The sequence below is a fragment of the Cavia porcellus genome, unplaced genomic scaffold (assembly GCF_034190915.1).
Source record: "Cavia porcellus strain 051 isolate PalLab524CR breed Dunkin Hartley unplaced genomic scaffold, mCavPor4.1 scaffold_20, whole genome shotgun sequence".
Lineage (NCBI taxonomy): Eukaryota > Metazoa > Chordata > Mammalia > Rodentia > Caviidae > Cavia > Cavia porcellus.
In genome coordinates, this window is record NW_026947503.1 from 25,596,965 (window position 1) to 25,885,322 (window position 288,358).

Sequence of the window (288,358 nt, forward strand, 5' to 3'; positions counted from 1 at the left end):
ACCAAGAGTGAGGCCTGAAGTTCAATCCTTAAGATAAAATAATAATAATAATAATAATAATAATAATAATAAAATGTTTAAAAGGCACAAATCAACACTTTCTCATTTAACCTGGAAATGAAAAGACCCATAATGATCTCGGGAATAGAGGCCCACATTCTGTGCAGCCAAAGGCTGCTGAAGGTGTCAATGAAACAGCTCCCTTCCTTCCCCTGAGGTGCTGAGGTTTGAACTCAGGACCTTCACACTGAGCTGTATCCACTACACTTTGGTATTTTGAGAAAGGTCTTGGTAAGTCACTAAGCTCCCCAGGCTGAGCTTGAATTTGGAATCCTCCTGCCTCATCCTCCCAAAGTGCTAGGATTACAGGCATATGCCACGTACCTGGCTGAAGCAGCTTTTGAATAGTGCAGTCATGCTTAAAAGGCCCCCAGAACACACCCACTTTCAGTGATGCTTGCATTGAGTCACGTTGCCAAACAGTGCCTTGATTTATTTCTTTAGTACTTTTGGATTTTTGGGTTTAGCACTAGGGTTCTCTAAAGGAGCATACAACTATAGTTAGGCATAAGCTGTTTTCAATCATCTTGATGTCTCCTTCTCCCCTGTGTTTTCAAGTATTCATTTCTTCAATCATACCATGGTGGCTCAGTAACCTCATCAAGCTGTAATACATTGGAATTATGCCGGGCAGCAGGAAGAGCCAATGCCCTTGCCTACAATTTCATCAAACAGGTACTCTGATGAAGACAGGAGAACGGGAACTTACCGTTTTAAAGAGAACTTAGTGTTTTATTTTTTTGTATGCATTCCTGGGAACTGAACCCAGGAAGTGCTGAGCCATTTCCCTAGCCCTTTTTTATTTTGAGGCATATTATTTTGAGTCTTACTAAGTTGCCCAGGCTGGTCTTGAATTTGCAGTCTTTTGTTTTAGCCTCCCAAATAGCTGAGATTACAAGATGCACCACTACACTCAAATGGGAAGTTGACTATTTTTGACTGAGTTGTTTTTGAGAATAAAAATGATAATGGCAGGCTTCCAACGATTATCCTCTAATGGGTTCATGGTGAGAAAAAATACTATACACACACACACACACACACACACACACACACACGCACACCTGCCATGCACATACACAGCTGTGCTCTGTGATGGTGACATCGTTTAACAACAGCAACAAGCTTGAGGACAGGAGTAAGCTCAGCTGCATCAGGCTGCTGGGGCTGGTGGCCTCCCCTGGGTCAAGGATCACTTTGCACTTACTTTGGGGAAGAAAGTGGCAGGGATGGGTGGAAGCTGAGACTGTCTGTGCTCAGCCCAGGAGCCACCAAACAAAGTCAAGCTCTAGCACAAGCAGGAATTACATTCTGAGACAACTTGGTGCTACCTTCTCGAGAACAACAGGCTGAAATCAGTGGAACTGTAACAATGACATTCTTCATTCCTTCTATGGTCACTGTTGATTCATTTATTCATCCAGCAGGGGTGTCCTGGGCACTTGCTGTTACCATTGCTGTCCTAGATCCAGAGTTAAAACAATGTGGTTACAAAACAGACCAAACTCCAGGCCATGAAGAAATCATAACCTAGAGCAAAGCTCTAGAAGATAACAGAAAGATAGGGAAAGATAGGACAATGTACATAGAGATGGCTGATTCTGGGGTCCCAAAGGGCTTCAGAGCCACCCTTGAACCTGCAGATCTTGAACCTGTCAGCTGGTGCTTCTAAGAGTTGTTTTCTTACATGAGTTCTTACATGACAGACAGCACAGGAAACCAACAGCTGCCATTTCTTCCACGCCCTGCAGGGAGATGAAAAGATGTCCCTGAGCCTCGCTAAAACCCCATGCATGAGGGCTCAGCCTCCACCATTCATTTGCCCCATGCCGTGAGGAACACAAACTCCAGCATGATAATGTCCCTGCAGGTCATGCACAGCAGCCCAGCCCTGATGCCAAAGATGAGGGCTCAGGCATGGAAACACCCACACCCAGCCAAGGCTCATCTGCTCTGTGAAGTGATTAAACAGACACTGTCACATGAGAGTTCAGTATCCAGCCCTGAAGCCTGTGAAATGCCCTGCTTCTGAATCCCTTAGGCGGGGACCAAGGGAGGGATAAGATGAGCAAGTCTATCTGACAGCTGAGGTCACAACATGAAGTACATGTCAGGCATGCATCTGAAACTTGTCCATCCACTCACAGGGCAAGAAATAAAAGTAAAAGCATTGTCACTTGAGGAATGTATTTTGCTGTAGGCATTGTAGTTATTTACCAACTCCTTCTGAATATTCAAAGTTGCATTTGAGCCAATCTATGACTTGAATAGACTTTAACCTTTGTCCCTTTACCCCTCCATCTCTCCCTTCATATCTTTTCTCTTTTGATGGTTAAATTAGTTAGGATCTGATGCCAGCCACCATAATAAAGAGGGTTCAAAATAACACTGGCTTAAGTAAGGCGGAGGTTTATCTCTCCAACACAGATATCCAAGCTAGCGTGGCAACATCAGCCATGTCTGAGATAGTTTTAGGACCTCTATTTCTTATCTGGCTACTCTGAAATCTATGACACACGATCTCTAATCTTTTCATAATCTAACATAGCTGCTCCTGATCCTGCCTTCTCATCTATATTCCATCCTACAGAAAGAACTAAGGGGTAGAGTTGCACCTGTCACTTCTGCTCAAGCCCCACCAGCCAGAATTTAGATAAATGCCCACCCTGAGCAACAGCACTGTTCTATGTTGGTTTAAAGCTCAGAGCAGTTTCAGTTCGGCATGAAGACTTTGTGTAATTTAGGAAGAGGTTACATCTGTGATGAGTTGGTAATTGATATGAGGCCACACCATAGAAGAGAGGCAGAAGACCAGAGAGCACCAAGAAGATGCTGATAGACTCAGTGGTGACCAGATCTGATCCTCTGACTTGAAGAGAAGCTGTAAGTAAAGGAGAGAGAGCAGGGGACCTCTGGGAATGGAGACTTGTGGAATTCCCTTCGTCCTGTCTTCTCCAGAACTTACTGACCTATGGTAGATCTCTCTGAGTTTCAGGAATCCATGGAAACCATAGGAAGTTTAAACTGGAGTAAAGCTCTTATTTTGTTGTGTCAGAACAGGTTACAACCCAGCTCAAATGCTTCAAGCAAACCAGAAATTCTCGCAGGCTACAAAGCCCAGTGTCATGGGGCCTTGCCTGTATCTCTCAGCACCATCTCCTTTGTCCTGCATGATAAGCTCACTGCTGACCTTCCTTTACTAAAGCCCACAAACATGCTTTTGCCTGAAGGGGTTTGAACCTGCTGCTCTTTCTGTCCAGAAAGTCCTCGCTAAGTAAGTATAAGCAGGTTCCTTCCTTTCCTTTAAGCCTTAGTTCCAATGTCATTCTTGCAAGATGTGACCCCTGACCAGTCTATTTAAACAGTTGCTACTCAAAGTGGGGTGTATGTGGATATTGCAGAGGTGCCCCAGTGGTGCTGCTGAGTTTGGGTCTTGTTAAATTCTAGTTGGTGAGTCACGTGGCTATCACCTGCACTCTAGCCATGCACAGCAGAACCACAACCCTGTGCTGACTTTGCTGATGGGAATTTTTAAAGCATCTGTATGTGTGATTTGAAGATGATTCTATTAAAGAAACAATGATTTCTTTCAGCTTTGTTTCTTTTAGCTTGATCATCTATGGACACTAGCTCACATATACATAAAGTTCTGAAGGATTACACCAGCAAATAAGTAACCCTTGAAATTTAACCTTATTTAGGAGCCAGTTCTGAAAGTGTAGTTGCACTGACAGGCAAGTTTTTTGTTTTTGTTTTGTTTTTTTTTTAGCAGCTAGTAATATTCAGGTTTCACATTATCCTTAGAACAAAACAGTGTGCTTCGCGTTATAGCAAAATCTAATATGTTAAAATGTAGATTGTTGTCTATGTACTACTGTGAACACTAATCACATGTAACTTACTGTCTTTTGACATACATGATTCTTGTCAAGGGAAGAATGTTTGAACTAGGAAACAATCTATACACCTGAAAAATAAAAACTAGGTTTGACTTTTTATAAGACTAATTTTTGCTTATTTGTCTACTATCTTGTTACTTTTCAGATTTAGAAATTAAATGCTAGGTTTTCACATTGAGCTACATGTATTATTTTCTATTTTGAGACAAGGTCTCCCCTAACTTGCCCAGGATGGTTCAAATGTGAGATCCTCCTGCCTCAACCTCCCAAGCAGCTGGATTACAGTTGTGCACCATCACATCTGGCTCCTGTAACATTTTCCATTGGTCTTCTCTTTGATCACACTTCTCTCTGACTAGCTTTGAGAGGACAGAGCTTCTTAATTCAATCTTGCCTCCAGATCTTCCACAGTTGCTAATATTTAGTACATAGTCTATTTATTTTGTGGGGGAAAGAGTCAATTCTCACTATAGTAAATGAGATCAATCATTTGGTCAACTAAAGTTGCCTGGTGTTTCCTTAATATGCAGATAAAATCTCTGTGTCATCTTAGACATCTCTGTTATTTTATATTAATATTTGACTCAGCTCTGTGATCACAGTGTTTGTTCTAATTTTTTAGTCCTCAAAATTCTGATATGAGACTATACCATCTCAGAATATTACATGAGACCTGAGCATACTCACAAACAATGTAATGAGCCCCCACTTAAGAAAAGCAGATGTAGCTCAGTGGTACAGCACCTGCCTAATATGTGTGAGACCTTGTATTCCATTCCCAGCAGCATACACATATGCACATACACCCATATCTGGGAACATGCGTTCTTTTTAGAAATTTTTTTATTCAGATTGTGACAATTTTGAACATGTTTCATCTCAGAACTAGTTTCCATGATCTAGAAAACTAAGCAGTCTAAAAATCTGCATGCTTTGATGATGAGTTCCATCAAGCAGAGTTCACAAGGAATCTCTCTTTAGGGTGAATTATATTATGAAAAGAAAAGGAAGACTAAGATCATGAGACTTTTTGAACAGAACTTCATAGTACTCCATTCAGAAAAAAAATGTCCTGTAAAATGAGTATGCAGTGGAATAAGAAAATCATGAAAACACTAAAGTAGCAAAAAAAAAATTTTTTTTTTGAGTACCAGGGTTCGAACTCATGACCTCACACTTGCCAGGCATGTGCTTGTGCTGCTGAGCTATATTCCTGGCCCAAGTACTAAATATTTGAAAGGAAGATAATCTAGACCTGTGAATCCCAACACTGGCTGCATGGTAGAATTATTTGGTGAACAGTTGTACATCCTGAGGCTTAGCCATTCTGATATAGGGGAAAGAAACTCCCAACTTACTAGATTTGAGTTCATGTTCTCTAAAAATCAAAGAATGAATTTTAAGAACAAGAAAGGTTAAGAACGGAATATATTGATTGAGAGAAAGAAAGCTTCTGTCTGAGAGAGACAGAAAATGTCCCAAGTGGGTTGTTAAAGACTTTTTTGGGGGGACTTTTATAGAGCAAAACCACAAAGTGAGGCAGGTGTAAGTTGGGAAAACATGGGAACGCGCAAGGTGGACTTGTGGTGGGACAGAACTGTGGTTAACCAATAGGATTATTTGCTCAGGTGAGATTGATTAAGTCTGGGACAAATGGGGAAGCGAGTCCCTAGCAAGCAGCCCTGAGTATAGGGCAAGGGCTGTGTCTGTAGGGGGCTGGATTAGTGACTCCTCTGGCTTCCCATGAGTGATAGAGACCTATTTAGAATATCAATCCCTGATGTTTATCCTTAGGATGTCAGTGTGTTTGTTTGATCTTTTGTCATGAGGGCTGGCTCACAGCAGGAGGTGTCTGTCTCTCCCACTGTTCGTCTTCTGCACTGGTTTTTTCAAGGGCCTAGTCCTATCTGACTGCCAGTTATTCCTGTCTAACTCAGCTGCCTGTGACAATACCTAATCAATCAAATCAGTAATTAACTACCACTCCTACCTAGTTCCCATTTGCACCACTGGTTTGGAACAGCCTTCTCCCAACTTTAATCTGCATAGACATCACCTAAGGACCTTGTTAAATGTGATTCCAGTGTGTGTGGAGGATGAGGGGCTGAGGTTTTGCATTTCTAACAAGCTGTCAAACATGGTCCAGACACCACAACTGGGGAACAGGGCTCAAGACTGCAGGGAGCCCGCTACACAGAAGTGCAGCTAGGGAACGGGTGTGAGGACAGCAGGCAAAACGTTTAAAATATCTTCAGATATATTTTTTTGTCTTTTTCTTTTTTTATCGGTACCAGGGATTAACAGATATATTATTTTATGACAATATAAAAATGATAAAATATGCATGACATAAAATTTGCTATTTTAGCCATTCTTGAGTTATAGTTCACATGCTCATCTAACAACCAGCACCCCCATCCCTTTCCAGGTCTTTGTCATCTTCCCGAACTGATACTTTGTACCCTTTAAACAACGATTCCCCATCCCCCACACCACACAGCCTGGCAGCCACCAGTCCTGTGAATTTGCCTATTTTAGGTGTCTCATGTAAGTGGAATCATACAGTGTTTTCCCCTTTACCTAGCATAATGTCCTCAAGATTCATCCTTGTGTCACAATTTCTTACTGCATATAGTGTCACATTGTTTCGTAGTAAATTTACAGTGACCAGATGTTTTGATTACAAAAGAACATACCCATAATGCTTCAGAGGAAAAGGAATTTATTAAGTTGGGTAATGTTTGTTCCTTTAAAGGGCTATCCTCTGTAATAAGAATGTGACTTGTGGCTAGGGCCCCTGATAGGCCATTCTTTTCTCACTTAGCCATCATTGGCAAAGTCCTGACTTGAAAAAGAATTAGTAATGGCATGCCTGTGTTAGCAAGTGGTCAGCCGCCACCTCTGCAGGGAGGAAGCTCAGAGCTGCTGGACCAGGTCCAGAAGGATGAGGTCACTGATGAGCCTGGCTCACGAGCTCTCAGGTGACCTCAAAGTGACAGAGACAGAAAAGCTTTAGATGGAAACGCCTTACTGACAACGATGCACAGTAGCTGACCCTCTCGGGACATCCTTTCCAGTGTTAGTAACCAGCTTTTCCTGAGAGGGGTATTGCTGCTTTAAAAAGAAAACTGAAAAAATTCCCCCAAAGGAAATAGTGACTCCTTTGCTGAGACAAAGATTTTTTTAAAAATGTTGACAGCCCAAAGTGAAACAATGTAAGAAAATTCCAAAGGAAATACTCTGTCTGAGTTGAGAAATATGAGAACTTACTTCCAGAAAACAAGCAACAGCCCAGTGAGTCTCAAGTACCAGGCAGCTTTCCCCAAGGCTCAGGACTGAGCACAAAGCTGATATGATCTCAAGTCCTCCCTGTGTGCTGGAGATGAGCATTCCTTGGAGCATAAACCTCTGCCCTATCGCTTTCTTCTGTGTTGATTTGGCATTTGTGAACAGAGACTTATCTAGTGACTTAAATGGAAGAGTTCTGCATACCAGAAACAGCCTTGTGTTAGGGGAAATATATTGGCGGTGCGAATTTGGCAGGACTGCGACAGAATGTTCTGTCTACCTCCTGGCAGCTTTGGGCAAGTTATCCACTGTGACTACCTTGGCTTATCTGTTGAAATAAAGCTAATAACCCTCCCCCATAGGGTTACAGTGAGGACGGCATGAGATAGTGTACAGTGGTTATAGAAGACACTGTAAACAGGGGTCTTTTTGTTTTAATGTCCTTTCTGTTTTAATGTCCAGGCACTGTGAGGCAGAGGGGATCCAGTGATAAGCAGAATGAGACAACTGGCCCTCTACGAGTTTACAGTCTATAAAGAAGACAGGTATTGTAACTATTATCATTATTCTATGGTAATGGGGCTTAAACCCAGAGCCTTGAATATGCTAGGCAAGCATTCCACCACTGAGCTACATCACTGGCCTGCAAAGCAGGACTTGAATAATAATAAATGTCCCAGTAAACCTGGCTCAATCTCTGTTACAAAGGAAAGGAGCCAACTGAGAATTACGAGCAGTGTAATATGTCGAGGAAGCTGTCCTTGGAAGGCATGGTTGACCCAGAGGAGAGCAGTCATTCTAGACATATTTGTAGGAAAAAAATCAACAAATCTGTGGTATTGAAGAACAAATCTGTGGTATTCTTCAATGGTTGGCCCAAGTGCTACCCATCCTGAAATACATGCCAAATGATACTTGTGTTTCATCCAGCCATAAACAGGAGCAAAGAACGCACTACATGGAAGACATCACAAGTGATTTCATTTACATGAAATAATAAGTAAGCATAGGCAAGTTATGAGGCAAAGTCTATTACGCTTTGCCAGGGGCTCGGGAATATTGGAATGATGGCTAAGGGTATGTCTCTTTTTGAAGGATCAGAAAGTCCCAGATTTGCTTGTGGGAGATCAGTGAACAACTCTGTGGATACATTGAAAGCTCTTGAAACATACATTTGTAACAGGTGCATTGTATAATATGTAAATTATTAGTCAGTACAGCTTCCATGCAGGTATGTATTTAGCTCTATCTACCTAGTATCTATCTATCTGTCTATCTGTCTGTTTATCTGTCCATCTATCTATCTATCTATCCAGTATCTATGATAACTATGACATCTATCTCTCATCCATCTGGAAAAGTGTGGAGAAGAGAGCCCACCCTCAAACGCATCGCTGACCATAGTCCAGTGGGCAGGAGGAGGCATTTCCTGGCCCAACATCCTCAGGGCAGGAAAGCATCTTGACCTTTTACTCTGCTCCTTGACCTGACCTCTGACTTCTTCTGGGGCAAATGAGATGGTTCTGCCTGCCAACTTCCAGGAAGGGAATCGAGGGAGTATTTATTTTTCTAGTGCTTCACAGCCGCCTACTTCACTGCGTGTACTGTGATGAAGAGTCACATGACAGCAGCCACCTGAACCATGACTGAGGGTGGAACAGAAACTCCCACTCATCTTCTAGGTCTCCCTGTAGATGTCACCTTCTCCAAGAAGCCTTCTGGGACTTCCAGGAATGAGTCAGAGCCCCTCCTCTGTCTTTTCAGGGGGCCCCTGCCAGATGGTGGTGACAGGATTGTGAAAATTGGCTTCCTCACTCCCCTCCGGGCAGGTACAAGCTTGTTCCCCAGTTGTATCTCCAGCTCCACCTCAGGAGTTTGGGGAGATTGATGGGCACGGCAACTGAAACAATGATCAGCCTGAGGAAGGTGCTCCAGAAGTCCCAGGAGCCAGAGAGCAGGAAGGTGGCGTGCTGTGTTGATGACCTCATGCTTCCCAGGAGCAGATCGCATTGTTCAAGCTTGGGCCAACTCACCTCCCTGCCAAACAACCCTAGGTTGGGAGGCAACACCTCCTGCCTGGCCAACTTCTCTGTCTACTCTGTGTGGGAGGGAGAGACAATAATCCTGCAGTGCTGAAACTAAGATGTTTTCTCTTTTGCTGTTTTCAATGCAGTGGGGGATGTTTCTAGACCTGCAGCAGGTGCTAACATCACAGATAGCACCAAACCATATTTATACTGTTTCTTCCTATCCGTGGATACGCATGACAAAGTTTAACTTATAAACTAGGCACAATAAAAGATTAACAATAATAACTAACAGCACCATTATAACATACTGTAATAAGGTTTATATGACTATGATCTCTCCTTCTCAAACATCTTAGTTTGTCATCACACTACAGTAATATTTTTGGACCATGGTTTACCATGGAAATGTCTCCTTGAGTAGATCTGAATTTTGTGTACAAATGTATATATAATGCATATACAGTTTATTGTAGGAAGAAGGATACATAATAATTGATTCTGGTTTCCTAAACCTCTGAATGTTTCCAGTGCCCATGTCTGCTACAATGTCATTTGGCATTATCAACAGCTAAAAAGCATTTGCATTTAATTGGAACAAGTTACACATACCTCTACTTCGAAGGGTAAAGCTGGGAGATTGGGACTGTTGTGTTGCTTCTCTGCTGTACTCATTCCCCTTCTGAGCCTCAGTGTTGTTCTGCATAAAATGTGTGGATAGTTAAGAGTATTAAGGTTGGGCTGGGGGTTTAGCTCAGCGGCATAAGCACCTGCCTTGCAAGCACGCGGTTGTGAGTTCGAGCCCCAATATTAATAAAAATGAAAAAGACAAAAAAAAAAGAGTATTAAGGTTATTCCCACCTTTCATAGACTTTGAACAATTTTTATTTTGTTTTCTTTGAATTTTCTTTTCTAAATTTTGTTTCATTGTTTTTCTTCTTTGAACAGGGTCTCACCTACGTAGTCCAAGCTGGCCTTGACCTTACTATGTGGCCCAGGTTGACCTTGGTCTCACGGTGATCTTCCTGCATGAGCCTCCTGGGTGCTGGGAAGACAAGTGTACATCACTACACCTGGCTTAAATTCTTTAAAATGTGGAAAGTTTAGTCTCACCATTGTAGGAAGGAATTGTATTCAGCTATGAGTGACAGTGAACTGAAAGACAGTGACTTAAACGTGAAGATTTATTATTGCCTCACAGAGACAGTAAGAGAGAGGCAGTCTGGGATGATGGGGCAGTACTGTATCTGTCCTCCTTGGCAGGTGGTCTCTATGTAAAGTTACGCCAGGTCTGATGTGGCAGCAGCCATCAGCCATGGTCCCATTATAAAAGTGTGAGTTTCCTGACACTCAGAGCTTTCTTGAAGTATCATTTCCTTGGTCAGAACCTAGTCACATGATAAAGAACAACTGAGACCTGTGGCCCTTGAACTGAGCACTCTGCTGACCCAATAATATCCAAGTTTGTGACCAGAAAAGTAAGGACTGGGTTTCTGGTAGAGACAAAGCAGTTCCACCACACCACAGCTGTACGAGGGCAAATGACATTCTCAAAGAGTTGATGTCCCTTTGTGCCTGTGTTGGCAAGACTTCTGTCCTTCCAACCTGGAGTGGGGTGAAGGACACACTTCTGGAACAACAGGCAGTGGCCCCTTGTGCCGTGAGGGGCTCTGAAACAAAGCAGAGAGAGGACCTCTGCTCAGACTGCAACTGCTGCTGGAAAATCCCACCACTGGAGAGTTTTCCACTGAGATAAAACACTAATTTCTATTTAGAATGAAGATGCTTTTGACAGGTTCACAGATACAGCTATAACCTGCTATTTCATCTTGCAGGAGAGGAGCTGGTAGATCACAGGGACAGGAGAGAGCAGTGTTGTGACAGTGCTTTTTAGAGGGTGGCTGGGAGAGGCTGCAAAATGAGGGTCTGGCTGCCTGAGGTTTTCCAGTACCTGTGTCAAAGAGGACAAGTTGTGAATGGAAACTCTGGCAAGAGAGTAGGATGTGCCCCAGTGCATATACTTTCAGTGACTACCTTTGAAAGGGACGTGGTTCCCATCTGGCCCAGCACACCCATTTTACAGAAGATGAAATGATCTGAGACAGGCCATGTGGGCTGGCAGAGCATTCAAACACCAAGTGGCAGGCACAGGCCTCACTCTTGTCTCCTGAGTCCTCCCCTAGTTCTGTGCTTTTCATTTTTGCTCTACGGATGACTAGGGTTCATTACAGAACACTGCACAGGACAGGCAGGAGAGGGTGAGATTCTGATCCCCACGGGTGTGAAACCAGCTTTCATGAGCCTGAAACTTATACAAATAGGGAAGAAGGGTGTTCTTTTTTTTTCTTTTTCATTTTTATCGGTACCAGGGATTGAACTCACAACTGCCTGCTTGCAAGGCAGGCGCTTATGCCGCTGACCTAAATCTCCAGCCCCAAGAAGGGTGTTCTTTAAGGAAAAAAAATTAAGAAGACAAGACCAGGCATGGAGATAGTTATACTCCAACTATTCAGGAAGCTGAGGCAAGAGGATTGTAAATTTGAGCCTTCCTGGGCAATTTAATGAGACTGTGTCTCCAAATAAAATTATGAAAAAAGGCTGAGGATGTAGCTCGGTGATGGAGCACTTGCCTAGCATGTGTGAAGCTCAGGGTTCATCCTCAGTATCTATATCATTAGATTCATGGTAAATCTGCCACTGAGACACCCCACTCCCTTCCATCCCTCGTTTTAAACATGTCAAAATTTTCTTTACACATGAATCTCCTGTTTCAAAGTATTCCAGTTTTTTAAAAAAATTGAAAAAAGGTTGAATATAAAAAGCTCAAAAATCAGTACTTTTCATGTCATTGTCTCCCTGCACTGTCTACAATGAGGCCATGTGGGAGACACAATCACCTGCCAACATCTGATGGTCCACATTGTTTAGAAATTAATTGATTTGAAATGAGTCATGAGAAATGTACTTGTCCAGGACTTAAGTGCTAGGATGCAGGGAAGTACAGTAAGCTTTGACTCAGACATGGACTTTGAGCAATACTTGATTAGGCGCCCACAACCACATGTCAGTGATTGCTTAGATGGGAAAACAAGTGGATTTAACAGTTGCTTTCCAAAGCTGAGCATGGTGGCAATCCTAGCACTCAGGAGGCTGAGGCAAGAGGATCGTTTGCAGGTTCGAGACCAGCATGGGGTATAAAATGAGCCCATGGTTAGCCTGAACTGCATGGTGAGACCCTGTTTCAAAAAGGCAAAAAAAAAAAAAAAAAAAAGTTGCTTGCCAGCCTGGGCAACTTAGTGAGACCTTGTCTCAAAACAAAAAGTAAAGAAAGACTTGGAATGTAGTTCAGTATGAAAGCCTCGTGTTCAGTTTCCAGTATTGAAAAAGAAGTTGCCTTCCAAAGAAGTACAGCTTTAAGAACCAAGACTTTTTGTATGTGTGTTTAAACACTGGAATTGACTCTCACTGTTATGTGAAGGAGATTAGCAAGGATTCTCAATAGGTGAGATGAGGGATGTCTTGGGAATACCCTCTTCCTAAGGAAAGACATTAATGAGCTCGATGATAGCATAAATCCTTAATAATTCAGACAGTAAGGCCACTATGAGTGGAGCACGGGTTGTATCAGCACTCTTTACTTCTGTGATGCGTTTGGTTCTAAACATACTGGGCTATGATTTGATGTGGTGTGTCCCTGTTAAAATACATATTGAAATTTAATTGCCCTTGCATAGTATGGAGAACCCCAAGGTGGGTTACAGGTACTCTGACTGGCAGCTGCTCAGCCAAAACCTAGGTGTAACAGTCTGAGGTAGTATCTAGCAGGGACGGCCTCGAGAATTGACCCCTCATCTCTGCGGGATCTGAGGCTACCTCCAGTGTTAAAATGCGATTGTATTAGGGAACAGCGTCTGTAGCAGAATTGCTTGTTTGGTGTTGTGGATGTGCAGTATGACAAACTGAGTCTGAGTTGGCTTTTTTCCTTCTGTATCTTCAGAGAATAAAACACCAAACTTTTTTTTTTTTTTTTGGGTCTTTTTCATTTTTATTGGTACCAGGCATCGAACTCACGACTGCCTGCTTGAAAGGCAGGAGCTTATGCCGCTGAGCTAAATCCCCAGCCCCCTAAAACACCAAACTTTAAAAAAAAAAAAGTTTGTCTATGTGTCAAGTGAAAAATTATTTCTTAACTGGCAAGAATAATCACTCATACAGGCTGCAAGTTTGGGAAAGTCACACCATAAGCTCCTGTATTTGAATGCCATCTTTTAATTGTACCAGTGACAGCAACAAACTTTACTCATGTTCAATTTTAATAAAGATAAAACTTCCCTTATAATAGAGGCACACTTTCTGCAATAAGGAGGAGCAAATCACAACTTGCAAAAAAAAAAAAAACAGGAATGAGAGAGAAATAGAATCTTTAGACCCCCTTAAATACTGGTGGGTTGTGATTAATGCCTATTTCCAGAAGCCAAACTGATGACTATATAAACAGTCAATAGTAGCAGATGACTAAAGAAATCAACAGAAGAAAACTCTACAACTATTGAGAATTATCACTATGTAGACAAGTGATTTAATCTATAAGAATTAATAAACATGAAGGATGCCAGAGTGATGCTATAAAGCCAAGAGAGGCCAAGAAGAATAAAACCTAGTCTTCCACTCAGAGGGCTCAGATCGGAATGACTCAATAAATCAGCATGGATCATGGGGATCTCTCTGGAGAAGTTAGGAGCAAAATGTAGTGTGAACTACTGCTTGGGGTACACAAGGGTAAAGCTTTGTCAGAGGAAGCGGCCTTGGAGTTGACAAGGGAAGGCTGAAAATATCAGGCTTCAAAATGATACTTCAAACAGAGTAACTAACAAGTGTTATTCCGAATGCAGCAGCTTAGAAGGGGCCCTTCAGGTGCAGGTCAGGAAAGAAGAGGCATGAAGCTGAAAACAGCAATGTGTTTTCATGATGCAATGGAAAGAGGAAAACAGGGCTTCAGATAATGCATGCAAACTTCTTACAAACACGTGAAAACATAGCAATACATACTAAAGGTCATCATGGGTTAGTGTGAGGCTGGGTATTGTGGCATATATCTACAGTCCTGGCTCTTGGGAGGCTGAGACAGAAGGATCTCCATGAGTTCAAAGCCACTCTGGACTACATATCAAGATCATCTCAAAAAAATTAAGGATTCAGAAAATTATTAATGTCTCAATAGCAATTAAGTTTAACTGGTGTTCTATTATAAACACCTGGCCAATGTAATGTTCATTACATTTCCAGATAGGCAAGAGTGATTTTTAAAAATCTATTCCTTGCAGAAAAGATAAACCCTTGTAGATAAATCCTATAAATTAACATACTTATGAATATACAAAAAGGAAAAGTGAACTTTGATAGCATGCCCAGGCTTTAATACATCTTCTAAAATCTCATGTATGCTAAATCTGATTGCCAAAACAATTTGAACACACTTGGTTACCTGATGTCTAATGTTTCTTTAGCAATCCTATCTTCTATTTTTAAATGTTAGTTTAAAAAGGGGGAAAGAGGTCACTAGCTTGAAGGAGGCAGGTAGCTTAGTAACTCAGGAAGTATTCAGAAAATTATTTGTGCCAGAGACAACAGAGTATATTGCCTGTGTCTGTATTGTATTATAAGCACCATTTGAAAGGAAGCAGGCAGGTATTTGAAGCTCGTAACATCAGTCATTGCAAAGACAGGTTCACATAAAACCTTATACTTAAAGGTTTGGGGTAAGAAGTGTAGCTCAGTGAAAAAACAAGCTCTGGGTTCAATCGCTAGCACTACAAAAAAATTAAAAACCTTCTGAAGCTGGTCTAGACAGCATCTGTGCAAACCTCTCCTTCCAACTGAGTTAATCTTCACTGCCAATGCAGGGTTACAATAGCACTAAGTGTGGCCCAAATACCTTTCCATTGGCATGAAATACTTTAGCTTAAATGACCACCAGGCTTAGCAGAGAACTGAATACAGGCAGTATCACCTCCCTTTAAGCTTATCTTTTATCCCTTAGCTCTTGCCTTGTAGACAAAAATGAATTTCCAGTTAAATTGAGCCAGTTCTCTGGGCAATCTCCCAGCAGGCTTTTTGCCCACATCATGTAAATGTGACACAGTAGCCTTGCCAAGAAGAGGGGAAAAGAAACCATTGGAAGAGAATTTGAACTATAAAAGCTAAAAGCCATTGCTATCCTGTTTTAGAAATGGCTGTTTCTGTTAAATTTCATTGTCTCCCCCAGCTGCTTGCAAGGTAAGGGTGTTGGCTATGAAATGAGAAAGGCTCCCATAGAAGGCCCTGGTATTTCAGTTCTACCTGAAAATCCTGGGAAAGACCCCAGGAAGATGAGATCAGTCCTCTTCGAGGAAAGAGAAAGCAATGTATCTCTCAGTGACTCACAGATGGCATATTCAAAATCAACCCTGTTGCATGCATGAGACACTTTCAGTGATGAGCCAGATAAGATACTCTGGGACTTGGCATGGTTCTTTCAGAAATGACATAGGTCAAGCATCCAGTCCAGCCACTTCTTCACTGTCAACATCAGCAGACATGTCTGAGTCTACTTCCCAAGGTGCAGGCAGGGGCTCAAACCCACAGGGAGATGGTTTGAACATATCCTGGTCTGGTGGAGTCCAGGCAAGTCAGGCTTCATCTAGGTGTTTCATCTAAAACAAAATCGATCTTCTTCTAGGTCTTCTTCAGTTGCAATTTCCAAGGCCACCCTCACCATATCATTTAAAATTATGACTCACCTTCTTCTAATCTCTGAACCCTGATTATTATTTTTATTATTAGCATTGAAGATCAACTCCAAGGCCTTGTACATGTTAAACAAACACTATCACTATCACTGAGCCTGGCCTGATTTATTTATTTATTTGGTAATAAGGATTGAATCCAGGGCCTTGTGCATGGTAGGCAAGCACTCTGTCACTGAACTACGCCCTGTCCCCTTCTGTCTCTGTCTCTCTGTTTCTCTGTCTGTCTGTCTGTCTGTCTGTCTCTTTCTCTGTCTCTGTATCTCTTTATTTTTAGGCAGGATTTTGCTAAATGACCCAGAGTAGCCTCAAACTTGCAATCCTCCTGTCTCAAACTCTCAAATAGCTTGGATTACAGGAGCAGTCCATAATGCCTGCTTGTATTTTGATTGTTAATGTAAAAATCTCAAGTATACAAGTCAGTGAACTCACATGTATGTGTACCTCAATAGCCATTTTCCAAGCTGAGACACGGAATTTTCACGGTACTCCAGAAATAGGATTCTTTAGGGCAAATTCCCAGTCAGGCCTGTTCTGTCTTTTCAAAGCATGTGTTACTTTTTAAGACAACATTTGCCTGATTGGTTTACTATTGTAACCAAGCAGTTAAAAGTGCTGGCACACAATAGATACCCAATAAATATCTGTTGAATGAATGAATGTTTGAAGCATACTCATTGGACACATCTGCCCATGCCTCCCCTCCAGTGCAGCCTGTAAGAGGAAGAAAACCCTCACTTGAATCACTGATGTCTGTATAGTAGCGTGAAAAGCAGCCCTGGGGATGGAATGTATCAGCACTAAGAACAGTTGTGGATTGGGCATACCCTACTGTAGTCTTTTCAATTCAACATTTCTTGGACAGCTTTAGCATTTTGTTATGGAGCTGTAAGGAGACCCCTCTTTTAATGTAGAGTCCTCTTTTGGGGGATGGGGCAGGGTGTTGAAGATTGGACTTGGAGCCACATGCATACAAGACACTCTACCACCGAGCCCCACCCCCAATCAGCTAGAGTCCTCTCTTGATTCCTAGATTTCTAGCATTTCTTTATTTCCTAGTCTTTACTTTATTAGTGCATGTTGTATTATATGACAGGAGTAGTCTAGGATTTCTAAGTAATGATTCTCCTGACTCTGCCATTCTTAGCTTCAGTCTTGAGAACTGACCTATGTCACTCGCTCCCATCTTCCTGTCACTTGGAAGTTCTGGTCGCTCTGTGACCTGCTCATTCCACCCTGGGTATCCACCCAATTGCTCCTTTTCCCCTCCTCCGCTGGCAGCCCTTCAGACCTGCTTTCTGTTGCTGAACTGGCCTCCCCGTGCTAGCCCATCTTCAGCCTTCGCCTTGTATGAACTGTCTCCATTGTTTTCTCTAAAATACAACCTTGACCACATCATTGTGTACATGTACATCAAATAAGTTTAAACTCCTTAGCCTTGCATTGGAGCACTCTGCACCGAGGTTTTCCCCACTAGTCTCACATATCACCAGCACACTGCAGCAGACCCCCACCCCACTGTCACTACACAAGTCCTCTGTTAGATTCTAAAAGTGCTAAAAGGAATTTATTGAGATCACCTAGTCTGTCTTCATTTTACAGAAGTGGAAACTGAGGCCTATAGGGATAAAATAACTGATCAGCACTACTTAATCAAAGACCAAGTGTGATTGATGAAAAAAGAACCCCAGGATAACACTGAATTTAGCAGTATCTGAGTATGTTATGTACAAGATTAGTCAGTGGGTCATCCTTCAAGTCACCCTCTACATAACTCCCATCCCTAAAATTGTGTCTTTGAGAACCAATCCCACTGCCTGTATGAAGCCTTCCTGGTGACGCTACTCACCAGTCTGAACTTTCAAGGCAATGAATCAGCCTCTTTAAGGTACAGGTAACTGATATTTACCCAGGAGTCCTCTCCCCCTCACAACATTGTGCACACACACACACACACACACACACACACTGAGGGTGGAACCCAGAACTTTGAAAGTGCTAGGCAAGGGCTCTACCGTTGGAACACTACACTCTCTCTGCCCTTTTGCAAACTCTTGAAGACTTTTTTCTCCATTCTGACACCAGCAGCTTGCACTAAGAGCCTTCGGAATGGACAGTTAGCCGGGTAAGCAGTGTGCTTACACAGTACAAGCTGCCGACACCAGCACGCGGCCCAAAATGCCCAAACTACACCGTGGAGTTCACATACAGCATCTTTACTCCTTTTGGCCCCAAACCTCTAAACACAAGCAACTTGGCCTCAGTGCAGCCTTGATGCAATTACAGGGTAAATTTCTCCAGACCTTTTGGCCATCGGTCTCCACCCTCACGCTCCGCACAGCGAACCTCTGGTGACCGGTCCCAAAACGTGACTTGGCATGGACAGCGCATAGCTCCCCTTACAGAGGGAGCACAGGTCTCTGATGGCCGCTGCCAAGCCAGCTTTCCGAACTGGCCCGGTCACTGACCCCGGGCTGTGGCCAAACCGGCAGAGGGCGGGAAAGTGACACGGGGCTAGTGGGGCAGGGTGCTGGAGTGCCGGGGAGCCCCGGATCCAGGCTGGACCAATCGGGAAGGCTCCTCGGGGCACCAACGGGGTGTCCACCCGCCGCCAGGGCGCCGGGAGGGTGCTGGAGTAGCCCTGGGCCGCACTGCCCAACACGGGGGCTCGCCATCCAGCCTCTCTCCGACCCCGGGAGGGACAAGGGGAGGGCAGAGAGCCGGGCCCGCCCCGAACCCCAGCTCCAGCTTCACCCCAGCAGCGCCGGGCTGCGGCTGCGGGAGGCAGCCCAGAGACTCCTTCCCGGAGCGGCCAAACCAGTTCGGCCGGTCGGGCGGAGCGCAGGGAAAGGGGCGGCCGCCGAGGAGGGGCGCTCGCTCGCGGGGCGGGGAAGCGGGGAACCATTGGCGAGCCGAGCGCCGGTGGAGTCGCAGCCCACTGGACACGCTCTCGGGGCCCCGGGCCAGCCGAGCGCGCCATGAAGCGCTAGCGCGGCGGAGGGCCGGCCCGGCGGCGGCGGCAGGTGCGCGGCGAGGCTCGGAGGGGCGCGCCGGGCGGATGCCCCAGCCGGGGCCCTGCGAGCGCTAGGTAAGAGGGGCGCGGCGCCCGCACCCAGGGATCCGGGAGGGGGCGGCAGCCGCGGGCGCGCCCTCCGCCCCCCAAGCCTTCCGGGGGGTCGGGGTGGGAGCCGGGAGCGCCGCGCCCTTGGAGACCGGGGGCACCGCCGGCCGGGGGCAGCGCTGCGAGCGGGTCCGCGGGGCGTTCCCCACTCGGGGGCCGGAGCTCGCCGGAGGTGTCGAGGTTTTCGCCGGTTTGCGACGGACTTTTCCGGGGTTAAGCTCGGAAGGTTCAGCCCGCGCTTGGGGCGCCCTCGGAGGGTGCCGCTCACCGTCGCGTCGCGGCCACCACACCCTCTGGAGTGTCCCGCGGCCGGACCTGCTGGGGTCAGCTCTGGGGATCGGTGCCATTTCCGAAAATGACCTTAAGGCCAAGTGTATGGAAGGGGGCGCACCTGGGGGATGGGTGGAGCGGGGAGATCACGTCTCCATATTCCAGGTGCAAGGCCAGGCGGCCCCCTCCCACCTACCCTCTGTGCCCTCTAAGACGGTGTGGGGCAGCAGTCGGGAGAAGGGACAGCAGGGTCCCTTCTCGCCCCAGTTCGACGGCGGCGCTGTCTCCTCCCAGCGAGTGCGTGGAGGGCAACTTAACGCGGGAGGGAGGTATTGCGTGGGATGGCAGTGCTTTAACTGTCCACTTCTTCCACGTTGTCCCTCCACCCAAAGTGAAAGGAAAGTCGCGAAGTGTAGGACCAACTTCTCCGAGGGCAGTGGGTGCCTGTGGCCCCCGCCCGGGAGGCTCTGCGCCCAGGCTGCTCTACAGTGGAGAGGGCAGCAGTGCAGATGCGAGCGCGGATCAGGGAGGTTGACGCGGGAAAGGGATGGGGACCCGGGCCACCTTTCCACCCAGCGAGTCCCCTCGGCCGGTCCGACGTCCGGGGCCTGCAACGCACCGCCCCTGGCTGTCTCTGCCCATCTAGGGTAGCTCTGGACTCTCCAGAAACTGCCAGGCCTGCTGGTGTGGGAAAAGTTTGGCTCCATCTTCCTGGTTGTTTTGCCGTCAAAATGCTGCCCCCCACTCGTGGAGAAGTAAACCAGACGACGCTAATGACATGCTGGTAGTGTCACCCGGCACACAGGAGGTTGCTGACGGAGGCGAACTGCTTTTAGGAACGGAGGCTACAAGGGAGTGTAGCAAAGTCTCCACGGATAGCAAATGGGACCACACAGAAAAAGACAAAACCACACAAAAAGTGAAGTAGATGGGCTAATTTTCATGATCTGAGGAGTACTCTTGTGTTAGGCCTAAAATGTCATTCATTCGTTCTGGGACTGTTGTTGAAGATCTTATTAGCCCTATTATAATGCACATTCTGTGCTGCACAAAAGATGATGAATGGTTATTAGCTGATTAACTTCTGGGGAGAAGTCACTCGCCTGCAATTACTTCTCTGTAGCCTTCTAATGATTTTCATTGTGTAGTGAAGATTTCCTTGTTCTAATTTTGGTAAGGAACCTCAACTGCTGTGTTCGTGTATCATTTCCTAGTGGCGGTGCTTTGATAATTACTAGTGGCTCTTCGTTACTAAGGGGCAAACGACTCCTGTGGCTTTCTTAATGGAGCGAACACGGATGCCACCTGTGTAAGCTCAGTCCTGGTCAATTTGAGCTTTTCTAAGTTTTAAGGACAATATGCAGTTGTGCTAACTTGTTACTACTTGCTAGTGCTAGAATTAGTTTTTTTGGTTTTTAGGTTTTTTTTTAAACTAAGGCCTTAAAATAATAATTTGGTAAAGCAAATAGTTTAATAACAAGTGTTCCCAGAAATTCAGCACTGGTTTTGTGTTTAGGATTTGAGATCTTAATGCTAACAAAGTGCAATACCAAAGCTCTTGTGAAATGTTTCTACCTCTTTTTTCTGTTTGCCTTTCCTTTCATCCATTCTTCCTCCTTTTTTCCTCTTGCTTAGCAAAGAGTAATGGAAAACAGATGGTTGTAGATTCTTACAGATTTCAGTTGTTTGAATAACCTAGAGGGATTTAAATTTTCTAAACCTGTTTGCTCATCTGTTGGGGGGGGTGTTATCAACTTCTTTGGGTTTGTTGAGGCAATATGTGAATGTCCTTAATACATAGTAAGTGTTTGAATGTTACTTGTTACTTTTGTATTTCTTTATTAGACAGATTGGGGGGGGGAAGTATCATGCCTAGGATTTATGTGTGTGTCTACCTATCTATCTATCTATCTGTAGGTAGACAGGTAGATAGAAATGTGTGGGCAGTTGAAGCCGAGCCTCGTTTGCTAAGGGGGAACATTGGCATAGTTCAGTGTCTTACTATTTAAATTCTGCTTTATTTTGTCAGTAGTGTTTGTGGAATGCAGGTGATCCTTATAGAAGTTTAATTTTACTGGTTGCCAAAATTCTTTGTTTTTTTTTTTTTTTTTTTTAGACATTTAGACAGCTGTAAAAGACAGCTGTGGGCTTAAGAAGGAGCTCACTCTTTCAGAGCCAGGACATGTTTTATTGGGTCCATTCATGTCCCAATAAGAAACTTTAAAGATCCTTAAGTACTTGATTTTAGTATTTGCTTCTAGATTAGTCTCTTGGAAAGTTTTTCTTTATGGTGTCTTTAGGTATAGTGAGTTTTTAAACCTGTTTTTTTTTTCATTATTCTATTAGATTAATTGCATTTATGCCAGGAGGTCTTTTTTTACTTATTAAATAAAATTAATTTGTTGCCAGGAGAGTCTAACACCAAAAGAAGGTAGCTTATGTTGTTTATTTTGTTAACCAAGTTATTCCTGGATCTTCATCCCTGTGCCTAGCTAAAAATAATACCTAATCTAAGATTTTTTGAGGTCTTAGGTCACTTTAAGATCTAGTTTTATGGAGGAATATCTAGAAAAAAAGTACACTGTAAAAAGTACAAATATGTATACGTAAACACAGTGTATGTATATATATATATATATATATGTGTGTGTGTGTGTGTGTGTGTGTATGTATGTATAAATGCACATATGTTTCTCATGTCTCTGTCTCTTTTTTATGGTCCTGGGGATTGAACCCAGGGTCTTGTATATGTGTATATACTAGGCAAGCCCCTTACTATAAACTGCATTCCCAGAACTCTCATTTTTAATTCCTGGGGGGGAAAAAAAACCCTTTATTATCAGATTATTTCAGAACAGATTTAATACTGTTCCTGATACTTCTAAATGCATTACACTTTTAAATAAACTGTCACCAAAACCATCCACAGTGGAATTGTTTTATTACTGGTTTCCCTTGAGCAGTCCAGAAGCTGAACAGATCCAGCTAGCCTAGTATTTTTTAATCCACATTGTATTCCATGCCCTGCTTCTTCTCAACTGTATAACGTAGGACAAGTTACCTAATCTCTCTGGTGCCTCAATTTCCCCATCTGTAAGTGGCTAATAAGAGGCCTACCTCAAGGTGGATGTGATGAGTTCCACATGCTGTCCATACTTTGGATAAAGGAGGGAGTACAGGAATCAATGAAAAGTGGTCATTACTGTCATAGTGTGTCGTTTAGTGCTCAGCAAGTACCTCTCACCAGACATTGCCTTTCTCCTAGGCTATGGAGGAAATAGCAGTCACTGAACATGTTAGTATTTGCTTAGCAAACATTGGTGCCCATTTTCACCTTGCACGGAATGGAAAAAAAAGATTCCCAGAGTAGGGGCAAAGTTCTAAGCCTTCAAATTTATGCTGTTGATCTGGAGTGTTGGCCAGTGGCTGGGACAACCAGGGAGCTCAGTGACCTCTTACCTTGCAGAAGGATGGGCTCAGTCCCAGCCATGAGAGACCCAGGCTGCACCCTCAGCTGGGTGCTACCTGCTCTCACACATGCTGAAGACTCCTCTAGCCTCCTCCTCTAGCCCTCTAGCCCTCACTGCCTGTCTCCTTTCCCTCATTCTCCATACTCCTGTGTTATTATTTTTAAAACACTATTCTCCATTTAAAACATAGTGGTTTTGTGTCTGAATTTGGTGCCTTTTGCACAGCATCAATACTCTACATGTTTTCTTCATTGTAGAGCCTTGATGTCATTCATTCAGTCAGTCAGTCAGTCAGTCAGTCATCTTTCATCTTCCCACCAAGTGGTGGATTAACCTCCCTGCTTCACCGAGCCCTGGAAGGTTTACTGAAGGCTTCTGTTATTCTTTCTTCTTTGATATGCAAGTAGAGCAGTATTTTGACTCCTGCTGCCATTGATATTGACTCTTTTCAGGTTGGTTGGTAGCCATGGGCACTTAATTACTACTGGGATCCTTCTTAGCCTGGAGGACCTATTTTCCTTATCAGTGTAGTACATTTGCATTTAATGGGTCACAAATGGGCCTGCAAGTGTAGAAGGTGTCAGTCAGGGGACAGGACCAGGCTGGGGTGGATTTGGGGGTGTCACAGAGTGCTCTTCCTTCGGTGCAGAAGGCCAACTTCTTCCCACTTTCGTGATTGAGAAGCCAGGCACTTTTGCATTCATTGTGTGCCGGAACCTGACCTTTGGCTAGTAGTTTTGGTCTTTACTTACAGGACTGTTGGTTTATGGCTTTACTTCTTGCTGAGTGACTTTTGCTCACTAAAGTTGAGGTTTGTTTGATTTAGGGTAGTTTGTGTTTAAAATCAGTTTCTAACCTTTACCCAAATTAAGTTGAGCTAGAAAATCTGCACCGGAACTGCAGAGCACCACACACTCCTCCCTGTGTTCCATAGTCCATTCTGGCCCGGTGGGAGGCTCCCCTTCATGGGACACACTATTTTATAGTGTGCCTTTACACAAATCTTTATCTTCTCGGGACACACTGAACTACTGAGGTGATTTTTTTGAGAGCTCTGTACATCACCTGTGGGTCCAAAAGAAATTCTCCCATTCTCCATGGGAAAATAGATAAACGTGTGACTTGGCTGGTTTAAGTATTTGGGTAGATGGGTCAGGTTTTGTACAGTTAGCCCTGGAAAATAGTGGCTCTGTTTTTACACTGGAAAATACAATGGGTGTGAGTCCTTTTAGGTAGGCACCATCTGCTGCTAAATAAATCTCAAGAATTTTTATTTAACAAGGAAACTGTTGGGGGGGTGCTGCATCAGACCATAGATAAGAGAATTAAGTGAAAAGTCTTTGTTCTGTGCTTGATATTGAATAACTTTGGGAGGAGAAGTGGTCCCTCATGATCTCATCTTCTTGCCGCAGAAATTTGTCCTGGGAGTTTAAAACAATTGTGATTAACATGGATGTGGTGGTGTACACCAGAAATGCTAGCTACTTGGGTGGCCGAAGCAGGAAGATTACAAGTTCAAGGCCCACCTTGGCAACTTAGTGAGACCCTGAGATGAAACAATGTAACAAATAAACCAAGAACAAAGGGCTAGGAATTAGCTCTCTGGTGGAGTACCCCGCTAGTGTTAAAAAAAATACATGATTAAAAAATTGTGGTTAGTATACATAACATGAGATTTAACATTTTTACCATTTCGAAGCAGTAGTTAGCTTTTTCATACTGTTGTACAACCAACACTGGTGTCCATCCATAAAATGTATCATCATTCCACACTGAAACTCTGTACCTGTAAGAAACTACGTTCATTTTTGCCTATTTCACAGTCCCTGATGACCTCAATTCTGCTTTTTGTGCCTGGGAATTCCAATGCAGTCGTACCTCATGTTGAGTACAATTGTGTAATATTTGTTTTTTCATACTGCCTCAAGGTTCTTCCATTGTAGCATGTGTCAGAATTTTCCTTCCACTGTAAAGGTGAATAGTACTGTATTGTTACTCGTGTCCCACATTTTACTCAGGGCATGATATTCATTTAGGCTGTATCCATCCTTAGATGTTCATAAGGCTATGATGGACCTAGGTGTTTAAGGATCTCTTTATTCATATGAGTTTTTCAGCGTGGTAAAATCTATTTTTGGTAAATTCTGTGGGTAGAAACATGTAGTAGTTAACCCATGCTTTCCTTCTGTAGCCACTTGGAAAGAAGCACTGTGGGATTGTGGAGAGGACAGTTGTGTGGAAGACACGTTAGAGGCACCCACGTATTTCTTCTTTTTACTTGGAGCCGCTGTTAGGAAGCTGTGGTCATTTGTCATTCCAAATGGCCTGGCACATGTGGTCCCATCACCTAGCAGTCTCTACATCCCGTAACAGCCTGCTGGAGGTGATTCCAGAACAGAGAAGAAAAATCTTTAATTTCTAAAATTGATTTGAATTAAAAAAAAAACTTTTTTAAAAATTGAGTAGCTAAGTGTCAGATTGTTTTCCATCATAAGATAGGATCTATGGCTTTCAAAATATGCTTCAAGGTAAAAGGCCAGTTGCAGACTGCATCATGGCATAGCTACCAGCTGCAACTTCTCCTTGAGAATGTGCTGATATGTGTGGCAGCATAAATACCAGGAGACTTATGTAATAAGTAGATACTGGTCTGTTGCATTTAAGAATCTTTTTTTTTTTTTTTTTTTTTTTGTCTTTTTCCTTTTTATCGGTACCGGGGATTGAACTCAGGACTGCCTGCTTACAAGGCAGGTGCTTACACTGCTGAGCTAAATCCCCAGCCCCCGCATTTAAGAATCTTAATCTGTATTTTCTTCTCCTGTTTTGGGTTTCTTTTTTTCCCTCTAAAATGGATTTTTTCCTTATCGCCCATGCTGACCTTGAACTTGTGATTCTCCTATCTCAGCCTCCCAAGTAGCTGAAATTATAGGCTTATACTACGGTGCCCAGTTTACTGTCTCATATGAGCTTGTACTGTGCCCTGAAAATTAGCCAAATAAGAGTTTTTATATTTAAAATATAAGGTTTTCTTTTAAAAACAAAACAAAACTCTACAAAAAGCTTCAATCCAAAATACCACATCCCTGGGTATTTTTCCACTTACCCATTTTATGCTAATCACAGCCATAAAAGGGATATTGAAGCCGACATGGCTAATCTCTAGGAGTCTTGATTTTTGTTTAGCTCAATTTAAGATTGTTAATAATTTTATATATCTATTATGCTTCCCCTCACCTCAGAGAAATGAAAAGATCCTGAAAGGGCAATATGAGAACCTCAGGCTATGTTAATAGTGACATAAGTAGGATTTAACTTGTCCTGGATGTTTGAAGTCACTTGGACCAAGACTATTTAATCCACAAGAACATTTGTTCTGACTCTCTAGTCGTAGTGATGGGTTAGGCGCATTTCCTGAGTTCTGGCTTGAATGGCCAAAGAAGTTCTATGGAACGTCTGTCTCCTGTGTTGTCCCATGGAGTGGGAACTCCTCTTAACCTTTACAAAGTCCAAAGGACAAACCAAAGCCTTACTGATATAGGCAGCTTATCAGGTGGCTCAGGGATAGGCAAGGAGCACAACCTGTGTGCTGGATTCTTGGCAATAGGTCCCTGACCAGAGTAGAAACGAGACTTCCTTTCAGGAGCTCACATTCAAGACAAGGGGACACATAGAAGATGCTAATTATATGTAATAAATTTTAAAAAGTCACAAGGGAATAAACTGTCATTATAAACAGAGTGGTTGGTCATTGGTGCCTTGCTAAGCAGCTGACACTTGAGCAAAGACTAGAGGAGAAAATATGGCTCAGAAAGTTTTGGGAAAGGGCACTCCAGGCAGAGGGGACTGGATAGATTGGCACAGAGGGCCTAAGGTAGGAGCGCCTGTCTTGTCTGATGAATGGTTAGGGCTGGGCCTCAGATGAGTGACTAGGAAAGGAAAGAATGAAGAGAAAATAGAGCAAAGTGTAGGGTGTGATTTGCAGGGCCTCCCTAGGAGCATAAATACTTGGCTTTGTGTGAGATGAGAGGCAGTGTGGGATGTTGCTTACTGGAGAGGTATGGTCTGACTTGGGCCCTTTGCTGTCCAGGACAGGTTAGGATGAGGATTCCACACAGGGAGGCCAGGTAGCTGCTAGGCCAGGCAAACCACCGTGGAAGCTTCCACCTGACATGAAGATTGATGTCATCAGAGAGATGGAGAGATAGATAGACAGAGACAGAAATAGGGATCTGATAGATAGATAATGATAGATAGCTATAAACGTGAATGTAACTTTTAATTATAAAGGATTTCTGGACCGACTGGATGTATGGAAATGGGAAAGAGGAACCAAAGATAACTTTCCTGGCAGGTCTTGTGTTGCAGAAAGAAATGTGAGTTTCTGAATGCCATAAATTCAATGTGTTTAAAAGCCTGGTGGCAGATTATCAAGAGGCTCTTCTGAAACATGCATATAAGGTTTTTCTCAGAGAAGGGTATTTGTGTATCATCAGTGTGTCTTCTAGTTTGGTCAGGGGAGAAGGGTGCTCTTAGAGAAAGGCGGTGGTCTGCATGAAGTGCAGACAGAAAGAGCTGCAGGTCATTCACGGGTTCTAGAGCAGGCTGCAGCTCCAGCAACTTTGAGGTCTGGCCACTCACAAACTCCTGTTCCCTTACTCCCGCAATCTGCTCCTCTTCTTGGCATGATAGAAATAACAAACTCTGCAACCCCATAGTTAAAAGAAGGACCCCTTCTATCACCCCCATGTCCGTGTGCTTTTAAAAAACAACTGTGCTGGGCTGGGGATGTAGTTCAGTGGTAAAGCACTTGCCTGGCCTGCACAAAGTCCTGGGAAGCCTAAATACTATAAAACATTACAAAGGGAAACAATCCAAAAATACTCACAAACTTCATTGAGGTATAATGTATGAACCATTTAGTTCATCTTTTTAAATGTGGGATCCAATAGTATTTAGCATACTTATAAGTTGGTGCAACTATCACCACAATCTATTTAAAACATATTCATACCTCAAAAAGAAATTCTATACCATTTAGTGGCCCCTTGGGTGTTCCTTTCTCCCCATTTCTCCTGGCAATCCCTAATCTATTCTCTATCTCCATAGGTTTCCATGACATGTTTTATGTATGGAATTATCCAGTATGTGAGTTTTGTATATCTTGTCTCTCTCATTCAGCATGTTATTTGCCAGAAAATATGTATGAATATTTAATTTCTTTTTATTGCCAAACTTGCTTGTTATTTTGGCACAGAAAACATTTTGGGAGAATTAAAAAAAACAGGTGCACACACAAACAATAGAAATGTGTATATTACAGACATACTAACCCACATGTTACAAAGGGAATTTCTGTCCCCAGAGAACTAACGTTGTGTGTTAGTGTATGTGTTAATTTGTTCACCTTCACAACTGAATACAGACTCCACAGAGTTTTTGAGTAAATCTCAAGACTTAGTACCTTTCTGGCGGCTTGCTGATTTTCTTTCATTCAGTGATTTAATGATTATTTATTAACCATTATGTTCCAGGTCCTATACCAGGCACAGGAGATAAACACAGTGAGGTAGACTGGGGAGAGAAATTGACATTAAAAAAAACTGAGCAAAAGAGAAATGAAATAAACTGATATTAAAATTATAATCCATGATAAGTGCCTTGAAGGATTTATATATTACTCAGAGTGGAAGGAGGGCTTACTTCAAAATCGGTAGAGATGAACACAAAATTCTATTGCAAGATGAATGGATAAACTAACTGTGGTACATCCTCGCAATGGGGTACTACTATTCAGACTTAAAGTTAATTTTGGTATATGCTATATAGGTGACCCTTTGAAGACATTATGCTAAATGAAATAAGCCATGCACAGAAGATAAATATTGCATGATCCCACTTAAAGTAAGTACCTAAAATAGTCAAAATTATAGAGGCAGAAAGCTCACCAGTGGCTACTAGCAGCTAGAGAGGGGCAAATGGACAGGTACTAAATGAATACAGAAGTTCAATTTAGGAAGATGATGGCTATCCCACTTGTGAATATGGCTAATATGTGAGTATGCCAGATATCACTGAATTGTACACTTCAAATGGTTAAAGTGATAAATTTTGCTATGTATATTTTACCAAACTTTAAAAAAGTACCTTTGGATGGTCTATGGAGGATCCTGAGCTTAAATCAGGGCCCAAAGGGTGAGAAGGCACCAGTCGTGGATGAGTGGTCCATTCAACGGGAAAAGTATGCATGAGGCTCAGAGGAAGGTGGGAGCTTAGTGCTGTACTGTAGGAGCTGTGAGGCCACAGTGGCTGGGGTGAAGGGACGTGGGGTGCTGGCATGAGGCAGACTGGGCCAAGCTGTAGAGGCTCTGGGGGAAGCCTCTCAAAGACACCTTAAGCAGCAGAGTGACGAGCTTTGATTTCTGGTTTGAGTGATAAGCCAGACTGTAAGGTAGAGAATGGGTTGGGAAGAAGACCTAAGCAACCAGAGGTTAGGAGGCTGCTGCAGCTTCCATAAGGCTGAACTCTGGGCTTTGGGCTGGGAGGATGGGCTGAGGTAAGGAGGGTGGGGGTCAGGGCTGCCCCAGAGAAGTGGAATCTTGGTTTTAATGGGGGATTCAACTTGAAGACCTAAGAGAAACATCTCAGACTTCTAATGTTGATTGATGATGATGTTGCTGAGACTAAGTAGATTTGGAAAGTGGATTTAGCTTGGATCATATTTGGCTTGAGTGACTGAGATACACAGGAAGGGCAAACGTTAAGCTTTGATAGAGCCAAAAATCAGGCTAAGGATTGCTTTGCAAATGAAACTTGGAAACTCTTGGATCATTCTTGTAACTCTGAACTATGAAATATTTGCATACAAAGATAAAACTAGCTAGTGCCTATATTTTCTCAGTGTTGTATCTTTAGTTTGATTTGTCAACAGACAAGAGATAGGGGCTTCCGGGAAGATGACAAAGCAGTAAGCAGCAGAACAAAGAGCCTCTCTGAGAGATACCGTCTAGCACCGGGAATATACCATCGTGAGGAAGACAAGAAAGAAGTAAGTGGGTCCGTTGGACCCAGGAAGAGTCTGAAGTCTGGATCAAGCCCATAGAAGGAGTAAAAAGAAAAACCTCAATGAAGAAGGCTGTAGCTGGTGGTGCCTTCACCAGGAGCCGGATTCACTGCATGAGGGGAGGTGTTGGAACATGGGGACGTGTGGCCATAGTGACAGTGGCGGCTGGCAACCCCAGAGGCCTCTGCAGAGAGACTCAGCAGTGGAAGGGAGCAGTGGACGTGGAGGACTCTACTGGCTGGTGGTGAGTACAGAGGACTCTGTCCTCTTACTGGAGAGTGCTATTAGCTGGGAGCCGTCTTGAAGTTGGGTCAAAGTAAGGCCAGAACCAGAACTTTTGCCGGCTTCCGGCTTCCTCCAGCAGATCCTAGCTAGGCACAGACCTGTGGAAATTGCTTGGACCCTGGTGAGCCCAGTGAGTCTGGTCTCAGGGCAGGCCTGCCAAGGTTGTCTACTACTCCACCCATGAACAACTCCTGGCTTGCAGGGATACAGTGGCATGATTTGGGATGCTGTCTCCACAGGCTACTAGTGAATCCAGAGATAATCCTGGAAGTGGACTTTTTTTTTTCATTTCTTTTCTTGTTTGTTTGTTTTATTCATTTTTTAATTTCTCTTTCTCTCTTATTGCTTTCTTTCTTTTTCTTTTCTTTTTTTTTTTTTTTTTCTTGAGTATGAGTGTGGTTCCTAACCTCCTTGTGTATGGTTTTTTTTTTTTGTCTTTCTCCTTTTTATCAGTACCAGCGATTGAACTCATGACTCCCTGCTTGCAAGGCAGGCGCTTATGCCGCTGAGCTAAATCCGCAGCCCTGTTTTGTTCCGTTATACTTTTATCTCTCCCAGCTTTCTTTTCTCTCAGTTTTCTGCGTCAGTTTCTCCAAGTTGGTGGGATCCATCTTTGTTCTCCAATCTACTTGTAATCTCTTTCTCCTTTCCAACTTCTTTGTTTTCTCCTTAATCCATTTTGAATCTTAACCCATGAGGACAGAATTGACTTATTATGGACTTATATATAGTATACAATTGTTTTGCATTCTGTTATATGGTTACAAATTCAGTTCATTTGGTTAAAAGTTGCAAATTAGGAGTTGGCTCAGTTTACTGTTTTATAGGCTGTGTTTGATGCTCTTGGTACCACTACAGCCAAAATTGACGTAATTGTTCTAAATAACTGTTGGCCTTGATAATCCATGACTGAGACTGACTAAGGGTCACAGAAAGTACTGTGGCATGGTGCCAAAGACCCAGGGACTAGGCCAGGTGAGCAATAGCTTCTCCTCTTCAACAAACTGAGGAGGTAAGATCTTCCAACAGATTCAGAGCCCAAAAACCAGCTACACCTGCAAGATACCTGAGAGAACTGATCATCACTTGGGTGTCCTAAATACCACCAATAAAGCAACCCACCATAGGCAACTAACAAGTGTCACTCCAGGAATTAAACTAAAAAGACAAGAAATAAGAAGATGCTTAAACAAGACACAACCTCAGACACCCAGTTCATCAAAGGCAAACACAGGGGCAATGAGACTGGAAAATCTGATAGCTCCCTACCAGGTATCTCTGCAGTGGTAACCAAGCAATTGAATGAGGCTCTGGAAAAAATGAAATCAGAAATAATCTCTCAAATAACTACAAAGATGACAAAAATACACATCATGCTTAGTGATGCTAGAGCAGACACAGACAAAAAAATAGATGAGCTTAAGAAAATTATGGAAATGGAATCCATAAAACAGATTCAAGCAGATATCCAGGAGAATAAAAACTCCACTGAAAATAAATTTGAAACAGATTAGGCCAAAGTGAGGAAAGGATCTCAGATATTGAAGACAGGCTTGCAGTTAGTGACTAGGAAAAGAAAGATTTCTCAAAATTAGCAAGGGAACATGAGAAATCAATCCAGCAGCTTCTAGGTGAAAAAAAGAATGACTTAGATTAATTGGAGGCGATGAACAATCAGAAGATACCACAAATGACATTAAAAACATGTTCACAGACATCACAACAGAAAACTTTCCTGGTAGAAAAAAAGAACTTTACATACAAATAAGTGAGGCATATAGAACTTCAATTAGCTGTGATCAGAAAAATCTACATCCAGGCATATCATAATCAAGATTCCAGAAATTCAACAAAGAATAGAATTTTAAAAGCTGTTAGAGAAAAGAAACAAATCACTTATGAAAGAAAGCCTATCAGCATTACAGCTGACTTCTCAGCACAAACTCTCAAATCAAGGAGAGCTTAGAGTGAAGTACTCCCAGTTCTAAAGGAAAACAACTTTCAACCCAGATTGATGTATCCCGCAAAACTATCTTTCAAAATCGATGGAGAAGTAAGGGATAATAAGGACTACAACTTCATAAACTTCAACAGAAGAAATCCACCAGGAAAGGCAAACAATTAGAGGAAAGGAAAAAGAAAAAAAAGAAGGGGGAGCCAATAATAGGAAAATAACATGACAAAGATAAATCAATTCACCAGTCAAAAGACACAGACTAGCAGAATGGATCAAGAAGCAAGATCCAACAATATGCAGTATTCAGGAAACACATTTAATAAAGAAATTTATAGACTGAAAGTTAAAGGATGGAAAATACTATTCCATGCAACAGGAATTCAGAAAAAAAGCAGGGGTTGCTATTCTATTTGCAGATAAAGTAAATTTTAAGCCAAGACTGATTAAGAGAGATAAAGGTCACTACATCCTGGTCAAGAGAACAATCCAAGAGGAAGAAATAATCATAAATATATATGGAACAAATATTAGTGCACCCACACCAACCAGGACTTTTAATCTCATCTAAGCCTGGGAAGTCCCAAATCATTCTTCAGGAGCACCTTCCAATATAGCCCTTTCTTGAGGAACTTCTTGAATACCCTAAAGTGAGTTAGCAATTCCCTTCTCTGGCCCCCTATTTCTTACTCCCCACTCCAGCTATCCTCAGTCACTTATCCACTCAGGCAGCAACTCCTCCCACTCACATCCCGCTCACATCATTTACACAGCAAGCTTCGGCCCTTTCCTACTACTGAGCTACCATGAGCAAGTCCAACACGGCCCCTCCTTGGGCAGTGTCCAGCATCGCAGGTGCAGCATGCTCATAATCCCACAAACAAAGGCTCCACTCACATGAGTACAAGGAGAGAGTTTTGGGAGAATCTTTACTTGATGTTATCAGATTACCCTCAGGAAATGACACTGCAGCCCAGAAGCCAAAGATAAGAAGGAATGATCCCAAGGAAGCATGTTTCAGGTGAGAAAGCAATTATGGTGAAGCTGTGAGGACAGAAAGGTCTTCTGCTTGAGGGAAGCTGAGGAGGACAAGTGAGCGGAAGCAGCTGTCAGAGCAGACCCGGGCCTCGGAGCTGTGGAGATGAAGTGGTTGTTTTTACAGCTACTCAACAGCTTTGCAGCTGGGTGTAAGTGCGACCCAGGATCTAACTGGCTACTCTGAGTTGAAAGTATTTAGGTTCAAAATGGAGACATCACTTAGGAAGCTATTGCAAGGGTCAAGGGAGGGAAGATGATAATTTGAACTAAGTGGATGGCAGTGGAGACAGAGGTTACCCATTAGAGCCAAGGTATTCTGCAGGTAAAAACAGTGGATCTTAGCAATGATTGGAGATGGAAGTGGGGTGCAGCATGGAAGAAAAAGAGGTAAAGGTTCTAGTTCATGTTTCTGGTGTAGCCGTCAGCAAGAGAGGAGCCATCTTTGAACCTGGTTGGGGAGTTCAGTTCTTGGTGAATTGGGTTTGGGGTACACAAGAGATACACATCATGGAGTGGGTTTGTTCTGTGGGTAAGTTCTCCATTTTTAACAGGCAGATTCTATTGATACCACTGTTCTGTAGAAAACAGGGGGAAACCAGAGACTATGTTGAAATGACAGTAGTTCTGTCATCATGGGCTCTTTGTGCATGACAGAGCCACTTCTTCTGCCTCTTAAATACTTAATGTTTCTTGTATACTGTCTTATTGGGGCTTCGTTGATAGCAGCCTCTATATGGCATATTCAGTTTTTTAAAAGTTCTTATTCTCTATGGGCCTTCCCTATATTATAAGAATAGAAACAAAAAAGGACTAGTTAAAAAAGACTAGTTAAACCACATCTATCACCCCTCTCCATGTGCAGGGCATCGGTGTCAAACAACCATAGTAAGCATGTTGGTGCTTTTGTTAAACATCAGGCCACTCAGTATTATCTCATCCATGCCTGTGTTCTCTGTAATCTTGTGTCATCTCTGTTGCAGTTTTTGGTAGAGCAATTTTGTCTGGATGGTGACTTCTCTGTCACTTAAACTTCTAGAGACCTCCCTGCCTCCTACCAGCCCCTCTGCCTTCAGAAAAGACAAAATAGAATTAGTCCAAACCAGTCTTCATTGGGAACAGTGAATCCATTCTCTTAAGAAAATTACAGTCACACTATCTGAAGCTTCTTTAAGATCCAGATACCACAGGTGACTGAGGAATTTTCTGTGTGACTGTGTTGTCCATTCTTTACTTGCCAAGCAAGAGATCTTTAGATTTGGCTATACTTTTAGGGTCACATGAAGAGCATCAGCAATGATGATATCTGTGTTCTCCTCTCTGTGTCTCTCCCTTGTGAGACCCTGACTAATTATCTAGGTAGGCACACTTACGTCTTTTGAGGGTATAATGAAGACAGGAAACTGGAAGACATGAGAGTCTTGTATCGGATGACATTTTGGGTACCAGAAATGTCCATTGTGAGCCTGTGGGAAAAGTGATGCTCTGTTAGGAGCTATCGTACCATGACATGTAGTGAGTGAGAGCATCACCATGTCTTCTTCATCCCTAGGGTCCATAACCAAGGAGATGCTGAGTAACTGAGGAATTACCTCCTTCCTTTCCACTTTATAAACAGGGACACTGAGGTACAGAGAGACCAAATACAGGTTCAGCACTCTTGGCTCCCCTAACCTTTCCGAGCTCTGGATTCATCTTGTAAAAATAACGAATTTGGAGATTTTTCTCTAACAACCCTGAGAGTTCTAAAATAAGTGGGTCTATTCTCTTATTTTTAACTGCTTTGTAGTTTGACAAAACTCTTCAAGTGAGTGAAATGGTCTCAAGAATGAAAATATGATCAAAAATAAAAATATGATCAAAGCAGCCCCTGTATTTGTAAGAATAAAGATTTAAATCATATCTGCCCTTGATGAGGAACCAGGCCCTGACTACTCAGCCTTGAGATCATCCCGATGAGCCTTTGGAAAAGTAGAAATTCTTTTGTCCTTCTTCTTGTGTTTTAGAAGTTCTCAAGTTATTTTTGAAGCAGATGAATGTTGAGGTCTGCTTTTTGGTCTTCTTAGAGATTATTTAAATCTGATCAACAGTGGTTGTATGAAGGATCTTCAACTCTGATGTTGTGAATTGCAAGCAGCTGGCTGACCTCAAAGCAGCCCAAACTGAGCAGCCAGCACTGGCCAGGCAGCGTACATCAAGGAAGTTGTGTTCTATTCAAATTCTGTAAAATCTTGACCACTTAGAAGTCGTTTGCTAATGAGTTAGGGCAAGGAGGAGGGATGTGCTGGAAAATAAGAGAAAAAAAAGTTGGCACAGTGCTTGCCTGGAAAGCACAAGGCTCTGAGTTCAATTTCTGGTACCAAAAAAAAAAAAAAAAAGAAATGTGGAATGATGTGTTCCCTCTGCTAGGATAAAGCTGTCCATGTATCGTGTATAATATTATTCCCATCAGTGAACCCCGTTAGTTAAAGCCAATTAAGTTATTTGGAGAGTTGCAAAATGTAAGGATCACGCATGTATATTTCTTAGAGTCAAAGAAAAATCTCTCTGGTCTCAGTAGAAAGGCAGTCTCTAGGGAATTCTAATTGCCAAGTCCTTGTGATGCATCTTCCCAGAAACCTCTTTTTTTTCCTCCTGCCTTCCCCTGTCTGCCCGCCCACCCCAAATTGGAAGCCAGCCCATCTAGTTTTAATCATCAACTTCCCAGAGCCTGAATATATGTAAACATACAACAGGATATTCCTCACAGCTGTGCAGAGGGATCGGGAGCTCTGAGACTGTTTCTTTTTTCAAAACTGAGTGAAGCCTATAAAACCTTCAGCTATGTTTAGAGTAATTGTCAAGCTATTCATTTCCATTTTAAAAGGACATTTACGAATTTATAAATTGAGTACATTTTGATCTTTCAAAGGATTTACTTGGATTTTTTAAAAAAGATGTTTGTTTTACTTTTTCCCCTTAAGATTTTTAAAAATATCTATAATGACATTTTCTAAAGCAATTTTACACTTACAGACTTGTAAAATTTGAAAGTCATAATAATCAGTGTTATAAGAGTTACAAACACAGGCTTTAGTCAGTCGCTTCTGACGTCTAGCATTCATAATATGTAGGTCTAGCAGAAGGTGACTGTTTAACATTACACTGGAATATTTCTTTTATTACATAAGTTAGGAACTGAAAATTAACCATCCCCCTAGTAAGACAGCAACATTATGTTCAGGGTTGCTAAAAGAAAAATGCAAACATAAGGCCATGACTGATAACAACCTCATATTTTAGAAGTTAATTTTGCATTTTGTTTCTCTGGAAGCCTTCAAGCTTGTCCACAAAAGCTCCTTATTCTTTGTGTCTCCTGATACCACTTGATTGAAGCAATTTCTCTCTGGTTTTCGTTTTACTGTAAGACTTTTTATGCTTGTTCCATAAAAGCTTCTCTTACTACTTTTGACCAAATATGGACTGTGGTAAAGTATCTTATGATTCTTGTGTAGTTACTCTCTGCTTTTCATTTTCCTGCTAGATCTTTTTGGATTGTTCCATAAAAGCCTTCTCAGACTACTTATGACTAAATATGGACCTTGCTAAAGTATCTGCTTAAGTGTACTTTAGTATACTTGTGTTTCTGGGTAAAATCCTCCTGCAAGGAGGTTGTGTTTCTAGGTAAAATCCTACTGCGAGGAGTTTAGACCCAGTGAGTCCCTTCAGAATACGGCCACAGTAATGGGGTGATTCTTCTGTGGCTAGGGTACCAGAAGAGGCCGTTCCCCACTGGCTCGAGTTCTGTGGCTGTCTCCATTACTCTGAGAGAAGCCAGCTGCCATGTTGGATCTGCTGTATGGAGAGATGTATGTGGCACAGAACCAAGGGTGTCCTCCAGCCAGCATCCCCAAGAAGCTGAATCCTGCCAAAAAGCCCCGAGAGGGAGCTTGGAATTGAATCCTCCCTGAGTGAACTTTTGGATGATATGCCTAGCTGACACCTTGATTGAGCCATGCTTAGGTCCCTGAGCCACCAAAACTGAGGTAATAAATACTTGTACTGTAAACTGCTAAACATTGTGATGGTTTTTTAGGCAGTAATAGATAACTAATATGAAGACAAAGATTCAAAGTATACCTAAAATGTCACTTGCCTTTAGGGAGCTCTTCTGTTGTCAATCATCACTGGTAGGTAACACGTGGAGCCATCACCCTTGTTATTTGCTGATGAAGCAAGAGCTCCAACAGAAATAGTTTCCTGGCTTTAGTTGTCCTACATATTTTTTTTTTTGGTTTATTTTTTAAATAAGCAATACATGCAAATAGTAGCGCCATCATGGGACACCAAAGAGTGTAACATGTAAGGTACATTTCTTGCCTTCTTTTACCCTACTTATTCAAGTTTCACTCCTAAAGGTCCTAACCATTGCCAGTTCATTGGTTAACTTTCTAGACACCGTTTTTACATTTATAATTCTTTACATACCTGTTTCTTTCCCCCCTTTAAAACAAATGACAGTAGAATTTGCCTACCAATTGTCTGCATCAGGAGTCTGGCAAATCTGACCGCCGCAGCTCCAATGAAACAGGAGACAGGAGACGCTTTTGTGGACGACAGTTAACTGCTAGTTTATTTACGCGGGCTCTGGTTTATATATTTGGCCATGACCAATCACAGGCTGCCACAAGGAAGCAGGACGGGAATGGGATGCAGGCTCTGGCTACTATATCCAGCTGTGGCCAATCAGGAGTTGCCACAGAGTATGGAGTGAGCGCGGGGTGCGCACGGGTTGGCTAATTTAAAGAGGGACGTAGCGCATTGCGGAAGCTGGCGTGGTCCTTAGTCCCGGCTGGGGTATGGTATGTTGAGCGCCTGTGCCCAACACAAATCCAAGACACTGAAATGTTAAGTGATTTCTGCCATTAGAGTCTGTTTCCAATTTAATAGACAAGAGTATAATTTGAGGAATAGCTAGAAAATCTTTGAGAGAAAGGTAACATGTACTCTCTTAACCCCCAAATAAGACCTAGACAAAAATATTCAGCATTGACAAGTAGAGATCAAAACTGCCAGCCCCAGTCAGCCCACCACTGCCTCACCTCCCATCACTGTTCACTTGCCCAGGGCACTTCTGTAAGGCAGGTAAGGTAAGCGTAGGCTGACTGGGGCTGGTGTTTTTGATCTCTACTTGTCAAGCCTAAATATTTTTTGTCTAGGTCTTATTTTCAGGGAAACATGGTAGCACAATCATAGGACTGGAATAGGACTTAGAGAAGCTGCCTGGTCCCCCTACCACGTTTTTGGGCAGACACATCCAGGTCCCTTGCTTCTGAGCAACTTCCGCAATGATGCAATTGTTGACCTTTGGTGGGGGAGTGAAAATAACTCTTAGTATTGGACAATGTCCCAGACAGTTGTTTTAGCCTTTTCCTTTGATATTTTCTGGCCAGCTTTTCCTTAAGAACCCTTTGTATTGTGAAAATTGCATTGGTGGTGGTGGTGGAGGTGGATGGTGGTGATGGTGGTGGTGTGATGGTGTCCTTTTCCAGTGCTGGGGATTGAATCCAGGGACTAAGCTTGCTGGGCAAGGGCTCTAACACTCAGTTACATCCCTAGCTCCAAATGGCATTGCCTTTTGCGATTTGCTTGAGTTATCTCTAAGGATCTAAAATGACTCCATGCTAGGTAGGGAACAGGAAAGCGAAGGGCTTGCTGTTGTGCTGTATTTCTGTTACCTTCATGGCCAGATCTGAGTGAGTGTTGTTTGTTGTGCTGGGGTATCCCACGATTCCAGATCAAGAATTAACCTTTTCCATAGCTGGCCTAGAGACCTTTGCTACACATTTTAACCTATTTGTGACTCTGTTTCACTTTCTACAAAGTGAAGGTGATTAAATCAGATAATTAAAACAACTCTCAAGCATGGCGGATCCTAATTCACGCAGGAAATTAAAACTCACAAATATCTCAGAAGGAAGGCCATTTAGAGATGGTAAGTAGTGCAATCATTAACTTTAAAATTTTATGTGGCATGCCAAACAAGTCACAGTGAAAGCGAAAGAGTCACCGACCAGGCCTTGGCTGAACACAGATGCCAGTTTTGTTTTTTTAATGTGAATATCAGATTTCAGTTAAATTGAGAGTATGAAAGTATACTCACTTGCTTTGCTATGCCAACTGCAAAGATTAGCAATCCCTTTTTATTTGTTGCTCAAAAACACTGTAAAGGAAAGAAGCTTACAAATAATGAGAATGTCTGTTTTTCATCCTTCCTTTGATTGGAATTCAATTTTCTGTCTACCGTGTATCCTGGCACAATTACCAAATAGACAAATTATAAATAATCACTTCATTCGTCCTTTTTGGGGGGGTATCAGGAATTGAACTCAGGTTCTTGGCCTTACCAGGTAGGTGCTTATGCTGCTGAGCTGTATCCCTGGCCCTGTAATTGCTTAATTATTGTACTACTTTCTGACAGGGTCTCTAAATAGAAGCAGTTAATGTTTCTTTGCATTAAGCCACTTACCTGTGACCTTGATAACATGGGCGTATAAATTCCTCCCTTCATCTGTCCCTCCCTCCTTCCTCAGTGTCCTTTGTCTCCCCCACCCCTTAACTCCCTTCTCCAAAAATTTGGGTACCTACTATGTGCCAAGCATTGTGGATGCAGCAGAGAGGAAAAGAGACAAAGTCCCGAAGTCCCTGCCCTTGTGGCAGTTAGATTCTCATGTAGATAGATGGAACAAACATGCTAACATGTTGTGTTAACATTTGCCACATGTTGATGGTAAATACGATTGCAAAAATAACGCGAGAGCTGTTTCGTAGAGACAGTACCAGGGATCAAACTCATGACTGCCTGCTTGCAAGGCAGGTGCTTATGCCGCTGAGCTAAATCCCCAGCCCCTAGAGGAGGACTTCTTATTAAGGTGAGTTTTGTCCCTCAACAAATGACCATAAGATTCTTCTATGTTTCAGCTCTGCTCTTGGCTCAGGGGAAACATCCAAATGACAGCACCGGAGCCCCTTCCTCACAGAGTGCACATTCGAGGGGAAAGAGACAGATAATTGATGCATTTAAAGTCTGTTAGAAGCTAGGCAGTGCTGCGGGAAGTGACCTGCCAGGTAGGGATGATGGCAATTGGACAGGTCTCCTAAGAAGGTGACATTTAGAGGTAGGGTGGGACAGCAATAGGGCAGAGGGACAGTGCCTGCAGGCCCCTAAGGGGGCACTGTGCCAGAGGCTGCCAAGACCAAGGAGGGGCTGGCTGTGTGACCAGAACAGACGGAGTAAAAGTAGCAGAGACCGCTGGAAAGGCAGTTCGTAGATTTGGGGTTCACTATGAGAGAAACAAGGAAATGAGAACCATGGCATACAAGGGCTTTTATTTCCCCCTTGTACTGGGAACTGAACGTGGAGTACTTAACTACTGAGCTTCACCTTAGCCCTTTTTTATTTTTTGAGACATAACCTCACAAATTTGCTAAATTGCCCAGGCCAGGTTCAAACTTGCCATCCTTCCACCTTAGCCTGGGAATGCTGGGATGTAGGCATGTGCCCCTGTGCCCAGTGGGCAGGACTTTGCGCTGAGAAGTATATAAAGTGGATTAGCACTGCCTTCTAAGAAAAGCCACCAGATTTCTGTGTTGACGTGCCCTTGTGGGAACAAGGGCAGTCTGTGGCCGCTCAGATTCAGGTGACAGACCGTGGAGGTTCCGCTGGACTTTGAGCAGACAGGTGGAGAGAGGTTGTAGATTGTGCAGACCTTTGAAAGGCAGGGCAGATGCGGTTTGTGGATGGACTGGGTACAGGGAGCATGGGGAGAGTCAAGCACAGTGAACCTTTTGGAACTTTCAATGATAACAAACAGCCAATTGCAGCACACATGTCAGAGTATGGCAACCACTAGTCCCTCTCCACTCCAGAGGCATCTGGCTGGGGCCAGGGAGACGAGTGAGCCTAGCAGGGGCAGTCAGAGGCTGAATTTTTGGAGTTAGCTATAGTACTGTAGATACATGGTAGAATCACCCTCCTCTTCATGAACCATCAGCACACAAAGAATGCTGGTGGCAAAGTACTGTCTCTGAGAAAGAAATGGGAGCGCTTGCCTTGAGCTGATGGGGGTGGCGCAGAGCGGGGTTACTCACACTGGAAACTGCAATGCTCCTTGATGTTTTCCTCCCAGACCCTTTGCCCTGCTTAAAAGAATTGTGAAATGTTGCTTCTCTGCCCTGAAGCTTTGTCTGTAGCCTCCTCTGCCTGCATCCGCCTGGTCAGCCGCTATCTGCAGAGGGTGCTGGGAATTGCTGGGAATTGCTGGAATCTTGTCTTGGCCAGAGATTCACTCTGACCCCTTCTTGGAGTCTCTGTTGAGAAATTTCATTTCCAAACACAGATCTGATTAGGACAATTCCTATTTGGGAAACCCCAAGCCCTTTACACAGACAGTCCTGGGATTAGGCTATCTCTTTCACTTCTGCCGACACTTCTGGATGCTTCTGGACATTGACCTTGATTGTTTTGGGCCATCTTCTCAGTCTGTTTGCCTGCTTTGTGTCCTCACTGTCCCTGTTACTCTTTCCCCTACCCCTTTGATATGGGTAATTGAACCTGGGGCTTTCACACTGAGCTTTTCCCTCAGCCCCTTTTACTTTGTATTTTGAGACAGGGTCTCACTAAGTTGCCCAGGCAGGCCTTGAACTTGATATCATCCTGTCTCGGCCTCCTCAGTGCTAGGATTATAGGTCTGTATACCATGCCTGGCTTGCCCTTTGCAATATAAATAAACACTTCTGTGGGCTACATTCCTCTCTGCCTCCTCTCGAGCTTGCATGTCAGAGGGACAGGAGCCATGTTGCCCACTGGCAGCTGAGTCAGGTGGGTCGTGTAGTCCAGAGACATTTGTCCTGTATGGGGAAGCCTCTAATGAGCTCGCCTGCGTGGTGCACAGTTCCAAACGCTTCTGACCAGTAAGGCCTTCCCAGCCTTGCCCTGGTCCACGTCAGTCTTCTTGCCCAGCCATTGTCTTCTTTATATCCCTGCTCCTTACACTGCGGAGGCTGAGCTAATTCTGTGTGCTCTCCGCAGCCACTTTGCTCCCAGGGCCCTCAAAGCCCTTGCCGTGCCTCCCCCTTTGTTCCTTGCCTCTGAAGCCCCCGACTGTGCCTCCTGTCCTCTCTCCACCCAGCACCAAGCACGATAAATTAGTCAAGTGGGTGCTTTCTTGGGTTCCTGTAGAGAATGAAAGGCTCTTGTGTGCTTCCCTGCATGTGCATGTGCATGCATGTATGCATGTTATATTTTATTTGTGTGTATGTGCTGATCTCTGAATACTTCATACTTACGTAGTTATATACTATATATACTTCATATCTTTTGTATATTTATTGTTAGATACTCTGTACAGTACTTGTATGTACTTTCTATCTTATATATTTATTTTTGCATACTTAATAGACTATATATACTTTATCTCTTATCTGCTTATTTCTAGATACTTTATGTTTACCTGTGCTTTGTATTTTTATGTATAATTAATATTTGTTTAGTAGAATGGCAAAACTTTACATTTCAAGGGGCTCGGTTCTTAGGTTTAATCTTAATTCTTGTAAAGCCCTGATGTATGTAACATAATTAATTATAGGTTTGACCTCAGAAAGTTTAGAAAGGGTTATCTTTTTTAAAAAAAAAGTTTTGTTGTTTTTGTTGTTGTTTTGAGTTTTGTTTTAGGTTTAGTGTGAGTTTAGGAAAGTTTTGCTTTGCTTTGCTTTCTCTGGTATTGGGGATCGTACCCGTGGCCTCCCCTTGTACTAGGCAAGTGCTCCACCAGGAAGCTAAGGAGGGAGGTTTTTAAATACTAGGTAGGTTCAGTTGAACTAATGTGGCATATGTCTTTGAAATATAAACACCCTTGCTGAGTATGTGTTACTAACCATTTTTGCCACCATTTTTGTGATGGGAACCAGGACTCTATGCCCAGGGTACTTTGCTTGCAGGCTAAAAGTAGAACCAGCTGGTTTCCTCCCAGGTGTTTCTCTTGAGTTTCTTTGTCTTGGGTGGTGCTTCTGGAAATGTGATTTTTCTCTGGTTGTTTCAACAATGCTGTTAAGCATGCCTTTGAGTCACTGGAGAACTAATGTATCCTGTTTGATACTACCCCATTACCCCACACTTAGTGTATTCTGATCAGGTCGTGGGTTTCCAAGATCAGGATTTACAGTAAGATTTAGACCTCTGTGTACCCTCCATACCAATATGGAATGAATCATTAGGCTGGGCATTGTGCATTGCTTATCAGAAAGGAAACTGCAATTGATTTTTGAAGTGAACTTGCCTAAAAATAACCCCCTTGGCCTCATTTCAGAGGCTGGAGTAAGAGAAATTTAGTAATCCTAGATCATTTGGGAATTTAGAGAAGGTGTATTAAAGGATCAGAGATTCAGGAAGTCAAGGAATTGTGTAGCAATGAGATGTCCCACACCCAGTGCATAAAGATGTAGACAATATTTTCTACATCATCTCCATGTCCGAGCGATCCTAACATCCCTAATATGTAAGTAGCTTGATTCCCACAGAAATAGCTCTGTTGATTTTATGAGGTAATGTTGAGAGAAAAAAATTTACCGTCTTAATTTTCCCATGTATAGCAACCCCCACAAAATCGAGATTCCTTGAGAATCATGAAAGTCCAGCCCCCTCAGGAAGAGGCAATGCTGAGTTAACCCTGACTCACTGTCTCTTTCTTTTCATAGTGAGCCTGACAGCTTGTTTCTTCATCTGATAGTTGTTACCATGATCTTAGGATCTGCCACAGTAAGCAGCATGAAGTAGGGGGCAGATTAGCTCTTGACTTCCTGGGAGAGCAAATGCAGGAGTATCTGGGGCCCTGAGGAGTGAGCAGTCCTGGGAGCCAGGATGCCTGGCTCTGGAGGTGGTGGCCAAGGCTCCGCCCATTGGCCAGTGGTCTGGAGCAATGCAGACATCGGGCTCATCTTTCTGAGATAGTCTTTCCCTTAACCTGCCTGTATCAGAAGCCTTGAACAAGGAGACTGTGCTTCCCAGAGCCCCCCGTCCATCAGCATCAGGCCCAGAGTCCCCAGCCCACCTGGGAGCACTCATGCCACTCACTGGGAACCTGCCTGACAGATTGTTCAGGGAAACTGAGAGTGGGCTCTTTCTTCTCTGGGCTCTTCAATTTCTTACCCAGCAGCAGTAAGACTGTCTTTGAAAGTAAAGCCATCTCTGAGTTCATTGCAGAAACCACCACTCGCTTTTGCCAGTGGGCTTCGTTACTGGATTGAATGTTTGCCTGTGCAGTCAGCCCAAGGGTTAAACCTTTCTCCTGGGCGTGTTTCACCTCACAGCACAGCTCATTTCCTCCTTGCATCAATTTCCATTTCTGTCCTTGGCACAGGGCTTATTATGAATTTGGCGTTCCACCATCTCTTGCCTTTTATATTTAAAACTTAGAGTAAGGATTAGCAAATGTAATATTTTTAATCCTGCATACTGACTTAGGTACGTAAAATATACAATAGAGAAAGCTCTAAGAGCTTAGCTTTGTTGGCACGGAAGTAGTAAAAGCAGCCTTTTAGAATTTTAATCTGGGGTATATTTTTCCTTCCTCAATTCCTGTGGCCAGATATTTTTAAGATTTAGGAATGACTTCGGAGAATATATGCGGATTCTAGGATTCATTTTACTGGCTTGAAAAAATATTCCCGTGTCTCTCATAAAAGTAGCATCTAAGATATTGGTAGCTTTATATATGTTAAGCAATGATCAGTTGTCTAGCTTTATACTCTAGATCTTTTTTCTTTTTTATTAGTACAAGTGTGCTGTACATGTGTATGTTCCTTGTGTGGAGTTGATATATATACGTAACACCTTAATCTCTTTTTCATCCCCTTTCCCTTCCCCCCTTTCATCTCTTGATCCCTTTCCTCTTTGAGAAAGATCTGTCTCTTTGCTTCCTATTATTTCTCTCTCTCTCTCTCTCTTTTTTTTTTGGTACCAGGGATCGAACTCATGACCACATGCTTGCAAAGCAGGCACTTATGCCACTGAGCTAAATCCCCAGCACCCTATTATATATTTTGTTTTGCTCTTTCTTTGTACTTTTTGTTTCCTATGTAAGAAAAACCATATGCTATTTGGGCTTGTATGTCTGATTTATTTCACTGAACATGATAGTCTTAAGATACAGCCATTTTCCTACAGGTGACTCAATCTTTATAGCCACAGAAGTACTCTGTTGTATATAGATTTTTTTTTCTTATCAATGTAGAAGGTTTTTCATGAACGCAGGCTCAAAACCAGATCCTTGCTGGTTTAATAGAGTAAAACAAAGATGCCTGGTGAGTCTTAGACACAGCCCTACTTAGTACTTATTTATATTTCCTGTGCCAGTGTGGCCTACCGCCTGGGCTTTCTGTGATGATGGGAAGGTTCTGTAGAGAGCCACTGGTGCATGCGTCTGTTGAGCACTTGAAGTGTGGCAGGTGTAACCAAGGAGCTGCCTTTTACCTGAATCTTGGCTAATCTGGCTAATCACATCTGAATAGCTTCACATGGCTAGTGCCTACCATATTGGACAGTACAATTGCCTGGGACAGTTGTCACCTGAAATGGTGTAACTGGGCATCAAGAGGTTTTCTGATGATCTCAAGCTTGCATCTGGAGACAGATGAGTCTAGAATTAGACAGAGGTGTGGCACTGGCATCTTTCCAATCTATTTGGCTGTGGGTGTGCCAGATCTGAGCTTTGCCAGTAAGGTGGTGGGCAGCCTCAGCTCTGAGAGTGCCAATCCCTTAATGCTAAAATCCTGGCTGAGACTGGCTCCTGTGGCCCTGAGGGTAAACTCTTTAACACCCTTTATGATCTACCTCTCCCTCATTGCTCATCACTTTCCCCATCACCTTCAACTTCTTATGACTTAGAAAGACTTTCAGTTCCAAGAACAGGTGGTGTCCACCTTACCTCTAACCTTTGCAAACACTGTGTCCTCTGGCTGGAATGCCTGGCCCTTGCCCTCATCTGGCTCACTGCCACACACCCTGAGTTCCTGTCATGAGCCCAATTCCTGTGGCACCTCTGCAGGGTGACCTCTCCCAGGACAGAGGAGTGTACCTACTGTTGTGCACCTCCAAGCACATCCCTGTTTTAGCCCCTATCTCTCTGCGCTGAAATTGCTTATTTAGCCACAGGTCCCTGCCCCTACACAGAGCTTCTCAAAGAGTGGTCCCGGGCCCAGCAGCAGTGGCATTTACCTAGAGGCTTGCCAGAAATGAACATTCTCAGGCTCTCGCCCAGAACTCCTGGACCAGAAGTTCTTGAACTGGGAATGTCTAAAACCTTGCATTTAGCAAGACTCCTAGGGAGGAGGTTCTGAAGCCCAGAAAAGTCTGAGAACCACTTGGCTCAGCCCTGAGACCTGGTTCCCATGACGACAGGATTGTGACTTCCTGCATGCTGCCTTGAGCACACAGCCTGATTCAGAGTGGCTCAAGAGCACATCCAGACAGCAAACCTCAGTGGGCAGCAGTTCCCCCTGGAGATTGTTTAGTGTTGTTATATCACCCTGGGTTTAACATCCTATTCTGAACTGTACTTTTCCTGATACAGACATTTTATTAATTGTTTTCTTGTGAGTATTTCCTGTCTGCTGTCACAAATATTTTGGGAAGAAAAGAAGGAAAAGACATAGGAAAGCAAGGAAGAAAGGCAAAAAAAGGATGGAAAGAATTTTTTTAGCAGAAATTAATTTTAATCTTATAATCTCATTCCAGAGGTGATAAAGAACAGTTAAGAACTCATAAAAATTATTACAGTAACATATGCATAACATAAAATTGACAATTTTAAGCATTTTCAACTATACAGTTCAATTGGCAAAATGTGTTTATATTGTTGTACACCAGTGTTAGGTATTTCTAGTGGTTAGTCATCACCATCAATCTCCAGAATGACTTTATTTTCACAGATTGAAACTTTTTTCATTAAGCAGCTCCTCTGGTGGCACATGCCTATAATGCTGACCCTTGGGAGGCAGGAGCAGAAGGATTCCTGAGAGTTTAAGGCGGGTCTGGACTATATAGTGAAAACCTATCTCAATTTTAAAAAAAATTAAAAGCCTCTGAAAATAAATTAATAAATAAAACAGCTCCCCTATCCAAAAATGGTTGCCCTAACTGTGGGAGTAGTAAAACCCAAAATGTGTAATTGTCATAGTAAAAAAGAGAGGAAAAGAAAGTGCTCTAAAGGATATAACTGCATGTATATTTAAGCATATAAGATAGATAACCATATTACTGAGTTTTTGTTGGATCAGAACTGTTTGCAGTCTCAGTGTTTGAATGTCCACTTCATATGCTTTAATTTTGTAACTTGAACAACTATTTCTAAGATGACAATATGTAATCTATTAACTAGTGACTTCCTACTGTTTATTTTTTTTTGAAATTCTGTATTATTTGTATCCTTTTTCTGTTTTCTTTCTTTTTCTCCTTAAATAAAATTTTAAAAAAAGACAAAAATGGTTGCCCTAGCACTCTGAGAGACTGAGGGGAGACATCTCAAGTTTAAGCCCAGGCTGGGCAACTTAGCAATTTAACAAGCACCATCACAAAAAAATAAAAAGGTTGGGATGTAGCCTAGTTCGAAAGTCCTGCGCTCAATCTCCTGTTCTGAAAAGAGCAAACAAAACCACAAAACAGCTCTCCTGTCCCATTTAGTCTTCTGTCTCTGTGGGGCTTGGAATACTCGAGAAACCTCCTGGAGGTGGAATCATGCAGTATTTGTTCTTTTGTGACTGGCCTGACTTGATGTAAGGTTCACCTATATTATGGCATGTATAAAAATTTCCCTTTTAAGATGAAACGAGATTTCATTGTATGTGTATCCCATATTTTGCTTGTCTGTTCGTCACAGACATTTGGGTTGCTTATGCTTTTTAGTCAGTATTAATATTGCTTCTATGAACATAGGTGTATAAATATCTGCTGGAACCCCTGCTTTGAATTGTTTTGAGTATATAACCAGAAGTAGAATTGCAGGATAAGATAAGTCTATGTTTACTTTTAGGAACTGTCATGGTATTTTCCATAGTAGCTGCACCATTTTATATTCTTACCAGAAATAGCAAGACTTTCAACTTTTCCACACCAACAATTGTTTTTTTTTTTTTTTTTTTGACAATTGAGTAGTTGAGAGAGAAAAGTTAATTTAAAGATAGTGCTGGGCAAAAAGTTTCCAAACTTGCTATTTCTCTGATCAGTGAAAATCTATATACTGGGGCTGGGGATTTAGCTCAGCGGCATAAGTGCCTGCCTTGCAAGCAGGCAGTCGTGAGTTCAATCCCTGGTACCGATAAAAAGGAAAAAGACAAAAAAAAAAAAAAAAAAGAAAAGAAAAGAAAATCTATATACTGAGTACCTGTTGTATGGTAAAATTGCTATATTGAAAGAAATAAAATCAATAGTATTTATTCCAGTTAGTCTCATTTGGTTGTAACAAATTGAAATTTTTAAATAATTTTTAAAAAGTGCTTATGAAAACTTAAATTCTGAAATGTTACAACTAGCCAGATAGCCAGATATAGTTTGTAAAAATAGAATTCTCTTCAGAAAGCAGTTTTTTGATGATTATAGTCTTACAATTCCTGCTAAATAACTAGATAATTATGTAAGCATGTCCTTTTTCTCACTCGGATTCTCATTATTTTTAATCTCTTGACTTTTGTAGAACCTTCAGATCTTTGAATCAAGACAAGTACTATCCTATCTATCAGTGTCTGGCAGCCATCTCTTTAAAAAATCAGTTTAAGACTAGTAAGCAACAGAACCTGTGGCTTACCACTTGGAATCACATCACATCATCAGGGAATACTTACTGGTTTGGCAGTTTAACAGAGAAAAGATACCAAGAAAAAAAAAGTGGCTGTCTGCATTTCTGGTGTTTGGCTGCATGTACCACTCTGCAGTATAAGCACATTTCATCCTAGCTTTAGGATCACAGGCATTCCCAAGAGTAAGACTTAACCTCAAAGTATATTCTTTATTGAGAGTCACATGTGTTGTTACACATTTGCCAAACTCTATAGAAAGTACAGTACCTAGACTGAATGCAAATGTGAAGGATGGACTTTGGTTAATGACATTTCAGTTGTAACAAATGTCCTGCACTAATGCAAAGTGTTGATGGCAGGGGACACTGAGGCAGGGGACACTGAGGCGGGGGGCTGAGGAGCATAGAAAATTCTCTGTACTTCCTGGCCATTATTTTTTTTCTGGTACTGGGGATTGAGCCCAGGGGCACTGTACCGCTGAGCTATATTCTTAATCCTTTTATTTATTTTTTTTTTATTTTGAGACAGAGTCTCACTAGGTTGCCCATGTGGCTTGTAACTTGCTGTCCTCCTGCCCCAGGGTCTCAGTAAGCTAGGTTCACAGATGTGACCCACTCTGCTTGGCTCTTACTCAAATTTTTTATAAATCCAAAACTATCCAAAAAATGTGTTAATCTAGCAACAAAAAGCAAAAAAGGAAACAAAGAAAGAAAGGTAAAGTAAAATGAAACAAAACCTTAGACTCATGCAATTAGGAAATTGAGGGCCAGAAGGACTTCAGATGTGTTCTAGAGAAGTATGAGGAACAGACTTGAGTCTACTGTGGTTAAGTCACATTTGAAAACCTCTGATCCAATCAAGAACCCAGATGACCAATGATAACCGGAGCCCAGCTCTCAGTGTGCTCTGCCGCAGGTCGTAGGCCAGGGGGGTGATGCCACACTAGAGTATGGTCCCTCCCCACACTCTGCCCTGGAGCTTCAAAGTCCACTGCATTTAGGTCTACAAGTTCCCTGGTGCTCACACTGCACCAGTCCCTACCCCAGACCCACATGATTCCACATGCCTCTTTGGCCAGACTGGTCTCTGACTTTCTCTTAGTCTAAGAAATCCTTTCTCAGCAGGCTGCAACAGGAAAGCACTGCTGTGACAGTGAAGATAGTTTTATGATTTCTTCCATTTTTAGCAACAAAGGTGTCCAGTGACTGCTCTGTCCAGAACTTGCTATTCTAGTTAGACGCACTGGTCATTTTAAATTGCTTCCTCTAGAACACATTAGAATCCACTAAATATAGATTTCGAGTATATAAATTACATCTATTTTTTCAAATTATATTTCACTTTTTTAGAAACAATTTTTGAACTTTCTGAGTTCTGATTTTATAGCACAGAAGACTAGTGAACCAATGAGAGGCCATGGGAGAGTCATATTTCCTTGCTTTAGAACACACTGGGATGCTTGATCTAGATGATCTTAAAAAAGAAAAATAGGTTAATATTCTTCCCCATTTTCATATTTCCAGAACTATTTAAAATATTGAGTTTTATAAATTCGAATGAGTTTCAAAAAACACACAAGGACATTTTCAATTTACTGTTCCAGAAAGATGATTATGCCTGGTATGGTGGCACACACCTATAATCCCAGCACATAGACTAAGACAGGACCATCACTGAGAGTTCAAGGCCAGCCTGAACTACATAGCAAAATGTTGTCTGGGGAGGGGAAAAATATATATATATAATTTTGTGATAAGCAATATTTTCCATTTTAGATTTTTAATATGGTAAAAATATTATATTATTAGCAAGTAACAATTTTACACCCAACATTTACACTTCCTATTAAGTTTAAGAAATATTTATGAGGACTCCAGTGCACTTCTATTGAGGAAGGTATAGAAACCAAGCAGAGGGTATAGACAACCGTATTTTCTTGTAGGAAGCAGGCGGGCAAAGTGAAGCTCCACAGTGTCTGTTACTCTTGGGCAAGCCACTGGCTTGTGTTTCCCTCAAGGAAGACCAGCGTTCAGTTTGAGTAAGGCGAAGGACGAAAGGCAAAGTGGAAAACAGACTGGTCATGTGAAGGAACCTTCAAGTGACTCTGGAGCTGACAGCCCTGTTCTCAGGATCTTAGGATCAGAACTTTTGCCTCTACCAATCTGAGGACAGGTACTGAGACAGAAGTCACTCAGATATCTCATCAGTCCAAGCATTATCCTAGAGCACCTGTATGTATGAAAATGTATGAAATGCCAATCCCTTAAGATGCGGCTAATGATGTTATGATTACACTTAATTAATCTGTGGCTTTCCTCCACTTAGAGGACTCTAAGTAGAGTCTCTACTGTAGAGATACAGAATGGTCCAGGCCTTATCAAACCAGCTACTCTGGAGGCTGAGGCAGGGAGTGCAAGACCAGCCTGGGAAACTTACTGAGAACTTGTCTGAATCTAAAAAGGGCTGGACTGTAGTTCAGTGATAGAACACTCACCCAACCCTAGGTTTGCTTCTCAAATTCCCAGAACCACTAACGCAAAACAGGTCGTGGGGAATACACTGTAGGCCACTTTGAAACCATTTCTTTTTCCCTGACTTTTATCTGTAGGAGGGACTTGACCAGCTTGGAAAATACAAGTACCACTGCATCAGTTCCCTTCTTGTTGGTGTGCGTGGGTTTGGAGGGATAGCTTCTTCCTGGTGCCTTTGGTAGGGAAGGTGAGAGGGTGCTGAGCAGCAGCTGGCTTGCAGAGGGGCAGGCCCAGGAGTGAGCTCACCAGCAGTGGCAGTGTCTGAGTTCTGAGTCATCTAACTGCCTCCCCCACCTGGCTCCTTTTATGACCACCTGAATTGCCAGGTACCTGTCAAAGATCAAAGGTTCACAGAACGGTCTTACTGTTTTATTCCCCGAGAGTAAACATTTACTCAGTGGCTATCATACTGTATCGTATCATGTATCATGCCACATCCCCATCTTAGATTGAAACGTTCCTAGGATATTCAGAACTTAATGGTGGTAACACACTAGCTTGGCCGAGTCCTTAAAGAAGGCTAGACTTTAATGAAGACATGGAGTGGTACAGGTAAGGACTTCTGTCTTGAGAATAGAGAAAGGAGAGAAGCAAAACATGTTAGGATCTATGGATTTTTTTTAAAAGTTTTCCAAGGAAATGGTGTAGACAAGCATGTTTTTTCCTTTACTTGAAATTGACCTTTAGTGATTTCCAGGAGATATTAAAGAGGAAAAAAGAGCCCAATCAAGCATAAATTTCCCACTTAGTAAAAGACAGAAGGAAACATAAGGGGGAAACATACTGTGTGTGGGGGGAAGTTAATAGGGATTGGATACAAGGGCATGGTATCACAGAGTCAGACCTTTTTGTGTTTTGGTGTTTTGATGCAGGGTCTTACCAGATTGCTCAGGCTGACCCAGGAATTTGTGATTTTCCTGCCTCAAACTCTGGAGTAGCTAGGATTATAGGCATGTGCTACTATGCCCAACTTCTGCTTATCATTTTAAAAAGAAAAAGGAAAGGTAGGGGAAAAGAAGCATAGCTGCTGTGGTGGTGTACACCTGTACTTCCAGAACTTCCAGAAGGGGCCGGGAGGACTGGGGAGTTCCAGGCCAGCCTGGACTACAAAGTGAGATCAAGGCCAGCCCGAACTGCATAGCGAGACCCTGTCCCAAAACCTCAGCAACAAAGGAAGGAAAAAAGAAAGAGGAAAGGAAAGGGGTATGAATTAGTTACCAGCCATTACCAGGTGGCAAAAGGAGCAGGGCTTATGTGGGTAGGACCGCCGTCTGTATCTTTTTACAGAGTTTTGGCTCTTGGTATCTTATTGTTCCACATTTTCTTTTTTTGTTAATGGCAATCAATAAATAAATGGCAATCAATAAAATAAATAGAGGATCTTAAATCTCAAAGCTAAATGAAATTTGATTATACTTTAAGGAAAAGTGGGCTGGGGATTTAGCTCAGTGGCATAAGTGCCTGCCTGGCAAGCGCAAGGTCGTGAGTTCAGTCCTCAGTACCCACCCCCAAGGAAAAGAATCTAAGAATTTACTGTATATATTCAGTCTTGGAAGAGATTGGAAATATTGAAAGACAAAGGAGAATTAGAATGAAATTCTAAAGTATTTGTGTAGTGATGTGAGCAGAGCAACTCTGAAATAATATTAGACCCACTCTGTAATCAAATGATGATTGTTTTAGGGAGCCAGGGGCCTCACTGAGGAAGAAGGAACACAGAATATGAAACAGGAGGGAAAAGGATGTGGTGGGATCAATTGGAATTAGAAGTATAGCTTTAGCGCTGGGGATTTAGCTCAGTGGCATAAGCGCCTGCCTTGCAAGCAGGCAGTCCTGAGTTCGATCCCTGGTACCGATAAAAAGGAAAAAGACAAAAAAAAAAAAAAAAAAAGAAGTATAGCTTTAGGCTCACTTCTGAAATATATACACGTATAAACGTGTGTGTGTGTGTGTGCGTGCACGTGCAATGCGCAATCTTTTCTATCCAGCTTGGTTCCGTCCCTCAGGAGGTCAAAGTAGCAAGAAGCACATCTGCCACTCAGCTTGTGGTCTCTAATATCACATCCCATGGAAAGGAACAGGGAGTGTTTGGAGAAATGGCAGATTATAGGGCTGGGGCAGATCAGGAAAAATTGGGGACTGGAATATCTTACTACTGTCCCTAAGTATGAAATTGCTCAAGGATTAATGGATGTCATCTTGAAGGGACTCCCACTGGCCAAGACTGAGACAGGGTGAACAGTAATGACAGTAAGAAATGACAAATCACTAGGGAAAAGAGGAATGCATGCATTCACACTGATAACACTAATCACTAGATGATTGAAGTGGGGGAGGGAAGGAGCTGGTGCTTACAGTGGACTTCGCAGGCTGCCTGGTGAATGTGGAGTGCTCGCTGGAGCTAGGAAATCATCCTTTCCTGGCCGTTGTGGTAAAGATCCGAACTGGCTAAAGCAGGAATGAATGCCACTTCCAGTGGACATTGTGATATGGAGCAGGACATTTGCATTGTCTTAAAGTGTGACCCTGCAAAATTGCAAGTTCTAAAAACAAAATGGGGAAACCAGGCAACACCCTGACTGTGTGATCAAAATGAACTCACCAGCAAGGGGCAGGGGCCAGCACTGCCTGCAGGTGTGACATACTGAGAAGGGCACAGCACAAGCTGTGTGGTGTTCCAGATCATGTAACCTGAGTTCAGCCAGGCAGAGACAGAAGACAGATCCATTCTTTAAAAAAATTAAAAAGGAAGAGCATGATGTTGTAGTCTTCAAAAAATGTCAGAGTTGTAAAATGATCTTTATAAAAAAGATTGTGGTAAAAAAAAAAAAACATTGTGATTAAATTATATGGCCAATTAAGAAACAAGTGATTATAGAATGGATCCTGTACTTGAAGAAAAATAATGACATTACTAAGGTCAGTGGCAAAATAGGAATATTAGGTAACTTTTAATGTTAGTGTTGGTATTGAATTGTTTAAAGTTGATAGTTCCTTTATACTGTAATTACCATACACTGTGATTATGTAAAAGATGGTAAGTGACTACCAGTTAAGTATTCAAGGATAAAGGAGCATGATGTAATTATGTAAACTATGTTCAAATAGTTCAGAAAGCGAAGAGTTTTGGGGAGATTGCATGAGGCAATGCAGATAGGGTAGAGCTCCACGTCTGTGTGTAATTTATGTGTGTGTATGTGTGTGTGAATGTGCACATGCACGAGTGTATATACACAGGACAGTGTACAAAGAATAAAGGAAAAGGGATAAAATGAAACAGATGATCTAGGTAGTGGCACAGTTTTTAAAAAGTCTCTCTAAAAATTTTTTTGAAAAAATTAGCAGGATATATTACAGTAACTTTTTTGATTTCCTATTAACTTGATTTGAAGCCCTGTATTGATCTCACCATCTTGTTTTGACTGATTTTACTCTCTCCTGTTTTGTTTGATAGCATCAAGTTTGAGGATATAGGCTTTGAAGGCAGTAAGATTCAGTATGATGCCCATTCTGGTTTGACTTATCTTCTTTTGAAGTCCTGTAATGTCTCCAATATTTCAGTTTTATTGGTTTTGTTCTGTGCTGTTTTGTTCAATTTTATTATACCTGATGATATAGGCAATTATTTTTAAGGTAGCAAGAGGCATTATGGTAACCATTGTTGATTGCTTTGTATTCTGTTTTTACATCATGTACTATGTCCATCCTTTGTTTTGACTGACTCTGTTTTGTCACATTTGGATTTTTTTCTCTTCCAAAACAAAAGTAGTAAGAACTGTGGAAATAATAAAACCCAAAATGTGTAATTGTTATTGTAAAAAAGAAAGGAAAGGAAAGTGCTCTAAAGGATACACCTGCAGATGTGTTTAGGTGTGTAAGATAGATGACCATATTACTAAGTTTTTGTTGGATCATTGAGCACAACTGTTTGCAGTCTCACTGTTTGAATGTCCACTTTATATGCTTTAATTTTGTAACTTGAACAACTATTTCTAAGATGACAATATGTAATCTATTAACTAGTAATTTCTTACTGTTTATTTTTTTGAAATTCTATATTACTTGTACCCTTTTACTGTTTTGTTTTATTTTTTTCTTTCTTTAAATAAAAATTTTTTAAAAAAGAAAAAGTCTCCCTAGTGTGGTAATGGTTGCAGATATTTCTACACTTTTATTTTTGCAAGAAGTGACAGAAGTTTGTGGATTATTGGATGTTCTAAGTTGGAACACCCTAAAGTGGTGATAGAAAAATCTTACAGCTTTCAGTGACACAAATATGCCACGGCAGCACGTGTGCTATAGGTTTGCCACCATTGCCCTGTGCTGCTTAATTTACAGGCACCTTGTCGTTTATAGACAGAGATCTTGGAAGTTATAGCATGTGTCTCTACTGTCTTCCTGTGTGCATGCTCCTTCACCAAAAAGGGGGCACGCAAACGACAAAGAATGGTGTTTAAAAATACCAAGTTGAAGGCAAAACAGAGTTTGATTGCAATCCTAGCTTGTACTCAATGTATGGCACTAAGAAATTACTTAACACCCCCTAAGCCTCAGGGTTCTTCTTATCTTTAAGTTGTGCGTGGTAATATTTGGCTGAGGGATCCAAGGTCAGATTCCTACCAGGCGGCTAGGGAGCACATGCACACGCAGGAGGCTGTCCCCACCAGGCTCTTGTGATGATTGTCCTGCCCAGGGACCTCGCGTTTCCCGTTTAAGAACATTTGAAAGTCTGATGTGTTTTGGTTTTGCAAAATCATCAGATCTTTTAAATACAATGAATTAAAAGTTAAATAAGAAATCCTGTTGGTAAGCTTAGTAATGCACAGCTGCAAGTGATTTCTCTAACTCCAGGAGCCACTTTGAGGAGCTCACACAAGGCCACCAAGCATGGAGCTGGTGACCCAGTGGCTGAGGAGTACTCTGTGGCTGGCTGTCTCTGGCAGTATTTGCTGTTTGTTTTGTTATAGTTGGGCTTGGGTAGAATTTGAACAACACTACTGTGACTCTGTACAGAATATGAGAGAATTTAAGATTCTGTGTTTCTAAGGCCTGAAAATGGTTAAGTTACTGGCTATTATCATCTACTTTGTAGGCAGTTAGGAGTTAAAACCTCCCTTTGGGAGACTGCCTATGTAAACAGGTACAGCCAAGCAGCTGAACAAGAGAGAGATACCTGGGATCTACAGATAATTAATAAACTAATCATTAAACATGCAAAAAAGAAAGAACTTGACTAAGCAGTGGATGTCAATTTACCCAACCATAGGACATTTTATCTAGAATTTTTTTTTTATCTTGGTTGGAAAAAACCTAGAAGACTTAGTCTCCTTATAATCTTTCCCTCCCCAAATGTCATTGTGGTTACATAATGCATGGGAGTTACTATTTAAATAGGATGTTGGCATAAGAACAGTTTAATAAAGCTGTTCCAGTGAAACTGTATTATGTGAGTGTATAAACACATTCGGCTCTGGATTCTCTAATTTACAATTACACATTGTTGATAAACAACCCAAGACTATTTTTATCTGACCGGTGTAGTGTGTCTCTTGTTGGCAAGATATATACCATATATTGTGGCAGAGGTGTCAAATGTAGAGTTTCTATTTCCGAAAAATAACACTTTCTCTTTCTGAAAAGTCCCACATGTATTCATTATGTAAAGCTACCAACTATAAGATAATTGGTTTATATTTTAAATTCCACAGTTTGGTGTTTGTGACACATTTCAAGAGCTCTGAAAAAGGTGGTAATGGATACACCACAGGCTGCTTTGTCCTGAACAGCTGCTAGAGTAAAATATTTAATGTCTCTTTCACTACTAGGGTGACCGTTTTCCTGTGATCTGAGCATGCAGGTTACGGGCTAGGTATTCCCCTGGCTATCAATGATTCAACAAATGAAGGTAAATTTGAGCTCCTGCAAAGGTTGTAGTAACTTAGCTGTTCTGAAGTGTCAGCTGGGTGACGTGTTTTTTTTTCCTCCTCATGTTGGAGCCTCCCACAAAACACTATAAACAGCTAATATTTATTGTACCTTCCCTTGGGTCAAATTTTGTACCAGAGGCTTCCTGTATGTTAGATCTTTTCTTCCTCACGGTAGCCACAAAGGACAGGGACTGCTTATTATTTTACCCAGGGTAAACTGAGGACTAATGATATTACTTATTTTTTTCTATGTTCACATAGCTTTCTGGATGCAGCATTCTTTATCAGGTAGCTGGAATGGTTGCTAGGGATGCTGTACCATGGGAAATGACCTTGGGAAATGACCCTGAACTTGGTTCCTGAACCACCTCAATGGCAACCCTGTATGTGACATTGAGCAACTCATATGTACTCCTGTTAGCTTCAGTTTGGATATCTTTGAAATGGGGCCATTGGGGATAATTTACTTGTATGTTGGGGAGATTTAAATGTGATAAAAAATAAGAACAGTAGTGCAAACATGCATGAATAAACAATGAAATGGGAAAGTATAAGAACTTATGATACACAAAAAACCAAATAATGCTAAAAGTTCTTGCTGATCAAAAGAGCTAACACGTCTTTTTTGGGTATCATATAGACAAGAGTAGCCTTAACTTATAATACGATTTTCTTCAATTTTTACTCCTTTTTAAATATTTAGGTATACTTCTTTTTCCTATTGTCTATGGAAAAGCTTGTTTAACAGCTGAGCTATTTACTCTCTGTTCTCAAGAGGGGCCCAAGGCTGCACAGAGCACACAGAGCCTTTAAAGCTTGTGTTATGGATGAACACACAGCCCTGCATACTGTGGTGGCACATGTTAATATATTGGTTCCTATGAAAAGTTATTTTTGGTCTGTTGTTTTAATTGGGGAAGATTTCAAATATATACATAAGTAGAAGCAATAATACAACACACCCCCTTCTTCATGGCCGTGGCTGGCACTAATTCATCTGTGACTCCATCCACCACCTCTGTTCTCTGCAGAATTGCAAAGCAAACACGACCAATGCATCCTACCATTTCATCGGGCTCTGAAATGTATTTTTACTTGTTCATTTCATGACATAACCATGGAAGGTTGCTTGCTAAGCAGACTTTGAGGAGAGCAAAACTCTGCATTTAAGTAGTTAGGGCTGGGTGTAATAGCTCTATGGAAGGCTGAATGAGGTAGGAGAATTCCAAGTTTGAGGCCAGCCTGGACAATTTAGTCACTTAGTGAGAATCCTTGAAAATATACATGAATGAATGAATGAATGAATGAATGAATGAATGAATGAATAAGTAGGTGGCTGGGTACGTAGCTCAGGGTGAAGGCTCTAGGCCAGTGGTGGCAAACCTTTGGCAGGTGTGCCACAAGGGACTGTTTGTCATCAGTGACAGCTCTAAAAGATTCACCATTAGCAGATCTGAGAGATCGATGGAGTAGATTAGAAGATACAACCACAACTACAAACACACTCAGCCACCTTATCTTTGATAAAGGGGCCAAACATGTTTATTGGAAGAAGGACAGTCTCTTTAATAAGTGGTGCTGGAAAAACTGGCTTTCCATATGCTGAAAACTAAAATGAGACCCGTGCCTATCACCATGCACTAAACTAAAGTAAAAATGGATCAAAGATCATATTAAAACAGAAACACTAAATCTGTTGGAAGACAAAGTAGGTGGAAATCTTGAAGACATATGGGTAGGCAGAGAATTCATAAACAAAACTCAAACTGCACAGGAAATACTTCCATAATCAATAACTGGGATCTTGTCTTATTAAAAAGTTTTTGCATGTCAAAAGAAATCTCCAACAGAGTGAAAAGAAAACCCATGAACTGAGAAAAAGTCCTAGTCAAATGTCCCTCAGACAAAGGACTTCTTTCTAGAACATATAAAGAATTTTTAAAAATCAGATCCCCAAAATTCAAAGACCAATCCCAAACTGGGCATCTGTGAGGAATACACAGTTCTCAGATGAAGAAATACAAGTGACAAATAAATACATGAAAAAATGTTCAACATCAGTGGTCATTAGAGAAATACAAATTAAAACCACACTGAGATTCCATCTCACCCCAGAAAGAATGGCCAGGATCAACAAAAACCACCAGTAACAAATGCTGGAAAGGGTGTGGAGAAAAAGCAGCTCTTCTGCACTGTGGGTGGGAGTGTAGACTGGTGCAATCACTGTGGAAATCAGTCTGGAGATTCCTCCAAAAGCTGGGATTGGAAGTCCCATTTGAACCAGCTATTCCACTTCTGGGCATACCACGTAATATATGTTCACAATGTTTATAGCAGCACAGTTTGACCAAATCTTGGAAACAATCTAAATGCCTATCCACTGAGGAATGGATAAAAAAAGATGTGGTATTTTTATACAGTGGAGACCTAGTCAGCTATAAAGAAGGATCACATTAAGGCTTTTCTAGGTAAATGGATGTGACTTGAGACCATACCTATAAGTGAAATAAACTCACATGTGTAAATACCATAGTGTCTCCCTAGTGTAAGAAACTGAAAGAGAAAAGAAGATACAAAATATTCAATAAATTCTGTGAAAGGGTAAGAAACTGCTCAAACGGGAAAAAATAACTCAGATAAGGAAAAGGAGAAAACAAGGAAGGGTAAAGATATAAATTTGTATATATACACTTAAGATAGCTAAACTGATTGAACAACAAATTCGATTAGTTCTTGGAACAAAGCAGTTAACATTCACAGGATTAGATCAATTTTTCATGTTTATAGCTGGTAATCTGTATAACTCTTGAAGATAACTATGCAAAATAACAACATTAGTTATGCTCCTACCACCTCGTTTTGAAAGCCTATATTGTTATTGTTTTGGGCTCTTTGTTATTGTTATTTATTTGTCTGTTGTTTTTTGTTTTTCTTGTATTTTGCTTTGTTTTGTTTTGTTTTTCCCCTCAAATACAGAAAGGATAGATGTACATGTATAGGCTTATATGTGCCTAGAACGTCTTCTAAAGATTTACAAAAACTGATTTTATTACATATAATGATATGAACTGCTACTTTGAAGAAAATGAGACATTGTCATAGCCATTGCTGATTTTCTGTCATCTTTTTTGGAAGTCCAATAATGCTTTTGTTTAATTTTTATTGGTGTTAGTCTGTTTTCTATTATTTGATTTTAATATATGTGAGGGTATGGACAGCTATTTTGAAGAGAATAAGAGACATTATGATAACCATTGTTGATTTCCTGTTGTCTGGTTTTGAAGGCTGGTAATGCTTTCATTCTTTTGTTTTGATCAGTTTTGTACTGTTTTGTTTTGTTTGAATTCATTGTGTATAAAGATATGGACAACTCTTTCAGGGAGAACAGGAGACATTGTGGTAGTTATGGCTGATTTTCTGTTGTCTTTTCTTGAAATACTCTGTTCCTTGCAGTTTGTTCTGACTTGCTTTGTTCTGTTTTGTTTTATGCTCTTTAAAATAAATAATAAAAAAAAATCCACCATCACTGGTCCAGGTTCTAGTTTCAATCCCTAGTATCATTTTTTTAAAAGGTTGCTGCTTATAACTCTTCACTTGATGATTTTAAAAAAAGGTGAGAGATTTTTGTTTATTTTAATTGGGGTCTTTTTTAGTGTTTAAATCTCCTATGATCTTGTGTTTTCATCTAGACAACACGAAGTGTCTTAGATGGCCATCATTCTCTGAAACCTTATCATGGGGTAGGAGACAGAGCAATGGGAGAGAGAATACAAGGTGTGGATTCAGATTAGAAGACCTGGTACTCTGGGTTCCTCTGCTTCTTGAGAGCTCTAAGAACTAAGATATAATATTGAATTCTGAGCACAATTCTTTATTTGGTAGGTTTTCTTTTTTCTTTTGAGATAGGTGTATGCCACCACACCCCATTTATTTGATAGTTCTTTATTAAAGATCTTCTATGCGTCAGATATTTCTCCGAGTAGTAGAGTTATTACAGAAAATAAAAATCATCTACGTTCTTTAAAGGATCGCGTCCTTTAAAGCTATGTGAAAACTTTCTGCAAGCTGTGAAATAGAGTTACTTTTATATTCTTACTGTTTTCCACTTGAAAACTTAACTTACCAACTGCTCCAGGCTTATAATAGTTCATAATAAACTGAGCTTTATTTGGTAGGAATATTACAATTTTCTGATATCTATGTGTCTCACTTCATTTCTGATAAAATGCAGCCCTAGAATTCCTTACTCCATAGATAACCGAGTCCCAAATACTGTGCACTGGGCTGAGAGTTTTACATAAGATTAAGATTCCCAAGGATGAGGCATTGGAAATAGAGTTCAGAGGTTGAGCATTTGCCTACTACTATCATGTGTGAGGCCCCAGGTTCTATCCCCTGACCAAATAAAGATTCCCAAGAGTGCTATAAAACAGGGACCATGTACATTTTATACATGAGGGAATAAGGTTTAGTATGCATGTTTTGCCCAGGTCCTGTAGGGAGTTAGATGGTAGAACTGGGATTTTAACTCCTGTGTGTTTTTGTCTATCTTCAGACAGGAGTCCTTAACCATTTCCACAGTCCCACTTGGGAAATACGAAGGATAGCTCATGGTCCTGAACCTTTAGAATTTACTCCTCTATGTTGATGAAAAAACAGCTGTCATATAAGCCAGAATATGAGGAGTGGTTCGGGTTGTGGGTTGAGTACATATGACAAAGCCATTACATTGGAATCTGAGGACCTGCAAAAGAATGTATGACCTACAAGCCACACAGATTGCGCTGCCTTGGACAGTGCAGCAGTGTCCAGGGTTTACACCTGAGAGTACTGAGCTACAGATGCCCGTGGACGGATCTCCAGGATGAGAGAGGAAAGAGTTGGTGGGGATCCAGAGTATGGGTTGGGGTGAAAGCCAGGCATGAACACAGAGACTCCATGCTGAGCAAGTCTAGGAGAGAAGACTTGGTGGTGGCCCACTTAGTAGCCAAAACACCAATGTTGGGTCTTTAGTGTAGCTTAGTCTTTCAATGATAGATATGCCAAGACAGCAGGTATCACAACTCTGAAATATCTAAAGACATGACATTATATAAATTTAATGCACAATCTGTGTAAAGTACTTTTGAAAACATAATTAAAGAGTTTAATTAGCTCCAGATATCTAAAGTAAAGTTCAAATCAGTGTGACATTTGAAGGTTTTTCTTCAGTTTTGCAGTATGCAGACACTTTGGATTTATTCCTAACTTGGCTAATTTGTGAATTATTTAAGCTCCTTGGCATTCTTGATGCATTTCACTTTATTTTTATGCTTAGTTCCACTTTCTTCCTTTATAAAAAGAGCTCTGGGAAACCAAGGGGATTAATATTTTGTGATATTGGGACCAGTTAGACTTGCTGCTTTTTGAGAATGTATTCCTGGCAGGATCTGTTTGCAGACAGCGGAGGATTTACTCGGAAGCAGGTAGGATGGCAGGAGGGGGAGCCCCTCTATACAATTGTCCCTCCCCAGATTTGCAAGGCACAGAAACAGCTAGCTCTGTTTCCAAAATAAGGGACTTGAGTTTCCTGACTCGACTCAGAAGTCTATAGTGTGCATGCACTAAACCCAAACTAATTGAGGAGCATTTTTTCAGGTTACTCATATGTTGAATATCACAAGTATTTACAGTGGTATTAGTAAGATAAAGTTATAAGTCATATTATGATAACAGTAGGGTTACAGGAGTATTCTGAGCTCGGTTGCATTCAAGAAAGTCATTTTCATTCTGCAGATAGGAAGTTGAAGTCTGGGTCTGTGGAAAGGGGAATATGGAAGAGGAAAGAAAAGCTCAAACATTTTTGTTGATGTTTTACTTCACTCCAGCATATAAAAATATATTATAAATCCTTTCTATATTATACATGCCCGGGGATGATTAGTGAGAGATAGGTCGTGTATCACTAAGCAAACCCAAGCCTTGCTCATTGTCAGCTGCCCCCCAAAAGGTACTGTGAGTGTGGATGGGGCGGTGGTCCACATTTGCTTTACTTTTGAATTCCATCATTTTTCAAACTGAAATAGTGTTGTTCCACAGTGGGATTTGAGAGAGAGCGTAGATGACTTGCTGAGCCTCACTGCTCTGCTCTGCAGAGGAGGCTGGTGAGGGGGACATCTTGGGAAAGAAACCACCAGGCTAGTCCAGCTTGGGGAGGAGGGCTGACAAAGGCCATGAGAAACTGGGATATGAACACTGGTAGCTTCCTCCTATTGTACAGAGGGCAAAATTTTTGGTAAAGTCAGAGACCTGGATTCTAAGAGGTCATACCAGCCTCATATATGCATGGCGAGGGCATACAGGTGTTTGCAGCCAGGAACTCCATTCTATGCCCTGCCGTTTCCTTAGTTCCTATAGAGAGCCCTTCCCAATCCTTGTTGTAGTCTGGGAAGTTTATATTTGTAATCCATGGAAAAGTTATTGGAATTCTAGTGAGTTCATTTTAGCCTACCACTGCCAGTGTGACCCAAGGTGAAAGTAAAGACACTAAGGTATATTTGTAGTTGTGGGGAACCAAGTCCAGTTAGGATGATGCTACACAACAAAAGCCACTAGCCAGGGCTGAACCCAGATTTTATTTATTCATCAAGAGAGGAGAGATGAGTGAGTTAGTTGTGGCAGAAAGCACAAGAGTACTGTGAGCTGGGCAAGGTAGGAGATCTGAAATCACCTCTGTAATCTATATAGAGATAGATGCAGAAAGAGTGATCTGCATAACATAAGTCGAGGGAGTATCTTGTTGTATAATGTTTTGGGATGAGTGATTCAGTTCTGATGTGCAACTTTTTATGTACTGAGATGTCACAGCCTCTTTCTGAAGACTCAATCCCAGTCCACAGCATGGAGCATGGCTCTCCCTCCTGCCAGCTCACATATGCTTCTTGGGAGCTACAGGGTGGGACAACACTGACCTGCCACCTTACTTTAAAGATTATACATCAGTACCTCACTTGGACCGATTTGTGTTGCTTAAAGCCAGTTGAAGGGTAAGGAAAAATCCTAGCCATCTGCACATATCAGTACATGGAAATGGGGCCAGGTTTAGCCAAAATGGAGATAAATGCTCTTCTTTCAAGGAAAATCATCCAAGTGGTCCTCCACAAGTTTCCACACTATAACCCTTGAATAGCGAGTCGGGATTATTGGGCAACAATTTGAGATCCAATGTACATTCAACTGTGTGTCTCTTAGTTATTTGTTTTCTCAGATATAAATTGAATTAATTATATTTTCACCGGTGTGCCACACACAGATGTTATTAGGTATAATTAAGGCAGTGAGTGTAGTGATTAAGAGCACAGACTATGACAAGGAATTGTGTTAACTAGCTAGATGTCCTTAGGCCAAGAACTTCTTGTGATGTCAGTTTCCTCATCTATAAAATGGGGGTAACAATTTGACTGGACAAGTGAAGTAAGATAATGCAAGTTAAGTGCCCAGCGGAGAGCCTGATGCACATAGATTCAGGCTTCTAATTGCTCACTGCTGCCATTTCAGGTGAAACATTGAAAACTTCAGAAATCTTGAATCAGAAGTGTTATGCAAAGCAATTATTACATCTGTAGGAGATCTTGGATACACTCCTGTGAATCGCTCAGACCCTGAAAACCCAAACAGAATTTCTGACTCTTAGTAGGAAACTCTACAGATTGTGCAAGGCAATACAAGTACATCCAAACATATAAAATATTAACCATGTGTTTGAAGTATCACCTTGGCTTGAAACTTAGGGTATGAACTCTGCTGTCTGGGAAGAGTTTGTAATCTAAGCTGAGTTTAAATACAGCCAAGGAGATAGTGGTTAAATATCAGATGTGGCCCTCATTCCTTAGACCTCAGAGATCTGGAATTTGTGAAGGTGTGAACTTCTGGGTGGAAAGGGAAGTTAGGTTCTCTTGAACAGTCTCAGGCATACAGGATAGTCTAAGAATGGAACCAAGTTGGTGCTCTGATCATACATGATATGCCGTAATTGATCATATACAGTGTCCACTTAAAAATAAACTTGAGCTGTATTTATGTTTTTCTTTCAGTTGAAGCCACAGCTTTGGATTTGGATCACTAAAGCAGAGTTTGGTGGGTCACTAAGGGAAAATTACTAATTTAAATCATTCTTGTCATTGACCTCTGTCCAGGTACTTAGGAGTGGACATGATCCTAATACTCAGAGGCAACTTTTCTCCCACTTGTAACAGCACTGTGACAACTCAGAAGAGATTTGGGGACAAAGACAGCTGCTGGATTTCACCCTGTATAACCCTGAAAGAGTCACATTTATTGAGGATAATCACTTCCTTTTGGGTGTGTTTTAAGGATTTCCTGAAAGGTACTCTAACATGTAAGCGCTTGCTTAATAGTCTAGATATAAGGAGTGCTTAGGTGTTATCAGTTGCTATTTTGGAATGAAGATCAGAGAATTGTGATTCTTCTTTCAGTATAGTTGTTGTTTCCCAAAATAGAGATTTTTAGCTCATGTGTATAATCCCAGCCATTAGGAGTATTAAGAAGGAAGGTCGAAAATTCGAGACCAGCCTGGGCAATTTACTGATAGTAAGACTTTGTCTCAAAACAAAACAAGCCAGGCATGGTGGTGCCTGCCTGTAACCCAGCACTCAGAAGGCTGAAGCAGGAGGCTCACTGTGAGTTGCAGGCCAAACTGAACCGCATTGTGAAACTTCTCAAAAAGACAAAAGCAACAACAAAAACAAACAAAGAGGGCCTGGATATGTAGTTCAGTGGTAGAGTGTTCCTGGGTTCAATCTACATAGTACACATTCTATTTATTTTGTGGTGCTGAGGATCGGATGTAGGGCCTTGCTCATACTGAGCCCTCTGCCATTGAGTTCCACATGTATTATTTAGAAAGCTATAGAATAGGACACAATTTTGATGTCTGCCCCTCCACCCCATGTTTAATTTTGGAAAGCATTTCCTATGTTTCTACCACTATCATTTTTAATGGCCACACTGAAGTCATTAAAATTTATAAAAACATTATCTTTTTGAACTTTCAAATAGTCTCTCTTCTTGCTTTCTGTAACTAACTGCAATAATAAATTTTTTTATCTTTTTTTAAGAACAGAGTTTCTTAGGCCAGAGATTTTGCTCAGCAGCATAAGCGCCTGCTGGGCAAGCATGAAATCGTGAGTTTGACTTCCAGTACAAAAAAAAAAAAAAAAAAAGAAAGATAATAGAGTTTGTTTCCCCTATTCTAGGGATGCAACTTGGGGCTTTGCTCATGTTAGATAAGTACTATATTCTACTAACCAGCTATCTATTTGTTGAAAGATAGTAGTACCTCCACAGTAAAAGAAGACCCATGATGATCGAAACTTTACCTTCCTTGTTCATCAAATTCACCTATTCATTGAAGATAATGACTGATATATTATACACCCTATAAAATATTTGTTGAATATATAAAAGACTAAGCCAGGGATATAATTCAGTGGCACACTGCCTGCCTGGCAAGTGCAAGGTCCTGAGTTCGATATCCAACACCCCCCCAAAAATATATATATGAGTGATGCTAAGATGTAAATACAAAAGTGAAAGAGTAACTAAAATAAAAGAAAACCTTGGGATAAAAAAAGAATAGTTTTTGGTTGAATTAGAAAAGTGTCTTGTCAATGAGATGCTTAGTTCAAATACGTCTTTAGTGTTCTTGATACAGACACATTGTTTTTCAAAGAAGTGCTCAGATTTCAGTATCAATAGCAGAGAGTGTGGGTGCATGTATGAGAGAGAGAGGGAAGGTAAATTCATGTCTTTTTACCCCAGCAAGCATTAACCTAGTTGTTGGACATTGCAACAGGCATAAAGTGGTGTCTTCTGTTTTTGCTGCTGTGTCTGCTTTGGTTAGAGTGAGAGGAATCTTTTCTGTGCATGGTTATTCTTGTTTACTTACCACGTCTTCCCCTTCCACCCTTTGATTAAAACAAGCTGTTATTGAATTTAGATGGAAAAAATAAACCATCTCACTGCAGATGGAAATTTTTAAGGTTTTGTGTTTAGTTCTAGAAATCTGTGCCAATCCTTCCATCCTTCCTTAGTGCAGTCTATCAATAGCTTGAAGACTTTTCTAAAGCTAAAATGAAGTAAACACCACAGATTTATTTTACCCTGAAAATTTTGCTTCCACAGAGCTGTCAGTTACAAAGCCCCTTCTATTTTATATTATTTAAACATAAATATAATTTTAAAGTGCAATGACAGAGGAAACACTCCGAAGTAAAAACAGAGCCATTGTCCCTCAACAGTAAGGATGGATCTTGAATATAAGAATAACGATGCTTTTTCTTCTTTTTTGTTATTATAAAAGTACATTGTAGGTGGAGGCTGAGTCTGCAAAATAAATATTTGGGAAATTCTGGCTTTATTTTCCTCTGAGACTAGTTCTAGTGTTTTGTATACTTCTTTCTCTTAGTTTCAGACAAAAAAGTGGTGGCTCCACCCTGTTTTAATTTTGAACACATTTTTTAGCGGTCACCACCCTAACTCAGGCCCACTTGTAATTTTTTTTTTTTTTTTGTACTTTTGGGGGTTGAATCAAGGGAGTGCTGAGCTCTAGCCTTTTCTAATTTTTATTTTGAGACAAGTTCTCATTGAGTCTTCCAGGCTGGCTTTCTGCTTGTGATCTTCTCCCCTGAGCCTCCTGAATAGCAGTGACTACTGGTATATGCCACACCATACCTGGCTGGCCTTCTGTTCCTTCTTGGGCTGACTGTTGCTGCTGGATGGGACTGCAGGGGGTAATGAATAAGATGGAACCAAATGGCTTCCCAGATGAAAAGTCTGTGACCCCGAGCTGCTTAGTGTCCAGTGTGGTTTCTGAATGCCCCCCATTCCTGGCTCTCACCCTCCCATACTCTGCCCTTCTCCATTAAGGTTAATGCTGTGGGGATCACATTGTTGGCAGATACCTTCGGTGTTACTCCCCACCCCTGAAATGCAGCCTCGTCAAAGCCATGTGGACTAGGGGAGATGCTGCCAGCCATCCTTTCTCTAGCTCTTCTTTGACATCTGGATGGGGACCTGCCTGGTTTCTCCATTATACTTTCCTGCCTCTGAGTCCATATTCTAGTTGTTTCTCAGTTCCATCAAGCCTGAGTTCCTGATCGCTTCTGTGCATCTTACATTGTCCAGCTCCAAAACACCTAGGAAATAATAACCAAATGATGTAAGTTAGGAAGCATTTTAATTCTTATAACTCATTGGTGCTGGAAAGTCAGGTGTGGCGTCGCATACCTGTAGACTGCATAACTCGGTTTATTTTGCTCACTTTCTTCACTTTTTATGCTCATATTTTTCTTGTGACAAGTGATAGGTGCTACAGTTTGGTGCTACAGTTTGGATCTTGAAAGACCCCATAGGCCCATGTATGACAGGCTTGGCGTCTGGTTTGTGGTCCTACTGGGAAGTGCAGAACCTGGAGAAATTGCTTCTTTCTACTGAGCTCCACTTAGTAGAAGGGGAAGTATAGGGGGGCATACCCTAAAAGGTATGAGGACCCTATTTTTCTCTTCTACTTCCTGACTACCATAAGATAATAAGGCCTCCTCTGCCACACACTCCTATCAAGATGGATGGCCTCACCACAGGGCCAAGAATAATGGATCAAACATACAAAACTGTTGGCTGGAATTCACCTGTCATCTTTTTACACTGATTATCTTGGGTACTGTATTTTGTCACAATAATGAGATTTTAGACACATGTAGAAGACGTGTTGAAGCTTCAGTGATTCCTAAACAGAACCTAAGTTGTGACTGGATCCATGATGCATTTGCTATACTGCATGGGACATGGAGCCTGGGTATGCAGAAAGGTATAGAATTCAATCTGATGTTATACCTAGGAGCTCAATAGCCTTGGTCAGTTTCCTTCACCACCTCAGTTATCTCATTCACAAAATGAGAATGATAATGCAAAACAGCATAACTCAGGGTATTTCATGACAATTGCATGAGATAGTGTATGTGAACAAAACTTTATGAACTGTAGAGACAGCCTCATATTACCTAGAAGGAAATGTTATTCATAGGATATCTGGAGGAACTTATGACACAGGTGGACCAATAAATCCTTTATCTAGGAGTGCTATGGTTCAAATCTGAAGTATTCCCCCAATTTAATCATGTATTGACGACTTGATCCCTAATGTAGCAATGAGCAGAGGTGGGGCCTAGAGAGAAGATTGAATCAGGAGGGTGCTGACCACACCAATGAATTAATCTATTAATGGGTTATTTGGCTGAAAGGGCTGTTGGGAGGTATAGCCCAATTGGAGGGAGTAGGTCCCTGGGTTTTTTGTCTGTGAAGACTGTATCTCTTCGAGGGCTCCCACTCTCACTCTCTCTGTCTAGTTCAGGCTGCTATGAGGTGAGCAGCTTTTCTCCACCATCATATTTCCGTCTTGGAGTCAACAAAACATGGACTGACACCTCTGAAACCATTAAGTCAAAATAAGCCTTTCCTCCTTTACGTTGTTTATGTCAGATATTTTTTCACAAAAGAATAGCTGTTTGACACAAAAGAAAATAAAAAGAGAACTGCTCTTCTCTGAAACATCAAGTGTTGAGATTTCTTCTGCACCTGAGGTTCCTGTGGTCACTTTGGAGGTTGTACAGGAGGAAATGGTAGCCAGTCTTCTTCCTTGGTGGCAGAGGGCTCCGGGGCAGGCTGTCTGAGAAACAGGAAATGAATTGATGGATCTGGAGAAGTCTTTTCTATCATGAGCAAAGGTTCTAGCTGAATTGTTCCTACAGTGGTGATAATAGTAATCTCTTAGTTTTTCATTAATGATCCCAGTCTTCTAGGTTTTTAAGCTTTGATTTGGGAGGACAGTGAAGAAATAAAATTCTTTTGTTGCTAGGAACTATAATTATGTTGCTTCAATAACAGTATAACGTTTAAAGATGTTAGATATGTTTTATTGCTATTGCTTCATAGAATTCTTTGTCTAATTATAACTGTCATCAAGCTTGTCAGATTTTACTTTCATGATCATTGGGAAAGTTCCAAGTAGGGCTCCCATGTATCTGGAGGAACGTGGGTTACAGAAGATTTTCTTTTCCCTGGTAGATGAGGGCTTTTTTGGGAATAACTTGGAAATAATAGTAACCACATTAGGTACCTTATTATACAATTGTTACTGCTGTGATTAATGGTGTGCATCCTAATCATTACAGCAAAGTGAATTACTGCTAACTTTAGCAGCTTGAAATAACTCACATGTACCATCTCACAGTTGACAGGTCAAGTGTCTGAGCATAGCTTAACTGGCTTGTCAGGGTTTCTCAGGATTGAAATTAAGCATCATCCCAGCCTTAGGTCTCATCCAAAGGCGGAACTGAGAAAGATCTGCTTGCACGTTCACATCTTTGCTGGCAACGTGTATTTCTTGAAGGTTGTCAGCCTAAGGGCCCCCATCAAAGCTTTCTGCCTGTTGCTGGATGTCCACTGTTTCTTGCCATTGAGTCTGTCATGGGCAGCCATGTCCCCAATGCCAGGAAGAGGAGGAGTCAGCTGGCAAGAAGGAGGTCATAGTTTTTGTAACCTAATTGTGGAAGGGACAGCCTATCATCTGTGCCATAGCATATTGGTTAGAAACTAGGGGCCGCTTCCAGCCCAGGCTTGCAGGAAGGTGATTTTAAGAGAGCACTATATTAATCAGCTTTTAGCACTGGGTGAGAATATCTAATATAAACAACTTTAAAGGACAAAAGGTGTGTTTTGGCTCTTGTTTTCAGACTTCTCTGTCTGTGTTCAGCTGGCAGAAGCTCCATGGTGGAAGAGCTTGTCTGTAAGAGAACAAGAGAGCGAGGAAGGGACCAGCACAAGCTGGTCTACATGTCTCCAGTAAACTCTCCTGCACTCAGCCCCTGTGTCCTAAGAGTGCTCTCGTGATCCAGTTCCTTTCTGGAAGCCCCATCTCTGACCTCAGGAGACTGTTGGGGAATGTTTTAGACCAGAACCTTTACAGTCATGAAATCTAAGAGGTGGGATCATTGGAGACCAGCTTGGATTCTGCCTGCCAGAGTTTTTTTCTATTGTGTATGAAATATATAATAAAAAATAGCATAGAATATATAGAAAAACAATGTATACACTTACATATCATGTTAAGTATTTACAGCCTTATGTTTAATAATAATAAAGTAAAATGAGAAAAAGGATATTTCAGAAATACTCTTTCTTATTGAGGACTTTAAAAGCTATAAAGAAATGATGAAGAATGAGCAAGAATGAATATTATAGATCTTCTCATCTTAGCTTTGGTCTCCCTGGACACAAATCAAGTTACACAACAAAGATGTCATTGACTAGGACTTGGGTCTTTTCAGTCTGTGTGCTCCCATTGCTATTATGAATGCATACAGATTACTTTGTTCTGTTAGTGGCAAAATGCAACTTTTTTTTTTTGTTCCTTCACTTAAGTTTACAAACCTTGTGAAAGCAACAAGAGCTTTGTTTTCCTTATTCTGACGTCAGTGATATCAAAGGGTTTATTTTATTGGTTTTTTTATATATTCTTTTTTTTGTCATTGGAATTGAACCCAGGCCTTCACACTGAGCTACATCCTCAACCTACCCTACCCCATTTTGTGTTTTATTTTGAGACAGGGGCCAATGAAGTTGCCAAATTGCCCAGGCTGGGCTCAGACTTGAGATTCTCTTGCCTCGGCTTCCCAGAGTGTGGGCATACAGGATCTTATTGTTGCAAAGGAAGAAAACTAATTCTCTCTGGCCTATGCTGCCCCTTTTTTCCCTTTATTTCAATGCCTCCTCTTCTGTAAAAGGAACAAGAGTCCACTCATCTAGTCACTTTATGGGTAATTATTAGGTAACTGAGTACTCATATGCAATGGGTATTAAAGGTTCAAGTTTAAAAATCCTGCCATTTACCAAACCCTTTATTCTGGAATTTATGACCAAGAGGACTGGATATTTCAGAGACCCAAATGGAGAATGAGGCACCACATTCTTTATAAATTGGAAAAATCCAAATAAAATTCAGTATCTAAATGACACTTCTTGCTTCCTACTATTCCTGTCCCTGCTATTTTTAGGCAGACCTGTAGGAAAGTGTGCAGTCTACTAACAGAGGGATGTTGAGAGGCAATAGTGGGGAAAAGAGGAAGGCTGGCTTTGCCAGCCTCTGACTACACAAAAATGGCAAAGTGGGGAAAGCTACGCACACCAAGTCCTGGCAATGTACTTCAGTTGTATAGAAACCTTTCTGTTACTGTAACAAAATACCTGAGACAGACTAACTTAGTAAGAGATTTATTTAGCTCACAGTTTTGGAGACTGAGAGTCTCTTAATGGTATGGTGCAGGTTTGAGAAACTTTTCTCTCAGCTTTATCACCTCATGGGAAATGGCATTACCAAGGACATATTGGGGACCCACATCTCAAACAGGAAGCCAGAGAGGAACTGGAGGGTGAGGGGCAGCAGGCTTGGATTTCATAACAACCATCTCTAGAGAACTAATCTGTCTCCTGAGAAATCCCTCAGTCCCTTGCCAGGACAGATCCTCACTGACCCAAAAACCTCCTGTCTGGCCTCACCTCTTACAAGTCCTAACCTACAGTCTATGGAGCCCTGGAGAACAAGCCACATGCAAACCACAACATCTGGCTACTAGTGACTCGGCAGGCCCTGACCACACCATGTATGAAGCCCTGTTTGTCAGGGAGGAGCTGGGGCCTGGGAAGAGCCTTCCTCCTTAGTAGATTAGAGTCTTTGTCTTGGAAGTGTTTTTCTCAAGAACAAGAAGTAGGGAATGGAAGTTAATACCTGCATGGTATGTACCATTTGTTAGACACTGCTAGGGGTTTTCATAGTCATTAGCTATCTAAATTAACCCTTATAGTATATGAAATATAAACATTCCTCCTCCTGCTGCTTTTTTTTTTTTTTTTTTTTTTGCCTTTGGGAAATGTATGCTTCCAAAATGTTAAAATGTACCTGAGTTTTAACTAGTGAAAAGGGGAGCCAAGATTTGAATGCAGCTAGGTTTGAGTGGCTCATGCCTTGAATCCTAGCACTCAGATAACTGAGGCAGGTGAATTGCTGCAAGTTTGAGGCCAGCCTAGGCTCCATAGGGAGTTTAAGGACAGCTTGGACTCTATAGCAAGTCCAAATCCCCTGGCCCAAAAATTAAAAAAACAAACAACAAATACCCAAAAAAGATTTGAATGCGGGTCAGTGTTCTTTCCCTACAATCATGCTGCCTCTCAATCCAAGCAGCAAATTCTGCTCTTTATCACTGGGTGTTACTTCTTGAGCTAGAGAACCAGCAGTACTTGGCTCAGAAACATTCTGACTGCTTGTCATTAAAGCCATGACCATACAGTCCTTCCCAGACACCCAGATCTCTTTCCTGATGGCCTGTTTTATGCCTAGTAATTGCAGACTGATCCCTATTTTCTATGCTTCCTATAGCTCATTTCTTGAAGTTGAATTTCACACATACCTACTCACATTCCAACCTTGGTATTGTTCTTTCTGTGGTAACCATGTGCACTGGGCTATAAATTCCAGCTATGTGAATAGAGCTGGAATGTACTTCAATGGTAGAGCACTTGTCTAGCATGCATGAGGCCCTGGGTTCAATCTCCAGCACCACAAAAAATAAAGAATGAAATGCTCTGTAACTGTTTTAATATTCAGTGTGATACTATCCAGACTGAGATTACCCTGAAGACTGGTACGCTTGGGAGAGAATGTAGGTGGATTTGATTTGAATTGAGTCCATTTGTATTACTAATTAGTATGTTTATTTACTTTTTTCAATGTAAAATTGCATATTTATTTGATTAAATCATATTTATTATAAAATTGAAATCAAACATGGCATCATTTTTTCAGAAGCACACAGTACATATGTTAAACATATATGTTTATACAGCAACTTGAAACCTTATACACGCACATGCATGCAACTGAAAACTTTAGCAGTTCCTTGTAGCTAAGCTGATTAAGGATAACTTCTAAAAACACTTGACCAAAAAATCCTTGAATTAAGAAATCAGTGATGAATTATTTTTAATGGTGGTAAATTTTTTGCCTATTTGTTGTGCTGAATAATTTTTACTTCCAATTCATACATGCATGATCAATGATAAAATGCCCTATGGAACTAGTGTGGTTACAAGGTGTACCACTACAGCATCCTTACAGGAAGGCTCAATGATTATATACCATAAGCATTTGGAATGGTGTCTTTTTCCAGTTACACAGCTTTGATCTACTCAAAGAAACACCTCCAATTCAATATGGCATCTCTTTTACTAAGGGGCATTTCCCCTCTACTATAGTGGCAGTTTATTTCACATCCCTAACGCACATATGATTTATCCAATTTGAGAGCATTTGAAGTTGACCTTTGTTTTGCTGCTGTCTCTTGCAGTCTTTCATTTTAGTCTGGGGACCAGCACACTTTTTCTGTAAAGGGCCAAAGAATAAAGATTTGAGCCTTTGAGGCCATATAGTTTATTATAAATACTGTATTTTGCTCTGTTACTATCATGCTAAAGCAGACAATACCTAGATGAGTAAGAGTATGTCCCATTAAAGATTTAAGAAAACATGCAGTAGACCACATACAGACGAGATTGCCCGCTCCATGACAGCACTATACCAAGTGCTGGAGTTATTTTTATAAACAAGAAAGGTGGGTCTTTACCTTCAGTACCTTCAATCCCTTATCAGAAAACTTGTTCTGTTTCATGTGCGTGTTAAAAATCTTGGGCAATAAGTAGTGATGGTTTTGAAGGAGTCAAAAATCCTAAAAAGCTCCAAATGGTAGGACTTCTGAACCTCTTTTTCCCCTCCTCATTGTCCTCAAGTGTTTATCCTTGATCCGATAAATGCTGGAATCTGTTACTCTGCAGTTGGTGTGAACTGTTGAGGATGTGGCAGAGCACTCTGGTAGCATCCAACTCTCCGAGTCCCAAGGAAAATACTGGAGGTTTATTTGCTTTTTCTCTGGTCTTTGAATGCCAACTGTGTGGTACTGGGGTTCACAGACTGTGTTCCTGTAGAGTTTGTGGCCTAGTGTGACAGGCACATAATAAGTAAGTAAAAGCAAGTGGGTATTTATGAGTTGTGTAAGCGCTAGGAAGCAGACAGAAATGTCAGTGGTCAGGAGGCCAGTGGCAGCAGAGGCAGGCAGATACCTGCTCAATGCCATCAGTGGAAGGGGACATTAAAGTTGAAACTGTAGAGCTGGAGGTGTAGCTCAGTACTAGATCACTTCCCTAGCATGTGTGCAGTTCTGGGTTCAATCCTGAGATGGAAAGAGGGGGTGGGGTGGGGGAAGAGACACCGACAGTCAGATATGTGGACAGACAGACAGACACAAAGAGACAGAAATAAAAATACAAAGATGCCTTGAGGTAGGAAAGACCAGTTTGCTTGAGAAACTGAGAGCAACGTATGGAGCTGAGGAGAAATGACATAGGAGGAAGTTGGAGGAGTATACAGGAAGGTTTTGAGGGAAAGTATATGAGTTTAGTCTAAAGTACCATCTGAAACAAAAGTATATTAGTCTCCTCACACTGCCATACAAAATACCATGGACCAGGTGGTTAAATAATAGAAGTTTGTTTTCCCATGGTTCTGGAGACTGGAAATTCTAGAACAAGATGCCAGCAGGGCTGGTTTCTGGTGAGGCCAGTTTCTTGGCCTACCTTAGGTAGCACATAGCTCCCTTAGTGCTGTGTTCTCATGTGGCCTTTTTTTCTACATGCGGGTGGGGGGAGAAAGAGATTTTTGGAGTCTCTTCTTCTTAGAAGGGCATTAGCCTCATTGGATTAGGGCCCTGCTTCGCTGGCCTTATTTAACCTTAAATGCCTCCTAAAAACAGTCATACTGCAGGGTTAGGATTTGAACATGTGGACCATGGGAAGCAGGCCACAGGTCAATCTATATCACATAAGAGAGTCGATGTGTTTAATCTGTCACACATATGAAGCAGGAGAACAGCACGGCTCTGGTGACTGTGGAAGCTGATTATGGCGGAGACTTCTTGCAGCATTTTTGGGAGAGAAATGATTGTCACTTGAGGTTAAATTGTTGGCCAGGATGATAAGGAGGAAAGGATGGATTGGAGGCATTCCTGGGGCAGACATGACTGGCCTTGCTGCATCTTCTACCTGTAGCCCTCAGTAACTTGGATGCCCCTTTGTGGCTCAGTTTTGAGGTGTGGTACTTTGTGCCTTGAAGGTGCTTAGTGGATGCTGAGTAAATGCATACCAGGCTGCAGCGTGCTGGAGCAGTCTCCTTACTGTCTAGAACCTGCTTTATGGATCTAGACAGACTCCTTATGTAATTTAGAGCTTCGAAGAAATTATTCTTCTTAGTTTTCCTTTGGTAGTCTAAAACAACACAGCTAAGTTATTGGCATGTATGTCTGTATTATACACACACATGTGCACACAACAGAACACACACACACACACACACACACACACACACACACACTCACACACACACACTGCTTACTACTTTGGCCTGCACAGACTTGCCTGGGTGTAGGGTGGTTGGCTATTCTAGGTCTTGCTTACTTTGGATCACATTCATGTGGGTTGTCGAGTCCTTTCTTTCATATTTCTCCATCCTTTCCTCAAGCCTTAAAGAACTGTGTATTGTCCTAATTTGGGAACTCTGCATCTGAACACTTGGCAGCGTGGTAGCAATGATGAAACTGGTTCTTTACCACATGTTAATATAGATACACTGTATGCCACTGAACTTCACCTTTAAAGATGGTTGTCATATAGGCTTTTACCTGCCTAGAACCTCTCCTAAAGAGTTTACAAGAATTGATTTTACTTCGTGTGATGGTATGAACAGCTACTTTGAAGAAAATGACACATTATGGTAGCCATTGCTGATTTCCTATCATCTTTTTGTGAAGTCCAGTAATGCTTTGATTCTTTTGTTTTGATTGATTTTATATCATTTTGTCCTGTTTGAATTCATTGTGTGTGAAGATGTGGATAACTATTTAGGGGAAAACAGGAGACACTGTGTGGTAGCCACTCTTGATTTCCTGTTGTCTTGTTTTGAAATCCTGTGTTGTTTGCATTGCTTTGTTCTGATCTATTTGTTCTGTTTTGCTTTGATATATTCTCTTTAAAATTTAAAAAAAGGTGGTTGTCATGGCTTGGGTATGTGTCTCAGAATTTATGTGTTCTAAATTTAACCTGAAGTCACATGCTAATGGTATTTGGAAGGTGGATAGTTTGAAAGTAATTAGAATTAAATGAGGTCCCAAGGGCCCTAGAAATCCATTAGTGGCTTTCTAAAAAGAGAGACCCAAGCTGCCATGGTTGCTCAGTCTCGCCATGCCCTCTGCATACTGTGATGTAGGAGAAAGGACCCTTACCAGCTGTCGGAGCAGCTGATACAGTGTTCTTAAACCTCCCAATCTCTAGCACTATGAGCTAAATAAACCTCTATGCTTCATTAATCTACTAATCTCAGGTACTCTGACATACACAGCAACGGAAAATAGTCTAAGCAATGGTTAAAAGGTAATATATTATTCCCTTTTTTTTCTACATTGAGCTTTCAGACTTTCAATGTTTTATACTCTGCCATAATAGAGATCTTAGACTGCCACTCACCAATTTTCACCTTAAGCTTGGTATCTGTGAAATGGGATAATAATGCAAATGTTTTGCCTTTAAGAGTTTGGAAACTTTTAAGTGAATATATTACATATAGATATTAGCTAAAGCATAACTGCCTCTACAGTATATTACCAAACAAAATAAGGCTAATTTGCATTAAATCTCAGGAAATAGTAATTTATAAATCTACAGAAAATCTGAAAAGAGGGAAAGTGTTTTACTGTATAGCTAAAATAAAATTAAAGTCAACTAAAAGTAGATGCATCTATTGGCCATTTGCATTTGCACCAAAAAAAAAAGGGGGAAGATGAATAGAATTATGCTCAGAGAACAAAAGCTTTTATGTCTCTGTTTAACCTACATACATTCATTAGGTATACCCATATTAAGGGAATAATCTAATATTTTTCTTGATGAGGGACAGATACATTTTAGAAGTAATTTTAGAGATGGAAAAACTTGACACAGACCACTACTTATATTTCCTAAGGCAAATAATACTTTTTGAATTATGAGAATAATAACTAACAACAATAATCACTAATGTTTATCAAAGACTCACTGTAGCTGTCAAGTGACCTGAGCATTTTGTGTGGATCATTTTAAAAGTATGCTCATCTGATGAAATTTTGTGTGAATAACTGGGACTATTCTCTACATGTTTATCTATAATTCACTTTCAGGTTAATACATTTGGACTTTTGCATCATCACTAAATACTTTATCATGCGTAATCTAAATTAGTGTATACTATCCTCTATAGGAGGACACACAGTTTCCTTATACAATTCACAAGTATTAGACACAGATTGCTTCTGGCTTTTACTGTTTTAACTAATCTCCTTATAAATACTTTAAAAATAATCTCCTTATAAATACTTTAAAATTTCCTAAATGTTCACTTGTGGATGCACAAATTATTTTGATGTCCAAGATGCTAAATTTAGTGTAAAAGCTACAATTGGCTAAAACAGTTTTACTCAGGGCAGTTACACTCAATTAAAATGTGTAATAAGCTATAACATTAAAATAGAGCGTAGTAATATAATTATTATAATTTAGATATATTAAGTTAAAACATTTCAAATTTTAAAACATATTATAGAAGATCTCTCCTTGGAATGCAGTTTTTGCTGCAATTTTTTTAAACAAGATAAAAATGACAGAATTTTTTTTTAAAACAAAACAACACTAGTGAACATATTTCATAGTGTTATTGTGAAAGTAGTTTTTCAGATTACAAGATTTAGGCATAAAAATGATCAAACAATCAGACAATGAAAACACAAACTGATCTTTCTGATGAGCTAACAGAGATTAGTGGTATAATTATCTGTTTGCATATTTACATGCACACACATATATATGTACACATTTGTGTGGATATAGTCTTTTCTCTTCTTTTTTCCTTTCCCATTCCAGGTATCCTTTCCTTTTGATTTCTGCAAATTTTTAATAATTATAGTGAAGTCATTGACATGCTGCAGTTTGGGTTTTCTTCTCTGTAGAGAACAACTGATAACTTCAGCAGGATGATGTGGGACGTATCAAGGGGCCACCATCCATGGTGATTTCACTGTGCAGTGAGGTGTGCCATTATCACTGTAGATGTGAGCTGCTGTTGGTAACAATACTGAATACATGGTAGTGTGGTGCTTATGTAAATAATGCCAGGCTATATGTCTCCACTCAAGTAATCTGCGGTATTTGTGTAAATATTTTCTTAATATAAATAGAACAAAGGACGTCCTTGTTACCTGTGTAAGGTCACTTTGTGCAGCAGTAGACACACAAATTCTGGGTAAGGAGACTAGGCAGTGGTAGTTAAGGAGTTGGGAAAAGGAGCATGTTCTCTAAAAGTCATCAGAAACGCTTGAGGCTTTATGGTTGTGTTTAAAATGTGTCATAGAATTGAGGGTATTAGTGTTAGCAGAATCCAGAACTTCTGAGGGAGTTCTCATCCATAGTAAGAAACTCAACACCCTGAATACTACATTGCTAGTAAATGTGGGTGCCCATTTTGTAAAACTTACCAAACAGTACCTACTCTTACTATCTGGACCATATTTCGTTATTTTTTTTCTATTTAATTTTAATATCGGTTATGACCCACTACATTTATTTCACTGGGTAGAAACCCACAATTTGCCTTAACTTTGTGTAATGTCTTTAAAAGGTAGGGAGTGTGGCTTGGGGTGTGGCTCAGTGGTACAGCAAGTGCTTAGCATGTGTGAGGCCCAGCTAGACATGCACATAGACACACACACACACACACACACACACACACACACATATATATATATTTATATATATATAATTACATAAGAATTTAATCAATAGTGAATATTTGAGTTTTTTTGCATATTAAGTTGAATTTTTGGGTCATCATTTAGAAATATTTACATGTTAGTGCGGTAGTGCTCTGTTAAAGGGTGTTGCAATAAGATGCGGGTGAGATTCAACCAAAAGCTGGGCAAGCATCAGCATTCTCTCTGATTTCCCTTTCTTTTCAACCAGGTAGTTCCATTTGCCAGCAGAATGAATACAGAAAGGGACTCAGAAACAACATTTGAGGAAGATTCTCAGCCAAACGATGAAGTGGTTCCCTACAGTGATGATGAAACCGAGGATGAACTTGAAGACCAAGAGCCTGCTGTTGAGCCAGAACAGAATCGCGTCAACAGAGAAGTGGAAGAAAACCGGGATACAATCAAAAAAGGTAACCGTCGGTGGGCCTGCTCCCTGGGAACTGTGCTCTTAGATAGCGTGTGCATTGTGCTGACATGTGCCCAGGGTGACTGCTCCATTTCATGTGGTCTAAGAGGGTATCTTCTTCCTCTGACTGACTCCCATACTCAAGGTCCTCAGCATCACAGGACTGGGAGACCATAGCTGACAAGTTCTGTAGAGAAAATAGAACATCTTAGGTACTACGTATATTTTTAAAATTGAGTTGTATAGGAAAAGATTATCTTGTTATTATACATAGCAATTTATAAAAGTATACACATCAATCTTTGGATGTAAATCATTTGTATTACTAAATTGTTGGCACAAATTACATAAATAATTACATGTGTGTATAAAACTAATTGGTGCCGTTATTAGGAAATTATACCTGTGTGTTTATATATGCATGTGCACATGCCCACATATGGAATTATAATTATATATATATATAATTATAATTATAAATGGCCAATGGTAATTCCTTGGTGGTGCTCAAATAAGGTGAACAACTGGTTAATAAATCAACCAGTAGATGCCACTTTTTGGAATTTGTCTTTTGTTTGTCCACCAGTCCTTGGAGTGCCACTCAGTGAAGCAGATTCTTAAAAGCATCTCAGTAGTGTGGGCCTTTTGGGGAGTGATGTTGGGCTGTTCCCCAGAGTTTTAGAGGACTGGGACCAGGACATAGCTTTGTACTTCTTGGCACCTTTGGCTTCTTCCCTTTCTAGCTCTTTGGCAGTTTAGTGGACTTGGAGTTTCCATACCTTCTGTTCAGTCATTTGTGAATCTGAAATGGCCTTGGCTCACAGGCAGGAATTTTTTAATGGGTCTCCACTTGCCACTAGCAGCCTGTCCTGTAGAGCCTGTGCTTCTTAACCACATCCTACAAGCTTCAGAGTCAGGGTCTAGATCAGGGGGCTTTTCATCTGTAGGGTAAGACAGAAAACATCTTAGACTCCATGGGCCATATGGTCCCAGGTGTAATGATTCAGCTCTGCCCATATCATGTGAAAGTGGCCACAGTCAATAGGTCACCTACAGCAGTGGAGCGTGTCTTACTTTGATTCACCACTGTTTTTCCCTTGTGGCTTTTCTGCTTCCTGCTGGCTCTCTGCCCTGGCAAATGTGTCTTTCTCTGTGACTCTACTGAAGAAGCTGAGCTTTTTCTGCGGTTTACACCCCAGATTTCAGGCTGAAATTCTTTCCTGCATAGTTCCTTGATTCAGTGGAGAGCTTCTGTTTGCCTTTCACAGAAATCTCCATGCAGCACTGCCTGCAGCTTCATCACGGTCACCTCTGGTTTCATATGCCTTCCTCAAAGTCTCTGTGTCCACTGTTTGACCTAGGCAAATTTTCTACAAGCCCCTGTTTTTCTCCAGCCCCTCTCAACTCCCTGGATTCCCCTCTGGACTTGCTGCCTGGTTAAAACTGGGCTTCTTTTGGAGCAGTTTTAATCTGAACAAAAACAGGCAGGCCATGAAACCTCACTTCTATAAGGACTTTTCTTCTTGTTCTTGTGATGAGGGTGCTCTGCTGCTCCTGTGTGGGGACAGTCTCAGGGTAAGGGAGCCTAGACATCCCAGAGGGACTCCTAATGCAGGCTACAAAACCTGGGTGGCCCTTGACTCATGTGGATTGTGTGTCCCCTGCATTCCATATCAAATAGATAGACAAATTAGTCCTGAGTGTAGATTTCAGGGTATAATTTTAATCTGTTAAGTATTGACAGTATGAGCTTCCAGCAGCAAAGCAGAAGATACTAAAATGATGACCAGTGAGTGAAATTAAAATACAGTCACCATCAGGAACAGGAGGTGGCCTCTGCCCAGTGTGGGCCTCTGGTGACATTGGCAGACTGCATTTAAAAATGAGTAGCCTGGCAAGTTAGCAAGAGAATTCTAGCTGATTGCCCAGAGGGTGGAAAAAGCATGCTTCTTCCTCATTCCTTCTCCCATGGCACTTGTGATTCTGCTATCACAATCTCAGAATCTTGCAGTACATAGATAGCTGGTGAGTTGGCAGAGAATTGGCTCCATGGAGGGGAGGGGTGAACTTTGCAGTTGGTGCCTCACAATCACAGGTCAAGACCTGTGGTTCAGGAAGCTCGAAGAGCCTGGGGTTGGGTGCCTGCAGCACCGTCAGAGAAGCACGCTGTGGGTAGAAACCTTCACCTCTGTTTTTTTCCAACTCACCTTGTGCATTCTGGTAGTCACTCAGTTCACAGATCGTCTTTGTGGTAGATTCCTATTTTATAATACAGGCACTGAGAGTAGTGGGCTTAATATCAGTTCTTCATAGCCTTTACCCAGGGAGGTTTGTAGTCCTCGGGGATATTAATGGTTCTCATTTTTTAAAACTCCTGTCAAGTAACTTGGCCTGTGACTCATAATAAAAATTGTCCTAACCCTTCTGTCTGCCCTTCCTAGCACACAGGGAACATTCAGTAAATGCCAGATCTCTTTGCTCCCATTTCACACATGTGCATGAGCAAGGAGGGAAAGAGAGGTACTCTCTCTCTCTCAGGCATTATCCCAGTTAAGGTTGGTGTCACTCGGGCCTTTCCTTTTTTAACTATGTGTCTTTCTTGACACTGAGCATCACCAATAATTTCTTTCGAAGTATTTGGGACACCATTAGTCACCCTGTGCAGTATCATCCCCTGAGTAAAACCAGGACCTGGGCCCATTCCAGTGTGAGCAAACTCCTTTTTTTTAGTGACATCATTGTTGGATTCTTGCATAGAAAGCTGGTTTTCTTTTTTTAAAGAAAGAACATGTGGTAGCCAGCTGAGCTTTCATGTTAAACAAGCATTTTGAGAGACCCATTGAAATGGCTCTTCTATTGAAGGATCTTTATTGTGTATTGTGAGAATCCAGCAAAGGTACAAATTTGCAGTTAGAATGTGTGTGAAGATAAGCCCACAGCCTTCACTAAAATAACTTTACTCTTGGTTACCTTGAGCAAGGATTTATTCAAACCAGCAGAAATGTTTTCCATGCTTGTGGATAATAAGCATGTTGTCTAATAAGCATATAAGAATGCTAATTCTTTCCTATTGTCATGCTGTGAAATCCAGTAATGCTTTTATTCTTTATTTAGAGTGGTTTTAGTCTGTTTTGTATTATTTAATTTCAATATACATGAAGGTATGGACAGCTATTTTGGAAGAGAACAACAGAAATTACGGTAGACATTATAAATTTTCCTATTGTCTAGTTTTGAAGGCCTATAATGCTTTCATTATTGTGTTTTGATCAGTTTTATACTATTTTGTTTTGAATGAATTCATTGTGTAAAGATATAGACAACCATTTAGAAGAAAACAAGAGATATTATGGTAGCCACTGTTGATCTCTTCTTGTCTTGCTTTGAAATCCTGTGTCAGTTACATTATTTTCTTCTGATCTGCCTTGTTCTGTTTTGTTTTACCCTCTTTAAGATAAAAAACTTTTTAAAATTTAAGAGAAATAAAAAAAGAATGCTAATTCTGCCAAATCATCCAGGACACAGATTAGGCCCTCAAATCAGAAGCCTGGAATTCTCTGGAAAGCTTTTATTAGAATAAAAGGATCTAAGAAGTTTTAGCTTTAAGAAAATGGACCTTAATCAGCCAGAGAGTCTCAAAATTCTTTAACTGTGAGATAAATCGTTTTTGGCTTACTATTCCATGAACCCTGTCCCCAGACCAGCTCCTGGGTAATTCTGCACCAACAGGAACTACTCAGAGATAAAGTCCTAGGGAAGAAGTAAGCTTCCTGGGTTGGTGCAGACTAACTCACCCTTCTGAGCATAGGGGGATGGATGAGGACAGTCTCCAGGAGTCTCACTGCAAAGGTGTGTTATCTGCTAACTCTGTCATCTTCCCATTCCTGCGGGTTTACGCATACATGTCCCATGGAACCTTGTCACTGGAATATCCTGTCTCCTGTTCTTACAGCCAGGCTTCTGGGACCCTGTTCTCCACCATCCTCCAACTCCAATGGCTTCTTACCCACTGTGGGCTGCCGGGTCAGCTCACAGATAATGCTTTTCTGAAGGTCACTATGAAGCCTGGGAGTATAGTTCAGTGCTAGAGCGCTTGTCTAGCATGCATGAGGCCCTGACTTTGATCCTCAGTATGAGGGGGAAAATATTAATATAGATATCTCTATCTATCTAGGTATCTATCTATATAGATATCCCCAAGACCTCAGGTGCCAAATCTGTTGAGCTTCTTTCTTCCACTGGTTTTTTTTTTTTTTTTTTTTTTTGTGGTACCGGGGATCGAACTCACGGCCTCACACTTGACAGGCAGGCGCTTATGCCGCTGAGCTAAATCCCTGACCCACTGTGTCTTCTGAAGTGTCCAAGCTTTCTAACAGAGCCTCCCTCTGGAACCATCATCTTCTTCATTCTATCTCTCCTTGCTGGCTGCTCCCCACCACCACCCTTGTGCATTCCTGTTTCAAATCATACTCTCTTCCTGCCTACAGACTCTACCGTGACCAGCTCACCTTTCCCAACATGCTCTGCCAAGGACAGGGCCTGTGTGCCTATGCAAGGCTCAGAGCCTGATGCCTAAGTGGCAGGACTAGGCGTGAGACCTGCCATCACCACTTTCTAGCTGTGTAACCCTAAGGAAGGAATTCCTTTCTGTTTCTCAATATTCCCACTGTAAATAGGCTTAATATTAGGAATTTCCTTGTAAGGAAGTTGTAAGGATTCAGTTAGAAAAGTGAAGTACTTACCTGCTCTGGGTTTATACCAAGCCCTGTTTCACTCCCCTTGAGCCTCTTATCACAGTGTAACTTAAAGGTTGAGGGACTATTGTAGATTGTCCATCATCATCATCTCTTGAGACTGTGAGACTAAGGTTGAACCTGTCTTATTCTGGGATAGTTTTTGAACTTCAGGCTGTGTGTGGTGTGTTTCAGACTCAAGATATCCATGAACACATTGAGTGTCTCACCCCGGGTCTGAGTAGGGAACAAACAGGTCTAAGGGAAGCAGAATTCTTAGATGTGAGGCCCCAGAGTGAGTCCTGAGCAAATGTGAGATGAAATTAGCTCCCAGAAGCCTCCACATTGAGGCAGCAACCAGTACTGAAACATAAAGACAGGCTCAAAAGAGCTGAGGTTTGGGAAACCATGAGGCCACGCCTCATAGGGCTGGACACCATCCTCAAGGCCTTAGGGCACAACAGGGCCAGCATCTAGAGAGGCTGAAGCAGAGGCCTTATGGTCTTCTCTGACCTGGTTGTGGTGTCCTGCAGCATCCTCTCTGCTCTGTTCTCTTGGTTCCAAGTAAGTCAGTAGGGTCAGCCTCGAGTGAGGGCAGGGAAACCAGAAAGACACCACTTCTTGGTTAGGGAGTAATTAATAAAGTTACTTAGCAGGGGAGCAGAGGAGATGGGAGGCCCTGAGGCAGCTGCCTATGGAACATCCATTCTGCCTGAGCAGATGGTGGGCCCCCGTTGCAATGGGTAACGGTGGTGAGGAGCTTTGCTGACAAGGAGAGGGCTGTTGTTGTGAACCTGATGAGTTTCAAAATTCCTTAGGATGTCTACTGTCGCGTGACCCGCAGTCAGAAATCTAAGGTGAAGTGGCTAGAAAAGAATAGTGTCCCCTTGTGTTTGGGGACTAAAAGCATCTTAAATTCCTAACCATAAGGTCACAGCACTGAGCTTCAGACTGCAGTCCTTAGAGCAATCAGTTGGGTTTTGTTTTTACTCGCCTGTATAAATGACCTGTTTTCAGGGAGAATGAGTAATACACAACAATGAGGCTCATCTCACTATACTGGTACCTGCACTAGCATATTTTGATTATTTTTTCCCCATTACCCTCCTGTCTCTTTCCTGCCTCTGCCCCCAACTCCCTTTCCTATCTCCAAAAACCTGTGTTCTAGTTCCCATTCTTTTCATGAGAATACTCACTTGCTTCACTACCCTTCCATAAGCATCCATGGATATCATTTTCACACACACACACACACACACACACACACACACACACACACATGCACGTGACACACACACACACACACACACACACACACCCAGAGCTCAGTTTGTCTCCCTTCTATGCTTGTGATATCCTGCAACTTTGGAATTGGGATTCTTTTGACATAGGTTTCAGTGTCACTCATCTTTCTTTTTAAAAATATACCACGAATAAGATTGAATGAGGAACATTTAGTGGGCACTACTGAAGTGTGCACCCCTGGACAGCTGTCAGGCTGGGGGTTGCCTCTATCTGGCCAAGAGAAAGGTCCCAAAGGTTTGTTCTCAATTGACTGAATTTGTTCTCAAAAATACAAAGCTATATTTCTTTAAAAGTCTTGGGCTGGGGATATAGATCAGTGGCACAGTACCTGCCTGGAAAGTGTGAGGCCCTGAGTTCCATTACTGGTACCAAAAAAAGTCTTTTCAAATTCTGAATTTGGTTCAGAATTCTGTTCAGCGGCAACTTGGCCATTGGTCAGCACTATTTAAAATGCAATGTTTAATAGATAAGGTTTCAAGATGATACCATGGGATGGATCCAGCAGATAGGTTCCAGGCTCTTACAGTGAGCAAGCATGTATCCAATGGTAAAGGAACAGTGACTGCATTTATTGAAGATCACATGAGGATGTGCTTAGGGCAGGTTTGAACAGAAAAGTGATGCTGGCATGACACGAAGGTACAAAGCATAGCACACAGATAAATCAGGCTTTTGGATTTTGAAGGACTTGCATCACGGCCTGGGTACTTTTCATTGTGTCTCTAGGTAAGATTGACAGGAATGATTGCCAGGTACTGGGTCAGTCATCCCAGGGGCTTTCAAGGTGCATATGTGTGCCAAAATCCACTCTGATGAAATTACACGTATGAGATGCAACCCACACTTATGAACCTTCAATAAGATTAAAGTGGGGGAAATGTCACTGAACAAACACACATGTGAACTGGAACTCCTGGGGTCTTTGTTATTTATTTTTTTCCCCTCTCAGGGCAAAAGAAGGATTGGCCCTGTGATGTTGCCCACACTCAAGTGGGTGGAGGGGAGTGGCTTTCCAGCCCTCCTTGTGCTGCCTATACAAAAGCTAGCACACAAGTGCATCAGGAGGTAGAGAGGACATTTTCCTCTCTCATGGCAGAACTGCTGCAGGCCGCCTGTGGCGTCAGTGAAACCACTGCAATTGTGTACTTGGTGAATGTGACTTCTCCATAAAGAATCTGAAATTAAAGATGTTAGTTTCTATAGCACATAGGAATTAATTTTTATTTGGAACCAAAAACACAGATAAAGCTGGCCCGATGAACATGGAGATCTTAGGAAATCCATAAAATGTGCCAAGGAGCTATTCCACTAAATTAGATGCATTTGCAGTTTTGGATGCATTTCACATGTGAAAATTTCATTGTAGCTACTTATTTTCCTTCTGTGATCAGCCATAAACTGCATTCTGTCAATTCAGCTTTAGGGACACCGCAGTAACCTGTGACTTGTAAAATGGGAGGGGTAATTGATTAGAAATAAGAAGATGAGGGTAGTGATGAGACTTAGTATCTCATTTTGTAGAACTTACTTTTGATTAATGTAATTTATGCCAACTTTGAGTGAGATGCTCTTGCTCACAGAGACTTAATGCTGCTGCTGCTCTTCTTCCTGCCAGTTTGGAGCCTCTGAAGTAGATTTATATGATAGTTGTCACCACAGAGGACTCTGACTTGGGCATTAACTAGGGTTTGTCAGTGCCTCTGGTGCATCAGAATCACTTGGGGAATTTTGAAAAGCCTCCAGGTGCATGGCCTGGCCCCTATAATTGAGAGAAGGCTACCAGAGAAGCTGCACTTTAAAAAGAATCTACACTAGGTCAGCAGTAGAACTCTTGCCTAGCATGCATGGAGACCAGGGCTCAGTCCACAGCACTGCAAAGAATCTGGCCAAGTTCAGTAGCCCGCTCATCCTCCTCCAACAGGCCTGTCACTCCAGGTGGGTGCCCCAGCCAGCCTCTACTGGACATTGATGAGAAGTGCAGAGCCTCTGCCCTTCCTGTAGTTCACAGGATCCCATCGGGCTTTGTGTAATCACATTCTCACTGAGAAAGTAGAGCCACACCTCAAAGGTCTTCAAAACCTGCCAAGACTCCCCTTGCTCAAACCCTAAAGGGTGTCAGTGTGTTGCTTCAATGAGAAAACAGCTAGGTGAGAGGTTTCCTCACTCCCAAAGTTTGGAGGCAAGAAGTGGGAAGAGAGGGTGCAGCTCAGCCTTGCCAGCCAGTCACAGCTCCCAGCAGCTTTGCTGGGTGATTCCCAGGCTTGGGTGGTGGTAAAAGCAGCCTTGGGGGTTCCAGTGGGCCTGGAGGGGTGCTTCTCAGAGCCTGGAGGGATGGGAGCTGATCTGGGGATCTTGTTAAAGCAGAATTCAGTGCTGCAGGGGAGAACGGATGTGCGGCCTGAGACTACATTTCTTTCCTGACTCCGTGTGATGCAGCGGGTCCACACTTTAAGTCGCAGCGGCTCAGGGAGAGCACAGCAGTTGTGCTTTTTCTTTTCCTCCCAGAGACAAATAGCAGCACTGGGTCTTCTGTTTTGCTTTCCATTTAACTTTCTGTTTTGTTTTTGCAACAAAGTCAAATGCTTCGAATATTACACGGTAGATGCTTTCAGTACACAGTGTTTACATTCCTTGTGTGGGGTTGGTCCATGTACATAGAAACATTCATTCCTTTTTTATTGCCTGTCCTTGCCTCCCTCGTCCCTTCTCCATCTCTTGAAATGCTTCCCGTTTGGAAAAGACCTGTCTCCTTTCTATTGTTCTCTTTCACTTTGCCCTTTATGCATAATTTGGATTCCTCTTATAAGAATAATCACTCCAAACCCACTGCAACCTACCCTGGGTTATTTCCCTTCCACTTTCTCAAAAGCTGCTCAAACCCTCACTACCCTCCCCAAGTTCCCCAATTTGAGTCACTTTCTGAATTCTAAGAAATGTGAGACCGTCTGCTCAGCTTTCCTCTTCTCAGCCCAGGGAGGAGGATTTTCACCCTGCTCTGCCTTCCCTACAGGCTCCTGTCATTAGCCTTACCCGTCATCAGCCTTCCTCTCTCTCTCAACTCCTCCTCCTCAACCCCCAAACCTGCCTCAGTTTTCCCAGCCTAAAACACTTTCTGTGGACCCTGATCCCCTCTACACTCCCATTAGAAGAAACTTACCTCAGTGAGACGTTGTTCTTTTCTAGTCATTCAACTCCTTAGCTATCTTATGTTCTGGGGAGGGAGGGACAGCTGTGCTGTCTCCTGGGGCTCATGTGCTCACTTCCAGTATAGCGTTCTCGGTCTCTGAATCTCTCCTGGTCCTTATAGACCAGTGATAGCAAACGTTTTAGAAAATGAGTATCCGAACTGCAATCTAAACCCACATATTCATCACGAAATGCCAACACTGCAATTAAACCAGAATCCTGAAGTTTTTTAGAAAAAATTATTCATACAGTTGGCTCAAATACCAAAAGAGAGAGCTCTGTGTGACTCCTCTGACGCGCATGTCATAGGTTTGCTCCCGTCATAGATTGTTTCACAGGTCTTTCCTCCGCCTTTCTACTTAAATACAGTGGCACACCTTTGATGCACTGTTTTACTACGGCACACCTACTATGTGATCATCTATACTTACGGTTTCAACTCACAGTCCGATGGGAGATTTCAAATCTGTCTCTGGGTTGCTCAGCACTGGGGCTCAGCATGGATCTGCGCCCTGGCCCTCTGGGTTCAGTAGCCTCTTATTCTTGATAGCTTTGTCTCATTTATATTGATAGTTTCTTTTGTTCTTTGGCTGATGGGTGGGGTGGGGCTGGAGGCGAAGGCTGCTTCCCTGGTTTTCTCCCCAGGCTTTCGGGCCTGTGCCGGCTCACAGGGAGGCTGCATGGCTTCCTTGCCGTTTCTCCCCGGCTGACAGAATCCTTTTTTTTTTTTTTTTTTTTTTAATGTCTTGTGCCCTGAGTAATATTTTGAGCATTCTTTTAAGATCATGATATTAATCATTGTTTTGTTAAGTAATTTTATTTTTTCATAGCAGTAAGAAGATGTCTTAGTTACTTTTCTCGTTGCTGAAACAAACTACTCTTTACCCAAAGTTAAAGAAGGAAAGTTTTATTTTAGCTCACAGTTTGTAGAAGTTTCAGTCCACAGCAGGCTGTCTCCAAGGCAGGGTGGCATGACAGAGGGACAGCACAGAGGAGAAACATTTCATAACACGGAGGCAGAAAGCAGCAGACAGCAAACCTTCCTTCTGTCCCTTATGTTCCATCTAGGTCACACCTAGGATAGGGCACCCTTAATCCTAGCCTGACATCCCTAATCCCAGAATCACACATCCTAGATCCAGCCGCCTCTGAAAAGCCCTGCATGAGAAGGACCTCTAAGCACAAGCCATAATAGAAGAGTATTTTTAATATTTTGTTTATTAATATCTACTTGTATTGCATTAAAAAATTTTTTTTGTCTTTTTCATTTTCATTTTTATCGGTACCAGGGATCGAACTCACGACTGCCTGCTTCCAAGGCAGGCACTTATGCTGCTGAGCTAAATCCCCAGCCCCCATTAAAATTTTTTAAAAGGAGAAATGAATTAACTTACAATTTGGTCAAATTTAGAGAGCAGATAGACTACACTTTCCTGCTGCTGGAGCACACAGGTGAATTTCAGTCTACAGGAGGAATGGAACCAAGACCAAGAAATATACATAGGTGATTTAGGCCACTTTTGGCCTAGAAGACTGGAAGCCTTGACACTTCCTTGCCTTCAGCCCTGAAGTTGAAGGGGGTGTGGCCAGTGTATGCTCTCACTGGCTTGGTGAAAATCCGGTAATGCTGGCTGGAAACTATTCTGTGGTTCTGCAATATCCACCTCTTCACATGTGAACTTGGACCAGACCTTTCCTGCCTTTGTGCTCTTGCTGATAATGTCCTGTTTACCTGGAATGTCCTTGGAACTTTTTCTTCTTCCTTTCCTGACATAAACCTGAGGTGGCTTTGAAACATTAACACAAGGATCACATGTTCCAAAAAGCCCTCCCTAACAGAACCACACTAATTTAGAATTCCCTTACTACCAACTGTTTAAAATTGCATTTAGGACATTGCATGAGACTTGTATCCCTGTGTCCCATGTGATGGATGGAGAGTTGTGGTCTTGGAGCTTGAGATTATGCTTCATTGATAGATGCTTTCTTTTTGAATTGGGTACCAGTACCTTTCAAAGTTGACTGTGCCTGAGAATCACACAGCAGTGGGTTGTGAAAACATGTTAGCCTCTGTCCCTAGAGTTTCTAATATCACAGTTCTGGGGTGAGGCCTAAGAACTGGAATTTCTAACAATTTTCCAGGTGCTGCTGGTATGTAAGCATTGGTGTCTAGAGCCCTCACTTTGAGACCACTGCTACACGTGATCACTTCTGCCTCTCACCTGCATTTTCTCCATCTGTAGATTTCAGAGACTATGAGCATAGGTAGAAGCTGAGCCTAATTTAGACAAACTAGAACCCATGACAAGGGGAAGGTAAGCTCCGCACATTTTGGTGGGCAGGGTACTTAATGATTTCTAGACAGAGACCTGTTGGCTGAGGAATCCTATGCTGGGCCAAGATGGGGTGGAAGGATCCAGCATGCCTGGAGCCTGGTGGCTGGTCTGTATTAGTGACCTGAGCGAGGCAGGGTCCCACTGGCTCCAGGTGTGAGAGGACCAGGTACACTTTCTTAACACCCTCCATGTGCTTGCCACACGAAGCCAGAGCCCCTCAGGAGAATTTGCTTCCATTGACCTGTAAGTTGTTGATTCTTTCTACATTTAGCTAAGAGCAAATTCTGCCACCTCTTCTTATCATTAGCACTGTGGACTATTTTCCTCTTGTATCTGCCTTTCATTATGGTTTATTCTTGCCTTTTTTTAAAAACCAATATGTACCCTTGTGTACCCATAGACACACATGTACATAAACACATATGCATACGTGCATATGCATTCATACTATATATGGAACGTGCGTGTCACAGAGAAAGCACAGGATGGCAGACATTCTTCTGCTTTAGTCACTGAACTGGGAGAACTTGTCCATCACTCTTATAAATCTGCCTTGTTATATAGATATTTAACTAGCGGTAGGCATTTAGTTTGTTTACATCTTTCTGTTAAACAAGACTGGGTTGAAAATCTCTGCACGATGTCATTTCTCCCCTGGAAAGTAGTTTATACATGGAGAATAATCCTACAAATGGGATTGCTCAGTGTGTGTATGTAAAATTGTGAGTTACAGCCAGATTCTTCTGCACAGAGGCTACCCTTCCAGGGCCTCATTCTCCACTCTTTTCAACCTGATGTCATCTAATAAGTATTTTTTGGCAATATTTTGCCATTGCAATATAAAAATTGGTACCTCCCGAAAGAACTACATTTCTCTTTGATGACCTTTTCACCTATGGAAAAGCCATTTGGGTTTCTTTTTGTATGAAATGTATAGAACTATCTATCCATGACCAGTACCCATTTCTCCCTGTGGCTTTTGCCATTAGTTACTAAGCTTTTGCTATTACATTGTTAAGCTTTTGCTCATTCTATTCTCTGGTTTCCTGCTGTGTTTCATTGGTGGTGAATTTATAAGCAAGAATTCAGAGCCCCAGCAAAGAGATAGGTAAGACCAAATTACTTCTTGCCAGGTGGAAATAATCAAAGAACTTGGTAACCAGCGGGAACACTCTGGGGATCACATAGCAGTTTTCAGATGGATAATGACACATTTACCAGATTGGTTGGTGATTTTTGAGCCACATGTGGCATATGTTAAGTGCATCCCTGGACATGTGGCTTGATGGCTTTATTGGCACAACCTTGGTTAGTTTTGTTGTAGCTTTTAACTAAAGGCCAAATAATGAAAGCACCCCCCCCCGCTGGAATATTTGTTGTCTTTTCTTTGTCAGTATTTACAATTTTAAAACAATGGCACTGGCAGTTTTCGGTCTTTAATAAATTAGCCTTGTCATCCAAGAGTCCAGTAAAGTTCTCTGTTCCAAGTGGATATTTAATAACAATTTAATCCAGAAGGCAAGTGCCTCCCAGTGCTATTTTGCTATCTTTTCTTAAAGCGTGCCCATTAGTGCAACATTTCTCAAATCATGCAAATAGGTGTTGTGTGATTATTTTTAAAAATATCTGTGGCCCTGTTAGTTGTGAAAACTGGGATTAAATACATTTCTTTACTACAGGACTTTTCAGAAACCTAAATGCACTAGCAAGTCCATCAAATATTCAAGATAGAGATAGGGATTTTGCAAATATAACTGACCACAGAACAGCATTTTCAGTTTTTTGTAGTCTTGAATTGAAATACTATTGTAAACAATTAGCTCAAATCTCAGAGAAGAATTAGGAGAAAACTTCAATTTACTTGCCCCATTGATTTGTCTAAATTAGGCCAAATAAGAATCTGTAACTGGAAATAGGATTATTGATTATGTGGCTGCAATCAGATTTCTGAAATTAAGTTCTTCTCCACAGAGGCTACCTGCGGGGCCTGATTCTTGTGGTTAAATCTCAGATAAAATACATTGATGACTTTCTGAGTGTTCCCTAAGGTATTACTGAGGTATAATCAAGGATATAAAATTAAGAGATCAAGGTTATTGCTGGTTACCCCATAGCTGCTCCTACTTGAAATCAGAAATTACCGTCTGTTTGAGGCATCCAAATCTACATGGATAGGAATGAAGTATAATGCAGGAAACAGATAAAGTGACAACTAGCTGGGGACTTAGTGACCAACGGAACCGTGGGAGCCAGGCAAGCAAACCAAAGGAAGGGTGGGAAAGCTCATTATGTCCAGGTTATTAAGCGGTGGCTTATTCTTTCCTCCTGCGTATTTCTAAGATTGATTTTTTTTTTAACTTATTACTGGCCTTTTCTCTCTTCTTCAGAAAAGAAAATCTTGTCTGGGTTGTTTTTGTTTTTGTTTTTCCCTCAACTTTCCTGAAATTTAGAATGCTGTTCTCAGCATGTTCTACAACACTGGCGGCCAGGATGTATCATAAGTCATTTGTGAACTCAACTAAACCACCAAAAATACATGCATTTGAAAATTACCCTAAAATAGAGAATAGAATCAAGATTGCTCTATGAAAGTCGTTTTTTAAGCCTACTTTGCTTTAGAGCTCTTCTTTGAATGGGAAAGAAATTTTCTGATTGCAGACATTATTACAGTGCTCATGAGCTGTTTTATAGCTCCATTTCCATTTTCCCTACTGATAAAATTGCACTTGAGCTACAAAGATGCCAGGAGGATTGCCATTTGTCATAACACAACAGTTATTATTCTATAAATGGCAGCCAAAATGATGCATCAAAAGTGTTCAGTAATGGTATTAAAAAAGAACCAGACTATTTGCATTTTTCTATAGTCCATGCTTGATCCTCTTGCATTATTATCTGTATTTCCCAGGGAGTAGGAGTTTTAAAATGAATCATTTTAAAAGTTGAAATGAAATATTTTCAAAAGTATGATGGTTTTAATAATAATCATGAGACAGATCATTTTATAATTCCTTACTTGTAAATGTCCTTTAATATATTCCCTTCTCTAAAAATGATTTTGCCACATGAGTTGTTAATGTTCTGCATTCATATTCTTGGAGAACCCAGTGCCCAGAGGGGTTTCCTGAGGATTTCTTCCAAACTGAAGGCATCCTTGTGTTGAGCCTTGGTGGCAGTAATATGCTGTGCCTTCCTGTTAGGAGACAGGACAGCCATGTGTTGGGACAGCAGTAGTGAGGGTGATCCTGTCCTCATAAGCCACCTTCCCAGATCAACACTTGCTGGCCGAGCGAGTCTCACCATGGTTTAGAGCTTGAGTCACAATGGGAACCTTAACCAGCACAGTAAGGTGGACAGGTAGGCTGCACTAGGGGCTCAGACTGCTAGAGTTTGAAGTCATTTCATCTGCCACTGTTCTGTCACCTTGCTGATCCGCCTCTGCCTCAGTTACCTCAGCTGTAAATTGAGATGCTGACTATGTGGCATGATTCCTGGCATAAGATAAGCACAGGATACATCAGGTATAGAGCTAGCATGTGTCATGGGGTGGTACAAGTCAAGGATATATGGGCAAAGACACAAGAGAGGGACAGAACTCTCCTTCCCCAGGGGACACAGCCTGGCTGTGTATTGTGTATTGTGTATCTTTGTATTGGAAGAGTCCTTTGGCCTCAATTCCCACTAAGTACTGGTCCCCACTGGAAGGTCAGTCACCCATTGAGACAGAAATAGAGAAACTGATAATCATTTATGCATTTTTCCTTTTCCTTCAGAAGGTATTTTGTGTGCCACTCTGTGGAAACCAAGTGAAAGACTTGTGGGGGATATAAAACCAAGATTTAGTCTCCCCATAAAATCCATCTAGGTAGGGAAGGAAGTGCTGGCATCTGAGGCCATGGTGTGAGGCATAGGTGGTCCTTGCTGTGCCTCTGACTGGATTGGCTGGGACATAGCATAGGGATGAGGGAAGGAACTGACTTCTGTCCATCCTCGTAAGAATGGACTCACTTATAAAAGTGTGCACCTCATCCCATGGTCAGGGCCAGTCTCATTCGAGGGGCTGGGGAACCCTATTCAGAAATAGGATAAAGCATTGGGGTAGCAACAGAAAACAGGCAACAGAGACTGTGGAGGATAAGAGCTGCCATGTGATAGGATTCAGGTCAATGCAACTGCCACAGAATGGACTGGCTAGTTGCAGCCACTCCCTCCAGCTGGGACTGATTTTCTAGAACCAAAGATAGAGGCAGAGCTGTGATAGACAGCTGAGAGAATAGTGCAGTGACTTCTTCAACTTGCTCAGAGGAAACAACTGTGTAAGAGGACTGTATTGCAGTCATGTTATCACTAATGTCTGAGCGGCTTTATCCAGACTGGCAAAAGAACAGATATGATCAGGGTGTACAACCAAGTCCCCAAGGAGACTTTGAAAGTTGCATCCACCACTGGACTTCATGCCTTTGCCACAAGTTACCACAGGCTATGAAGAGAATTCTGGGCTTGTCATGCCAGCAAGGAAGGCAGCAAAGCCTACAGTAGCCTTGTGGCTTGTTGCTGAGGAATGTGGTTGTCTGTACAGTTGGAGGGAGGGAGACATCATCATTGCACAGGGAGCCACATGCAAGATGCTTTGCAGATCTGGGGATTAGTCTATTAAACAGGAGAGGCCAACTTCCAGTGCCTGGAGAAAACCATGGAGGGAGAAGCAGGTTAATAAAAATAGTGCAGTAGACAGGGAGAAATATTTAATGAGACACTGGTTGGGTGGGAAATGTCCACACAGCAGAGAAACCAGGGACTTTCTAAAGTTCCCTAGAGGGCCAGGGATTTAGCTCAGTGAGAGAGCACCTGCCTGGCAAGTACAGTGTCCTGAGCTTGATTCCTGGTGTGCCTGCGTGTGTGTGTGTGTGTGTGTGTGTGTGTGTGTGTGTGTGTGTGTGTGAGAGAGAGAGAGAGAGAGAGAGAGAGAGAGAGAGAAAGAGAGAAAGTGAGAGAAAGTTTCCTAGAATTTAGAATTTAGACATGGCAATGGAATGGATGGAGTTTACTCAGTGATGTGATGTGCTGTGAAATGTATGAAATGAACTCGGAAAGGTGACAGGCATTGACCATCAGGATAAGGCAGTACACAGCACTGACCTATCATCTGGACTTAGAAATATTCAATTAGTTGATGATATATGTCTTTGATTTATTCATTCACTAAATAGTCAATGTAGTATAAATTTTACAAACCAAGTCAACGAGATTGAAATGATAATTAAACCTAGTTTAGCTGATCTCCTGTGATTCTGGTAATTTTGGTTGGGGCATGTTTAGATAAGAATTGTTCTTGTAGGGTTCTGTGAAGAATTGCTCAAGTCATAATATGGTTATGAGTTTGATAGGCACCGCCATAGCAAAGTACCACCAACAGGGTGGTTTAAACATTCAGAATGTATTTTCTCACAATTCTGGAGGCTGGAAGTCTGAGATCACAGTGTCAACAGGTGTGGCTCCTCCTGAGGGGGAGTGAAGGCAAGATCCTTGCTGGGCTCTCTTCTTGGCTAATAGTCGACCATCTCCTCCGAGTGACTTCATGTCATCATCCTGTCCCTGAGTTCCAATTTCTCTTTGTCATAAGCACATTAGCTGTGTTGGATTAGAGCCTACTCTGATGACTTCACTTCTATATGATTCAATCTGCAAAAACTCAGCTTTCCACTTAAATAATTTTTTTCTCTTTCTTTTAAAGATTGTACATGGCACATCAAAGCAAATGATCGAAAGTTTCATGAACAATCTCATTTTATGAATACTAAGTTCTTTTGTATTAAGAAGAGCAAGTATGCGGTAAGTTGATTCCTAAACTGTTTTTACTGAAGTCCCATTTGATCGAGTCACTGTCATGTTTGCCTGCTTCGTGCTACACCTGTTTTCTAGGTAGCCACCAGCCTAAGGCTATTTACAAGTTTTGTTCTATAGGATGTATTTTGAATTTAATGACCTGAAGGTGAGTAGAGGTGACTTGAAATAAAACTAAACAGAATTATATAGACTGAAACTTTCCCTTTGTAGGTATAAAACTCTCTTAAAAGTACTTTATGAAAAAGTATGCATTATCACAGAAGCCTCATGTTTTGAAGTAACAAGTTTAAGATGAATCTTAATAATTTTTCTCTTCTTCTTCTTCCTAGAATAGATGCAGAAACATTAAGGATATTTGCACCTTTAACCAGTGCAGTGGCATACAACTGTAATCCGTTACTCAGAAGGCTGAGACAGGAGGATCAATAGTCAAAGCCAATCTGGGCCACATAGTGAGGCTCTTTATTAAAAGAAAAATACTTTTCCCTAAAGTATGCTTATCTTTGAAATATGATGAAGAGCATCTGTCAAATATGGGCTCAAATTTTATAAAGTGGGGGCTGGAGATTTAGCTCAGCGGCATAAGCACCTGCCTTGCAAGTAGGCAGTCGTGAGTTCGATCCCCAGTACCGATAAAAATGAAAAAGACACAAAAAAATTTTTTTTATAAAGTGGCCAGGTATGGTAGTGCCTGCCTGTAATCCTAGCACTCTGGGAGGTTGAGATGAAAAGATCACAAATTCAAGCCCAGCCTGAGCAACTTAATACTTAACAAGACCCTGTCCCAAAAAAATCAAAAGGAAAGAACAGCTGGGATAGGGGAGAGGAGAAATGGAAGAAAGTAAAACATTATATGAATGTAGCTATACACATATAACTGCATGTATGTACATGTGTGCAAGATAGATAACTATACGACTAATTCTGTTAGTTCATCAAAAAGAACAATTTGTGTTGTCATTGTTTGATTGCTTGATTACTTTTTATGCCTCGACCTTGTCACCTGAATAGTTATTTCTAAGATAACAATATGTAATATATTAATTAATGTCAATTCCTTACCATTTTTTAAAAATTCTGTATTATGTCTATCCTTTTTTTTCTGTTTTGCTTTTTTAAATAAAAAAAATCAAAAGCGCTGAGCTCAGTGTGAAGGCCCTAGGTTCAAACCCTAGTACTGCCATAAAAGGAAAAATAAAGTTGTAAAATGTCTATTTTAATTTCTTAGGACTTCTATAACAAAGTACCAAAACTGGGTGCCTTAGAAAAATAGAAATTAACCTTCTTATAGTTTGGGAGACCAGAAGTTCAAATTCAGTGAGTCAGTAGAGTTAATTCTTTCTAGAGAATCTGGGAGAATCAGTTCTATGCAGCTCCCAGATCCTGGTGGTTGCCCACGGTTTTTGGAATTCCTTGGTCTACAGACACATCACTCCGTCTCTCTTCATCTCTAAGTAGCGTTCTGTGTCCAACTGTCCCGTTTATAAAGGTACCAGTCAACATCTGGCCTAGTATGACTTCATCTTGATTATGTCTGCAAAAACCCTATTTCCAAATAAGATCCCAGTCACAGATATTGAAGCTAGGTCTTGGTATATCTTTAGGGGGCACGACACCACTCACAGGAGTGCCTTTTATTTTACTATACAGCAGCCCCCACCCCTCCTTGAATTAACCTATTCCTTTCCTACTCTGCTCATGTTGCTTTTTTTTTTTTTTTGTCTTTTTCATTTTTACCGGTACCAGGGATCGAACTCATGACCGACTGCTTACAAGGCAGGTGCTTATGCCGCTGAGCTAAATCCCCAGCCCACTCTGCTCATGTTGACAACTGCCTTTGCCCATTTTCTAACAGGCTGGAACAGAGCAAGGCATCTGACAGTGGGATCCATGAGGCCACAGCCTGATGTCTATATTTTGTTACTCTCTCTGATATAAGATTCTATGTAGTCATTTTGAGGTCTAGCTAGAATTAAGAGCTTAAAAGAAATCTCAGTATCTTTCTGACTGATGGATTATGGCCCTGGGTCACTGTAGGCCATGGTGACACAGAAATCTTTGCAGGTGTGTATACTCAATATATTTTATTCTTTATTTTTTCCTGCAGAATAATGCAATTAAGACATATAAATACAACGTATTTACCTTTCTACCCCTGAATTTGTTTGAGCAGTTTAAGAGAGCAGCCAATATATATTTTGTGGGCCTTCTTATCCTACAGGTAACGCTTTATGATACTTTATATCTGTTGTGAATTCTGACAGCTCAATAATATCTAACGTGTGGTCATACAGTATGGATGATCTTAGAAGTGTTTCATATTAATGTCAGGCTTTTCTACCTAAGCAGTCACTGCCTCCTGCCCAGAACAGGCTCGATTTGTATTTGAACAGGAAAAGAGAACAAAAGAAAATATCATTTTATGTCTTAAAAAAGTTCAATTTTGAACTGATGAGAGTGTTAAAACTGGTTAATGGTGGAGTGAATAAAATATAACTCTTACTTTAGAGTTGTTTATACTTTTAAATTATTTTATTTTTTAAAAAAAGATAATATAAAAGAGGACATAACACAGGTCAGAATAGAACAATTTAAGCAATATAGTGTTTCACCACTAGACAACCCAAGATAACAGTAGCTACCATAGTGTTTATTTCCTTGAAATATTTGAGCAGACCTTCATATACTATAATATACTTTAAAATTAAACCTACCTCTATGCTTGTCATTTTTTTATTTAGTTGCCTAGTTTTCATGAGTATTATTATTATTAATATTTTAGTCATAAAGCTCATGTTATTTTGCAGACTTTTACATTAGAAAAGACTTTTCTGATTTTAAAAAATCATGACAAAAACATTCACTTATTTGGGTAGCAAGACATTTTTATGTGTAGGACAGTTGCTATATTCAACTCATTTAACTTAGTGTTCAGTCAGCCTTTAGCACCTGACAAGCTGCTCATAACGGCAGTGTATCTACTTTGCTGTTACAAGGGGTGGATTTGGAAAACAGTCCCATTGCTGGGATTCACCTATTAAGACTATAAAATGGCAATGTGGGTGCTTTGGTGGGGGTGAAGGATGCACTGAGTGAAGAGGCGAGGAAAGGGCGACCCTGGGGAGAAGAGGATACTCAGTAGATTTGGTAGGACATAATACCTGTTGACTTAGGGCCGGGAGTGTGGCTCAGTGGTTGGGTGCTTGTCTAGCATGTGCAAAGATTGGGGCTCAGAACCCAGAACCACAAGAAAAGACATTTGATTGTAAAGGATGCTCCTACTATTACAGGCGAATGTTTAGACAGAAGTGAACATCCAAGCAGTAAAGAGCTGTTATGAGGTCAATGTGTCGCTTTTCCTTTACTTCCTTCTAGAGGGAGAAAAAGGAAGACCCACATATTCACAGTGTTGTGGGAAAGGATCTTTCTTCCAACCACACCACTTCTGTTAAGGTGCAATAATCCAGGGCTGGGGATTTAGCTCAGCGGCATAAGCACCTGCCTTAAGCAGGCGGTAGTGAGTTCGATCCCCGGTACCGATAAGAAGAGAGAAAAAAAAAAGGTGCAGTAATCCAAATTACAGTGACAGTAGTAGCCTTAGACAGCCCTTCCCTCCATGATTACTGCATTTAATCTGAAACTCTATGAGATAAGCATCAGCATAACCACTATTTTGCCGAGATCTGAGGCAGACTGAGGTAAACAAAGACACTGATCAGAATCCCAAAATCTGTGTTTATAGAGCTGGACAGGGCTGGACCCAGTTTAACTTTAAAGAATCACCACTTGGTATGACCCAGTGATGCACAAGATGGTCACAAAACATCATAATGAAACTTCTTCCCAATCTTCCATTCAAATTGGGAAAATGTCTTGACAGAGGAGGAACTTTTTGTAAGGCCAGCCCCATTCTGGCTGGACCAGTAGCAATAGCCATGAAATGATTACTTTCTTCAAATGCCCCAAAGGTATTCTACCTGGTCACTAAGTATCAGAAGTGGCCATCTGCTGCCATCTTGGCCTGTGTATGAGACTCCCAGAAATCACAGCCTCTGAGCAGCCTGCTGCATGCAGCCCATATGCCTTTCCTAAAACTTAAGGACTACTTTCCCCCTACCCATTCCACCCCTTCAGTTAATTATGATTTTCACAAAAAGGGCAGTGCAGTTCCCTTTTAGGTTACAAAAGTTCTTTTTTAAATCATATTACAAAACTTCCTTGGAATCCAGTTAAAGTCACAATGAAATAATTTCACAAACCACTGACCATATATAGGGTCTATTCTGTGTGACCAGAAGCTTAGACAGAAAGAGTTGGATGGATGCTTAAGTGCCCTTTCCTATATGGATTGTGGGACGCAGACTTACGTGGTAAGGGAAATTAGAATTAGCAAGCTTAGAGTCAGCAACCCATTACCTATAAGTTAGCTCTGCTATCATAGGTACTTCACATACGCCTTTTTTATTTCTGTTAGGCAATTCCTCAAATATCTACCCTGGCATGGTACACCACACTTGTGCCCCTACTTCTGGTGCTGGGCATCACTGCTATCAAAGATCTGGTGGACGATGTGGTAAGGATTTTATTGTATAATCCCAAATATTGAGTTTAGTCATTCAAATATTCTAATCTTCTTTATAGTTTTCACATAAGCCAAAAAGTTATATTTGTAATCCCATTGAAATGTTATTGGAATCCCAGCAAGTTAATTTTAATCTATCACTACTAATGCAACCCACATCGAGAGTAAAGACACCAAGACATATTCCAAGGGCAGCCAAGGGGGCCTAAGTCTAATCCTCATGAGGACATGTGGACAAAAGCCTCCATCCTAGGCCTCTCCCAGAATTTATTATCTTGTGAAGAAGGGGGATGGCTCTGGGATGAGTGACAGTGAGGATGGTGGGGGATTATGTGAGTAATTTGAGCTGGCTGGCCAGGTGCAAGAATGGCATCTCTGTAAATTGCAGAGATAAAGATATGCCCAAGGATCAATTTACATAATCTAGTTAAGGCAGCTATGGAAATCTTTTGGGAGCTGTCACTTTGGTTTTTGATATGCAACCTCTTGTGCCCTGGGGAGTCCAGTAGCCTCTTTATCTTAAGGCTCTACCCAGTTGACATTCCCAGAGCTACTGGCTCTAACATCTCTGCTGTGCTCATATCCTGTACATATCGTATATGGAGAACACTGCAAAAAAACAGGATTGTCTCTTGGCTTTAGAGATTACATACCAACACCTTGGCTAGCCTTATTTACAATACTTAGAGCCAATTAAAGAGGAAAAAATACCTTAGCCAGCTTTTTACATATCAGTATAAAAAAATGAGTCTCCAAATAAAGTCACAATAATGGTTTTATATTTAAGAGGAGTCACCAGAGTTGTCTCACACAGATTTCTCACACAACAAACTGTTCAACTTTCTCCTCTGACCATCTTTAATTTAGCAGTGGTACACATGTATTGAAGTGATTAAAACATTCCTTCATTTTTCTTCTAAAGGCTCGGCATAAAATGGACAAGGAAGTCAACAATAGGACATGTGAAGTCATTAAGAATGGCAGGTATGTTGCCTCCTTCAATTTGTAATTTAGGTACAAAGAAATAATACACACATTTGTCTGGAAACATAGTTTGAGTTGTTGGTAAAGTTTTTCATTGTGAAGACGTCTCTTAACTGCAAAGACACTCCATGGCCTTCATGGCTCCGAGGCTACACAGCCCAAATTGGACTATGCGCAGATGGTGACTGGCATTCATACAGCAACTTCAGCATCCAGTGAGCTTCATCTACCTCTGCTGTTCTTAGACTTGTCCCCTTTGGGCTTTGCTTGTGCAGGATGCTTGACGCCTTCCCTATCTGTCAGCAAAATGATTTCTCCCTTCCCTGTGCTTGAAGAGTAATTTTTTTTAATTATCATGTATGAATCATATTAGATTTTTGTAGGTATCTCTCCTTCTGAACTGAGCTGTAAGCTTCTTGAGGATGCTGTCCTAGCTGTGACACGTAAGAAGTGCCCAAAAAATGTTTGTTCAATAAGTGTAGTCAGCTGTGACCAAAGTCCCAGCTCATGGATTGGTAGTGAGTTGTTCTTTGACCAACAGCCTCAAGGCAAAACTGTAAATTCAGGTCCTAAAAACAGTGACTAAAACCCACGTCAAAGACTTTTTAATGTGTTGTTATTGAGGCAAAGACTTTTTAATGTGTCAATATTTGAGGCAAATAACCTGGATATTTCCACTGTATTTAATTTAAAAATAGACATCACCAAGTTGTAAATATGTTAACATGGTTTTTCTCCTTTACAATAGATGGATTTCTGTGAGAAATGTAAATGAGTATTTTCTATGATGTTTAATACCAAAGATAGTCATCTTTGGTATTATCATTTTACTAATGATACATCATTTTACTAATATTCTTATTTCTTTGATTATAAAAGTGAGGTCTACTCAGTAAGAAGAGAACTTAAACACTAGAAAGGACACCAGCTCTGAAGAGGTCTAAGAATGAGGATTCTTGGTGCCCACAGGAAGCTACATTATGTTTTGTCCTGGGCACTGAACAGGTGGTGGCTGCCTGAGAGGGAGGGAAGCGTAAAGGGAAGCAAGACAGAGTGAAAACAAAAGGGTGGCACCACCCCTGCCACATATTGAAACAGCCTCGGTGACCGGTTAGGCAGGGTGGACAGAACACATCAAAGCACTGCTGTTGCTTCCTGTGTGTGTGGTCACATCATTAAAAGGGTGAACAGTTAACAAACATTTCCCCTGTGATTTACACATCTTTCTGAATGTTTGACATCCAGAAAAAATAATAATTCCCCTGTTTGAAACTTAAAAACCAATAAACTCCCATTATTTTTAATACTTAGGTTCAAAAGTACCAAGTGGAAAAACATTCAAGTTGGAGATGTCATTCGTCTGAAGAAAAATGATTTTGTTCCAGTAAGTGAAAGCCTTCTGCCTCTCCCATTCCTGTCCTCCCCAGCCTGTACTCTCACCCTGAAGACTCCGTGTCACAGGTGCCTTTTGTTTTGAACAGGCTGACATTCTGTTGCTATCCAGCTCTGAACCTAATAGCCTCTGCTATGTGGAAACAGCCGAACTTGATGGGTGAGTGTGTCTCTGATGGGCCCAATTCAACATCAGTGTTGGAGGATGTGCCCTGCCAGGTGCCTGGGTGCTCCAGGCAGGAAACCTTAAGACCTAGTCCTGCCTCTGCCACTTGCTGGCAGTCCAACAGTGTTCAGCATAAACTGGCCTTTCTTTTCCCCATTATAGATAGATTTTGGTCTTATTTTGGCTCCACTGGTTTCAGTCCTTCCATTTGTACCTTTTGAAATGGGAATGTTTCACTTGTGCCATTGTGGGTCCACAGTGTTTAACTTTCCTTCTGATTTTCATAAGGGCTCTCCACTAAGGGTTTGCCTTAAATCTCAGAAGAGACTGTGGGCTTTGATGTTTCAGCAGTGCTGACATTGTTAGGACTCTGACAAGTCTTACAGCTATGCTAAATGCCTTTTGCATAAAAGGACACACATGAGTCTGTTAGGGACCAGGGGCAGAATTATGGTTTAGATCTAGATGTTCCCCCAAAGCTTTGTGTGCTAGTAGGTGGGGCATTTGGGAGATAATTGGGTCATGAGGGCTTGATAGTCATCAGTGGATGAGTTTATAGCTGATTTGCTGTTAGGAGGTAGGATCTGATCAGAAGAGATGGACCAGTAAGGACATGACCAGGAAGAGCTAATATCTTCCTGCTCTTAACTATATGTGCTCTCTGTGGATAAGTAACTAAGAGAAATCTGTCTTAGATCACTGTGACACAATACCTTATTTCCAGAACTTAAAGGAAGAATGGTTTACTTTGGTTCATTTTGGCTTCTAGTTGATAGAGGTTTCAGCCCATAGTCAGCTGGCTCCAAGTCAGGACAACGTGGCAGAGTGGATGGCAAGAGGAAAGCTACTCATGGCATGATAGCAGAAACCTGGGAAAATGTATACGGAAGATCAGAGAAACATAAATACTTCTAGACCATGTCCTCACACCCTATGACCCACCTCTTTAACCAAACGCCATATCCTAACAGCAAGTCAGCTATAAATTTATCAGTGCACTAATCCACTGATGATTATCAAAACTCAATGACCTACCCAAAAAGATCCCCAATGATCCACTCACCCACCCCTCAATGCCCTGCCTATGAGTCCATGAGCTTTGGAGGGGTCATCTAGATCTAAACCATAACATCCTACCCATATCACCCAAAACACTCATGCACTTCCTTTATATAAAAGGCACTCAGTCCATCTCCAAGTTTCCCAAGTCCTAACATTTCAGCATTGCTGAACAGTCCAAGTCCAAAGTCTCCCCCGAGTTTTATGGGATCTCCCAGAGTTCTCAGACCCTGCCTTTGCCCACTCTTCAGGGAAGATGAAAGTGCAAATGGGAAGTAAGTGCGTGGGCCCTTTAGAAACTGATGACAAGTATCCAGAGGAACAGGAATGACTATGGATATTATTTGATTCAAAGAAGAGAATATAGTTTTTAAGTCTTTACCAATAAGCAATTTTGAATTTCCCCTTTTTGATTTTAGCTATTCTGCCAAAACATAATAAAGAAAATAAAGTTTTGACCAGTTTTCAGTACATTTATTTGATGTGTACAAGGTTGCAGGCACATTATATTTAGCTTGTTTAAGCTTTTTAACAACTCCATGAGATGAGCATTATTAATTATTCCCTTGATCACCCATGAGGAAACCAAGGCCCAGAGAGATGAAGTAGCCTGCTCTAGGTCACACAGTAAGTGGCAGTAGGGACCCTGTTCTCTGTGTTCCTTGTTTCTTACACCCCAAAGCCATATTCACAGAGCTAAAATCATGAGTTAAAAACCTAGACCTTTCCTTGCTCTGTTGCTGAGTCAGCTGACAATTCAATCTCAGCTACAGAATAACTATTAATCTCACTGATGAGAGATTCTAAAGGCTTATGAAAGTATGAATTCTTAACAGGCCCTGTCAGAACAGAGTGGTGGAGCTGGGAACCATTGGTCAGTTTCCTGATAAGTAGGGATGTTTGACTGGGTATCTGTGAGGCCCATAAAGGGCTATCCATGGTAACAAAGCAGCCTTGCTCTGAGAGTGCACATCCTGGCCTGCCCCCATGTGTCCATGCGCGGTGACCTTCCCTTGCACTAGGGGTGGGACAGGCCAAATATTGGGGGTGGGGCTGCCACTTCCTTTCCCAAATCTGCTTGTTCCTTCTAGAAAATAGTTTGACCAGAAGTTTAAAAAAATGCCTACAGGATTTTTTTCCTTCCTTTTTTTTTTATTAGTATGTTTGCAATAAGTAGTAAATGCATTCATTCATCATGGGGAATTTATATATAGCATAAATATTATATATATATATATATATATATATATATATATATATATGTATGTACAAGGGATTGAACTCATGACCTCATGTTTGCCAGACAGGCGCAGTGCCACAGAACTAAATCCCTGGCCTATACAGTATATTTATAGTATATATTTATGTAAAATAAATATATACTATAAATATATATTTCATATAAATATATAAAACTATATATATAAAAACTTGTTTGAATCATCTTATTGTGGTGAAATACTAGAAGCTACATTTTCAAACAGCAGTTTGGCTAACAGGAAAGAAGGAAATGAGAAATCAATGAGAAAGATGTTATGGGTGTTTTGTCCTAAGTGTTACAATAGCGAACAGTAAAGGTAACCAGCATTTCTCAGATCAAGAATTTTTCTCTATAGTTTTGAGGGTAACCTCACCCAAACTGAGTTTCAAGATGAACAATGAGTATAAAGATAGAGCAAGTTAGGGCTGGAAATGTAGCTCAGCAGTAAAGCACTTGCCTAATATGTGTAAGACTGGGTTTAATCCCAAAACTAGAAAAAAAAGAGAGAGAGAGAATAAACTAATGATTTAGCCTTCATGTCTCAGTGTGTTTAATGTTACCTTGTATGTGCTATTTTATATCCCTTTTGAAGTCTAAATTGTGTTCTTGTAATTATTTTTCCCCACTTTAGAGAAACCAATTTAAAATTCAAAATGGCACTTGAAATCACAGACCAATACCTTCAAAGAGAGGATACCTTGGCAATATTTGACGGTTTGTACAAAACATGTCTTACTTTGTTTTAAATTTTAGTTACTTGATTCAGTCCATTAATTAAAACCAGAAAACCCTTCCTATGTGATTAATAATGTGAATCATACCTTTCCTAAAGGTTTTATTGAATGTGAAGAACCCAACAACCGATTAGATAAGTTTACAGGAACACTATTTTGGAGAAAAAGAAGTTTTCCTTTGGATGCTGATAAAATTCTGTTACGTGGTTGTGTAATTAGGAACACCGATATCTGCCATGGATTGGTCATTTTTGCAGGTACTTTGAGTTTTTCTTGGGAAATTGATCCACTATGAGCTCTTAAGATTTAAAGGAAGAGGGCCGGGGCGTTAGCTCAGCAATGTAAGCACTTGCCTGGTAAGTGTAAGATCATGAGTTTGATCCAAAAGATTTAAAGGAAGAAATTGCTTTTCAGTCCTTTTTTCATCAGAACCAAAGGAAGAATGATTATATTGACATGCTAGTTAATTGATTTACCCAATTGTTAATCAGATTGAATTTTCCATTTTTAGGTGCTGACACTAAGATAATGAAGAATAGTGGGAAAACCAGATTTAAAAGAACTAAAATTGATTATTTGATGAACTACATGGTTTACACGGTATTTATTTTCCATTTCAGTAGATGAGAAGCTAGATTGTCTTTTGCTCTAATTTGTTGTTTAGCTCTCTAATGCAAAAAAAAAAAAAATGCCTCTGTAGATGGGGTAGAAAAATCTTGGGCTTTATTTATTGCTATCAGTTTTCCATAAGGATAGTCTTCTTAAAAACATTTTTTGTCCCATATGTACTGCACAAGTCCAAATATAAGGAAAGACAAAACATAAAGGGTGCAGAGTGTCTTCAGGCCATACCCAGGTTCCATGATGGTCCAGGAGGCCCCATAGCAGTTACAGTATGATTATACTCATGGCTGGGACTTACTACAGCAAACTGATAAAAACCAAATTGAGCAAAAGACTCACAGGGCAAAGTCCAGGGGTAACCACGCATAGGCTCTTATCACACACAAGAGTCATTTAATTCCCTCCAGCAATGATTCATGACATCACATGTGAAATGTTGTCTTCCAGGGAAGCTCACTAAACTCTTGCCCAGGATTTTTAACTGTGTAGGCACCATCGGCCTGGCATGCAAGGTAGTCAGCATAAACTGTGCTGCCAGCCTTGTTGGGCACAGTGAACTACTCTTATCAGAGATTAAGAAATAAGGAACTAGAAAACCCTTTCAAAATTGAAGATCCCAGATGCCAAAGAAAGGCCAAGCTTGGGAGAAGGCCTCTTGAGGAGAGCAGTCTTAGTTCTGCAGTATTGGTGCTTTATTTATTTATTTATTTAATGGTGAGCCCATATATTAAACAGACCTCCAACTTCTTATTCTCAAATTTTTAATTCAATTTGAATATACAAACTCTTTGGGACTTATAATTATAATGCTTTACTGTACACACATATTGAAAGTCACATAAAGGTAATATAGTAATTTAACGAAAAGCTCTTTTTTCTCTGTGCTTCAGTTTCATGAAAATTTTCCTTGAACTTGACATGCTTATCTTTACTGCACCGTGGTGATCATGTCTAGAGCCCTCCCAAAGGGTCCATCATCTGTCTTCTGTGCCAAGTTGTTTTGACACATAGCACTTTTGAAAATGCACGTTTAGAAATGTAATTTTCTCTCTGGAAATTGTATTTCCAGTTTCAAATACTATACACAAATACAACTAGGATGGTTTTAATTTGTCCCATAAGTATATACTCATCATTTCCACAACATAGGGATTATTGTATTCCTTCTCAAGTGGTCTTATTTACAATACAATGCAGTCTTTAAGACATTGTACTTTCAGAAATAATTACTCAAATATATGTGATGGTTCCATTTAAACAAGAAATTATTATCATTCAATATTTTTATAAGGAGCCTAGTTTATCATACTTTGACATTGTCTCATGCTAAGAAAAGCTATCCTCCCAAACAGTCCAAGGTAAAATAATTGAGAGCATAGCCTATAATATGAAAGTCTTTAAGATTTGAATATAGGCTACTACCATCTCTTTTAAAAGATAATTCTGGGAATAAACCTCACCATATATGTATAATACCGAATGAACCAATCAGTCATAACCATCAAATAGACTTCAAACCATTCTTATACTGTTTTATTTGCAGTACATTCATATTGCAGACTATTAAATTATCATAAACAATCATAAAATAGGTTAATTAGCTCTAAAATGCACAGGGTTGGAAATCCACCCTTAGAATACTTGACCTGGCTTCCTATCTTGTAGATCTTCGTTGTTCTCATCCTGCTTTCTGCTGGCCTTGCCATTGGTCATGCTTACTGGGAAGCGCAAGTTGGCAATTACTCTTGGTACCTCTATGATGGAGAAAATGCCACGCCCTCCTACCGTGGATTCCTGAATTTCTGGGGCTACATCATCATTCTGAACACCATGGTGCCCATCTCTCTCTATGTCAGGTAAGCCTGTTTCTTGGCCTCTTGCTTTCATGGAAGACTACAGTATCTAGTTCCAATTTAGCACCTTCCTGTCTAGCAATAATTGTTTCAAAGGTCAAAAGGAACAAATAAGAAAATAACGGCTATTTCAAAACTGATAGTAATCCAGGGGAAGAAAAGAAACCTTGGAGTATCTGTCGGTGCCAGGCACCTGCTATTTATTTTCATTACAGATAAAGCTCTGGTGTTCAGAGGTCAAAGGTCACGGTCAGTTCCTTCTTAGTGTGTTCCAAGGCCCAGCATCCCACCCTCTTAGCTGAGCCTGGCCCATTACCATCTGCCACACCTACCTTTGCTTGTCACACTTAAGACCTCTCTGTCACTACCCCCTGGTGGGAAGGAGGGTTTTGCCTTCCTCTAGCCTCTCACGAGGTTCTACAGCTCATCTCCTTGTCAGTCAACTACAACAAAGGATCAAGGTTGTATCTCTGACATGTGTCAGTCACTTTGGAGATATTTCTTCCTTTTTCTTTCATATTAGAGTTCACTGTCACTGGCCAATTGGATTTTACACCTCTGAAGGAGGAACTGTGCCTTAGAATATACTTTACAGTCAAAGGGAGTTTTTAGTTCCAGTAAATAATAGTCCAGAGGCACATGGGATCCCCTACCACGCACACACCTATAATTAGAAGCTTTTAATTTTATTATATGTACATTTGTTTTGTTTTTAATCTTATTATATGTAATTACTGTTGTTCTACTGATGGGAAATAAGCCCTGGGGCAGCCATCTGTCCCCCAGCTCCTTTAAAGACTAAAAATAGTGACTGTTACACTTCTTAAAAGCACTATCTATCACACAGATTATTTTGTATGAAATTATCAATGTATGCTATAAAATAAACCCTATACTATATAAATTTGGGGTTAAAAAGTTATACTGCATGGGCTGAGGATTTAGCTCAGTGGCATAAGTGTCTGCCTTACAAGTGTGTGGTCGTGAGTTCAATCCCTGGTACTGATAAAAAAGAAAAAAAGACCAAAAAAACTTATACTGCAAGATAATTATACTGCAATTCTTTTATGTCTCTTGGATATTAATGAAGGTTCTTTCAGGTGTAAGTCATACTAAGTCATTCCAAAGAGCATCTCTGGTTTGTCTACTACCCCATGGGTACTTTCCAGCCCGTTTAGAATGGAATCACCGAGGCCACAGTACCAACCCTGAGACCCAGCAGGATCTGCCTGCCTTTCTAGGGCCCTGCCACTCCCAGTCCCTTGATGTTCCTTCTGCCCTAGGGTCTTTGTCCCTACTCTTATCTCTGCCTAGAACATTCTTTCTTAGATAGCTATATGCTGCTATTTCATTTTCTGCAGGCCTTTGCTCAGATGTCCCTTTATCAGCCCTGCTGTCCAGATCCACCTGATCTTAACCACTGCATCTCTTCCCTCTTGGTCTCCATCTCCCCTTTGTCTGCTTTGATTTTCTGCAGAGAACTTACAGCACCTATAGAGTACCTATTTACTGACTCTGTTGATGTAGTTGCCTTTACTACAAAGTAACCTGCTTAATGGCAGGAATTTCATCTGTCTTGTTTACTCATGTATGCTTGGTACTTGGTACAGTGTGGGTGTTTAGCAGGGCATATTTACAAAAGGGAAAAAGGGAAGGTGAGTTATTTTTCTATCTTTTTAACCTGTTATAATAGCATCCATTGCCTACTTGACAATTCCTGCACATGTAAATAGCTAATATTGAAATATATTTAATTCTTAGTTTGTTTTTGTGTTGTTGTTGTTGTTGTTTGTTTGTTTGTTTGTTTTGGTACTGCAGAAGGAACCTAGGAAAAAACATATGCTCCACAAATGCTCTACCCCTCGGCTACATCCCTAGCCCCTTATAGTTTTAAAATTGAGAAGGTATTTTTAGAATATCTTCTTTCAGACATTGTATAATCTTTTAAAGTAAAAAATATATATTTTTTTTTCCACAATCAGAGGTAACAATTTAGGAGTTATTTGCAAAAGACTATTGCCCTATTTGAGAGCATATGGCAGTCTGTCTCCTCATGTGCCCTCATCTCCTTTGCCCTATACCTGGGGGACATAGATCAATGCAGACATCCCAGTTGTCCCAAGTGCAACAGGAAATGACAAGGAAGAGACAGCCATGCCTGTGGCATTTTCTATGGGGTCATCTTGTCGCCCATTTTTTTGGCCTGGTTCTGAACATGCAACTCCAGGGCCTGATGTGCATGAGTGAGAAGGAATTCACATGGAGAAAATGGCTTTGAAGAACACTATCATTCTTAAGCCATCTTGACTCTGAAGCTGGAGTATGACATGTTTAGTGAGGCACCTGAAGGGTGAGCACATGGGCCACAGTATGGTTTATATCCCGGAAGATGTTATAAAAACATAGGGCCTTTTTATTTGTTTTCATTGCTATAATGTAATAATGTTAAACCAATTAACTTGGGGGTGGCGGAGACAGTTATTGTTTTGTATAATCCAGGCTGGCCTCAAACTTGTGATCCTTCTGCCTTAGCCTCCCAAGTGCTAGGATTATAAGCATGCACAGCTACCCCTGGCTTTAAACCAAGTAATGTATAGACACCAGAAATATACAGCTCACAGTTCTTTTGGCTGGGAAATCTAAGGTTAAAGGCAGCTTAGGTGGTGTCTGGTGCAGACTCCCTGCTTCATAAATGGCAACTTCTGGGATTTTCACATGGCAAAAAGGGAAAATAAGCTCCCTTACAGCCTTGCATAAGGATGCTAATCCCATTCATGAGGGTTCTGCTCTCAGACCTAACTACTTCTGAAAGGCCCAACCTCAGGACTGTTGTGACATATGGGTTGAGGGTAGGGCTGAGGGGTACTAACGTTCAGTCTGTAGCAGTAAATAAACAACTCATTCCTGTAAACACAAGTGAGAAAAATTCACCGCCTGCAACTCACATCTAAGTGCTCCATATAGCATAACCTTTTGTCTTCATAGTGTGGAAATAATTCGTCTGGGACAGAGTCACTTCATTAACTGGGACCTGCAGATGTACTACTCTGAGAAGGACACACCCGCAAAGGCTAGGACCACTACGCTAAATGAGCAGCTGGGGCAGATCCATTACATCTTCTCTGATAAGACGGGGACACTCACACAAAATATCATGACCTTTAAAAAGTGCTGCATCAATGGGCAAATCTATGGTGAGTGTGAGTACACCTTTCACAAGTGGACTATGAGCTTAGGAAATCTTTTCCATGAAATAATTTGAGACATGCTTTCGCTGACTAGACTCAGATAGGTATAAAATAAAAGGCATAGTTGGCTCTTGAATTAGGGTAGATGAATCATTCCCTTGTTGCTGCCGTGTGCTCAGCCTACCTCCCAAGAGTGCCTAGTACCTCCTGGGTAGACCCTGGTGCTGTGAGTATTCCCAGAAGAGTCATAAAGGAGTACTGTTGGGAAGACCTGCATAACAAAATTAATAGTCAGAAAGAAACACACCTTTCTCCATCTAAAAATTGAATCACCATACGTTCTGGGAATTTCAATTCTAGGAGTACACTGAACTCCAAGGAATTAAAAATGAGGACCCAAAGGATACATGTACAGCCATGTTCACAGCAGTATTGTTCACAATAGTCAAAAGGTGGAAACAACCAAATGTCCATGAAGAGATGAGTGGATAAGCAAGATATGGTACACTCAAACAAAAGAGTATTATTCAACCTTAAAAAGCAGAAAATTCTGACCCATGCTATAATGTGGATGAACCCTCAGGGCATTATGCTAAGTGAAATAATCCAATCATAAAAGACAAATATACATGTATGATTCAACTTAGAGTAATCAAACTCATAGAAACAAAATAGAATATTGATTAGCAGGAGGTAGGGAATAGGAAGTTGCTATTTAATGGGCATAGAGTGTCAATTATAGAAGATAAACACAGTTCTGAGTTTAGATGGTGGTTTCACAGCGTTAGGGATGTATTTCATGCTGCTGGACTGTACACTTGAAAAATGACTGCAATAGTAAATTTTATATTTTGTGTGATTCAACACAATTTTTTAAACATTAACTTCCATTCTAATTTTCTGAAACACAGCTTATGCTTACAAATAATACTAAAACTAATGCTGTATTGAAACAGAGTGCTCTAATTTTTAAATAATGACAATACAGTTTTTTAAAAAGGTTACAGGCACATGCATATTCTTTCCACTTAGAGAAAACTTTACTCTCTGAATGCATTTTCACATCAGTAAGGAAGCTGGACACAGGGGTGGATGATGTGATCCCATTAGTGGTGGCAGTCCCTCCAAGGAGAGTTAGGTAAAGGTCCCAGTGGAGTATAGAGGGACAGGTACCAGTATTTGAACACCTGGACCCAGGGATAGCAAACATTTTCTGTAAAAAGCCAGGTGGCAAACGTTTAGCCTCTGCAGGCAATACATGGTCTCTATCAAATAGTCTTTATTTTGCCCAACTCTTGAAAAATGTGAAAACCATGGTTAACTCTAGAATCATCCAAATACATGCTACAAGACCCACACTATCACCAAGTATGCAAAGCTAGGTTGGAGGGCAGAGGGGACTCTAGTCACAGGTGAAGACTCAATATGTTTTGTCTTATTTGTTTCCTAGGAGATCATCGAGATGCATCTCAACATAGTCACAGCAAAATAGAGGTGGGTTCTTCAATTTAAGGAACTGTTCGGAATATGTATTCATTTCCTAGAGCTGCCTTAACAAATTACTGTGTATTAAAACAGCAGAAATTTGTTCTCTTGAAGTTGTAGAGGCCAAGAGCTTGCAATCCAGGTGTCAGCAGAGTGAAAGTTCCAGGAAAGCATCCTTTCTTGCCTCTTCCCAGCTATTGTGGCTGTCAGGAATCCTTGGTGTTCTCTGGCTTGTTATAAGGCTCCAGTCTCTGCTTTTGTTGTCACACGGTGTTCTCCCAATGTCTTCATCTCTGTGTCCAAATTTCTCTCTTATAAGGACATTCGGCCTCCCATTCTAATCCAATATTACCTCATCATGATCACCGCTGAGAAAACCCTATTTCCAAACAAGGTCATGATCATAAGATTTTGGGTTTAGGACTTGGACAGACCTTTTGGGGGACATAGTTCAACCCACTGCAGGGTGCTTTTTACTGTAAGACAGATGTAAGCCTCTAACACTTTAGTCAAGAATGTGCTCAAATTTTAAGGTGGCTTTTGCATAATTAAAAACTTCAAAAGGGTTGTTAACACAGAAATATTTTTCTTAAATCACATTTCTTTCTCCACTCCTTTCAGCAAGTTGATTTTAGCTGGAATACATTTGCTGATGGGAAGCTTCAATTTTATGACCATTATCTCATTGAGCAAATATTATCAGGGAAGGAGCCAGAAATCCGGCAGTTCTTCTTCTTGCTCGCAGTCTGCCACACGGTCATGGTGGACCGAACTGACGGTAAGTGTTTCTCTGGCATCGCAGGCCTCAGAGGCCAGCTTTTTAGTTTGCAGGTGACTCATGCTCATGACTCAGATGCATATCGAATAGTACGTGTGACAAGTGTGTCTCACAGTCATTCAAGCCATGAGTATCTGCAAGCACCTATTGCTGGATGCTACATGGAACAACAAGCCCCAAATCAAGATTTTCTCTGGCAGTTTAAAACCAATTCACAGTTGTAACCCTGATTTATTCTTTTGTAAATAAACTTTTATCATTAAAAGAAAAGGTTGGCTCTTTATAACAGAAAACTAAAAATCTTTCCATTATATGATACTTTATTGAGAATGTAAAATCAGATATCTATATCGCAAGTGGAACTTAAACTTAATCTTTTGTACAATGATGTCAGAAGTTTCTTTTATTACTTAAATTCAGATATGCTTTGCTGGAAATTGTAACAGCTAAACCCTGGGAACCTTTAAGCTGTCATTCTCATTTGAAAATGCATAATTAATATGGATTTGCATGGGAATCAGCAGTGATGCTGACATTTAGGTTCACGGACACAATTTTTAAATCTGGTTTGTACCAGCTTTGTTACCAAAAATTCATCTGTATCAATGAAAACAAGTCATTTTGTCACATATAGGCATAATGAATTATATAGATACACATGTGTACTGTAAAAAGGTCAGAGGGAATTCTTTTGATATAACTATAATTAAGCACAGACTGATTTCATTTACCCACTTTCTTCATTCATTTCATTCCATTCTTTGTTATTGTTGTTTTATTTTATAGTCCTGAGAGCCTTTACACTGAGCTACAATCCCAGCCTTTTTTTTTTGAGACAAGTTCTCACCAAGTTACTAAGTCACCCAGGCTAGCCTTGAACTTGTTATCCTCCTGTCTCAGCCACCCAAAGTGCTGCAATTATAGCCATGTACCACCATATCTGGTTCATTCTTTCCTTTTTACTTCAGACACTGAACCATAGAAAAGTCCCTCTTGATGGGATGCCAACCTTCGTGTTATATAAGTAATACATAAGTCACAGAGAAGAAATATGCATTAAAAAATGAAATGTGTAGAAGCCATACGTAATATTTTAGCAAGTGTCAAAGAAGCTCATTCTCCATAGATAGTCTAATAATATTATACAGTGAGACTACAGAGTTTAAACTAGGGTGGATCCATCAAAAGGGCTGTTGGCAGTGAAGAGGAAAAGAATGGAAAGGGATGATACCAGGTCACAAGTTGCCAAGGAAGAAGTCAAAGTCTTTTTGACTGGCCCAGCAAATTTTACTTGTAGAATAAAAACTATGGCATTTTATAGCATCTTGGTTCATTTTGATTCATTAGTAAAATTATTCTTTTTCTGTTTGTGTGGTGGTATTTTGAGAGCTACACGGCCAACTTAAGAAAATATACATATATCAATGTTTAGATAGGCATGGTAGGGGCTGGGGATTTAGCTAAGCAGCATAAGCACCTGCCTTGCAAGCGCATGGTTGTGAGTTCAATCCCCAGTACCGATTTTAAAAAAAGTTTGGTAGGGGCTGGGGGTTTAGCTCAGTGGCATAAGCACCTGCCTTGCAAGCAGGCGGTCGTGAGTTCGATCCCCGGTACCAATAAAAATGAAAAAGACAAAAAAAAAGTTTGGTAGATAAGCATGGTGGTGCACACCTGTAATCCCAGCACTGTGTGAAGCTGAGATAGGAGAATTGCTAGTTAGAGCCCAGCTTATGCAACTCAAGTCAGTCCTGATTCAAAAGTATAAAGAAAAGAGCTGGTGATGGTGGGCTCAACCCTATGCAAGAATGAGAGAGTAAATTATATACAGAATACCATGTTCTTATCACCTTTTTCCCATTAGAATATTAGTAACAAAGCCTTGGACTGTGTGCTGAAGGTCCCTGTTAGAGTACTAGCTTCCTCCGTGCTGCTGTAAAAAGGCAGGATGTTCAAAGTCCCTTGTCCTGTCAAATGAGGTAAAGGATTGGACAACCCCTTTCTTCACCCAATAAATGACAAGCAGTTGTTCCAACTATTAGGAGTGGAGACAAGGTGAATTCCTTGGCATAGGAAGTTAAATAAGAAATTGGCTTCACTTTTGATCCATAAAGAATCATAGACTTCCTTAGGAGGAACCTCAAAGAAGAAACCTCAAAGACCACAACCTCCAATTTTAGAGATAGGGAAATTCAGACTCAGAAAGCTCCAGGGACCTGCCTGAGGTCATCTAGCAGCTGCAAACTCACCCTAGTGCAGCCGTTCATCATGTGGCTGCCCCTTCACAGTAAGCTCTTCTTTCTGGCTTTTATAAGAATAATGAAGGTGGGAGCGTGTTCTGTATTATGCATAACATCATCAAGAGAAGAGTATCATTTCATATATGTGGCCATGAAAATCTGACCTCAACACATGATTTGCACGGTCTGAATGTTGAGTACATGAAAAGACCATAATGAAGAGGCCACATTAGTTTCCTGTTACTTTGTAATCAGTTAATATAATTCAGGTACTTGAGACACATGCATATTTGCTCACAGTTCTCTAGGTCAGAAATCTGGGCGTGACATGACTGGGTTCTCTGCTCAGAATCTCACTGATATCAAGGTCAGATCATGTGCTTATCTGGAGCCCAGTATTTTCCAAGCTCATATAGCTAGGGTAGGGTTCAGTTCCCTGTGGTGGAAGGATTGTCCCCTCCATTTCCCTTTGGGATGTCAGCTAGGATTGGTTGCCCCTATAGGTTGGCTTCAATGCTTACAGTCAGTACCCTCTATCTTCAGTGCCAGAGGTTGAAACTCTTGTTCTAGTAAAAGCTATGGAAGTTCAGAACCGGGAAGGTTGGGAACCTGTCTTTCCTTTGGAAGTGATTAGCCACAGTCAGAGAGCTCACTTTACAGTGCCTCAGCCTCACAGTAGGCATGCTATCCTGGAGGAGAGAGATATGGAGCTGGTATGAAAGCCCAGGGTAGGATTAGGGTGAGATCTTTGGGGGGAATGAGAAATGGACTAACGTAGGAAACATATGGTAAAGATTTGAAGGGGGTAAGATGATTGAGGAGAGAGAAATCTGAAAGGTAGCTGGTTTCACAATTAATGAAAGAAAGATCTGACGTGCTGTAATCACCAGAAGCAGCTAGGAAATCTGAATAAAGAGAAACAAAAAGTGGCATGGTGTGGTTTGAGAATCTTTTTTTGTTTGCATGATTAGTCTATAAAATATGATTTTTCTGGTTGCCTTTAAGGGTGTGGTATATGAAGAATTTTCTATTAGTCTAAGTGTCTCCCTTTCTTCTTTATCATATGTCTAAAATTGAAGTTTGAACCAAGTCTCTGAGGTTTTTTTGTGTTTCCTTTGTTTTTTTGTTTCATTTTTTTCCCTCAAGTCTCTGATTCTATTACCAGGAGGCAGTGGAAGAATTTTCTTTTACCTTTAATGATCCAAATATCAAGGTGTTGGCTTCAGATAGGATTGTCCTACTCATGGTCATGTTACCGCCTTTCATTATCTTGTTTCTTTTCTCTGTTGGAAATAAGCTTGCTGTTAATATTATGTAAGGTATCACTCTGCCAACTAAAATTGTGAAGGGAGGTGCTCTGTTCTCACTGCAGCTTGCTTAGCTCTGGGTAAACAGTTTGCTCTCTGGCATTTGTGTATGTTTATGGAATGGCTGGATTTAGCAAGGACATTTATACTTTCTGGATGAGCAAATAGAAAGCAAGCCTACAGTGCCATCTTTAATCACTAGTTAATCCTGACTTAGAATGAATTATCTGAACCAGCACAAGAAGGAAGGAAAGTGGGAAGGGTTATTTAGTTCTGCCTATAACCACTTCCCCGGGTGCTTCCTGTCCAACCAAATAGGGATAGGAAAAGCTGCCCATGGACCGACCCATAGTTGGCAAACTGATTGTACTATGCTGGAAAACTAAATGCCCTTTTCTACCAAAATTCATCTGGTTTTCAAAATACTTTTCTTTTTGTTCAGAGACAGAATAACTTAGGCAGGAAATAGAAAATCCTGGGTAGACAGAGTAGATTTGGTGTCAGGGGTATAGCTCAGTGGTAGAAAGCTTACCTAATGTGCACAAGGCCCTCAGTTCGATCCCTGGAACCACAAAAAGAAAATCAAGATATTGATCAGATTGACAAAGTTTCATTGTTTTCTAATGAGAATATAGCAGTGGTAAAGGAAACACACTCTTCTGATCCTTTTAGAAAACAAAGTATAATTTTATAGCCTGGGCTTTAAAATGATTGGCGTACAGCTAGAGGCATGGTGTAACTCAGTGGGACAGCGTGCATTTTGCATGCACATAGCTCTGGGTTCTGTCCCCACCACCACAAACAAACAAACAAAAGTCAGTGTGCTCTAGCTCAGCATTTTTACTACCAGGAATCTGTCCCTTAAAAAACCGAAATAGAAAAAAATTTTTTCCTGTTTCGGTTTTTGAAACAGGGTCTCATTATGTATCCCAGGCTGGCCTCAAACTTGTAGCAGCCTTCCTGGCTCAGTCTCCCAAGTGCTGGACTTACAGGCCTGTGCCACCACACACCATAGAAAAAAATCTTTATACTAAAGGAAAGTTTATGTCATTTTTGAGATCGAAAATTTTGGAAATAAATTAAGTGCTTATGAAGGAAATGGTAACATGTTTACATTGATTTAAATAATGTATATGAAGAGTTTTTAAAGATATGGTAACACGTTCAAAATACAACATTAAAATAATCCAAATTATTTTAATCTACTCGGCATGACATCTACTCAGCATGTCAGAAACCATTCCAAAAACAGGCAGGATAAAACTCCAAAAGATTGAACGAAATGATAAAATGGTACAGCCAGTGGAAAATGTCCCTATGGGAATGTCCCTATTCTGACCAGTTGTTTTATTTCTAGTTTCTATTACCATTTATAATTCAAAATGAAGTTTAAAGTATAAGGAGCTTTATTTTGGCACAGCTTTATTTTGGATCAGTGGCTAGTTTTCTTGGGGATGCACTGAACTTTGCAGAGGATGCTGAGACTTGGGGATGAGCTCTGTGTTAGTTTCACAGTTTCTCTGGGATTTCTTTCCTGCTTTCCCTGTTAGGTCAGATCAACTACCAGGCAGCCTCTCCTGATGAAGGTGCCCTGGTAAACGCTGCAAGGAATTTTGGCTTTGCCTTTCTTGCCCGGACACAGAACACAATCACCATCAGTGAGCTGGGCACTGAGAGGACCTACGATGTTCTTGCCATTTTAGACTTCAACAGTGACCGGAAGCGAATGTCTATAATAGGTAGGTCTCTTTAAGATTCTATGGCTCAGGGGCTGGGGATTTAGCTCAGTGGCCTAAGCGCCTGCCTTGCAAGCAGGCGGTTGTGAGTTCGATCCCTGGTACTGGGGGGTAAAAAAAGAAAGATTCTATGGCTCACTCACTTCAGTGTTGCTTTAACCTATTTTATTTACCAATGCTGGGATAAAGCAGGTAATAAATGAACTGTTCGGCTCCTGGAGGCTGCCCAAAGACTTGAAGAGAAATTGGTGATTTTTTTAAACTCTTTTCTTCACCATGTCCGCTACACAAAGGGACATTTTGGCCTATCAGAATTCTGCAGATGCTGCTGACATTCTTGTGCATGAAGGCCTCCAGCTGCTAAATCTGGAAAGGCAACTGCAACTTGCCCCAGCAGCTGCAGACAGCTTGCACCACTGCCCATGGAGTTTGCTTTTCCAGCTTCTCAGCACTTACTTTCTATACTTGATGCCAAAAGGGCGGACTCAGCAGGCGACGCAGTTGTGAGAAGAGGGAGGGTAAGAAGAGGGAGGGTAGGGCTTATGAGTCACGATCCTACCTTTAGTCCAAGCTCTTAACAATAAGCCACCGAGTGGAAATGAGAATCACTCCCTAATTCTGAAGTTATTTTTTTTTTTCAGCTAGTAATTTGAAATAATTTTAAATTTATGGAAGAGTTGCAAGGCTGGTTTCAAGGGCTTTTGTGCATCCCTTAATATCCACCACTTGTTAACATGTGCAGTACCTTTCAATTTCATGATCTATACGAGTTACTATCTTCTGAACCATCTGAGAATAAACACAGACTTCATGATCTAAATATATTCGTAAGGATTTCTGAAGAACAAGAAATTTCACTCCTACGAAGTAAAATGACCAGAATCAGAAAATTTAACTCTGATACATTATATAATCTACAAACACTTCCAAATTTTGCCAGGAAATTGCTTTCTAGTTTTCTGGTCCTCTCTTCCCTTTATCCCATGGTCTCTCCTTGTTTACCTTCCTCTCTCTTGCCCTCTCTTTAGGTTTTCATAGTCCAGAATTTAATACAAAATTACACATTGCATTAAATGATCATACCTTCAACTGTTTTTTGATCTTCCATATATATACAGACATTTTTGAAAAGCTCAGGCTAGGTATTTTGTAGAGTATTCCTCAGTTGGATTTGTTTGGTGTCCCCTCATGATTAGATAATCCAGGTTATATATCCATGATAGGACAGTATATACCTGATTCTGTGACCTTGGGTCACAGCAGAAGGCATATAATGTCACTTTGTCTCATTACATTAGTGGCACTAACTTTGATGATTTAGTTAAGGTTGTGTCCATAAGCATTCTCCTTTATGAAATGGAATTTTTAACCAATAAAAATATTTAAGTCTGTCTACTGAACTTTTAACTGATTTCTGTGTATCTAACATTGGTCTGGACCTACTGTCATGCCTGGCATCTGTGTTGGAGATCTTGAAATCTAGTTAGTAATGAGGCACATACTGCAATTAAATTATGGGCAGATCAAAATACAAGAAAATGATCCCAGGTGGCATGTTACGAACTGACATGTGAAGGGTTCATAGGTAAGAAACATTCATTGGCATGGACAAAGAAAATTCTATGGGAAAAAATAACTAGCCCAGGATGTAGTCCATCATAAGGAATCTAAATGTTAAAAGAAGAGGTAAACATGGAAAACTGAATTGACTAGGATGGAGACTTTTCATATTTATTTCACTGTTATATTCACTGTAGACAGCGGCTCACCAACTTTGTTGAGGGAACACTTTTCTAGATGCATTGAAGGTATTAAATAAACTCAGGAATTATGAGCAGAATAACTCTTCATATGAACTTTATAAATATAGTTTTCTATTAAGAACTTAACTCCATTGTGTTTTCCTTGCCATGCTTCCTTGCTACCAGTGAGAACCCCCGAAGGCAACATCAGGCTCTACTGTAAGGGTGCTGACACTGTGATTTATGAACGGTTACATCAAATGAATCCTATAAAGCAAGAAACACAAGATGCCCTGGATGTAAGTCTGATTTTTTTCTGTGCCTGCTAGATATTCTAGGCCTACTTTCCAGTACTGTCTATTAAGCTCACACAAACGCTACATGCTAGCTGTAGACCCTTCCCTTACTTTGATATAAGCACCAAAATAGGAATGTGGTCAACTGGGTAGTAGTTCTGCCCTGCTTCTGACATCCTAGGAAATGACCACGCAGCCCTTTCCCAGCAACCAGATCTGCAGGTCTGAGTGGCCTGTCTGTCTTCCAGCAATCTTGAGCAAGCTACAACCACAAGGTGTTATCAAAAAATGCAGTGTATGTTTAAATTTCTAAGAGTTTATTAACTCTTATTATCATAAGAGTTATGTAAACATTGCCATTAATCCTCCTTGCTTTGAACTCACTTATCCCGTTGTTCTTCTCACTTTCTGAATCAGTTCTGGAAGTCATCTTTTGTGAGTGTCTAATTTTATTGCATTGTCATGGTTGCCTTTATGTTCTGAATAAATTGAAAGTGTTTACCTTTCGGGGTCATTTTGACTTTGGAAAAGAGCCAGAACTTGCACATTGTCAGATCTGGTGAATTATGGGGGGTGAGGACCATCACAATGTTTTCATGAGCCTCTCTTTTCTATATTTATCCTATCACATAAAGATACTCAAGAAAGAGGACTTCCAGAATTGCTTCATAAAATATCAAGAATGTTGGAGTAAATGTGTTCAAAGTGAGGGGGATACTTTGAGGGGAGTTATAGCAATGTGTCTTTTAATGTAAAAAGAATTTTTTTTGGTACCAGAAATTAAACTCAGGACCTTGCACTTACCAGGCAGGTGCTTATGCCACTGAGCTATATCACCAACTAGAAATTTAGTTTTGAAAAATTAATTATTCACTGAATATTTTGATCAGTGTTGTACACTAAACTGTAGCTTTAATATTTCTGTGACCCCAAAACTCCATCAACTTTTTGCTATAGGGTGAAGATAAGAAATCATTCTTATAAGACAGAGAGGGTAACAAAAAAAAAAACTTGAAATATTGTGCTCTGATGCCTTTGTTAGAAAAAAAGTTTGGTCTTTACATCAAAGCCCATATCTTAGCTGTCTAGTGATATTGCAGAATATTTCTAGAACTTTCTAGGAATTGTCTGCAAGTCCTCAAATTGTTTGGTTTTGTGTGATGATGGCAGTGGGGTGCAGAGATCAGCCAAAAGTTGTGTCCCTGTTCTGCCTCTTCACTAGATTTACTATATGGTATGAACCATTAATTCCCTATGTGAAAAGAAAGAATAATTCCTACCCTGAAAAGTCTTTGCAAGAGAAAACATCTTTGCACTTAGTGGATCATTAATAAAGAGTACTGTTCTCTTTAGTTTGAACATTTATTTAGGTTTAGGGCCAGTCAAACGTCCTGCAGAGAGAGAAGCCTGATGAATGTGTAGTTTATTAGTGGGGTTACTCTTTAGATTATATACACTCACTAATGCAGATAAAATGAAATGATTATCAGGAGGATGTGAACACTGTCAATTTAATCAACTAAAACCTTCTAAAGAATTTGAAAGTGAGTACTTTGTTGGCCTGTTCTTCTGCCTTGGTTAGGTAAGATGTGACTATGAAGAAAAAAGATTTTCATTAGTTCATTTTGCAGTTATTTTGAATTATTTAAATCTACTCACTAAAGGAAAATTTACAATACTTTTTCTCCTTAAAATGTTTGACCTCAGCTTTAATATCACTCACAGATTTTAGAGCTGATCTGAGTATTGGTTGAGATTCATACTCATTGGAATTGTAACGTTTTATGGGTACACTTTGTAAAGTCATCCTTGTCTCTGTTTACACCCTTTATTATTTTCTTAGTTATTAAGAGAAAAAGCTTTTCTTCACCCTTATGACTTGATTTAGAACAAAGGTAGTCTTTTCCTTTTAACTAACTTAGGAACTATAGTTCTAGGACCCGGAGGATGCTTAGAAAATCAAGTCTATTAGAAACTAAAATTTAATCCCTCTGTAAACTCTTGATTTTTCACTGTCTCTTTTTAAATTCTCTTAGTATATTACTCAGAGTACGATTTCAAACTTGATCTTAAACTACATAAAGTTAACTACTCTTGCATGATGGCTTGTCTTTTAAATAAAATAGATCTTTGCGAGTGAAACTCTTCGAACTCTGTGCCTTTGCTACAAGGAAATTGAAGAAAAGGAATTTGCAGAATGGAATAAAAAGTTTATGGCTGCTAGCGTGGCCTCAACCAACCGGGATGAGGCTCTGGATAAAGTGTACGAGGAGATTGAAAAAGACTTAATTGTAAGTTTTAGTCTTAATAATTTTTTCCGTGATATTCTAAACTGGGTTGAAAATTTTATTACATTTCATTACATTTTTTACTTCATGTTTTCAAGATTATTCTAACTTCAGCATTTGAAATTAGTACAAAAGAACTAGGTCATTTAAATTTCTGTTTTGATAAACAAAATAGAAGTTACTGTTAGAGAAACAAAAAGGAAAAAGTATTCAAAGAGGTTCTGATCCAACTCCATTATTTTAAAATTCATCAAGTTGTATATTATAACAAAGTAGCATTTATTTCATAATTAGAATTACTGGAACATTTTTTTTAAATTTTTAAAATGAGTCTATGGCCATACCACCCTGAACGTACCTGATCCTGTCTGAAATAAGATAAATGCCGCATTTTTAAGTGAAGTTTTTCAGAAGCATACTTATTGCCTGTAGAGTTTAGATTAACAGGAAATATCCAACAAATAGCTAGTGTTGCCCTTTAGTCAGAAAAACTGGGTAAAGTCCATGTAAAGTAGGTGTGGTCTTAACATCACTGATTTTGTACTTGCTTTTTATTATTATTTTTCCATCCTGGCAAATTAAGCAGTTCAGGATTTAAGGAAAAGTTTCAAGTTGTTTTGGTTTGTGTTGGAGGAACAAGAAAGCATTCTTGCCAAAGTTGGCCACTGGCCTCTGTAGATCCCAAGAAGGGAAAAGAATTATCACTTCTTTTTAGAGGTCGGCAAACTGAAGGTAAAAGAAAATTTTGAAGTTATTTTCTAATTGCTTTTTTCCCCAAATGTATATTCCAGCTATTAGGCGCTACAGCTATTGAAGACAAGCTTCAGGATGGAGTTCCAGAGACCATTTCGAAACTTGCGAAAGCTGACATTAAGATCTGGGTGCTCACTGGAGACAAAAAGGGTACTTTACTGTGTAGGGAAACATCTGTAAAGTCACGAGTACTTATACTTCCCATTTTCTTGGAGTAAGATGACTTTCCATCCCATAGAAACATTAGCCTCTTCTTTAAAAGCAAGACACTTTCTCTTCTTAAAAACCTTCCTCTTCATCCTGTCACTGTCCTTCCCTTAGCTGGCTCAGTAGCAGAATTCATTGCTTGTAATTTAGCTCCTTGTCGTGTCTTGCTGATGATGATTGGTCTTATCGCTCCAGCCAGCCGTGAGCCCATATTCTGAAAAGCGACTCTCTCTCTTCTGTCTCTCCAGAAATTTTTCATTTGTTGAATGTAGAATAATATAAAGGGCTTGAAAATCAAATTAAAATTTTATATCCTAGGAAAAATTTCAATTTATAAATTTAGAGCTCAACAAGTTATTGTTTGGCATTGATCCTTTATTCCGCAAGCCTCTCCCAAATCAGAGAATGCTCTGACCTCATCAGTGGGCTACACACTCTGCCAAGTAAAGGGAAGAACAGCCCTAACCTTTAATAAGTACCATATGGATGGTAATGGAAGAAGGGAAAAAATATCTTCGGGAGGGGCCCCATGTGAGCATCAATAGAAATGTTTTCCCTTGCCCCACCCAATTACAGAGTGATGAAACCACATAATCTGAACATGCTTGGTTTATGAACAATTAACTTATTAAATAACCAATTTATATACTTGATAATATAGCACTTTTTACTCTTCAAAGGATCTCAAACTAGACTTTGACTTTCACTTGTTACACAGAAAGGGTTTTTTTCTTTATGTGACGTCTATATATTGCTACAGAAAAATAGTACAGTTGGTCGAATCTGGTTATGTTCACAAGTTACAAGAAATCATTATATATTGAGTCCCTAATCTGAATGTCTGAGATCTAAAATGTTCAAAATCTGAAACTTTTGGAGCACTTTTGTTTTTGAGAGTCTTGCTGTGTAGTTGAGACTGGACTTAAACTCACTATGTAGCCTAGGCTGGCCTCAAATTCACAGCAATCTTCCTGCGTCAGCCTCCGGAGTGCTGGGGTTATTTATTATAGGCACAGGCCACCACGCCTGGCTCTGAGTGCCGACTTGATGCCACAAGTGGAAAATTTCTCACCTGAGCACATGTGACGGGTCAAATTTCACTAAAAATATTATATAAAACTACCTTCTGGCTTGTAAGAAGTGTATATGGCTTATATGAAGCATAAACAAATTTAGCTTTTAGATTGGGTGCTTATTCCTAAGATAGCTCATTATTTACATGCAACTACTGCAAAATTCTACAAAAGAAATGTGAAACATTTCTGGTCCCAAGCATTTCAGATCAGAGATACACAATGTGTATTAGATAAAGCTGATTACTTAATTTGACAGTAGGAATAACATTTAATTTAATTTAATCTGCTGCAGAAACTGCTGAAAACATAGGATTTGCTTGTGAACTTCTGACAGAAGATACCACTATCTGCTATGGGGAAGATATAAAGTAAGTGAAGGGCTTGCAGTGTGAATTTATGCAGACTTCATCTTTACAAAGTCAGGACAAGATGCACACGGCAGCATATACAGAAATAGGAGCTAGGATATGTCACATGGGACAGTTTGGTCATGTTTAAATTAAGCAGAGAACAGGCAGTTCCAAGTTATTGGTCTGCCTTATTTTGAGCAGATTTTATTCTCAGGGAAACTTGAGACCTCTAGTTTTCCTCCATTCTTTAGAAGTCCTTGGTTCTTGTTCATCTCCTAAAAAAGGAAGTGCACCTGTGATATCACTAGCAAATTAATTTGAATTATGTTTTGCTTTTCCTAGAGATTTTACCCTTTGGAAGAGAAATAAAAAATGGGGAGACAAAGCCCACCAACACTGCCCCGGAAAGTGTCTGAGTGGGTTACATCATGTAGTTTATCTGTAGTTCTAGTTAAGGGTGGGCAGTCCTGATATTTTTAAGCCTTAGCTTCTGCTGGAACATTTTTTTGCCCTGAATCAGAGTTGCAGCAGACCTGGAAACAGACGAGAAAAGCCCTGTCTTGTTAAGAAGCTATAAACATACTAGACACAGTTACCAAGATGTGCTTACTGACAGCCTAACAGTTCTATTTATTCCTCAAGACTTTTTCTCAAAACACCGTCAGTCTGGCACAAGATCAGTTAGCTGTTAATATACACATTTGCTGGATCTACGAAGATGATGCACAAGTGGATGTCCTTATTAGTCTTCTTTCTAATGATGATGATAAAGCATTTGTGTTTCCAGTATGTAGGCACTCTGCTAAATTAGGCAAAATCAGAAGCCTTATTATCCAAATCAGTTCTACTTAAATAGCAGCACATAAACCAGACTTCTGTGCTTTTAGGTTTTAACAAAGTAGCAACAGACAAATTAATGTTTAGTATGTTTACTTAAATAGTTTTGACTGCCAGTAATTTGGTTAATTACCATATGGTTTTGTTTATTTGTATAGATGAGGGCCTTAACTTTCTGCTCTGTGTTTTAAAAGGGTTAGAAATTGGTCACTATGCTACATTAAAAGATAAAATTTATGCAAGCAGTGAAGTTTATGATCAAGCTCTTAGCCAAGTGTCCCTTTATAGAGAGGTGAATCATCTTTCTAGACAGTTCCTGAAATGGTGACTCCTGTCAAGTGAATTCCAATAGGTAACTTCATGTTTTTTTTCTCTTTCAGCATTTATTTTTTAATCAGTTTAATTTTTTAAAAATTTGCAGCACAGGAGATTGAATCCAGACCTATGTCTCTAGTCCTTTTTATTTTCGTTTTTTAAATTTTGAGATGGCATCTTGCTAAGCTGGCCAGGTTCGCCTTGTGCTTGGCAGTTCTCCTTGCCTCAGGCTCTGGAGTAGCTGGGATTTCAGGTGTGTGCCGCCACACTCTGCCTCTTCCAGCCTTTTAATGTTCTGTCATTTTAAACTTGAAAATGAGAATTAAATTGATGTGGAAAAAGGACAGTACCAACCCGATCTTGCAGTGCAGTAGTTCTCCATCTTGCCCTCCTCAACACAGCATCTGCTAACATCTTTGGCAGTTACAGCAGGGCAGGAGGGGTGTTAGTGATTTCCAGTGGGTAAGGGCCAGGGATGCTGTTACAAATCCTATAGTAAGCAGCAACACGCAACAGATGTATTGGGGCAAAGACATCTGCAGTGGCAAGGATAAAAGATCTTCCTTGGAAGCTGAACGATAATGGCTGGGTGTATGGAACAGGGAACCCCGGGGCTGAAACTGAGGGGACAGGACTCCTTCCAATTTTCCTATTATCTTTCTGCCAGGAGGCACGTCACCTTGCTCTGGCTTGATTCTCCTATTTGTAACATGAAGAGATTGGACAAGATACCTGCCATTTCTAAATTCTATGACATTTTTCCATCACAGGAAAGTGTTACTAGCTGAGTATGGTAGTGTATGCCCCTAATTCAGCTATTTGAGAAGCTGAGGCAGGAGGGTCCTGAGTTTGAGGCCTGGGCAATTTAGCAAGACATGCACTCCACATAACGTTTTAAAAGGCCTCGGAGTATACTTCAGAGCTGCCTGGACTCACTCCCTAGTATGGAAGGAAAGGAGGCAGGGAGGGGAGAAGGAAGGAGGGAGGGAGAGAAGAAAAGAAAGAGAAGGATAAAAGAAGGAAAGATTGCATGTCAATAATTTGTTGATGTTTTCTGATCTGCTTTGTTGTGTTTTATTATGTTTAGTTTTACCCTCTTTAAAATAAAATTTAAAAAGTAAAAAAGAAAGAGGTAAATTAAAAAAGCAGTGAGTGCCTCTTATAAAAAAATAATAATTTGTTGCTATAAGGCACCGAAAATTTTCAAAAATGAACATAATTTTGTAACCAAGATATTACAATTCAGATAGACTGCCTTCCTTTAGCTGCTTATGAACATGCTGCCAACTGTATCTTCCTTTGGCAAATAGTGAAGCACTAAGAACACAGTGTCCCATGGTGGAAGAATCAAAACTTAGTAAGATTATGTCATCCAATTAAAAATAAAGAATATACAGTAGACACCTCTCCAAAGAGGATGCACAAATGGCTGATAACAACATGAGACAAGGCTGAACACCACTAGTCATTGGTGAAATGCAAATCAAGACCACCATGAGAGATCAGCTCTAGGAGTAGGGGGTAGGAGGGAAGAGGAATGGGGAATGGGGAGAAGCAGGAAAAAGAAATAAAGGGAAGGAGGACAGAAAGGGAAAAGAAATACAAAATAACAAGTGTCAGGGAGGCTGCAGAGAAAGTGGACTCATTGGCTCTCTTGTAGAAATGGAGCTGCAGACCTTTCCACCCATTATGGCAAGCAGTGGAGGTTCCTGGAAAAAAAAAAAGGCAGTTGCCATGTGATCCAGCAATCTTACTTCTTGACACAGTCTCCAAAAAGTTGAAAGCCAGACCTTGAAGAGATACATGCATGGTGATGTTTATAACTGTACTTTAATAGCCAATAAATTGAAGAAACTCAAGTGTTCATCCATGTATGAACAAATAAACAAAAAGTGGTGTATCTGTACAGTAGAATATTATTTGCCCTCAAAAGGAAAATAAATTATGATAGGTTACAATATAGATGGATCTGAAGGATAGTAAATGAAATAAGTCACAAAAGACGAATCCTATCTGATTCCATGTACATATAAGCTATCAGGCATTGTCAACATCGTAGAAGGGCCCAGTAGGGTACCAGGGATTTGGAGGAGAAGGAAACAAGATGTTATTTAATGAGCACAGTATACAGTTTTGAGTTTTACAACATGGAAAACTTTGGGAGATTATCTGCACAACAGTGTGAATATACTCAACACCATGGACTGTAAACTTAAAAATGGGTAAGGTAAATTATGTGTTCAGTATAATTTTTTTAAAATATACACAGAAAACTGTGGTCCAGGGCTTTTTATGGTTTTATATTTTAATTATTTAAATTTATTTTCTACAGTTCTCTTCTTCACACTCGGATGGAAAACCAGAGAAATAGAGGTGGAGTCTATGCAAAATTTGCACCTGTTGTGCATGAACCTTTTTTCCCACCTGGTGAAAACCGTGCCTTGATAATCACTGGCTCATGGCTGGTATGTACGATGGGTGTGCCTGCATCTTTGTCTAAATAAGGCCAGTTCATTTGGACCCACTGTTGATGGTTTGTGTATTTACTAACTTCCAATTTAAAAATCCATGTTTGACTTTCCAAATGGGAGACTTAATATTACGGGACATATGAAAAGAATTACCCCAAATTAATCAAACCAGTTAACTTAGTTTATCAATTAATGGGTAATGTTTATTTTCTTCTTTGCAGATTTTTGTGTTTTTGAAATTTCTGTCATAAATTATCATTAGAACAGTATAATCTATGATATAACCCACAATCTAGCCTTCACATAACTGAAGTCTTGAAAATTGTACTCTTGGCGTAAAACCTAAAGTGTAAACCTTTCTATCTGTGATTTTACAGAATGAAATTCTTCTAGAGAAAAAGGCCAAGAAAAGTAATATTCTGAAGCTGAAGTTCCCCAGGACAGAGGAAGAGAGACGAATGCGGACTCAAAGCAAGAGGAGGCTCGAGGCCAAGAAAGAGCAGCAGCAGAAGAACTTCGTGGACCTGGCCTGCGAGTGCAGCGCTGTCATCTGCTGCAGAGTGACCCCCAAGCAGAAGGCCATGGTAGTGGACCTGGTGAAGAGGTACAAGAAGGCCATCACCCTGGCCATTGGAGATGGAGCCAATGACGTGAACATGATCAAAAGTGAGTTGCACACAGGTGGTCCTGAGACCCAGCCTGTTAGAGGAAAAACAGCAGGAACATGGTGAGGTTTGTCTTCAAAGTTCACTGTAGCAGTTTTCATAAAGCAGACACTTAACGAAGGCATCTGACAGTGCTCTGTCAGTGACCCTCTCCCAGGAAGCCTCCAGTGTGTGCGAGGGACTGACTGCAGTACTCAAAGAATGCAAGTACAAGAGGCGGTCCCTTGGGTGGCATTATCATTATTACCTTCTTCCTATGTTCAGTGCGTTCCCCCTCTCTTGATGATGAGTTCTTTCATTTTGTTAGGGCTTCTTAAAAACTGTGATACTTAGTTTTGAAAAAATTTTGTTGGGGTGAGCGTACTTGTTGAACTCTTTCTGCTTAAACTTTTTTTCGGGTCAAACTCATGACCTCACACTTGCCAGGCAGGCGCTTATGCCACTGAGCTATTTCTCTGGTCCTGTTGAACTCTTTCTGGTATTTGTTTTGAAAATATTATTTTCCCTCACCTAAGCATCTCTCTCTGGGGGTTTTTCCTGCCTTTGACAAACCTGATGAACATCAGTGAGGTACCTGTTGTAAGTTTGGAGTACCGTGTTTAGTAATGTGGTAAAACTCCAGTGTGTCCTCCTGAGTTGCCTCAAAGGCCATCAAGAGTCATTTTGCTGTTTGAGTTCTAACATACAGAGAGACACCACTGCACAGGCATTAAATCATGCAGAACACTCCTGGGGCCTTGTCTACTTGTGAGCCCTGGTCCTTTTTTCTCCCTATATTACTGTAAGTACAGATTGAGTATCCCTCAACCTGTCCAGGACTTTCAGATTTTACAGCCTGTCAGTTTTAGAACATTTCCATAAATTTTTTCAGTGCTGCTCAAAATTTTGAGATTTCAGAGTACGCTGAATTTTTTGAATTAGGGATACTCCACTTAAGTAATATAAATACCCAACCTACTAAGACAGGAATACTCAAGTTTCTTCTTATTGCTAACAACCTCTGTTAGCTTGGGCATATGCTCAGGCCTGTGTCCTTATTTGAAAACAAATATTTTCTCCAGTGTTATTTTCAGCTCTGTAACATCATTCTTGTTACTTCAAAGGTGAATTATTACATGATTACACCTATATATGCATTCCTGTTGTGCTGGGTAGCTTAAATGCATTTTATATAACTGCATTTTAATTGGGCTTATTTTGTGACTCACAAGTCCATTTCTTTCTTTTCTTAGAGTCTCTTCCTCCTCCTTGATATATATTAAGAATATTCCAACTTTATCTTCCTCGACAGGAGTCATCTATATGACGTATGTCTTCTTGCCTTTTATCAATGCATATATCTGTTGCCACTGCCAGTTTAATTCCTCTCCACTGTTTTTTGCATGTGCTTGTCTTACCACACTAATGGCTTTTTTTGCTCTCCATCAGATCTCTCTTTTCTCTGTAGCCAGCTCTAATTTATTTTCCATTATGTGCCCTTAACATAACTAACTGTGCCAAAAGGTAACCCAAACATTATTTTTATTCAGTTATAACACAGACTTCTAGATGTTGGGGAAGGAAACAGGTAGGGGTTGGTTTGCCTTGCAGATTTACTATTTTATTGTATGACAGACTTTCTTTTCGTTTCTGAACATTTGATAGTAATACAGTAAAACACAGTTGATATATACAAGCCTTACAAAGACTTGTTCTTTTTTTAAAAATTATTATTAAGCCCTATTAAATGCCAGGCATTTTTACATATAACTTATGGAGCACCACTTGGGATGAAAATATAGGAATCTAAGGTCCCCTTAGCAGTTATCCAGGTACAGGGATCACAGGTATATACCATCATACCTGGATTCTTTTTATTTTGCTCCCATTTCTTTCAGCTGCATCAAAAACAATATACAGAAAGAAACTGTTTGCTAGTCACAAAGAAGTACAGGGAGTCCCCAATTTAAGAACAAGTTCTCTTCCTCTAAGTCAGATAAAATGAGTGTTGGACACCTTTGACTCAAATACACAATGTGGAGCATAAAAAACCCAAATTCAAGGTCTATTCATATCTGTAGAAGTTTGTAACTTGAATGTTTGTAAACTGGGAACTACTCTCGAGTGAAATTCAGATGTTAATAGCAATCTAATTATCAACTACTAGAAATGAGGAACTTGTGACCATGTGTTTGTCCCTAGCAAGGGTCCATGGACCCTTAGAGGCTGCATTCTGCCTGTGACGTGCCTGAATATATTTTATACCAGTTGGTTGCCTTGCGAAAATAATTAGTTTGTTAAGCGATTCTGAAGCCGTGCCTACCAATGAGGCGTTTCACCCCACATTTGGAACTTCAGAAAAATGTACAGTCCTGTTGTAGTCAGGGGTTGTGCACAGAACAATAAGAATCAGGACATGGAGTTTATAATATTATTTAATAATGGTCACCCAGAGTTAACACAAGTAACTGCAGGAAATCTATCCGCAACACCAAATACATAGACTATTTAGTCAAGGGCCTAATCCCACAGCAATGTCCCACATGAGTCCAGATGAAAACCCAGAGCTCATAACAATGCCTCCCACAAGTCCAACTGGATGTCCAAAGCCCATAAGAAGGAGTCATGCCCGTCTCTTTTTATGGATCTGTACCGGGAAGGCCCAAAGATCAGCGGTGGAAGCCAGAAAGTCCATGCCAGCGGGGTGAAGGAGCTGTGCTGGTGGGATGAGAGTTCTACACTGGAGCCAAAAAGCCACACTCACAATAAAGGCCAGGGCTGTCCTAAAAAGCACCATAGCCATCCTTAGCGACACGGAGGCCCCAAGCTCCTCTGACAATAAGCACAGTCGAGTACGTGCCAGGAAGCAGCGTGATGAATTCATCCTGGAGACCAAGCAGCACATGTCTTCCCCTCCAGAGCCAGGAAGCAATGCTTGATGTGATGGCCAGAGCTTCTCCAGGAGAACCAAGGGCTCAAACACCAACACATAGGAGAACCCACAATGCCTCAATGCCTCAACGCAACAGCTTCTCCTTCTCCACTTCTCTATTTATGCTGGCAACTTTCCTCAGGTGGAACATCTACACTCAGCACCACGCTGATGTAATCCAGCTGGCGTTAAATTGACCACCAGTTCTTAATCCATAACAAGGCCTATAATTCGATTTTAGGGGGAAAATAACCCCACCACGAAACAGTGCTGTATTATAATTTGCATGGCCACCTCCAGTTAGGCTGGGAACCCTGTGCATGTCTACTTCCAATGTTACCCGTCTGCTCAGTGAACAGGTTGAAGAACTGATACCAGCATCTAGGCCAGGGGTTCCTTTCCCGCTGCCTCAAAGGCCAAGAGAGATTCTCAACATTTCTCTCCCTGGCTTATTCAGGAAGGGAAAGATGGCCACAGCTTGGTAGGAAAAACAGTCTGGCAACACAAATGGTCAAATGTTTGTGTGTTTTGAAAAAACTCCCAAATACTGAATGAAAAGCAATTACTTCTAATTTTTAGAACTGCAAAAGGTAACTGAAAACATAGGTTTTAGAATTATATTTTGAATTTTCTAGACCTTGGGTTCTTCAACTGGGGCAAGATTTTTGAAACTTCTAATTAGAACCATGTTGGCTGTCACTTCTCAAGTGTTTGTGCTCTAATAGTTTGTGTTCTCCAACACATTTTCTCTTCTTACTGTCAGTCTTTACCTTCATAACTTTTAATACTTAGATAAAATTTGGGGCTGGGGATTTAGCTCAGCAGCATAAGCACCTGTCTGGCAAGTGCAAGGTCATGAGTTCAATGTCTGATACAAAAAAAAAAAAAAAAAAACTTAGATAAAATTTACAATTCTCTAATTTGAAAATGTTATTTAATAACTATTGGAAGGATGAGTAAAATTATGACTTTAATCTTTATCCATTCTGGAAACTACACACACACACACAAATATGAGTTAAGGTGATAGTGGGCCATGAATAAATACAACTTTGAAAGTTAAAGAGGGTCTTAGACAGAACTCTTTTGATTTCAAGCATAGGCAGATAAAGTAAGCTTAAGAAAACATGAATTCTTTTATAAAAAAGATGTCTCACACTTCTCATCCAAGAAGCCAAGCCTCTGCAAGATGTTGGAACCAGCACCTCCAGTTTTACTGGGAACCCAGCATCTAGCAGTTGTGTCTGTTTCCCTCACTAACCCAATACTTTCTCAAACCCTGCAGCCCCTCAGAAACTACTTTTTTTTTTCATGCCAACAATCAAACTCATGACCTTGTGCTTGCCAGGCAGGCACTGTGCCACTGAGCTATATCCCAGGCAGACCCTTCAGAAAAAAAAATACATCCATTCCACATTTCAGGAATTTACGTGTTAAAATTTCAGATATAAACACATCTGAACACTAATGAAGACCAAGAGACAGACTGGTTGGCTCTGCTTGGGTTTCCTATCAATTAAGGTTCAGTGCAGGAAACAGAGTTATATAGGCACTTCTAGCAAAAACTGGTTAATATGTGGGGCTAGGTGCTTTGAAAAGCTTTTGATGGACTCAGCTGGTTCTAGGCTGAGTCTCTAACCTCTGGGTCATTCACCAAAGCTTCTGCCTTTGAGGCTCCTGTGAAGAGCTGCTCAATTCAAGAAGCCTTTGCAGTTGCCTAGCAACATCTGGGAAGCTGGAGAGTCGATGTTAGCTCTGCTGTAGAAATATAAAAAAGGGAAAGGATGCCGGGCTCCCATTCATTTCTGCTTTCAACTTACAAGTAGGTCTAAACAGTGAACTTCATTCATAACAAGAGACTAGCTGCAAGGTAATCTGAGAACCTCTCCAATTAGAACTGGGGTGGAACAAAGGTTTAGAGAGCTTTTTATAGTTTGTACCACAGACTATGCATTTGCCCATGGTTGACTCGGCTGTGGTCAACAAGCCAGGGATGCATAGAGAACACATGGATGCCTGGGGCTTACCCTGTAGCTGAGAGGCAAGGCATACAAACTGAGTAGATAACCCACGTGAAATTCACCACCCACCTGAGGTAGTTTCACAAATATTTATGGAGGCTTTGTTTAGCATCTTGTACCTCTAACTCTTGATTTGGGCTCAGGAGTTGGGAAAGACAGATGATGAGCAAGAGCTTTTATATGTATTGTTCTGTGAATGTGTATGTCTTTGTTTTTTGTTTTGCTATAGAAACATTTTTTGTCATCTGATGCTTTGCCTTAAAATCCACGTATGATCTACAGTGTCTTCTCCTTCTGCCTCATAGCTGCCCACATTGGGGTTGGAATAAGTGGACAAGAAGGAATGCAAGCTGTCATGTCCAGTGACTACTCCTTTGCCCAGTTTAGATACCTGCAGAGGCTACTGCTGGTGCATGGCCGGTGGTCTTACATAAGGATGTGCAAGTTCCTGCGATACTTCTTTTATAAAAACTTTGCCTTCACTTTGGTTCACTTCTGGTACTCCTTCTTCAATGGCTACTCGGCACAGGTAATACAATATTATTTTTAAAATTATTTTTTATCGAGTATGTCCCATCTCTTAAATTAATAAAATCCTAGTTCTGAAGGAACAAATTTGGGTTTTTTTCCCTCTCTAGTTGTAGTTTTGGTTATATATCTAGTTGAGGACATAAAGTATGGCTTTTGTGGAACGTTTCTGGTACTTTAAGAAAATTTTTTATTTACCTTTGGGGTTATTTATGTTTTTCTGTTTGTCTTAGGTTATTTCATTGGTAAAAAAGATGAATCAAAGCTAAAACCTAGAGCTGTCAAATCTCTGATGCTCTGTCATCATGTCTTAGGTTCAAAGGAGCCTCAAGGTTGAAGGCTCACAGTGACTCAGAGCAGGCCTGGGGACATTCTCCTGACTCCAGGGTGCAGGTCCACTTCCTCTATCCCTCCCTCAGGAATGATGGGTGCTTAATACTGCTTATCAAAAGCATTTTTTTTTTAATGTTCAGCCCGATTCTGTTTTATAAAAATGTTTTCATGGAAATGCTCACCTTATAAAAGTAACCAAAAATTCTGAACAGTATTTACATGCCTCTAAACAAGTTTTATTAAGTATTCTAGTCCATTAATAAAAGGGGTGAAAACAATGAACATTCATTTTCTAGCATTATCCAATCAGAATAGAGTCATTTACCAAAATCTTGGAGCATGTACCCACACTTAGGAGGATGGGGTTGGGGTGGGACTTGCTTCTATGGAAAAGTCTCAGAGTCTGCCCCTGGATAGAAGAAACAAATGCTTGTCTCCCACAGGTATAAATAAAGGGCATTTATTTAGGTGGGCAGAAATCCCCACTGAGTTGGGGACATTTCTGTTCAGAGAAAGCAACTGGCCAATTGTCTTTCTACATGACCTGGAACCTCTATCATTCTTTGCAGACAGCATACGAGGACTGGTTCATCACCCTGTACAATGTGGTATACTCCAGTCTACCCGTGCTCCTCATGGGGCTGCTTGATCAGGTAGGAGCTGGATGTGGGGACTGGGGAAGGTATTTATTCCCTGAACAGACTGATGCCTGCTACAGAGGTCACAGCTGAGATTCCAGTGCATTTTCTAGGTTTTATTTTATCCTGATGAAATTCTAGTACAATTTGGTTGTCTGGCAACAACTGTATGCATCTTATTTTGTAATAAGAAAAGAGGACTTCTAGTGGGCGAGGTGGTGCATACCTGTAATCCCAGCACTCAGGAGACTGAGGCAAGAGGATGGTAGCGAGTCTGAGGTCAGCCTGAGCCTCAGGGAGTTCAAGGCCAGCCTGAACAGCATAGTGAAACCCTGTGCCAAAAGGAAAAGAAAAAAAAAGATTTCTGTGATGCTGTTGAATTCACTGATTAGAATGTTCATAATATTCCTTTCAAACACTAAGACCTGACTGTTTAGATGCCCAAAAGTCTAATATGCCTGTATGCATTTTATTGACTTTAAAAGTAAATTTTAACACTTTCCAAAATTTATGTTTAATTCTCAAATTAGTCTACATTTAATAGCAATTCTCAGAGAAAGTGCTTTGATAAGCAAAACAGGATAATTAAGAATTAATTTATCAACATGTATTTGAATGTATTTGTCCAAAGACTCTGATGTAATATATATTTTCTCAAAAAGTAAAAAAAATTTAAAAATAGCCTCCTTATTTTTTGACATTATTTTCTTTCCCTGATAATGCTGGACTAAAACTATGATACCGATCTCTGCACCCAGAAATATGACAGGATTTACCAACTCATTCAGTACCTGCCTCCAAAACCTTAAAAAACTCGCTGGAAATCTCTCTGCCATCTACCTTTGATCTACTGGACAACACATGACTCTAATTTCCTTTTCCCCTTTAGGATGTGAGTGACAAACTAAGCCTCCGATTCCCTAGGTTGTATGTAGTGGGACAAAGAGACTTATTATTCAACTATAAGAGATTCTTCGTCAGCTTGCTGCATGGAATCTTGACATCGATGGTCCTCTTCTTCATCCCTTTTGGGGCTTATCTGCAAACTGTGGGGCAGGATGGAGAGGCACCTTCAGACTACCAATCTTTTGCTGTCACAGTTGCCTCAGCGCTGGTAATAACAGTCAATTTCCAGGTATGTGGCTTCCTGACTGCACTTGGTGCCTGTTGGTACCTGCGTATCTGTACACAGGCCCGTGTGTATACAGCCTGTTCTCCGTCCACCCGAGCCTTGGCCTCTATACAGAATGAGTGCTACTTTCATCCTTCATCACGAACACATTTTTTTCTTGCCTAAGTCACGGATGGTCTGATTTCTGATTGTTTAAGATTCTAACCAAATCATGTTTAAATTGTCAAATTCTGCTTTCGGAGTTCTTGTATCTTTTCTTTCTTGCTCCCTAAAATGAAAGCACCATTTTTCTCTGATTTCCCAACAGATTGGTTTGGATACATCTTATTGGACTTTTGTGAATGCTTTTTCAATTTTTGGAAGCATTGCACTTTATTTTGGCATCATGTTTGACTTTCACAGTGCTGGAATCCATGTTCTCTTTCCATCTGCATTTCAATTTACAGGTTGGTGTTTTCTAAATTCCAAAAATAAATGTACAGACAAATGTACATTTAGACTCTGATATAAGTTCTGTATAAATTTAAAAATTCATAAGAGGTATATTATTTCTAGTAAAAAGTAGTGTCTTGACTGGGAACTGAATGATAATGGTGGGCTGGAAAGGTGCTAAGTTAAAATAATGTTAAGATACAACTGTGTACTTGTTTAATGACTGAAAGATTAGATAAAAGCTTTTTTTCTGACATAAAACCAAATATTGGTAGATTATTGGTAAATTAAGTATACATGCGTTGTTGGTATTACTATAATATAATCTTCCCAAAACGGTACCTAAAAAGCAGATAGTAGACCATCAAACTTTCCATACATTTACACCAATTATTTCTACTTGAAGAAAATACCCTAAAATAAAACAGCACATTTTAACAAAGTGACTTATACCACAATTGTACTTCCATGTTTCTAATTATGAAAAAAAGGAAGGAAGTGGGACGAGCCCAAAACCCTAAGAATATTAAAGTAGCTCATCAAATTATGTGATGCCAGTATGATGGAATGCCAGCTGAAAAGCTGGCTACATCATTGAAGATACATATATAGAACAACAGTAGAAAATAAAAGTTATGTGGCCAATGATTACAACTGTATATAAATAAAATGACAAGTGCTAGAGTGAATTATAAATTATATAAATTTCATAAGTTTCATAAATATTAAATATGAATAAATATCAAACTAGAACTTATAAGATTCTTAATTTAAATAGAGAGCTTAGGTGAATTCACTATGAAAAAGATCCCCATAAACTTATTTCCCTGTAAAATATTGAGTTTTGTGGGCAGTTGTTGGGTTCTGAGACAGTTGTTGTGATAAGCTTTTCTTATGATGGGGCTTATTTTTTTCATGATATATTTTTCCTTATTAAATCTATTTTAAAAATTTAGGACCTGGGAACTTAGAATATTCCCATAGGAAACAGTTTTAAGTCTAATGCATTCAGTAGTGTAAAAAAATGTTTAAAAACTAAAAATCATTATTTGCATGAATTTAAGAGTGTAAATACAGAAAACATTTTGATAAACTTGACTCTAGATATTTGACAGTTGAATAGTAGATACCAACCAATTACCAATCTTATGATTATTACTTCCTTTGACATATACTCCACCCCCAAGCTATAACCCAGAACTCTTAATTTTACACTATAAATGCATCACAAGCAAAGTCACCTTCTTGTTTCTTTATTTGTTCATTTATATACATTTGCCGTGTGACAAAGAACTGACCTTCCCTAGTTAGCTTTGTGTGGTTTGATTGACTGGTTGATATGGTACCGGGGATTGAACTCAGGGCCTGCTGTGTGGTAGGCAACCATTCTACCACTGAGCCACATCCAGAGCCTGTTTAATTGGCTTTAATGCCTTGATAGGGATGGGCTACTTTGGGGAGGCTAATCTGGCTATAGGACTTTTCCATAGATAATCCATTTGCAGGTTAGGACATATGAACTTCATACTTCGGAAGAAACAACCATTGGATTTTTTCTCCTGTTCCTTCCAGGCACAGCTTCCAATGCCCTGAGGCAGCCCTATATTTGGCTGACTATCATCTTGACTGTGGCAGTGTGTTTATTGCCTGTTGTTGCCATCCGTTTCTTGTCAATGACGATTTGGCCATCAGAAAGTGATAAGGTACACAGAAATAGTCCTCTAACCCTGCATGTCCGTCACAGGACTCAAAACACTTCCCAAAAGCACCTTTCTTGCAGACTTGTAAACTCATGGGTAGCTTGATTAGAAGGCTTTTTATGAATGCTTCTCTTTCTCTGTAACTCCATCTTGCAAATAAGCCAAAGGGTGGGATTTCTGTTTGCTTGCTTTTGAATATAAAATACCCAAATGCAAACAAAAAGAGTAGGACAATGAAGCCCCATATATTTCTTCCTTCAGTTTAACAATATCCTTTAATATTTTGCCATATTTAAAGCAGAATGTCCCCCCTTGGAGCACGATCCTTTGAATTGCAACTGACAGAAAGTTGTGACTCAAAATGTCTCAACAATAATGTATCATTTCCACTTGGTTAACAATGATCAGGCTTGGAGTTCAGCTGATGGAGCAGATTAATGTTCCCAAAAAAGGAGCTGGGTCCTTTCCATCTCTCTCTGAAGCTGACTTGAATGTTAGCCTCATCTCCCACGGGAAGGTGGCTACAGCAGCTCTTTGCATCACACCCAACCTGTCAAGATCCAGGGAAGAAGAGGCTGACTGTTATGTAGTTTTCACTCTGGAACCGGAACACATTTTACCCATGAGCCATAGCACACTTCCCTGGGGACTTGCCAAAAGTAGGTCACAAGCCAGTCCTCGGATTGATACCTAATGAGGGCAATTAGCCAGCCCCAGGACTTGAGGAATGTGGGGATACCTGCACTAAATCGGCTTCCTTAGAAAGGAGCCTTCAGTAACTCTGCCTGGCCCTCCAGCAGGGGTGAGTTTGCAGCAGCAGAGGAGAAACCAGGTGTAGTTTTCTCTGCCACCTGCAGCAGTCCGAACACGCACACACATACCTGCATCAGGGTGGGGTGCGGGACACGCGGGCCGGGCACCCCGCGATCGCGGACCTCCACTCACTGCCTCCCACGTCTCCCGCCTCTGCAGATCCAGAAACAACGCAAGCGGCTGACGGCCGAGCAGCAGTGGCAGCGGCGGCCGACCGCCTTCCGCCGGGGGGCGTCCTCGCGACGCTCGGCCTACGCCTTCTCGCACCAGCGGGGCTACGCCGACCTCATCTCGTCGGGGCGCAGCATCCGGCGGAAGCGCGCGCCCCTGGACGCCATCATCGCGGACGAGGGCATCGCGACCCCGGGCACCGCCGAGTACAGGCGCAAGGCGGACAGCTGAGGGTCGCCCCGCCGGCAGCGCGCTCACAGCGGCTGCTTTTGTATGGAAGACTCTCAGGACTTTTTTTTTTAAACTGAATGTGTCACAAAGATACTGAAGGCAATAATTTTTATAACAAACTACTTGGGTTGCGCTATTATGTAGTTGCAAAGCCAAGAAAATCTATTATTATGTTGGTTATGGTCGTCATGATTCAAAGGGAATGTTTTAATCCAGATTCAATCTAGGAAATGTCTTATATTTCAGTTCGAATGACCCTGCATTATAAAATGACAACTGAATTTTCCTGTCTGTGATCTTCAGCATGGATTTCCCAGGAATTTTCTTCATTAGTCACTTTACTAGCAAAGTAAGTGTGTGTGTGTGTGTGTGTGTGTGTGTGTGTGTGTGTGTGTGTGTGTGTGTGGTGTGTGACTGGGGAGTGAACCTAGAGCCTTGTACATGCCAGGAATGAGATTTACCACCGAACTACCTGCCAGCCCTAACAAACATATAAATGGTTTTTACAACACAGTTTTCAAAAACAGGCTATTGTCAGTGGTTCCTAAGTTACAATTAGGAGAAATAAATTCTGTTGTTGCACAATAGGATGTCTATAGATAATAATGAGCTATGTATTTCACAAAAGCTAAAGGAAAAAAACAATCTTTTCATCACACACAAAAAGATAAATGTTTGAAGACACAGGAAAACTATGATTTGTACACAGTACAATTTATACACTTACTGAAGTGTTACACATGGTAGGCTGGGGGTGTACAGAACCATGCAGAAGACTGTGGGCTCAATCCCCAGCACCTCTGTTTTAATAAAAAGAACCATAAGATGGTATATCATAAATATGTATAATTATTATGTATAAATTACTAATTTTATTTTTAAGGAAGAATCCCTACCAAAAAACTTGTGGTTCCCTTTGGAGGAAGACGCTATTGTAACCAGGTGCAGTGGTACACACCTGTAATCCTAATGCCTACCACTCAGGAGACTATGGAAGGATGATCGCCATGAGTTTGAAGCTGCCTGGACTACATAGTGAGTTCAGGATCAGCCGGAACTACATGGGGAGACTCAGTCTCAAAAACAAGGAAAGGAAGAAGGGAGGGAAGAACGGAAGGCAGGCAGGCAGGCATGTTTTAGATTCTTCAACCCACTGGCCAAATAGCAGGGGTGTCATCAGGGTGACTGGTCTTACTTATCCAGCAAGCAAAAGGTTACTGCTATATAGAGGAATAGATCCAAAACCCAGGGGATCTTTTGGGAGCTATCCCTAGAGCTACCTGGCATAAAAACGGAAGACCTAGTATGTAGTGAAGGAAATAAGCATAAACATACAAATAAAACCTGAGGATATCAGTAATAAATTCCAGAACATTTCACAGAGCTGTATTTTGAAAATCAAACGAATATGCTTGCTTACATGCAAAATCCTTTACAAGGCCCCTGAACAGAAACTACACTGTTTGTCACCTGACTTGTTTCTTGAGAGAAAAGGCCTTTGGCAATAGTTCTGTCTTTCAAACTTTAGGATAACTTTAAGTGGTTATGGAGAATATCCTCCTGCATAAGATAAGTTATTTTTTTCCATGTTATGCCTTTTACTCACTACGAAGTCCCTTTGAAGTCCTGTGAAGAAATCACAAGTGTACATTTCTATATGCATAGGACAGAAAAATTTAATTGTTAATTTTATAGTGCATTTTCTAGGTGTGATAAAAGAATTCATGGTTATTCTATGAAAATAAATTTCTGAAAGTTTACAACTTTATATTGTAAATAAAAAGAATTGTTTGTGTCTTTCTCTTTATTTTTTACAGAAAAGTTAGCTTATGTAATTTTTTCAGTTACAGATTTCTGTTTTTTGAATTGTGGGAAAAGCTGACAATGCAAATGTGTCAAAGACTTATACTGTTGGGTGCAATATTAATTTTAAAATACAAATTGCTTTGGATAAATTATTTCTATATGCTGTAAATCTGAGATTGAATGTATATTTTTGTTTAAAAAATAAATGTTTTAGTAAAAGCTTTGGAAAGTATAATCTTAAAATACTTTTAAAGTTGGATTTTTCTACTTTTGTCTCTAAGAGTGAGGTATATGATAGAAGGCCTAGTCCTACAAGGTTTCTCAGGGAACTCTGGAGGCATGAAATAAATTTAGGAGCAAGGTAAATGTTGGGGGGGAAATGTGACTGAAAAAGGTAATTAGGATTTAGAAGTAGATGATTGGATTTATAGACAGTCCAATCAAGTCTTTTCCAGGGACAATGCATTTGTGTGTGTATGTGTGTGTTTGGCAGTACTGGGGTGAAACACAAGGCCTTGTGCATACTAAACAAGGACATTACTACTCTGCTGTACCCCAAGCCATGCATCTTAGTATATTTAGACAAGAGGCAATTCTTCCAAATGACCTCAACTCTTTGGAACCAGAAAAGAGGAAAGAAGAAGTGAGAAGATAGTCTAGAAATACATGATGAATGGTTGGCAGAAAAAGAGGCAAAAATTAGAAAGTCAAGGAGGAGGTGAGCAAGTAAGAGGGGGGAGCCCTGAATTTGAGGCTGGGGGAGTAATACGTGGAATGGCCCAGTTTCAGGACAGGTTCTTAGCTCCTGGAGACAACGGAAGCCATGATCCCACCAGCAAAGTGTGACTGTGCCACAGAGAAGGAGGTTTTCTGTGTGAGAGAGCTGGGACTTCTTTGAGGAGAGTAACTAGCAGTGGTGACAAGGTTATAGTATCAGTGTAGGGGGAAGCAGGAGTAGGTTCTTAGCATCTACAATAGCCATGCTATGGAAAGGACTTTAGGTATGCCAGGGTGATCATCCTTAAAAAAAAACACATAAAGGCCACTTCTCCCTGAAACAGAGTACTGCACTGAAGTTGTATGAGAGATTTTTAACCAGAGAGCACCACCTAAAGGTTCTTAGTCATGTTCTCTACTAGGAACTGCTCACCAATGACATCTAATGGAGATGAAATGATTAGTAAGGCATGTCAGAGTGATAGCAAAATGTACCCTACTGGAGTCTAAATATATTTTTACAGTTGTTGCCTTCACACGGTGTGAAAAAAGCTTAGGGAAACTGCCAGATGGCCTCCAGAAGTCCAATCACAATTTGCTAGGAAGTTGTTGTGGCTGTGATAGAATCTGATCATTTATAAAAACAAAAAGTCCTGTCAAGACATTGAAGTAAATCTCAGGAAGGAGTAGAAGTTTGAGGGCTTACAAAGAAGTGTGATAACAATGATTTTCTATGGGTAGATATTTCTCCAAAGAAGATTTATAAATGGCTAATAAGCATATGAAAAGTTCAGCAACATTTATCATTAGAGAAATGCAAACCAAAGCCATGGCGGGATACCACTGCAGTCACTAAGATGGCAATAGAAATAATTCAATATAAGGGGAGAAACTGGGACTTTGATACATTGCTGGTAAGAATGGAACCATGGAACAGCTACTTCACACAGTTTGGCAGGTCTTCAACAAGTTAAACAAATTACCATTAACCAAGAAATTCCCTTCTGAGATATATACCCAAAAGAACTAAAAACAAATGTTCAAACAAATACTGATGAACTAAGAGTCGCTGCAGTATTATTGATAGTAGACTAAAGGACCTAAATGTCTATCAACAGATGGATATGGCAGACAGGCAATGGAATACTACTTGGCTAAAAAGGAGATATGAAGACTGATACATGCTCCAAATTGGATGATGCTTGAGAAAATAATAAAAGCAGCCAAAATTAAAAGATTATGTATTTTAAAACTCAATGTATGTGCCCAGAATAGGTAAATCCATAGAGATGAAAAGCAAATTTATGGTGGCCAGGGAATGGAAGATGGGGAGTATGTGTTGTGTTTAATGAATGTATTATGGTTCTCCTGAGAAACAACAAACAAATGTGTGCCTATATATATCTACATAGAGTATATATATATATATATATATATATATATATATATATCTGTCTGTGGGGGAAAACTGGCACACTTTAAGAAGTTAGCTCGGGGGCTGGGGATTTAGCTCAGCGGCATAAGCACCTGCCTTGCAAGCAGGTGGTCGTGAGTTTGATCCCTGGTACTGATTAAAAAAAAAAAAAAGAAGTTAGCTCATATGATTGTGGAGGTTTGGAAATGTTCAGGGCCAAAAAATTGAAATTGTGGCAAGAGTCTGATGTTAGTCTTGAACCTGAAAGCTAGAAACTGACCAGAATCCCTTCCTCCTTGAAAAACTTTACTTCATAGCTACAAACGAAAGAAGAGACACATGTCCCATATACCCAATGACCTAAAATCTCCCACAATGTCCCTCTCTTAATAGTTTCGGCCACCTTCTGAAATTCACCTTCCGAATAGCACCACACTGAGGACCAAGCGTTTGACAGAGGCCTTCTGGGGACTTTCTAGAGCCAAATTATGGCAGTAACATTCGTGGTTATACAGACATTTCAAAGAACAGAAGAGAAAAATCTAGAAATCGATTCAAACGCATGAAAATTCACCACATATAAAGGTAGCATCAAGAATTGCTGTGGGGAACAGGGATATTTGGTATTAGAACAGAAAACAAAATAGATACCTTAGCATAGTGGAATAAATTCCAAAGAAATAAATGATGTAAATGTATGACAAAAAGAAAAATAGAAAAATACCAGAAGGAAAACAAACAAAAAATCCAAATATATAAGGAATAAGGAAAGACCTTTTCAGGCCCAGGGATTTAGCTCAGTGGCATAAGTGCCTGCTTTGCAAGCACACAGTTGTAAGTTCAATCCCTGGTACCAACAAAAAAAAAAAAAAAAGGAAAGACCTTTTAACTAAGACAAATAATCCAAAGCCTCAAAAAGGCTAATAAATTCAAAATAGATAAATATAAAAACCTCTGCACAGACAAAAAGGATAAACAGAGCTGGGGATTTAGCTCAGTGGCATAAGCACCCACCTCGCAAGCAGGCAGTCGTGAGTTCGATCCCCGGTACCGATAAAAATGAAAAAGACCAAAAAAAAAAGTATAAACAAAAGCAAATAACAACGTAAAACAAAAGCTTCTAATTCATATCAAAGGGCTAATATCTACAACATAATTACTTCATTGGAACTGAAATATTCCAAAAATCTACCCCCTAAAATGGACAAATGCCTCAGTTCTGGCTGACTATAACAAAATCCTATAAACTAGGTAAATCCTAAACAACAGAAATTTACTTTTCACAGTTCTGGAGAGAAGTCTCACATCGAGCCACAGGAAGGCTTCCTTTATAGAAGGTAACCTCTAGCTCTGTCCTCACAGGGTGGAAAGCCCAACAACTTCCCCTGATCTCTCAAGACTTAAGTAGCCCCTGAAATTTCCACTCCCTAATTCCATCACCTTGGATGTCAGGATTTCAACATATGAATTTTAATGATACATAAATATTCAGACCATAGCAACAAAGGACATGAATAACGAAAACACACAAAAAAGAGACATGTATAGCTTTCAAACACAAAAAGACAATTAAACTTACTCATAATAATGAAAACACAAATCGAAATGATTTTAATAGACCAGTTTCACCTCCTAGCTTAAAAAGAAAATGGTAAAGTACTGTAGAGGCTATGATATAGCCTTCTAATTTATTACTTACTGATAGGAATACAAATTAACAAAACTCTTAGATGGGCAATTTAGCAATATCCATTAAAATTTCAAAGTTATGTATCCTTAGGCTTAGCAATCATACTTTTCAAATTACCCTGCAGATGTATTTGCCCACAGGGAAATGACATGATATGATTATTATACTGCAGCACCATTGTAATTGCATAATATTGGCAATAAGCTAAAAATTCATCACAGGTGACTGGTTAAATAAGTCAGTTACATTTCAGTGACAGCATAGAGTAAAGCTAAAATACAGACTACCAGAAATTAAGAACTCCTTGATTTGTTGAACAGTGAGAAGATCCAGGTGCAGAACTGTACATGTGGTGGTTATCTCTTATGTTTGAAAAAAAAAAAAGAGGATGAAATTGATCTATAATCAATGCAATCCCAACAAAAACCTACAGGATATTTGTAAAAACAGATAAACTGTTTCTAAAATTCATCTGGAAATATAAAAGACTTAAAATGACCAAAAGAATTTGTGAATGAAAAACCAACTTGGAAGGTGCTATAGTTCAGGTCCTCAATATGCCTTGAAGTTGCATGTGTTGCAGGCTTGGTTCTTAGCTTATGGCATTACTGAGAGGCAGTGGAAGTAGGGAGTCAGGTTACTGGGGCACACCCTTAAAGGAGATGTTGGGACTCTGTGCTTATTTTTGCTTCCAAACTGACATAAGATAAGACTCCTCCAATGTGTGCTCCCACCACAATTCACTGTACTACCATAGGCTGAAAGCAAGAGCCAAGCGATCATAGTCTGCAACTTCTAGACCCACGGGTCAAATAACTTCCTATATGGCTTGATCTAAATGAGCCCCCAAAACCTCACAAGCTGATAGATGGGGTTTTGGGAAGGTGGATCATGGCTGTGTGGTGCTGAATTACGGCATGTGATACTGTGATTAAGTAAACGGGTTTAGCATAGATCTGGGTGTGGACAATGGAAGCCCCACCCCAGGTGTGGGTGGCACTGCCCAAAGGCCTATGGCCCAGATGAAATAAAAGGAAAAGGAAGGCTTGCTACTGCTGCCGCTTGCTGCTTTCTACCTGCCTTGCATGAATTTTCTCCTTTGCAATGTCCCTGCACCACGCCACCCTGCCTCAGAGCTAGCCAACTATGGACTGAAACCTCTACAAACTGTGAGCCAAAATAAACTTTCCTCCTTTACCTTGTAGGTGTCAGGTAGTTTATCTCAGTGAGAAAGTAACTAAGACACCTTCCCTCCTTGTAAGTCTCAGATACTTGTTTGAGGGACAAAAGGCTAACACAGAAAGCTAACACTATTTTATCTTGAAATTCATTACAAAACCTGAGTAATCATAATAGCACAGAATTGACCTAAAGATAGCAAACAGATCAATGAAACATGACAGAGTTCAGCAATAAATCCACCCATATATGGTGTATTAGCCAGGGTTTTACTAGAGAAACAGATATAACACAAGATAAACAAATGTATAAGAAATTACAAGATTGGTTTATGATGGTCAGTCAGATGAAGTGTACAGAGGGTGTCTGCACGTTGGAGGCCAAACGATTAAATCCAAGGCCTGGAGGTCACTGCAGTATCCTGTGCAAGCCTGAACCAGAGAGGCTGAAGGGTCTGAGATAGAAAGCTGAAGAGTCTACACCAGAAGGCTGAAGGGTCCAAGGCAAAAGCCAGAGTATGTATGTGCTAGAAACCAGGAGATAACGTCCAAGCTAAAGGCAAAGATTGGAACTCCTCTGAAGAATGAAACCTCTTCTGTTCTTCCTCCTTCCTTTTTTTTGTTTTGTTTTTGTTTTTGTATTTTTTATTTAAAGAGAAATAAACAAAAAATGAAGAAAAAAGGTAGAAATAATACAGAATTACAGAAAAATAAACAGAAATCACCAGTTGATAAGTTATATATTGTCATCTTAGAAATAGTTGTTCAGGTTACAAAATTAAAGTATGTAAAGTGACATTCAAATAGTGACACTGCCAACATTTCTGCTCAATGATCCAACAAAAACTTAGTAATATGGTTATCAGTCCTACACACTTGTTTTTATCTTAAAGAGGGTAAGATTAAACATATCAAAACAGAACAAAACAGTTCAAAAAGAAACAATTTAAAGAAATACTGATTTCAAAGCAAGTCCACTGGAGATCTTCACTGTTTATCTCATTGTCTCTAGTTTTCTTCCAAATAGTTGTCCCCATCTTCACACACATTGAATACATACTACATATTATAGAACTAATCAAATCATTACAGGATGATGAAGGCTTTTTAGGTCTTCAAGATCTGACATTGGGGAAGACACTAATAACTACCATGGTGTCTCTCATTCTCTTCATAATAGCTGTCCTTATCTTTACGTATGCCAAAATTGAACTTAAGAGACTAGACTAATATCACTCTGAACGTTGGATAATAGTATTGCTAGATTTTATATCATAATGCTACAGAATTAGCATTGAGTTTCTTAATGTCTCTTCTTCTTCAGAGTTATCTGTTCTACATTTTGCATTATATATTCTGTTCCCATAAATAGTTTAAAAAATTCTTCCCATGTATGAATTTCTACATGTATATCTATCCTCTCTGTATTATAGGGAAAAACAAATCATAACAAGACAGCAAAACAAATTCATAGAAAAACATGGCATGAAAAAGACACATAAGACCACAATATTAGGTGATCTACCATAGTTACTATGCTTTCTCTTATTATTTTCAATAGATTTGCCCAAATCAGGCTTAATATAGTTAAGCATAGTATTACATAGCTATTTTTATAAAAACACAACTTTGAAAACATTGTAGGACTTGAGAGTGGTTAATAATCAAAACCAGTATGAATATCTTTTATACCTTGTCATCTTCAGAGTAATTGCCTCTACTTTTAGACATGATACTATCAAGTATACCAAATTCGAATAAAATCAGCCAAGGCAAAACCGCAGTCTAACAAACCAGATTCAAATAAGATCAGTCATAGTAAGACAATGTAAGTAATACAGGGTTTCAGTTTAAGTTAATAGGAAATTAAGGATAGTTACCATGGTATAACCTGCTAATTTTTGGGTTAGATGTTTGTGCCCTCAAATCTGGTATGAGTGGACATACCAGAACAAAATAAATTCAAACTAAACAGAGCGATAAGACTACTGTGACTTTTAAATCCTGATATACTATTAATAATGACTTCTGCCTTCCCTTTTTAGGCTGTTTTTCACCTTTCCCCTTCTCAGGATGCTTTGTATGTTTTGGGTCTCACTAGCCCCTTTAGATTAGATTAGAGGGCCAGCCCGTTGTCTATCTGAGTGTTGCTGAACCTTTCTACCCCCGAGCTTGATCTTGAGCTGTACTCCTTTACTCACTGAAGTCATAGGGTTTTTCTTCCTTCCAGCTGTGTAGTTCTACATAGCCCAAAAGTGTCATAGCTTTCCAATCTCTCTGCAGCTGCTGGATGAGTTGTTCCTATTTCTCTCTGGCTTCCTGTCGCATATAGCTTCACTTTCTCATCTTTGACTTTCAGTTTATTAACCCTCCTTCGAGTTGAGTGTATTTCCCATTCAAAGCATCTCGATGCAGCCTGTCTCCTAATCTACTCTGCCTCTTTTTTTTTAATTTTAGTGTATTAAAGCTATCTATATTAAAGACTATAGCTTACCATCTCTGCCTCATGTCTGCTATTCCACTGCTATAATTTGTCCACCTTACTCCCTCATTCCACTGTCTGCCCCATTCATTGAGGCCTCTCTGCCACTGTTGCTGGAATCCTGGTATCCCTTCCTCTGTCTCTCTGGAATGTCCTTCAGCATTCTCTGTAGGATTGGGTTGGTGGCCATGAACTCCCACAGTTCCTCCTTGTCTTGGAAACATCTTATTTCTCCATTAATTTTGAGAGAGATTTTTTCTGGGTACATCAGTCTTGGTTGCAAATTATTTTCTTTCAGGGCTTGGAATATTTCCCCTCAGGCCCTTCTTGATTTAAGAGTTTGTGTTGATAAGTCTGTTGTATTTTGATAATTTTCCCATTGTAGGTTATCTGCTTCTTTTCCCTGGATGCTTTTAGTATTCTGTTCTTTTGATGGATTTCTGGAACCTTGATTATTATATGTCTGGATGTAGATCTGTTTTGGTTGTAGGCTGGAGTTCTTTATGCCTCATTTATCTGGATATCATTTCTTTTTCCTATGCTTGGGAAGTTTTCCTTTAATATATCTGTGAATATTCTTTGTATTTCATTTTTGGTTACTCCTACTTCCTCGTGCATGTGCTTTATTCTTAAGTTATGTATCCTTTTGTTGTCTTCTAGCCTTTGAATTGTTTCTTTCTGGTTCCTCATTTTTAAGAGGTCTTTTCTTTCATGATCATATAATCATAAATCTCTCTTCAAGTTTCAAAAGGCTAACTTTAGTTTCTGTCAAGGCATTTGCCAGTTTTCAATGGAGTTCTGTATGCCTCATTTATCTGGTTATCATTTCTTTTTCCTATGCTTGGGAAGTTTTCCTTTATTATATCTGTGAACAGTCTTTGTAGTTTATTTTTGGTTACTCCTGCTTCTTTACTCACATGCTTTATTCTTAAGTTATGTATCCTTTTGTCATCTTCTAGCCTTTGAATTGTTTCTTTCTGATTCCTCGTTATTTTTAAGAGGTCTTTTCTTTCATGATCATATATCATAAATCTCTCTTCAAGTTTCAAAGGGTTGACTTTAGTTTCTATCAAAGCATTTTGCCAGTTTTCAATGGAGTTTTTAGTTTCCTGGTAATCTCTTTGGATCTGTTTCATGTATTGTAGGTTATGTTTAAATTCTTCATCAGAGGTCTCTCTTTCTTTTCTGATTTCCTCCATTCTTCCATCTGTGCTCTCTTGGGTGGGGCTTATCATTTCTTTAATTAATCTCTTTATATCTTGCCTCACTTGGATCAGAAATACGGTTTTAAATTCGTCTATGAGGTCATGAAGGTATTTCTTTATTTCAGCTGATGCTGTGTCTAGTATTGGATGGTTACTGTGCTGGTTCTCTTCTGTATTTACTTCTCCTGGGCTTATTTTCCCAGGTTCGGCAGCTGGAGATTTTTTTTTTTATTTCTATCTCTTGTCCTGTTTCTGGTTTCTTTCAGACTGGTGTGTCCTGGGGGTCTCTGGCCCTCTCCAGTGTGCTGAGTGGAGTTTTTGCTGCCCTCTCTGATTTGCTCTTATCTGAGGTAGGCAGAGTTGCAAGGATGGTGCAGGCTAGCCTCCAGCCTCTGTGACAATCAATCTGCAAGTTAGGCTGTACCTTGTGGTCACAGAGTCGCGACAATTTTGTATCTATTTATTAGGTCCCAACCAGAGGTGTAGCTCAGCCCCAACAGACTCTGCCAGTTCTCTCTGCGCCAGGGGCAGCTGACTGATGTCACTGCGGTGCAGGGCTCTGCCCCAAATCCAACCTGTCCTCCCCCTCCTTCCCTTTTATATCATCCAGGTGATGAGCCACCCTAAGGTGAGTCTTCTACACCCTAGGGTGTAGAATTGCTAAACCAACTTAGTTAAGCTGCTGCTGCTGCTGCTGCTGCTTCTTCTTCTTCTTCTTCTTCTTCTTCTTCTTCTTCTTCTTCTTCTTCTTCTTCTTTGTCTTTTTCATTTTTATCAGTACCAGGGATTGAACTCACGACTGCCTGCTTGCAAGGCAGGCGCTTATGCCGCTGAGCTAAATCCCCAGCCCCTAAACGTCTCAAGTTGACACAATCAATTAACCATTAAACATGAAGTAGAGACAGGATAGTTTTTTTGGCCAAGGGTTTAGCTCAGTGGTGTAAGTGCCTGCTTGGTAAATGCAAGGTCATGAATTCAATCCCTGGCACACAAAAAAAAGTCTTTTTGCACAAATTACACTTGAACATTTAGATATCAAAAAGTGAAATTGGATATGTACCTGAAACATTACCTTGTACCCACAGAATTCTTAAATAGACAAATCCACATAGAAGATATATGTGTGTGTGTGTATGTGTGTGTGTGTGTGTGTGTGTGTGTGTGTACACTATATATATGACCAAAAAAAGCACATGAAAATATGATCAACATTTTTGGAAATTAAGAAACCCATTATTGCATGATTACAAAGGGGCATGAGAAAATGGTTGGAAGTGATGGGTATGTTCACTATCCTAACTACAGTAATGGATAGCAGATACATAGATGGATGGATGGATATAGATATATTAAGTCCCACCATCACTTGTGCTTAACCTGAGGACTGAGGGATTTCCTTCAATATTAAGACATATCAAGCCATACACTTTAAATAACGTACTTCATTGTATAGTAATCATACCTTTAAAGAAATCTGTCCTAAAGAAAGAAATAACAGTGGCAGACAGCCTGGTTCAAAAAACGTATACTGGAAGGGGTATAGTCATAGTTTCATCAGTAATCTCTAGAAAGATACAAAATAACTAGGAAAATGGTTATAGGAGTGAAACCTTTTTTTGGTGGTCCTGAGTATTAAGCCCAAGAACTCACACTTCTCACATATACTTCTCATGCTTTCAAAATTATCAAGATTTTAGCCTCAAAATCTGAGCAAATTTATAATGCAGATATTGATAACAAATATACATAGAAATTAAATTGTAAGGTGGAGGGAAATTCAAACCTCCTATCCAAGCATGGCAGTTAAAACCTTAGAGGCCCTCCTGCCAAATTTAGGCTAGGTGAGTGCTGAAATTTATCACTAAGCTACCTCCCTATCTCAAGGAATGAGAATTTTTAAAATGAAGTTATCTTGTCATAATTTTAAAATTTAAAAAATTGAAGCATACGAATATATTATCTGTTTCAAAATTAAGTAGTAAAATAGAATGTTTAAGCCAAGAAAAGTAATTTGAGTTAACAGTTTTCTGCTCAAGTCACACATCCTTGCCAATTAAGATTCACTCTAACCCACAAATTTCTCACTAGAGCAGCAACTCCCAGTTCTTTGCTTGTCTTCTAGGTGACTGGAAGTCCACAGAGCTGGTAACTTCCTGTTCATGGTTACAGACAGAGTTGTAGGTTTTCTTGGGCCATCTATACATAGATACATTTTCTTTGCCCTTAGGAGACTCTGAGTAACATCTTAAATAAATGGAAAGCTCTCATCGAATTTAAGAGAATGTCCCAAATTCAAACAGCAGTGTGGATTTACTTTTATATTAAACAACCAACTATTCATCAAGATGGCCTCAACAATACAATACATAGAAAGAAGTCCTTCTCATGCTTTCAAAAGGACTTTTGCCTCAAAATCTGAGAAAATTATAAAGCAGATATTTGCAACAAATATGCAAGGCAAGTAAATTCTAACATGGAGAAGAGATCCAAACCTCCTATCCAAGCATGACAGTTAAAACCTTAGAGGCATTCTTGCCAAATTTAGGATATGGAATTTCACCGTGAATAACTCATTTATGATCTGCAATTAGAAATATGATCAATGTTTCTTGGTTTCCTGAAGCATTTAAATAACTGAAATCATTCTTGAAGGTTGCTGTAAGTCCTGAAATGTCTACTTTGTGACTTTTACAGAAGAGGATTAAAGATAATTGGATCTGACTTGTAGAATCAACATGAGAGAATTTTTTAGTCTAGCATTTCCTATCTAGAATCAATTCTCCCAGGGGATGAGAGCCAACCTCCAGAAGAGGTCAATTTGCGCACTGGCGTCATCTTGCAGTTTCATTATAAAACAATTCTCTTAAGCCAGGATACATAATGAATAAGCCAGTCTATGGAAATCCTATAGGAGCGCTCCAATTACCATCCTCTGGGAGATTTCCACTTACTTCAGCTTCCTTATTTAAATTTTGTGTGGCAACATAAAGACTTTATGTTATTGAAGAGTTTAATAACACAAAAAACACTTCTAAAAGTAGAGCTTTAAGTTTCTGGAAAACTTGCATCAAGATTTTATTACTACAAACATTTTCCATGAACATAGACCCAGAAGGACTTTATAAAATTTACTGGACTTGTCTAAGACTAGGACTTAGTACTTTTTAGCTTAGAAATAAAATACTTTAATGGAGTCAAGATGACTAAACAGAAACCACCCTGTCACAGAGAAGAGTCAAGGCAATAAAAGAGAACTTGTATTATTACATGAAGAGAGAAAACTCTGGAAATTGTTAAACAAGTAATGGGAAACCTAAAGGTCCCAGAGAGTCAGAAAGGCAATCTAGAGAAAAGAATAAAGAAATTTTCAAACCATCCTCTCAGCAAAGAGCAGAACTTCTGACACCGATTGGTAAAAAATAAATGAAAAATGCAATCTATATGATAGCAGCAGATCAGCAGTCCTACCTAAAACATTCACAGTCCCTACAAGCTTTAAATACAGTTCAAGGAGCTGGTTGGCGACTCCTCTGCTCTGAAGAAGGTACTCACTTTGAATCATCCCAACTCCCATAACTTAAACTATCAAAATCTGTGAGCTATGGAGGAAGTGTTCCTAAAGGGACTTCCAGAAGTCTTGTGCTAGTTCACACCTCAGAGGCCACACCCACAGCATTGTGCAGCTTTAGGAATAGTAGCTGCTATAGCCACATGTAAGTCCTATCTTCTCTTGCCCCATGACAAGTAAAAGTGTCTCCTCTCCAAGCCCATAACCACTGTTGCCTGGCAAGATGTAGGGCATATCTCCTCAGCTCTTGGCCTTAGGACTCTAGCTGCTGGTGCAAAGAGCCTCACTTTCACTCAAACTTGTTTTTGAGGAATGGTTCAGCTCCACAACTGTAACTATCAATGTCACAACCATTTTCCCTGCCAGCACTTTTCCTATATGTAGTAGGAATATTTCAGGACCACTAAGACCAAAGACTCAAGTTCTACCACCACTTGTGCTCAACCTGAGGACTAAGGGGTTTCCTTCAAGTTCCACACCTTAAGGGACACAGATACCAATGCCACAAGCTCAGATATTATCTGCATATGATCTGGAAGAACTCAGGAACACCTTCTCCATAGCTCACAGACTTTGGGCCACAACTTCTGGTGTCAAAAGCCCTGCTACCACTTGTGCTTGTCCCCTGAAATCTGAAGAAGTTATCATCTTGATCCTGCAGCTCCATGAAAGTGGCTAACAAAACTACAAGTCCAAGGTCCATCTGAACTCACCCACAAAACCCATGAAAGGTCCTTTTTGTGTTCTAACATCTTGAGTCCACAGCTTCCCATGCCACAGACCCCAGAAGCACCTGTGTTTAACCTAAGAGACATCATAAAGGCTCCATCACATCCCGTGGCTCCAGATCTATGGCTGCTGTTGACATAGGCTCAGACATCACCTATATTCATCCTGAGAGTCTTGGAGAAGCTCCCCTTCCCATTTGTGGCTCATGAATTGTGACTGCTGATAGCAGAACTTCTTGGCATCACCTGTGCTTGCCCTGAGAGATCTGCAGACAGTATTCCCCATATCTCGCATCACTTAGATTGTGGCAGCTACTATAGGCATTAGGGCTTAATTCTGAAAATTCTTTTTTTTTTTTTTTTTTTTTTTTTTGTCTTTTTCGTTTTTATCGGTACCAGGGATCGAACTCATGACCGCCTGCTTGCAAGGCAGGTGCTTATGCCGCTGAGCTAAATCCCCAGCCCCAATTCTGAAAATTCTTAAGACAGGCATCTTTGAAAGTCTACATCCACTGCAAAATTGTACAACTACCTTCTGAACCGCTACAGTTCAAACTATTGGCATGCTGCTCATACCAATCAAAGACAAAGCAATCACACAGAGACTATAACTTTGAGCTCTCCTGACCCAAAGCACCAATTCAACTTATATACTATATCACATCTAAACAAAAACATGAAAGGAAACATGAAACTTCCAAAGGAAAAAAACAATTCTCCAGAAACAGATCTTAATTTGAATGAAATCTATAACATGTCTGGAAAAAAATTAACATAAGGAAACTCAATATGATACAAGAAAATATAGATAGATGGATAGATAGATAATACAAAGAAATTTAGGATATGAATGAAAAACTCACCAAAGAGATGTCTCAAATAAGAACTACTCAGAGATATTGGAGCTAAAAACTGCAATGAACAATATGAAAAGTACAACAGAGAGATTCCACACCCAACTAGAACATGGAGAACAAAATCAACTGTAAATTTGAGGGCAGGTCTTTTGAATTAAACTAGTCAGAAAGAAATAAAAGTAAAAGAATTTTTTAAGTCTATGATACTCATAGAACATCATTAAATGAACTAATAGAGGTAGATTAAAAACAGTGAGTATTTAAATAAAAAATTTTTAAACATTCATTACACTAAAGCACACATTGCCATTAATCCCCTCAGTATCTTCCCCTTGATTTTAGCACATTTACCCCATCATTCTTGTCACTTTCTGACACAGCTTTATAAATGCTCTTTCATGAGAGTCTTTTTTGTGGCTACCTTGATGTCCTGAATCAATTCAAAATATTTAAAGAAATTTCTATCAAATAAAATCATTATGAGATATCTTCAACACCTTATTCACTAGATCTGGCATTGTGAGACTCCTGGAGCTTTTCCAAAATAAAAATGACCACAAAAGATATCAAAGCTGGCACAAAAAAAGAACCAACTCTTAAAATAAAAAATAATTAAAAAGGACTAAAGATGGAACTCAGTGCAAAGATCCTGGATTCAATCTTCAGTACCACAAAAAAAAAAAAAAGAAAAGATGAGACTAGACTTCTAAAACTACTTCAGAAAGTGGAAAGAATGATGAGATGAGTGTTTGAAATGAGGGAGACTATTATGAAGAGGATTAATGGCAATCTGTCATTTACTATAATGTTTGGATCACATCTTGTGTCTTAGTTACTTTTTTCTTGTTGGTGAAACAAAATAGCTGTTACCAAAAATTAAGGAAGGCAAGGTTTATTTAGCCCACAGCTTGTGGGAGCTTCAGTGTGTAATCAGCTGACTCCGAGACAAGGTGATATGGCAGAGGGACAACAGTTCACAGTGGCAGAAGACAGCAAAAGCAACAAGAGCAAAAGGAGAGGAAAGAGAGAGCAAGCCTCTTTCCCTCCCTTATACTTTATGCAAACTACCCGCCCCAGGGTAGGTGTAGCACTCACACCCAGTATTGGACTATGAATCAATCACAAACTCTAGAAGCACAAACTCTATGAGGCTTTGTGGGGGACATCCAGACACAAACAATAACACCTTGTATTTGCATGATGGGAATTCTACAAGGTGAAGACACAGAGAAAAGACATTGAAAATCTATTTCATGAAATAATAGCCGAAAGCACCCAGAAGGGTATTTCAGTGATCAACTAGGCATGCCTTAATTTCATCAAGTTGGTAAAAACAGCTATCACAGAAAATGTGCAAATTATGGAAACTGAATAATATATTCCAAAATGACCAATGAGAAATGTAAGTATCTTAAAGGGAAAGAAAAAATTCTATAAACTATTGAAATGACAACACAATATAACAAAATCTTCAGGATACAGAAAAAGCAGTAGAAAGGGAAGTTAATAGCAATAAACATACACATCAAAAAAGAAAATGATAGCAAATAAACAACCTAACAATGCTCCTCAGAGATTTAGAAAAGCAAAGACAAATCAAAGTTGAAATTAGTAGGAAAATAATTAAAAATCAGTACATAAGTAAACAAAATCAAAACTAAAAACAATATAATCAACAAAATGAGCCAGACTTTAAAGGATAAACAAAGTTGATAAACCTTTAGCTAAAGCAATGAGAGATACACAGAGAGAGAGATGTCAATAAATCAAAATAAAATCTGAGATGAAAAGGGAGACACTAAACTGATATTACTGAAATACAAAAGAACATAATACTGAAAATTATAAACTAAAAACTAGAAAACCTAGAAAAAAATGTATAAATTCCTGAACATACACAACATACCAAAATTGAATCAAGAAGAAATAGAAAATCTAAATAGAACAATAATGAATAAAAGACTGATGCAATCATAAAAAATCTTCCATCTAAGACAAATGCAGGAAATGATGGCTCTGCTGGTGAATTCTATAAAATACCTTAAAAACAGCTAATTCCGATTTTTTAAAACTTTTCCAAAAAATCAAAATTAGCCAAACTCTTTTTTATAAGGCCAGCATTACCCTGTTACCCAAACCAGAAACTAGGAGAAAAAAGAAAATAAAGCTGACATCCTTTAGGTATACAGATGCAAAAATCTTCAATAAAATACTAGCAAATAATTCATCATCACATCAAGAAAATAATGATCATGTGAGATTCACCCCAGGAATACAAAGATGTTTCAACACATGCAGATCAATAAATAAGATATATCACTTCAACAGAATGAAGGAAAAAAATCACATGATCATTTCAATAGATGCAGAAAAAGCATTTTATAAGATTCACTATCACTTCCTGATTAAAACTCAAGAAATAAGGTTAAGAAGGAACATACCTCAAAAATACTGAAAGGCTATATTTGAAAACCCACATCTAATATATTGAGTAGGAAAAAGTTGACAATGTTTCCTTTAAGATTAGGAACAAAATAAGGATGTCCTATTTCTCTTGTTTGTTAGAAATAGAACTTTCAATATGAGCAATTAAGCAAGAGAAAGAAATAAAAAACATCCAGATTGGAAAGAAAGAAGTTAGGCTATCCATCTTTGCAAATGACATGATTCTATACACTGGAAAATCTAAAAGCTCTATCAGAAAGTTGTTAGAACTTGAATTAAAAAAAGTTGTTAGAAATCAAATTCAGTAAAGTTACAGGATACAAAGTCAAATACAAAAAAATAGCATTCTTATACACTAATAATGAATTTGCTGAAAAAGACTTTAAGAAAGTAATCTTATTTACAATAACTATATAAACATAAAATATTTTAGAACAAACTTGACCAAAGAAATGCTAGAGTTCTACAATGAAAATCAGAATACATTGATGAAAGCAATTATACAGAACACAAAACAAGGAACAGTGTCCAGGCAGACAGTGGAACAGTAAGCAGCAGAGTAAAGAAGCCTCTCTGAGAGAAATAGTCCAGATGCTGGAATATAGCATCGTGGGGAAGACAAGAAGGAAGGAAGTGGGTCCCCTCAATCCAGGAAGAACCTAAAGTGAGAATTGAAGCCCACAGAGAGAATTAAAAAGAAAAACTTCAACAGAAGAAGGCAGTAGCTGGCAGCACTTTCACCAGGAGTCAGAACCACTGTGCAAGAAAGTCTGTTGCAACCTGGGGGTGCAAGGCCATAGTGAAGGTGGTGACTGGCAAGCTCAAAGGCCTCTGCAGGGAGACGCAGTGGCAGAGGGGAGCAGTGGACTGGAGAACTGCACTGGCTAGTGGTGAGTGTGGGGGACTCAGTCCTCCTGCAGGAATGAGCAACTGGGCAGGGGGCCATTTTGGAGGTGGGCAGGATAAGCCCAGAGTCAGAACTGTAGCCAGCTTCTTTTAGCCACTTGTACCTTGGAGGAGACTGGTGGAAATTGCTTGGACTGAGTCCCACCCCTGTACATATTCCAATAGTGATCGCCCAAGTTTCCCTATAGCTATCCCCAGCCAGCTCCGCCTCCCTGTGCCTACTATATGTGGTGAGGGCTCCCTGCTGTTAACCAGCCCAGGAGGGAGGTGGCAGCCTGCCCCACCCCTGCTTGCACTCTAGCAGCCACTGGTGAGCCAAAGCAGGCTGGGAAAAGCAGCAAACAGCGCTACACCAGTGCACCCAATGGCCACCATCAGATATCCTAAGCCAGCACTAGCTAGAAAAAGCAAACAGTCTCACTGCAGAGAAATTGTAGCCAACACAAGAAGTGGACCGAAGGCCCCACTTCCATTTGTCCAGAAGAAACCAGGAACATGACAAACGGAAAAAACAAAAGGCAGTCTCTGGCCTCCAACCCAAGCAACACTGGTCCAAGAGATGTAAACATGGAAGAAATCAGGAGTTGCACACCTGAAGTTTCTGAAGCAACAGCAACTGAAGTAAAGAAACAACTTGAAGAGGCTATAAAAGAAATTAGAACAGAAATACTATCTCAGGTAAAAGAAGAAACAAGAATCATAATAAAAGAATTGCTAAGCACCTCTAAAGAAGACACAGATGGAAGAATAGAGAAGCATAGGAAAATGAGGAAAACTTTCAATGAAGAATATAAAAAAGGCTTAGAATACATGAAACCGATTCAAAGAGATTACCAGGAAATTAAAAACTCCATTGAAAGCTCACAAAACTGCTTGAAAGAAACTAAAGACAGACTATCAAGGCTTGACGATAGGTTTGCAGTTTGCGATTGTGAAAGGAAAGATCTCTTAAAAATAACAAGGAAGTAACAATACAAAGGCTAGAAGATGATGCGAAGAAGTATAATTTAAGAACAAAAAATATGAGTGAAAAAGCAGGGGTAACACAGATGAAATACAAAGGCTATTTACAGAAATAAAGAAAATGTCCAAAGGATAGGAAAAGGAAATGATATTCAGATAAGTGAGGCATACAGAACTCCAAAATAAATAACCAAAATAAATCTATACCCAGACATATAATAATCAATATCCCAGAAATTCAACATAAGAACAGAATATTAAAAGTTGTCAGAGAGGGGGCTGGGGATTTAGCTCAGCAGCATAAGCACCTGCCTAGCAAGCAGGCAGTCGTGAGTTAGATCCCCAGTACCGATTAAAAAAACAGGAAAAAAAAGTTGTCAGAGAAAAGAAACAGATCACCTATAAAGGAAAACCCATCAGAATCACAACAGACTTCTCAATAGAAACCATCAAATCAAGAAGAGCTTGGAGTGAAGTATTTCAAGTCCTGAAAGAAAATAACCTCCAACCCAGGTTGATGTACCCTGCAAAGCTATCTTTCAAAATTAATGAAGAAATAAGGTATTTCCATGACAAAGAACAACTGAAGTAATTCATGACCACCAAACCAATCCTACAAAAAATACTGAAGGACATTCTAGAGACACAAAAAAAGGACTGGTTTTAGGAACATCGGCAGACGAGGCTCACTCAGTGGGGCAGAGAGTGCAATGAAGGGGAAAAGTAAACAACCAAGGCAGAGATGAAGCAGAGAAGGTTGGCCATAATCACTTATATAGATGGCCTCAATTCACCAATAAAAAGAAACACAAGCAGAGTGGATCAGGAGTCAGGGTCCATCAATATGCTTTAAACAAGAAATACATTTAACCTGCAAGAGGGTTTATAGACTGAAAGCCAAAGATGAGAAAACAATGCTCTATATGATAGAGAACCAGAAAAAAGAAGGGGTAGCTTGCACATCAACTGCTGATTGGTTAGAAAGCCATGACACTTTTATACAATGGAAAGCTACTCAGCTATAAAGAAAGATAACCTTGAAGCTCTTGTAGGTAAATGGATACAACCTGAGATCATGCTCAAAGGTAAAAAGGTTCAGAATCACTTAGGTGAATAGCGGGTTGCCTCCCTAATATAAAAACCAAAGGAGTTAGTGGGATTCAAAATGTACAATACATCCTGCGAAAGTAAAAGGGAAGGAATTGTTCAGAAAGGAAGGCTGTGGCCATTGTTAATCTATTATCATGATTTGAAACCCATATTGTTTTCATTGTTCTGTTTAGTTTGGTTTTATTCTGTTTCAGTTTGTCTACTTATATTAGATTTGATGGCAGGGACAACTATTCCTAAGATAGCAGGATATATTATGGTAATCATTTTTTTTATTTCCTATTAGCTTGATTTGAAGCCCTGTATTGCTCATTGTTTTGTTTTGACTGATTTTATTCTATTCTGTTTTGTTTGATGATATCAAGTCTGATGGTATAGGCAACTACTTTGAAGACAATAAGATGCACTACAATACCCATTGTGATTTTACTATTCTCTTCTTTTGAATCTTATAATGTTTCCATTGGTTTGTTTTTATTGGTTTTGTTCTGTACTATTTTGTTCAATTTTATTATGCCTGATCATATGGGCAATTCTTTTGAAGCTAACAAGAAGCATTATGGTAGCCATTATTGATCTCCTTGTATTTTGTTTTTAAGTCATGTACCATGTTCATCTTTTTGTTTTGATTGACCCTATTTTGTTTTGTCCCATTTGTTTTATTCTTTTCAAAATAAAAAAAAAAGATTTAAAAAATAACACAAGGAACAATATCCTATGCTCATGGATCAAAAGAATAAATAACATTGAAATCATCATTCCTATCAAAGTGATCTATAGATTCAATGCAATTCCCATCAAAATACCAAAAACTTTCTTCATACAAATAGTAAAAACAATTCCCAAATTCATATGGAACCATAAAAGACCAAAAGAGACCAAACAATGCTGAGGAGGGGTAGAATTTGCTGAAGGCAATGCAATACTTGACTTCAAAACATTCTAAATGGCTTTAGTAACTAAAACAGCAGAGTACTTACAAAAAAATTGACACGTGGGCCAATGGAATAGAATAAGGAACCCAAAAATTAATCCGTGTTCATAAGCAAACTGATTTTTTACAACAGTGCTAAGAGCATACATGGTAAAGAGAAAGTCTCTTCAGTAAAATGAAACTGGCAAAATTAGACATGTATATGCAAATCGAACTAGATTATTTTCTCTCACTGTATACAAGAAACAACTCAAAATCAATCAAAGACCTAAATGTTAAACCTTACACTGTGGAATTATTACCAGAAAACAGAGTGCAAACATGGTAGTCTATACCTGTAATCCCAACTACTTAGGAGGGTGAAGCAAGATTGCAAGTTTGAGGCCAGTCTGAGCAAATAGTGTGACCCTAGATCAAAATAAAAAAATATAAACAGATGAAAATGTAGCTTAGCATTCCCTAGGTTCAATCCACAGTACTGAACAAAACAAAATACTTCAAGACACTGGCAGAGGTAATGAATTTTTAGCTAGAACCCCAAAAGCACAAGCAACAAAAGTAAATTAGACAAATGGGATTCTGTCCAACTAAGAAGCTTCTGCATAGAAAGGGGAATAATGAACAGAATTAAGACACTATAGTGTGGGGGCTGAGGATTTAACTCAGTGGCATAAGTGCCTGCCTTGCAAGAGCGTGGTCGTGAGTTCAATCCTCAGTACCGATTAAAAAAAAAAAAGAAACAAAGAAACAAAGACACTATAGTATGGACAGATATTTGTAAACTATTCATTCAACAAGGGATTGATATACAGAATATATTAGGCACTTAACCCTAACCCTAATACACACAATAATAATAATAATACAATACAATTTAAAAATTGGGTAAAGAACTAAATAGACACTTCTTAAAAGAAAACACACAAATAACCAACAAGTATACAACAGAAGTTCAATTTTACTAATGCAGGTTTCCCGTTACTGGGACAAAATACCCAATATACAAACCTTAAGAGAAAATCATTTATTTGGCTCATGGTTTCATGCTTTCAAACTATGGTGGACTGGTACCAAGGGAGGAAAATCACGGGAAAAGGGTGTGGTAGAACAAAACCAATCACTTCATAGTAGATAGGAAGCAGAGTACATAATAAAATATATGCTTTCAGAACGCATTCCCTAGTGACCCACATCCTCTAAATGCACTCCATACCCAGCAGCTGGGCCGTAACCCTTCACAGCACACAGCTATGAACATAGTGGCATAAGCACTGATACATAGAGCACCCCTATGATCCAATCACCTCTCCAGGAATTTGTTAATACAGTTAAATGGCAATTAATAATCACTGGTGCATCACCTGAGAAATACAAATTTATACCACAGTGACAAATCATCTCACCCCAAGTAGAATGGCTTTTGCCAAAAAGAAAAAAAATGCTAAATGTTGAGTAAAATATGGAGAAAATAAAACACTTATACACTGTTGGTGGGAATGAAAGTTATTACAGAGATTACACAAAGCAGTATGCAGATTTTTCAAAAAAAAAACCCTAAAAATATAACTATCACATAATCCAATAATTCTACTGTGAGGTATATATCCAAAGTTGATGAAATTATACCAAAGAGATACTTATACACCCATATTTACTGCAGCACTATTCACAACTACTACAATGTGTGATCAATCTAAATGCTTTTCAGTGCATGAATTAAAAAAATGTGACATATTTACATAATGAAATACTATGCAGTCATGAAAAGAATAAAATCCTGTCACATGCAGCAATATAGATGGAAGTGAAGGTAATTCTGTTAAGTGAAATAGTTTATGGCCATACCACCCTGAACATGCCCAATCTCATCTGATCTTGGAAGCTAAGTTAAGCCTTGTTAGTACTTAGACAAGAGATCTTAAGTGAAATAAGCCAGACAGAGAAAGACAAATACCACATGTTCTCACTCATTTGTGGAAACTACTAAGTCCATGTTATAAAGGAACAGAATTGATTAGTGGTCAATAGAAACTGGGAGGGGCAGAGAAAGTGGGGACAGAAATAAGTTCAATAAAATGTAGAGAGGAGAAGTGACTTCAAGTTCTTCCTTAGTACAGGAGGGTAACTACTGTTAAAACAATCTATGAAAAAATTAAAAATGACTAGAAAATGTGAAGTTTCCAGCACATAACAATGATTAATGGGGGGGATCACCAAGATGGCAGAGTGGTGAGCAGCAAAGAAAGAGCCCCTCTGAGAGTTGCCATCCAGATGCTGGACTATAGCAACATGAGGAAGATCAGAAAGAAGGAAGGAGGTCCCGTGGGCTTAGGAATGATTTGAAGGGAGATTTGAAGCCCACAGAGAGTGTGAAGAGAGAAACCTTAATGAAGGAGGTAGCTGCCAGAGCCCTCTTCCTGAATTGGGACTCATTGCACAAAAGGAGTAGTACAAACCTGCAGACACACTGTGATGGAGTGATGCCCCCGAAGGCTTGCATGAAGAGACACAGCAGTGGAAGGGAGCAGTGGACATGAAGGAGTACACTACTGACGGAGAGAGCTGAGGGCTCGGCCATCCCGCAGAAGAGAGCAGCTGCTGGCAGGGAGCCATCTTGGAGAGGGCTGGTTGAGTTCAGAACTTAGAATGATTGCTGGTCCATCTAGGGGCTCCCACCTGAGTTCAGGACCATGGAAGGTGTGTTGACTGCTGCACGCTGAATGGCTCTGATCTCAGCCCCCATGGCCGGAAAACACACTGAACTCGAAAAGAAATAAAGGTGCAGGCTTGCTGAGACTATCCACTACCCCACCATAATTCTACTGCTGGCTTTCTGGGATAAATCCAGACTCTATCTTCTCCACACACTGTCTACCAGTCTACCAGTGACAGCAGACACAAACGTGGAAATAAGGTCTCTGTCTCTGTCTGTCTGTCTGTCTGTCTGTCTGTCTCTCTCTCTCTCTCTCTCTCTCTCATTTTTGTTGTTATGGTTTTGGCTTTTTCCTCCTTCATTATGTGCTTTTGTTTTATATGAGTGTAAACACAGTGTCTAGCATCTCTGTGGTTGTTCTGTTCTAGTCTTCCTTTGATCTCTTCCTTCTCTCTTTCCCTCCAGTCTTCTGCACCCATTTCCCCAAAAGTTAGTATAATCCCTCTTTGTCCTCCAACCTTACTTCTAATATCTTCTCCTTCTTCTATATTCCTCTATTTTCTCTCTAGCCCCATTTAAATTTAAGCCCTGAGAATAAAATTGACATATTAAGGACTTGTATACTACATATAATTTCTGATTTGTTTTAGATTTTGTTATACAACCACAAATCTAGTTCATATGATTAAAGGTAGCAAATTAATAGTTAGATCACTTTGTCTTTTTCTTTTTCTTTTTTTTTCTTATTTATTTTTTTGGTACCGTGGATTGAACTTAACAACTTCACACTTGCCAAGCAGGTGCTTAGGCCACTGAGCTAAATCCCCAGCCTCACTTTTTCATTTTCTAGACTGTATTTGATGCTATTATTATTGCTGATGGTATTACTTTAGTCAAAAGTGGCATGATTGTTCAAGCCAGCTGTTCTTCCTAGTATTCCAAAACTGAGAGTGACTAAGAATGATAAAAAATACTTTGGTGCAGTGCCAAAGAACTATGGGCTGGGCTAAGCAGGCAAAAACTTCTCATCCCAAACAAAGTGAAGAGGAAGGATCTTTTGACAGACTCAAAACTCAAAAACCATCTACACCTGGAAGACACCTTGGAGAAACAGTCATTTTCTAAGGGTTGTAAATACTAACAATAAAGGAACTCACCATAGGCAATTTACAAGCATCAACCCAAAAATTAAACTAAAAAAAGAAAAAGAAAATGAGAAGACACTTAAACAAGATGCAATCCCAGACCTCTACACTGGAACCCACAGTACTCTGAAAATGGAGATTGAAGAGGATACCAAAAATGGAAAGATATCCCTTGCTCTTGGGTAAGAATAACAAATACAGTGAAAATGGCCATATTTCTTAAACTGTTATACTGATTAAATGTAAACCCAATCAAAATTCCAATAGCATACCTCACAGAATTAGAGAAAATGATCCTAAAATTCATCCAGAACCAGAAGAGATCTGCAATAGTAAAGGCAGTCCTAGGCAATAACAGCAAGGCAGGGGGTTTCAAAATCCCAGACTTGAAATTGTAGTATAAAGCTACAGTGATAAAAAGCAGTGCAGTACTGGGGAAAAAAACAGACCCACAGATCAGTGGAATATATTGGAAGATGCAGAAACAACTCCAGACACACTAAGCTGCCTTATCTTTGATAAAGGTACCAAACACATTCACTGGGAGAAATACAGCCTCTCTAATAAATGGTGCTGGAAACACTGATTTTACACATGCTGAAGATTAAAATTGGACCATATCCTTCATCATTTACTAAACTGAATTCAGAAGGGATCAAAAATCTAAATATTAAAACAGAAGCAATAAATCTACTGGGACATAGAGTAGGTAAAACTCTTGAAGGCATTGGTATAGGGAAAGATATCATGAATAAAACCCTGATACAAGAAATATCACAAATAACCAACAAATGGGATCTCACCTTCTTAAAAAGCTTTTTCACAGCAAGAGAAATCACCAGCAGAGTGACAAGACTATCTACAAAGGTTGGAAAAAATGTTTGCCAGTTGTTCCTCAGACAAAGAACTACTATCAAGAACATATAAAGAACTAAAAAAAAGCCCTCCAAAATTTAAAGACAATGCAAAAATGAGCATCTGAGATGCAAATACATATCTCAAATGAAGAAATATAAATATATATAAATAGCAAATAAATATATTTTAAAATGTTCAATATCACTGGTCATTTGAGAGATACAAATTAAAACATTGAGATTCCATCTTATCCTAGAAAGAATGGTTATTATCAGTAAATCAGTCAAGCAACAGCAAATGCTGCAGGGGCTATGGGAAAAAAGAAACACTTCACACTGTTGTCATAGTGTAAAAACTAGAATTAGAGGTCCCATTTGACCCAGCTATTCCCCTTCTGGGTATCCTCCCAGAAAAATTAAATACATCATACCATACTGACACACGTGCATCCATGTTTATAGCAGCACAATTTGTAATAGCTAGATCTGGGAAACAACCAGCCCCCAACCCTGGGAGGTAAATACAAAAGAGACTGAGGGCAGCAAATGGACTATCAGACACGGCATCAGTGGACATAAAGAGATATCTTCAGGACCTCATAGACAAGCTCAAAAGTGAAATATTTAATCAAGTAAAGCAAGATATAAGTAGATTAATAAAACAAATGCTAAGCACCTCTCAAGAAGACACAGAGGGAAGAATGGAAGAGCACAAAAAAGGAAAGAAACATTTGATGAAGAATATTTTTTAAAAAACCTAGACTACATGAAGCAGGTTCAAAGAGATTACCAGAAAATTAAAAACTCCATTGAAAGCTGGCAAAACTGCTTGAAAGAAACTAAGGATAGACTATCCAAACTTGAAGACAGGTTTGCAATGTGTGATCATGAAAGGAAAGATCTCTTAAAAATAACAAGGAAACTTGCAGTAACAATACAAAGGCTAGAAGATGACAAGAGGATTTGTAACTTAAGAATAAAAAATATGAATGAAGAAGCAGGGGTACAAACAAAGGAACTACAAAACTTATTCACAGAAATAATTAAGGAAAACCTCACAAGTAGGAAAAGGAAATGATATTCAGATGTATGAGGCATACAGAACTCCAGTCACCTACAACCAAAACAGAGCTACAACCAGACATATAATAATCAAGACCCCAGAAATTCAATGTAAGAACAGAATACTAAAAGCCATCAGAGAAAAGAGACAGATGACCTATAAAGGAAAACCCATCAAAATCACAGCAGACTTCTTGACACAGACCATTAAATCAAGAAGAGCTTGGAGCAAAGTACTCCAAGCCCTGAAAGAAAATAACCTCCAGCCCAGATTGATGTACCCTGAAAAACTGCCTCAAGAAATTAATGGAGAAACAAGATGCTTCCATGACAAAGAGGAACTGGGGGAATTTGTGACTACCAATCCAACCCTACAGCGAATACTGAAGGACATTCTAGAGAAAGGAAAAAATACCAGAATATTAGAAACAGCGGCAGAGAGGCCTCAATGAATGGAGCAGAAAGTGGAATGAAGGAGAAAAGTAGACAACCAATGGCAGAAAATAGCATAGCAGAAATGAGGCAGAGAAGGTTGGCTATAATCTCTAACATAGATGGCCTCGACACACTAAAAAAAAAAAAAAAAAGAAACAAAGGCAGAGTAGATCAGGAGGTAGGGACCACCAACATGCTCTGTATAGGAAATATAATTAACCTGAAAAAGGGTTTATGGGCTGAAAATCAAATATGAGAAAAAACATGCTCTATGTGACAGGGAACCAGAGAGAAATAGGGGCAACTCGACTAAAACCTGCAGATAGGTTGGAAAGACAGAATATTTATGTGCAATAGAGAACTACTTAGCTATAAAAATGGAAAACCTTGAGGCATTGTAGGTAAAGGAATAAAACCTGAGATCAAAGAAGTTCGGAACCATTTAGGTAAATAGCAGGTTGCCCCCCCTCCCCATCTAAAAACTGCAGCCGTTGGAGGGACCCAAAATGTGTAGCACCTGTGGTAGTGAAAGGGGAGGAATAGTCTTAAAATAGAAGGCAAAGTATATTGTTAATAGTGTATCAGGACTCACACTGCTCTGTTTAGATGGATTATATTCTGTCCCAGTTTGTCTACTTGTACTAGATTTGAGGGCACAGACAGCTATCCTGAAAATAGCAGGATATAGTATGGTAATCATCCTTAATTTCCTGTTAACTTAATCTGAAGCCCTGTATAACTTACACTGTTTTATCATGACTGATCTTAGTTGAATCTAGTTTGTTAGATTGCTGTTTTGTATTGACAGATTTTATTCAAATCTGTTATGATTGATAGTATCAAGTCTGAGAATATAAGCAACTACACTGAAGATGACAAGATTCACTAGGATACATGCTCTGGTTTATTACCTGCTTTTGAAGTTTTAGACTTTCTACAATGTTTTGTTTTTATTAATAATGTTATGTACTGCTATATTCAATTATACTATGCCTGATGATACAGACAATTCTATTGAAGATAACAAGAGACAACACAGTAATCATTGTAGAACATCTTGTAATGTGGTTTTGTTTGACTTTTTCATTTCATGTTTTTATAAGAATGTTTTGTTTTGTCTTGCTTTGTTTTGTTTTTCCCTCTAATACAAAAAGGATATAAATACATGTAGAGACTCATGCACGCATAGAACCTATAAACAATTTATAAGCACTGATCATATAATGCATGATGAAATGAACAACTATTTTAAAGAAAAAGAGACACCACAGTACCCAGTGCTGATTCCGTAGCATCATGATGTGAAATCCAGCAATACTACTTATTCTTTGTTCAGAGTGATTTTAGCCCATTTTGGTTTTGTTTAATTTCAACATACATGAAGGTATGAATAGCTATTTTGAAGAGAATGAGAGACACTATGACAGTCATTGTTAACTTCCCTATTGTCTGATCTTGAAGACCTAAAACGCCTTCCTCATCTTGTTCAGATCAGTTCTGTACTACACTGTTTCGTGTGAATTCTCTGTATGTGAAGATATAGACAACTATTTGGAAGAAAACAAGAGACAATATGATAGATAAAGACAGATCTCTGATTGTCTTGCTTTGAAATTTATGTCTCTTAAATTGCTTTCTTATGTCCTGTTTTGATGTGTTTAATTTTACCCTTTAAAATTAAAAAAAAAAAAAAAACAGGGCCATGGTGGGACTTAGGCAGCTTATTCTTCCGCCCTCTTGGTAAGCACCCCTGGCATGGGCCAGGAGGAGAACCAGCAGCTCCTGCGGACCTACCAGTGTGTGGGCTGAGAATTAAACACCCCCACACACACCCCAGAGTACTGGGGACAGATGTCTCAGCATCTCTTGGGAGGATGACCACATGCAATATAGCAAATATGGGGGATTTCCTTCTATTTTCTGTTTGAAGGCAAAGACTGTTTTCACTGTTTTGTTATGTTTCTTTTCCTCTATTCACTACTCTCAACTGGTTTTATAATGTTCTGTTTTTGATTTGATTTCACTATACCTAGTTGACTGGACAACTATTATGAAAATAACAAGATATACCATAGTACCTATAACTACCATCCCTGTATCCTACTGTGAAGTTCTGTGCCAACTGTACTGCATTATCTCCATTGGCTTTGTTCTGTCTTTTGTTGTATTTTTACTACTTTCAAAATAAAATTTTAAAAAATAGCACCTCCAAAAAAATAAAAGAAAATAAATTTTTAAAATCATTAATGGTCGAAGAGATGGAAATGATTTGAACAGTAAACATTATACACATGTATTGAATCACCATAGTGCACTCCATAAAGATGTACCAATATGGATCTCAAAGAGTTTTATAAATAAAAAATATTTTTAAAATATTTGAATGACCTACTCCAATAGAAAAAAAAAGATAAAAGATAATGATAAGATAAGAAATCATTAGCTAGGCTTCTGAGATTTCCAAAGACACCCCTCCCAGGAGCCTCAACTCCTGCAAAAATGACACGATTGTTCACAAATCAAAACATCTAGAGGCCTTCTTCATTATTTTCTTTTTTGATGCTGTTGTTGTTTTTTTTTTGGGGGGGGGTTGTTTGTTTGGGTTTTTTTTTTTTGAGACATGGTCTCCACGTAGTTCAGGCTGGCTTTGAACTCACTATGTAGCCCAGGCTAGCTTTGAACTGAAATCCACCGGTTTCAGACTCTGGAGTGCTGGCATTACAGGTGTGCACTGCCATGCCCAGTTCTTCATGGTTTTAAATGGGCATAATTCTGCTCTGAACTTTTCCCCACCTCTGCAACAAAACTTCCTTTCTCTGTTCGACTCTCGTCTTCACCCAAATCAGACCATTTCAAATCCCACATCAGACACAGGTCAATTCAATAAAGAACACAGTCTGAATTGAAGTTAACTGTCCCCCTACACAGTAAACATAATCCAGAAGAATGCACAGCCTGAACCTGTGAGGATGTTGGGGTTCCAGAGAGAAAGGCAGTCATAGAGAGTGACAGCACAAATGATTTCTATATTTTAAGGGTTTGCTGAGCTGGAGTGTGGAGATTAGACAGGAGTGCTGTGAAGGACACAGAAGACTTGTGGAGAGGTGGACAAGAAAAGGAGAGCACTGGTGGGGTACCAGAAAGAAAGGATGAATATGGATGCAGAAAAGTTTGTAAGTTTCAAAGGGGTGCTATCTGTGACTCTTATGTAAGAGCTTGAAGCAAGAGATAGGCCCTTTGCTAAGAGTTGGGGCAGTGGAAGGATGCGCTGAGTCTGAGGCATCCTGCATTGTTGTCCAAGAATGCCAGGCATGGGGATGCTTGCCTGTAAACCCAGCACCGTAAAGGCTGAGGCAAGAGGAGCGCTCCAGTTAAAAGACACTGGACTACGTATTGAGTTCACAGTCAGACTGAACTACATAGCCAGATTCTGTCTCAAAAAAAAAAAAAAAAAAAAAAAAAAAAAAAAAAAGATGAGGGGGAATCCATTCACAAAGATGGAAGGGAAGGAGGAGAGTGCCAGGGATGTGCTTGAAGGGGAGACATGAAGGCAGTTAGGAAGAGGTCCACCAGAAGTCTAGTCGGTCTGACTGAAGGCTTGAAGGTTTGATTTATGCATGATCATGGAACAAAAGAACAAATGGTTGCTAAATACATACTACCTATTATATACTTCATTACGCATTATCCTCACAGCAACTTTTTCAGAGAAGAGCTAACATTATCTTACAATTAAAACATTGGTGGCTTAGAGATTAAGGAACTTGACCATTGCCTTGGAGCCAGAAAATGAAGGGTTGTTATATCACAACGTATTTGGCTCCAAAGCTCTAACTTCTGCAGTTACTCACTGCCCTTAACGAAATAGTGCATCTAGTGGGGCTTTTAAATACTTTTTTTTCCTCTAGGGAGGGATACAGACGAGGTACTTACAAACAAGCAGTTCACTAAAATGAAGCAGCTGGCCAGTCAGTCAGTGAAGTACAGATTCTCCAGCACATAGTAAATTAACTTAAGAAAACTTAAGTGCTTACATTTAACTCTGCAAGGGAAAAGGAAAGTTAACCTTTCAATTCCTTACATTGATCGCTGGATCTTAATGATGATTCTCACTTTTTGTCTGCAGTTACAAACAGATCTTAGCTATTATTTACATTTTCTGATTGCATAATGCGTTTGTTAATTAAGTGAACACTTCTGCCACTTGCCCATTCAAGCCTGAGATGGACAAGAGGCACTAGAGGCATCCTTGTAATTTTTGCCTATCATTCCAAAGTTTGTTTGGAGGAGCAAAATACTGAATGTACACGAATGCCCTTGGAAGATATCTGTCAGTTTGCTTAGACACAGTTCCACATAGGCAGCACCCTCACATCCAAAGTAAAGCAGCCTCCCTCTACACCTATAAGTGCAGCACTGGGCAGGGAAACGCAAATGCAGACCAAGCTACGTGAACGCGGAAGTAGCCCGCGTGCTCACTCGCACGGCGCTCCCACGTCGCATTTCGTACACCTAGCCGGGCAGTCAACTACGGTGGCCGTTAGGGATGAAAAAGCATACAGTTGGCGAAATAACAAACGATCTAGTGGAAACACCAGAAAAATTCCAAGATACCGCGGAGGCGGGCCATGACGACTGCAGGAGAGCGCGCCCCTAGCGGGCAAGCGTCAGCTGAGAGTGAAAGGTGCCACTCATTCATTCGTTCATTCAATAAAGGGCACTGGCACACTTCAACCTACCCCTAGACGTATACCTTTGAGAAGCCTGAAAGGAAACTGCTGCTCTGGAAAGATACTGGACTGCATAAGACCGCCCGCCAAGAGAGTTATTAAGCGTTTGCTGATCACAAGCTTCTGTGCTGGTTGCTCTGGAAAGATGCCAGCATGGTAGTGCCATGTAAGGGCCGCCTATCCGACAGAGTATTGTAAAGTTATACCTTGCAATCGGAAGGGAATTGGTTCCAGGACCTTTCCAGACAATGAAATCAACGGATGTTCAAGTCCTCTTGCATATAACCAATGCATTCCCGCATTCTTCAGGTCATCTCTAAATTACTTTTATTACCTAATTTAGTGTAAATGCCATGTTAAATAGTTGTAATATGATACTGTAAGGGGAAAAAGACAGTAGGCATCCTGTACAAACACATACTTTAAAAGGAATATTTTCCATCCGCAGTTGGTTAAACTGGTAGATGCAGAGCCCATGTATAAGAAAGCCGACTGTTACTGGCAACTCAGATACATACCGTCAGATTTGTTTGCTTACTGCTGTCCAGATTAAAGATGGCCATTTATTTTGACAAAAAGAAAAAAAGGTGCGGGGGATTTAATCAAAGCTATCGCTGAGGACATGTGAAGTCTATTTGCCTTAAGTCACCGCCTCTCTGTATACAAGTGCACTAAGGGTCTTTTTAACAAGGAGCAGAGAGGTGGAGGAGTACAGAGAGAGAATGCAGATCTCTATTTTGCTCTCCCACTTCTAGTCATAACATTCAGCATGCAGCCCCTTTCTTGTGAGGCTGACAACTGCATATTCTGTCACTTCTTTTGGACTGAAGAGAGGAGAGAATGCTAATTTTGTGCTCTTCAGGAAAACGTTTAGAGAAGTTGCTTATCCATAAAAGAAAAAAGTTAAAAGTCTCATTTTGCAGTGCTGCTTACAATCCCCTACACACACACACACACACACACACACACACACACACACACTGTATTTTACCCTCAATCTGGAGGGCCATGAGATACCACATCATCTGGCTGAGTGTCTCACATTGGATTGTGTGTACATTCCATCAAAGGTAGCTAGAGCACAAACAAAGGAAGTCAGATGCTTGAGCCTGAAAAAGTATCACACTAAAAACTATGAAATCAAATGCAAAAGAAAGCCAGAGTAAAAAGATACCTAATCATTACACCTGCTAGAAGGGCTTTGTATTTTATGTTTTTAGATAATTATGCAAAAGAACTCTTTTAAAACTTCTGTTGCTCTATTTATTTTGGTAGGGTTGACACATAGTGACTCTATGATGCTCATGAACACCCCCACATTGTCTGAATGCATTTGTTTTTTTTCTGATGGCATTGCCCATTGACTCTATACCGTCTTGTCACTACTAATGCCCAGTGATGGTTAATGTGGGAACATGTCCCACATTACAAAAATGTGACAGACAATTGGAGTCAGTATCATAAAACATTTTTTGCCAAATTTGAGCCTTTTTCAGAGATTTAAAGGGTGACTCTTAAACTATTTATCTTGACTATATATCATTGTCAAATCTAATTCTATTTTGTAGTCAATGCCCTAAAATATTAAAATATTGTCAAATACTTACAAAGTTTACAAGTAAGCACAAAACAAGCCACTAAGAGCAAAGCAAACCCAATCTGTACAATATACTTGAACTAAGAAAAACATAGTGACCAAGGTTATTAATTTCTTAAAAGCCAGTATTTCTGTGGCTTTTAGTTCTGCCAGAAAGATATATTCTCTTTGTAAATCAATGTGAATTACCATTTGGGTGAAGGCACACAATTTACTACTAATGCCAAGACAAAGAATTAAGAGTTTAGTCATACCTTCAGGATTTCATAGATACACACATTTAGAACTCAAAAAATGTATACAGTATATAAGAATAAATGTCTATTTACCACCTAAGAACATTTGTTTTTTGAACAATACTGTCTTAGTGATCAAGAGGAAAATGGTTCATATTATTTATAGTGAACTACAATTTTTTAGAAAGGATGTGTCTTAGTTACTTTTCTCATTGCTGAGACAAATATCTGTCTCTCAAAGTTAAAGGAGGAAATGTATTTTTTGGATCACAATTTATAGAGGTTTTAGTTCATAGTTAGCTAGCTCCAGGTCAGGGTGGCATGGTAGAGGGGCATTGCAAAATAGAAATAAATCATGTCAGGAAGAACAAACTACAAGTGATGACTGTCTTTTGACCAATTATATCTTATCCATGTTCCCCACCCTTAGGGTGTGTAGTGCTCACACTCATGGTGGGGCAAGCTTAATCCTACCACTGCAACATGAATCAATCCCACCATCACATCCTTGACCCCAGCAGCACACACCCTAGACCCAGCAACCTCCAAAAAGCCCCACCTATGACCACATGAGGCTTTGGGGGGACATCTAGATACAAGCCATAACAATATGTATAAAAGAGACAAATTGACTAAAAATTGTACTTTTAATAAACCTGCAATTGAGAGCCAGGCATGGTGGTTCACGCCTGTAATTCCAGCACTCAGGAGGCTGAGACAGAAAGATTGTTGTGAGTTCAAGACCAGGCTGGGGTACAAAGTGAGCTCAAGGCGAGCCTAAACTGCATAGCGAGTCCCTGTCTCAAAAATACACACACACACACACACACACACACACACACACACACACACTAACAACAATAACAACAAACAAACAAAAACAAAACAAGAACCCTGCAACTGAGCTCAGAATAGAAAGAACCAGAAAGGAAGCTAAGCACAACCCCCGCCAGTGAGCCAGCTGGATCACTGGCTGAGGAGAGAAAAAGAGCCCCCAAACCCACCTCTCCATGAGCAACCAGCTGATTCAGGGGAATTGTATTGTTTGATTTAATTTGCAAGCCTAAAGCTCAGCAACTATTTACAGGACAATAAAATTCAATATAGTTAACTATTGTAGATTTCCTACTATCTTATCACTGTTTCAATTCATTTTATTGTTCTATTCCCTTTAAAATTAAAAAAAAAAAAAAAAAAAAGAACCTTGTGCCTTCCAGGACCCAGCTAAGTTACTCAAGGCGATTGACATCAGTACCTTTTGTTTCAGTGTAGGCTTCTGCCCTAAAAGATCTATCATACCCCAAATTTCTCAGGAATACTAAAAGCATTAAATTGGCTTACTTTAAAAACTGAAAAGTAAGAACCGGATCCTAAAATAAACAGGTTGAGAGAACCCCCAAAAATGCTTAAATTTAAAAAAAAAAACTGCCCAGACCTTTAAAATGAACTAGTACAATTTTTAGGAGTGGTTTGTATTCTTTTGGGGTTTCCATCCCTTCAAGAAAAGCATAAACATTCCATGTCACAGGAAATAATATATCTCATTTCCTCAGTACCTGCATTCCACTCCTAAGTGTGTCATAAAATCTCTAATAAACTCTTCCCATGCCTCTGACACATACTGAAAATTATTTTTCCATGGCAAGAGTCAAACCTGCAAACTTTTTCTACAAAAGGATAGCGTATTTCACTCTTGGGGACTTCTCAGATTCACGTCAGTGAGATTTTCTCTTCGCAAGCCAGCCAGAAGGTAAAAGAACACTGAACTTTGGAAAGTCCAGTCAAAGGCTATCCAATTTTACTATCCCACTTCCTTCAATTCCTTGCCCTTTGAATTATAGTTTGCACTAACTCCTTGCCGTCTGTAGCCGTTTTCTTTTATTGTTCCTCTCTTTCCTAAGAAAAGCCCAGTCTCCTCCTTCTCCTTTCTTTCCCACTCAGGGTTTCATCCGTCAGAAATCTCAAATCCTTCAACTGATACTAGTTACCAAGGAGAGGTAGGGGACTGGAGGGTGGAGGGGATTCATGGGAGCTGGTGAGCTCTGGAAGTTTCCTCCTGCTGCAGGGACAGTGCCATGTGTGGTGCACCGCATGGGAGGAGAAAGGGAAAGCGCATGGCCTCTCTTCCCAGCTACTAGGGGAGCCATGCAAGCCCCTGGGAAGGCTCCATTTGAGCCCCTCTCAGCTATCTGCCAGGACCTTCCTTGGTTTTACAGCCACTTGTTGAGCCCTGTTTGTAGATGGTTGTTTTTTCTGCAGCTCTTCCTGTTGCTTCTGTAATGCTAGCTGTCTGCCCTTCATCTTAATGTGTTCTGCTATACTTATGATCATCTATCTCCCTATCTAAAATGGTATGTGATCTGTGGTTGCTAAGTGGTATCCCTAAGCTATAGGCATGAGGTAGCAACCAATCAAAACAATTTAAAACAGTCACGACTAGTTACGTTACACTTGGATACTTATATTTTTAAAAAACAAGGAAAATCATAAATAGTAACATTAATTCCAGGAGTAGTGGTGTACACCTGTAATTCTAGTACTTTGGAGACTGAGACAGGAGGAACTTTATCTAAAGGGCCAGGACTGACTCCAAGTACACCAAGTACAGAAAGACAGTGGGGACTAAAATCTTTGTAGGGAATGGTTTCTGTCTTTAGTAGAATATGCCTCCAAAAACATGAGAAAAGAAAAAAGGAGCAGCAGGAAGTCAGAAATGAGAGGCCATCAGAGTGAAAGAGATCTGTCCTTCTCCAGCATAACCATGATTTTAAAAAACATATTCCAAGTGGAGAAAAAAAAAGGGAAAAAAGACAACCAATTCTCACTTGGGGGTTTTGCTTTCCTATCCAACTTGGTGGGATCTCCAACATTGAAACAGCTATCATCACATAAACCAACTTTCCTCATGGAGTCAGAGAATGAAACTGAGGGTAGAATAAAAGGGAAAGGGTTATTTTTTATTGGAAAAGAAAAAAAATAGCTCCTGGTGAGTAACTAGGAAAGTTTCCATGTGGGTCAGCAGGTAAACCCTAGGTCCAGAACTTTTCATGGATAAGTAGAGTACATGAATTACTCATTGCTTAGTGACCATCTATTGCAGGAAGCTCTGTAAAATGACCAGTTAAAACTCAGGTTCTGAATTAGTTATTCAAAGGAGACCAGGATTGTAAAGAAAAAGCAGTTACTTTGTATTTATAAACGCCTCAAAACTCAGGAATTTAGTAGCAAGGGTCTGTAACTCCCTTGACAGGAAGGGCTTATATGTCAGGTTGCCTGAAGACCTCCTTGGTCCCTGCCTATTCTTATTTTAATTTCTAATCAGTGTGGATTGTTGCATAATTGTATCTAAGGCCCTTTCATATACTAGCTAGCTGCCAATTCACAAACTAACTAATTAAAGTGTCTTTTACATTATACTGGCTCAAGTTACTCCCAAGAATCTTCTTATGGACAGCTGCATGAATCAGAATACATTTTGAGTTCCACAGGCCCTGTTGTATCATTATAATCATCTTTTTCAAAGTGATGGGTAACTAGAATTTCCCTAAAGAGCTACAAAAGACCGTAAGCACTTTTATTCCTGAGCAAATCACAACAAAGCTCTTCAAACACACCACATGGTCACAACATTCTTTAAATTTCATAATCCAAACTCCCCTGTAAGGCAAATAGTTTAATAACCTCAAAATCCAGAATGGCTCACAAACAAGTCACTAAACACTTCGACACCCAAAGTGGTTAGCATAAATCCCAGAGTTGTGCTCATAAGAACATCAAAAGACAATGAAAAAGAAGGATGAGGATTTAGCATCCCTGCAGGATGAATTTAACCTTTAAGTACATAATGCCTCAGAGAATATTGTCCTTTCCCAAAAGAGGAGGCGCCCTAGGATTACACGGAGCTCCACTGGACCTTAAAGGGGAAGATCATTACTCTTTATATTTGTATGGTGCAGAAAACAGAAGTCCAGCAGTCCCCTCACTATACGATACTGGTTGCAACCTGTGCAGCTAGTATAAAGTTTCAAAATGTTACTAAACTCCCAAAGCCCATCCTTAAAGGTGGTTATAAGGAGAAACAAAAAGGAAACCAAAGCAAGTCAAAACAATCCAAAGGAAACTAAAAACGAATGAATACTCCAAAGCAACAAAATGAATGCCTGTAATTTTTTTTGTACTTCTTTTCTATCTCTTCTCACACCCAAATGCCCAATGTCCCAAAATGACCTGCAATTGGTCCAAATGGCCATAAATAGTAAAGGTCCTTACTTCACCCAAGATGACACTGTGGAGCACCTAACAGAAAGTCCAAACGGTAGGGATAGTAGATTCCTGGAGGGCACTTTCTAGTAGGAAATCAGGGAGAGCCCAGGCACCTCCCAAACAACTTGTTCTACTTTGTTCTACCAACAAAAGTATTTATACACAGTGATCAGGAGCTGACTCCCAGTCCCATGGACCTGTGTAAAATGAAGGACAAAAAATAACAGAGTAATATACTGTACAGGTGTCAGAAAAGGTCAGAGCTCTCCCAGCTAAGACCTTGACTTGGACTTTGCCTGGTATTACCAATAGAAAAAAAGCTGGGATGGGGGGGGAGGCACACAGAGTTCTATCATCTGAGACGACTTTCTCTCACCAGTGTCTTTTTCTGACGCCCACACACCTCAGCAAGTTCAATATTCCATCACTTTCCACGCCTCTGCCAAAAACCACTTGACTGAGCCTGCTAGCAATCTCCAATCTCAACCAGTCATGCTTTTCCATGACCGCTGCCCCCACCCACAGCAAGATACCACAGAGATTCTGAGCCCCCAACTACTGCCAAGCTGCTTCCACATTCCTGACCACTAGAAACTGTGCAGGTAAAACAGGTTGTAATTTGCAGTAATAAATAATACTTCAAGCACAAATCAGCCATGGGAAGAAGTGAAAGCTTATGAAATTAGGTGAAATATTCTCAATGAAAACAATATAAAAGGGCTAGGGGTTTAGCTCAGCAGCATAAGCGCCTGCCTGACAGCTGCGAGGTCCTGAGTTCAATCCCCCTCCTTCCAAAAAAAAGAAAAGAAAAGGAAAAAAAAAGATTTGGCTCAAATTTTTGATGGCCCAGAACCTGAGTGTTCTTTACACTTTCATCGGTAACAACAAAAACAAAGACAACAGCAAGGACAATCCTTATTTCAAGAAGAAATTCTGCAATGTCAGTAGGTTGAGGGAAAACTGATGACAGTTACACTTCATTTAGTACCTAATACATTCCAGGCAGCAGGGATCCATTAGCTTTCATCAACATGGAAACTGACAGATGAGGTAATTACCTCAGAACACACAGGAAAAGACAGCACCAGCATCCAAGTCAGGTTTATATTCCAAAGTCCTACTTCTGCCCACTTCATTATTACAGCCTCTCTAACAGTGATTCCTACGTGCACACAGCAGCACAATTTCAATTCAAACTTTCAATTATTGGTGAGTTATTTATTTATTTATTGGTATCGGGGATCGAACTTGAGACCCTGGGGTGTCCAGGTGGGAGTTTATGACACTGAGCTAAATTCCTCCCCCATTTATTCATTTTTAAATATAGTTTTGCTATGTAGCCTCCGCTGGCCTCGAACTCGTGATCTTCCTGCCTTCTCTTTTTAGGGCTGGGATGACAGGCCACCCAGCACGTAGCCTGGCTGGATTTGGTTTACACAGGAAAAATTTAGCAAGCCTGGGCCCACAGGAGAAAGAATTGAAAGCCTGCAGGATCTGAGGAACCGCCTAGGGAGGGGTCAGCACCAAGCGCTGGGCGGGGCAATTCGGGCCGGAAGTTGCCTTGCCCTGAGCAAACATGGCGCCACTGGGGACGCTCGCCCTCACGTCGTAACCAATGGAGCCCAGACGCTGGGCGTACGCACGCTGCTGGCCTTAGCACCACACCACGCGATGCCAGCCTGAGTGGAGGAAGTGGCTGGAGCACATTGGGGAGACCGGGCTGCGGCGGCGGTGTTGGAGACGATGTCCTTGGAAGTGACCAGGGCGGCAGCAGGCATGGTACTGGGTGAGTGAGACTAGGCGTGCCGCGCAGTGTCCCTTCCTAGGAACGGGAACTCTGGTCTCCGCTGAATCCCGTGGATCTCAGCGCTGGGCGCCTCCAGATGTTTGGGGAACGCTTGGAGGGCGCCTGACTCGCTGGCGCAGGCCCGGCTCCCCTGGAACCCTGCGTGCCCAGGTGCTGCGACTGGCCGCGCCCGCCCCACTGCGAAAAGGCGTGATGCCGCTGAGTCTTGGGCAGTGTGAGGGGTCTGACAGTGTAGTCGGCAGACATGCAGTTCTTCAGAGTTATCTCCAGGAAAGAAGTTCATCAATTTACTCCTCTGTTGTATGGCCTCATTTTGTGTAGAAATTTCCAGTAAGAGAAAAAGAAAATTAGGGAGACCTGGGCTGATGTCACAGCTAGGCTTCTGCGGTTGTGAGGCCTTCTACACTTTTTTCAAAAATTGTTTATTCATATATTTTTGGCATACGTAATGATCACGTATGTCATGGGGGATTAGGACTTGAACGTGACACATTTGGATTCTTTTCTTTACCCCAAACCCCTTTCCTCCCGGGAACCCCTCTACACTCACTATTTACAAAGCTTTATTTCTATTTTTATCTTTTTTTATTTTTTATTTTTTATTTTTGGTACCGGGGATCGAACTCAGACCATGGGCTTGCAAGGCAGGCGCTTATACCATGAGCTAAATCCCTGACCTCATTTTATCATTTTTTAATCCTGACCTTTTTTTGTCCTTTTCTTTTGACCCTTCCCCACCATAGTTCTTCTTTCATTTGGAACAATTTCTTCCCATTTCATAATATGTACTGTACATTTTAGTCCCTACTTTTTCAGTTTCTGAACCCAGGGAGACTGCCATGGTTACACGTGTGCTTTTTTTTTTTTTTTTTTTTTCTTCTTTTGAGAGGAGGTGTCACTGGGCAACTCAAGCTGACCTTAAAGTCATGGTAATCCTCCTTCCTCTGTCTCCTACCTTCTGAGATTACAGGCCTGGAACATCATGCTGCCTCATCATTTTTTCTTTCCCTTTTTCTCCACCCTAGTTCCTCTTTTGTTTTGTATTGAAATTTCCAGGAAGAGAAAAAGAAAATTAGGAGACCTGGGCTGATATCACAGGGAGGCTTCTGCAGTTGTAGGGCCTCCACTTTTTTTCTTTGGGAGGAGGGCTTGCTGTGTAGCTGTCTGCCATTGAACTCATGGGGATTCTCCTACCTCAGGCTGCTAAGCCATGGGATTACAGGCCTGGGACATCATCATGCCTGCCTCATCTTCTGCCATTTGTTGAACCTCAGAATTGAGGTTTGTCTTAAAGACTGGAGGAAACTGCTATTTTTATTAGCCATTTGGACACTGGCACAGAGATGTCTGATCTGTATGTGTTGTTTTCTTGCATCCTCAAATGGATATTGTTTCCCTTGTTTCCTAAAAGGGGAAATAAGCTGAGAATGACAGTAAATTTCCCAGAGTCACCCTGGTCCTGAGTTTAAGGTCCAACAATTAAGATTCCATTGGGAATAAAATCACAGCTTTATTGTTGAGTATCATGTAGATAGAAACAGTATCATAAAATGATCAAAAAATTCACTATAAAAGGTTTAATAACTCATGTTTTTAGGAGATCTATTTTGTTAACATAAGGGAGTAATGATTTATTTTGAAGTGTGATAAATTTTACTAATCGGATGTTTATCCTTTATACAAACAAAGAAACAGCTAAACTAGTTGGATTATAAAGTGTCTGAGTCATTGATCAAACAACTAACTTACTTTCATTTTATAAAACAGCAGAGCTGTATGTGTCGGATCGAGAGGGAGATGATGCCACAGGAGATGGAACCAAAGAGAAACCATTTAAAACAGGTCTAAAGGTAGTGTCTCTTTTCCTAGAAAAATAATTTTGCAGTTATTAATGACTTGTCAATAACATGTGACTTGTCAAGAATTTTATTTAGGCGGCTAGGGATTTAGCTTAGTGGAGTAATCACCTGCCTAGCAAGCACAAGGTCATCATTTCGATCCCAGTACCAAAAAAAAAATTTTATCTTAAGCACCAGGTTTTGAAAAGAATTTTTAGAAAGAGAGAATGCGCAATACAATCTGAGTGCATCAAAAAATGAATACACAGGTCAGAAGAAAAATAATAAAGCTAATGGGTACCACTCTGAGCACTTCTTATAATTATAGAGGCCAAAGGTAACTTGTCAATCTCATGATGTCTCAATAAATTTAGTATTGTTAAATATTTATACAGGTGTTTTCTTTTCCTGAACCGTGTGCACATTTTTTTTTTTTTTTTTTTTTTGCAGACTCTGTAGATACTTTGGTGTTAAGAGTGCTGGATGATTGGAATCTAAACTTACTTGAACATTTAAAACCTATATCTTCTTTTTTCACTACAAGTCATTGATACTACTTTTTTTCTAATATGTCTGGTTGCTGGTTTTTCAGTTTTTGTAGGAATAAAAGCTTTCATTGTCACATTGAGCTCCTGACTTTATAAGAGGCCTGTTGCTGAATGTACTTGTATGTAGTAGTGACCCTGAACCTTGTGCCTCTGAAGAAGACCTGATTTCTGTCATCGCACCCAAGAAGGCACACATTTCTCAAAGCAGACTGATATATTTGGAACTTAAAATAGAATTGCGACCGGGGATTTAGCTCAGCGGTGTAAGTGCCTGCCTTGCAAGTGTACAGTAGCGAGTTTGATCCCCAGTACCAAAAAAAATAGAATTGCTGTTTATTGATGTACTGCTGTTTCTCAGAAACTAAAATCCTCAAATGAGGTCCACACATTTTTTGTGAGGAGCTTTAAGTAGAAAACAAAATGCAAGCCAAGGTGTCCTTCAAGAATGTGAACTCACATGCATGTTATGTAACAGTTACATCCATCTTAAGTTAGACATAGAGATTCCTGTTGAACTGGAATGCTGGAACCCATTGGCTGCAACTGCCACATAAAGAGATCTGCTTCCTTGGAAAGACACAGCTCTGACACTCCTTTTCCTATGCATCCCTACCTGGCCAATTCCCCCTTTATGTTGGTTTTTATCTAGCTTGTACAGTAATACCTTGATTTACATGCTTCTAATGCAAAGTACAGCGTTTGTAAGTGCATGATGGTACAATGTGATGTCTAATTGGTGAAGAGGTGACTCTTGAATGTTTTATAATTCATGTTCCATTTATTCACTGAGTTGAGACTAATGTCCCTATTTTCCTGTTTTTTTGTTTATCAAAGTGACCTTTCTCATAAGAAAAATAGTATACTTCCACACACAGTCACAGTTCAGAGTTCACAGCCTCGGTCATTCGCAGATTTTTCCTTAGAACCTAACCAATAAATGTTGCCCCAAAACCCCACAATTATAAATTGCAAATATTCTTTCCTGTTCTTTTTTTTGATGGGAAGTTTGCAAACAGGTAATTTAAGAGCATTAGTTCTTCTTGCTGCTGATTGGATGCTACTGGGTAACCCATTTCTGAGAGATGCTCAAGCATTCCCACATCACTATCGTGTGCTGTACTGCCAGACCTACCTAAAGTATTCTTAAAATCCTAGGATACTAGGGGCTGGGGATTTAGCTCAGTGGCATAAGTGCCTGCCTTGCAAGCAGGCAGTCGTGAGTTCGATCCCTGGTACCGATAAAAACAAAAAGACAAAAAAAATCCTAGGATACTGCTAAAACACCCTATATTTCATGTGACTTCTGGCAGTGAATGTAAGTGTGCTTCCTTCTTAGCTGCACGCTTTTCTCTGTGCTCCCACTTACCACTTCCCTACATATCTCTCTTACTTTTTTCTTTTTTTTTTTCCCCCCTATTTTAACTTTTATTCATTTATGTTTTGGGTTTCTCATACAAAAGAAACCATGCAGTATTTAAGCTTGTGTGTCTGCTTTGTTTTACTTAATACTATGATATCAAGGTGCGTCCATTTTCCTACAAATGAATTGTTTTATTCTTTTTGGCAAAGTGGTATTTCATTATACATATATACCACATTCTCTGTATCCATTAATCTGTTGATGGATATGAAGGCTGCTCCCTAATTTTAACTATTGTGAAATGTGCTGCTATAAAAATGGGTACGCATTGAAATATGATATCTTGAACTCTTACAGGAAAATATCCAGGAGGCAAATAGCTGAGTCAAATGGAATTTTTTGTTTTAATTTTTTAAGGAGTTTCGTTCTGATTTCATAATCACTAGTGGTTTAGGTTTCACCAATAGAAAGAGTTCCTTTTTTCCTACAATCTAACCAGCATTTGTTTTTATCTGATTTCTTTATGATAGTCATTGTGCAATAAGATGAAATCCCAATTTTAATATGCATTTTTCTAGAGGAATGCGATGAACTTTTTTTATGCATTCATTGGACATTTATATTTCTTCTTGAGAAGTGTCTGTTCACCTCAGTTGTGCATTTTTTGATGAGTCTTATTTTGGGGTTTATTTATTTTGAGTTCTTTGTGCTTTCTAAATATTAGTCTTCTATCTGGAAAAATAGTTCGCAGAAACTTTCCCATTCTGCAGCTTATGTTCACTTCGTTGCTTATTTCTTTACCTGTGTACCAGCTTTCACAATTTGATGTAATCCCATTTGTTGATTCTGGTGTAATCTCTTGTGCAGTTGGGAATCAGTTCAGAAAGTCCTAGCCTGTAGCTATGTCTGTAAGAGTTATCTTTTTAAAAATCTTCCAGCAAGTTAAGTGTTTCTGTTTTAATATTAAATCTCTTTGATTTTATTTTAGTAGATGGTGAGAAATGTAGGTTAGATTTAACCTTCAGCATGTGGATAAACAGTTTCCCCGGCACCATTTATTAAAGATGCCGTCTTTCCTCCTGTGAAAGTTTTGGCCCCTTTGTCAAAGGCAGGTAGCTGAATTTGCTGAGAGTTGTTTCCCCATCCTCTGTTCTGTTCATTGATCCACGTGTCTATGTTTTTACCAATGTCGTGGTATACTTTATCACTGTAGCTTTGTAGTATTATTGTGCTTTTAGGAAAGGTTGATTTTTATATGCTGCAGGTCTGGACTCCAGAGGGAATAATTCATTGCATTTTCTTTTGTTCTCTCTCCCTTCCCAAGGCTTTGATGACAGTAGGAAAAGAACCATTTCCTACCATTTACGTAGATTCACAAAAAGAAAATGAGGTAAGATGAGTCCAGAACTTCACAGAATTATACTTTGTGAATACACTTTGAATTGAATTTATTTTACATATTGAATAAACAGGGTTCTTGGGTGAAATTACGTATCTGTCTTTCTCTCCAGAGGTGGGACGTTATTTCTAAATCACAAATGAAGAACATTAAAAAACTGTGGCATAGGGAACAAATGAAGACTGAATCCCAGGAGAAGAGAGAGGTGACTAATAATTTACCCCCACACATGTTTTACAAGTTAGAATGCTAGAAGCCGTGTTAACGATGTGACTTGTTGATAAAATTAGGCAGAAGATAGTTTGCGAAGAGAAAAGAACCTGGAAGAAGCCAAGAAGATATCCATCAAAAAGGATCCAAGTCTGCCAGAGCCAAAGTGTGTAAGTGTGTCCCTCGTGGTCATGTCGTGTCCTTCATTGTGGCTTTGAGTGGTATGCCACTCCTTTGTTCCCTTACGTTGTTTGTCTTTCCTTGTAGAATGGAGAGAAAAGATTTTAGGATAGTGTAAAGCTTGTTCTTTAGGTGTTTGCTTTAACACAGAGCTTGGTAATTGCTTGAAATATATTCTCTTCTGACTGAAACCCAGCAGACCTGGGATGCAGCCCAGGCTGTGCTGTGTGATATCAGTGCAGTGAGTTGACCCTCGTTAGTATCTGTTTCCCCACTGTACGATGAGCAGGTAGAAGTACATGACTTTTCTATAGTGTGTGAGTCTGTGAAATTAGATTTATTTTTTTCTTCTGAAATCCAAACACATTGCTGCACTATGAATACACATGGTTAGTGTGTGTTCTAATCATTTTTGCTGACCGTTATCATGTTCCCTACTTAGTGATGGAGTTGTTTTCCTGGCTGTGTTCAGCACCCACTTCCTCTGTCCATCTCTTTTGACTTCATGTTTCAAACAGGAAGTCTTTTATTTAGCTTCCAAGTGCCAGCCTGTACTGAGGAGCTGTGGGGTCATGGAAAGGGCCTGTGTGGCTGGGATGGTTGCTGCTGGGGAAGCAGGGGCTCTGCTTGTAACAAATTTGTTTAATAACTGATTTTCTATAGCAGTATCTGAAACCTTTCTGGGTGCGTCTCACTGCCAGTTTTGCATTAAGAGAAGAATTGGATTTGTTTGAACCATTTTAATATGGTGCAGTTTTTTAGTTAACCTGCCTAGCCACTGTCTCCAATTTTTTTGTATTATTTTATGATTTTTTTAACATTTTGTTCCTGCACATTTCTTATTACTGAAAACATTGGTATGTAATACATGATGTTTGTTCAACTACTGTTTAATTTCATTTATAGGTGAAGATTGGTGCATTAGAAGGCTATAGAGGCCAAAGAGTAAAGGTGTTTGGCTGGGTCCATAGGCTTCGTAGACAAGGTGAATGGTGCCACTTTTGTTTTCTTCTTTTTTGTTCAGTTTTTTGTTGTTGTTTTATTCTGTTGTGCTAACTTTACATGGACACAGTGATTTGAAAACTCAATTAGTTATGATTTAATGTGGCTAGAATCTCAAAATTATGTCAAGTCTTAACTATGAGCAAGTACAGGTGTAGTCAGGTTTGTCAAACTGAATTTTAATTATTCAATGAAAAACAGGAGGTATGTTTATAGGAGGGCCCAATCCTGATGTCAAACGTGTCTATATTGTTTAATTCTTTTTTTTGTTTTTGGTCCTGGGGATCAAACTCAGGACCTCCTGCTTGCCAGGCAGGTGCTTGTGCTGCTGAGTTAAATCCTCAGCCTCTTATATTGTTTAATTATTAAATAATGAGCATGTGTGCATTCTGCTTCTCTTCTGGTATAGGTGTTTTGTTTTCTCCGTTTTTGTGTCCTCCTCTGCAATTCTAAGGATCACACCAGGGGCACTGTAGCACTGAGCTGCATCCCCACCCCTTTGTATTTTTTATTTTGAGACATGGTATCCCTAAGTTGCCCAAGCAGGCCTCCAACTTTTGATCAGTGCTGGGAGTGCAGGTGTGTGCATGCCTGTGCCCAGGTGCTTCCTCCATTACTTCATGACATGAGATTTTTATGGTGATTATTGACTCATTCATGAGTAAGATGGAACATAAAGGGAGAGCTGGTCTGTTCAGCGATATTCGTGCCCCTCCCCTGCACTTTTCTGTTAGTGTTCAGGGGCTTTAACAGTGAGTAAAACATAATCCTCAGCTCGTTGGTCACCATCTTGCTGACCCATGGCCATGTGGATCTTGAGGAATAAAGTGGTTTATATATGTTGTAAGGCAGTGCTTCTGGGCATTTCAAAGTAAGGGGATTGAGGCTGGGGATTTAGCTCAGTGGCATAAGCGCCTGCTTGCAAGCGCACAGTCCTGAGTTTGATCTGTACCAATAAAAAAAACTCAAAGTAAGGGGATCGTGTGGGAGGCTTGATCTTCCCATGCGTAACTTTAAAGTTTCCTTTGTGTAAGATTAAATTCTAAGAAGCCCTGTGTGGTCCCTTGAGAACAGTGTGGCTAAACTTGAATTTCTCATTTTTAGGAAAGAATTTAATGTTCCTGGTGTTGCGAGATGGTACAGGTTATCTTCAGTGTGTCTTATCAGATGATTTGGTAAATATTTTCTTTCATTTATGGCTGAAAATTAGACTTGTTCAGTAGCTTTCTTCATTGTTGGTTTTAAGAGTTATGAACCTGGAGACTTTCTTTACCCTTTTTTTATTATGTTCACAGTGGATATACTTATCAAAATGTCATGCCATCTAGCATAAGTAGAAAAACCTTTATTTGTCACTTTCACCTTAGTAGATCTGGGAGAGCTTTTATGAAAATCTGCAACATGTGATGTATAGAACAGCATAATAGGTCTTAAGACCCAGTTTCAGTAGGTAGCTATGTATGGCCAATCTTGGCCTGATGTTGCTGTCCCTGGCATCATATCATTTTATTGACATTTCCTTTTTTTGCAATTTTAGAAACTTTTTTTTAGCACTGATAGTGGACTCAGGGCCATAAACTGAGCCCTGTATCCCAGCCCTCCTTTGTTTGGATGCAGGGTCTCGTCAGATGGCCCAGAGTGGCCTTAAGCTTATGTTCCTCCCTCAGCCTGCCAACTATAGTGGTGCACCATTGTGTCTAGTTAAAACAACTCCTTTTTATGTACAGTACTTCCTGCCATTATCACTTCCCACCAAACTAACACAATGTCTAAATACTATCTAAAATCCCATCAGAGTTTCCTGATTGATTCATAATGCCTTTTTAGAGTTGATTGATTGGAATGAGGATCGAGACACCTCTCCATCTTGCATTCAGTTGACATAATTCCAAATTTGGTTGATTATATCATTGTAGTGTCATTTAAAATACTCTTCTATTGTCTATATGATTAATAAATAGAAATTAAGTCGGGATAGGTTCAGTTTGTGTTCTGTTTTCATGATATGACTACTTCATGGGGAAAACTGTGTTCTTTGGATTACATTATATCAAAAGGCATATGATGTCTGGTTGTATTTTTTATAATTAGTGGATTTAGGTGTTGGCAGCCCAGTCCTCCATTGTCAAGCTCCTTATCACCATTATAATGATTTCAGCAGATATTGGTCATCAAAATATAGAAGGGCTTTCTTAATTAAATGGTTTGCATTTACCAATAAAAATGAACTGTCCCGATGAATTTGAGTGCATGGGAGTAGTGTCATATATGCTTAAACTCTGTATGTGTTTATAAAGTTGGATGTCTGTTTACCTGTATGAACAATAAGTATCACTGACCAACACACTTCATTGTGAAAATGAGCCTTAGGCAATTTTGTGTCGTATAAACATAGAATACTTACAGAAAATAAGACATCATGCTGGAGATGTAACTTACTGGCACAGTGCCTGTCTGGCAAGCACAAGTTTGTGAGTTCCATTCCCAGTACCAAAAAAAGAGAATCTTAAGATAGCTGTCATGCTATCATCGCATGATGACCTGATATGTAATCTATTTTTACCAAAAGCATTGTTCTGTGGTGTATGGCTGTACTGATAAACCTCTATGTTCCACAAGAATAATTGTTGTTTCTTAATGCTAAACTTAGTGGTAATTTCCTCATTTTAGTATATTTGACCAGGCAGTTTGTTTGCAATATTCCTGTTAACTTTGTCTATGTTAACATATGTTAATATTAGTGTGACAACTTCATGTGAACTTTAATCCTTTTCTAGTGTCTGTGTTACAATGGAGTAGTCTTGTCCACTGAGAGTAGTGTTGCAGTTTATGGAACTCTGAATCTTATCCCAAAGGGCAAGCAGGTAAGTGAATTGAACTCCTTGAGTGAATAGAGAGTTGTTTGTTCGTTCTCAAATGTCTTTATTTGCATTTTGCTGTTTAGCATATAAGTGCACAAATCTGAAGTACTTCTAAGCTTAGTAAACCTTCTCCAGTGAAACATGTACACTATGTAGTGTGTCTTCCTCTTGCTTTGTGTTGCTGTAACAGACTGTAAAGAAATTGATTTCTTGTGTGTTCTGGAGACTGGGCAGTCAAGGTAGAGGGGCTGCATCCGGTGAGGGCCTCCATGCTACGTCATAGGATGGCAAAAGGCATCTCATGATAGAGAAGTACTTCAGGTAGAAAACAGGGTGGGACAGCACTCCCTTTTATAACAATCACAGACTTGTGATAACTTACAGCTAACCTGGTCTCCAGGTCATGAATTAATCCACTTGTGATTTAAGCATCTCCTGTTAAGCCCCTGTCTTAGGTAACATTTCCTCGTTGCTGAGACAAAATATCCAGCATCCAAGGTTAAAGGAAGAAACGTTTATTTAGCTCACACTCTGTAGAGGTTTCAGTCCACAGTTGGCTGGCTCCCAGGTGGGCTTGCATGGCAAGGGGCATTGCAATGGAGAACCACTTCGTAGTGGGCCGAAGGCAGCACAGTAGAAAAGCAGCAGGAAGCAACAATAACACCCCCTTTCTGTCTCTTATAGTCTATCCAGAGTGGGCCTGCTCCTTATCTACACCCAGAACTGTGTCAAGCCAGTCTGTGGACTGACTTAATTATCATACACCATTGATCCCACCATCACACACTCTAAGTGCAGCCACCTCTGAAAAGAATCATCAGTAACTACAGGAGGCTTTTAGAGAGACCTAGACATCTCCTAGCACTGTTGCTTTAGTAGTTAAATGTCCTTGCAGTTTTTACAGTGGACAAAACTAAAACTACAATACAAGTCATATCAGCTTCACAGAATTTGTGATTAATCTTCATGGACTGTAATATTTTCTTTTTTTTTTTTTTTTTGGTCTCTTTCTTTTTTACCAGTACTGGGGATCGAACTCACGACCACACACTTGCAAGGCAAGCACTTATGCCACTGAGCTAAATCCCCAGCTGTAATATTATTTTCTGAATAACGATCCAAGTTACTGAAAACAATTTACACCCACCCAAAAAAAATCTCAAGAATAGTCGAAACCTGAAGGAATATGAAAGCTCGACGTTTATAGGCCTGTTTGTCCTATAGCCAAAGCTATGTAACCTATTCCAGTTATAGTTACTTGTTAGTAATTAAGGTTCAAATAACTGTTTGTTGGCTAAGAAAGAATATTAACACGTATAATACATTAACCATAAGAGGTAGCAAACAGCTGTAATAACCTAGAAATACATTGAGATCTCAGAGTCCTTATAAAAGAGCAAGAATAAGATGATCTGATTTAAGTTCACCTCGTTTTCTTGGAACTGATACCATTCCAAAACAGTGTGCTTGTCATTATGTTAGTTGGTGTCCAGTGTTTAGCACAAAAATAATTATATATTCCGGGGCTAGGGATTTAGCTCAGCGGCATAAGCGCCTGCCTTGCAAGCAGGCAGTCATGAGTTCGATCCCTGGTACTGATAAAAAGGAAAAAGACCAAAAAAAAAAAAAAAAGATAATTATATATTCCATAGTCTGTGATGTTGCTTTGAAGCTGAGTTGCTATTATGGAATTCATGGAGAAAATTTAGCATTTTACACACACACACATGCATGCATATTATAATTTTCCCCTAAAATTAACAGCTTTTAGTATTACCTTCCCATTTTAATTTACTCAGTTTGCGTAAATAGGTTAAATCATTGGGCAAAGACTAGAAATGTGTACCAAAATATTAATACTAATTAGTATTTCTCCATGTTGTATGATTCAAATTTATTTTCTAGTCTGTCCTTTTTATTTTAAAAAAGTATGGACCAGATATATACCTCAGTGTCAAAGCACCTGCCTAGTAGGTGCAAGGAGATACGTTTGATTCCTGGTTAAAAAAATGAAAATAAAAAAGACTTTGACTTGATAGATATTGAGGGAGTAGAAACAAAATGTTCACATGGGGAAAGGAAAAAGAAAAAAATAGAAGAAAAAATGACACAAAGCTTGTAAATGAATAAGGGCAAGAGGTTTGAAGAGAGGGAAAGGGAATGACAAAAAAGTGAAGATAAAAGATATATTATGTACAGGTGAAATTAACTGTGATGAATGTGATCATTATTTTTACTAAGAGTGTACCAATAAAACTAATTTTTAAAAAAATGCAAACTCAATAGGAGTTTGGGGATATTTACTCTAAATGTAGTACTAAATATGAAAAATGTTGAGATGAAATTGAATTACTGGTTTTTTTATTTGAAAAATAAGGCTCCTTGTAATGCAGTTCTTAGAAAGCTCCTCTTTGAATCTGACATTCAGACACACAGTCCTTAGTCCTGTTCAGTGCTTGCTTCCTTCTCCCTCCCCGCGCTAGTCCTCACTCTGCTTGCTTTGACTCGTAGGCTCCGGGGGGCCATGAACTGAGCTGTGACTTCTGGGAGCTCATAGGCTTGGCCCCTGCTGGAGGAGCTGATAACCTGATCAACGAGGAGTCTGACGTTGACGTCCAGCTCAACAACAGGCACATGATGATCCGGGGAGAAAACATGTCCAAAATCCTGAGAGCACGTTCTATGATCACCGCCTGCTTCCGAGAGCACTTCTTTGACAGAGGCTACTACGAAGTGAGTGGTGTTGGGCGTCATTTGCAAACCGTCCCTGTTGGCTGTTGTGAGCCTGGAAGAGGGGTCTTCACAGCAGGCCTTTGTTCCCTCCCTCCCATGTGAACAGGTGACCCCTCCAACACTGGTGCAGACGCAGGTGGAAGGTGGCTCCACACTCTTCAAGCTGGACTACTTTGGGGAAGAGGCATTTCTGACTCAGTCCTCTCAGTTGTACCTGGAGACCTGCCTTCCCTCGCTGGGAGACGTGTTTTGTATTGCGCAGTCATACAGGGCAGAACAATCCAGAACACGAAGGCACCTGGCTGAGTATGAGATTGTCTTTTTGTTGGATTTTATGTTCAGAAAGTACCTTTAGGGAAGAAAGTCTGATGTAGGTGAATTATAAAATCTCTGTATTTTAAAATGCATGTATTAGGAGGCTAATGCAAGTTTGCCTTTTAATCCATAACTGAGGTGTGTTTTTCACATTACCCTGATCTCTGTGGGTTCAGGAATAAAGAAGAAATCACTGCTCAAGGAGTTGGAGGGGTGTGCAGACTAACTTGCAGCACTGGGAATTGGGTAGCCAAGTTGGAATTTTGGGCTGATTTTTAGTGTGCCGATCTTTGCTTAGGAGAAACTTGGTATAGGGGCTGGGGATTTAGCTCAGCGGCGTAAGTGCCTGCTTCGCAAAGGCGAGGTCATGAGTTTGATCCCTGGCACCAGGAAAAAAAAAAAAGAAAGAAAGAAAGAAACTTGGTGTAAACGAAGAGCAAGTCTGAGCCAGTGTGTTGTTCTTCAGGTACACTCACGTGGAAGCAGAGTGCCCTTTCCTGAGCTTTGAGGACCTCCTGAACCGATTGGAAGACTTGGTTTGTGACGTCGTAGATAGAGTCTTAAAGTCGCCAGCAGGAAGCATAGTGTCTGACCTCAATCCGGTGGGTGTAGTGTTTCATGAAAATGAAAAGATGGTAATGTTCTTCTGGAAGACACTGGAGTCTTCTCTCTCAGTTTTATGGATTTGATGGCTTGATGAGTGAAACAAGTGCCTAATAATACTTTGAAGAGTAACCTTTAATATAGTAGTAGGCATTGCCACTAATTTCATACTTCAGCTTAGCTAAGGAGGGTGTCCACTTATGATTTTCACTGGAGGAGTGTTTGCATAGTTTCCAGCCCTGAAAGAATCTTTTGGGTCGGAGATTTTGCTCAGTGGCATAGCGCCTGCCTGAGAGGGTGAGGTCTTGAGCTCGACCCCAGTAACAATAGCAAAAAGAATCTTTTTTAATAATGGTGAATAGATTTTTTGGCTAATGGGCATTTTAAGGTTGGTGGTTTCTTTATATACCTTACGTTTTTGCTTTCTGCATAGAACTTCAAGCCCCCCAAACGGCCTTTCAAAAGGATGAACTACACAGATGCTATCGCGTGGCTGAAAGAACACAATGTAAAGAAAGAAGATGGGACTTTCTATGAGTTTGGAGAGGTATGCATTCCTCTTCCTCATTGTTTCAAAGGCGGTGGTAGTATGCTTACTACATAGGTTGTGTTTTCTGATTAAGTGGCTGATGTAGAAGGGGGCTGTTGCTTGGAGTTGTGTGTTGTTTCATTGTAGACTGAATACTGGCAAATTTGTAGCCTTCCTAGGTCATCCTTCATCTTTTCTCTTTCGGATTGTTATTCAGCTTAAGGTTTTAAATTGTACTCCTCCTCCTTTCAGAAGGCAAGGATCCTTGAATAAACGTTTGTAAATGCCTGGAAAGTTCATACAGATTGATAATATATGTATGTAATCATTTTGTTTTGCTGGAATAAGTGTATCATAGTTTGAAGCAGGATTCATTCTCCCCAGAATCAGTAATTTAAAACTGGTTGGTAGGTGATTGAAATAAGATAGCTGTTGAATAGTGAATAAAACAAGAGAGAAAGTGTTGTAGAGAGCATGACCTTGCACCCGATAAACTCTGGATGCTGATCCTGGTGTTGCCTGGGAACCACCCTCTAAGCATGTATGGAGAGATGGGTTGGCAGCAGTGTTACATGTCCTTATTCTTTAAGTGTCAAATGGAAGGAGCAAGAGCTGTGGAGCCAGACTATGTCCCTCCCTGAGGCCAGCTTTGGTCCCACTTCTGTCCTGACCTGCTCTGTCCCTGAAGGCAAAAGGCCTGTGCTCTTTGTTTCTCTATGCCTCAGAGATAATGTCCTGTTGGCCAGGTTGTGGGGCCTATGAGCTAAGTGCCTAGCGAGGGCCAGGGTCAGGAAGCCTGGGTGCATGTCAGCAGCACTGGATTTCCTTGCTGTCATCCTATGCACATGAGAGGCTGGAGAGGGGAGCGGTCCGCAGACGTCAGATTGTGCATCGAGGCCCCTCTTGCTCTTTGTAATGTCACGCAGCGCCCCAGTGTATCCAGTGGATACCAGCCAGGTGACCAGAGACGTCCCATTCATGTCACATCTCCTCCTGTACCTCAGAGGGTGTAGGGCATCGGGCTGGGACTAAAGCAGAGGGCAGCTGTGCCAGCTGATTGCTCCGCCCTTGTTTTAGTTCTTACATTAGATTAGTGAGTCTTGTCTAAGTTTCTCCATCAGTTGTCCTGGGCCAAGAGTTTTGGGGTTGAGCTTGAGTTTTTTTGTTTTACTGAAGGATGTTTAGAGACAGAAACTGGTTCTTTTGATTTATCATCGTCTGACATTTCTTGGCGATTGCAGATGTGGTTACACTTACAGACTTGATCCTGCTTATCTATCCTATCACTGTATTGAGGGAGTAACTGTTTTATTGTAGCAGGAAAGAAGTGCATGTGACAGGAGAGTTTAAAGATTCGTTTCATTAGTATTGTACTTTATGTGTGGATCAATGATCTTCTGGAACATTCACTGATTACCTTCCACTTTATGCGGCTGAGTGGACCACAGTTTGCTTTGGAGCTTACTAAAAATGCCCACAGGAAAAAAATACCTTGGAACTCAGCTTGGAGATTTGTGCTGTATTCCTCTCAGGCATGATCCTTGAAATATAAGGGGCTGGGGATTTAGCTCAGCAGCGTAAGCACCTGCCTTGCAAGCAGGCAGTCGTGAGTTCGATCCCCGGTACCGACAAAAAGTTAAAAAAAAAAAAAAAAAAAAAAAATATATATATATATATATATATATATATATATATATATATATACACACACACACTGAAGAAGAAAGCAGGGTATTTTACAGTTCACGTGACAACTGTGGATTTACAAAGTATGTTTTATTTTCTTTCAAAGGAATCTTTCCTTATATGGGAGTTTATGAATTTTGGCTTAGTGTGTATTGTCTGTCATGTTGCCTTGATGGCTAGGACTGGTAGGGAGTGAAAGAGCTGTTTATGTCTGGTACATTTTGAGTGGTAAATGTTAATCAAGTCTTGTTTAACCTCAGGATATCCCGGAAGCTCCTGAGAGACTGATGACAGACACCATTAATGAACCAATCTTGCTGTGTCGATTTCCTGTGGAGATCAAGTCCTTCTATATGCAGCGATGTCCTGAGGACCCCCGTCTTACTGAATCAGTCAGTTTGTGATTTGGAACATTAGAAATTTTAATTTTTGTTTTTAATTATTTATATTTTAAAGAAAAAAATAACAATTTCAAAACCCAACAATTAGAAAGTAACAGTGGTTAATGTGTTGTGTATTGTTATCTTTAAATTTCTCAAAGGACAAGATATCTGCATTTCATTGTCCAAAGAGTATTCCTACAAACCATTCTTTTCAGTGAACTAAGAGAAATTAGTAGTATAACTATCTGAGCTGAAAGAAATAATATATTTGTGTGTGAGTATATTTATTTATATTAGTCAAGAGAAATTTGCTTTCTAAACGAGGGGAAGAGCCAGGCCTGGTGGCGTATGCCTGTAATCACAGCACTTGGGAGGCTGAAGCAGGAGGATTTCTGGACATTGGAAGCAGGCCTGTGCTGCATGTGACTTTAAGGCCAGCCTGTACTATATAGCAAGAATCTACCTTAAAACAAAGCAAAATAAAAAAATAATAAAATAGAGGATTGGAAGGTGTTAATGCGATGAGGTACAGCTCATGAGAAGTGTTTCATAATTCTGCAATGACAGTAGTTACAGGAGTGGTTTTTCTTCTTCGCTGGTTTCACGTGATTACGATTAACATCCTTTACTAGAATATATGAGTACTATTTGAATTTTGCATGAACATGGTGTCGATTCCTTTAGCTATAGGAGTTTAAGTGACAGTTTTCATTGAAACCCTGCAATAGTGCTGTTTTTGATAGCCTGATACTAATTACATCTTTCCTTTTTTAAAACCTATATTCAAAGGTGGACGTGTTGATGCCCAATGTTGGTGAGATCGTGGGAGGCTCCATGCGTATCTGGGACAGTGAAGAAATCCTGGCAGGTTATAAAAGAGAAGGCATTGATCCCACTCCTTACTACTGGTACACAGATCAGGTAAAAGCACTTTTCAGAACTGCCTTTCACTTTTGCCATTGTAAGAGTTCTGTATAAAGGGGAGCTTTCTAAATGGTACTTTAATTTTTGAATGAGTCGTACTTAGTTTTATGGTTATAATACAGCGTCTACCAACTGGTTATAGTACATCTGTGTACTCATTGCTGAGTATCATTAGTTCCTACTACTATGTACTATTTTTCATTTTTCTCTGATTAGTTTTTCATTTTTCTCTGATTAGTGGAGGTATGGAAGTCTTTCCAGGGCAATACTTAGTTCCTGATTTATGTTTCATAGTTATTTCAGAATTACATGTTTTATTTGTGCTACGGGAGACTAAAGCCACGGTGTTACACGTGCTAGGCAAGCACTGTAGCACTGAGCTACACCTCCAACTCTGTTTTTAAAAAAATGTATTTTGAGAGGGGGTTTTGCTTCATCGCCTAGGCTGGGCTTAAGCTTGTGATTCTCCTGCCTGAGCCTCCTGAGCAGCTGGGCTTACTGGATGCCCCACCTTGTCCAGCCTGAGCTGCTGCTTCACACATGGTGGTTCATGAAGGCATATAGGGTGTGGGTTGAGTTCTTGACCACAGTGAGCTCTTTCCTCACTGGAAAGGTTTAACCTGTTTAGATAAAATTTTAAACATTCACTCCTCTGATTCTCTCTGTGTCTTTTTGTGTGTCAGAGAAAATACGGTACATGCCCTCACGGAGGATATGGCCTGGGCTTGGAACGATTCCTGACGTGGCTCCTGAACAGATATCACATCCGAGATGTGTGCTTGTACCCTCGGTTTGTCCAGCGCTGCAAGCCATAGTTGTTTTCTCTCAAGTATGCAGGAAAAAAATGATTCATGAAAAGAACAGATTGCGTCTTTAAAAGAAAAAAACGACAAAGGCCAAAATTTTCTCTTCATTGTTCTCTTAGAGTGTATCTGTTTCTGTCTTGTCTTTTTATTCCCACTTTGATAAAAGGAGTGTATATTACTGGAATATCATGTGACATTGATTATCATTATAAGTGAAATTATGTGTTACCAAGTTTGTGGAAATGTATGGCAGAAAACTCAGAAGTTGTAGGTACATTTCAGCATTTTATCCAGTTATATGATATAATCATTGTGTTTAGCATACTACACATTATTAAATGTCATACATAATTAAATAGTTGTCAGTTATGGTCTGAACCAATCGAATAACTTAATCTTTCTGTCCGTTTAAGTGTAACTATATTTCTTTTAATTTATATCATTTTATTGTATCAAGTTAAAATGAACATCTTGGAGAGAAATTGGCAAATATGGCATAACAATTTGCTAGTATTAGAATAACTCAGCAGTGCACATAACTGGTTTCTAATGAATACAGTCGTTTGAATCAGTTATTAATCCTTTTTCAATTTGTGTAGCTTTGTTTAATTCTGGAGCATACAAATTGATTTGGGAGAACTAATAGAAGGAAAATTTCCTTAAACTTTGACAAAAGCATAATTTGGTGGGGAGGACTGTCAGGATGATTCACAGGTAAGGAGGCAGGGTGAGCCTCCCTCCTTCCTGGTGAGTTAAGTAATTAAAAATAATTAAGTTCCAAATATATCTGCAGGTTGAATCTTAATGAGTTGTGGGTGGCTGCATGAGTCATCTTCATGTCCTCAGGTCTGATCTGTGCTACCTAATGAACTCATCACAGGGTCATTGAGTGGCCTCCATGTAGACATGATTAATTTCTCCCCAAATGCATGCTGCATATTCTTCATAGGCTGTATTCCTAGCAGTCAATAAATGAACACAGTAAAACTTTTTGCTCTCTTAATATTCCCAAAGCCACCTGTCAAAGTCTTTTATTTTTCATGATGTGTGTATATAGAATTAGATATTACTAACTTCAGCAGGTATGACTAAAGATATATGGTAATACAGTTTTTTTTTTAAATCAGAGACTTGAGACCTACCAACAGCATTTTTGTACTCTTACTGTTTTCATACATTCGATTTTACAGTTTCATAAAATGACACATGAAATGAGACATTTATAGTCTATTTGGCTTGTATCTTTAATAAAAAATATTTGGAAGAATGTGAATAATCCCTAATTGGCTTCAACTAGGCAATTCATTTGATCAGACTTAGGTGAAGCGGGTAGACTGAGTTAATCTAAACTTCAATTGTATAAATGTGTTGAAGATTGTAAACCACAGGAGAGCCAGGATGAAGCAAGATGAGGAAGTTGAGATTATGGTCACCTTAGTCCAATAAAAAAGCATGGCGAGCAGCGGACTTCATTCACAGGGACTTCATTTGTTTCACTGTGTGGTTCCTCTGTCCCGAGTGCCACCAATGCCATCTTACAGCTTGCAGACACCTCTGCTTCTGACCTCCCGCTCTTGTAGAACTGTCCTGACTGGTTTCATGTTATGGCCCTTTTTTTCCTGAGACCTGCTGATGTATCTGAAACCCCTTTTACCTTTGCCCCTTGTGTGGTAGACCTCAGTTGGAAACAGGTGAGCAGCTGGTACTGTCACACCTGAAATGACAGAAGATACCAGACATACTATAATAAAGAGTAAGAACCTGATCCAGCCAGGAGATAAAAGAAGCATCGAGATGGTGACCTTGGCAAGTCCAGGCAGAGACTTTTCATCGTTTGCTTTTGCACTTCCCTCATTCCATTGCGCTCTGAATCATACTTTCCCAAAATTCCCTGCCCTCTGAAGTGTAACCTAAGAACTCAGAAAGAAACTCCCTGTTTTCTTACATTGTTCCCATCTTTCCTAAGAAAAGCCAGTCTCCTCCTTTTCCCTTCTCTCCCACTCAGGATTTCATCTGTCAGAAATCTCAAATCCTTTAACGGATACTAGTTACCAAGGAGAGGTAGGGGACTGGAGGGTGGAGGGGATTCATGGGAGCTGGTGAGCTCTGGAAGTTTCCTCCTGCTGCAGGGACAGTGCCATGTGTGGTGCACCACATGGGAGGAGAAAGGGAAAGCGCATGGCCTCTCTTCCCAGCTACTAGGGGAGGCATGCAAGCTCCCGGGAAGGCTCCATTTGAGCCCTTCTCAGCTATCTGCCAGGACCTTCCTTGGTTCTGTAGCCACCTGATGAGCCCTATTTGTAGATGGTTGATTTTTTTGCAGCCTCTTGCAGGTGCTTTTCTAACGCTAACTTTCCTCCATCTGAATTCATTGTCATTCTCATGATAATTTAGCCTTAAGTTTCTTTTCCTATCTAAAATGGTATGTGATCTGTAGTTCCTAAGTGACATCTCCAGAATATAAGTAATACAGTGTATAACATACTAGGACACAAATCTTAACTACATTATATCTTGAAACATTTTTTTAAAACAAGGCAAATCGGGACTGGGGATTTAGCTCAGTGGCATAAGTGCCTGCCTTGCAAGTGTGTGGTCATGAGTTCGATCCCCAGTACTGATAAAAAAGAAAAAGACAAAAAAAAAAGGCAACTCATACATGACTATATTAAAGTAACCAGGCTGGCAAAAAAAAAAGAATCAAGTATATATAAAGTAAGATTTAATTTTTCAGACCATTTAAACTAAAGAACATGAAGTAATGTGACAAATATAAATCCTGTTTTTAAAGTTCTATTGTAAATGTTACTAAGGTAGATCAATATTCTATGCATTTTTTGGTTTTTTTGGTACCAGGGATCGAATTCATGACCTTGCACTTGCAAGGCAGGTGCTGGCAGGTGCTTGCCAGCTAAATCCCTGGCCCTCTACGTTTTTTTTTTTGTTGTTGTTCCAAAAGTTTTTTATTTTAGAATTTATTGAAAGAAATAAAATTATATTAAAAAATAGAGTAATCTCACAAACTGAAAGCCAGGAACAAGAAGGACAAGTTAGTTCAAAAGCAAACTGTCTCCTCCATCCAGTGATCTCGGTGGAAGACCTCCAAATGATTTGGGGAATGAAACTCCCGACCTACTAAGTCTGGTACGAGCTCATGTTCTCTAAAATCAAAGAATGAATTTTGGGGGCTGAGGATTTAGCTCAGTGGCGTAAGCGCCTGCCTTGCAAGCAGGCAGTCGTGAGTTCAATCCCCAGTACCGATAAAAAGGAAAAAGAAAAAAAACCAAAGAATGAATTTTAGGAACAACGGAGGTTAAGAGCAGAATATATTTATTGAGAGAAAGCAAGCTTGTGTCAGACAGAAGGGGTCCCAAGCAGGTAGCCAACACTTTTTTTTAACAAAGATTCTAACATCCCTATGTATTACAATTTGAATTTTTAAAGATTTAGAAAATACCTAGAATTAGAAATATTCTACTGAAGGGGCTGGGGATTTAGCTCAGCAGCATAAGCGCCTGCTTTGCAAGCAGGCAGTCATGAGTTTGATCCCCGGTACCGATAAAAATGAAAAAGAAAAAAAGAATTCTACTGAAAAGAGACACTGTTGATTGTATATAATTTACAAGGTAAGGGCACATTTATATGATTAGTAAAGACACAGTTATAACAAACATAAAAATTAGCAAGTCAAAATCAAATAGGGGCCTCTGCCTGTGCTTCTGCCTGTCATGGAAGCACCCTGATGAACAGCCTTGACTGACTTGAGTCCAGCTGCTTTTCTTCTGGTAATGGTCTGGGTCAGTTTATCCAGCTTATGTTTTCCTTAGTTAAAAGAATATGTATTGTTTCCATCTAGCTTCAATAACTTTGTTTGGGACAGATTGATCCAGTCAAGGATACTTTTAACTTTGCTTGCTCAGCTCAAACCCCTCCCCTTGTCCTCAAGATGTTCTTACATTATAGTAAACAATTCTTTTTAAGTAAATCCATTTACAATTAGCTTCCCTGACAATATATGACTTAATTCAATTCATGTAACCAATCATGTAATAACCTGCCATCTGCCATGTACTTCCTGCTTACAAACTAAACTGAACTCAAAACTGATTTGTGGCTGGTGATTTGGACTCCCCAGCCTGCTGGCATTAAAATCAATTAAGTTGCCTTCTAGATTCCTTGTTGGAAAGAGTCTTGCATTAGGTTTGATACTGCTTTTTCTACAACAATAACAAATTTTACATTATTACAAAGCTATGCAACCTTACACATAGGATGCTGATAGTTCAAAAATCATATCATGAGTGATAATTGTGTCCCAAACTGTAAACATATATAAATATGCACTGTACATGAAGAAAAGAATACCAGCATACTCGAGGTGGGAAAAACCCAAGAATCTTTACTTTTAGACTTTAAAAGATTTTTCTCTGGTCCCATCTAATTACTGGGGAAACAAAATATTTCCCATTTATCCTTATTCTAAAATAGTGCAGAGGACAGTCAGGGAATAGAAGACACAAGACTCACCATGGGTCCTATGGATATGCTCCATCAACTCAAAAGGGGTTCCTTAAGGTGACAGGCCTCTGATTCCAGCTAATGTGGGCTATACACTTCTTTTGGGGTAGGCCCAAATAGAGGAGATCTCTGACCTGTGAAAGTGGAGGCCAGCTTCACTCAGGCCACCATGCCCTGGGGCACCCTCTGATTGCAGTTTAGACCGGAAGAGCAAACAAAACAGAGGGAAACATTGTCCTGGAGAGATAGGAAATCTGATCATCTGATAATCTGAGTCAGGAAGTTTAGCTGAAAGAAAATTTGAAGTGGCTACTGGAGGTTAAGAGCAGAATATATTGAGAGAGAAAGCTTCTGTCTGAGACACAGAAGGTCCTGAGCAGGTTGCTAGCAGAGACCAGCAAAGGGAGGGAGTGAAACACTTAAGAAGAAGTCCTCATAATATGTACATACTCATCCTGCATGAGCTGCCACTGCCAACGCACTGCAGATTGAGGGGGTCCTGAGAGAAGACAATGTTACTGCCCTTACAGACTGTAGTAGACCATTGTTCTGCTACCTTTAGGTTGTACTGGAAAATGACCCCTGCCAGGGTTATTCAGTTGCAAATAGGAACAAAAGTTTTCTGTAAGAGTCTGAGTAAAATGCTTGATTTGTTCTGATGGCGACAGTGGTTTGCGGCATTACAGTCAGGACAGGTGGCTAACATTGATTTCTATTTTATCAATGAAATCATCTATACTATACTGACCCCCTCCTCAAAAGGTAATAAATAATCCTCTTTATTTTCATTAACACCAGTTTCAGGCTGGGGAAATAGCTCAGTGACACAAGTGCCTGCCTGGCAAGTGCAAGGTCTTGAGTTTGATTCCCAGTACCAAAACAAAACAAGCAAAAAGAACACCAGTTTCTTGGTAAACAGCCCTACAGGAGTTATTCAGGGATCAGTGGGAAAAGGATAGGACAGTGGCTATCTCCTTAACATGAAAAACGTAATCTAACATTAACTGTCTGTGTAAGGTCCAGTGCTGACTCCAAAAACCCCCACCACACCTAGTACACAAAGGCAATTGGGACTAAAAATTCCTCAAGGATGGTTTACAATGAGGAAGAAAAGGAGCAGCAGAAGTCAAAGAAGCTACTGCAGTGAAAGAGATTTGTCATCAAATTTAACCGTGATTAACAAAAGCACATTGCAAATAGAGGGGGGGAAAGACAAACACTTCCCATTCAGGGGTCTTACCATCTGTTAAGTTTGGTGGGAGCTCCAAATCTGAAACATCTATCATAGAAATGTTGTAGGAATATTCCCAAATCAAAACCAAAAGACTCTACACCTACAAGATAAGAAACCAGTTTAATCTTTATGCCAGCGAACTATTATAGGATCATTCCCAAAGGCAACAGCACTGAATTTAGTTTATATAGCATTTAGAAGTGGGAAAGAGAAAGCAAGTGACATTACATAACTGGATACATGCATTGAATCATATACTGACAGGCAGGTTAGTCTTAAATAGATTTTTTGGAATAAAGGGATTATTTATCGTAATACAGAGACATTCCAGAAACAAGGAGAGAGGACCCCTACAAGCTAAGCATAAAGGTGTCCTTGACTAGTCCAGGGTGCCTTAAAGTACAGATAAATGTTCAGACTCAGTGCTTGTCAGAGGTATGCACCAGGGCTTTAGACAATGTCAAGGTCAACTGAACTCAGCAGAAGCAACAGAAATTTGGTCAGAGACCTCTAACTGCTCTCTAATTCGTATCATGAAATATCTATAAATTTGCAATTTTATAAATGAGTTCTTACATTATAATCATGCCCCATCAATATAAACCAAGATCATTGCCTCACTAAGTAAAAAAACGAAATCAAGGGCAGAATAAAAGTGAAAAGGTTGTGTTTATTGGAGATATAAGTGGAAAAAGCAGCACCTGATGGAAGGGTTCCATGCAGGTCACCATGTAGATCCTTGGTCCAGAACTTTTTATGGATAAGTGGCATATGGGAATTGCTCAGTTGCTTAGTGATCCCCTATTACAGGAAGCTCTGTAAAATGACTAACTGGAATTCAGGCTTCTGAACTAGTTATTCAGCATGTGCAATTTAAAGGAAAACGCCATTTAAAAACAAACAACAAGCAGTTATTTTGTATTTATAAATGCCTCAAAACTCAGGAACTTAGTAGCAAGAGTCTGTAACTCTCTTATAGGAAGGGCTTATATTTCATGTTGCCTGAAGACCTCCTTGGTCAAGGCCTATTCTTATTTTAATTTTTATCAGTGTGGCTCAATGCCCAGCTCCATCTCAGGCCCTTTCTCTAGCTAGCAACCTCTTCATAAACTAACTAATTGAAATGTCTTTTACATTATCCTGATCAAAGTTATTCCAAAGAATCTTCTTAAGAACAGTTGCATGAATCAAAAAGCACTTTCAGTTCTTCAAGCCTTGTTGTATCACAATAAAAATCACTTTTTTCTAGGTCACAAGTAACTAGAATTTCTCTAAAGAGCTGCAAAGGACCATAACACTTTTCTGCCTAAGCAAATCACAACAGAGCTCTTCAAACACACCCCAGTGTCTCCAGCTTTAAATTTCTTAATCCAAATTTTCCTGTAAAGCAAATAGTTTAAGAACCTCAAACTCTAGATCGGCTTACAAAAAAGTTACTGAACACCTCAACACCCAAAGTGGTTAGCATAAATCCCCAGATGTGTTCATAAGAATGTAGAAAGACAGTGAAAAGAAGACTGTCTCCTCAGGATGAATCTAACCTTTAAATGCATAAGGCCTCAGAGTGTTGGGGCACAATTATAATGAAGAATATACTTAAAAAATAGCAAACTTACAGGTATTTCATGCTCAATTAGAGATCTCTAACCAAGTTTCTGTTATGTTGTTTCTGCTGAATTTAATTGATCTTGACAGTGTCAAAAGCCCAACTGTTTAATTGTGATAAGCACTGAATCAGAGTAATTGTCTGTATCTTAAGGACACCCTGTAAAGACCCCTCCCTGGAATGTTTCTATATTATGGCAATGCCTTTAACTATACTTACTCTGTAAAGGTCCCCTCCCCTTGTTCCTGCAGTGTTTCCATATTATGATAAAAATAAAATAAAAAGTCTGTTCAAGACTAGCCTGCCTGTCAATATATGACTCAATGCATGTGACCAATTATGTGATGTTATATCACTTGCTTTGTGCCTCCCACTTCTAAATTCTATATAAACTAAACTCTCTGTAAATTCAGCACTGTTGCCTTTGTGAAATTATCTGTAGCAGTCTCCTGGCATGAAGATCCAACAATCTGCCAGCATAAAGATTAAGTGCTACCTTCTTTATCTCCTTGGTACAAAGTGTCTTCCTGTTGACTTGGTTTGGCTTGGAAATTTTCCCACAATTAGAGGGTATTGTCCTGTCCCAAAGGGGAAAGCTCCCTGGGATAACTGAGAGCTCCACTGGGTCTTTTTTTTTTTTATCGGTACCGGGGATTGAACTCAGGACCGTGCACTTACAAGGCAGGTGCTTATGCCGCTGAGCTAAATCCCCAGCCCCTCCACTGAGTCTTGAAGGGAAGACTTTCATTGCCTTATATTCATATGGTGCAGAAGACAGAGGTCAAGCAGGCCCCTCACTATAGAATCCTGGCTTCAACCTCCGAAGCTATTTCATAGCTTCAAAATGGTATTGAAGTCTCACTGCCTGTCCTTTATAAAGATGATTATAAGAAGAGAAACAGAAAGGAAACCAAAACAAGTCAAAACAAATGAAAATGAGAACAAATGAGTACTCCAAATCAACAAAACTAAGGCCTGTAATTTTTTTAAATCTTTTTTTCTTCTCACACCATCACTGACCCCAAAATGATCTGCAATAGTCCAAATGGCCACAAATGGTCAGGGTCCTTACTTCACCCAAGATGGCACTGTGGAGCCCCTAAGAGAAGGTCCAAACAGTAGGGACAGTAGATTCCTGGAGTGCACTTTCTAGCCAGAAATCAGGCAGAGCCCAGGAACTTTCTATACAACTTCTTTTCTTCTACCAACAAAAGCACTTAAAGACAGTGATCAGGAGCTGGCCAGTCTCCCAGTCCCCTGGACCTGTGTACAATGAAGGATAAAAGACAATAGACGAAAGCAATACAATGGACAGAGTCAGAAAAGATCAGCGCTCTTGTGGCTAAGACCTTGACTTCTCCAACTTGGCCACTGTTTATTGGGTCCATTGTATCTGGGGCATGTAGGAAACTTCAGGGACTACCTGGACAAAAAGCCATGGAAGCGAGTAGGGCCTTGTGAAAATAGAACAAAGACATTCCAAAGAATAAATCTTTGCTTCATGAGAGATCCATTTTCTCTCTAAGGTTGGCAGTTATTTCCCTGAAATTCGGAGTGAGATTTAGTGTCCTCAGGGTGTCATCTTGCTTATAGATATATCACAGTGTCACAAGCCATTGTAGGCCTCTATTACGACCATGGAGAGTTCTGTTTCTGCATTGTAGCTAGTGCAGAACAGCTCATCAGGCAAGTAACTTAGGCCTGGAACAGACTCATCATATAGAAATATAATATAGAAAGCCTTTTTCCCAAATACCCACCAATCTGTCTGTAGGAAACTGGGAAACCCATGGATCTCAGAAGCGGGGACTCACTTCCTGGCAGGCTTCACTGAAACTGTTACTGGCCTTTCCATGCCATTCCCATATGTGTCCTAAAATTCTTTGCTGTGACAGAAGTCAGTAAAACTTTGATGTCTGGACAGTAAACCTAGTCTTTGATGGGATGAGTTGAGGTCCTCATATTTCTTTTGGGGACTTTTAAATATTCATTTGGTGACAAGTTTATCAGAGACTTGGAAGGAACAAGTTTGGAGATATGATGTAGGAAGCCTGGAGAAGAAGTTGGTGAATAGACCTGTTTCTTGTCTTATGTGAACATTGTCCCAAAAGTATTCAGTATATAGGAGGTCACTATAATCTGGGCATGTTGGTTCCCCACCGCCCAAATACCTCATTTCTGGCATCAAGAGCCCATATGTAATTGGCTATCATGACAGGTTGGAGGCTATGCCTGGGTCTTCATTGTGATTCATCTGAGTGGCTATCGATAACCCAATAGCATTGTACTCTTTGGGAGAACCAGCTGGCCATTTGGTGGTAGATAAAATTTATTACACTATTTGTCTCCCAAGTATAGATATACTGTCCTATAAGGATGTGCCCTTCCTGCCACAGCACTAACCTCTACAGTCACACAGAATGCTGTGTCCATTGACAAGGGACCCAATGTCCCCTCTAATTAGGGAACATGTTTTCAGTGAAGGAAACACGACACTGAGTTTATGGCATTCAGTAGTCTAACTATGTACTGTGTGTTAAATTAGATTATTCATTGAAACACTGACAGCAGTCTGTTTCCCTGCTTCATTTACATTTGACTGAGCTGTGTGGATATTTGCAGAAGGGATCCAAGCAGAGGTTTAAAATATGCTGTTAAACTATTTTCTTGCGACTGTTGTCACCATGAAAAGAATACATACTTGCCTGTCCCAGTGGTCTAGGGAAGGTAACAATCTGGGGGGGAGGGTACAGGGTTTCACTCTCTAGTTCAAACTGGCCTTGAACTAGATGTCACTATGTAACATAGGTTGGCTGAGGACTCACTGCCATCCTCCTACCTCAGCCTGGGATTACAGGCATGGTGGGATTACAATCACATTGCAACCTTGCCAGGCTGGGTGACAAATATTTAGAGAAGTCCTCAATCCAATTTCTTGAACATATAACTTTTTTTTTTTTTTTTTAATCTGTACCAGGGATCGAACTCACGACTGCCTGCTTACAAGGCAGGCGTTTATGCCGCTGAGCTAAATCCCCAGCCCCTTGACTCTAATTCTTGATGGCCCAGAACCTGAATGTTCTTTACACTTTCATCAGTAACAACAAAAACAAAGACAACAGCAAGGACAAACCTTGTCTCAAGGAGAAATTCTGCAATGTCAGTAGGTTGAGGGAAAACTGATGACAGTTATACTTCATTTAGTACCTAATACATTCCAGGCAGCAGGGATCCATTAGCTTTCATCAACATGGAAACTGACAGATGAGGTAATTACCTCAAAACACACAGGAAAAGACAGCACTAGCATCCAAGTCAGGTTTATATTCCAAAGTCCTACTTCTGCCCACTTCATTATTACAGCCTCTCTAACAGTGATTCCAGCGTGCACACAGGAGCACAATTTCAATTCAAACTTTCAATTATCTGGGAGTTATTTATTCATTTTTAAACATAGTTTTGCTATGCAGCCTCCGCTGGCCTCGAACTCGTGATCTTCCTGCCTTCTCTTTTTAGGGCTGGAATTACAGGCCACCCAGCACGTAGCTTGGCTGGATTTGGTTTACACAGGAAAAATTTAGCAAGCCTGGGTCCACAGGAGAAAGAATTGAAAGCCTGCAGGATCTGAGGAACCGCCTAGGGAGGGGCCAGCACCAAGCGCTGGGCGGGGCAATTCGGGCCGGAAGTTGCCTTGCCCTAAGCAAACATGGCGCCACTGGGGGCGCTCGCCCTCACGTCGTAACCAATGGAGCCCAGATGCTGGGCGTACGCACGCTGCTGGCCTTAGCACCACACCACGCGATGCCAGCCTGAGTGGAGGAAGTGGCTGGAGCACATTGGGGAGACCGGGCTGCGGCGGCGGTGTTGGAGACGATGTCCTTGGAAGTGACCAGGGCGGCAGCAGGCATGGTACTGGGTGAGTGAGACTAGGCGTGCCGCGCAGTGTCCCTTCCTAGGAGCGGGAACCTGGTCTCCGCTGAATCCCGTGGATCTCAGCGCTGGGCGCCCCCAGATGTTTGGGGAACGCTTGGAGGGCGCCTGACTCGCTGGCGCAGGCCCGGCTCTCCTGGAACCCTGCGTGCCCAGGTGCTGCGACTGGCCGCGCCCGCCCCACTGCGAAAAGGCGTGATGCCGCTGAGTCTTGGGCAGTGTGAGAGGTCAGACAGTGTAGTCGGCAGACATGCAGTTCTTCAGAGTTATCTCCAGGAAAGAAGTTCATCAATTTACTTCTCTGTTGTATGGCCTCATTTTGTGTAGAAATTTCCAGTAAGAGAAAAAGAAAATTAGGGAGACCTGGGCTGATGTCACAGCTAGGCTTCTGCGGTTGTGAGGCCTTCTACACTTTTTTCAAAAATTGTTTATTCATATATTTTTGGCATACGTAATGATCACGTATGTCATAGGGGATTAGTACTTGAACGTGACACATTTGGATTCTTTTTTTTCCCCCAACCCCTTTCCTCCCGGGAACCCCTCTACACTCACTATTTGCAAAGCTTTATTTCTATTTTTATCTTTTTTTTTTTTTGGTACAGGAGATCGAACTCAGACCTTGGGGCTTGCAAAACAGGCGCTTATTCCATGAGCGAAATCCTTGGCCCCAATTTATCATTTTTAAAAGTGACCTTTTTTGCTTCTTTTCTTTCGACCCTTCCCTACCATACTTCTTTCGTTTTGAACAATTTCTTCCCATTTCATAATATGTACTGTACATTTTAGTCCCTACTTACTCTTTCAGTTTCTGAACCCAGGGAGACTGCCATGGTTACACGTGTGCTTTTTTTTTTTTTTTTTTTTTTCCCCTTTTGAGAGGAGGTGTCACTGGGCAACTCAAGCTGACCTTAAACTCATGGTAATCCTCCTTCCTCTATCTCCTACCTATTGAGATTACAGGCCTGGAACATCATGCTGCCTCATCATTTTTTCTTTCCCTCTTTCTCCACCCTAGTTCCTCTTTTGTTTTGTGTTGAAATTTCCAGGAAGAGGAAAAGAAAACTAGGAGACCTGGGCTGATATCACAGGGAGGCTTCTGCAGTTGTAGGGCCTCCACTTTTTTTGTTTGGGAGGAGGGTTTGCTGTGTAGCTCAGCAGTCTGTCATTGAACTCATGGGGATTCTCCTGCCTCTGGCTGCTAAGTGATGGGATTACAGGCCTGAGACATCATGCCTCATCTTCTGCCATTTGTTGAACCTCAGAATTGAGGTTTGTCTTAAAGACTGGAGGAAACTGCTAATTTTATCAGCAATTTGGACACTGGCACAGAGATGTCTGATCTGTATGTGTTGTTTTCTTGCATCCTCAAATGGATATTGTTTCCCTTGTTTCCTAAAAGGGGAAGTAAGCTGAGAATGACAGTAAGTTTTCCAGAGTCACCCTGGTCCTGGGTTTTAAGGATCAACAACCAAGATTCCAATGGGAATAAAATCACAGCTTTATTGTTGAGTATCATGTAGATAGAAACAGTATCACAAAATAATCAAATAATTTGTTTTGAAAAGGTTAATAGATAACTCATGTTTTTAGGAGATTATTTTGGTAACATAAGGGCATAATGATTTATTTTGAAGTGTGATAAATTTTACTAATCGGATGTTTATTCTTTATCCAAACAAAGAAACAGCTAAACTAGTTGCACTATAAAGTATCTGAGTCATTGGTCAAGCAAGTAACTTACTCTTATTTTGTAAAACAGCAGAGCTGTATGTGTCGGATCGAGAGGGAGATGATGCCACAGGAGATGGAACCAAGGAGAAACCGTTTAAAACAGGTCTAAAGGTAGTGTCTCTTCTCCTAGAAAAATGACTTTGCATTTGTTAATGACTTTTTTCAGTAATGTGTGACTTGTCAAGAGTTTTACTTTAAGCACTAGATTTTGAAGACAAATTTTAATAAAGGGAAAACAAGGAATACTATAGAAGGTCCACCAAAAAATGTTTATACATTTCAGGAAAAGAAAAATAATAAAGCTAATGGGTACCACTTTGAGCACTTATTTTTAACTGTAGAAGTAAAGGTAACATCTTAATCTCATGATGTCTCAATAAATTTAGTATTAAAGTGTTTTTAGAAGTATTTCTTTTCCTGAACCATGTATACGTTTTTTTTGCAGACCTGGTTGGTACACTGGTTTAAGAGTGCTGGATGATTGGAATCTGAACTTATTTCAACATTTAATACCTATATCTTCTTCTTCTTTTTTTAACTACAAGTCATGGATATTGCTTTTTTCTAATATGTCTGGTTGCTGGTTTTTCAGTTTTTGTAAGAATAAAAATCATCCCTAGTCATGCTGAGCTCCTGATTTGGTAAGAGGCCTGGTGCTGAATGTACTTATATGTAGTAGTGACCCTGAACCTCGTGCCTCTGAAGAAGACCTAATTTCTGTCACCACATCCAAGAATGCACGCATTTCTCAGAGCAGACTCATTTGGAACTTGAAGTAGAATTTCAGTTTATTGATGTGCTGCTGTTTCTCAGGAACTAAAATCCTCAAATGAGATCCACACATTTTCTTTGAGAAGACTTAAATAGAAAACAAAATGCAGGCCAAAAGGTCCTTCAAGTGTGTGAACTCACATGCATGTTAGGTAACAGTTACATCCATCTTAGTCACACAGGTTTCTGTTGAACTGAAATTCTAAGACCTTTTGGCTGCAACTGCCACATAAGGACATGATTAAAGTCCTCTTCCTTGGAAAAACACAGCCCTGATGCTCCTTTTCCTATGCATCCATACCTGTACAGTGCCCTTTTTTGTTAGCTGTGACTCAACATTTACAATAATGTCTTTGTGAACATAACTCATTTTGGAAACACATTTCTCATCTATGAGGGCCCTGATACAGGAGTAGCAATCTTCTGCTCAAGGGTATGACCACAGACTAAAACACAGTAACTGTAACCCCCTTTACAAATGAAACAAGGTTAAACATTTCTTTTTTTTCTTTTTTTTTTTGTCTTTTCATTTTTATCGGTACTGGGGATCAAACTCACCACTGCCTGCTTGCAAGGCAGGTGCTTATGCCGCTGAGCTAAATCCCCAGCCCCAGGTTAAACATTTCTAAAATGCAAAGGTACAAGATAAACATTACTATTCCAAAAGTTACAAATAGGGAAATACAATGCATTGCAAACAAAGCAAGTCCAACATCCAGCAGGGCAAACATTAAATCCTAGAGTTTCATTTGAAGCAATCTGGTTGCACGCTCCAAAAGGTTTGGGTGATTCCACTTCCACAGCACTTCCAGGATTTCAGCTCCTGCAGCCTCTCTCGTAAGCCTCCTCTGCTGGGTTTTTGCAGCTTTCCTTGGATGATCCACATTCCTGCCTTTTCCAAACTTGTGGAGTTTCCATTGGACCTTTGGCTTCACCCTTATATTTTTATATATTGCCCTCTCAGGGGCACACTGCTTGGCTCCCAGGCCTTTTGCAATCAAGGTGGAAACCATCTTACCCTCAGAATTTGTGCATTTTCCCTGCACCTAAAATCAGCACCATGTGGATGCCACCAAGGTTTGCTGCCAGGTGGAGTAGTAGCTAAGCTTTTCACTGTCTTGGCTGTAGGGCTCCAGTGCCTGGATTGCTGGCCTCTGTTTATCTGATTGTGAGGAAGAGCTTCTGTATATTGCTGCCATTCTGGAACCTGGTGTGTCTGCTGCCATTTTGGAACTCCATATGGCCTCTGCCGCCATTCTGGAGCATGGTGCTCTGTAGCGTTGTCCTCTGAGCAGTCTTTCACTTTTGCAGTTTTGAGGCTGCAAAGGATGGAGACCCGCTGCTTCCTGGGATGCCCCCGGCCATCATTTTTATTTTTCTGTTTCTTCTGAACAGTGAAAGTCTCAGCTCTATCTTTATAACCCACAGCTTTACTGGAGTTTTTCTTCTGGCCAAACCCAGCATTTTTAATTATCCTACAGGGTTCTTTGCTCTTGATTTGCAACATAAATCTGGTTAAAACCCCCTAATAATAGCCATGCAACTGACTCTATATTCCACTGCCTTGAAATTTCCTTTGCCAGATTAATGAATCCTTTGCCCTTAATCTCAGTCTTAGGCAAAATCTCTGGACACAGGCAAAATGTAGACAAACTTTCTGCCAAGTTATAACACATCATGGGGAGTCCAACAACCAATGCAGTCCTTCTTCCCAGCAGAAACCTCCTGAGTCTGGTCTTTACTGGCAGGCTTTTTATCTGCCTTCTGGTCTCCTGAACTCTGACCAGAATCTCCTCTACAGAACAGCCTAAGATGTTCCAGCTCTATGCATGCAGGCGACATCTCCAAATCTTTCCAAACTTTGCCCATAAGCCATTTCCAAAGACTCTTGAACCACATGGTCAGATATAGTCATAGGAATACCCCACTCCATTGGTACCAAATTCTGTCTTAGTTACTTTTTACTCATTGTTGAGAGAAAATACCTGATGCCTAAAGTTGGGGAGGAAAAGGTTTATTTCTTACAGTTCTTGTAAGTTTCAGTCCTTACTCATTTCCCTCCAACGCAGGGTGGCATGGCGGGGCCACAGTTCATAGTGGCTGCAAACAGCAAGGCGGAAACCGGCAAGAGAGAGAGAGATACACCACCTTCTTGCCTTTACATCATATCCTGGCTCCACCTCCAGGCGAGTGTAGCACTCACATCACCAATCCGAGTTCTAAACAATGAACAAATGCATAATTGCGTGAGGCTTGGGGCCTGACATAAACTGACATAAACCATGACAACGGCAAAGAAAAACCTAGCCAACTCTGTACATATCAATAAGCTGAAATAGGACCAAGTTTATCCAAAATGGAGAAGTTGCTCTTCTTGTCAAGGATAGTGTTTAGGTATAACTGTGGTTGAGGAAGCTATAGCTTCCTAAAAGAGTGGACTTGGTCTTACCCATGTTTTACAACTCTTTGCTATAGTAGAGTTTGACATATTTAGAAGTTGGTGAGTCTCATTAAGCATCAGGTAAATCTAGACTTCATGTTTATCTTGTCTAGACCAACCTGAATATCTATCAGGCTTGAGACGTTGCCTTTCTGGGGGGACCTTCGGTAAAATCTTTGTGGTCTCAGGCTTTTGGGACAATGCAGCTTGCAAGAGAGTGCAGGAAAAGGGGCAGCAGGCTTCTGGGGTGTTACTTTCCTCTTTGATTTGTGGACGAGGGTCCCTGGTCTGTCCATGTTCTTCACATGTACAATAATAATGCCCCCAATGAGCACTGTTGCCCAAATGCAATTATTAATATCCTTGAGGAAGATTTTAACCTGTAAATCGAACTTCTCTCAGTATCCAACTCTGCAACCTTTTCACTTTTTTCTATATATGTGGATGAAGTTGTTGTTCTGGGCCCACCAGTGAGTCAGAGGATTTTGGTCTTTTGTTCTAATTGCTGGGTCCAACCCATCATACCATCCTCCCCAGAATCCTATGGTCTTACGACCCCAATGCGGACAGTATGCTTCTCTTTCTTTACAATTTCCCTTTTTCACTTTAGTTCACATATATAATCCCTGGGCTACCAGGTCCATGTCACCCTTTGTGTTGTTCCTAATGAGCACCTTTCCTTATACTTTCCATACAGGGAAGCCATCTGTAGACCCTCCAGTCTACCACCAGTGGGGGTTCCAAAAATAGCATTTATAGCAAGATAGCAGATACAACAGATTGTTGGTTGCAAAGGAGATGTGCTATTAAAGCCTCTTCTTATCTGTGAACTGATGTTATCAAACGAAAGGTGAAGCCTGGGTGATCGTCTTAGCCATGGTTCCAGGAGGTGTAAACAGGCTAACAAACAGTTGAGAGTGCTTAGTTGAGTACAACTAGGTAGAAAAGAACCAAAGCAGCCTTTTCTGGAATTCCCAACTCCTGGGGATGCAGTCCAGAATGCAACAGCAAGCACCAGCACCACCGGGAGGAAAAGGACCAAGAAGTCAGTGGGAGGGCAGTACGTTGACACCATCTCTCTCTCTCTCTCTCTCTCTCTCTCTCTCTCTCTCTCTCTCTCTTTTGGGGGGAGGGGGAATTGAATTCATGACTTCACGTTTGCCAAGCAGGCACTTAACCGTTGAGCTAAACCCCTAGCCCCTGAAGCCATTTCTTGATGAGATATATTTTAGTTACAAGAGGCACCAGAATTGTCAAGCCCAATGATGGGCAAAGACAAAAAGGTGCTATGTCCTTCATCTTTATTAGGTGCACAGCTTGATTGAGAGGTGTGCTGGTGGGCTGCAGAAAGTGGGGAATGAACTGATCACCCCGGAAAGATTTAAGACTGAGGAGCGGTGCATTTTTGAAAAGCACATAAGAACAGATCATGGTTAACTAGGAATCTTATTATCTGCTAAATAGACTACTGGGTAGAAGGAATTTGGGAGAGAGTTACAAGGGTCCTCAGCCACCGTGTTAGGTGTCCAAACTTCACAGCCTGTTAGTCTCAGCTCTAGTATTTGGCTTAAAGATTAACCTGTGCTTAAGCCAATTGAGGATGTCACTGCAAGGCTTGTAGGCCTAGGACAGACTCTCTATTTTTGTACCACTTTATCAATATTATCACCTGCTCTGTAGAGCATCAAACTGGTCCTCAGCAGTAATCTAAAACTCTTACATACAGAAGCAAATTTGCCCACAAGAAGTAGAATATACCTGTCCCTTGGAGTCACAGTTCAGAGTTCACAGCCTCAGTCATTCACAGATTTTTCCTTAGAACCTGTCTAGTGAATGTTCCCAGAAATGTTCACAATTGAAAACTTCAAATATCTTCGGCAGTTTTTTCCTGGGAGATTTGCAAGTAGCTAATCGAAAAGCATTATTTCACTTCTTGCTGCTGGCATGTAACCCATCTCTGAGAGATATATCAGCATTCCCACGTCACAACAATTTGCTGTATTGCCAGAGCTATCTGGAGTGTTCTTGGTTTTCTTCTTAAAGTCTTTTTTTTTTTTTTTTTTTTTTTTTTTACTTTAATGGGTACCGGGGAATCAAACTGGTGACCTCATGCTTGCAAGGCAGGCACTTATGCCACTGAGCTAAATCCCCAGCCCCTCTTCTTAAAGTCTTGTTGGGATTTTCTGGTAGAATAGTAGACAAGCAAAAGGAAAGAGAAGTGGATTTATTGAGGATGCAGAGAGGAGCCCACACCCACAGGGGTTTGGCTTTCTCCTCTGACCTGATACAGATGGAGCAGAGGGTTATATGTCCTCTGATTGGAAGTGGTGTATGGAGTGGGCATTGATGATGTGCAAGGACCTGATTGGAATTGTCTTTATGGGCAAATGGGAAAAAAAGCTAAAGAGGAAGAGGGAGGAAGTGGCTGTCAGGGTGTTTTGCTTTGGTCTTCCACCATGTTAGCCCACTGTCATAATGTACAGTAATTTATACTAGGGTAAGAACCTCTCAATCCTAAGATGCTGCCCGAACACCCTGTACCTTATATAGCTTCTGGCAGTGAACATAAGTGCCAGAAGAAGTTTTGTGTTTTTTTTGGTCTTTTTCGTTTTTATCGGTACCAGGTATCGAACTCATGACTGCCTGCTTGCAAGGCAGGTGCTTATGCCGCTGAGCTAAATCCCCAGCCCAGAAGTTTTAAGACACTCCCAGAGAAGATAGAATACTGGATTTGCTCTGGGAACTAAAAAGTTACACCGTGGTAGCATAATAGGTGGGGTTTTTTTTGTGTTTTGTTTTGTTTTTTGATCTTTCTGAGTCAGGGTCTCACAATGCAGTTCAGGCTGACCTTAAGTTCACTTCTAATTTGCAGTGATCCTTCAGCCCCAGCCTCCTGAGTGCTGGAATTACAGACATATGCCACGCCCAGCTTTTTTTTTTTTTTTTTTTTTTTTTTACCTTTTTGAGACAGGGTTTCACTATGCAGTTCAATCGGGTCTAGAACTTACTTTTTAGCCTAGACTGGCCTTGGACTCACACCGATCCTCCTGCCTCAGCGTCCCGAGTGCTGGGATTATAGATGTGCGCCACCATCCTCAGCCAACTTGGTATTTTTTGACCATATTTGAAACTTGCGATTTTTTTTTTGTCTTTTTCCTTTTTAAAAAAAATTTTTTTTTTGTCTTTTTCCTTTTTATCGGTACCGGGGATCGAACTCATGACTGCCTGCTTGCAAGGCAGGAGCTTATGCCGCTGAGCTAAATCCCCAGCCCCTGAAACTTGCGATTTTTTACAATTTGTGGGTACTCTAGGAACAAAACCTCTGCAAATTTCAGAAGTCCATTGTAATGGAAATTCAGATGATTTGTTCCACAACCCAAAAATAGCCTTATAAAAATGTTCACATGGGCTGGTCCGAGTGCAGTGGTGTTTACAACTAATTGATCACAACCAGTTACAGATTGCTTTGTTCCTTCTCCACTCCCACTGCTTCACTTTGACTAGCCTTAAAAAACAAACAAACAAAAAAAGTTCACACGACTGTTATATAATACAAAATAATAAAATATGGAATACAAAGACAAAAAAATTAACATGCAGTTACCTTTGAAAACCTTCAAGGCTGGTATGAGGGAGACAGAAAGAGAAGGGTTACCGTGGAGGATGACTTGGAATCACTGCTATCTCTTGGCTCAATGGAGTATTTCTTTTAGTACAACTGTAGCAAGGAACCTACTTGTGGACACTTGCTTTTGCCTCCTTTTTGAGGATTTTGCAGAATTGTGACACTGCTTGGTTTTAGAGAGATTTATTCCTCGCATGGCTGCAGTCTTATTCAGCTGGTACTTTTCTACAAAATCTTGCATTGTTTACCACATTTTACACATCTTCCTAATCTCATTTGAACTGAGTGTTCCTGTGCCTGTGCCTTTTCCTCTTCCTCTGCAGACAACCCCTGCCCCATAACCTCTTGCTGTTGGGAGAGAATCACCCCCAAACCCATGTGTGGGGAAGAATTATTGACTTAGTTGTGATCAGGTGACATTTGGTGTCATGTACTCCTTGAATTGCAAGACATCGCTCTTTTGTCAAATTAAAATTTCTTAGAAATATCTCATCTTGTGGAGTACTCACAATTCAAGGTTTTATTGTATTTAATTATCAATTCTTCCTAATCTGGGAGCATTTGCTCCTGTTTCAGATTAAACCATATAGTTGTGCTTTGGTGTTTCACGCACTGTCTTGCTTTTTATTTCTTTTTTTTTTTTTTTTTCCAGTATCAGGGATCAAACTCATGATCTCATGCTTGCCAGGAAAGTGCTTGTGCTGCTGAGCTAAATCCCTGCTCCCCCCCTTTTGTACTGAGGATTGAACTCAAGACCTTGTCCTTGCCAGGCAGGCGCTTAGGCCACTGAGCTAAATCTCCAACCAAAGGGATTTTTTTTTTTTTTGGTCTTTTTTATTTTTTAAATTTATTTTATTTTATTTATTTATTTTTGGTACCAGGGATTGAACTCATGACTGGCAGGCTCTTACGTTGCTGAGCTAAACTCCCAGCCCCTTTTTCGTCTTGTTTTTTTTTTTCTTTTTTTGGTCTTTTTCCTTTTTATCGGTACCAGGGATTGAACTCACGACTGCCTGCTTGCAAGGCAGGCGCTTATGCCGCTGAGCTAAATCCCCAGCCCCATTTTCGTCTTTTTTAAAAACTATTTCGTTTTTTGGTTCCAGGAACCGAGCTCAGAGCCTTGCACTTGTGAGGCAGGGGCTATACCGTTGAGCTACATACCTGTTCTGAATGAAATCTTTTTTTCTGGGTTATTTGGGTATCCCTGCAAAACTGACTACATTAATTTAGGTGAAGAACATCTGCAGAAGTTAAACTGTTAGTAAAGATGTATCATTCCTGTTTCAGGATTGGCAGCTTAGCTTTTTCAGTTTCAGTGATACAGAAGGAGGGACCAGAATAAACTGATAATAATTGAATCTTGAATTGCCTACACATACAGCTTGGCATCACCTAGTGACAGGATAGAGTGTTCTTGCACAAATGAAGGTGGCTTTGTTGACATTAGGTGATGCAGTCTTACGAGACAGTTGGATTGTTTGAAGCATTACCGTGGTGCATGATGGTACACTCTGATGTCTAATTGTTGGTGGATTCTTGGTTGTTTTATAAAGATTCATATTCTTTCCTTATATTTACAGATTAAAGATTAAAGTACCTATTTTCTTTTTTTTTTATCAGTGTATGTTTGTAGTACATAATGGTTGCAATCATCATGAGACCTGATACACGTACAAGGCACATCTGTGTCGCCTCCCCTCCCTTCCCTCTCAGCTGTACTGTTTCCATCTGCTGCATGCCCCCAACCTCCCTACATCTCATTTTTTCTGTTTAACTTTTATTTTACTCACGATTTGTATTTTGAGTTTCTCATACAACAGAAACCATGTAATTTAAGCTTGTGTGTCTGTTTCACTTACCATTATAATCTCAAGGTGGATCAGTTTTCCTACAAAAGACTTGTTTATTCTTTATGGCAGAGTAGTATTTCATTATGCACACACAGGACATTTTCTTTATCCATTCATCTGTTGATGGATATATAGGCTGCTTGCTCATTTTCACTATTGTGAAATGTGCTGCTATAAAGAGGGTACTCATTGAAATATGATGTCTTGAACTCTTACAGGAAAATATCTAGGAGGCAAATAGCTGAGTCAAATGGATTTATTTGTTTTAGTTTTTTAAGGAGTCTCCATTCTGATTTTATAATCACGCATGGCTTAGGTTTCACCAATAGAAAGTGTTCTTTTTTCCCTACAGTCTAACCAGCATTTGTTTTTATCTGATTCCTTTGTGATAGTCATTGTGCAATAAGAAGAAATCTCAAGGCTATTTTAATGTGCATTTTTCTAAAAGAGTGTGATGTTGAACTTTTTATGCATTTATTGGCCTTTTGTATTTCTTGTTGAGAAGTGTCTGTTCACTTGTGTTTTTTGATGAATCTTTTATTTGGGGGTTTAATTATTTTGAGTTCTTTGTTCTTTGTAAACATTAGTCATTTGAGAAATAGGTTGCAAAAGCTTTCTCATTCTGCAGGTTATGTTCACTCCATTGGTTGTTTCTTGTGTACCACTTTTTATAATTTGATGTCCTCCCATTTGTTGATTCTGGTGTAATCTCTTGTGCAGTTGGTAATTAGTTTAGAAAGTCCTAGCCTGTGGCTATGTCTTTAAGAGTTTTACCTTTTTTAAAAATCTTCCAGCAAGTTAAGTGTTTCTGTTTTAATATTAAGATCTTTGATCTCTTTGATTTTATTTTAGTAGATGGTGAGAAATGTAGGTTAGATTTAACCTTCAGCATGTGGATAAACAGTTTCCCCGGCACCATTTATTAAAGATGCCGTCTTTCCTCCTGTGAAAGTTTTGGCCCCTTTGTCAAAGGCAGGTAGCTGAATTTGCTGAGAGTTGTTTCCCCATCCTCTGTTCTGTTCATTGATCCACGTGTCTATGTTTTTACCAATGTCGTGGTATACTTTATCACTGTAGCTTTGTAGTATTATTGTGCTTTTAGGAAAGGTTGATTTTTATATGCTGCAGGTCTGGACTCCAGAGGGAATAATTCATTGCATTTTCTTTTGTTCTCTCTCCCTTCCCAAGGCTTTGATGACAGTAGGAAAAGAACCATTTCCTACCATTTACGTAGATTCACAAAAAGAAAATGAGGTAAGATGAGCCCAGAACTTCACAGAATTATACTTTGTGAATACACTTTGAATTGAATTTATTTTACATATTGAATAAACAGGGTTCTTGGGTGAAATTACGTATCTGTCTTTCTCTCCAGAGGTGGGACGTTATTTCTAAATCACAAATGAAGAACATTAAAAAACTGTGGCATAGGGAACAAATGAAGACTGAATCCCAGGAGAAGAGAGAGGTGACTAATAATTTACCCCCACACATGTTTTACAAGTTAGAATGCTAGAAGCCGTGTTAACGATGTGACTTGTTGATAAAATTAGGCAGAAGATAGTTTGCGAAGAGAAAAGAACCTGGAAGAAGCCAAGAAGATATCCATCAAAAAGGATCCAAGTCTGCCAGAGCCAAAGTGTGTAAGTGTGTGCCTCGTGGTCATGTCGTGTCCTTCATTGTGGCTTTGAGTGGTATGCCGCTCCTTTGTTCCCTTACATTGTTTGTCTTTCCTTGTAGAATGGAGAGAGAAAGATTTTAGGATAGTGTAAAGCTTGTTCTTTAGGTGTTTGCTTTAACACAGAGCTTGGTAATTGCTTGAAATATATTCTCTTCTGACTGAAACCCAGCAGACCTGGGATGCAGCCCAGGCTGTGCTGTGTGATATCAGTGCAGTGAGTTGACCCTCGTTAGTATCTGTTTCCCCACTGTACGATGAGCAGGTAGAAGTACATGACTTTTCTATAGTGTGTGAGTCTGTGAAATTAGATTTATTTTTTTCTTCTGAAATCCAAACACATTGCTGCACTATGAATACACATGGTTAGTGTGTGTTCTAATCATTTTTGCTGACCGTTATCATGTTCCCTACTTAGTGATGGAGTTGTTTTCCTGGCTGTGTTCAGCACCCACTTCCTCTGTCCATCTCTTTTGACTTCATGTTTCAAACAGGAAGTCTTTTATTTAGCTTCCAAGTGCCAGCCTGTACTGAGGAGCTGTGGGGTCATGGAAAGGGCCTGTGTGGCTGGGATGGTTGCTGCTGGGGAAGCAGGGGCTCTGCTTGTAACAAATTTGTTTAATAACTGATTTTCTATAGCAGTATCTGAAACCTTTCTGGGTGCGTCTCACTGCCAGTTTTGCATTAAGAGAAGACTTGGATTTGTTTGAACCATTTTAATATGGTGCAGTTTTTTAGTTAACCTGCCTAGCCACTGTCTCCAATTTTTTTGTATTATTTATGATTTTTTTAACACTTTGTTCCTGCACATTTCTTATTAATGAAAACATTGGTATGTAATACATGATGTTTGTTCAACTACTGTTTAATTTCATTTATAGGTGAAGATTGGTGCATTAGAAGGCTATAGAGGCCAAAGAGTAAAGGTGTTTGGCTGGGTCCATAGGCTTCGTAGACAAGGTGAATGGTACCACTTTTATTTTCTTCTTCGTTGTTCAGTTTTTTGTTGTTGTTTTATTCTGTTATGCTAACTTTATATGGACACAGTGATTTGAAAACTCAATTAGTTATGATTTAATGTGGCTAGAATCTCAAAATTATGTCAAGTCTTAACTATTAGCAAGTACAGGTGTAGTCAGGTTTGTCAAACTGAATTTTAATTATTCAATGAAAAACAGGAGGTATGTTTATAGGAGGGCCCGATCCTGATGTCAAACGTGTCTATATTGTTTAATTCTTTTTTTTGTTTTTGGTCCTGGGGATCAAACTCAGGACCTCCTGCTTGCCAGGCAGGTGGTTGTGCTGCTGAGTTAAATCCTCAGCCTCTTATATTGTTTAATTCTTTTTTTTTTTTTTCTTTTTCTTTGTGTGTGTCTTTTTCCTTTTTATCGGTACCGGGGATCAAACTCACGACTGCCTGCTTGCAAGGCAGGCGCTTATGCTGCTGAGCTAAATCTCCAGCCCCTTTAATTCTTAAATAATGAGCATGTGTGCATTCTGCTTCTCTTCTGGTACAGGTGTTTTGTTTTCTCTGTTTTTGTGTCTTCCTCTGCAATTCTGAGGATCACACCAGGGGCACTGCAGCACTGAGCTGCATCCCCACCCCTTTGTATTTTTTATTTTGAGACATAGTATCCCTAAGTTGCCCAAGCAGGCCTCTAACTTTTGATCAATGCTGGGAGTGCAGGTGTGTGCACGCCTGTGCCCAGGTGCTTCCTCCATTACTTCATGACATGAGATTTTTATGGTGATTATTGACTCATTCGTGAGTAAGATGGAACATAAAGGGAGAGCTGGTCTGTTCAGTGATATTCGTGCCCCTCCCCTGCACTTTTCTGTTGGTGTTCAGGGGGTTTAACAGTGAGTAAGACATAATCCTCAGCTCATTGGTCACCATCTTGCTGACCCATGGCCATGTAAAGCGGTTTATATATGTTGTTTTTTTTGTCTCTTTCCTTTTTATTGGTACCGGGGCTCGAACTCATGACGACCTGCTTGCAAGGCAGGCGCTTATGCCGCTGAGCTAAATCCCCAGCCCCTAGTTTATATATATTGTATGGCAGTGCTTCTGGGCATTTCAAAGTAAGGGGATCGTGTGGGAGGCTTGATCTTCCCACTCTTAACCTTGAAGTCCTGTGTGGCTAAACTTGAATTTCTCATTTTTAGGAAAGAATTTAATGTTCCTGGTGTTGCGAGATGGTACAGGTTATCTTCAGTGTGTCTTATCAGATGATTTGGTAAATATTTTCTTTCATTCATGGTTGAAAATTAGACTTGTTCAGTAGCTTCTTTTATTGTTAGTTTTAAGGATTATGGACCTGTAGACTTACTTTACACTTTTATTATGTTCACAGTGAGTATACATGCAAAATATATGCCACCTAGCATAAATAGAGAACCTGTATTTGTTAATTACACCTTAGTAGATCTGGGAGAGCTTTTATGAAAATCTATAACATGTCTTAGGGCCCAATTTTAGTAAATACCTATGTATGGCCAATCCTGCTTTGATGTTGCTGTCCCTGACATGATACCATTTCATTCAGGTTTACTTTTTTGTGCAGTTTTAAGAAACAGAGACTTTTTTTCAGCACTGAGAGTGCACTCAAGACCACAAACTAAGTCCTTTATCCCAGCCCTCCTTTGTTTGGAAGCAGGGCCTCGCTAAATTGCCCCTAGTGGCTTTCAGCTTATGCTCCTCCTCTTTCAGCCTGCCAACTACCTGGACTACAGTGGTGTGCTATTGTGTCTAGTTAAAATAACTCCCTTTTCATGTACAGTACTTTCCTGCCATTATCACCTCCCACCAAACTAACATAATGCCTAAATATTATTCAAAATCCCATCAGAGTTTCCTGATTGATTCATAGTGCCTTTTTAGAGATGATTGATTGGAATGAGGATCCAGACAACCTCTCCATCTTGCATTTAGTTGAAATAATTCTGAATTTGGTTGATTATATCATTGTGATGTCATTTAAAATGCTGCTCTATTCTCTATATGATTAATAAATAGAAATTAAATCTGGATAGGTTCAGTTGTTTGTGTTCTGTTTTCTTGATATGACTACTTCATAGGGAAAACTGTTCTTCGGATTGCATTATATCAAAAGGCATATGATATCTGGTTGTATTTTTTATAATTAGTGGGTTTAGGTGATGACAGCCCAGTCCTGCATTGTCAAGCTCCTTATCAGCATTCTAATGACGTCAGTAGGTATTGATCATCAAAGTATAGAATGGCTTTATTAATTAAATGGTCTGCACTTAAAAATGAAAATGAACTATCCAGATGAATTTGAGTGCATGGGAGTAATGTCATATATGCTTTAACTATATCTGTGTTTGTAAAGTTGCACTTGTATGTCTGTTTACCTGTATGAACAGTCAGGTGACACTTAGTAACACAGCTCCATTGTGAAATGAGCCAGGCAGTTTTGTGTTATATGAACATCATAGAGTATTTGTACAAACTGTAACAGCTATCATGCCACTGGGTATTATGATCTTATCAGATGACTAACGATACTCAATCTATTGTTACCAACAACATTGTTAATGTGTTTTAATGGCTATATTGATAAATCTCTCGCTACAAGAATAATTGTTCTTTCTTAATACTAAAAATCAGTGCCAGTCTCACTCCTTATTTTAGTACTTTTTGTCTAGGTATTTTGTTTCTAATACTCCTCTAATATTAAAGTATGTTAGTATTACTGTGACAGCTTCATGTGAACTTTAATCCTTTTCTAGTGTCTGTGTTACAATGGAGTAGTCTTGTCCACTGAGAGTAGTGTTGCAGTTTATGGAACGCTGAATCTTATCCCAAAGGGCAAGCAAGTAAGTGAATTGAACTTCTCATTGAGTGAATACAGAGATGTTTGTCAAATGTCTCAAATGTCTTTATTTGTACTTTGGTGTTTAGCATATAAATGCACAAATCTGAAGTACTTCTAAGCTTAGTAAACCTTCTCCAGTGAAACATGTACACTATGTAGTGTGTCTTCCTCTTGCTTTGTGTTGCTGTAACAGACTGTAAAGAAACGAAATTGATTTCTTGTGGGTTCTGGAGACTGGGCAGTCAAGGTAGAGGGGCTGCATCCGGTGAGGGCCTCCATGCTACGTCATAGGATGGCAAAAGGCATCTCATGGCAAGAGAAGTACTTCAGGTAGAAAACAGGGTGGGACTGCAGTCCCTTTTATAACAATCACAGACTTGTGATCTAAGCATCTCCTGTTAAGCCCCTGTCTTAGATAACATTTTCTCATTGCTGAGACAAAATACCCAACATCCAAGTTTAAAGGAAGAAAGGTTTGTTTAGCTCACAGTCTAGAGAGGTTTCAGTCCACAGTTGGCTGGCTCCAAAGCAGGCTAGCATGGCACGGGGCATTGCAGTGGAGAACTGTTTCATGGTGGGTCGAAGGCAACAAGGGAGAAGAGCAGCAGCAAGCAACAGTAGCACACTTTCTATCCCTTATAGGCTATCCAGAGTGGGCCTGCTCCTTATCTACAGCCAGAACTGTGACAAGCCGATCAGTGGACTGATTTAATAATCACACACCATTGATCGCAGTATCACACACTCTACATGCAGCCACCTGTCTTAGTTACTTTATGCTCGTCGCTGAGACAAAATACCTGATGCCCAAGTTGGGAAAGGAAAGGTTTATTTCTTACAGCTTTTAGAGGTTTCAGTCCACACTCAGTTGGCTCCAAGACAGGCGGGCATGGCTGGGCTGCAGTTCATGGCAGCCGCAAACAGCAAACAGGAACTAGCAAAGAGAAAAACACACCTTCTTCCTACCATTACATCACATCCTGGCTCCACCTCTATGTGGGTGGAGCACTGACACCATCAATCCAAGCACTATACAATGAACCATCATAAATGAACAATGCAAACTCATGAGGCCTGGGGGACACAACATAAACCATGACACCACCTTTGAAAATTTCCACGTATTACTGTGTGAGGCTTTGGGGAATATAGACACTAGCACTAACACCCCACCTCTAATATCCTTGCTTCATTTATAATGCACAAAGTTAAAACCACAGTGCAACTCATAGGATAAAAAGTACTCAGATTTTCAGCATCACAGAATTCATGATTAATCTTCATGGGCTTTAATGTAGCCATTTTGTGTTTGTGAATAAATTTTCTGGTAGATGGTAGTAAGTACTTACACCTAACCCAAAACATTTCAGAAAAGAACAATATTCTAAATCTTAGGGTTTCTGAACAGACTTTGAAAGCTCGATATTCAGAGCGCTGTTTGTTTAATAGCCAGAGATACACAAAATATGCCAGTTACAGTAATTAAACTTCAGATAACTATTTGTTGGCTAAGAAAGAATGTAAACACATGTAATACAGTAACTGTAACAGAGACCAAACAACCCTTATCACCTAGAAATACTTTGAGGTCTCAAAGTGCATATAAAAGAGCATGAATGAGATCAAGTTCACCTGGTTCATTTGGAAGTGCTGTGATTGCAAAATCACGTGGCTGTCATTATGTTACTTGGTGTCCAGTGTTTAATACAAAGATAATTATATATTCCATATTCTGTGGTGTCTTTTTGTTTGTTTGTTTGTTTGTTTTGTACTGGGGATTGAACTCATGACCTCGCACTTGCCAGGCAGAGGCTTATGCCACTGAGCTAAATCCCCAGCTCATTGTCTCCTTTAAACTGAATTGTTTATATGGAATTATAGGAAGAATTCACCAGCTTATATATATATATATATATATATGTGTGTGTGTGTGTGTACACATAAAAATATATATAAAAATATATATTTATGCATTCATTTTTTTTTCTCTTTTTGAAACAGGGTCTCGCTATGCAGTTCAGGGTAGCCTTGGGCTCACTTTGTAGCCCAGACTGGTCTTGAACCTGCACACAGTTCTCCTAACTTAGCCTCCCACATGCTGGAATTACTGGAGTGCGTCACTAGGCCCAGCTGCATGCATTATTTTTTACTGTGAAGATTAACAGATTTAGAAAAACTTTGCATTTAAAATTTTTAATGTGGATAAGTGGGTTAACTTATTGGGCAAACACTAGGAAGATACAACAAAATATTAATACTAGTTAGTATTTCTCCATGTTGTAAGAGTAAAATTTATTTTCTAGTGCCTGCTATTTCATTTTAAAATAGAGTGTGGCTTAATGATAAATACTGGGGGTAGAAAGAAAATGTTCACGTAGGAAGGAAAACAAGGGAAAAAACGAAGAAGAAATAGGAGAAAAAGTGACACAAAGCTTGTAAATAAGGAGAAGAGGAAGTTTGAAGGATGGGAGAGGAATGAGAAAAAAAATGAAGAAAAAAGATACTTTATTACCGGTGAAATTAACTGTGATGAACCTGATCATTATTTGTAGTCAGAGTGTACCAATAAAACTAATTTTTAAAAAAATGCAAAATCAAAAGGAGGAGTTTGGGCATATTAACTCTAAATGTAGTACTAAATATGAAAAATATTCAGATGAAATTGAATTACTGTTTTTTTTATTTGAAAAATAAGGCTCCTTGTAATGCAGTTCTTAGAAAGCTCCTCTTTGAATCTGACATTCAGACACGCAGTCCTTAGTCCTGTTCAGTGCTTGCTTCCTTCTCCCTCCCCGCGCTAGTCCTCACTCTGCTTTCTTTGACTCGTAGGCTCCGGGGGGCCATGAGCTGAGCTGTGACTTCTGGGAGCTCATAGGCTTGGCCCCTGCTGGAGGAGCTGATAACCTGATCAACGAGGAGTCCGACGTTGACGTCCAGCTCAACAACAGGCACATGATGATCCGGGGAGAAAACATGTCCAAAATCCTGAGAGCACGTTCTGTGATCACCGCCTGCTTCCGAGAGCACTTCTTTGACAGGGGCTACTACGAAGTGAGTGGTGTTGGGCGTCTTTTGCAAACCGTCCCTGTTGGCTGTTGTGGCCTGGAAGGGGGTCTTCACAGCAGGCCTTTGTTCCCTCCCTCCCATGTGAACAGGTGACCCCTCCAACACTGGTGCAGACGCAGGTGGAAGGTGGCTCCACACTCTTCAAGCTGGACTACTTTGGGGAAGAGGCATTTCTGACTCAGTCCTCTCAGTTGTACCTGGAGACCTGCCTTCCCTCGCTGGGAGACGTGTTTTGTATTGCACAGTCATACAGGGCAGAACAGTCCAGAACACGAAGGCACCTGGCTGAGTATGAGATTGTCTTTTTGTTGGATTTTATATTTAGAAAGTACCTTTATGGAAGAAAGTTTGATGTAGGTGAATTATAAAATCTCTGTATTTTAAAATGCATGTATTAGGAGGCTAATGCAAGTTTGCCTTTTAATCCGTAACTGAGGTGTGTTTTTCACATTACCCTGATCTCTGTGGGTTCAGGAATAAAGAAGAAATCACTGCTCAAGGAGTTGGAGGGGTGTGCAGACTAACTTGCAGCACTGGGAATTGGGTAGCCAAGTTGGAATTTTGGGCTGATTTTTAGTGTGCCGATCTTTGCTTGGGAGAAACTTGGTATAGGGGCTGGGGATTTAGCTCAGCGGCGTAAGTGCCTGCTTCGCAAAGGCGAGGTCATGAGTTTGATCCCTGGCACCAGGAAAAAAAAAAAAAAAAGAAAGAAAGAAACTTGGTGTAAACGAAGAGCAAGTCTGAGCCAGTGTGTTGTTCTTCAGGTACACTCACGTGGAAGCAGAGTGCCCTTTCCTGAGCTTTGAGGACCTCCTGAACCGATTGGAAGACTTGGTTTGTGACGTCGTAGATAGAGTCTTAAAGTCGCCAGCAGGAAGCATAGTGTCTGACCTCAATCCGGTGGGTGTAGTGTTTCATGAAAATGAAAAGATGGTAATGTTCTTCTGGAAGACACTGGAGTCTTCTCTCTCAGTTTTATGGATTTGATGGCTTGATGAGTGAAACAAGTGCCTAATAATACTTTGAAGAGTAACCTTTAATATAGTAGTAGGCATTGCCACTAATTTCATACTTCAGCTTAGCTAAGGAGGGTGTCCACTTATGATTTTCACTGGAGGAGTGTTTGCATAGTTTCCAGCCCTGAAAGAATCTTTTGGGTCGGAGATTTTGCTCAGTGGCATAGCGCCTGCCTGAGAGGGTGAGGTCTTGAGCTCGACCCCAGTAACAATAACAAAAAGAATCTTTTTTAATAATGGTGAATAGATTTTTTGGCTAATGGGCATTTTAAGGTTGGTGGTTTCTTTATATACCTTACGTTTTTGCTTTCTGCATAGAACTTCAAGCCCCCCAAACGGCCTTTCAAAAGGATGAACTACACAGATGCTATCGCGTGGCTGAAAGAACACGATGTAAAGAAAGAAGATGGGACTTTCTATGAGTTTGGAGAGGTATGCATTCCTCTTCCTCATTGTTTCAAAGGCGGTGGTAGTATGCTTACTACATAGGTTGTGTTTTCTGATTAAGTGGCTGATGTAGAAGGGGCTGCTGCTTGGAGTTGTGTGTTGTTTCATTGTAGAGTGAACAGTGTTTAGTTTTCCCGTGTCACCCTTCTTCATCTTTTTTCTTTATGATTTTTGCCATCATAAGCTAAGTTCTACTTACCCTTCTGTTGGCTATCAAGGGTGTTTTAAAAGTTCGTGACACCCTCGATGGTACTTTTAGAATGTTCCTGTATGTGTTTATTCATTATCTTATGCTGAAAAACATATATCATAGTTTGAAATGGAATTCATTCAGCTCACAAAATCAATTATTTAAAACTGAAGGTGTAAAAAAAGATAGCTGTTGAATAAGAAATAAAACCAAGAGAGAAGGCTTGTATGGAACATGACCTGGCACCCGATAAACTTTGCATGCTGATCCTGGTGTTGCCTGGAAACCACCGCTAAGCATGTATGGAGAGATGGGTTGGCAGCAGTGTTACATGTTCTTGTTCTTTTATGTTTAACCCTTCTTTATGTGGTATTTGTAGATCTGTTTTATAAGGGAAAAAGCAGATAACTGCTGCTCACTAGATTTTAATGTTTTTAGAAAAAGTTTATAGGCAGGACAACAATATACTGAATCCTTACAAATTACTGTTATAAATTCAGTTTATGCTGTATAAAACACAATTTTGAACGGAAAACTTGAGTACTTTGGTATCCCTTGTACTTGACAAAGTGCTATAATATTCAACAAAGTGTCAAGTGGGAGGAACACGAGCGGTAGAGCCAGGCCGTGTCCCTCCCTGAGGCCAGCTTTGCTCCCACCTCTGTCCTGACCTGCTCTGTCCCTGAAGGCAAAAGACCTGTGCTCTCTTTCCTTCTGTGGGTCTCAGAGGTAACGTCCCGTTGGCCAGGTTGTGGGGCCTAAATGAGCTAAGTGCCTAGCGAGGGTCATGGCCCAGGAAGCCTGGGTGCATGTCAGCAGCACTGGATTTCCTTGCTGTCATCCTATGCACATGAGAGGCTGGAGAGGTGAGCAGTCTGCAGATTTCAGATTGTGCAGCGAGTTTCCTCTTTTTTTTTTTTTTAATTAAACTTGAATTTATTAAAAAGTTATTATATTAGATTTATTAAAAAGTCATTATATATAATAAAATCCAATTTATTTAAGGAGGAAAAGAAAAAAAAGGGTACAAGTAATATAAAATTTAAAAAATAAACAGTAAGAAATCACTAGTTAATAGATTACATATTCTCATCTTAGAAATAGTTGTTCAAGTTACAGAATTGAAGCATATAAAGTAGACTTTGAAACAGTGAGAGCGCAAACAGTTTTGTTCAATGATCAAAAAAACTCAGTAATTTTGTTCAATGATCAAAAAAACTCAGTAATATGGTTATCTTATACACTTAAACATATATGCAGTTATAACCTTTAGAGCACTTTCTTTTCTTTTCTTTTGTACAATGACAATTACACATTTTGGGTTTATTACTCCCACAGTTCTTACTACTTTTTTTGAAGAGAGTAAAACCAAATGCGACATATCAGAACAGAGTCATTCAAATCAAAATGATAGACATAATAGATAATGTAAAAACAAAATACAAGGTGATCAAAAATGGTTACTGTACTGCCTCTTGCTATTTTAAGAAGAATTGCCAGTTAAAATAAAATTGAACTAAACAGTAAAGAATAAAACCAAAGCATTGGAGACCTTATAGGACTTTAAAAGAAGATAATAGTCAACCAGAATGGGCGTCATAATGATTCTTATTGTCTTCACAGTTTTGCCTATACTTTTGAACTTGGTACTATCAAGCAAAACAGAATAGGGGAAAATCAGTCAAACAAGATGGTAAGGGCAATACAGGATTTCAAATCAAGTTAACAGGAAATCAAAGTAGATTACTATAATGTATCCTGCTATTTTTTATTTATTTTTCCCTTAATTAAAAAGATAAAAAAAAAAGTAAATAATTTTTAAAAAGCGGGGGATTGAGATAAAAGAGGGCATAACAACAGAACAGCGCAGGTCAAAACATAACCATTTAAGCAAAATAGTGTTTCACCACAAGATATCTTGACATAAAAATGGTTACCATAGTGTCTCTTTCCTTGAAATCTTTGAGTATAACTTCGTATACTGTAGCACCAAACATATCAAGACACTATAAAACCACTGAAGAGAATGACATTATTACAGGGTATTTAGAACCAATTAACAGAAAATGAAAAATGGTTTCTGTATAATTTCCTTGTCTATAAAAGTTTTTACTTATATTATCCTATATAATAAAATTCAATAAGATACAACCTTTTAAGACAGAAGCATACAAGTTTGATGGGACTTCAAAACAAGATGATTCTAAATCAGCGCTAGCTATTAGGATGTCTTGTTTTCTCCAAAATAGCTGTTCCTACCATCCGATCTTCTCTGCTTCATTTCTGTTGAGCTCTTTTTCTGTTGTTTATTGTCAGTTTGTCTTCCTCATTTTGCTTTCTGCTCCATTCATTGTGGCCTCTCTGCCACTATTTGTGGAATCTTGGTATTTTCGTTCTTTAGAATATCCTGCAGTATTCTCTGTAGAGTTGAATTGGTGGTTGCAAATTCCCCTAGTTCTTCTTTATCCTGGAAGCACCTTGTTTTTCCATCAATTTCTAGGGACAGTTGTGCAGGATATATCAATGTTGGCTGCAGGTTATCTTTCAAAGCTTGAATTATTTCCCCCAACGCTCTTCGTGATTTGATCGTTTGTGCCAAGAAGTCTGTTGTAATTCTGATGGGTGTTCCCTTGTAAGTGATCTGTTTCTTGTCTCTGACGGCTTTTAATATTCTGTTCTTATATTGTATTTCTGGAATTTTGATTATTATATGCCTGGGTGTAGCTCTGTTTGGGTTGTAGGTGGCTGGGGTCCTGTATGCCTCATACATCTGAGTATCTTTACTATTTGCTAAATTAGAGAAATTCTCTTGGATTATTTCTGTGAATAGCTTTTGTAGTCTATTTGTTTATGTCCCCACTTCTTTTCTTATGTTCTTAATTCTTAAGTTATAGATCCTCTTATCTTCTAGCCTTTGTATCGTTGCTGTTTGTTTTTTTGTTATTTTTTAAGAAGTTTTTCATTTCATGCTCCACCTGCCCTCCAGTTCAGATAATCTATCCTTAGTTTCTTTCAAGCTGTTATGCCAGCTTTGAATAGAATTTTTAGTTTCCTGGTAATCTCTGTGAACCTGCTTCATGTATTCTGTGTTTTCTCTATTTTCTCCATCAAACAATTCTCCCCTTTTTTTCTGTTCTTCCATTCCACCATCTGTTTTTTATTGGGCGGTGCTTAGCATTTCTCTAACTATTCTACTTATATCTTGCTTCAGGTCGTTAATAACTTCATTCCTGAACTTGTCTATGAGGCTCTGGAGATAGCGCTTTATGTCTATTGGTGCCATGTCCGATATTGCATGTTTCTCAGGATTGGGGGCTGAGGACCCTTTCTTATTGCTCCCTCTTCCCATATTTTTTGTTCCTTTTATACAAGCATATATAGGAGGCCCAGTTTCTTTCTTTGTCAGTTACAGTTTGTTTGAATTGCACCGGCTAGGTGTTCTCGCCCACTGCAGTGTACCAGGGAGCCAGAGACCTGGGTAGCCTATGCTGGGCCCACCCCCCCCAGGTCAACCTACTGAAGGCTTCATTGCTAGGATGCACCTCCAGGTGCTGGGACCTGGTTTGGGCTAGCCTACTGGGTCTTAGTCAGTGGCATCACGCAGGCCAGGCATTCCCCACCAATCCTGCTTGAGAGGGGAATATGTGACTGAAGTCACTGCAGCATCCTGTTCCAGGTAGTCTGCCCAGTCCCAGTATGTCCTTCGCTGAAGCCTCCTACTGTATGGAAGGGTCCCTGATCCTCTCACTCACTGCAGGTCAATGCAGGGCTCCCGGCCAGTCCCACTCTCAATGCCATTCACTGCTTCCCACTCTCAGAGCTTTCGCGCCTCTCTCCTTGCCGTGCCAATTGGGACGCAGCAGCAGGTGCAGGAAATTCAAATCGCAGCTTCCAGTGGCTTGGGGTCTAGCTTTCATGCTGAGACCTTATCTGTTCCTGTTATATCACTTTTATTGCGTTTCCAGTTGGTTTCTTAGTTTAGTTCGTTTCTGGGTCGGCAAAGTATATCTCTCCTTGCTTAGGATTTCTCGCCTGGCAGCATTCCTGGATTTTTAAGTGCGTTTTCTCAGAGAGCCTCCGAAGCTGCTGCTATCTATCCACCATGTTCTTCCGGAAGTCCAAGAGTTTCCTCTTGCTCTTTGTAATGTCACGCAGCGCCCCAGTGTATCCAGTGGATACCAGCTAGGTGACCAGAGACCTCCCATTCATGTCACATCTCCTCCTGTACCTCAGAGGGTGTAGGGCATCGGGCTGGGACTAAAGCAGAGGGCAGCTGTGCCAGCTGATTGCTCCGCGCTTGTTTCAGTTCTTACATCAAACAGATTAGTGAGTCTTGTCTAAGTTTCTCCATCAGTTGAGCTGGGGCAAGAGTTTTGGGTTTGAGCTTGAGTTTTTTTGTTTTACTGAAGGATGTTTAGAGACAGAGACTGGTTCTTTTGATTTATCATCGTCTGACATTTCCTGGCGATTGCAGATGTGGTTACACTTACAGACTTGATCCTGCTTATCTATCCTATCACCGTATTGAGGGCGTAACTGATTTATTGTAGCAGGAAAGAAGTGCATATAACAGAAGGGTTTAAAGATTCGTTTCATTAGTATTGTACTTTGTGTGTGGATCAATGATCTTCTGGAACATTCACTGATTACCTTCCACTTTATGCGGCTGAGTAGACCACAGCTTGCTTTGGAGCTTACTAAAAATGCCCATAGGAAAAAAATACCTTGGAACTCAGCTTGGAGATTTGTGCTGTATTCCTCTCAGGCATGATCCTTGAAATATACTGAAGAAGAAAGCAGGGTATTTTACAGTTCACGTAACAACTGTGAATTTACAAAATATGTTTTATTTTCTTTCAAAGAAATCTTTCCTTATATGGGAGTTTATGAATTTTGGCTTAGTGTGTATTGTCTGTCATGTTGCCGTGATGGGTAGGACTGGTAGGGAGTGAAATAGCTGTTTATGTCTGGTCCGTTTTGAGTGGTAAATGTTAATCAAGTCTTGTTTAACCTCAGGATATCCCGGAAGCTCCTGAGAGACTGATGACAGACACCATTAATGAACCAATCTTGCTGTGTCGATTTCCTGTGGAGATCAAGTCCTTCTATATGCAGCGATGTCCTGAGGACCCCCGTCTTACTGAATCAGTCAGTTTGTGATTTGGAACATTAGAAATTCTAAGTTTTGTTTTTATTCATTTATATTTTAAAGAAAAAAATAACAATTTCAAAACACAATAATTAGAAAGTAACAGTGGTTAATGTGTTGTTTATTGTTATCTTTAAATTTCTCAAAGGACAAGATATCTGCTTTTAATTGTCCAAAGAGTATTCCTACAAACCATTCTTTTCAGTGAACTAAGAGAAATTAGTAGTATAACTATCTGAGCTGAAAGAAATAATATATTTGTGTGTAAGTATATTTATTCATGTTAGTCAAGAGAAGTTTGCTTTCTAAAGGAGGGGAAGAGCCAGGCCTGGTGGCATATGCCTGTTATCCCAGAACTTGCGAGGCTGAAGCAGGAGGATTTCTGGACATTCAAGGCCAGCCTCTGCTCTTTGTAATGTCACGCAGTGCCCCAGCCTGTACTATATAGCAAGAATCTACCTTAAAACAAAGCAAAACAAAAAAATAATAAAATAGAGGATTGGAAGGTGTTAATGCAATGAGATACAGCTCATGAGAAGTGTTTCATAATTCTGCAATGACAGTAGTTACAGGAGTGGTTTTTCTTCTTCGCTGGTTTCACGTGATTACGATTAACATCCTTTACTAGAATATATGAGTACTATTTGAATTTTGCATGAACATGGTGTCGATTCCTTTAGCTATAGGAGTTTAAGTGACAGTTTTCATTGAAACCCTGCAATAGTGCTGTTTTTGATAGCCTGATACTAATTACGTCTTTCCTTTTTTAAAACCTATATTCAAAGGTGGACGTGTTGATGCCCAATGTTGGTGAGATCGTGGGAGGCTCCATGCGTATCTGGGACAGTGAAGAAATCCTGGCAGGTTATAAAAGGGAAGGCATTGATCCCACTCCCTACTACTGGTACACAGATCAGGTAAAAGCACTTTTCAGAACTGCCTTTCACTTTTGCCATTGTAAGAGTTCTGTCTAAAGGGGAGCTTTCTAAATGGTACTTTAATTTTTGAATGAGTCGTACTTAGTTTTATGGTTATAATACAGCATCTACCATCTGGTTATAATACATCTGTGTACTCATTACAGAGTATCATTAGTTCCTACTACTATGTACTATTTTTCATTTTTCTCTGATTAGTGGAGGTATGGAAGTCTTTCCAGGGCAATGCTTAGTTCCTGATTTATGTTTCATAGTTATTTCAGAATTACATGTTTTATTTGTGCTACGGGAGACCAAAGCCACGGTGTTACACATGCTAGGCAAGCACTGTAGCACTGAGCTACACCTCCAACTCTGTTTTTAAAAAAATGTATTTTGAGAGGGGGTTTTGCTTCATCGCCTAGGCTGGGCTTAAACTTGTGATTCTCCTGCCTGAGCCTCCTGAGTAGCTGGGCTTACTGGATGCCCCACTTTGTCCAGCCTGAGCTACTTCTTCACACATGGCGGTTCATGAAGGCATATAGGGTGTGGGTTGAGTTCTTGACCACAGTGAGCTCTTTCCACACTGGAAAGGTTTAACCTGTTTAGATAAAATTTTAAACATTCACTCCTCTCATTCTCTCTGTGTCTTTTTGTGTGTCAGAGAAAATACGGTACATGCCCTCACGGAGGATATGGCCTGGGCTTGGAACGATTCCTGACGTGGCTCCTGAACAGATATCACATCCGAGATGTGTGCTTGTACCCTCGGTTTGTCCAGCGCTGCAAGCCATAGTTGGTTTCTCTTAAGTGTGCAGGAAAGAATATGATTCATGAAAAGAACAGATTGCCTCTTTAAAAGAAAAAAAGGACAAAGGCCAAAATTTTCTCTTCATTGTTCTCTTAGAGTATATCTGTTTCTGTCTTATCTTTTTGTTCCCTCTTTGATAAAAGGAGTGTACATTACTGGAACATCAAGTAATGTTGATATCATTATAAGAGAAATTATATGTTACAGAATTTGGAAATATGTGGCAGAGAACTCAGAAGTACATTTCAACATTTTATCCAGTTATATGATATAATCATTGTGTTTAGCATACTACACATTATTAAATGTCATACATAATTAAATAGTTTTCAGTTATGTTCTGAACCAATCAGGTAACTTAATCTTTCTGACCCTTTAAGTGTAACTATGTTTCTTTTAGTTTTTTTCATTTTATTGTATCAAGTTAAAATAAACATCTTGAGTAATTGGCAAATATGGCATAACAGTTTGCTAGTATTAGAACAACTCAACAGTGCACATAACTGGTTTCTAATGAATACAGTCTTTTTGAATCAGTTACTAATCCAGTTTCAATTTGTGTAACTCTGTTTAATACTGAAGCCTTCAAATTGATTCAGCAGAACTTGTAGAAGCAAAATTTCCTTAAACTTTGGCATAAGCATAATTTGGTGGGGAGGCCTATTGTGATGATCCTCAGAGTCTCTCAGCATTCGTTTAAGGTAAAGAGGCAGACTGACCTTTCCTCCTTCTGGTGAGGTGTTAGAAATTAAAAATAATTAACATCCGAATGTATTTGCAGGTTGAATCTTAATGACTTGTGGATGGCTGCGTGCGTCATTTTCATCACCTTAGGTGTGACCTATGCTACCTAATAAACTCATCACAGGCTTATTGAGTATCTTCAGCATAAATATGGTTAATTTCTCCCCCAAATGCATGCTGTGTATTCTCCATGGGCTGTATCCCCAGCAATCAATAAATGAACACAGTGATACTCTCTGCTGTCTTAATTTTCTCAAAGCTAAATGTCTCAGTCTCACATTATTTCATCCTTAACTGTTTTTAAAATCTTATTTTTCATAATGTGTGTATATAAAATTAGATATTACTAAATTTTACAGGAAAGATATATGGTAGCCAGGGATTTAACTCAGCAGTGTAAGCATCTGCCTGGCAAGCATGAAGTTGTGAGTTCGATCCTTGTTATGGAGAGGGGAAGGGTGTATATATATATATATATATATATATGCACACATATATATATATATATACACATATATATGTGTATATATATGTATATGGTAATAAAAGAGAGTGTGTTTTAAAAATTAGATGTTTGTGTCCTTGTTATCACATTTGTGTATTTCTTACTTTTTTAGCATGTTAGATTTTATTGCATTTTGCAGTTACATGATATGACACATGAAAATGGGACACTTATATTTGATTTGGCTTGTGTCTTTAAATAAAAAATATTTAGAAGGGGGCTGGAGATGAAGCTCAGTGGCACAAATACCTGTCTGGTAAGTGTGAGGTCGTGAGTTCAATCCCAGATGCCAAAAAATAAAGCAAGAATGTGAATGATCTCTTAATTGGCTTCGACTAGGTTATTCATTTGGTCAGAATTAGGTAAAAAGGTTAGACTGAGTTAACCCAAACTTATTTGTATAAATGTGTTGAAGATTATGAACTACAGGAGAGCCAGGATGAAGCAGGTTAAGGGAACTGAGATTATGATCATGTTTATATAGAATTGTGAGTTTAGAAGCATTTTCGTTAGAATTTTGTCTTTTTCATTTTTATCGGTACTGGGGATTGAACTCACAACTGCCTGCTTGCAAGGCAGGTACTTATGCCGCTGAGCTAAATCCCCAGCCCTCCTTAGAATTTTGAAGGGCAGGTTCCAGTTTTGCTATTGAGAATTCCTCAGCATTTTACTGTTTGTTTTTTACATATGAACTTTTTCTGGAAGCTTGTCCTAGTGGCCCAAAATTTCATAATAGTATGTCTTGGAACTAATTATGCATCCATCCTGATGAGCAGTTGGTATGTCCTTGTTCAAAAAGTCATATCCTTCAATTGTGAAAAAGTTTCATAAACTTGCATTGAAAGTCTCACCACTGTTTTGTTTGTTTTTTGGTACTGGGAATCAAACTCAGGACCTTGTTCTTGCTAGGCAGATACTGTCCTGCTGAACCATATCCACAGCTTCCCACTCTTTTCTTTTCTTTGATCTTAGCCAAAAGGCTGAGAAGCAATTATGTTTTGTTTTCTTTATACAGTTTGATATTCAGATGGAAGACCTCCTTTTAACCTCCTCCCCCACTTTTTAGCAGCTATTTTCTGGGATTTTTTTTCTCAACTCTAGCCTTTCTATCCTGTCCTTTATCGCTTTAGCTGTAGTACAAAGTTTGTGTTTGTGAGTGTGTATTTAAAATTCTTACTCTGGGATCAGAAATTTTATCTTTTTAAACTTCCCAATATTTAAGTTTTCTTTTGTTACCCAGTTTCCTCTGTGTTAGTCTTCTTTAGTTGGTTTGCATCTGTTTCCTGAGGCTTTCCTTAAATGTCAGATAATACTGGGTGATGGGTTGCTTGATAATTCAGCAGACTGCAGTGTCCATTGGCTGTTCTGTGGTAGCAGATGTAAACATCACTGTAGGTTCAACTGCCTGGGCTAGTTAGGAAGGCTGGATTTCTGCTTCCAGGAAGTATTTATAGTTCATTACTTTCTGCAGTTTTCAGTATGTCCTGCTCTCAGTTGGGCCTGGGAATCATAGTGTAGAGACTTCTGCCAAATCTCTGGGAACCAAACCTCTAGTTAGCATGGGGAAGGGGAGCTGCTATCCCACAGGAGGGTAGGAATCGAGTACTCTTGTTGACTGCTTTAATAGACTTGAGTCCATTTTATACTGGCATCTCCTTTTCATCTCCACTAATGTTCTCTACAGTTGCCAATCCTGAGATGCCTAGGGATTCTTACATGAATGTGGATGATTCTTAAGACTCAGTTTTGGTAGATCTGCTGAGTCACTAAGCATTTATTCATCTGCCTTCTAGCTTGTAAAGTTCTGTTGCTATAGTTCCCTTTTCTCCAACTTTTTAGGTTTGTGCTTGAAAACAAAAAGCACTTATCTAATCGTCTGTTGATATCATGGGTTTGGGAAGAGAGTGGAACTGTCTCTGTGGCTCGCGTTCCTCTTTATCCAGGTGTCATCACTCTGTACTTGAGAACAAGTGAGAAGGGAGTGGGCATAAGCAAAGGGTAAGAAATGTTCAACCGGTTATTAGGAAGGACATTAATCTTTATAAATAGGGAAAGAAAGCCAGATGTAACTGTTAAAAAGTTGGAAGTGACATTAAGTTTGGGTCACAGAAGCAGGAAGATAGCCATTGTTTTTGACCTTTCACTGTTAAAAAAAATAATTTGCTTAGTATATTGAAATTCATCTGTGAATTTGAATTCATAGTTGTCTCATTCTTGCTGATAGTAGCTCTTATAAACCATGACACACCAGGGATGCAAGGTTGATCTCTGAGGGTTGCTTGACCCTTGCCAGCTGCCACTTTTTCTCTTGAAATTCAGCCTAAAGGAATAGTGCAAGCCCAGAATTGGAACCAGCAACACTTGGGTTCAAATATCGGCTCTAGCCCTTGCTAACTGTAGCCTCAGATAAGCCACAGGACCTCTGTGACTTTTCCTTATCTGCAAAATATGGTAATGCTATCTGCAAAAACGGTTCCAGTGATTAGAGGTAACGTAGTGCTTAATAAATGGAAACCATCACCAGTTTTTTTCCCTGTTGACTAAATGTGAATATGCTCACCCAAGCATTCTTACTATGCTTTATGTTATTGAACTCATGTTCACTTGTCAATTTACTGGATAAATATCTCACTACCCCCAAACTTTGTTGATGTGAGAAGATACCTCAGGAGTTCAGAATTGGAGAGAAGAGAGAGAGATCTCAAAGGCAGAGGTGTTAGAAATTAGGGCTAATGGGAGAACTGAGCCCAGACAAAGGTATAGAGAATCCTTTTAAAATTTATTCAAGTAGGGCATTCAACAGGAAGCTGAAGGTAGAGCCAGATCCCCCTTGTGAAAGAGGCTCAAAAGCCTGGCCTTTCTGTGAAGAGAAATCTAGAGAACTAGTCCTCCAGCCCAGAGAGGGACGAATAAGGTTGCTACTGCCTACAGCTCTGGGTTAGGAGTAAAAGCTTCTTGGGAAGAGGTACCTTCCTGGGTCATGAATTATGTACCTGCAGCAAGTATACCACTTGGCCAATAATTTAACATCAACCTGCCCAAGGCAGATGACATTGCTGGGTCCTGGCAAAGACATCCCAGAAAGCCTTTGTAGGACCTTTCCATGACCTGGGGACAGGAAAGTCTGAGAAAACCACTCATTGAACATGAGCTCTAAATAATCACAACTTGGGATCTACTCATGGAGTATGCATTTTTTTGTTTTGTTTTGTTTTTGGTAGCGGGGATCAAACTTATGTCGCTAAGTTAAATCCATGGCCCTGGAGTATGCATCTTACTACTGGCTCAGGAGCTCCAGTGTGTTCACTGCACTGTCGGCAAAGTGAACCTTCAGAAACACGCATTTCACTTGCTAGAAGAAAACCACTTAAAAGACCTTTCATCATCACCAAAGTCTTAGGTCAGTGAGACTTGGTTTGACCCCATCCCTAACCCAAGGCCCTATTTCCCTGCTCTTCTCCAGCAGCGTTGTTACTGGGTGAATTGTCTCCTAAAAGATGTTGACATCCTAACCTCTGGTACCTGAATGTGTGACCTTTTTTGATCCAGTGTGCTGCTGTCCTATAAAAGGAAAATGCCATGTGGAGTCAGCCGTATGACCTTGGAATGGCAAGAATTGGGACTACCTGTACAAAGCTAGGAAGGACTCATCCCTACAAGTTTCAGACTGTTGACACCTTGTGTGGCCCTGTTGATACCTTGATTTTGTGTTCTTGTCTTCAGAAATAGAAAAACAACACATTTCTCTACCTCAGTTGTGAAATTTGGTTAGAGTAACCCTGGGAAGCTAATTTGAACATCAAATGTGTTCCAGCATTTTCTGGCCCCTCAGCTTCCAAAATCCTGCCCTAGATAACCTGCCCTATTCCCAGGAATCCTTGTTCAGGTGCCACCATTTCAAGGTGGTCTTGCCTGCCAGCACCACTAAAACTAGTAGCTGTGGCTTCTCTGCTTTGTTTTGCCTCCTTTATTTTTCTGCCTGATCCTTATCCATACATGACATTGTATTGTAAATCCTTTATCAGATCGCTGCCTGCCTCATCTGGAATATTAGTTCTGTGAGGGTAGAGACTGTCCAATTCATTGCTGTTTGCCCATTGCCAGCCACGTGCCTGCCAGAGTGGACTTTACACATACTTATTTCATAAAAGAATGAGCTACCTGAAAGAAGAGTTTAAAATTTTTTTCCTTTTATCTTCTCCATTACCTGCTATAGTGTTTTGTTCACAGTGGACATTAAATATCTGTGATAGACTAATAAGCCTACCACTACTGGCAGGCTGTAGGCTATGTGGTTAACAAGGGAAAGTAAAAATACACATCATTTTGACCTGGATTGGCTGGCCTTCTGTTGTAAAATGGTTGTGGAAATAATTGATCAGATTTCCCTGAGTAATCATTATATCTTAGCTTCTGTCACATGCAGCCACTGTTTCTCTTGTGCTGAACTTCCTCCCCATTCTCTTCTGATTAAGGAGACAGAGTTGAGTAATCTAAATTTAGTTCATGTAGCTCAGAGGTGTCAATCATGGCAAATAATGAATTAAGGGATCACCACCCCCTGCGCCTTCCCTGAAGCATTGAGCTGAAGCCAACAAATTCATTTTATTTAGAACCACAGGCTGAACTCAGAGTGTTGTCTGTGACAGGCGAGTGCTTTATTCACTAATTAAGTCACCCAGGCTCAGACAAACCCTTTCCCTCGTGGCAGGGCTACTGCTTATCTGAGTCACCCCAGACACTATGCTTTTAGTCTTCTGTTTGGTAATGGAATTGGTATATAATTTTATTAAAAATGTGTAAACCAGAAAGAATTCGTATGTATACATGGATAGCCCAAGTAGTTCTGCATCTGAAATTCATGATTTTTGGCTTAAAGACTGTATTCTGTTAGTTTTAAAAAAAGATATACTTTTCTTAAAAGTACTCTCATGTTTTTAATACGAGGGCCTTGGGTTAAAAATACTCTAGTATTCTTTAAAATATCTGCTTTCATTTCATAGAAACATAAAAAGTCATTGGAAATTTTTATACGAAATAGGCCATAGATTAGCAATAACAAGTGTTACAGTACTCTTTGTTGGAGCAAAGCAATGAGGGTTTGTTTCCAGTTATAAATATGACTGTAATATGTGCACTAAAGGCTTTACATATAGCGGTTCTGAGTTTTTTAAAGTCAGTAAGGACAATGCTATATGAGAATGAAATGATGCTAATTCATTTCTATTTTTATTTTATTATTGGTACCAGAAATAGAACTCAAGACCTTGTGCTTGCCAGCCAGGCATTTGTGCCACTGAGCTAAATCCCTGGCCCTGCTAATTCATATAAAAATGCTACATGGCTATATGTGATAAAGCTTTGTTATTAGTTTTTTTCTTTCTGATCAGATAGAAATTTAACGTGTTTCATTGTTGATTTTGTGAGGTTTGGCACATTTTTGCATCACCACAATCATCAGCATTCCTTGGAAGGGGCCACAAGCCCCTGTTATCACCTCCGAGCAGAAAGGACTCAGTACCCAGCATGGGCGGGGTGACTTATTCAGGGCCTCCCAGAGGTGCCCCAAAGGATCTCGCCTAGATCAGACGCCTTGAACCCAGGACCTTTTCTAATTATCTAAATTTCTATAAATTTCTAGCCCGGTATGTCAGAACATGAAACACAGCCTTTTGATGTAGTTAAGGAAGAATGGGTTCTGGTTTTAATTAGAGAAGTATATTATCCAAATTCTAACTTCTTTAAAGGGCAACTTCAAACTACTGCAATTTGGACTATGAAGGTCAGGAACTAGCAAAATCTATAGGAAGACAGTTTGATCCTTAAAGCAAGTTTTACCACCTTCCCCCCCCCCCTCAGGACACATCCGGCTTGGATTTAGGAATCATCTAGATAATATGAAAAACAATCTGACATCTTATATTGGAATTGTAACCATCACGGGGGCTACCATTAATAAACTAATTCAACCAAGAGAGAAATTTTAGCTGCGGAAAACTGGTTTTCAACTTGATCTAGTCTCTTCTTTCCTTACCTCCTTTAACCTTACCCAAAGACATCTCTGATCCATCTGTTTCAAATATAAACGCCTCCAGCCCCTATCTCCTTGACCTGAATTTATTCTTTTTTTTTTTTTTTGTCTTTTTCCTTTTTATTGGTACCGGGGATCGAACTCACGACTGCCTGCTTGCAAGTCAGGCGCTTATACCACTGAGCTAAACCTCCAGCCCCTGAATTTATTCTTTTTCTTAATGCTCATAACCATTAATAATAGTACATGAGATTACTTTTGTCTCTTCCCTAAATGCTATACAAGCCACCCCCTCTCCCCCTTCACTGCTACTTTCCCACAGAAAGTATTCAAAAGTTTGTGCGGTGAGTGATGTCTGCATTCAACCAAGGCCTGAGATTGTTCTCCACTATGCATTGAGCACACAGGGGCAGGGCTGACTGGTAAAGGCATGGAATGGGTAGAAATGGCTAGAAACGGGATGGGGTTGTTCCTCTTGCTGCCTCTGTGCCGTCTTGGGGGTTGGGCGGCTAAATTGTCCTGAAGGGATCTTTCTTAGAACTGCATTTGCCAGCTTGACCTGTGTTTTTCTTAAAAATGCCCTCATATTAGCAGTATAAGATTCACTTAGTTGTCTCATCTGTCAAACTGCTACACAGACGTGCTGCAGAGAGCTTGGATAACAACATTATCCAATTTTATATTAGGCGCTATTATTTGTTTCTGAAAACAAAGCCAAACAGTAACAGCTGTTCTGTTAATTAGGCAGGCAAACTAGAGAACTGAGGCAAAATCATCCTCGTATCTAAGTAATGATAATGAAAATGTCTAAAGTCTTTTGCCGAGTCGTGGCTGCCATTTCTGCCTCGGCCAGGTTGGTAGAAAGGAGCAGATCTTTCCAGCGCAAGGAGTCTCCCGGGATTCTGATGCCGCACCAAGGATCCGATATTATCTCAGCTCACAGCCCTTCCTTAAAGAAGAGGCGGCTCGCAGCTCAGCCGGCTCTTGAAAAGGGGCTCTCCCGCACCCCACATCCTTCCCGCCCTTCAGACCACGCCCCCCGCCAAGCGGCAGGGAATTTGGACAATTCTACACCCGGCGAGGTCCCGCCCCGCCCCGCCCCGCCCCGCCCCGCCCCGCCCCAGCAGCGAATGACTGGCTCCTTGAGGAGGGCGTGTCTTCGTCAGGCCCCGCCTCTACCCGGCAGCAAATGGGCGAGTGCCTGCAAAGGCGCTGGTTGCCGCCACATATGATAAGGGACTGGGCCCCTGATGGGCAGCGCTTCCCCAGTTCTGCTCTAGTTGGGCCAGTACCCCAAGGCACCGCGGTTCTCTGCCTAGGCTGCTCCGGAAATGCTTTCAGCGGGCACAAACATGGCTGCGGCCTTGCGAGCTGCAGGCGGCCTGCTCCGCGGTCCGTGTAAGTGGGGCTGACTCACCAGGCGCCGAGACTGGGGTCACTCCGACGGCGGGGCGCCCCTGCCTGGGGACTGCGGGAGCGGCAGTGGGCTTCGCGAGGAGTGTGGCAGAGAGGGGACTGGGACACACCCTGCCCAGGGAGGGGCGAGGGGAGCAGCTAGAGCACCAGTGGGCACCGAGAGGCGCGGGTTCTAGTCCCATGGGTCAGCCGGTGGCCGAGAGCAGTGGCTGGATTTCTCAGAGACTTAGTTCTTGTCATCGGTAGGAACACGATTGCTTTGGCCATTACGGAAGGGCAGTAATTATAGGCATGTCACCGAGAGGACAGTAACACAGTTATCCTCGTCATCACAGCCATCATCATCCACTCAGCACTTCTGTCGCGCGGCAGAGGTCATGATGTGCCCACTGTTGTTTTGCCCTAGCTCTTGGTGTCATTTCTGGGCAGCAGGCCCCTCCGTGGGGCAGACCTGGCCAATGTTTTCTAAATAGACAACCTCGAATGGTACTGGCACACTCTGAATGAAAGTTGTGTCCCCTGGGTGAGCTGATGAACCGGTTTGCCATAGATTAAGAGGATTATAAGTGAAGCAAGCAGCATGGTCCCTGGTATACAGTAAGTGCATAAAGACCCCGAAATGTTCACACATTAATATAAAATGTCTCAAAGATAATTTTTAACTGTAACCAGACACAGACTTACGTTTTAAAGGAGTTCCCCAATTTATTAGTCTGGCACCAGCAAGGAGTGGAGAGAATCCACTCTGAACCTCCACATCTTATTATAAATGTCTTTAGTAGGAAAATAAGGACCCAAGACACAAAGAAGATCAGCTCACTAAGGACCCTGGAAGACAAAAGGCGCATTATCTTTTAAGAGGCAGGACAGTACCAGTAGTGGGCTAAAGAAAGTATTGAATTAATCTTTTCTTAAATCAACCTTTGCTGTGGCAAATAAAGTCTGACAGACACTAGGTCTGAAGGTCATTGAACGGTTTGAAAAACTTTACATTATTTTCTGTTTAAAGTACAAGTGACTAAGTGAAAGTAGAAACTTGAGGATTTGAATTTTTTTTTTTTTTTGAGGATTTGAGTTGTTACATACTGATTTTAAGGTGTTTTTGTGGTACTTTAATTTTTTTTTAAAAATCGATACCGGGGATCAAACTCACGACCGCCTGCTTGCAAGGCAGGTGCTTATGCCGCTGAGCTAAATCCTCAGCCCCTGGTACTTTAAATCTTGATTAATAAGAAAAGATTGCTTCTGAAAATGAATTATGGAAGTAGAAGTAAAAAAGCCATTTTATGTACTATATGTTTAGCATAGTATAAAATTAATGTCTTGGCTGTGGGAGGTATATATCTCCATACATATACATGTTTATATGTATTATTGATTTTGTTCCTATACTGAGCTTATGTCTTTATTTTTTATCATCGGTACCGGGGATCAAACTCAGGACTGCGTGCTTGTAAGGCAGACACTTATGCCACTGAGCTAATTCCCTGGTGCCCTAAGCTTATGTCTTTTTTTTTTTTTGGGCCCTAAGCTTATGTCTTTTTTTTTTTTAAATCGGCTTTTGTAATTAGAAAAATCCAGGATAGTAGAAATGAGTGTTGGTGTTTGAATAAAGTCATTAGAAAATATTTTGGCTTTACGCTAGAAAAATAGCAACTTTTAAAAATGTGCTTCCTCACGGGTATTTATCGTTTGTCACAACATAGAATCTTATTTTTACTAATAATTTTAAAATAATATTTTTTTCTTTTTTTTGGCACTGGGATCAAACTCACGACCTTGTGCTTGCCAGGCAGGCGCTTAAGCCGCTGGGCTAAATCCCTGGCCTTAATAATTCATATTGTCTAAGCAGTTTTTTTTTCGTTTGTTTTATACCAGTAATCAAATTTAGGGACCTTGCCCTTGCCAGGCAGGCACTATGCCACTGAACTATATCTTTGACCCTGTAAGTACTTCTTTTTAAATAATTTCTATTTCTTACGTGATAGAAAATGGCTCTATTATGTATTTAAGGACTTGTCTATCATCCTCTGCTGTATCTCCAAACATCCGAAATCTTTCTCTTTTTTTGTCGTTTTCCTTTTTATCGGTACCGGGGACTGAATCCACAACTGCCTGCTTGGCAAGGCAGGCGCTTATGCCGCTGAGCTAAATCCCTAGCCCCTAAACATCCAAAATCTTTAATTTGTTTTTTTTTAAATTTTTTATTTAAAGAAAAAAAAAACAGTATAAGGGTACAAGTAATACAGAATTACAAAAAAAAAAGGTAAGAAATCACTAGTTAATAGATTACATATTGTCATCTTAGAAATAGTTGTTCACTTTAATTTGGTTTTGAAGAATCAGTTGGTATTCATTAATGTAAGTCATATGTTTGCTTTTGGATGATTCCCCTATTGGTATTGTCTAGGAGCTATAAAGCTTTGTTTTCTTTGTTGTTGTTGTTGTCATCTTGGTGAGATAAGGTTTCACAATGCAGTTCTGGCTGACCTTGAACTCAGTTTGTAGCCCAGGCCTCAGACTCACATCCATCTTCCTGCCTCAGCTGCTAGAGTGCTGGGATTACAGGCATGCACCACCAGGCCTGACCACAGCTTTGTTTTTTAACATCATCTTCTCTTTTGGATATCCATCTCTTTGATAGCTTTTGCTGTTTGTAGACCTTCCACATGTAGACCAGTTGTCCATTTAAAGGGTGGCAGTTTAGGGTCTTAGTTCTCAAGCAGGTAAGTCTACACTTTAAGTATTACCGACTTGAACCACATGCAGTATGTCAGGCACTGTTATTGAAGCGCAGAGTCTCCCCTCCCTGTACCCTAATCTTTACAACAGTGCTTTAGGCTGGCCTTATCACTGTTTCACAGATGGGAAAGTGAGACTTTCAGTGGCTTATTGAGTTGCTCCACGAAGCCACATAGCTCATTAGTCCTATGTGAAATTTCTGCTCAGATCTGTCTGGCTACATAACACATTTTCTACTACACAGTGCTTGCTGCCTGTGCTTTTGGATTCTCTTTAGCTGTGAACTTAGTTTATTAAGGTGTTTCAGTTTGTCCTTTGTTGGAATGATTATTTTAAACTCTTTTAGCTAGACAAACTAATCATTTGGTAGGAAACACTCTTTACTCTGCTAGAAACTTTAGCTCATTAGTGGAGTAGGGTGTTTTAGAGATATCTTTAAAGGATGAGTGTATTTACCTTGAGTCCCAAATGGAAAGGGTCCATTATTAGCGTCATGGTCCTTAGCTGAGAATTTGATTGACCATGGAGAAGAGAATTTTTGAAGGGCACAGTAAGCATGTTAAAGGCATGTTAAGCAGCTTGAGAAGGTACCACTTCCCAAACTAGGAAATTCTAACTAGTCAGAGAATATAGTCCCACCTCAACTTCCTATTTTAGGTCTGTGGGGGTGAAATCTTATGTATGACCAGCAGCCAAATTAAGGAAGCCAAAGTTCTTTTGAAATGGAATATGCTTATCCAGTTTATGTTGGGAATTGGGGACATTGCAGCATGATTAAGAATGTGGTTAAATCTCACTTTGTAGTTTAGAATTAAGTTTCTCTAAAATAAGGAGATGTGTGTTGAGTGTAATTGCACTTCTTTATTTCAATCTTTGTACTGCCGCTTGGACGTAGTAAGCATTACTCAGCACTAAGTTACATAATTGGCTCTATTGGGAATAGGGACAATGTGAATAGATGGGAACCTAAGTGTCCTGGAAATACCATTTTCCTATACTTTGTACACATGTTGGGTGATTTTTTTGAAAACTAGAAAAGTTGTAGTTTCCACTGTCTGGAAACTTACAAATGAAATGAATGCTGACAGTAATTATGTGGCAGACACTACAGAGCACTTTACTTGTCATATTTGCTGTAATCTTCATGAGAGTTCTAGTAGTAAGTGTCATCATTTTATTGCTGGGGAAATTCAAGCTCAGAAAGATTATAACTGGGCCACAGGACACATTACTAGTAAATAACAGCTGAATTTATAGGGCTTTATGGCCTAAATACCTCCCCAGGGTTTTGTGGCCTAGGGAGAGACTGAGACCTGTCTCAAGTTGGAGTGCTAGTGGGGAGGTATGTCAGGTGTACCATATGGGACCAGGTGGTGGCTACAGTCCCACAATACCATCTTTACTGTATGGCTTCAGTTTACTGTTACTGTATTTTTAAGACCAACACTGTTCATGCTACAGCTGAAGATGGCAAGTGGACTCCTCAATTCAGGGAATTTCTCCAGGCTCCTGAGGGGCCCAAGTCAGAAGTACACAGGACATATTTATCATACATGAGATGGCAAGTTGAGCTGGATTATGTTCAGTATTCTGATATTGACAGATGGACCTTTGTAATGAGTTAGGAGGGTGACCTGTCAAACTCAAGCTTCTGAAGAAGTGTGGAGGCCTTCAGTGAGTTGCGCTGCAGGCCTGCTTCTCTTCCAACCTCTGGCTCTTCCCTGTCCCTGTTTGACCATTCTTCAGGCCAAGAATTGCTTACATTCAAGGCACTATCTGCTCTCGCGGATGGATCCAGCCTGTGCCGACAGGGAGTTCTCAGGTCTTGGAGCCAGGATGGTCCGGCATGCTGGGTGTGGACAGAGAGGCACATCTCGTGGGCTGTGCAGACTGTAAACCTCATAAGGGAAGGGTGCAGTGAGGAGAAGGGGAAAGAAGGCCTTGTAAAGCACAGGTTCCCCTTTTAGGGTCCAAGGGTGATACTGGGGTTCCCAGTACTGTGTTATACTAGAAAAGGTTTAAAGTCAGAAATGAAATCTTTAGCTAGTTGCAATGTGGCCCAGTTTCCATTCCCTCCGTCAGTGGCTCTTCTTTTCTCTGAGCACTTTGCTACTGCCAGTAACCGTCAGAATGTGCAGTGATCTTGTAAGGAGTCATCTCAAAATCTGCAGCCAGGGAGGGGAAGTGTATGTGTGTGGCTTCTAAAAAGCCTCCCTGCAGGCTCTCATAAGCCATCCTATGCCCCATCCCCTTGGAAAGCCCTAAGTGCCTTTACCTGCCTGCAGAGAAATGTTAGGAAAATCACCTCTGCCATCCCATCTCTTTAAATTTTAAAGCCAAGAATTATGCCCTGAGGACCTCTTCAAAAGAAATTACTTTCCAGCTAGATTTCATGCTAGCACTTTAATTTTGTCACAGTGGTGCATGGCAGCTTGAAGACCCATCAGCCATGGAGGTGCCAGTTGGGTACAGCAGCAGCAGTGACCACCTCTACAGAGACAGCTCAGCGTACTAAAAGTGCAAAACCTCAAGTTCAACCAGAAAAGAGGTGAGTTCAATTTTAGGTACAAGTAAGGATTTCTCTTCATTGTTGCAGACACCAGTGGATGCAAGTTACCTAGGATAAAAGGTATTGGGAAAACCCAGGGTATTAGGAATGGAATGTTGTTTTCTTGGCTTCTTTTTGTTTGGCTTCCTTTTAACAGCTGTTAAAACAGCTACAGGTTTTTTTTTTTTTTTTTTGTCTTTTTCCTTTTTATCGGTACCAGGGATCAAACTCATGACTGCCTGCTTACAAGGCAGGCGCTTTATGCCGCTGAGCTAAATCCCCAGCCCCACAGCTACAGGTTTTAACACTCCATCTCTTCAACTGAGCTTTTGTTAAAGAACACATAGTTGAGCACAAACAGACTGCAAATCTTGCACAATTTGGTTCTGCAGTATGTCACATACACAAATTATGTCTATGCTGGAACATGTTTATTAACCTAATGTAATTATGTTTATATAATGTATGTCTTGTACGGGATAAAGAGTAATCTACCAAGAATTCCTTTAGGAAACTCTACCATTGTTTTTCATCTTTTAACACATGAACATAATTACAAGTGACATATTATAGCTTATAAGTTATTTAAAATGTTAGCGGGCAGAGGATGAAACTCAGTGGTAGTGTTTGCCTAGTGTTCATATGATCTTTATTTAAATCCCCAGCACCAAACATAAAATAGAGAGTACATTTTATAACTCATCGCTTCTGTTTGCTGGCACAGGGCAGCAGTCATGATAGTGCTGAGTTTTCTCAGCCACAGCTGTCTCCTTGTCTTCCTCTGTACAGCAACTACAGCAGATTTTACTAAGAGAATTTACTTAGGTGAAACAGCTCACTTTAAAATCAGGCAAAGTGACAGAAGAAATGTGGCTGTGACCAATTGTGCTAGACTAGATGTTGTTCTAGGAAAGTTATATAGCAATGAAAATAAAGTATTCTAATTTTGTGTTTGTTACTATTCTTTGTGGTTTTGGATTTGTTTCTTAAATGCAGCTGAAGTGTGTTAAGGAGGGGCTTTGGAGTGGAGCCTCAAATTATCTCCAAACTCTGCACTTCATATATATGAATACATATATATGAAGTATATCTCTATATATCTATATATGAATATATATGAATTATATCTATATATATCTATGTATCTATCTATATATATATATATATAGAGAGAGAGAGAGAATGTGTGTGTGAAAATTTGATACAGGGGCTCTAGTTTGCCAGACTGTTCTAGAGGTAGCATAGATCCACAGGTCAGTTGCATCTTATAGGTTTAATTAAGAGCTGGAATTTTTTTTGTAATGCTGATTATATATAGAAGAACACAATTATTGTTTATTAATTGAAGAGTTCAATTTTCTGCTATGTACCTTTAATAGTACAAAGGGAAAACCTCATATTTTGAGATTGCCAGAGTACAAAATATGGCAAAACATTTAAACCTTTCCAAGGAAGTTTTAAAATATGTTTTTCTTTCTCACTTAGATATTTAAACAGAGAGAACTTGACCAGTCAGACCTTGGTCTCAGGTGTGCTCTGTCTGAGGGCGAGATGGAGACCCTTGACTAAAGCTTTGCACTTCACATTCTGGAATAGAGCGGAGTCAGCCTCGTCTTACTAATGCTCCATTCATCATGCACAACACAGTTTTGAATTAAATGCATGAGTATTTGAGTATTTTCAAATCGCATGTGTCTCTTTCATGTCTAAGATCAACATCAGTTTGTAAAACCTTGAGCAGGGCAGAGTAAGTTCACGTTAAAGCCACTCTTGTTTTGAGCTCAGGTGTTATAGATGAAAAACACTGTTCTAAATCTCGTTTGCACATTGATAACCTCTGTGGCTTAGGTAAGTCTTTTAGCCTGGGGTTTCTTAACCAGTAATCTGTTAACTGGCAGCAATCCACGGGAAAATGCACTTAATATATTGTGAGTCACAAATTTTGAGGGTGACAAGCAGGAGAAGACTGGTGGTTTAAGTACAGAGATTAAGGGAATATTATGGCTTCACAAAATGACACATCTGGAATTTTGAACAGCTACCCAATTTTTATTTTTTTTTGGTATGGGGTCGAACTCATGACCTCATGCTTGCTAGGCTGGCGCTTATGCCACTAAGCTAAATCCCTGGCATACATCTGGAATTTTTAGGAAGCAAGAAAAGAAAACTTTGCACAACTATGAATTTAGTGTTAGGATTTCCCTGTGGAAAATTTTCCAATAATGACATCGTCAGCATAGTTCCTTGGTTTAGTAAAAAAAGGATCAAATCTTATAATCTTTTATCTAAATTGGAAGATTTCTGACTTTGTTGTACCATGTCTCCTTATCTGTGAATTGGTTCTTATGCTAAAAGTTTGAATTGAGGATTCAGATTTCTACTTCATTCAACTGCAGTGTGTTTGATCAAAAAATGACTTTTACCTTTAGATTTGACATTCTGCTGCCTAACATTATTGCCAAAAGTTAACAATTTTAAAAAATTGCCAGTGAAGATTGTTATTATAATATCATTCATTTTAGCACACATTGCAAAAAAGACTTCCAGAAGAGCCATCACAGCAGTCCTCTGGTTTTCATCATTGGCATCACGTGGCTCTGCCTTCATGGGGACATGCAAGGCCCCTGGTCCTCCATGGCCCAGCCCAGACTCCTACCTTCTGGTTTCGAGTCTCTGGTTGTGGTTTTCTGGATCTCCCAGTGCAGATGGAGGCAGTTGGTTCTGTTCTGGGTTTTACCTTGCTCCTGGCAACATTTTGGAAGTAGAGAACGCTTAGCCTGGCTCCCTTCTGGCTGTGTAGTTCCCATAGCTGTGTGAAATTTACAAGTTTACATTTGTGTTTAGCATTTCTGTTTGTTTATTTCCTAGAAGCTAGGTGATTTAAAACATTCGTTACTGAGTTTTCTTTTCTTTTCACTTTTTCCTATTCATGCAATGCTTGATTCTTTAGCTTAGAATGAATTTGAACATTTAGTGTAATTTTCTGCAGGAATTATCTAAGCAATAGATTTACAGGGAAGATGGAGGGATGAACAGAATGAGAGATGTAGTTTATCATAGCAGTATATACTGAGGAAGGAGTAAAGGCAAGCACTGGAAAAGGAAGCCTAGTAGAAAGAAAAAAATGTAAGCTAGGAGTAATTATTAAATTAAAGAGAAAGAAGCAGAGAAAAAGAGTGAATGAAGGGCTCTGGATTGTGCCAAATGACACCTTGTCCACTGGTTTCTCCAAGGGAGTCTTTTGAGGTAGAAGGTGGACTTTAGCGTGTGGGGGAACTTGGAGTTTGCATATTTATTAGGGACTAACATGGATGGATTCTTCAGCCTCAGAACAATTTTAGATTTCTACCTTGACTCCCAGTCTCTAAAGAATTTGATCTGATCAGGGCTGGCAGGTTATGGGGAAACAGAATGAGCCCATTGAAGACCAGTGTTGTGGATGGAGCTAAGAGACAACAAGGTCAGAGTGTGAATGAGATAATGGAGAGGTGGCAGCCCCCTTGTTCCCAAACTGCTGTCAGATAACAGCAAAAAGGTGTCTGGATTTTACTTTTGCATCCAGATTAGATGAGAGCTTGATTGCTGAACTAAGCATCTGTTTTAAAGGAAAGTAAAAGTGTGACAGATCAGCGGTTGGCATTTGATTTTCATATAGGAAACCAAAAACTGGAATACTGATGCTAAACATGGGAGGCCCTGAAACTCTGGGAGAAGTTCACGACTTCCTGCTGAGGCTTTTCTTGGATCGGGACCTCATGACACTTCCTATTCAAAAGTAAGAACATCTAAACACCTGCACTTTCTAAAGTAATGTATGCAGTGCCTGTGGCCTCACGTGTAGCTGAACTGTTTAGTTAAAAAAAAAACTTAAATAGTTTTAATCTGTGTGTGGTAGTGGTTTCAGTAGCAGCATTATTTTCTTTTGACCATCAGACAGATAATGACATGGGAAGAATTGCAGAGCAGAGCTGGTCAGTGAGCATTTTCCTTGAGCCCTTCCTCCGGAGAGCCCTGGCAGTTACAGCTGTCTGGACACAACTGAAGTGCCTTTAAAGATTTTTAAAGATATATTTATACTTGGCACTTTAGTGATTGGTTAACACTTAGGGAAGCAATAATTATTATTCATTTGTACTTTTATACGGGTTGTTCCTATTTTTTTCTTTTCATTCTTTCCTCCCCACCTCTCTTCTTCATTTCAAAAAGGTTTTACAGTTAATACATGCATATGATTAAAAATGCAAATAATATAAAAATGCTGTAAGAAGCAAAGATTCTTTTTTTTCTTGAACTGTAGCTTTCCAGTTGCCCACCTGGAAATAAGCAGTTACATTTATAAATAGTTAGTGCACATCCAAACATATGTGTACACATGTCCCTCCCTTATTTTGTTACACAAATATGAATGTACTCATGTACATTACTTGTCACTTTGCTATTTTTTAAACTTAACCGTGCATCTTATTTCATACTAGAGTATATAGATCTGGCTCATTATTTCACAACTGTTTAGAGTTGTATAGTTTTACCTTTAACGTGTGTGTTCACTGATGAATAGTTGTTTATAGTACTATGTTCAACAATATTTTGCATACATCATTGTTCATATATGTAAGTATAAGATATACTTGCAAGTATACATTTTGTTACTTTCATGAGCTGGGTACTTTCTATGTCATTGTTTTCTTCTCTTTTTGATTTTTTGAGACAGAGTCTCTATGTGCCAGGCTGGCCTTAAACTCATGATCTTGCCTTAGTCTGCTTCCTATGTCTTCTATCTAATTCTTGTTAGGTCCAGGATCAAAACATAGGATAGTGTCTAGCATCCAGGGTTCTCTCCATGGATGCTGAATATCCCGACTCTTCAGTGAATGATGCTAGAACAACTTTGGAGTATAGGGGAAGATATTCCTAGCTTTAGTGCTCTATGCCAATTTAATTGGGCTCTTGTCAATACCTTTAAGCTTCCATTTTTTAAAGACTTGTTAGGTTTCTCTTAAATTTTTGCTTATCGTTTTTATAGAGTAGGAAATATTTCTCAGGTAAGGTGGAATAAAATCCACTTAACCTACATGTTAAATGATTTAGTAAGCTGGCACCATTCATCGCCAAACGCCGAACCCCCAAAATTCAAGAGCAGTATCGCAGGATTGGAGGTGGATCACCAATCAAAATGTGGACTTCCACGCAAGGAGAAGGCATGGTGAAGCTGCTGGATGACTTGTCCCCTGACACAGGTATGACGTGTCTCTATTAACACAGTGCTACGTTTGTTCTTTCAGGGTAATTACGAACTTTAAAATAGAATTGGATGCCAAATACTGTTGTTTGTACCTACTCTTCATTTGTGAGTTTCTTGTAGTACATAGTCATTTACCTGAGTTCTCGAGGTGCTATCCTGATACTCCAGAGTACTGCCATTATTTCCCATGTTACAAGTAAAACAGTTAAATTTGGAACAGTTCAAGGCATTAAGTTGGGATAGCTTTTAAGGCACATGTGATGTAACATGAATAGAAGGTGCATATCTCATTGTACTTGAAAAGAAATCTTTAGGAAATGGATTGAGACTGCAGCTAGGACCTTTTCTTTCTGGTTGGATAGCTAATTAGATCAACATTTAGAGCTGAATTACTGAAACCAGAGATACTAAGCAACTTTCTGTGATTGGTTTCAGCTCTTAGCAGATATTGGCAGGTATTGAAGTAGCGCATTGGACATTGCACAAAAAATGATTTTGCACATGATAACAGCCCCATTCATGGGCAGAATAAGACATTAAATGCATAAATGAACTGCAAGTGTCATGTTTAATTGTATTCAAGACACACTTGATTGTAGGATACACTATTTTTGCATAATAAGTCATACAAAATACTGCTGATTAATTTTAAGACTTAGATGTGGATAAATAAATGTTAAAAGTGAAAAATACACATGTTAGGATCCCAAAATACATTCACTGCCATTTTAGGGCCTTAGGACCCAGCACAGGTATGTGACACTGTGGAAATTGTCAAACAGCCTTGTTAGGCAGGACCAAAAAGAACATTCCTCTTCTCTGAGATGTCATCGTTTAGCCTCCGCTAGAATTACTCTCAGAAGTGAGCATTTCCCATTACACAAAGAGACTAAGGTTGCTAGTCCCTCTGCAGACCATCTCACTCGGAAAATTGTTCAATTGCGCTTTTGAATATTAGATTTGTATCCTGTCTTCCCCTGTGGCTCAAGGGCATTTCTTGTGCAGTTCAGCCATACATGCCAGAGTGAATCTTTTTAAATATTGGCAGTGGGAAACTTGCCTGCTTTGCACTTAACTCTTACTTGATAGCAAACAACCCTGCTATTAATAAGATTTAGTATGAATTAGACTTGTACTTTATTTATGGGAAACATGCAGAAATTTTTTCCCCATTTACATGTTACCATAAAGACATCAAATTTGAGAAAGGAAAACAGAGAGACATCCTCCCACCTCCTCCTACTTTTTTGCTCTCTGTGGTGAGGCTGTTGGATGGTCCAGACCAGAAAGGCCAGCTGTGGTCACTGCCTCACAGGTTGACTGGACAGGGTCCCACCAAATAACTTGGTGTTAATCCAGTGTACCTCTGACTGTTGAGCATCTATCTGATCATTTTACTGGATGGTCATGTAGTACAAAGGTGGGAAATTACAAGTGTGAGGATTTGGGGGTTCAGAGATTCTTTGCTTTGGTAATTATCAAAAAAACAGTTGCATCTACTTTATGCAAAAATGAGTTTTAAAAAAATGCTTAAAATATTAAGTATTCTGTCCTCTGCATGCTTACTTTAAATGGTCCATTCTTCTCTTTTTTTGTTTTCTCTTTTTTTGTTACCAGAAATGAAACTCATGACCTTGTACTTGCCAGGCAGGTGCTTGTGCCACTGAGCTATGTCCCCAGCCCAGTGGTCCATTACTCTCTTCTGTAATGTGGGGGATAAGTTTCAAGAGTTCATGGTGCATGTGTTCTCTTGGTGGCTTGCCTGTCTGGTTACTAAATCGCTCCTAATGTGTCAGCAAACTGCCTTTTTCTTTTGCTCATGCTGTTCTTCATCTACAAGTTTCAACAGCCATGTATCCTTCATTCATTCTGCCAGCCACCAGCTCTGCATCAGCACTGACCACTGGTGAGGTACAGTGCTGCAGGACAGGGTGGTGAGTTAGTCACACCTCACCAGCATGGAGCAGCTTGTCTGGTAATTCCCATTGACATGAACAGGCACCTCTCTGGGGGACTACTTTTGCTTTCTGTGGATCTTTAAAGCTTATGCAGGATACTAATCCAGAGTGGCTATTGATTTTGGTGACCCTTTGGCAAATTATCATCTTCTGTGGCCCATACTTGTGCGCCTGGAGGCATACCAGTTAAAGTTTGACTTTTTCTTGCATGGTAGATGACCACTCCTAATCCCTTTACAGGCCTGCTTTGCAGACCTGGTAGTAGTATTGAGTGTGACTACCTATTCATTCATTCTGTAGCAGTCCTATTATTTAGAGTTGAAAGTCATGGTTTCTACTTATAAGAAGTTTCCAGTTCAGTGAGACTGCTGCTTCAGGCATTTTGCTAAGAGAGAAAAAGTTTTCTGGGGACTTAGGGAAGATGGTGCATGACATGTATGAGGGCTGATGAGCGCACAGAATGCAGGTGTGTAAAAGGTGAAACAGTCTCAAAGCATGGGAACTGCTGAGATCACTAGGTGGGGCTCTGCAGCTCCCTCAGGGCCTCCCCAGGATGCCCAGCAAGTTGCTGCTTGTCCTGCTGCTCACACTTTACTGAGTGGGCATAAAGCTGAGTGATGACACCTTTTTTTTTTTTTATTAATTAGGTTTGCTTGTACATTTTAGGAGTCAGCTCCCTTCCTAACTCACACTCTCCATGTTTTTTTCTTTCCATTTTTTTCTTATTCCTCCTCTTCTGTGGTCTGAGTGTGGTCCCTAAAACATGCATTAGAACCTTAATCCTCAAATTCATGTTGATAGTGTTTGAGGTTGGGCCTTTGAAGGGTGAGTGGAGTTAGCTGAGGTTCTGAGGTTGGGACCCCTCATGGTGGGCCTCAGGGGCTTTGTATGGAGAAGGAAGACCTGAGCCATTGCACATGCTCTGTCTCATGATGTGATCCCCTCATCATGTCACAACACAGCAGTGGGTCTTTGTCTGGTGCTGTGCTCTTTGACTTCCCAGTCTTTAGAACTGTGAGCCAAATGACCCCTGTTCTTTATAATTACCCAGGCTCTGGTATTCAGTTACAGCAACAGAAACTGGATGAAGACATTCTTTATTCCTTGTTTTTCCTACATGATTACAAAGTTTACTTTTGAATTGTATCTATTTGGTTATTTCTGTTAGAAAACATCAAGCAAGAAAATGTGATGAATGCAAACAAGTAAAAATGTCATAAGCTGTTGTTTTAGGGACATTGGTGTTGCCTGGCAGTTAGTATGGAAATTTTGAGACTTGCATTGGCTTTGTGCAGAATTGATCAATTAACTAATGCATTGAGTTATAGCTGAATATGGCTTGGGCATGCTTTCATGTAATTACAATTCATTAAAGTAATATAGTGAAGAGAAAAGGAAATAGGTGAGAAGTGTAATCCCTTTGTAGAAAGCCTTAAGTCTAAGATACGTTTTTAAAAATTACGGTTTAATTCTTTGAACTGTGACTGCTTTTAACGAAGCAAAGGTGCACAATGGGTAGGAGCTGGGATTTGGTTTGGCTGATGCTGGCTTCCCCTCCTGCTTGTATAACTTCAAGCAATTTACTTAGTTCACTAAGCTTCAGCTCCAAGAGGGAGAATAATAGAATGCACTCCTAGGATCCTGATGAGAATTAAACAAGTTAATCCTGGACGGCATTTAGCCTTCTTAGTACATGGTAAAAATCCACTAAGTGTGAGCTTTTATAGCTTATTAATGCAGAATTCATGATGTGATGCAAATTTAGAAGCATCATGCTGCGTATTTTAAACCTTTCTTTCAAAGAATCATGTCACACATTGAAACTGTTATGCATGCTAAATAAATGAAGCTTTCTGTTTAAAAATCTCGTTTTTCTGTCTTTTTATTGTTCTCTTGAAAAGCTCCACTGGGCTCAGAGGGCATACTGGGCGAGGCCAGTGAGTCCTGTGTTCAGGCATCACTGTGGCGAGATGTGGCACCTTCTCCTCCCTGTGTTCTGCCTGGGACAGCCAGGTACAGCAGGAAATTTAGTATGATCCACAAGATCCTTTGTGAATACCATTTGTTGGTTCCTCAGCATGAACATAGACAGGAGCACATTGCCACTTTTTCTAAAATAATTTGTTTGCAGACCTTATTTTATTTGTTTATGTCTTTTTGAGGCGGGGTGTCTCTATGAAGTGACCTTGAGCTTAGATTGGCCTTGAGCTTAGTTTGTAGCCCAGTCTGGTCTCAAACTTGCAACAGTCCTCCTGCCTCAGCCTCCTAAGTACTGGGATTACAGGCATGTGCCACCACGCTTGGCTGTTTGCAGAATTTCAGAAAGCATTATCTGTTCTTCCCAGAATATTTTACTCTTGCTCACTTCAAGATGTGGTCACCCACTTTGACTGTATCTGCTAGAGCAGCCTTTCTACCCTGAGTCTGTGCTATCTGAGGAACTTCCAGGCCCGAGGCAGTTAGACTGCATTTTCAAATACTGGACAGGTGAAAAGACATTGTGAAAAACTGGTTGACCTGCAACATCAGGGTTCTCACTCAGTCATTTGATAACTGTATTGCTTCCAAGTAGATTAGAAAGCAGTTTCCAGCTGCTTGCTAAGCCTTGGCTTGATTGCCAAGAGTTGCTTAAAAATGAACTGCGTGGTACTGTGAGAGTGAGTAATTTTCACATGAAGCACCTGGTCACTGAACAACCAGTGTTTTGGAGTTTGCTTGTAAGGTCATATCCACTGATGTGTTTTAACTCCAGTTCACCTGTTTTATGCAAGAGAGCATAAAGGGAGAAGGACCAGAAGGGGCCTCTCGTATTCCTCCCTCTTTCTGCAGACTGCAGTGTGTGAATACTGAATTGCATCATGCTTTCCACACACATCCGGGCTTCTTTTACCTATTGACATTATGCTTCTGTCCTTAGTAACATGTTCCATTATTTTATAGTTCATGGATCAAATTATGGGGGATATTCTCCATGTATATATCCATATATGTATGTATATATCCATATATATATATATATCCATATATATATAGAATAAACTTATTTTACTTTAACCTATGCGTTTCGTTTCTTTTCTTTTCTTTTTACCGGTACTGGGGATCAAACTCACAACCTCATACTTGCCAGGAAGGCACTTATGCCACTGAGCTATATCCCTAGGCCCTAACCGACGTGTTTCTTGTGGCAGTTTTGTTTTGCATTTTTCCTTGCAGCCCCTACAAATGTTTTGGATAATAACTTCATCTTGGTTTTATGATTACGTGACATTTGTGTAGAGTATTCTCAGTATCATCTTAGTTTTGTATGAGCTTATAAAAGGCAAGGAAACAAGACCAGGTAATTTTAGAACATTTTCAGTTTCATGATTTTGGGTATGGCTGAGAAGTTATGTGATGTGGATGTCTTTGAAATGCCTAAAGATAAAAATGGTAGAAAGGGGAGTTGGTAAATCAAGGAAGGAGAAAAAATACGAAACTATGCAGTAGTGTTGGGCCGTTTGGGGCCCATTTCACTTGATGTCTCCAATTTGAGTTTTGCTTTATGTATGTTATCTGTATACTTTGAGTCCCAGAGATTTTGCATTTGTTTAATAAACTGGGTGACCTGGAGTCTGAGGGAACTGGATGATGGGAACAGATGGGAGCATGGAAGGACCATAGGCCTTAGGTTAGGGTTAACCTTCAGCATTTTTCTTTCTTTATCTTAAAAAATGGGACTTAAATGAATAATGTGCAAGGAGAGGTACACTTAAGAATTAGTGCTAGCTTTCCCCTTCCTTCTCTTAAGTCTCTTTTATTCCAGCCAAGAACGAAGATTGGTTTTTAAAAACCACTGTGTTAAATACAGATGTTTGAGTGGGGGCGATAACCCCATGAAATAATGACTAGAAGTCCACAGACTAGCTGGAGAATGGCTAACATCTAAGGCATATTCTAAACTTGCCACATTGTCAGTGTCATCGGACAGGAGGTTAACTGTTCTCTCTTCTGGGCATTCCATTATGTTTGGTGACTCTGAAGAATCTATATAAAGATTAATACTTTCTCTTTTCCACTTGTGCTCGCTAACAGCTCCTCACAAATACTATATTGGATTCCGGTATGTCCACCCTTTAACAGAGGAAGCAATTGAGGAGATGGAGAGAGATGGACTACAGAGGGCCATCGCTTTCACGCAGTATCCACAGTATAGCTGCTCGACCACAGGTACGGGCTTCTCTGTGACACTGGGAAGGTGGCTATGGCCCTGGCAAAGTTAACTAGGCAGTCCCGAGTGGGGAAGGAGGGATTAAATCATCATTTGTGGTTTGCAAGGTTAATCTAACCTATCTCCTTTAAACATGCCAGTCAGAGCGCTTGAAATCTTGTGGTTCTTCTGCTCCTTGAATTGTTCCCAGACAGCTGAGAATTACAAAGGGTAGTGAAAGGTGGCGACTACAGGTGTTCAGTGCTTTGATGTAGATGGATAATGGATCAGTAGTGAACCTTAAGCCACTTGCTAGTTCATATCAAACTTTATTTTTATGCTTATCCTGATATTAATGTAGCAAATGTGATAGCTCTTTCCATTTTGAAAGCAGCAGTTCTCCTGTAACATGAGAAATACTGGTTGGTCTTGGGGGGTTTTTTTGTTTGGTTTTTGTGCTTTGTTTAGTTGTTTGCTGGTTAAACGAAAACCTAGTTTGGGGTTCTCTTTGCAAGCTTTTCTCAGTGTTCTTGGTTTGAAAAAGTGTTACTGTTTGCTGTCCCCCATATATTTAACGGAAACCGGAGAATAATCTTTGTTTGACCATGTCTGTAATGTTAACGAAGACTCCTAGAAGAAACATTAGGAGTTCATTATATGGCTTAAATATTCATCCAGAACACTTGTTAAAATCTCTCTCAGATACCCTGAAGAGTTTGAGTTGTGACTTCTTTTGGAAATATACTTCTATAACTTCAAAACATCTGGTGACATATCACTGGAGGATAAGCCAGATTTTAGCATTTGCAAGCTATCTTTTTGTCTTGCTTTAAAAAATATACCTCAGTTAAGCATATTATTTATCTGACAAAGGATTGGTTGTGGATTTAATTTTTTTTTTTTGTCTTTTTCCTTTTGATCGGTATCAGGGATCGAACTCATGACTGCCTACTTGCAAGGCAGGCGCTTATGCCACTGAGCTAAATCCCCAGCCCCTGTGGATTTAATTTCACATCTGAGTCTTGTAGTGTGTTTACAACTTCTAGGCATGCTCAGTTTTTCTCTAGTAACAGTGGTGGCACATGTGAGCCAAGTCACCCCAGCATTGCACCAGCAGCCAAGCATCAGACATTCAGGTTTAACTGCATTGTTGGCCCTTGGTAAATTGGTCTGAGGTTGCAGTGTTTGCACTTGGTCCCTAAAAGGCTCATCATCACTGCTTTAGTGCATCCTGTGTGAAAGGACCAGGTATATTTTTACTTCCAAGGTACAAAAACCTTTGAGAAACCCATTTACTCCTTTAGGCCACTGGATCATCCCTTATCTAAGTGTCTTTTAGACACAGATTATTGTGGCACAGCCACTGTACCATATATCTGTCTCAGCACTTTTCTCAGTTATATTTTCTCCTTCTTAATTACTCTTCTGGTTAGCTTATTGGATGCTTCCAAATGACTGAAAGGGCCAGTGTAGCTTCCCAGAAGTCCTTCTTAATATATGAAAAATGGCTTTCATTTGTTAGAATGCAATTTGCAATGTGAATATGGTGATGACTACTTTGATTTCTAGAGAGATTGTTTTTGATCCTTGAATAGGTTGGATTCTGTTGACTGGCTTCATTCTGCTTAACAAAATTGATTCTATTCTTTTTTTGCAAATTGAGTCTTAACCTAACTATACATTGAAGTTTTAAAAGGCTCAGTTGTGGTGAGGCTTCTAAATTAGAAACCTGACTGACAGGACTTGTGGTTTGAGCACCCAGTGCTGGCAGTAGGAGGCTTGCTGGTGTGTTGGAACTTGCCTTGTGTTAACTGAGGGAGAAGACCCTGTTGGGGTTGGTTTCATCAGGTTAGTTTGACTCCCAATGCCACCTTCCCCATAGGCCAGGAAAAGGCTGCTTTGTGTTAGTACCATCTGGCTTCCTCTAGACTTCTAGTATTCATGATTTCCATCTCTCTGTTAGAAATACACATTTTTGTTAGCTTATTGTAAGGATTCTGTGTCCATTTAACTTACTCTAAGCAATGACAATAATTCTGTAGAAACAAAATAGCGCTCGTGAAAACTTTAGTAGGCTGCTTGCCTTGTTGTGAGGCCATTTAAAAGGTTGGTTATAAAACTTTTATTATAACATGAAAAGTACCTCATAATATTGTCCCAAATACCAAGGATCAATATACACAGGATTGCATATGCTAACATCACGACTTTGTAAAAACAGGCAGCAATTCAGATAACTGAAAACGACTGTCCTAGAATAAAACAATGTCTGTATTAGCATGCTAGGATAGTGGCTGATTTCTTTTTTCCTTCCTTCTTCATCCCCTATATTTTTTGTATTGGTGCTGATTACCTTTATAATAGGAAAAATATTTTAATATGCTTTCAGCTGTAAGACTTGATCCCTGCAAATAACTACCGCTTATGTTTCATAAATCTATGGCCATCACGTTTCTCACTAGAAATGGCCGCAATAATCATTGCAAGTCTGTTGAAATTGATTACTTTTTAGTGATCCTCATTTGCAGGGCTGCTAAATCCATATGCATTTTAAAGTATTGAAAAGATTGTAATTAGACTGGGATTCTGCATAGAAGCGGTTGCCTACTTTGAACTTATAATTACTTCCTTTGCAAGTCTGTGTTTTACTTTCACCATAATCAAAATGTATCCGTTAATTGGCCCCTTGTATATCGCAGGTAGCAGCTTAAATGCCATCTACCGGTACTACAATGAGGTGGGAAAGAAGCCCACGATGAAGTGGAGCACCATTGACAGGTGGCCCACACACCCCCTCCTCATCCAGGTGAGCCGGTGACCCACAGCTGCTCCTCACCCAGCAGCAGATCAGTCAGCTCTTGGCCCCGCGAGGTTGGTAGTGGCCTTCTGAGCCCTCCTACTCCTGTACGTGCTGGACAATTTTTTTAAACTTTGTATAAAGAGAGAAAATTTAAAGATTATGTAGTTATATGCTTTTCTTTCCTCAGATTGCTGCTGTTAGTGCCCAATCATAACAAAATTAGACTTTGAGTTTTGTGTTTCCCAGTGGCCAGAACATGAAGGATTTTTGTACATGGTGTTTCACTTAAGTTACATTTATGCATTTAATGACTTACAGGTAAATTAAACCCTTTATTTTCTAAACTTTTTAAAATGTCAAAAGATTTTTATTAAAATTCAAAGGCAAAATGTATACGTGCTCTGAGACATGAAATTAAATTTAACATTTCAGTGGGGAAACATTTCATAGACTAATAGAAGTTTCAAATTGCTTCTATAAAACTTATGAATAGGTGCTCAACGTTAGGAAAATCAATTAAAACTACAGACCTAAAACTAGTATCGTTGAATTGGTATTATTTTCTGCCTTTCAAATATGAGAGTGTAAAATGTTGCTCAAGCCCTGAAAATAGTTTTTTCCATCATAGAAGTTTCATATTTTGTCTTGTTTTAGGTGGAATAAATAGGAAGTGATTTCATGCAGTATATTTTTTTGTTCTTTGAATATTCTCTGACCTCTGGCAAAATAACCCTGTTAACGGTTCTAAAAGCCTGGTGGCACTTCAAACGTGTAACCACTAGATGGTGCTAGACATCATTAAAATCAGAGCAGCTCTTCCTGAAAGTGTCCTGCAGGCATGCGAAGGGTTAAACCAGGGGTTGAACTCCTAAGTCAGAAGTGAAGAGAAGGAACTCCCTCCTGGCTGAGTGTCCCTGTGGGGTCTGCGTCCCACCTTTGCAGTGCTGTCCCGTCCAGCAGCTCTGCCCCAGAGGCCTGCTGCCCTGACTGCGGCTCCCGGCTTCCCAGGCTGCGGTGGGGAAGGAGGGAGTTTCAGGTCAGCACGGACATGTGGTGCGGAGCCTGGGATCTGCACAGCATCTGCCTGCCCTGATCCAGGGAGTAATTAGATTTGCATTAAAATTCAGCCCTTTGAAAACGGGGAAGCAGAAAGATGGAAAGGTCTCTTAACTGAGGAAGTCTCTGTTCATAAAATGAAAGGGAATTTTAGAGGCATTTATCCACCCTCCTGGCTGGTGTGATTGAAGGCTCTGAGAGCCCGGTGCCTCTTTCATTCCGCGGAGGGGCCGGCCGTGCGCAGAAAATCCCGCAGATGGGCTTTAGGTGATTTAAGTAGCACTTCTGCTTGCCCAGGCACCTCAGTTTTGAAGATGGCTTAGGTACTGTGGCCAGCCAGAAAGCATTGTGTGCTCTTATTTGCAGTTTTGCAAGCTGAGAGAAGGAAAACAAAATAAAAACTCTAAAATGTGGGTAAGATAGGAGATTTTTTGAAAATGAAGAAACTAAACTAAAACTAAAACTATGGTTAAAAACTAAAAACACAGCTTTTAATTCACATTACTTGAAAATAGTCATTTTATTACTGTTATCTCTATCTAATACTTCTATTCATCTAGTTGTTGATGATTGGAGTAAATTTGTCTCAGGCTCCTGCATAAACTTTGCAGTGCCCTCCTGTTGTCCAAAAGTAATCCTTTCTGAGCATCCTTAATTTCTTTTATTTTTTATTTTGAAGAGGGTAAACAAACCATAACAAAGCAGAACAAAGCAGATCAGAAGAAAACAGTGTAAGTGACACAGATTTCAGAGCAAGACAACAGGAGATCAACATTGGCTACGATAATATCTCTTGTTTTCTTCTAAAGGGTTGCCTATATCTATGTCTATACCATCCTTAGTTTCTAAACACTGCAGAGACCACTAAGAAAAATACTTTTTGTTTGTATCAAATACTGTCACGTTTACTCTCTTAGATAAATTATAACTTCTGAAAATGGAGCTTAACTCTTGGCAGCATTTGGTGCCTTAGCACATTTATTTACTAATTGTGTGAGAGTTCCAGAATGATTAATAATATTTCAATACTTATTAGCAGCTAATTTATACATCCTATAGTAAGTGTCTACTGTTGATATATCAAGATACCAACAAGTGCAAATTTATATGGATCTGGTAAATTGCCTTTATAATTTTCTAAAAGTTTTTATTTAGATATAATTTCAGATATGTAGAAAGTTATGAGATTAAGCTAGTATGAGAAACTCTCTTCTCTTCTTTACCTATGTTCACATTATTAATATGTATTCCAGTTGCTGTATCATTAGGTTGAGTGTGTACATGTGTCTGTCTGCATATAGATAAACACATAAACATATGCTTTTCTGGACAATTTGTGACTAAGCTGTGTATATCTGGCCATTCTTTCCACCTGAATGTCAGAGGATGTACTTCTTAAGATCAGGGTATTGTCTGATGAGTACAACATTCAACATCAGTAAATTTCACACTGATACTCAACTATTATCTAATTTCCATTCATATTCCTGTTTTGTCAGCTGGCCCATTACTGTCGTTTTTAGCACTTTCTTTGTAAGTGAAATGACAGAGCGATTACAGTGTGAGATGAAAGCAGGGTTCTTCAGATCTGGCATTTCAGCACCTCTTGGCATGACGGGAAGGGGCAAGGAGATGAGGGAGTGGGCTGGTCTGGTGGCCAGAGGTGTGGCAGAGGTGGGGCCCGTGTTGTAGCTCAGGTTCACAGATAGGGGTGCTGACCCTCATGACCAGTGAATTGTTTTCCCTCTGTGCATTTAATGGGGATCGTGCAGCCAGGCGTCTGTCATTAGGTAGTTGTGAGGAAAATTGTCTCTATGAGGATCCGAGACTCAGGAAGATGTCATAAAAATAGAAGAGTATTTTCTTATTTCTCTCCTATTTCTGGCTAATGTATTTTAATGTGACTGAAAGCCAAAGTAAGGAAGATTTAGAAAGACCCTGTAAGCTGTTTTCCTGCTAACAGAGCAAGTGAGAGGTCTTAAAACAGCTTCTCCTTCCCATCTGCGTTTCCTTCCCATCTGGAAGTGTGCCCTGCTCTTCCCGAGGGGAAGCAGATCCGCAGCATTCATTTGCAGTGAGCCATTAGCAAGCTTTAGAAGTTTCCCATCAAATTCCCTTGGCCCCTGAAACTGTTATGATCCATTTTGATGATGAACCAAAACAAAGAGCCTGTACTGTTTGTAATTTTTAAAAAACGTGTTCTGGCTTTTGAAGGTTGCTCTCAGATTTTTGGTATAGCTCTCATGTTTGAAATACTTTCTTTTCTTCTATTTCTTTCTTCCCATGCATCCCTCCCTTCCTTTCTTGGGATTCCTACAGTGCTTTGCAGACCACATTCTCAAAGAACTGGACCATTTTCCAACCGAGAAGAGAAGCGAGGTGGTCATTCTGTTTTCGGCTCACTCTCTGCCAATGTCTGTAAGTAAGAACATTTTGTTGGGTGATGTAATGCTAGAGAATTGTGTTGTTTTATAAATGTGTAAAATGGTCCCAGCTCCATTATGTCCAAAGCCCAGTGTAAGAATGAATTACAAAACCACAGATTTAACTTGGTGCTAACTTAATTAGACCCATTTCTTGAAATGTCTCATAGCCCAAATTAAAATATTGTAAACAAATCTCCTCTTAACCTCTTTCAAGTAGTAACTAGAAAATACACTATATTCAAATAGAAGAATTTCTAGTAAGTGGGCCAGTTAAAAGAAGACTGTGTATCCTTGCCCTTGCAAAGGCCTGGTATTTCAGTGCGTGGAATTGTTTAGCTAGAATTGTTTTACCCATTCTTCTGTCCCCAAGATTTGATAGGAGCCATTTGAATTCTAGGAAGCAATTATAGTTTCTAACTTACTAAGACTAGGGACCACAATTTGGCCAAGGAATATCTAGTGATCAGGTTGTAATTTGGTTTTACCTTAGTCGTGTTGTACTAGGTCATTCATTAACATACACAAACCATATCATGTCTGCTGCATTTTTGGAAAAAAAATGGTCAAACTAGAGGCTAAATATATAGCTCAGTGGGAAAGTACTTGCATAACATGTGCAAAGAACAGGTTCAATTTCTAGCACCCTGTCTCCCCCCCAAAAAAGATCAAACTGGTATATACACACTGTATGCATTAAGTCTTAGAAAAAGTAACCAGCTTATGCATCTCAGAACTATCATTGTATCCTAAAAAACATTGCTTTCCAACCAAAGAGGTGGAGAATTACACTATTTTAGGTGTGGTTAAGATTTGAAGTCCATAGTCCTTGGGAGTCACCTCAGTGTGGGGGCCACCTTTCTCACTGCTCCGTACTGCCACCTAGTGGCCACCAGCGTCAAAACCTGTGCAGTTTCTCCTTGCCTGTGCCTCAACTGGGCGATCCCCTTCATCAATAGGTGGCTCTGGAGGGAACTTTCTCCCATCTGGAAGCCTGCCTACCTCATTCGTACAGGGTCGTACTGTCTTTTGTGGCAAGACCTCCTGAACAGGGCCAGAAGAACATCTTACGTTGCAGTCCCGGCACTGTTGTGTCATAGGATATAGGATTGAAGAAAACCGACAAAAGTATTTGTCATTGTCTCCAATGACAAATAGCAGGAAAAGATAAAATACATAATACATAAGATAGTATGGTAGGTCAGGATATATTAAATGTCATGGAAAAATAAAATAGGCTAAGGGGATTAGGGAGCCAGGACACAATGAAATTTTAAAATAGTTTTAAAAATTACTATGTACTGTATCGAACATTTTCAAAGGCATTAACAGACACATTAGGAAGCCAAATAAGCCTAATGAACATGTTCTATTAAGAACATGTATCAAACATTCTTTGCTCACAAAGCACTTGTCAGGGAAGAGCAGATTAGAAAAAAGAAGTGGAAGGTGTGGATCAGATTCCTGATGAGTCTGGAGTCTGAACCACATGCTCTCCTGTTCCTCCCCGTGGTCCTCTAGTGTCCCCCATAAACTCCATCTTCTGTCAGGGGTTCAACACGTTGTCCATACTGAACTCTTTCAGTCCTGGTTAAAATCCACCACTCCTGGGCATTTCCATCTTACACTGACTCTTCTACCTGGCTTTCTTGGTATTGTTTCCCTTTTCCAGTTTGGGGGATAAAAAGAGCCATCCTCTGTGGTTAGACATTAATTTTGTATCTTCTCAAGGACCTTAGAGAAGATGGAGCACAGTGTTCTCTTTGGCCATTGAAGAGAAGCAACCAAGAATGCTCCATCAGAGCGCAGATCATTTCATGCACAGTTCAGGAGACAAGGAGGGAAGGCTGGTCCACAGCTAACCCTGTGTCACAACACAGTCAGAGGCTCTTGGAGCCCTTTGCAATGTGAGCAACTGAATACCATTTTGTTTCTGCTGCAGGTGGTCAACAGAGGGGACCCCTATCCTCAGGAGGTCGGCGCCACTGTCCAAAAAGTCATGGAAAAGCTCAGTTACTCCAACCCCTACCGACTGGTTTGGCAGTCCAAGGTAGGTGGCTTTTATGCATTGGTGGCACTCAACTCTTCTCTGTTTGCGGGATGATACATGTCTGTGATCCCAGCACTCTGGGAGGGTGATGCAGAAGGATCACCAGTTCGAGTCTAGCCTGGGCTTTTAGTAATTTAGTGAGACCCTGTCTCAAAATAAAAAATAAAGGGCTAGGGATATAGCTTACTGTGGAAGCCCTGGGTTCAATCCCTACTCACTGGATTGCTCAATTATGGACAGAAAGAGTTCCACAAAGAAGTAATAGAAAGGAAAATCAAGTGATTAGTGGAATTCCACTGGCTTAGTATTTTATTTTCAGATAAACTATTATTTATTGATAATAGGTTAACCTCTAGAATGATTCAGACCTCAATATAATAATACAAACCCATTCAAACAGGTGTAAGAGTGATTCTTGCCTGTAATGAGCAAGTGGGTGTGCACAAGGTAGGGGACAGTGGGTGCTGTAGACTTGGCGGCAGAATGATTCATTTACATCTTCATCCTCCTTTCTGACAGGTTGGCCCAGTACCCTGGTTGGGTCCTCAGACAGATGAGGCCATCAAAGGGCTTTGTGAGCGGGGAAGGAAGAACATCCTCTTGGTCCCAATAGCCTTCACCAGTGATCACATTGAAACACTGTACGAACTGGACATTGAATACTCTCAAGTGTTAGCCAAGGAGGTGCGTGCTGCCGTCTGGCTTATCAATCTCAATGTGATTTTTTAAAAAAGGAAATGTTTCCTGCAACTATTGGTGTCATTCCAAACTGTTATTTAAAGGTGCTGTGTCCTCACCATTTTGAATAATACTGCACCAAGTAGTAACCTCAACACATTGCATTTATTCGGTGTCGGTGCGGGGAGAGGACATTTGTGTCCTTACTTAACCAGGTAGCTAGGGATCTCTGCAGCCCTTGTCGTCCTGCTTAGTTGGAGTTACCATGCTGCACACAAGTAGTAACAGCTGTTGTTCTTTTTTTTTTTTTTCTGGGACTGGGAATCAAACTCAGAACCTCACACTTACCAGGCAGGCACGGTGCTGCTGAGCTGTATCTCCAGCCCCACAACCACTGTTCTTTAAGAGAAAAAGAATGGTACACCTTGCTGCTCCCACAGAAAAATTTATCCTATAATTCTTCACTTTGCTTGGGCCGTGACGGTTCCCGTTGGATTTCTAGTCATGGGAGACATTGTCATTTCAAGTGAACATGTGAGCTGCGTGTGCTGTAATTTCCTTTCCCTCTTCTATGCATTCACTTAATTAGCTTTTTGCTACCATGTCGTGATCAATCTGATTATTGAAATAACAAATACCACCCTTGGTGTTTTGTAATGTAAGATGGATGTGCATTGTCATTAAGCATAGAAGAAAAACTATTGCTTCCTATCTTGTGGCGTCTGTGGCCCCACCCGAAGCTTGCATCTACCTTAGAGCTCTGTTTCTGTGGGAAGTGTGGAAGCAGTGGAGAAGCAGCCTTTCTCTCCTTTTCTTCTGCCGGAATTCCTGGTTGCCCTGTGTGTGACTGACTGACAGAGGCCTGGCCTAGCAGAGCGCGTGCTCTGCCTGGGGTGGGTGTTGTGTGCGGGGCAAGGTGGAAGGAGGGTGGGCCAAAACTGGAGCAGCCCCAGCCCCTGCCGTGTGCATGTCCGTGCTGGGCTTCAGTCAGATGGGTGACCTTAAGGAGTGCCCAAGTTTGCTCATCAGGAGTTACGAAAAATAGTTTGTGGGCAGGTTGTGATTGGTGAAGACAAGGTTGTAGCACTGTCCATAGTTTTTCTTTAGTGCAGTGTCTGTATCCCATTGTATCCTTGACTAATTGTGAGTTTGCTTTAAAAAAAAAAATACAGTGAAAAAGCTGGGCATGATGGTGCACTCCTGTAATCCCAGCACTTGGGAGACTGAGGCAGGAGGATCACTGCAAAGTCATGCCAACCTGGGCTACATAGTGAGTTCAAGGCCAGCCTGAACTGCATAGTGAGACTCTGTCTTAAAAAAACAGACAGTGAAAATTTAGCTCCTATCAGTGGGTTTGGAAAATGAGTTTTTATCCGTGTTGAATGACCATTCACATTCATCCATATTACTAAGCTGAGGTTATTTAGTAATCAAAGAAATTATTAGTGACTAATAAATTAGTCTTTATACTAGTTAAAGAAAACCATCTAACTATAATGTATCTCATTAAGAGAATAGAGTATGTTTAGAATAATCAACTACAAAAGTTAAAAAAAATTTTTCCCCTAAATGACTTTATTGCTCTTTTGAAAATAAAAATAGTAAGGATGTCAGATAGTACAGAGTAGTACCTGAGATCTGATCAAAAACCACAGCAAATTTTAAACTACAGGTAAAGTTTATTGCTGTTAAAGACGCACAGCCTGCAGTCTCCCTCTTCTCCTGTGTTCTTGCCATTTTCTGAGACAGCCTGGGACGCCTGTCTCCTGAATGTCTTTTTTTTGTTTTGTTTTGTTTTTTTGTTTTTATTGGTACCGGGGATTGAACTCACGACTGCCTGCTTGCAACGCAGGCGCTTATGCCACTGAGCTAAATCCCTAGCCCCTCCTGAATGTCTTTTCGTGGTCGCTTCAGGGTCCTGAATTGATTCAGAAAGTTTATGAAGTTTCTGTCAGATAGCAATGCGGTGCTGCACCCTCACCCGCATTGCCCAGCCAGTCTGACACCAAGCAGCTTCTGGCTCTTGGCCAAAGTCGCCACGCCTGTGGGAGGTACATTTGGAATCGGGGAGCCACAGTGGAGTAGCGGAAGTGCGCGAAGAGCCCCCCCCCAACTGCTTCTGAAAGGGGCGGAAACAGTGGGCTGAGTCTGCTGGGGGGAGGGCTCAGAGAAGGATTAATGGCAATGTGTCTTTTATTGTAATAAAACTTTAAAAAGATTTTGCTTATACCTCATAGTACAGTGAGTGAAACACATTCATAATCTTACCCCTCAGCACATCTGTTCATACTGTGGTGAGAGTAAGTCCCTTTTCCTTTCAAATGTGTGTGTTTTTAAAAGAACAGGCTTCTCTGTGTTTAACAAAACTGGTATTTCATTCCTGTCTTTCTTAAAACTATATTATGGGGGCTGGGGATTTAGCTCAGCGGCATAAGCACCTGCCTTACAAGCAGGCAGTCATGAGTTCGATCCCCGGTACCGATAAAAAGGAAAAAGACAAAAACAAACAAACACTATATTATGGACCTAAATTAGTAAATATAATTATATCTCTATAATTATTAACCTAAACCTGATGTCGAAGGTGTTCTTCATTTTTCCTACTCCACCCCACTTTGTAAAAAATACTTTGATTGTTCCAATTGCTTTCTGAAGGCAGCTTCCCAGGCAGCATGTGGGTGTCCACCCGCCCCGCCCCGATGGTCCTCCCAAGGGTCCTGCTGACTCCTGCTGGCCCTGGCTGCGCTACTCCCCCAACTTCTGTGTGAAGTTTTACAGCACAGGGGCTCCCTCCGTTGAGATCCCGGTGTCCACCAAATCTTGCATTTCCCACACCGGCCCGCAGTGTAAACGGTTCAGGGCAATCAGAAGGCTAAAGCAGCTGGCAAGCCATCTTCAGGAACGGGAAAGAGAAGGTCCTAACTGAGTAAACTGTAATCAGTGCTTAGTTCTTTAGACTAACTGAATAGATGACTAACTGAATATTTTGGGATGGAGGAAAAGAATGATATTGAAGCAATCTCTGTGCCTGTGCGTGTATGTTTTATTTTCTGTTTTTTTTGTAAGAATATATTTAAAACCCAACTGTGCATTGTATTCAGTCTAGATCCAGTATACTTTTCAGAGTCCATCAATTAAATTTCTTCTTTTTCACACCCAGGATCAAAGCGAGCAGCAAAATGTTACTATTAAAGCAACATTCTACTTAGGTAGAGTCTGTAAGAGCATCTATTAGAAAAGTAGAATTAATATAAAAAGAAAGATAAGCACATTTTAATTAAGGAGAATTTCATCAAGAATAACCTCAGCCATGGTCTGGAAACAGACCACCTGTAGGAGGATAATGGGGTTGGAAATGGGGGGACCCAGAAATAGAACAGTCAGTGGTAGCAGCCTCCACCCCCACCCCCACCCCCACCCCCACCCCTGCTGCGTACTGGCCTGTGACTCATTGTCCATCAGTCTGAGCATGCTCGAGGTCAGACTGCCTGGGTATGTGCTTGTTTGTGTGATTTTATAGCAGTTCCTTAAAATGTGTGTTTTTCCTCCCCTTCCTCATTTGATTTAGTGTGGAGCTGAAAACATCAGAAGAGCGGAGTCTCTTAATGGAAATCCACTGTTCTCTAAGGTATCTGCAGTGTTGCAACCATTTTAGTAGAACATACCGGGGAGTAATCCTCTGAGAAACTCTTGCAGAATATTGGTTTTCTCACATATTAGAACATTTGGAGTTCCAATTAATTACAAAAATAAGATCGAATTCCTTATCCACTCCTTCCTTTTTCCTTTAGGTAGGCCCAATTTTCTCATTTTTACCCACCTATAACTATGTGTAATTTAAAATCTGCTTTTCAGAGAAAAGGGGGAGTGGCTGCAGTAAGAGGATCATTTCCTGGATTCGTATATATGTATGTATGTATTTGGTCTTTTTTGAGACAGGGTCTCACTATGCAGTTCAGGATGGCCTTGAGCTCACTTTGTAGCCCAGGCTGGTCTCTAACTTGAAGTGATCCTCTTGCCTCAGCCTTCTGAGTCCTGGGATTACAGGTATGGGCTACCACACCTGGCTGAATTCCATATTTTAATTGTCCCTAAGCTGAGGATGCTCAGGAAGGGAAGACGTGGAATATAGTTCGGACTTTACAATGCAGATTAAAAGCCTGAGCTCAGCACACATGCTAGCCTAGCAGAATTTTCCGTGAGCAGACATTTCCCATCTGATGCTCTGTGCTTCTTGTGTGTCTTGCAGGCCCTGGCCGACTTGGTGCACTCACACATCCAGTCAAACAAGCTGTGCTCCAAGCAGTTGACTCTGAACTGTCCGCTCTGTGTAAATCCTGTCTGCAGGGAGACTAAATCCTTCTTCACCAACCAGCAGCTGTGACCCGGAGAACTCTGTCGGATTAGGCAAATGCCCCACATCTAGACTCCTCAGATGGGGGGAGGACACTGTTTAGAGACCAAAGAAGGAAGCCACATCAGTGTCTGCATGGCCTTTGGGCACAGCTGTGATTTTGTGAGAAATGGACTCTGAAATTGTACGGAGAGACTTTCAGTTTTCATGCACTTATAGAGTGAGCATTTGTAATCCCGCTCTCTGGGTAAATTTCCTAGTTTTGAATTTCCACAAGGACATTTGAAACATGACTTTTGAGAGTTTATCTCATGAGATGCACACCTATTTTAAATAGAGATTTTGCTTTGTTGCCTAGAACCACCCCCGAATGGGTACAAAGGATTCACCCTGTCCCCTCTGGGGGATCGGTGTGACAGATATGCTGACAGCTTCATGCATTTAGTTGTAGTTTTTTAAATAGATGTAGTTGGAAAAGGAAATATGACCTATCTTTCCTGTAAGTCTGGGCACGGGAACAGAAGGCCGGTGAAGTGGTTTGATTGCCTACCATGGTTTCTGTTTCCAGGGAGGCCTCCGTTCATTGGTTGTTTTGGTGTCTGTGTGTCCTCATCCCAAAACCAGAAGTGCTGTGTGACTCCCCAGGTACATGAGGCTGGTGAACGCGTGGAGACGCTCTGTGGGTCGCAGCTGCCTCGGTGTCTCGGGAGGGAGCTGTGCTGCCCAGCCCTGCACTGCCGGGAAGGTTCCTGAAGGACTGAGCTCTAAAGCCGTCCCACCCAGGGGCTTCAGTAGTCTTTCCATGCAGCCTTTTCTGATCTTAGTTAAGTGCTTCTTTTCTGTACAATGAAGAGTTATTTTAAAAAGTCAACTGTATTTTGTAACCTTGAATTCTTCCTCAATTTACATGTTTTTACCGTGAGATTATGTATTCTACAGTAGGACATTTGACAAGTACAGAGAAAGAAAAGAACCACTCTCATGCAACAGCTATTATCCTATCATGCTTCATGCCAGTCTTTTCTTGTGGATATTTTTTGATGTCATTGTCACCTTGAATTTCTCAGTGGAAAGTTATTCTAAAAATGTAGAAGTAATGTCAGGTCAGATCTGATCTTCTGTATTTGGAATTAAATGGATTGAAAATATTTCTAATGGATCCATGAAGAATTTGTAATGATTGCTTTCTCTTTCCTCCAAACCCTAAAACTTTTTTCAAAAGAACATTTCTTTGATATTTTTGAAGCCAATTCATAAAGTGGAAGTAATTAGGGGATTCATAGATCTTCTATACTCAGGATTTGCTTTTGATAGATGGTATAACATCATTAAAGTTTTAACCAGTTTGATTGATGCTGCTAAATCAAAACTGATCAAAGTGATTAAATATGAGGAATTTATTTTGCAAGACTAGGAAAGAAGGGGCTGGGGATTTAGCTCAGCGGCATAAGTGCCTTCCTTGCGAGCAGGCAGTCGTGAGTTCGATCCCTAGTACCGATAAAAAAAAAAAAAAAATGATTGGAAAGAAATGTGCCGCGTGCTCTAGTTAGCAGTTCTCCTGTGCTGATAATGACCCTCTAATAGGTAGGCTTCTGCATTTTTTTCTCCCAAACTGAGTTTTTATTAGAAGGTTGTTTCTAAGGAAAGAAGTAAGATGTACTTAGTTTGGATTTTTTTCCCTCTCTTTTTCCATCACCTTTTTGGGAATTGGATTCAAATTAGACTCTGAGTGGCTGTCCCAGTGAAGCACATATCCTAGGCTTTGGCCTGGTACTAGAAGACAGGTTACATTCAAGCCATTCTTTCTGCCCTGCAACACTTGCTGAAGGTCTGCTTTACCTCTCTGGCTGCTTTGAGGTGAAGACAGTGTTGTCGTGGAGATGTTAAGGACAGTTCTGGCTGAGGAGCCCTTCAGGGTATCCAAAGCCCCTCATTTGCTAAGGAACTTTGAATCAGCAATAACTGGGCTGTCTGTAATAATGTCCTGGATCCACCTTAGGAGGAGGCTGGCTCCTTAATGAGAGGCAAACTGGTGTGGCGGTACATGCTGGTAGTCTCAGCAGTCAGGAAGCTAAGGCAGAAGGATTGCCACATGTTCGAGGCCAGCCTGGGCTACATAGTGAGTTCAAGGCTAGCCTGAAAAACTTAGTGAGACCCTGTAGCAAATGAAGTGAAATAAAATAACATAAACCTAATGAGATCACCCCCATAGCATTTGTGTCTCTAAAAAGGTTACTTTTGACTATTAACCATTGATCGGTGTCACAAAAAGAGGGTAGCATTTAATAAAGTATTTCTACAGCTAATAGTCTTTAAGAGTTGTTATTCTGTTTGTCAGCTTTGAAGTACAAATGTTTGCCCTGGTAATTGGCAATGAACAGCTGGAAGCTGTGCTACACAGGGATCTGGCTGTTCCTCGAAGAGCAGTCCGCTTCCACGGAAGACCTGCTGGGCTGTGTGGGAGGCAGATGACCGCAGGGCCCAGGACCGTGGCTGGGTGCACAGGAAGGAGCTCTCCTAAAGAATGTGCATCAGAGGAAATCTGTTACTGGGCAACGAACTCATTGTTCAGATCCCTCTAAATATGTGACAGTGGTGAGTGGTGCTGAGTAAATAGTAAAAATCCACGACTTTTTGATCGTACTTCAGAGTACACGTCCCAGCTAAGAGACCCCATGATCAGGCTGCTGTCTTTCTCTAGGATTTTGCTAAGTCTTCCTTATGGCTGAAACTAGACATCCAGGGTCAGATAGGAAGAAAAGCAGCCTTTGTGCTCCAGGTTGCCCAGCCCAACCCTGTCAGAAGGTATGAACAACCCTAAAAAATATTTGGTCATTTAGAATTTTAACTGATCTTAAAAAGAGATTTTTTTTCCTACTCTCATTTCTTTTTGGGATAATACAAGGATGTGGTGGGCAGGTCACTGAAAGTAGAGTCACTACATTTGCTTCTCTTAGCTAATCTGTTCCCAGATGTTGGGCATTTCATTCAAGAAAGTGTAATTTAAGGCACACGGGAGGGATTCGCTTAATCTGACACCATCAAGATGTAAAACAGGTGATTAGGCCATCAGGGGAGAGGCCCAGGCTCTGCACAGCAGGTCAAGTAGGGTCAGCAATAGGACCTGCCTGCTGCCCAGAATACAGATGACCGTGTGGCACCCACAGTGGGCCCGCTTTTTGCTCCTGCATTTTATGGATAGGTGAGTGTGTGCCTAGGGCTCACCTTGTGCTCCAGTTAGAGGGCAGAATTTAAAGCTGGTTGCAGGAAGAAAGAAGAATGACTGTGTAAGTGTATGCACAGATACATGCATCTCTAACTTCTTTACCTAGCCTGAAGAAGCACTTCTTCCCAGAACCCCAAAGAGGGACCAGGAACAGGCTTCCCAGCATGAGGTGGAAATGGTCAATTCTTTGAGACATCACAAACTGGAAAAACAAATTCTGAGTTGCTATTGAAACTGGTGCTTTCAATGAAGATTATTAGGAAGAAGGGGATTCGTAAGAGGATGGTAGTTATTTTTATCATTTCTAAAACTATAGAATTAAAAACATAAATAAGGTCATAACCCAAAAGAGATCATTCCCAAAAATTTTATGTTTTTGCCTAATAACTGAGGTTCCTTTGTAATCAGCACCTTCAATATCTCCTCTCAGTCTATGTGGTTTTCTGTGACATTTGAATTTCATTTTATAGAAACTAATACAATTTCAGAGTATGTATGTTAAATGGATTAAAACCAAATATTGATATGGCCCAAGCAACCTGCATTCTGGAATCATTGCCAGTTAAAACATCAAGTCACATCTGGATTATGCTGCGATTTCTTGTGCCTACCTTGTACCATGGCTTGTTACTTAAGTCAGTGGCACCTGAAAGCCTTTGATTTACATTTCCAGATTTTGTCCAACTCCATAGTTCTATGCTGTGGCTGTTATCTGACTTTGGCCTTAAAAGTTGGGCTGCTTTTCAAAATGCACATTTTGGAAATTATAAAGCATGCAGAGCTCTGCAGCATTTAGTTACTTGGCAGGTGGTATCCTTAGTCGTGCCCCAAGTCCCTGAGCAAGAGGAGTTCTGGGAAGGGCTCCCTCTGGAGAGCATGTTTATAATATTCTAGAGTCCCACGAGAGGAAGAAATAACATGGACATCTTATTATGCTTTTCTACAGGGAAAAGGAAGTGGAAAACAAGTGCACCCCATAATAATCAGTGTCTGACATATTTTTTGATAATGCTGGCTTTGTTTTTTTAGCTGAAATCATTAGATTCCATTTTTAGTTTAACAACAACTATCAGCTAAATTAGTCTACAGCAGGCCATTAAGATGGATGTTGGAATTAAAAACATTTTTGGAAAAAAGCCTGGTTTTATCCCTTGTCATAAGCCTGAGCAGAGATCTGGGTCCCGTTTCTGTTGCTTGCAGATTCTCCCTCTGACATTTTGTTTGCAGATGCACACCCTTAGCAGCCTATTCCCTAAATGGGAGACACAGACCAACATTTCCCCTTGAAGTCTCCCTGTGGGTCAAATGTTTAATTTCCTGTCATGTTAAGAAATAATAGATTTTACCCTGAGAATTTGTAACATTCTCCTTAAAAACAACTTACATATATATTTTTTTATCTTTTTGAGACAGGGTTTCACTATGGAGTTCAGGCTGGCCTTGAATGTAAAGCATTCCTCCTGCCTCAGCCTTCTGAGTGTTGGGGTTACAGGTATACACCACCACACCTGGCAAGTATTTGAGGCATGGAATTGAGTGTACCAGTCACTGTATGTTAGCTTACAAACCATTGGTTAAGTTCTCAGTTTGCTAACTACAGCAATTAAATATTACATTTTTTCTCTTTTAAACATTTTATTGATGATGGTGGTACACACCATGGTGGTGCCAGGGACCAAACCCAGGGCCTCATGTGTGCTAGCCAAGTGTTCTGCCACTGAGCTGAATCCCGAACTCCAACAATTACATAATTTATAATTAAATTATGTTAAAAGCAAAGGTAACACCCAGAATCCATCGCTTCTAATTTTGCTCCACCATTGTATTATTTACTATCTGGATTTAAGTAGATGATGAAAAAAGTTGCAGTTTAAAAGTTGTCTCAGCAGCCATTGCCAATAGTATAGGAAATAGCAGAGGAAATATTCTTCCAGTGTTTGGAAGTATCCGACTTGCCCAAGTGGTATTTCGACATATAAAGAAGGTGTCTCATGTTTGTGTTACTCACTAATGAGAAAAAAAAGTCAACATCTGTGTCAGAACTATACTTGTCAATCAGCTGTAACCATAGGTTGGCTGTGGATGCAGAGGCTGAGTGACAGAGCAAAACATGTATGCTTTGAGGACCAATCAACTACAAGGGCTTTATAAAGAGCATTGTGCATTTTGTTATTATTCATAAATCATGTTCTACATATCTTAGACAATATTTATGATAAACATACTCCACACACTGACACAGACTGTTTACTCAGACAGTGGGTTGGTGACCATGTCCCACATGTTACTGACATGCAGGAGCTTCCCTGGGATGCTAGCAATGATGTTTATATGGCCGTGAGTTGCTGTCCAGATGCTTTATGTAGAGCAAGAATGTGCTCTGTCACTGCCTGTAGAAGGAAAGCTACCACACAGTGACTGAATATGTAGTCTTGAAAGGGCAATTCCATTTGTCTCCAACATAGTCCCATGGGCTTCTTGAATCCCTGGAAGGTGAAACTTAGCAGTTCCAGCCAAAGGGCTGGATCAAAGAACTTTCCATGGCAAAAATCAGAATATTCACATTTTCTACTTATTGCACAGGGGCCTGGGAAATTGTCACAAGTGAAGATCACACATAGCAGTTGGTACCGGTTCAGAGGAACCAGTACTGTTCTTTCTTAAAGCAGTACTGCACGCCTATGATCCCAGCAGTCTGGGAGATTGAGGCAGAAGGATCAAATTGTGAGCTCAGCCTGGACAGCTTAGGGAGATTCTATATCTAAAACTGAAAAAAATCTCTGAGAATTTAGCTTACTTTAAAAGCCCAGGGTAAAATCCCAGGGCTACCAAAAAAAAAAAAAAAAAAAGCACTCTCTGTGTTCAGCCGTTCATTCCCAGAAGCCATCTCTTTATGATCAAGCCTTGGGGTGCCAAAGAATGAGGGGGAGTGAGCACTGTGTCCAGAGCTTCACAGGCTGTCTCCTGAAGGCAGCCCAGCTTTTCACTGGTACCAGAGTGACGCCTTGCCCCAATGCTGCCGTTACATCCCAGTCCTCAAGTTGAACCATTTCCCTGTTTTCTGAAGCCCAGCTATCATTTCCATGGCCAGGCTCTTCCTACAAGCAGTTTCTTTTATTTGTGTCTTTCACATGTTGATTACTTACATGACCGAAATGACCAACAACTGTCATACAGTGAATTCCAACCTCTTCCTGTTCCCCAGAACTTGACTGAAAGAGAAACAACTCTACGAAGCCACTTCACACATCTCCACGCTTCTCCACTCCCCTTCAGTCCTGCATTTCTAAGAGGCTGCCTTTTGTTTCCCTGATGCAGCCTTATCCTTTGCTGCAATCCCTTGATCCTCTGGAGCTCGGAATATCTCCAGGGTTTTATGCCTGATCCTTTTCTGTATCCCCCAAAGGCCAAGTGCCAAGCTGAGCCATGGCGATGTCCAATAGAAAAGGTCAGCCTGGCATTACCTTCCTGAGAGATGTCTCTTCAGGATCGTGGCCAGACATTTAATTGCGGCTATATAACACAAGGTAGCATTTTGAGGGTATGTGGCTACTTGAACACAGTCTCGTCTCAGAAAAATTTAAATGGATTCCCCCAGACTAAGGAGATGCACAGCTGAATGTTAGTGCCTTTATTTTCTGGCTACATTAGCACCATCTGGACCAAATTATCTCTCATTTGTGTTGTGTTCCTGGCTCCTAACTGAATTGGCTTCAAGGCCATGAAGAGTAGACTGTTCCTTAAGTACCAGTGGAGGTGTCTGAGGACTGGGGGTCTGTGGAGCAGGGCAAACAAGGCGTCAAATTGTTCCCCTAGGCAAAGTTAGGGACAGAACTGAGGGGTGATCTGACATGGACACAGGCACCCAGTTGAGAGGAATCTGTTTTTCTGCTCCTGCCCAGACCTTGGTTGTCTTGCTTCAGTCATTGTTTGAGTCCATCACATCTGGTCATGAAAGAAACATGCCATATCAAGCACGGAGGTACACGCCTGTAATCCCTGCACTCTGGAAGGCTAAGGTAGGATTGCAAGTTCAAGTCCCACTTGAGCACTTAACAAGACCCTGTCTCGAAATACAAAAGGCCTGGGAAGGGTGGCTTAATGTAAAGGCACCAGGCTTAAGCCCCAGTACCACGACCACCTCCCAAAAAAGTGCACTAGCCAGGCTTTCTTTGACCCTTAGAGGAAACAGTGTTATGAATAGTCTACTACCATTTTTAAACAACGCTCATAGCGGAAGTAATACCACTTAAAGCAGGGATCTGGATAGGTTGTCCTTCATTTTTATATATAGATTTTCCTTTCTGAGAGTATCCAGTGGTGTGCTGGTTCTCTGGAAGAAAAAGGAACCCCAGTTTGGAGGGGTTGCTGATTTCTATCCTGTAAATACTCCCACTACAACTGATCCCAGGCTACCAACATGATGTTCCTGATTGTAGAGTTGGGAAGAGATGCCAAAAATTGGTTTTCAGGATCCAGCTCTAGCACACTGCTGACTATCCCTCTTAGGGACTTGACCGTGTGTTCTGAAATGTTCTTCTACCCCACTGCTATTCTGTCTGGGGACAAACAGAATCCTGGAGGCCCTGAGCACTAATTGGAACCAAAGAAGAAAGCTGGCAGCTTCCTCCCAGAGCTGCATTGCTCACAGTGGACGCTGTGGACAGTGGGGCATGGAGAGACCTGGTGTGTGTGTGTGTGTGTGTGTGTGTGTGTGTGTGTCTGTCTGTCTGTCTGTCTATCTGTATACTCCAAAAGTCCTTGGAATTCTAAGAATGTCTGTTTTGCCCACCTGAAAAAGTTACTGTGAAAATCATCTGAGACAATGTGTGTAAAGCATAATTTAAACTAGAAAGGCTGGTGTATATAAAACTGGCTATAAAACATTAAAAGCAAAGTAAATAAAAAGATGGGAAAATCACTTACAACCTTATGACAATTGATAAGTCCAACCTCACGTATTTTATATATTCTTTAAATTTATAAAAATATACTGTTCTTATTCTTCTGTAATGCATGTTACTCAATTGTTGGGAGCCGCGGCCGAGCCTGGTCGCCTTACTTGGCAGACGTGAGGCCTGTAGGAAAGAGCAAAGCCTGAGCTAGATTACCCCTCCCATCGAGTGTGCTAAGATGGCGCTTATCTCCTGCTTGGTAAACAACCCGCCCTGTAAGATCTCCTGCTTCACAACCCGCCCTGTAAGATAGTCTGCCTAGCAACAACTGATGTTAGCCAATCAGCCCGCATCGCGCGCTTTGAACTGATTGGCCACTGTAACCCTATAAAAGTGAGTGCCTCTCCCGCCACAAAAAGAAGAAGCAAAAGAAGCAGAAGAAGCACGCAAGGAGCCGCGGAGAGCGGACCGGTAGAGGCTTCGGGACAGACTGTAGGGAGAAGCACGCAAGGAGCCGCGGAGAGCGGACCGGTAGAGGCTTCGGGACAGACTGTAGGGAGAAGCACGCAAGGAGCTGCGGGGAGCGGACCAACAGAGGCTTCGGCTGGGAGGATTCCCGGGGCAGGCTGTACGGAGAAGGAAAATAAAAGAAAAGGTTGTCCACTGCCAGACTTTGTTGTGTGTCCTTCCTGCCGGCCGGGAGCGACATCGACACTCAATCATGGCCCATGGACATATTTTGTTATTCCATATTAATCTTATGACATATTCAAGAATGGCTGCACAATATTACATGAGCATATTCTTACTTCTATATCTTTGTTTCAATTGTTGGAACTTTGTTATTTTTATTTTTGCTTATTACTAAACAGTGA

General features: G+C 40.4%; 4 protein-coding genes and 1 long non-coding RNA gene across 11 annotated transcripts; 4 read left to right on the forward strand and 1 right to left on the reverse strand.

Moving 5' to 3' along the window:
- Positions 1 to 18,884: 18,884 nt before the first annotated feature.
- Positions 18,885 to 145,668, forward strand: Atp8b1 (ATPase phospholipid transporting 8B1). Of its 2 annotated transcripts, none has more exons than XM_063231563.1 (28): positions 18,885 to 19,147; positions 80,743 to 80,944; positions 98,235 to 98,332; positions 100,455 to 100,568; positions 102,822 to 102,920; positions 103,852 to 103,913; positions 105,225 to 105,297; positions 105,395 to 105,465; positions 108,423 to 108,505; positions 108,624 to 108,782; positions 109,037 to 109,125; positions 110,815 to 111,005; positions 113,988 to 114,196; positions 115,641 to 115,684; positions 116,297 to 116,453; positions 121,548 to 121,736; positions 123,662 to 123,774; positions 125,898 to 126,062; positions 126,851 to 126,962; positions 128,388 to 128,463; positions 131,930 to 132,062; positions 132,446 to 132,734; positions 137,971 to 138,194; positions 139,096 to 139,179; positions 140,054 to 140,299; positions 140,604 to 140,742; positions 142,301 to 142,431; positions 143,401 to 145,668. In XM_063231563.1, exons 2-28 carry the CDS (start codon positions 80,764 to 80,766, stop codon positions 143,641 to 143,643), a joined length of 3,774 nt encoding a protein of 1,257 aa, XP_063087633.1. In that variant the 5' UTR covers positions 18,885 to 19,147; positions 80,743 to 80,763; the 3' UTR covers positions 143,644 to 145,668. The 2 variants fall into 2 exon arrangements, with proteins under 2 accessions (XP_063087633.1, XP_063087632.1); XM_063231562.1 differs by lacking the exon at positions 18,885 to 19,147 and adding an exon at positions 29,833 to 30,224.
- LOC134471773 (uncharacterized) lies at positions 106,993 to 143,448 on the reverse strand. Its single transcript, XR_010041400.1, has 4 exons — positions 143,310 to 143,448; positions 139,391 to 139,496; positions 120,530 to 120,559; positions 106,993 to 119,973 (listed from the first exon to the last, which is right to left on the reverse strand). It is a non-coding gene; the product is annotated as an uncharacterized LOC134471773 (long non-coding RNA).
- Positions 145,669 to 184,208: 38,540 nt separating the features above from the next.
- Positions 184,209 to 202,795, forward strand: LOC100716840 (asparagine--tRNA ligase, cytoplasmic-like). 3 transcript variants are annotated; one of them, XM_003474159.5, is made up of 15 exons: positions 184,209 to 184,410; positions 186,199 to 186,281; positions 189,502 to 189,567; positions 189,689 to 189,781; positions 189,867 to 189,956; positions 190,873 to 190,951; positions 192,073 to 192,143; positions 193,746 to 193,832; positions 196,341 to 196,562; positions 196,669 to 196,868; positions 197,344 to 197,479; positions 197,914 to 198,027; positions 199,956 to 200,087; positions 200,868 to 200,999; positions 201,686 to 202,795. In XM_003474159.5, the coding sequence occupies exons 1-15, from the start codon at positions 184,368 to 184,370 to the stop codon at positions 201,815 to 201,817; spliced, it is 1,680 nt and encodes a 559-aa protein (XP_003474207.1). In that variant the 5' UTR covers positions 184,209 to 184,367; the 3' UTR covers positions 201,818 to 202,795. The 3 variants fall into 3 exon arrangements, with proteins under 3 accessions (XP_003474207.1, XP_005005586.1, XP_023422579.1); XM_005005529.4 differs by having other exon boundaries at positions 184,224 to 184,410; positions 186,202 to 186,281; XM_023566811.2 differs by lacking the exon at positions 184,209 to 184,410 and adding an exon at positions 186,862 to 187,080.
- A 10,081-nt stretch (positions 202,796 to 212,876) lies between these two features.
- Positions 212,877 to 241,631, forward strand: Nars1 (asparaginyl-tRNA synthetase 1). 4 transcript variants are annotated; one of them, XM_063231566.1, is made up of 16 exons: positions 212,877 to 213,082; positions 214,862 to 214,941; positions 217,671 to 217,787; positions 224,705 to 224,770; positions 224,892 to 224,984; positions 225,070 to 225,159; positions 226,076 to 226,154; positions 227,361 to 227,431; positions 228,948 to 229,034; positions 231,863 to 232,084; positions 232,189 to 232,388; positions 232,864 to 232,999; positions 233,434 to 233,547; positions 238,769 to 238,900; positions 239,687 to 239,818; positions 240,483 to 241,631. In XM_063231566.1, exons 1-16 carry the CDS (start codon positions 213,040 to 213,042, stop codon positions 240,612 to 240,614), a joined length of 1,794 nt encoding a protein of 597 aa, XP_063087636.1. In that variant the 5' UTR covers positions 212,877 to 213,039; the 3' UTR covers positions 240,615 to 241,631. The 4 variants fall into 4 exon arrangements, with proteins under 4 accessions (XP_063087636.1, XP_063087635.1, XP_005005587.2 ...); XM_063231565.1 differs by having other exon boundaries at positions 212,878 to 213,082; positions 214,859 to 214,941; XM_005005530.4 differs by lacking the exon at positions 217,671 to 217,787 and having other exon boundaries at positions 212,878 to 213,082.
- A 7,441-nt stretch (positions 241,632 to 249,072) lies between these two features.
- On the forward strand, positions 249,073 to 281,668 carry Fech (ferrochelatase). Its single transcript, XM_003474165.5, has 11 exons — positions 249,073 to 249,307; positions 254,486 to 254,615; positions 258,271 to 258,390; positions 259,704 to 259,852; positions 265,887 to 266,021; positions 268,701 to 268,807; positions 272,177 to 272,275; positions 274,223 to 274,330; positions 274,850 to 275,014; positions 278,577 to 278,636; positions 279,258 to 281,668. Exons 1-11 carry the CDS (start codon positions 249,241 to 249,243, stop codon positions 279,390 to 279,392), a joined length of 1,275 nt encoding a protein of 424 aa, XP_003474213.1. The 5' UTR covers positions 249,073 to 249,240; the 3' UTR covers positions 279,393 to 281,668.
- Positions 281,669 to 288,358: the final 6,690 nt, after the last annotated feature.

What these genes read in the sequence shown, in the direction of transcription:
- Atp8b1 (XM_063231562.1), top strand. Translation starts at nt 30,114, where the DNA reads ATGGGGACGTGTGGCCATAGTGACAGTGGCGGCTGGCAACCCCAGAGG. An exon ending in AGAAAAATGATTTTGTTCCA is followed by an intron (nt 105,298 to 105,394) that starts GTAAGTGAAAGC and finishes TGTTTTGAACAG; the next exon opens with GCTGACATTCTGTTGCTATC. An exon ending in AGATTGAAAAAGACTTAATT is followed by an intron (nt 126,063 to 126,850) that starts GTAAGTTTTAGT and finishes TGTATATTCCAG; the next exon opens with CTATTAGGCGCTACAGCTAT.
- LOC100716840 (XM_003474159.5), top strand. Translation starts at nt 184,368, where the DNA reads ATGTCCTTGGAAGTGACCAGGGCGGCAGCAGGCATGGTACTGG. An exon ending in AATCCCAGGAGAAGAGAGAG is followed by an intron (nt 189,782 to 189,866) that starts GTGACTAATAAT and finishes TGATAAAATTAG; the next exon opens with GCAGAAGATAGTTTGCGAAG. An exon ending in ACACGAAGGCACCTGGCTGA is followed by an intron (nt 196,869 to 197,343) that starts GTATGAGATTGT and finishes GTTGTTCTTCAG; the next exon opens with GTACACTCACGTGGAAGCAG.
- Nars1 (XM_063231565.1), top strand. Translation starts at nt 213,040, where the DNA reads ATGTCCTTGGAAGTGACCAGGGCGGCAGCAGGCATGGTACTGG. An exon ending in CCATAGGCTTCGTAGACAAG is followed by an intron (nt 226,155 to 227,360) that starts GTGAATGGTACC and finishes TCTCATTTTTAG; the next exon opens with GAAAGAATTTAATGTTCCTG. An exon ending in ACCCCCGTCTTACTGAATCA is followed by an intron (nt 238,901 to 239,686) that starts GTCAGTTTGTGA and finishes CTATATTCAAAG; the next exon opens with GTGGACGTGTTGATGCCCAA.
- Fech (XM_003474165.5), top strand. Translation starts at nt 249,241, where the DNA reads ATGCTTTCAGCGGGCACAAACATGGCTGCGGCCTTGCGAGCTGCAGGC. An exon ending in ATGACACTTCCTATTCAAAA is followed by an intron (nt 258,391 to 259,703) that starts GTAAGAACATCT and finishes TAAATGATTTAG; the next exon opens with TAAGCTGGCACCATTCATCG. An exon ending in CTCAAGTGTTAGCCAAGGAG is followed by an intron (nt 275,015 to 278,576) that starts GTGCGTGCTGCC and finishes CATTTGATTTAG; the next exon opens with TGTGGAGCTGAAAACATCAG.